Here is a 249104-nt window from a genome sequence, read left to right on the forward strand (position 1 = left end):
TCTCTGTCCCTGTCTCTGGGTCCCTCTGTCTCTGTGCCTCTGTCTCTGTCTCCCTCTCTCTGTCCCTGTCTCTGGGTCCCTCTGTGTCTGTGCCTCTGTCTCTGTCTCCCTCTCTCTGTCCCTGTCTCTGGGTCCCCCTGTCTCTGGGTCCCCCTGTCTCTGGGTCCCTCTGTCTCTGTGCCTCTGTCTGTCTCCCTCTCTCTGTCCCTGTCTCTGGGTCCCCCTGTCTCTGGGTCCCCCTGTCTCTGGGTCCTTCTGTCTCTGTGCCTCTGTCTGTCTCCCTCTCTCTGTCCCTGTCTCTGGGTCCCCCTGTCTCTGGGTCCCCCTGTCTCAGGGTCCCTCTGTCTCTGTGCTTCTGTCTCTGTCTCCCTCTCCTGTCTGTGGCCAGGAACATGAAATCCAACTGACCTTGGCTCCACAAACATCAAAATCCCATTGTGCCTGTGTGAACACACGACCCGTGTCACTCCGCAGCCTGTACCCCCAGACTGGGAAGTGGCACTCCTGTGTGCGTATGTCAAAATACATCCCACGTCACATACGGCAAATAGTAAAACAGACCAGAGAAGCTGAACAATTAAATAAAATAAATCGTGAAAGGAGCCCATCAGCCCCACACGTTGCCGTGTCTCCGACTGAGATGAGCCCAGGTCCTTTCCAAACCCTGCCCTGCAAGGCGTGGACCTGGCTGCAGCTCAGGCTGTGCCTGTGAGACACACGCCTCTTTCCTGTCCCTGCTCTGCTCTGGCCACTGGCAGGTCAAGTGGACCAGCAGCCCAGCACTGGGCTTTATGGTTTTGTGGCCTTGCTGGTGTTGGCATTCGCCTTCGTGGCAGATATGAGAAAAGACCTAGAACCCCAGGGATGATGCAGAGGGTTGAAGAAGAAAGCATCCTACTCGCTAGTTACCCCGTGGCGAGTTAAGCTTGGCCTACAGACGGGGATGACCGACCGGGGTGATTTCACGGACTGACCAAGACCAGCCCTGCAAACTCATCAGTCTTTCAGTGGAACTGTGGGTGACAGGCTCTGAGAAGGGGGCGGCGTCCCCAGGTCTGCAGACGGGTGACTCCTGTGGAGTTGAGAAGTTTCTGGACGTCAGGAGGCAGGAGAGCAGACGGGCACACGGTTCTGCAGTCCAAGCGAGTGACGTCAATTTGCATTTGGAGTCAAGAGCCTGGAGGAGCTGCCGAGGGAACCGGCAGAAGCAGGACAGAAGCCTCCACGCCTGGCCACTGACTGTCCCCTCCACACCCAGGCCTCACGCCTTGGCCTCCGCCTCGCCCAGGGAGGACTGTCCCGAATGGCCAGGGTAGCAGACCCCTCCTCTCCCGGGAGGCTGCACGGCCGGAGCAGCAGCCCTGGGAGCCCTCGTCCGGGACACACCTGGGTCTCAGATTCGCTCTTGCAGGGCAGGACGTCCAGGTTCCCTGCACACCGGGAGGAACCTCGGGGACCGTGACCCTCCAGGTCGGACCTGAGGGCCTGCCATGCCGAGCATGGGTCTTCCCGACACAGGCGACTCACACAGGCTTGACCAGGGAGAAGGGGCTGCTGGCCTTTTAGACCTTGGCATGCAGGCGTGTCTCATGCAGGGGACTCAGGAAATATCACCAGGCCACAGCCCCCCACCCTGGCTCTGCGTCCCTGTCTCTGCCCCCTGCCTCCGTCTCCCTCTGCCTCGTCTCTGTCCCTCTCTGTTTCTCTCCATCTCCCTCCATTCTCCTCGCCTGCTGGCTGCAAACCCACATCGCACCTGGCAGCCTGCGAGGAGAAAGACCACTTCTCCCTGGTCCAGGTGGTCATGGGCTCCCTCACCCCGAGCCCTTCATGGCTCCTGAGAGGTGAGAGTGGGGTCAGGAGCCAACAGGAGAAGTGGGCAGGGGCGTGTCCGCCTGGGACCCATACAGATGCAGGTGCTGGAGGGAGCCATGTCTGTCCCCGATGGAGCCCAGCAGCCGGGCAGGGGCCAAGAACAGGGTGGTGTCCTTGGCAAAGGGTGGCCCAGAGCGTACACACCACCTCTGCTGCGCACGTCGGGCTCCCTCAGACTCACCGAGCTCGCGGCACCTGCCTGGCTGCAGTGTGGACCAGTGCTCAGAGTGGCTGGCACTGTGACCACCAGGCGGAGAGAGCCACTTGGACACCCCGGGCTCACTAGGAGCCCAGACACACACACTGGCACGGGGGCAGCAGAGAAAGGGGCCAGGGGTTCCCTCCCTGCTGGGCAGCACCCTGTCAAGGACCATCAGGTGCCCGTCAATGGGCAGAGGAGGGGTGGCAGGGCTGGGGCAGAGGACCAGGAGGTCTCCCAGCGAGTCTCCTTCAAGCCTAATTAGCCGCCATGGAGAATAGAGGAAAGGCGGATCTGTGCACCGGGGAGGCATCGTCTCTCGGGACGAGTCCATGAGATGGGCCAGGGCTGGTGGAAGGGGCCGGGCATCCATCGACTCTGGAATAAAATCCTGAAGGGCTCAAACTGATTCGGCAGCCCGAGAAAATCGAGTGTGGCGGGAATTAGGTTTAAGCACTGTTGAACGCGACTGCCTTTCATATCCCTACCAAAGCCGGCCAGGAGGGTGATCTTCAGAGCAGTGAACGGGCCAGCGGGCTGTCGGAGAGCGGGCCCCTCCGCGGGACGCAGGGGAGATGGCGTAGCCATGAACGAGGCGTCAAGCTGGATGCATTACGGACGGGACTTAATCAGTGCTTCCAGGGGCGCACGGAGGCTCCGGCAGCTTCTCCACAGTGTGGTCAGTTCGGTCCCTCGCCTGGGACAGCCCTGGGGGCTCTTCAGCTCGGCACTGCAGCAGGGGCCTCCCTGCAGCGGGGCCGACCACCCGCAGATGCCCCATCCCGTGTCCCGTAACTGTTTCTGAGACCCCTGGAGGGAAGGAGTTTTGAACAGCCCTAGAGACAGCTCTGGACCCTTCTCCCAATGAGGACTGCAGGGACAGACCCCGGTCTAGGTAGGAGGGTGCTTCAGTCAGGCTGGGCCAGGCTGGGCTGCAGGACAAACAGCTCCAGCACAGTGCTGAGCACGAGGCAGGTGACCCCAGACCCGCGCCTGTCTGTGAAAGTCACCGTCCTCAGGCATTTCCTGAAACCCACCAGCTCTGGGCAAGGAGGGGCGGGGGTTCCCAGGAAGGGCTTTGCTTCTCTGCTGCTCGCGTTTTACAAGAATTGATTCCGTATTGACATGTGGGTCAAACAGTGCCTCAGGGTCTTTCAAGGAAGCAGGGAGAAGATCTGGGACTGTAATGGGGACTGCTGGCTGGACAGCCCGTCAAGACCACGGCCTGAGCAGAAGCAGGTGGGCTTCGCTGCATGGGCCGCACAGCTCCACTGGTCCGGCCCTGCACTGCGCCCCGAGAACCACAGCCACGCAGAGGCGGCCACTCTGAGGATGACTTGCAGCGGAAAGGGCCACTCTGGAGGCTGGCCAGGAGGGAGGCTGTGGATGCCGCAGCATCTCAGTGGCTGGCAGGCAGTGGGCCACAGGGGCAAAGGAGATGGTGGTGTCCAGGTGGCTGCCTTGGGTGGAGCCGGGGCTTGTCCTGAACTGTATGGGGGCAGCTCAAGAGACCTCCTGCCCCCTGCCAGCCTGCCGGTCCTCCAGGGAGGCCAGGTGGGTGCCCATGGGGAGGGGCACTGGGAGCAGCTCAGCCTGCAGCTTACAGAGGAGCAGTCAGCACAGCCCCCCAGGGCCCAGGAGTGGCCCTGATCCCGAGCCCAGCCTTGCCTCTTCCTTCCCTTTTGGACCCTCAGGGTACCAGCCAGACAGTGCACTCAACCTGCCTCACAGCTAGGAGGCTGGCCTCCTAGCTGGGCCCCCGCAGCAGCCTGATGACTTCACCATTACACACCGCCTCCTCCTCTGTGAGAGGTTTCCTCCCAGCCTACGATTCGCCTTTTCATTTATTTTCTCTGATTTCCAACTTCACTTATTTCCAACTGACTGTATTAGCATTAGCAGAACCTCTGACTTCATCTCCAATGACAGCTGTTCCGTAGACCAATCATGCTTACTGCTATCCTGAGACGTCGTTTGCGTTTATCACTACGTGGAAATTGTGGTGGCCAGTAGACCAGCTGCAGGAATTTTATCAGCCATTTTTTTGTCTTAAGAAACGTTTGCCTGCCACAAGTTCTCAAAGATGCTCTTGCGTGTTTTGTTAGATTGGTTTTGGGGTTGGTTTTACCATGTGCAACTTGTCAATCTTATTTCAGCATTCTGGGTTTTTTTCATGTCTTTCCTGAAGAACTATAGAAACTCTTGACCCTGAAGTAGTCTTAGAACTGACTTGAACACCTTAGTAGTTTCCTCATCAGTTGATGAGATAAACAGATCTTTGATGTGTTCATTCTGTATACTGTGTGTGAGTCATATTTTAACTTTTTGAAATATTTCTTTAAAATCTTCATAAACTTCTGTGATTTCTATTACTTTTTTCTACTGGGTTGTCCCCAGGGAGGGCAAGGTGGGACTGAAACTCCTCAGTGACTCCAACCCACGCTCTCCTGCTTACCCCACAAACTCTCAGGGTTAGGAAACTGGAGATGTGGCACCTGAAACTCTGATAGAATTCAGAAGTCTTCTCTTTTTTTTTTTTTTTTTTTTTTTTTTTTTTTGGGGGTGCTGGGGATCAAACCCAGGGCCTTGTGCTTACAAGGCAAGCACTCTACCGACTGAGCTATCTCCCCAGCAAATTCAGAAGTCTTGATGGGGAAAATCTTGACTTTCACTAACTTTGACTGAAGACTGCCATTCTCTTCCATTTTGAATGTAGTAACCAACTAACTGTTAGCATTAGCAGAATATATGACTTTGTCTCCAATGATGATCACAAATCATTTTGTATGCAAATAATTTTTACTGAAGTCATGTGGGTTATTAAACCAGCTGCTGGATTTTTATTATCTAATTATTAACAAAGAAATACGCATATTGCTATACCACAAGCATGCTTTTACACTTTGGTCATTCTGATTTTTTTAAAATACTTTGATGATGTGACACTGGTGTGCTTTGTACTTCTATGGATTTCATCTTACACATTTGAAACTTTCTTCTGGAAAGAGGTCTTCAGGTATCAGCAAACTGCCAAGGGGGCACAAAGACCACTGAGGATCCCAGCCATCTGAAGGATTGAGGGACTTGAAAGTCCCCATCACTTTGTCAAAATCCTGAGCCTTCCCAGGGCTGGGACTTTACAGCTCGATTCTCAATCTTGCTTGTTCTGTCCTGTTTGCTGGGTCACCCTCTGCTCTCGTAAGATGAGGAGGGAGCCAGGGATTGGTGGTGGGAAGATCCCAGATGACCCCGAGATCGCTCTAGGAATCCCTGTTCAACCTTGAGTGATCCACAAAGCCATCGCAATGGAACCTGGGGAAAATGCTAGCTCTCTCAAGCTGGATGGAATCTGAAAGGAGGGGAGGCTGCAGCCACCCTGTGACCTGAGGAGGGCCGGAGCTGCTGTGGCCACCTCCAGAGGCCTGCTTCCCCTGCCCTGGCCCACGCCTCGATGCCTCCTCCAGCTTCAAAGCCCACAGCAGTGCCACTGTGCCTTCTCCAGAGTCCCTCCCGGCCTCCCTCTTCCATGGCTCTGTGACTGTGGGGCCCACCTTGGTAACCAGGCCAATCCTCCATCTCTACATCTTCACTTATCTGCCAAGTCCCTTTGTCATAAGGAAACAGTTTCCAGGACGAGGAGGTGGCCATCTTCATGGCCACTATTCTGCCATGGCATGACCATGGCAGCCGTGGGGACAAGCCAGCTTGAGAACCAGGACTCTGAGAACCCCGGGGACTGCCCGCCCCCCGGTGTTCTCTGAAGGACTCGTCCCTGGAGGAGTGACCCTTCAGTTCCCAGACTCGCGCCCCGCAGGCAGAGAAGGAAGACATCAGGGCCTGACTCAGACCCAGGCCTTCCGTTTCCCAGCTGTGTGACCTTGGGGACTCAGTCCGCCTCTCTGAGCGTGGCTTCTGGCCTCGTCCACACAGCAGGCATCACCATGGAGCCTTCCGCCATGGGAACTGGACTGGCCCAGAGGCTCCAGGCCCTTTAGGAGGGCGGGTGGGAGGTCAGCCGTCTTCTCCACTGTTTCCTGTTGAATAAGGAGGGCCCACCCTTCTGTCCATGCTGTGTGGCTTGTGTCCGCATGGCCACACTGCCTCACTGGCCACGTGGCAGCCTCCGTGACTCTCCTCCTGGACCCAGGGCCCACCCGCTCCTGCGTGACCTCGGTCTCACGCGATCACGTCCACGAAGACCCTACTTCCTATCAAGGCCATGTGCTGGGGCCCTGGGCCGAGCAGACTCCGCGGGGCAGCGTCTCGCAGCTCACCATCTCTGCCCATCTCGTGGGGCAAAGCCACCCAGCCCTGGCCCTGACGAGGCGCGGCCACAAGCCCTGAAGGGGGACAGCGCGCCTGCCAAGGGCTGCCCAAGCCGCTGACCCCTGGACGTCTGAGGGTGGGAGTGCTTCAGCTGCCGCCGCCTGCTGACCCAGGGCCACAGCGGTGCCCACACCCGCTGTGCAGGTGGGACGGTCCCCGGCGCCCGCCTCCTGTCTCCTCCCCGGAGCTCCCTGGGGAGCAGATAGGCACCCCACCAGCCCACAGGGACCTGCTTCAAGCCTTTGTCCACGTCCCACGGGGACAGGTCAGCTCAACTCAGCCATCGTCCAGAGCGATCCAAGCCACGCCGGCTCCCCCCACGACGGTGGTGGGGCTCTGAGGAGGTCGGACACCCTCTGCCCTGGGCATCAGCAGGGGAGAGAAGAGAGCCACTCAGATGGCGCGTAACAGCAGAGAGGGCCAGACAGCGCGACGCTGACGAGGTGGACAGACAACAGGCCACAACGGGGAGGGACAGGGAGGGACGTGAGGTTGAGTGGGGCGGTCGGGGACGGTGTCCCTGAAGGTGAGGACTGAATGACTCCAGCGTCTCAGGGAACAGCACCTCAGGCCAAGGGAACAGCCATAGCAAAGGCCCTGAGGCAGAAACCACCGGCATGTTCAAAGAAGAGTGAACTGCCCGGATGACAGGAGGAAGGGAGGCGGAAGGAGAGGAGGGTCTGTGGAGGCTGAGAGGATGGGGAGACGGGGAGTCGGGAGCGGAGACCCGCGTGAGCTGCCTCCGGGGCTTGTGGGAGAAGAGCACAGGGCAGTGGTCACATCCCATGCTGGGTTCCCTCCTGCATAGCAGAGGCTGCTGGGCTGGGCCTCCCGAGGGCTCCTCCTCCACCCTCAGGGCGTGTCCTTGGCTGCACCAGGTCCTCCACTGCAGGAGGGCGCAGGAGGGTGTGGGGGCCAGAGGGTGGTCTGGGTGAGAGCAGGTGCTGGAGGCCACCGTACAGGCCACTGTACAGGTCAGTCCAGGCCTGACGGCCACAGGCGTAGGATGGGGGGTGAGCTTGATGCTCATCGAGGGATCCACCTGGACGGGGCAGGAGAGGCCTCTCCATCAACCTGAAGACAGGCTGTGGTGGCCGGAGGTGGGGCCAGGGCAGCCCCGGAGGGCCCTTCGCCCCTTGCTCCCAGCAGGAGGGGAAGGTGGGAGAGCACTGAGGGGGACCCCCAGGCCTGAGCCTCAGACCCCAGCCTCACTGAAGCAGCCCCTCCCATGCCTGACTGGGTGGTTCCCAGCCCCTCCCAGGCCCTAGTCCACCTGGGCCAAGGCGGCAGGGCCTGTTATCAGGCTGCCCACTCCTGTCCAGTGAGGCGACCTGTGGGCCTGCAGGGGGGTTTGAGGTCAGAGAGGACACCCCAGCGGCCGGGGTCAGAAGCTGTCCTGATCTGCCCTCCAGCTTCCTGGGGACCTTCCCCCGACCGTCCAGGTCAGCAACGGGAAGCAGAGCCGCAGGTGTGAGCACGGCCACCTCGGGGAAGAGACTGAGGACAGGCCCCGTGCCCGCCAGCTCTAGGCCTCCAGCGCCCGGCAGCTCCAGGGGCCCAGGAAGGGAGACCCCGCAGCCAGACGCCCCAGCCACCCGCCCGCCTCCCGGCTGTCCCGCGGAAGCAGTGGGCTCCCTGCCCTTCCCACCTGCCCTGGGACGCCTGCCGGGGTCCTCGTGGCCGGGTCTCTGCTCATGTGCCCCCCCCCCGCCACCTTCCTGACCGGCTCTGAGGCAGCACCTGTCACCTGCTGCCTCACCCAGGGCTCCCGTCCCTGCAAGAGGCCTCCCGGCACCGGCACCTGGCCTCCGCGCCACCTCCCATTCCCCAAATAAAGTCCCAGAGGCCGAGACCGCGGGGGTCACCTGCTCAGCATACCCCAGGGGGCGAGTGGGTGGGGGAGTGGGGGGACGGTGGGTGGGCACACCAGGCACGTGGGGAGGGAGGTGGGGAGCTGCCCTGCAGAGGCCCGCGGGGTGGAGCTCGGCAGCCTGTACTCTCCGCCCCCGTGGGCCCTGGACCGGTGCCCAGAATTCCCCAACCTGGAGTGGCCAGCAGATGGCAGCAGGAGGGCAGCCAGCAGCCAGCGTGTGCAGCCTGACCGGACCTGACAGCCAGGATGGCATCTGCCTCAGGCTCCAGGTGGGAAGCGGCGGCCAGTGCCCAGCAGGCCTGTGCCTGGGGTACACGCAGCACCCACGCCTCCCTCAGGCCTAGTATTCAGTAGGCGCCCAACAAGCACTTGCCGCTCATTCTTGGGAGCAGGGCTCTGGGTCCGGAGCCCTGGGTCTGGATGGGCACCAGCTCCCACCGCTCTCTGCTTCAGGAACGACCTCAGGTCCTCAGCCCCAGGCTGCTCCAGAGCTCTGCCACGCCCGCCAACCTGGGCACCAACCCCCGAAAGCCCGTCGGCCTTTGAGGCCCTCACGGAACAGAGTGGGCCCGGAGGAAAGCAGCCCTGTCCTCTAGGGCCAGCCCCATGCTGTGCCGAGGCCAGACCACGCAGGGAGGCTGCGGGAGGCACCCAGCCTCCGCCCCAGAGGCCTCAGCGGGAGCCAGGCAGGCTCCAAAGGCCTCAGCCCCTGAGGCACGGGCAGCGCGGATCCTGCCAGGTGGAGCGGGGGCAGCCGTCCCTCCACAGCCTGCCCCATCGCAGGTTGGGACAGAATGGGGCCATCGGGCTCTGTGCGTTTCTGGAGTCCTTCCTTCTTCCGTTTCTTTTCTGGTACTGGGGATTGAACCAGGCCCTTTTCCGCTGGCCACACGCGCCCTTGTTATTCTTTTAGATTTTTAGATTTGGTGTTTTTTTTGGGGGGTGCTGAGGATCGAGCCCAGGGCCTTGTGCCTACAAGGCAAGCACTCTACCAGCTGAGCTATCTCCCAGCCCGTGTTATTCTTTTAGACAGGGTCTCGCCAGGTGGCTGAGGCTAGCCTCCAACTTGCCCTCCTCCTGCCTCAGATCATGGGCGTGGCAGCACACCCAGCCGGTGTCTTGGCAGGAGTGCCCACTCACCGAATGACCTGGGCAAGTGACCGAGTCCTTCCACACACACATTCCACACCTGTAAACTGGGACGGTCACGCGCCCGCCTCACTGGGCACTGCAGAATTTAGTTACATGCGTCCATGCGTGTTACACGGTAGACCTGTCCCCCAAACACGGGTAAGACCTGTCCCCCAAGCACACGTCCCCTCAAACCTCAGAACGTGGCTTTAGTTGGAAACAGGTCTGTGCATATGCGGTGAGTTGGGAGGAGGTCACCCCGGCCGCCGTGGACCCTGAGTCCAGTAACTGCCAACGTCCAGAAGGGATGCGGAGGACTCCAGGGGTGAACAGAGGGCTGGAGCACGTCAGCCACACCCGTGACGCCGGAGTCTCCAGGAGCCGGCAGAGGCGTGGAGAGGCCACTAGGAGAAAGGAACCCGAATTGTGAAGTCACGGTGAAAAACGTGCTCTTGCCGCACATCTCCAGCTCCTGAGAAGACCCCTGCTGTGGAATCTTCTAGAAGCACGTGCTCTCCTAGGTGTGGGTGGCTGATCATGGCAGGTGGTGTGAAGGGGGCTCCGGGGGCAGCGCACCAAGCCCTGACCAGCCCAGGACACACCCGTGTGGCCTGCCTCCTCCAGCACAGGGAGTGTGGCCTCCCGGAGACCCCGCCTGCCCCTGCCCCGTGGCCAGGCTGCTGGAGTCCAGAGCCCGCGGCTGGCGTGGAGGCTGGAGGTGCTGCCAAGCGCGGGGAGCAGGACTGGGCTCCAGCTGCTCGGCTCCGGCCCTGCCTGCAGTCCTGCCAAGGGCCACCCACCCTCCTGGCCTCTCCAGCAGTTCCCTCCCGCATGCGGCCCTCAGAGAGCAGGAGACGCGCCCGTGCCCGCGTGCGGTCTGTGTGCCCAGGCGAGTCTACAGCAGGAGCCTCTGCTGGTGTGCGGCACACGTCTGCCTTCCCGAGTGTGCGGCTGCGCGAGGACACAGGAGGCCCGGGGCCGTGCACTGCGTGCTTCCCTGCACACACTGGGTGGTTCCGAATGCCCACCGCACACTGCGTGTGGGCGCAGCAGGCCTGGCAGGCACGTGGTGGGTGGCCTGGGCGCGTGCTCTGCATGCCGGCGCCACCTTGGCCTGTTGGTGCATGTGGTGCCCGTGTGGAGACCCACACCCAGCGGCACAGGTGTGCTTGTGCAGGGGCGGAGTGCACAACCTGAGCACTGGCCACTGACCCTCCTGCACAGCACCCAGGCCTCCTCTGTCCAGCTCCTCCTCCACTTCAGCTCCCGTAGGTTCTCCTCTGGAGGGTGGTGGCACTGACTGACCTCTGAGCAGGACGCCCTGCCTGGTCACTGCGCCTGTCCATCTGCTGGACCCCTCCCAGGGCAGTGCACCTGGAGCTCCTGCCTGTCTGCTGATGTGTCCACAGCTGGGCAGGCCAGCACAAGTCAGCGCTCAAGGGCTGGGCTAAGTGGATGCTGGCTGGCTCTGCCCACTGACCGCCTAGGCCTCCTCTCCTGCTTCCTTGTCCCCATGCTGCCATTGTGCTGTCTCCCCAGAGAAACACTAGGAAGAGCCCTCAGTGGGGACACTCTGGGGGCCTCCGCCCTCCAGCTGTGGTCACTGGATTTCAGCTTTGCACTCTGAGAGTGGCCTGGACCCCACAGGCCCAGGGGGCAGGGCGTGCCCGTCGTTCCATCCCAGGGAAACCACCCTCGACTGGACAGGGTTTCACCTGAGTGGCTGTTGGGCAGGGTACTTTGGAATGTCCATGGGTGTCTTTCCTGGACTCTGCACGGATTCACCCTGACCCCAGGGTCACTAGCCTCCACTCCTCATCCCCCACAGGGAATGGACGAGACCCAGCTGCCTGGACCCTGAGCTAAGCCATGAACGAGGCTCTCAGGCCCTGTCTCTGTTGGTCGGCGCAGGCAGGCAAAGCCTCAGGGACGGCTAGACCCCACACCTCTGGGGCTTCGTGAAACAAAGCTTTCTTTTTTTTTTAATCTTTTATATTTGTTCTAATTTGTTGTATGTGAGAGTAAAATGCATTTATACATTCTGATAGGTCGTAAATAAATGGAGTGGGCGCTCTCGTTTTTCTGGTCACACATACTGCAGGATCACATTATCACGCAGTCACACGTGTACATGAGGGAACAGCGTCTGTTTCACTCTGCTGTCCTTCCTACCCCTACACCTCTTTCCAGTCTTTCAACACTGAGGTTCTCCTCAAGGAAGAGTGGTTCAAAATCAAATCCACATTATAGATCATACTGTTATAATTTCCCTCAGGTATTATATTAAGGCAAATATATTGTTAAATTTAGGATATAAGGGGCCTTGCTATAAGTCTGTTATTTATTGTGTTTTCAAAAGTCCTGTATTAAAAGAGTGAAAAGCATTTAGATAGTCAAAACCGGGCAGACCAGACTATAAAGCAGCATGGCACCTTCTCAAGTCCCAGCGGGGTAGGTCCATCGTGGAGGGACTGTCCCCAGAGCAGTTCCTAGCAGACTTCGCACAGGCGTCCTCGTGTTCACATGGGGCTCTTGGTCCAGTTGCTGACAGTGCCCTTCAATTACTTCTCTCTTTTTTTAAAATATTTTATTAAAATGAATAACTGAATGATTGCTATCATCGAAACGATCTAAATTTTGCATACGTCAGATTAATTAAATTTGTCTGTTATATTCCAGAGTCTGAAGTAACTTTTAACCCTTTTCCTCACTATCAGTTGGATTGGATCTCAATATCGACCAAGTACTATTTGATAAGGTTTTGCCATACTATTCAACAAGCACTTATGGTGCACTATCATATTTAAACCATTGTCCTAAGAACTTGGGTGAAGTGCTAAGACCATTAAACAAATGGAATAATCTTATCCAGATAAATGCAATTCTTCTTTTTTTTTTTTTTGGCTGATTGCGTTTATAAAGTTACTAAATTGTGAATGGTGGCTTGCCTCTCTGGGGATCTGCTCGGGTGACTCTCTGGGGTGACTCAGAGGCTGTCTGCAGACCCTTCCGTCCTGCCTCCGTAGCCCTGGATCTCCAGCGAGAGAAGCACAGGAGGAGGCTGTGCCCTGCCATGCCACGTGCTGCTGCTGGTGAGAGCCAGGCGGCCCTCCAGCCTGCCCCTGGGGAGCTGGTGCCCACAGGGGGCAGCCAGCAGGGGAACAAGAGTCACCCCTGCCGAACCACCAGCCCTCGGGGCCCGTGGGAAACAGGCCACAGGCCACCACCTCTGCCAGACAGAATCGCAGGCTGTGGAGGACGGGGAGGAGGAGGCAGGGAGGCCGTGCAGACGGAGGAGCTGGACCACCAGGGAGGCTGCCCGAGGCCCGACCACCTCCTGAGGCATGGCTCGGTGACAGGGTCCTGGGGAACCTCAGACGGCAGCAGGACAGAGGACTTCCCGCCCTACGGCAAGCAGGAGCTCAGTGCTTGCTGACTGATGGGAGGGGAGGGGACAGACGGCAGACCATCAGTGTGGACAGTGGCCACCACAGGCCAGGGTGCCTTTCCCCAGCTGTGGCTGGGCTGCCCCGAATGGTCATGCCGAAGGGCCCAGACTCTGGGTGCTGGGGCGGGGAGGTAGCCCCCAAGCCACCTGGCACACAGCTCAGCCCCTGCACAGGGTGCCTGGGCCAGGTGCCAAGGCCAGCGCTGCCCCAGAGCCGGAAGATCACTAGGGCTGGGGACGCGGGAAACTTCAGACTGGAAGAGACACAGGGAGGAGGAGCAGGAAACCCTCAGGGGAGCAGGTGCTGGTGAGAACAGCTCTCAGGTGGCCCCTTCCCCACCAGCCAGGGAGGCCCTGCAGGGCCATCCTGGAGTCCCTGTGGGTCCAGCCTAGGGGCACCTGTGGTTCCAGCCTGGGAGTCCCTATGGGTCCAGCCTGGGGACACCTGTGGGTCCAGCCTGGGAGTCCCTGTGGGTCCAGTCTGGGGGCACCTGTGGGTCCAGCCTGGAGTCCCTGTGGGTCCAGCCTGGGAGTCCCTGTGGGTCCAGCCTGGGGACACCTGTGGGTCCAGCCTGGGGACACCTGTGGGTCCAGCCTGGGGACACCTGCAGGTCCAGCCTGGGAGTCCATGTGGTTCCAGCCTGGGAGTCCCTGTGGTTCCAGCCTGGGAGTCCCTGTGGGTCCAGCCTGGGGACACCTGTGGGTCCAGCCTGGGAGTCCCTGTGGGTCCAGCCTGGGAGTCCCTGTGGGTCCAGCCTGGGGACACCTGTGGGTCCAGCCTGGGGACACCTGTGGGTCCAGGCTGCCTCCTCCAGGGCTCCTTTGATGGTCACAGACCTGGAGTCCGGTCCCCACTGAGGACGGAGCCTGTGCAGCCCTGTCCCCACCGCCAGCTCCCCAGAGGACTCGACTCCTCTGTGCTGTTGGCCAGCGAAGTGGGCTTCCAGTGGGGTCTGCTGTGTGCTCAGAGGCTGAACAGCGGCCGCAGCCTGAGGAGGGACTGGCAGGGAGCCCAGCCTGGCAGCTGCCCTTGGCAGGGTTCCCGTGAGGCCTGGCAGCCGCTGGGACGAGGAGGCAGAGCCAGCTTGGGTCGCTCCAGGGATCGCAGGAAAACGGTGAAAGCAGATTAATCAGGGGTCATCCGCACGCCGCTTCCGGGCGGCTGCATGAGGGGCAGGGCCGCGCCTGGCAGCTCCCTGAGCCCTGGGCTCGGGGTCCCTCCCGGAAAGGGCGGCTCCAGATGGGGCTCTGGGGCCTGACCTGGGCGAACAGGCTGAGGTCCACCCTCTCCCTGGCGTTTGCCCCCCTCCAACTGCAGGCTCAGAGCAGAGCTGGGGTGCTGGACAGGTGCTCTGGTGCAGTGGACGCCGGCTGGGTGGACACTGGGATCCACTGCAGCCCCTTCTCTGTGGTGGCCTCTGGCTCAGCAGGAGGCCATGAGGGTCTGTGGCTGGTCGTTCCTGCACCACCCGCCATGTTGCCCTGTCCGCCTCAGCTCTCTCGGGATGCAGCCCCTCCCAGAGCTCAGGGCCACACCCTGGGGGCGTGGGGTCCTGCGGTCACCTGGACATCTCAGCACACTTGGCCCCTGAGAAGCCTGGTGGTGCCCTTCATCCGGGTCCTGCTCCTGAGGTACCGTGGACAGTGCGGGTAGAGAACCCTGGGGCCGAGGCCTCCTGCCTTCCGTTCCTAACCCCGAGCAGACCCCGCCTCCCCGCACCACCCACCGTCCGGGCTCACCCTCAGCAGCACCCGCTGCCCCCAGGCCAGCACGCCCAGCATCGCAGCCCAGGTCCAGCGGCACCCACCCGCCCGGCCTGCACCCGGCCGCCCGCCCAGCGCCTGTCCCTCCCACCAGAGCCCCAGGAGCCCCGGCGGCGGGCGGGGGGCTGCTGAGGAGCACTCAGACAGGGCTTCCAGGGCTTCCAGGGCTTCCGGGCAGCTGCGCAGGCCCAGCAGGAGGAGGAGGGGACTGGGCAGACCGCTGTCCCCGCCACGCCTCCCTCTGCTGCTGCCCAGCCTCCCTTGCCATGTCTCGTCACTCTGATGAGACTCTGCGAGTCTCCCCGCCGGGTCTCGACAGCCATAACCCACGGGGGCATCAACTCCAGGGTGGGCACCACAGTTCTGTGGTCTCATTCGCTGACCAGGGAGACTCAGAGGAGACCACTCTCGAGGCCCAAGACCATCTGAGGACCCTGGGAAACAGTGTGGACATGGAGTTCCAGGAGGAGCGAGCCCACCGAGGAGTCCCCAGCGCAGGGCCCGGGCAGCCTGGGGGCAGGAGCCTTTGCTGTGGCTTCCTGGGAAGGAGGGGAGGCTGGGTGAGCAGCCAGGGGCTGGTCGGGATTTCGGGGGCTCTGGGGCACGGCGGTGCCCCGGCGTCTGTCAGCTGTCCTGGTGGTGGGACAGGTGGGTGGTGGCGATGAGGCGGAAGAGGAGGGGTCGGCGCTGAGAAGGCCAAGGTTGCCAAGGTGGAGGAGGGCCGCCCAGGGTCAGCCGGGCTGAGCACCCGTCAGGCAGACAGCAGAGCAACGACTGATGAGAGGAGAAGCCTGGGCGGGGGTGTCCGCTAGCGTGTGGACCCCCACGGGAGGCTGTGCTCGGGCCTGGCCTCGCGCCTCCTGAGGGGCTGACCACGGGGAGAGGGCCTGGGGAACCTGCCCAGAGTTTCCCCTTCCCGCTCGGACCCACGGCTGAGGGCGATCCCCCAAAGAACTGGGAAACTTCGCACCTGGGTCGGGTGGACACGAGGCCCAACCCACAGCAGCTGCAGTAGTGACCCCTCCCAGCCGCAGGGCCGCCAGCCTGGAGGAGCGGCCCCTGCTGTGCCCAGGCCAGGCCCCTGCAGTCCTGCGGGGAGCAGGGAGTGGACCCCTGGGCTGGGAGCTGGCAGTTAGGTGCTGTTCTGGGAGGGACAGAGCCCGGGCACATGCCTCTGTCCCACTGGACTTCACCTAAGGAGTGGACTCACTTCAAGACAGGCCCAGAGCATGGAACCCAAGCAGGGGTGCCCGCGCACAGGGCTGCTGGCCGTACCGTCACTGTCCTGCAGACCGGCCACACCCTGGATGCAAGGAATATTTCTGACCACAGAAGCCCAGGGAGGCGGCCACCCGCGTGAGGCAGGAGCGTCCTCTTCCAGGGTCCTCCCTTCTGAAGAAACAGAAAGCGAGGTCGTGAGGCAGAAGGGGCTGGGAGGAGGCCCCTGACCTTGAGGACAGGAGCGGGAAGCCCCATCTGGGAGTCCCAGGACGGGTGGATGCCCATGGGCAGTAGGGCTGGCTGCACAGAGAGCTCGGGAGGCCCCGGGAGACCAGGTCCTGATTTGGAGGGGGACTGGTCAGCTCTGCACACCAGGAGCTCCCGGGCTGTGGATCTCCAGCACCACACAGTGAGCAGAACCGGGGCCACACACAGGCACAGTCAGGTGTCAGGCCATGAAACTAGCCTGACAAGGGGCAGTGTGGGGTCCAAGGCTGGGCTCAGTCGCCAGTCCTCGCGGAGAGCAGAGTCTCTGGTGCAGGAGGAGGAGCAAGGAGAAGCCAGGCGGGGTGGTGGGACAATTGTGTTGGAACTGAGGGTGCAGCGGATGTGGAGGGTGTGGGTGAGGACGGAGTCCTTAGGTGGACAGGACCACCTTCATGGTAGCTGAAGTTTGGGGCAGGAGTGTCAGGGAGCTAGAGAGCCAGGGGACACAATCTGGGAACCAGCCTGTGACGGTCAGGGCTGTGGGGCTGCCGGACCCAAGTCAAAGCCAGGGAGGAGCAGGGAAGCTTAGCAGGACACAGTCTAACAGAAGCAGGGAGTCCTGCTCTGGCTCCCACCGAGAGGTGGGGCCCCCTGAAGGCAGCTGGTCAGGACTCCCAGACCAACACACTCAGGGGAAGCGGTGTGTGGGCTCCCAAGCAGAGGGCACAGAGGACCCCGGGTTCCTCCAGGTCTCTGGGAGCCAGGGCGTCCCTGTGGGCATTGGTCTCCTCCAAATTCCCATGAAGAAGTCATTGCGGGCACACACACCACAGCCCCCTGAGTCCAGCCCTCCAGCTCTTCCTGCCAGGGTCCTGGCCTGACATGGTCTCCAGCCCAGACCGTGCAATCGATGCCACTTGGAATCAAAAAATCACCAGCCAGTTGGGCACTGTGGCACATGCCTGTAATCCCAATGGCTTGGAGGCTGAGGCAGGAGGCTGAGGCAGGAGGATCGCAGGTTCAAAGCCAGTCTCAGCAACAGTGAGGTGCTAAGCAACTCAATGAGACCCTGTCTCTAAATAAATACAAAATAGAACTGGGGATGTGACTCAGTGGTCGAGTGCCCCTGAGTTCAACCCCTGGTACCCTCAAATCACCAACCAATCCTGCCTGATTTCCTGACCCACAAAATTGGAAGGTGTAACAGAAGAACTGTCACTGAGGCACCAATTTCGAGTAGTTGCGATGCAGCAGCAGATAACGGGCTCTTACCTGACCTTTAAATCCAGGGTCAGCACAGAGGGAGCTTGGAGGCAGCTGTGGGAGGGAGGCCCAGGCTTCAGATAAACAAGACAGGGAGGCCAGGGAAAATGTGAGAATCTAGGTGATCTCAGTGATGGCTGAGTGCAAAGAGAGGGTTTGCCCCTCCAGGGTCCTCTTTAATCCTTTCCTGCTCCTTCCTTCCAGAATATTCTCCCACAAAACCCACAGTGGAAGGATCTAGAAAGTTAGAAAACAGTGGAAAAGGGAGTAAAATAGAGGTTGTAACTCAAGAAATAAGAGGTAACCCCAAATTTGTGTGCTTCTTGTGACTGATGTAGGCATCATGACCCACCGATGTCTCCAGAACAGGTCTAGTGAGATTGGAGTTTGTGGGGGGATGATGGATGGGTATATCAAAAACAGATGTGGAAGTCACTATCACCATCACCATCATCCCATTATCACCACCACCACCACCATCATCACCACCATCACTATCATCTCCCTCATCATCACCATTATCACCATGATCACCATCACCCCATCACCACCACCACCACCACCACCATCACCCCATCACCATCACCACCATCACCACCACCATCATCACCATCACCATCACCACCACCACCACCACCAGCACCACCACCACCATCACCAACATCACCACCACCACCACCACTACCACCACCACCACCACCAGCACCACCACCAGCACCACCACCACCACCAGCACCAACATCACCACCACCACCACCACCACCAGCACCATCACCACCAGCACCATCACCACCACCACCAGCACCACCACCACCACCACCAGCACCACCACCACCACCATCACCAACATCACCACCACCACCACCACCACCAGCACCATCACCACCAGCACCAGCACCACCATCACCATCACCATCACCACCATCACCATCAGCACCACCACCACCACCATCACCCCATCACCACCACCATCACCCCATCACCACCACCACCATCAACATCACCACCACCACCACCACCACCACCATCACCATCACCACCACCATCACCACCATCACCACCACCATCACCCCATCACCACCACCGCCACCATCACCACCACCACCACCACCATCATCACCACCACCACCACCATCACCCCATCACCACCACCGCCACCATCACCACCACCGCCACCATCACCACCACCACCACCATCACCATCACCACCACCACCATCACCATAATCACCATCATCGCTGTTCTGGTTTGGATGTGAGCTGTCCCCCAAAATCTCTTGTTGACACAGGTGTATGCATAGGTTAAATGATTAGATTGTGAGAGCTGCAGCCTTATCAGGCCATCCCAGTTTGCATGGACTGACTGGGTGGTGACTGTGGGCAGGGAAGACATGGCTGGAGGGGTCACTGAGGACTCTCCTGGAGGGGTACATCTTCTCTCTGGCCCATTCCCTCTTCTTCTCTCTGCCCCCTGACCCCACCACAAGCTGAGCAGCTTCCCTCCACTGGACCCTTCCCCCAACATGTGCTGCCTCACCTTGGGGACAGAGGAATGGAGTCGGCCACCTTTGAACTGAGACCTCTGAGCCCAAGAGCCCCAGGTGAACTTTTCCTCCTCCAAGTCGTTCTTGTCAGGTGTTTGGCAGCAGTGATGAGAGCTAGCCCAGTCACCAGCACCAGCACCAGCACACTGCTCCCAAGCACACTGCAGCACCCCACCCACACCCCCACTACCAGCCCCCTCCTCCTCCCCCCAGGACACCTCTCACCTCCAAAGCCCCCTGCACGTCCTGCGGTGTGCCAGGCCATCAGTCTCCACCACCCTCTTTGCTTTGCTCTCGACCCTGGCTGCTTTGCCAGAATTCAAGACACGTGAGTCATGGTGGAGGTGAGAGCAGACACAAGGGTCTTGGGCCACCTGAGCAACCACAGGGCTCTGGGGAGTCCTTTCTACCTGGCCGCCACTGGACCCTTTCCTCTCGGTTTCCCCCATTCTTGGGTGTTTCGGGTTGGTCTTCTCTCACACCCACGACTGCTCTGTGCTCCCCGTCCGGGTGCAGTTCAGGATGTCTGCAGCGTCTCCTCTTCCCGCGATCCTCTTTAGGAGGGTTAACAAGTTTCCTGGGTCACTAAGTCAGTTCTCTTTTCTTGAATTAATGAATCATTCCAAACGTCCGCTGGCTTTTTCCACCCCTGTGCCTGCAGGATGGCGGCAACCCTAATCAGCCTCCTGTGGAGGGACGAGTTCTTGGAAACCACTTAGAGAGACGTGTCCGTCGCGGAATTCAACAGAGAGGATCGGGGAACCAGCTCGAGATGGGTCCCGCCCGGTGCACTCGTCCCTCTGACCTTCTGTCCCTGACAGAACCAAGTGTGCTGTGGACCCACTTGCTCCCCAAGACACTGACCCCCTGCGCCCCGACAATCGCTTGGCTAGAGGTCAGTCACGCACAAAGCCCATGTTAAAGAGGCAGAGGCACTGGGATCCCAGAGGGGCACAGACTCCAGAAAGGCAGGTCTGAAGCCAGGTGGGGTTGGGTTGAGGGGTGGTGCTGTGTTCTAGGTCCCTGCAGGCCACCGTCATCCAGCAGGAGGCCTGGTCCAGCTCACTGCTTCCTTTCACATGGCGGCAGCCAGGCCCTCTCCATACATAGCCCAGAAACTCCCCGGCTGGTGGCTGGCCCTAGCTACTCACTGCCCGGGCCACACCTGCAGTGGGTCATGCCTGGACCTTGAGTGACCCTCACCACCCCTTTCCATCTGGAAGTCCTTCTTGAGTCTTGTGCTTCTTTTGCCACTGGGAAGATGGTGGCCAGCTGTGTTGGTCAAATGGCCAACTGACCACCACTCCATGTACAGACCACCTGTGCCTAGCAAGGTGCAGGGAAGAGCTGGGCAGCAGCTGTCTGGAAGGTCAGAGGTGTCCCAGTGCAGTCCACTTGCCAGGAGGCCCAGCACCAGTCAGGTGCCTCGGGGAAAATTAGCTTTGCCTGCAGGCAAACAAGGGACCAGAGGCAATTTTTCTTTGGGTGATTTTGTGTCAGAGAAGCCCGTGGACCAGCATGCAGCTGTTGATGCTGCACCAACTCATACATGCAGCACCCGGGGTCTCATGCCTGGGTCCTGCAGCCCCTCGCACCTGGTCTTTAGCCCCTCACACCTGGGCCTACAGCCCCTCACACCTGGGCCTACAGCCCCTCACACCTGGGTCCTGCAGCCCCTCACACCTGGGCCTACAGCCCCTCACACCTGAGTCTTTAGCCCCTCACACCTGGGCCTACAGCCCCTCACACCTGGGTCCTGCAGCCCCTCACACCTGAGTCTTTAGCCCCTCACACCTGGGTCCTGCAGCCCCTCGCACCTGAGTCTTTAGTCCCTCACACCTAGGCCTTCAGCCCCTCACACCTGTTCCCCTGGACACTGTCCAGTGAGCTAGGACAGAGAGCAGGCGCTTGCCTGGTGGACGGGAGGATTGGTCGTGGCATCCTGGTTGTGCAGAGCTGGAGCGAGATGGCCCCCAACCAGGAGCCAGGGGAGGCACCTGACCACCCCTCAGGCTCTCGTGCATCCAGCAGACCTGGCAGGCACCACCAGACAGGGCCCTGCAGGATGCGGCGGGCAGTGTCCTTGGCCTCGACTTAGGAAGGCATGGGCCTCTGGGGTGGGAGCACCGGGAGATGGGGGACGGGGGGCTTGGAAATTCAGCCCTGGGCGCCTGCCCAGAGACAGCCGGCTCCCGCCCAGCAGCTGTCCTCCTGCCCCCCTCTCTTCTGTGGATGGGGACACCTGTTTATCTGCCTCATTGCCTGTTACCGTGGCAACCCAGCACACTTCATCCCAGCCCCAGCTGGGCCAACACAGGGACGGGGACGCTTCTCAGCTCGGCCAAGGCCCAGGAGGCTCCGTGAGCCCAGGGTGAGACTCCTGCTCGGCCCTGCCCCTGAGCCCCTGGCTCCCGGAGAGGTCGCCCAGTTCCAGGCCGCATTAAAAGCGCAGATGAGGAACTCAGAGCCTGTGGGCCCTGGCCAGGCGGTGCTGCCCGCAGAGGCGGCTGGCTGACCTACTGGGGAGAGGCCCAGACCTGGTCCAGGAGCCCGAGGACTGGAAGGGCTGCGGCCTGACGTGCTGTGCCCGTCTCAGGCTGCTTCCCACAGCCGTCTGGTGGTCCGAGCGCCTAGAGAGAGGACGTGGGCTCGCAGCTGCCCAGCTGCAGAGGCCCCATGGTCAGGGAGGCAGAAGTAAGGGAGCAGGGACTGGAGGAAGCGGGGGCAGAAACCCACAGCCCAGTGAGGCCAGTCACGTCCACCACTCTGTGTGGACCGGGATGCGGGCTGCATCAATGTCACAGGACGAGGTCAGGACGCAGCACGTCGAGTCTGCGGGCAAACACTGAGCCTGCGACGGGCGGGGTTTCTAAGACGCAAAGAGAGGAAAGGTTCCCCTCACGCAAGGAGCCCCTAGAGGAGGCAGAGAGGGGCCACGCCTCTGCCGAGAAGCACCAGCCGTTGGGCAGCGCGGCCACTGCGGGGCGTGGACCCCTGGGGAGACAGGCTTCTCCTCTGGCCAGGAAGACAGGCGGGGCCCAGGCACAGTCTACCCGGCTGAGCCCCAGGGCCCCGCCCCTCACGCTCAGGGCTCCCTGCACCACCTGCCTGGGCCCTGGGCTCCGCAGGCTGAGACGTGAGTCTCCACATCTTCATTAGTGAGAAGCAAGGAGACCCTCCCCAGGTGGTGGACGGCAGGCACGCAGGGTGGCAGCCTCTGCCGAGCCCGCAAGCCCTCCCAGTCCCCACTTCCTTCTTGATGTATTACAAGCCACGTTCGCCATTTTGTACTCTTTGAAACTTGGGAACAAGGGAAACTTGGCCGATCTCCTTCCCCCCACCAAGGAGCCCCGCCCACTCTGGAGACACCTCCCTGGCCCATCAGAGCTCCAGGGAGCCGTGGGTGGACTAGGGGGGGCTGCCCAGGCCTGGGGTGCATGCAGGCCCAGGGCAGCCTCGTTCGCCCCTCCTGGGCCCGCCGGTTCAGACAGGAGGTGGCATCCACTCCTGCAAACCCCTTACCCTACTCACTAGAAAGCACAGCGTCCTGCGTTTAAGAAACCCACCCGAGTCGGACACCCCGGCCTGAGGCTGACAGGTCCAGCAGGGTCAGCTGGGGCCCAGGAGGCCCAGCAGTCTTGAGGAGGGAATAGGGCCAGCGATGGCTCTGGGGGTCAGTCCTGGGGGAACCCCTGACGATCGCCCTCCAGCCCCCCAGCATTCTGACCTAGCTCCTCTCCTCGGGGCTCTCTGGGCTCCACTGGGGCCTTCCCTGCGCCACAGCCTGGACGCTCTCCCAGGGCAGGAGCAGGGACGTCATGAGGCTCCTGCTCACCTCCCAGCCACGGGGGCCTCTCCTGGGTGCCCTCCCTCCCCACTCGGACGGCCACTTCATCAGCGGGGGTCCTGTGTCCCGAGCTTCACCCACCTCTCCTTCACGTCCACCTGCACAGGCAGACACTGGGCCCTCTGTGGCAGACACCAGGCTGAGCCCAGTGACACCAAGCACTTCAGAATCCTTGTCCCCATGTGAGGGGCAGCTGGCAGTGCCCGTCCGTCGTGCTGGGATCCAGCCACCTCACTGCCACCTTCTCGGGGTAAGGCCCAGGCCCGGGCTCAGGTCTGCAAGTCCAGGAGCTATGTCCTCAGAAGCCCAAGTCCCATCAGGTGCCTCCAGCTGGCCTGAAGTGGTCACTTTCCTCTGGACCCCACAGGTTTCATTCCTCTAAAATCCTCCAACAAAGAGCCAGCACCGAGGATCCTGTGTCCATGGGCTCGTTCCCCACCTGAAGCCTGAGCCTCAAGGCTGCGTTCTTGGAGAAGTTCACTACTAAACAAGTATTTACGAAAGCAGACCCCATATATGTAAAAGCAAACCAACGGCCCCAGCTAAGCCTCTGACTCTCAGCCCCAGGGCGGAGAAGGGCCCTTCTCAATAACACCTGAAGGTGCGGGTTTGTCTGCAGAGTGAGCCTCAGTGACATTCACAGGAAACCCACAGTCTTTTTAAAGACAGCTCTATTGTGGCGGAGTCAGCTCAGGGGGGCCGCACCCCCTCCACTCAGGGGACAGCTGAGGAATCTCGCACAGGCCATCTTCTCCTGCGGGAAGACTGGCTTCGAGTGTGGGATCACAGACCCAGAAGGCAGAGCCTGGAGCAAGGAGCACTCATTCCTCTTGCCTGGCCGGACCTGCAGGCTCTCAGACTTTCCGCTGACCCAGCGGCTCTGCCCTGTTGTTCTGAGGAGGAGAGTCTGCTGGGATAATCCATCCCGCCTGGTCAGCACTATGTGGGGACAGGGCATGGTCTACTTGGCTCTCCATTCCACAGTTTTTAGCTAGGAAGGACCTGAGGACTCAGGAGATGCTCCTGAGAAACACACCTGCCAGCCTTCTCCCCCAGGCCCTCCCTGGTTACAAGATGTCCGGCTCTGAGCCAGAGCAGAGCACCTAGTGGGCTGAGGGTCTTGGGCTGGGTTAGGTATACACAGCAGGTGGGAGACGTGAATCACTGGAGGCGAGAATAATGAATCTCATCACCATGAAATCAATGGCATTGGTTAAGAAAGAAGATTGAAAGCATGCAGTCACGCTAAGGTTGAGTGGACCACAGGTTGCAATCATCTCGGGTTGCCAAGTGTATTAGTCCCCTGGGCCGCGTGACAAGTCCAATGAGTTAGGTGATTGGAAAAGCAGAAATCTGCTGTCTTGCTGTTCCAAAGGCTGGAAGTTGAACAGCAAGACACTGCAGGGCTGTTCTGCCCATAAAGCAGGCTCCTTTTGGGTATCTCTCCACTCATGACGGTGGCTCACCTTGAGGCAGTATCACTCTAATCCTGACATGACCTTCCAGTAAGGACACCAGGAATCCAACAAAGACACCAGGAACCCAGTAAGGAAACCAAGAATCCAGCAAGGACACCAGGAATTCAGTAAGGACACCAGGAATGCAGCAAGGCTCTGTGAACCAGTAAGGACACCATGAATCCAACAAGGACACTGTGAATCCAACAAGGATATTAGGAATCCAGTAAGGACACCAGGAATTCAGTAAGGACACCAGGAATCCAATAAGAAACCAGGAATTCAGTAAGGACACCAGGAATGCAGCAAGGGCACTGTGAACCAGTAAGGACACCATGAATCCAACAAGGACACTGTGAATCCAACAAGGATACCAGGAATTCAGTAAGGATACCAGGAATTCAGTAAGGACACCAGGAATACAGCAAGGACACCAGGAATACAGCAAGGACACCAGGAATTCAGTAAGGACACCAGGAATACAGCAAGGACACCAGGAATACAGCAAGGACACCAGGAATTCAGTAAGGACACCAGGAATCCAACGAGGACACTGTGAATCCAACAAGGACACCAGGAATCCAGCAAGGACACCAGGAATTCAGTAAGGACACTGTGAATCCAGTAAGGACACCATGAATCCAACAAGGACACTGTGAATCCAGCAAGGACACCAGGAATCCAGTAAGAACACCATGAACCCAGCAAGGACACCATGAACCCAGTAAGGACACCATGAATCCAGTAAGGATACCAGGAATCCTATAAGGATACCATGAATCCAGCAAGGACACCAGCAATCCAGTAAGGACACCAGGAATCCAGCAAAGACACCAAGAATCCAGTCAGGACACCAGGAATCCAGCAAAGACACCAAGAATTCAGTAAGGACACCAGGAATCCAGTATGGCCTCATCTCAGCTGAACACGTCCACACAACCCTGTTCTACACAACTTCCACTTTGAGGTCAGGGGCTAAGTCCCCAATACATGAATCTGGGGAGGGAAGATCACAGTTCAACATCAATGGAATGCAGTGGGGAGACTGCCTGACTCCTTGGTCCCTGTCCTTAGGGGCCCATGGCTCCAGCCTCGATCACCTAGAAAGCACACCCCGGGGATGCCAGCACGTGCAGGGTTGGTGGCACGTTGCGAGGGAGTCACACAGCCACGTGCATGGGCCGATGCCTGCAGCCCCAGCTGTTCCCACCCCGTGTGACTCAGGCACACAGCGTGCCCAGCCATCTGCTGCAGCCCAGCCGAGCAGCCCAGGACGGGTGAGAAGTGCCACCTCACCACAGCTTGGAAAGTTCCCTCTGCAGCTTGAGATGACCAGGCACGACGCAGGGAAGCGGCTATGGGACTTCCTGGAGCTGGCGACAAGGACTATCAGAGCAAGTGGCACACACTGGACGTGGCCAGCAGGTCCACTGGGGGGCCAGACTGAAAACTGTCCTGGACTCACCCAGGACCCCAAGGCCTGGCTGGCCCCCAGCCTGCGTCTTGCCCACCAGGTCAGTTTGGGCTAGAGACCCTGTTGGCTGACTCGCTGTGGCACCAGAGCTTGGAGCCCGGTCAAGGAGTTGTCTTCCCAGCACCTCAAATACCGCCTTTCTTCTAGTTTCACGTTTCATGTTTAAGACTTTAGTTCATGCTGGGCGGGACGGCCACACCTGTAAGGTCAGGAGGCTGGGCAGGACGATGGCAAGTTCAAGGCCAGCCTCAGCAACTTAGTGAGGCCCTGTCTCAAAATAAAAACTAAAAAGGACTGGAGTGTGGCTCAGTGGTGGGACACTCCCCGCTACCAAAACACAACACAACAAGACAGGACTGAGTTCACCCACAGAATTCCCTTTTAACTGGTAAAATGCATATGACATGATGTTGGCTGTGTGGCCATTTTTAATACAGGGATTACATTCACAGTTTTCTGCAACCACCACCTCTATCTAGTCCCAAACTTTTTCTGGAATCTCAGACAGAAACTCTATCCCCGGTGAGCACTGACGCACCACAGATGGGCACCTCTAATCTGCTCGGCCCTGAGGATTTGCCAGTCCTGGACGTGTCTCCTAGGGGAACCTCGAGGTTCACACCTTTGTGTCTGCCTGATTTCACCTGGACACAGGGAAGCAGAGGCCACAGGTGCTGAGAATGGAACCAGACCTCCAGACCCACGGACAGACCCTCGGACAGGTAGAAACAGACCACAGGCAGGTGGACAGACCCACGGATAGACAGAACTCCAGAAAGGCAGACAGACTCCAGACAGGTGAGCAGACCCACAGACAGAGGGACACAGGCCCAGAGGGTGGGGCAGACCCTTAGATAGTGGGAACACACCCCATGAGTGGGCCGGACCCTCGATGGGGGTTCGCCAGCAATCCCTGACTGGCTGCTCACGGCCGTCTCAGCCGGAGGCCATTGCTCTTGTTCATGAAGGATCCGGGCCGAGGGCTGTGGCCCCCTGTCTGCAGGCCAGTCAGTCTGGTGCCCACAAGCTCCCAGGATGCCCACAGCACAAGGCCGATACCAAACCCTGAAGGGGAAGGAGCCCATGAGAGGGGATCCCCCTCTTCCTCGGCTGCTGCCAGGGCCGGAAGGTGTCCGTAGAGCACCCAGGCCCCACAGCAGGTCCTCCCTCCCCTCTCCTTGGCCAGAATGAGTCGAACGTCCCTTGTCAAGGCCGCCGCTATCAGGGGACACAAACTCGGCCCGGCGCGGGGTTCGGCAGGACGGGGAGTGCAGGTCTCGGTCCTGAAGCAGCACCCCGAGGCTGGCGGAAGAGAATCGGGACAGGGTGGGACACGGGGCAGGGCAGGGGTGGGCCGGCAGGAAGGGAGAGGGTCCCCAGGCTGCCTCCCAGGGCTGGCCCTGGGCAGGGGCCACTCTGACTATGGGCTGGTCTCCCTGTATCCGCCTGGGGCTGCCAAGGCCAGGCAGTGTCCCTGACCACACGCCCTCGCAGATGGAGGACGGGCCGGCGGTAGGCACGGGGGTGGGGCTTTCCCGGCAGCGCCCTTCGCCGCCCGTGCCCACCTCCCCCCGGTGCACCAGGAGCAGGAGGCAGGAGCCAAGGCGGCGTGGCCTGGGAGGGAGGGTAAAGCCCCTCACAAGAAGGCCTCCTCCCACCGAGGCTGCTGTGGCCTCCCGGACCCTGGAGAGGCTGCGGGGACCCCCTCCCGGGCCTGGCAGGAGGCAGCTGCTGGCAGCGCAGTGCTGGGGGTGGGGATGGCAGGAGCGGGGGCAGGTGGTCCGTGTGGTGGGCACAGGGAGGTGTCCCCGAGTTGTCTGCCGTGGGAGGTCCCCTCCCTTCCTGGAGTCTGGGCGGGCTGGGCCACTTGGAGCCACACCCTGCACTTGCTCAGCAGGCGGAGGGGCCCTGAGAAGCTCCTGGGGCACAGAGCCTGGACTCCCGGCCCCCCGGGCACACGGCAGCCCCCGCCCTCCACCAGGGAGGTCGCCGGCTCCCTCGCGCCATGTGGGCCTGAAGCAGCCCAGCCCGACCCAGTCCCACACCACCGTGAAGTGGGCGGACAGCTCTTCCCCTCCCCCTGCTTCACCTCCTCACCAGCTCATCCACGTTCCAGGGCGGGAGGGATGAGACCTAAGTGCCAAAGCGCAGCAGGCACGCTGGGGTCTCGCGGACCTGGGTGCTCGGCCACGCGGAGACCCAGCGCCACAAGGGCAGGTGGAGCAGCAGCCAAGGAGCACACCCCCAAGCAGAGCTCCTCGGGGCTGTCCAGGTCGAGAGGCGCCCTACTGCCGAGAAGCCGGGGTCCCCTTGCCGTCCTCTCCTTCCACTTCAGGGTTTGTAGGAACCTCCAGACACCAGGATCACCTCTCCTGCTCATCAGCGCCTGCTTCCCCAGCCCCCAGGGGGAGGCCCCTCACCAGCAGCCACGTGAGGCCACGGGAGGTGCCGTGACCCCTCCTCCACGATGCGGCCAGAGACGCCACAGGCCCCTCCACTCCCAGGAGGCAGGAAGTGCCCCCATCCCGGCCTGGAGCATCAGCACCAGGTTTACCCCCGCAGGCAGGGAGGCTGGTCCCCAGGGGAGCTCAGGACAGCAGGCTTCCGTTTTCCAAGCCATGTAGAGGCTGACGGCTCTGCCTGCCCCAGGGCTTCCAAGTCTGCCCCAGGGCTTCCGGGCTGACGGCTCTGTCTGCCCCAGGGCTTCCGGGATCTGCAGGGAGGGATGGAGCCCTCGACAGCCGGGATGTTCCCAGAAGGGCCCAGAGCAGATGAGGAAGGCTGACCGAGGTCCGTCCTCCAGCCCCTGACTCCGGTGGGAGCAGCCAGGCCCACGCCCAGTCCCCGGGCTCACTCCACCACCTCCGGCGCCCAGGGCTCACCTGACTTCTCCAGGGGGAGAAGCTGGGACCCTGACGGCTGGGCCAGGGCCACTGGCACCAGAGGGCAGAAGGCAGACCCAGTGCCTGTGGGCAGGGCATCCAGGGGCCCAGGGCGCGAGAGCTGTTTTACGCTGCCTTGGCCAGGAGTCCAGCAGCCAGGGGCTGGCAGCACAGTCTGCAGCCTGACCCAGCTGCATGGCCACGCCCACTGGCCACCAGCCCACCCCATGCCCAGCTGCCCCTTCCCACGCCCCCCAGGCCGAGGTGGACTGGCTCCAGAACTCCGGATCCCCAGCCATTCTGCCCGACAGCAGCTGCTCTTACCTGTTCCCGTCACAGACGGGAGTAGAGGGTCGTGTGCACCCAGCTTGTATCCCCCACGGTGCACAGAAACACCGCAGCACCTGGGGCAGCCTGGCCCACCCAGAGGTGAGCACCATGCGAAGCCTGCCGCAGGTGCGGGCAGCTTCCCAGAACGTCCTTCTGTGCCACGGCCAGGAGCCCCTCTGTGTGCTGAGGGCCATGTCCTCTGCCACCGCGGGCCAGGACCAGGCAAGGCCCCTCCGCTGCGTCCTGCGGGACCCCAGGCTGGGCACCACGCTCCTGTGCTGGACGGAGGCCACCAGGCCTGCAGGCGAGGGGCCTTCCCACTGCCCTTCATTGGTTATGAGGCTCTTAAAGCTACTTGCCAGTTTCAAAGATGGAAATCCGCTTCCTGGTGTTGTTCGGAGGTGCGTCTGGTGGGGCCCTCCCTCCCTGCAGGTGTGTTGGTCAGCTCCTGACGTCCAAGGTCAGTTTTTCCTCCCCGGTGTACGGAAACACCCGTACACAACATACACCAGCCACGTGCACTTGAGTTGTTTCCTTGACCTGCGGTCTGTCTTTTGATTTTGGCCGTGAACACGGAGTTCAAGGCCACACAGTCAGAAGTCTCACGCGTCCACATCTGTCCAACGCGGGCATTCTTAGAGTCGTCTCCCTGTGTTTCTAGACCTGTGCTGACACCACAGGTCAGGGCAGAGTTGGAGGCCAGCTCCTCTGACCGGGTGTCCAGGGAGCCCCCGTGACACCCCTGGCACCTGTCCCCCTGCCTGGCTCTGCACTGTCGTATGGATCCCGGTGGGGATTTTAACTTAAATCAATCCCGATGGTGGCAAGACCCCAGCTAGACTCTAGGGAGCTAGCTGGCCATGGTGCTGGTCCCAGGTGTGGGACTTGCCCTTTCCAGGGACTTCAGATGGATCCCCACACACCACACAGACTAAGCAGCCAGGAGCCCCCCGGGCCAAGCGCGGTCAGCAGCAGACCCTGGAGGCACTGGGACCTCCTTTGTAATGAGGTGTCAACCGCTGGGAGCTCAGAGCAAGCGCAGACAGGGCCCCTGCACCCCTGCTGTCTGGCTGGGGCAACCCAAGGTCAGACAGACTCTTCAGCAGGCGGGGAGCCTGGCCTTCACAAAGGGAGGCTCCCTTGTCTGGAAATCAGCTGGCTGGTTCTGGGTCAGATCCAGACACTGGAGCAAAGTCAGACACCCAGTGAAAGTCTCCAAAATTAAAACAACTTCTCCTACTCTGCCTGGAACAGAGGCAGGAGCCCCAGAGCAGGATGTCTCTAGGCAGGGCCGTTTGGGCCCAGGGTCTCTGGGCTGGTGTGGGACTTCAGACACCACCGTCCTGGGGGCTACTCTCCCGCTCGCCGTGGTTGGTGCAGCGTGGGGAGGTGCAGCAGCTACAGGCAGGGCTGAGTGTTTCCCTCCTGAGCAGCCAGGAGCAGCGGCGTGAGGTCAAGGAACCCGCAGTCTGGCATCCGCTGTCCCCAAGGCCAGGTGAGGAGCCAGCCACGCAGGCTCAGCATGCAGGCCAGCTCCTGCAGGAGGCCATCCAGGCTCTTCCTGCCCCCCCTGGGGTTCCTAGTCCCAGCCACAGGGGTCCCCAGGAAGCCCCTGTGCCCCAGCCCCGAGGGAGGCCAAGCCATGCAGAGAACCGGAGGCACCTGGGGCTGCAGGAGGAGCCCGACATGGCATTGTGGGCACAGGACGTGTGCAGTGTGGTGGAAGAGGCTGAGCCGTGGCCGTGCTGCCGCGGCTGCTCCCAACGGGGTCCTCACTGAGCAGAGGCAGGAAGACGGCCTGCGGTCACCGCGACAGACACCCTCAATTCACTGCCTCCTCTCCATCGTCACCCTGGCCCCTGGGATGCACACTCCCTGGGCCTGCCAGCCCTGGCCAGCACTGACCCATGTCCACACACAGGGCTTCCTTAGGCACCAAGCTTCCCCTCCGCTGACCAGTCTCCCGACTGGACCATGGCCCGCTGCAGTTCTGGTGGCACAGGCTCTGCCCCCAGGGTCTAGGTGGCCCCCAAGCCAGGCTCCTCATCCACCACCCGCCTGCTGCTCAAGCACCAGGTGCAGGAAGACACTGACTTAATTGAATCCTGGAATCCCCCTGAGGAGCTGGGAAATTTATACCTGCAATTTGTGGGGCTGAGCTGAGCAGGCAGGCGCCTTGGGGGCCTTGTTACCATCAAACGAGAGGATTTATTGCAGCCCCAAAGCTCTGCAGGCTGGCGGGCTGCTCAGGTCTCTGCTGCTGTTGACCTCGCTGGCCCTGCAGTGGGCTGCAGGCTGCTGCTGCTGGCACGGGGCCACCCGCCCTCCTGCCCCTCCCTCCTGCCCCTCCCTCCTGCCCCTGCCCTCCTGCCCCTCCCTCCTGCCCCTCCCTCCTGCACCTGCCCTCCTGCCCCTCCCTCCTGCCTCTCCCTCCTGCCCCAGCCCTCCTGCCCTCCTGCCCCCCAGCCCCGGCCCTCCTGCCCCAGCCCTCCTGCACCTGCCCTCCTGCCCCTCCCTCCTGCACCTGCCCTCCTGCCCCTCCCTCCTGCCCCTCCCTCCTGCCCCCGTCCTCCTGCACCTGCCCTCCTGCCCCTCCCTCCTGCCCCTGCCCTCCTGCACCTGCCCTCCTGCACCTGCCCTCCTGCCCCTGCCCTCCTGCCCCTCCCTCCTGCCCCCATGCCCTCCTGCCCCTGCCCTCCTGCCCCAGCCCTCCTGCCCCTGTCCTCCTGCCCCAGCCCTCCTGCCCCAGCCCTCCTGCACCTGCCCTCCTGCCCCTCCCTCCTGCCCCTGCCCTCCTGCACCTGCCCTCCTGCCCCTCCCTCCTGCCCCAGCCCTCCTGCCCCTCCCTCCTGCCCCCATGCCCTCCTGCACCTGCCCTCCTGCCCCTCCCTCCTGCCCCAGCCCTCCTGCACCTGCCCTCCTGCCCCTCCCTCCTGCCCCTGCCCTCCTACACCTGCCCTCCTGCCCCTCCCTCCTGCCCCGTGCCCTCCTGCCCAGCCCTCCTGCCCCTCCCTCCTGCCCCTGCCCTCCTGCACCTGCTCTCCTGCCCCAGCCCTCCTGCCCCTCCCTCCTGCCCCTCCCTCCTGCCCCTCCCTCCTGCCCCAGCCCTCCTGCCCCTCCCTCCTGCCCCTCCCTCCTGCCCCTGCCCTCCTGCACCTGCCCTCCTGCCCCAGCCCTCCTGCCCCTCCCTCCTGCCCCTCCCTCCTGCCCCTGCCCTCCTGCCCCTGCCCTCCTGCCCCAGCCCTCCTGCCCCTCCCTCCTGCCCCTCCCTCCTGCCCCTGCCCTCCTGCCCCTGCCCTCCTGCCCCAGCCCTCCTGCCCCTCCCTCCTGCCCCTGCCCTCCTGCACCTGCCCTCCTGCCCCTCCCTCCTGCCCCTCCCTCCTGCCCCTCCCTCCTGCCCCTGCCCTCCTGCCCCTGCCCTCCTGCCCCTCCCTCCTGCCCCCGCCCTCCTGCCCCAGCCCTCCTGCCCCTCCCTCCTGCCCCCGCCCTCCTGCACCTGCCCTCCTGCCCCAGCCCTCCTGCCCCTGTCCTCCTGCCCCAGCCCTCCTGCCCCAGCCCTCCTGCACCTGCCCTCCTGCCCCTCCCTCCTGCCCCTGCCCTCCTGCACCTGCCCTCCTGCCCCTCCCTCCTGCCCCAGCCCTCCTGCCCCTCCCTCCTGCCCCCATGCCCTCCTGCACCTGCCCTCCTGCCCCTCCCTCCTGCCCCAGCCCTCCTGCACCTGCCCTCCTGCCCCTCCCTCCTGCCCCTGCCCTCCTACACCTGCCCTCCTGCCCCTCCCTCCTGCCCCCGTGCCCTCCTGCCCCAGCCCTCCTGCCCCTCCCTCCTGCCCCTGCCCTCCTGCACCTGCCCTCCTGCCCCAGCCCTCCTGCCCCTCCCTCCTGCCCCTCCCTCCTGCCCCTCCCTCCTGCCCCCGCCCTCCTGCCCCCGCCCTCCTGCACCTGCCCTCCTGCCCCTCCCTCCTGCCCCAGCCCTCCTGCCCCTCCCTCCTGCCCCCATGCCCTCCTGCACCTGCCCTCCTGCCCCTCCCTCCTGCCCCAGCCCTCCTGCACCTGCCCTCCTGCCCCTCCCTCCTGCCCCTGCCCTCCTGCACCTGCCCTCCTGCCCCTCCCTCCTGCCCCAGCCCTCCTGCCCCTCCCTCCTGCCCCCATGCCCTCCTGCCCCTGCCCTCCTGCCCCAGCCCTCCTGCCCCTGTCCTCCTGCCCCAGCCCTCCTGCCCCAGCCCTCCTGCACCTGCCCTCCTGCCCCTCCCTCCTGCCCCTGCCCTCCTGCACCTGCCCTCCTGCCCCTCCCTCCTGCCCCAGCCCTCCTGCCCCTCCCTCCTGCCCCATGCCCTCCTGCACCTGCCCTCCTGCCCCTCCCTCCTGCCCCAGCCCTCCTGCACCTGCCCTCCTGCCCCTCCCTCCTGCCCCTGCCCTCCTACACCTGCCCTCCTGCCCCTCCCTCCTGCCCCCGTGCCCTCCTGCCCCAGCCCTCCTGCCCCTCCCTCCTGCCCCTGCCCTCCTGCACCTGCCCTCCTGCCCCAGCCCTCCTGCCCCTCCCTCCTGCCCCTCCCTCCTGCCCCTCCCTCCTGCCCCAGCCCTCCTGCCCCTCCCTCCTGCCCCTCCCTCCTGCCCCTGCCCTCCTGCCCCTGCCCTCCTGCCCCAGCCCTCCTGCCCCTCCCTCCTGCCCCTCCCTCCTGCCCCTGCCCTCCTGCACCTGCCCTCCTGCCCCAGCCCTCCTGCCCCTCCCTCCTGCCCCTCCCTCCTGCCCCTCCCTCCTGCCCCAGCCCTCCTGCCCCTCCCTCCTGCCCCTCCCTCCTGCCCCTGCCCTCCTGCCCCTCCCTCCTGCCCCTCCCTCCTGCCCCTGCCCTCCTGCACCTGCCCTCCTGCCCCAGCCCTCCTGCCCCTCCCTCCTGCCCCTCCCTCCTGCCCCTGCCCTCCTGCCCCTGCCCTCCTGCCCCTCCCTCCTGCCCCTCCCTCCTGCCCCTGCCCTCCTGCCCCTCCCTCCTGCCCCTGCCCTCCTGCCCCTGCCCTCCTGCCCCTGCCCTCCTGCCCCTCCCTCCTGCCCCTGCCCTCCTGCCCCTGCCCTCCTGCCCCTCCCTCCTGCCCCTGCCCTCCTGCCCCTGCCCTCCTGCCCCAGCCCTCCTGCCCCTGCCCTCCTGCCCCTCCCTCCTGCCCCTGCCCTCCTGCCCCCGCCCTCCTGCACCTGCCCTCCTGCCCCTCCCTCCTGCCCCTGCCCTCCTGCCCCCGCCCTCCTGCACCTGCCCTCCTGCCCCAGCCTCCAGGCAGTGGAGCCCCAGGCCAGGCCAGTGTCCAGCCAGCCCGACCTTTCTCTCCAGGTCCATCTGGGATTACACACTGCCAATAAAACTAGTGGATAATGGGAAGGGGTCAAGGAAGCTTCTGGTCCCTGGTCAACTCTTCTCAGTCCACCAAGGGGCAGAGCAGGGTCACTCTCGCTGAGTCGGCAGAGCAGAGGCAGAGCTGGGCTCAGCAGTGGAGTGACCACCTGTCAGAGCCCAGTGGGGGCTTGAGGAGGCCACAGGACCAGCTCGCGATCCCACTGCCTCCCAGGAAGGCTCCGGCAGGACCAGATCCCCAGAATCCAGCCACGCTTCCCGAGGCCCTGGGTCTGGCTTCACCTGGCCGCTCGGCCACATTCGCCATCCTCAGATGGGAGGGAGAAGCCCTGGCCTTCCAGGCCTGAGTTCGAAGGGGGCTTCTGCCCCAGCCGGCCTGGGGCCACACGGGCTGGCGTCCCAGACTCACCTTCCGTGTCAGGACCATTTCTGGCTGGGGCACCTCTCTGGGGAGAGAGGCCAGAGCAGGATGTGATGGGAGCAGCAAGAGGTTCTGCCGAACCCCACACATCAGCTGGACTCCAGAGAGCACTCAGCAGGGGCCAGAGGCAGAAGCCAGGGGGAGGCAGAGCCAGGAACCAGAGGCCAGGAAGGAGCCCAGGACCAGAGGGACGCGCAGGCGTTCGAGGCCCCCAGCAGCTGGAACTTTGGGCCCAGTGGCAATGCCACCAGGAGGAGGGTGCTCAGAGGTCACTCTGCTCCTCCCATCCTGTGCCCAGCAGGGTGCTCCCTGTGCTGCCCAGCAGGGAAACGGCCAGCATGTGAGCCCAGGAGTCACAAACCAAGAAGGCTCACAACAGCTGAAATCCAGAACAGCTACGGTGCCTGGCAACAGCCAAACGACCAACCACAGTACACTGGAACAGGGGACGCCACCCGGGGGTGGACCAGGGACACCCACGCGCAGGTGAACCCCAGGGACACATTCCAGAGCTGGCAGTTGTGGGGGGCGTGGGCAGCGCCCCCAGGGACACAGGCGCTCCGTAGCTGCGCTGGGTCAGCCTCCTGAGAGGAGCGTGGAGCACGGACCTGCCAAGGTCCTCCGTGTGCACTCAAGATTTGTGGCTTTAACTGTATCTAGATTTTATCTCAGGAAAAGTTGCAAACACTGAATTCCAGAGATAAGCAGCTGAGGAGTATGGGTGGAGGTGTGGAAGTCAGAGACACACTTTCAAGTGCAGCGAAAATAAGATGGGGGGGCAGCGGCCCCGAGCTCACGTCCACCCGGAAACTGCCTCGCTGGGAAAGGGGGCTTTGCAGTGTGGTCAGGTTAAAGACCTCAAGGTGGGACCAGCCGGGGTTCGGGTTGCTCTGAGTCTCAGGGCAGCGTCAGGGGTCTAAGAGAAGAGGAGGAAAAGGCACAGCAGAGGTCGGGGACACGCCCCACGCCCAGGGGACCTGGGTCGGCGTCCTGGGCAACCAGACAGACACTGCCCCGTGGGCAGCAGCGGCATCCAGGCCAAGGTGCACAGCGTGGCTGAGAGGTTCTTGCAGCTTGAAGATCTTTCCTGAGAAAATGGTACGGGAAAATGAAACACTAACAATACAAAGACCTGTCCCACCCCCTCGGTGGCATCTGGACACACCCCTGAAGGGCAGCATGGACGGGGACCCAGGAGCCGTGAGCAGAACCAGGCAGACAGGCACTCGGCGGCCCCGGGTCCTTCCTGCTCCCCTGCAGGTGCCAGGGGACCCTTGCCATGCTTGGCCCACTGGTCCCAGGGTGCCCAGCCCTGGAGTTCCCAGGGCGGCCTGTGCCCACCACATCTGGCCTCTTCCGTCACACCACACAGGCCCCAGGGGCCCCGCCTTGCCCAGCTCCGCGGGGAGGCCTGTATTATCTCCAAGCGGGTCCTCTGCAGTCTCAGGATTGGAGGGCAGGACCCTCTCCTTCCCCACCAGCAGGGAAAGCACTCCCACAGGGCCTTGTCTACTGACCTCTGCTTATCGCCAGTACCCGGGCAGCCCCACACATAGTAGGCCCACAGTCTACCGAGTAAATGACAGCATTCACCCTGTCCTGGACACTGTGGTAGACACGTGACCTTTCCTAGCCATAAAGAGCATCACCTCCCTGAAGGTCTGTCCCCCAACCAAGCTACACACACCCCCCACTGTGACTCTGTTTATCCAACATCAGGCCAGCACCTGTCCATGGACACAGCCAAGGTCCAGCCCTGTCTCTGAGTGACACTTGGAATTGCCCAACACTCACAGTGCTGGACTCGGCTGCCCTTAGAATCTTTGCAGGAAAATTTGGATCTGTCAGCTTCCAGACTCACGATCATGCAGGGTACAGTGGCGTAGCATGTGCTCACAGAGGATTGGGAGGCTGAGGCAGGAGGACCACAAGTTCAAGGCCAGCCTCAGCAATTTAGTGAGGCCCTAAGCAACTTAGCTAGGCTCTGACTCAAAATAAAACAGAAAAAGGGCCGTAGATGTGGCTCAGTGGTTAAGCACCCTGGGTCTAATCCCTGGCACCAAAACAAAAAACAAAAACAAAGAGCACCTCATCACTGTGCTTGGCAAAGCAGACCAGGAACACCCTGGAGCTGCAGGACAGAGGCTGCAGTCAGGCCCTGGGTCTTCTCGAGTCACTGCAGCAGCAGAGGAAGTAGCGCTCACCACTTTTCATGGCGTTGCTGCTGGTACTCAAGCCAGAATAAGCAGGACCAACTCCAGCAGGAGGCCCAGGAGGTCCCCTCTTGCCAAATGCAGCCCCTGTGTTAATTCCTCTTCCTACAACATGGTTTGGAAAGAGGGAGACAAATCTCTGTTGGCACCACAACATACGGCTGAGTGAGAAATCAGCCTGTATGACCCTCACTCAAAGGGTCATGAGGAAAGGAGGGCAGTCAAGAGGGAGAGCTCAGAGGGCTCCTGACCTGCAGCAGTGCCTCAGTGGGGGGTGATGGTGGTGATGATGTTGGTGGTGATGGTGGTGATGGTGATGGAGGTGATGGTGATGGTGATGGAGGTGATGTAGGTGATGGTGATGGTGGTAACAGTGATGATGGTGATGGAGGTGATGGTGGTGATAGTGATGGAGGTGATGGAGGTGATGGTGATGGTCGTGACAGTGATGATGGTGATGGAGGTGATGGTGATGGAGGTGATGGTGATGGTGATGGTGGTGATGGTGATGATGGTGATGGAGGTGATGGTGATGGTGATGGTGGTAATGGTGATGATGGTGATGGTGATGATGATGGTGATGGTGATGGTGGTGATGGTAGTGATGGTGGTGATGGAGGTGATGGTGATGACAGTGATGGTGATGGTGATGGTGATGGTGATGATGGTGATGGTGGTGATGGTGATGGTGAAGGTGGTGATGGTGATGATGGTGATGGTGATGGTGATGATGATGGTGATGATGGTGATGGTGATGGTGATGGAGGTGATGGTGATGGTGGTGATGGTGATGATGGTGATGGAGGTGATGGTGATGGTGGTGATGGAGGTGATGGTGATGGTGATGGTGGTGATGGTGATGGTGGTGATGGAGGTGATGGTGATGGTGGTGATGGAGGTGATGGTGATGGTGGTGATGGAGGTGATGGTGATGGTGATGGTGGTGATGGTGATGATGGTGATGGGTGGTGATGGAGGTGATGGTGATGGTGGTGATGGAGGTGATGGTGATGGTGATGGTGGTGATGGTGATGATGGTGATGGTGGTGATGGTGATGGTAGTGATGGTGATGGTGGTGATGGAGGTGATGGTGATGGTGGTGATGGAGGTGATGGTGATGGTGATGGTGGTGATGGTGGTGATGGTGATGGTGATGGTGGTGATGGAGGTGATGGTGATGGTGATGGTGGTGATGGAAGTGATGGTGATGGTGGTGATGGAGGTGATGGTGATGGTGGTGATGGAGGTGATGTTGATGGTGGTGATGGAGGTGATGGTGATAGTGATGGTGGTGATGGTGGTGGTGGTGATGGTGATGATGGTGATGGAGGTGATGGTGATGGTGGTGATGGAGGTGATGGTGATGGTGATGATGATGAGGTGATGGTGATGATGATGGTGATGATGGTGATGATGGTGATGGTGATGGTGGTGATGGAGGTGATGGTGATGGTGATGGTGGTGATGGTGGTGAGGGTGATGGTGATGATGGTGATGGTGGTGGTGATGGTGATGGTGGTGATGGTGATGATGGTGATGGAGGTGATGGTGGTGATGGAGGTGATGGTGGTGATGGAGGTGATGATGATCTGGATACCAGGTCAATGAACAAACAGTAATTAGCAAACAGAATAGGCATGCCTGCCCACATTGTGGGAATCTCACAATAAAAGAGAAGGAATCTTAAATATGTATATTTATAGAGGTGAAGGGGTGAGGTGTGCTAAGAAGGCAGAGTAGGAGGGAGCTCATGCTGAGGACAGGCCCCAGGGGGCAGAAGAGGTCACACGGCTTCCCTCGTAGCCGCCAGCATAAGAGCCAAGACCACACGGCAGGGGAAGGAGAGCCTCCGAAGTGGAGAGCGGGTGCCCACGTGCTGCGGGAGAGACTGGACCCTTGCCTGGTGCTGTGAGAATCATCAACGTGGACGGAAGAGCCACAGGAAGACCTGGAGCCGTACACCACCAGGATGGGCGTGGGGAGCATCCCCCCAATGCCACGCTGGGCAGCGTTCCCTTTGAGACGTCCCCGAATCACAGAGAAGAGCGCAGAGCTGGACTGGGGGCACCACACCAACCCAGAGGCTTCTGCACAGGCAGGAGATGGCCCAGAAGGAGGGCTGGGAGGGAGTCTCTGGTCAAGACACAGCTGCCGTTGCAGGTGAGTCGGTGGGAGACTGCCGTGCCGCCTGGGGCTGTGCTCAGGAACCGCAGATCACAGATGGACGTTCACCCAGACAGCCGCTCTTACCAGTTCTCACAAAAGCAAGGGAGACGCGGCTGAGCGGGACGGACGATTCCCTACCTTGATTGTGCGGAATACTTAGCGACGTGTGCGTGTGTCGGATATTGCACCCTTCAATACGTAGTTTTTGTTCACTATAACTCAGTACAGTCAAGAAAAAGAAAGGCCCCAGGGAGAGGGAACCATGAATGCAAAGGCCCTGGGGCAGCAAGAAGCAGACAACCACCGGCAGGTGCAGGTGGAGAGGAGGAGGAGGAGGAGCAGAGAGGCTGCCGGGCGTAGACCTCTGCCTGCACTTCCACCAGGGAAGCTGAGGTCCCCGAGAAGAGGCCACTGCTCTGCAGCCGCTGCATGAGGACCAGCAGACCCGCTGAGAGTTCTGGGTGGTGAGCAGGTGGGGAAAACGGCATGGGCTCCAGGCCAGGCGTGGATCTCATGGACAGCAGGAAGGACGGGGGGCGACTGTGTCCACCCAGCCGTGAGCCAGTGGCAGGGAGAGGCTTTCCGGGCCAAGTACAGCTTCCCCAGCTCCAGGGAGTGGGTCTTGCCTTGCCAGCCTCTCAGTGGGCCTCACCACTCAGTCCTCTGTGTCCCCAAGGCCAGCAAGCCAGTGGAGAGAAGCTGGGAGTTGTGGGTGATCAGGAACGCAGAGCAAGGCAGCTGCCATCTGTGACTTCACTTTCATTTGTCAAAACAAGAAGCTGGGTTGTGGCCACACACGCCTGCAATCCCAGAGGCTTGGGAGGCTGAGGCAGGAGGATCGCAAGTTCAAAGCCAGCCTCAGCAAAAGTGAGGTGCTAAGCAACTCAGTGAGACCCTGTCTCCAAACAAAACACAAAATAGGGCTGGGGATGTGGCTCAGTGGTCAAGTGCCCTGAGTTCAATCCACAGCACCCCCCAAAAAAAAAACCCAAGAAGCTGGGTTACACCAAGCACTGCGGGGACAGGAGCCTCGATCCTGGGAGGGTGTGGTGGGACGGCCCGGGAAGGCAGCAGGGCCCCACGGCTGGGGGCCCTCCGGGATCCTCATCAAGTCCAGGCCTCTGCAGTTCACTCTGTGGCTCACTGTCTGGCCCAGGGGCTGAGGTCAGCTGGGCAGGGGCCCAGCCACAGTCCTGCAGGCGGGTCATCATGGGAAGGGGTCCTGCCAGGGACGGGCAGGACAGGAAGCCAGTGGCCCGCACCAACCCCTGCCTGCTGGGAAGAGGAGCGTCCTCTCTGCACCTCCCCCAGTTTGCGTAGAGGCGCCCGTGGGCCCTTCCCTCCCCATGGGCCCTTCTAGGGGCAGCGGCCGCCGTGCGGACGCCCATGAAGCAGGCAGGAAGCCTCCACCAGCCGCTGTAACAAGTGGCCCTGAGCCCAGCCCCTCAAGGCCGAGGCCACACACTGTGCGTCCCCTCACACTGTGCGTCCTCTGCTGGCCTCAGGACACGGGTCCACGTCATCTGCATCTGGAGCTGAGTTCCTTCCCTGTCGGAGAGAAGCAAGGCCCTGAGAACTCGGGCGGCCCGGCGTGCACACAGCTGTGGGAGGACTCGCACAGGTTGGAGAAGCTGGCTGCCCGCAGAGCCCTGGGCACAGTATGGAACATGGGGATGGGAGGAAGGACTCCCTGCGGCCACTGGAGGAGGGTGAAGTGTCCTGGTTTCTCAGGATGGCCTTGCTTGGACGGGGGTCTTTGCAGATGTCATTGAGATGTGTGCACTGGAGCAGGGCGGGTCCCAAATCCAGCGTCCGAGCCTTTACCAGAAATGCCCAGGGGAGGCGATAGGTGGACAGAGGCAGAGCGGGTGCAGGTGGAAGGTGATCCCAGGGAGGGACCAGCTGCCCACGCTTGGCTCCCAGGCTCTGGTCTCCAGAGCTGAGCAGCGTGCTGTGTCCAGTGGCCCAGTACCGCACGGGCGTGTGAATAACGTGTGTAAATCGCAACCAGCTGCGCCCTGGGCACTGCCCGCCTGGAGCCCAGGGGAGGCCACTCCTCCGTCGGTGAGGTTGCAGCCTGGTGAGCACCTAGAAGCCCTGGCCCACCTGAGCCCACTGTCTGGGTGAGGACGGGCCCAGCCTCCTGGCCCTCCTTGCAGCTTCCCAGGGCCTCACCGGGCATCTCCGTCCCCTGACCCCGAGCACCGGCCTGGTGCCCTGCTCGCCTCCACTCAGAGGCTGCTGGCCCCGCTTCCTGCTCCTGCTGGCCAGGTCAGGGTGCCTGTAGCCACCAGGTCAGCCACCAGGTCTCCTCCCAACAACTCGCCGTTAGAGGTGAGGCCTTGCGCGGCAGCTCGATTGTGGAAACAGCCTCAATTTCAACAGCACCGTGAAGTTGAAATGGCTGCAGTCCCGCTGTCCAGGCACCTCGTGAATTAAATAAGAACAGAAACGAAGGGCACAGAGTGTCGCTGCCGGGCCCCAGGGACGGGCCCGCCTGCCAGGCCAGCCATTCCACAGCCACCGGGCACTCCGAGTGTGGGGCCCGGAGTGGAGCGGGGACGCCTGGCCCTGCACACACGCGTGTGGTCATGCGTGGACAGGAGGGACGGGCGGTCTGGGCAGCACACAGTGCTCGGCTCCTCTGAGGGGCTGGACAGGACAGGACGTCAGCGTCTCCTACAGTGAATCGCAGCGTCCCCACCTGCCCGGGACCTGAGCCCCTCCCGCTCCTTTGGGGAACACTCAGCTCCCTGTTCAGTCACGAAGGCAGGGATCGCGGGCGGCCATGCCAGGGAGCCCGCCAGGATGCCCGCTGGCCGGATGTGGCCCAGATAAGAAATAAGCGAATGATGTGAAAAGGAAAAATGGATTTGGTGGAGCTCGCTGGAGCTGGGGAGCAGCCAGCTGGCTCCGGCAGCCCTGAGAAGCGGTTCCAGGAGAGGCGGGTGTGCAGGTGCAGAGCCTGGTCGGGCAGCGCCTCTGGCACCCGCCACTCGGGCCGGGCTCTGGGTTTCCACTCTGCGTGATGAAGTCCAGGAGCTCCGTTTCCCAGGGCCCAGAACCAGCTGAGCCTCCTCCAACTTCCTGGGCAGGCCAGGCCCCAGGCCGCCTCCTGTCTGGGGACTGGTCCCCTGTCCCACGCCTTCCCCAACCTCTGGCCAGCTTTACTTGGAGGACAGGCGCTGAGCAGCCTCCAGGCTGCGGAGCTCCAGGAGAGCCAGCCGCCCTCACAGCCAGGGTCTCCTGTTTGACCCCCGCAGGCAGGTGAGGAGGGGCCGCTTCCTGCTTTCTGTGCCCCTGTCCTCCGTCCTTCACCCACGGAGCCCGTGCGTCTCTGGACTCAGCCTTCCTGGACACACCACACCCTGGCCTGTGCGGCCGGCTCTTGCCCTCAGCACCACGTTTTGGAGGCTCCCCATCATGGCATGAGCCTGAGCTTCGCTACTTTTGGGCTGAGTCGCAGTCCCCCTGGCGGGTGGATGGCACTTTGCCCGACCCCGTGGTGGGCACCTGGGCCGCCTGCGTGTGAGCACGGTGTCCTGGCTTCTGCAAGCCCACCTGCCGGCACCCCTCAGACCATCGCCAGGAGCAGCTCTCTCAGCTTTCAACGTGGCCTGTCCTGCCTGGTGACTGCGCTGAGCCAAGGACCCAGAGGCCTTGGGACCTGGGCTCTGGCCCCACCATCGAATGCCTCCCCGGTCACTGATGGTCACGCGAGGTCTGACCGGCTTCTTTTCTTGTTATTCTAGCACTTGAGATGCTGATTGGACTACACGTGTTTGGGTGGAGAATGTGTTCTCAGATTTGAATCTCAAAAGGCACCACAGTGTCCTCACAAAGTACCCACCTCCACGTGGACAGCCTCGGAAGCCCACCTGCAAACAAACACACCCCTCCGGCCTTCCCGTGAGGTCCACCCAGACGCCTCTTCTCCAGGTCTCCTCTCTCCGGGGAGCCCCTGGGGCCATGTGTGCAGGCCCCTCCCCTAGTACACAGAGTGGCCCCTGTGAAGCAGAAGAATTGCAAGGACAAACCCCTTCTGTGGCCCTAGACACCTGTGCTCCTCTGATCCCCGTCCTGAGAGGTTGCAGGGGTGACCCTGGGGCGTGCCACCTGAGAGCCCCATCCTGGCGGGAAAGGCCTCCTGGCCCCGCACCTTCTCCCCAGCTCCCTCCTGCCTCAGCCCCACCTCCTCCCATCTCACCTCACCCAGCCCCACCTTCCAGACAACTCCCTGGGAGGGCCAGACCCAGGCCCGCCAGGGACGCCTGGATTCCTGGCTCCTAGAGGGGCCCCGAGGCTGGATCTGGTGGCTCCCGAGCAGAAGTGGCCCTTTCAGGCAGGCACGGGCTGCTGAAGCCACGGAGGGGCCCATGGGCCCCAGAGGAACGGCTACAAGCCTGGAGATTCTTCACCAGCCTGGTCCCGGGACGGAAGGCCAGCGAGCCCTCTGCAATCCCTGAGGGGCCTGGGGGTGGACAAGCAACCTCTGAGATTCGGGTTGCCTGTCGCTCCACCACTAACCCACCAGGCGGCCTCAGTTCCTATGCCCTCCCTTGGCTAGGGCGGACTTGCCCAGGGTGGCCACCAGGTGATGCAGACAGGGACCTGAACAGCAGACATTCGTTTCCCGCTGAGGCCAGCATCCTACTCAGCTGTCCAGGCCTGGGCCGCTCTCTACCCCCGACCTCTGCGTGTGTCTGTGTCACTCTTACTGGATCGGGGCCATGCTGGGTGCTCACCTCACCCCAGGGCCCCTCTGGTCCCGCACGGGTACACTCGAGTCTGGAGCCTCAGCTCAGCATTCCAGGGACACAGCTCAGCCTGAAGCAGCCGCAACTGGATGTCCCTTCTGGGCTCCTGGGTCCTCCAACCCACATGTCCCTGCCTGTCACCCATCAGTACCTGGGCCCTTGTCCAGTCCCCAGCTGTCCATGCCAGGGGCCAGCAGCCCTCTCAGGACTCTCCTTACCTCAGAACTGACCAAGCTTGGGTCTGGCATTATCCTTGCTAATCCTGGCACCTGAGAGCTGTGCAGGGCGTCCACTGCATGCCTTCCTCCCAGCAGGGTCCACCAGCAGACCGTGGCCAGCACAGGGTCCTTGGGTCCACCCCTCCTCTGCCAGTACCACCAGATCCTCTCTTCTGCTGAACAGATGGCGGGGGCCCCCACATCTGTCCACTCCATCCTGATGCATCCCCACAACAGCCCACCAGCTAAAAGGGCAACCCAGCCCCAACGTCCCCCTGGCTGGAACCGTGCCAGGGGCCTCTGTCTCTCAGGGTGGAGGCAGACTCCAGCCCTGCCCGCTCCCACTGCTGACCACTGATGCTGGGGTCTCCGTGTGGCCTTCTGAGGTGCCCATCCCCCTTCTCACCCAGAAACCCTGACAAGGGGGACGATCAGCCATCCAGGGTCCTCCCATTGGGACAGGCAGCAGCTGACCAGAGGCCGAAGGGCCATGGGTTGGACTAGCGCTGAGGGAGCCTGGCAGCCACTGCCTCTCATCGCGTCTGCTCCCACTTCCCGTGGAGGAGCCTTGGACTGCTTCCAGCCGGTCAGGCCTGGACCTGGCATGGGGACCTAGGTCCACCAAGCTCATACTGAGAGTAGACCCGAGCACCTCCTGGGCCCGAGTCCCAGGGCTCTGGCTGAGGACAGGGTCCACCTGGGGTTCTGGGTCCACATTTTTTAACATTGTTCGAGACCGCATCGGCCCCCTCCAGGCTCACTGCCAGGGGCCGGGGGTGCATCTAGAGGCCTGGAGCTGGGGGCCAGCCTCCTTCAGGCTGTGCTGGCCTTGCCAGCTCTGCTTGGCACTGTGCAGGGAGCCAGCCAGGAAGGACGTGGAGCTTGGGGCTCCTTGTCCAGTTTGGAGCGGGCAGCCCAGCACCTCCCACCTCCGACTCTGCCTTCTGCCCCCTCTTACGAGGCCCCTGTGAGGATACTCTTCCATCTCAGGCCTTCACCTCCTCAGGTCTGTGGAGTGCGCTGGTCCTGCAGCTCAGGAGGAGGACATAGGCCTCCTGGGACCAAGGTCCTGCCCCACCGGGAGCCCCGGCCCCATGTTGCACAGTGGCCTGTGTCCTCCCAGACCCTGACGGGGCTCACATGTGGCCTCCCTGTCCAGCACCACCCGCAGGCTACCTCAGCTCTCGCCAACACCCGGGACCATGACCTGCAGACCTCCCGTGCCAGGCCCCAATCCACCCCATGGCTGCACAGGCACGCCGGCCCTGCCTCTGGGGCCTGCAGCAGCCTCTCGCCCCCTGGCTCCTCCCCCTGTGGCCCCAGGCAGTCTTCCAGGTGCAGCGCAGGACGATGGCCCTCCTTGCCTTCAGCTTGGGCTGGGAGACGGGGAGGAGAGGCTGCCAGGCACAGTCGGCACGTAGCACGACCCGGGGACACAGCACACTGTCCTGCCGTCCATGCAGACCCCTGCATGCAGACGCTGAGGACAGAACTCAGCCCCTCCAGGGTTCCAGCCGCTCAGGCTGCCCACAGCTGCCCTGCACCATCTTTGCTCCTTTGGCCCCAGAACACACAGACTGGGTCCTGCTGGCTCCCGGGGGAATGGGCGGCAAGCAACCTGCCCTTCTGCACCTTCCTCCTGGCTCGACAGGTGCAGCAGCCCTGAGGACACGCCGCCCTCAAAGGGGCATCTGCACAGGCCACTTGGCCCTCGACAACCCTGGGAGGCCCCTGGTTCACTCTCGGGTCATCGCGCCCTCTGTGCTGCGCTCCGCCCTGGCGGGCGCGCGGGCCATTCCTGAATGTCGTCCCAAGTGCTGGTCCTGAACAATGTCACAGGTGCTGCCGTGTCCCCTTGGCACGGGCACGGCTGCCTTGGGGGCTGGTCTGATCACACCAGTGGCCACCCGCAGGGCAGCCAGGAAAGACTTGCGGGAACATTCTCCTGGGGAACACAGCTGTGCAAATGCATGCACATCATCCCTGGTGAAGGTCGAGGTCTGTGGAACTTTGCAGGCCTGACTTTGCACTCAAGGAAGAGAAGCTCCCAGGCCACCTGGAGGCCCACCAGGGTCACTTCCTAGCAGCAGCCTGCCCACAATCCCCTCCGTGTGCTGCACTAGGGCTGCGTGGCAGCCACCGTCCCAGTCCCTCACAGCCAGGGGCCTGTCCTGCCTGAGTGCAGGGCAGCTCCCTGGGGTGACCAGTGACCCAACCGCAGTACACAGAGCTGCTGGCTTTCCTCAGGCCGTCCAGGGGACCCTGCGGCCCTTCCTGGGGCTCCCTACAAAGCACCTTGAGCTGGACAGCTTGCAGGGAAAGGTCCACCTGGCCGTGCTCCCTCTGAGCTCTGAAGAGGAGCCCTCCTTCCAGCTCCTGCCCTCCTGGCAATCCCCAGTGGCCAGCGTGCAGTCACGTGACTCTGGTCTGCCCATCACCTGGCCGTCTCCCTGTGTCCGTCTCTTCCTACGGGGGCTTGTGTCAGGAACCTCTTCCTCACATCCGCAAGCACATCGGCACGGGCCCTATTTCCAAGTGAGTCCACTCAGAGGCTCCGAGGTTAGGACCGGTGTGTCCTTAAGGGAGACACACGTCCACTGCTGCAGCCCTGCTCCCTCCAGCCTCTTCTGGTGCCTGGGTCTCCAGGACCACTCTATCAGCCCTGCCAAGCTTTATGTGACTGATCCCTACACCAAGTCCCTCTCTGCTCACTTACTGAGATGCTCCTATCTTCCAAAACTGGGGCTCTTAGAATCAACCCAGAAGCCAAATCCACAAGGATGAGGTGTAGCAATTGAGATGCAAATCTCAGAACATCCAGCTGAGAGCAGTGTGCTCCCTAGCAGGGCCATTTCTAATGGCAGGACATCTGAGGGTATCTGAAGGTCTAGCCTGAGTGTTCAAAGTTCCCGGCTCTTCCATCCTTCTGCTCCATCATTTCCACATATTGACCTTCCATCCTCAAAAGGGCTGCCACAGCTCCAGGTGACACGTGCTCAAAGGCAGAAGGGGAGAAAAGACAGGACAGTCAAAGAAAGACGTCTCTGAGTCTCTGATGTCTCTCCCCCAGAGGCCTCCAGCAGACCCGCCTCACCTCTCCTGGCGCAGCCCTAGCCTCCACCTCACTCACCACCACATGGAAAGACATGGCTGCCGCAGGTCTGCCAGCGTGGCTCATCTCCTGGGGCCTTGCAGGACGCCACGTGAGGAGGACTGGATGACCACAGCCAACCTTCAGAACCAAGAGAACACCCATCGCTCTGGTTTGCCACTGAGACTTTGTGGCTGTTATGTGACCACGATTGCCAGGCCCCCGAGAGGTGGGACGGCTGGGACGGGGATAGGAGTCTGAACAGGGGGCCAGGAAATAGGAGCTGCTGTGGGGCCCCGCAGTCTGTGCCAGCTGCCCAACCACAACCGCAGGGCACGCAGGCAGGTTAGATCCTGCCGGGCCTGAGTCCCAGGAGCTCAGCCCCAGGACCCAGCTGTTGCCCCAGGTGAGGCCCAAGGGCCTGGGGCAGGCAGGGGACACTGTCCCTCTGCAGCATCCATTCCCATTGCCGTTTGGGGTTCTCCCTTTGTGATGTGGGCAGGCACAAGCCTGCTGGTGGAATTTCATCCTCCGTCCACTATCGTTATGGGCTGCCCCGGTGACAAAGCTGTCTTTCTGTGCCCACCTCCACCTGGCAGAGAACGTGAATGGCCCACGCAGCCATCCCTAACCCCAGCCACCAGGGAGTGGACATGTGGTTCCTGGTAAGCTGGGTCCCAGCACAAAGCCACCAGTCAACCCTGGGGCAGCAGTGACATTCGAGATGCAACTGGACAAAGAAGGAGGACCTGGGTCTAGGAGAACAGGCCTGAGTCCTCGCAGGGAAGTGCTCCCTCCACCAGCAGAAGCAGCGCAGAAACAGGTGGCAGACTCTGGGCAGAAGCCAAAGGAAGGGCACCCTTAGAACCAGGGGCAGGTCGTCCAACTGACTGGGACCAGGCCACCTACAGCAACAAATTGTAACAGCGTGACTTCGCAGTGCCACCCCCACGCCCAGCAGGGGCCCACTTCCTGCCCAATGGGTGCTGGCTGTGGCCTTGTGACTTGCAGGTCATGCTTTACGTGATCTTGAGATCTGGAGAGAGGCTGCACCTGTGGCCTTCCCTTCCACCCTGTGCACAGAGTGAGAGGCCTCCTGAACAGAACTGCCCTGACCCCAGTGGGAAACAAGCCTCCTGCCAACCTGCAACCTTGTGAGCAAGAAAACAGCAGTTTTTCCAGGGACTGTTTGTTATGCAGCCTTATCACAGTAAGAACTGACTACATCCCTTGGCTGGGAAGGGTGGGGTCTTGGACTGGCCTTCTCACCAGACTGTATCCATGGAAGCCTGCTCTGCATCCAAAACACAACTGAGCTGGGAAGGAGGTGGAACTGATGCCAGAGGGCAGTCATGCAGAAATCCATCCTGGTTGTAGAACAAGCAGCTGGCTCAAGAATGTGCAAGGGCTAATCTGGTAGAGGTGGAGTAAGTTTTCCAGCTACGAATGTTCGAACCCCAAAGGACAGATGGTGCAGCTGATTTATAGGGCCTAACTGGGACCTGTTGGAGCAAATTTAATTTTGCATACAATTTCAAGTCAAGTCAATTAACTTTGCATAGGGCCTTGCAGAAGAACATGCAGGCTCCGAGGGCTGATGCATGGGCTGCCAGACCAGTTTGGAAGCAACTCGCTATTGCATTGCTTCTCAGAGGTCTGCCCAGAGAACACACTGCCAGGGAGCAGCAGAGTGGCCAGGTGGGGGCCTGGCTGGGGGATGGGAACAGGTGGGGGCCTGGGCTGGGGGGTGGGAAGAGGCGGGGGCCTGGGCTGGGGGAAGGGAACAGGTGGGGACCTGGGCTGGGAGGTGGGAACAGGTGGGGACCTGGGCTGGGGGGTGGGAGCAGGTGGGGGCCTGGGCTGGGGGGTGGGAACAGGTGGGGACCTGGGCTGGGAGGTGGGAACAGGTGGGGGCCTGGGCTGGGGGAGGGAACAGGTGGGGACCTGGGCTGGGGGGTGGGAACAGGTGGGGACCTGGGCTGGGGGAGGGAACAGGTGGGGACCTGGGCTGGGAGGTGGGAACAGGTGGGGGCCTGGGCTGGGGGGTGGGAACAGGTGGGGGCCTGGGCTGGGGGAAGGGAACAGGTGGGGACCTGGGCTGGGGGATGGGAACAGGTGGGGACCTGGGCTGGGGGAGGGAACAGGTGGGGACCTGGCTGGGGGTGGGAACAGGTGGGGACCTGATTGGGTGAAGAGAAGAGGTTCGGGCCTGGCTGGGGGAAGGGAACAGGTGGGGAGCTGGCTAGGGGGGTGGGAACAGGTGGGGGGCCTGACTGGGGGATGGGAACAGGTGGTGGCCTGGGTTGGGGGAAGGGAGCAGGTGGGGACCTGGGCTGGGGGAAGGGAACAGGTGGGGGCCTGGGCTGGGGGAAGGGAACAGGTGGGGGCCTGGCTGGGGGATGGGAACAGGTGGTGGCCTGGGTTGGGGGAAGGGAGCAGGTGGGGACCTGGGCTGGGGGGTGGGAACAGGTGGGGACCTGGGCTGGGGGAGGCAACAGGTGGGGGCCTGGGCTGCAGAGCCCCAGTGATAAGCTGGTGCTTCTTTGACAACCTCCTGCAGAAGCTGCTGCCCTTAGGAGCTTTCCTTGCAGATGGCAGACCCCATCCCCTTCTACCCTGGGCTGACAGGAAGACTGGGTTCTGAGGCTTGGAACAGAGGCTGCTATAGGGACCAGAGAGCTGAGCCCCAGGATCCCAGAAGAAGCACTGGGAGCCTGGGAGGAGGGCAGAAGGAAAGGGGAGGGTTGGCTGGGTCTTCAAGAGCCAGGGAATGACTGGCAAGGGAGTAGTCAAGGGGTGATGATCCAGGGATTGTGGTCAGGGAGGTCAAGACTCTACGTCCAACCTACACATGGCAGCAGGCACTGGTCATTCAAACTGTGGTTCAAGACTAGCACACCCAGAGGGCTGTGAAAAGGAGTGCTCAAGCCAGCTCAGACCCAGGGCTCAAGGATCCTGGGTGGCCAGGACGACAGATGCAGAGCCTCCTGCCTGCTGTCAGGCAAGTGTCCTCTGAAGGCTGGCTGCCCACCCCCACTCCACAGGTAGAATAACTGAGCCCAGAGAAGTTAAATCATTTGTTAACACATTGCCAGAGAATGGGGGGCTGAGGGTGGAACCAGCAGTTTAGTGGTAGAACTGCTCGCCCAACACCTGCTGCTAGCCACGTGCAGTCATTGAATTTCAGATTAAAATCAATAAGCAAAATGTAAAATCCAGTTCTGCAGAGCCTGGAGAGCTGCATGCAGCTGGCAGTCAAGCTCGTGCCCAGAGCAGCCCTCCTTCCCCAGGTACGGGGTTGCACACGCACTGATTAAAACCAGGAGCGAGGGCTCTGCCTCCAACAGCACAGGGAAGGAAGTGGGGGTGCAGTGACCGTTGTGGGGCATGCTCTGGCAGGGTCCTTCCAAACACTGAGGGGAAAGTTCAGAGTCCGGGAGGGGCATGCAGCCACTGAGATGTGCCTCTGGAGACAAATGGTCACGGCACAGAGTCAGGCAAACAGGCTTGGGTCCCAGACCACCCTCAGACCTAACCTCCCTGCCAGCGGCTTCCCATGGGCCCAGATGTTCTCTCCTCACAGGGAAGTTTCCTCAAAGCAAGACCTCCCTGGGGAACAACTGAGCCAGGAATCCCAGACAGGACACCTGGGGACTCCTCCCCAGGAAATCAGAAGGAACCCAGAAACAGCCCTCCTCTTCACTGGGGATGCACATCCAAACCCCTGGAGAACAAATGAGCAGAGTTTATTTCCATATTTGACAACTTCAAGTCCTGGACCTCAGCAGACCCCAAGCAATTGTTTGGCTGGGAAGGGAATGCAGGAAAGGGGCCACAGGAAGCTCAGCAGGCTGGGGGTAGGGCTGCCTCAGACAGGGGTGGCTCCCAGTGGAAGAGGCCTGAGGCTGCGGTCCTGTGCATGTGACCCTCATCCACACTTCCTGGCCTGCTCTGGTTCACTTCTTAATCTAAGGGAGGGTGCTGGAGGATGGGTGGGTGTTTTCATCACAAAGCCTGGAATGCGATGAGGAAGAGGGACTGGTCCCCACCCTAAGGAGGCTGGGGGTGACAGAAAGGGCCTGGGTAAACCCTGAGTCACCTTCTCAAAGGCCCTAAGGAGAGCCCTGCCAACAGTCTGGTGACACCCAGACCACACCTCCTTGCCTGTACACTCTGAGGCCAAGGTCCTCTCAAGGGACAGAGGATGTGGGTTCCCCCCTGTCCTCAGGTCTCTTTGCAAAGCTGAAGCCTCTGCCAAAAGACTCTCCACTGCTCTGCACCCTCCCTGCAGGATACAGGTGTCAGCTCCAGCCTGCCCCTCTCAGAGGGCCTCTCTGCTGGGCCTCCCTTGTGGTTTTTATTTGGCCATGTGCTCAGGGTCTTGCCCCCTACTTCTGAAAGGGTCCCCTGTCTCATTAATCACTGCACCGCGAACTGGTCTGGGCTTGGGAGGCGTTTGGTAGGTGTACCGAACTTAGGCTCGTCTAGGGACTGCGCAAGTGTCCAGTCCCCCTGCCCCAGGAAACGTCACCGGTCAAGCCCTCCAACCTCAGCAGCCCCTCCTGAGGAAAGAGGTAGTTCGTCCTTAAGTGTAGGTTCCAACTCCCCGTCCCGCGGCCCTGCCTTTCAGCCCGCCGCAGCCCACCCGCTGGCTCGCAGTCGCCGGGCAGCCCGGACGAGAAAAGGGCGAGACGGGTGCCCATAGGTGCGTCCCGGGCCCCAGGGTCGTGTCATCGCGGAGTCCAGGGTGGTTGACCGGGTCAGACGCGGTCTCCAACCCCAGGGGTCGCGGAGAAGCCGGCCGGGCTGTGGGCAGGCGGCCCGCTCTCGCTCACGTGCTCCGGTGCCGAGCGCCCTCTGGCAACATCCCTGGCCACCTGGCCAAGGGACCCCGCACCGCCTACTCGGGGGCCGGAAGAGCGGCGCAGACCACCCGGGGCTTGCCCTAGGGGCGGAGCCTGATTGCAGGGGCGGGACTCCCTGGTGGGCGCGGTCGTCAGGGCGGGACTCAGAGAGCAGAAGGGCGGGGCCTGATGCCCCCAGAAAGGCCGGCGGGGCGGGGCTGAGAAGAACGAAGTACGAAGGGGGCGGAGTCTGATGAGGGAGTTGGACTCCGCGGAGGGCGGGGCCTGGTAAGGGGGCGGGGCCTGACGGTACACAGCTGACCGACGGGGCGGGCGGAGCAGAGCGGGACTCCGAGTCTGAAGGAAGAGGCGGGGTGCAGCGACGAACGAGGGGCGTGGCCTGATGGCCGGGGGCGGGACCCGGTGGAGAAGAGCCGGGCCGGCGGGGCGGGGCCGAGTCGAGCGGGGGCCGAGGGGGTGGGGCCCAGCTGGGCGGGGCCTGTGGGCAGGGCGGGGCCGGGCGAGCGGGCTCCGGGTGCAGGCCCACTTCCTCTGGCGATCCGGCCGGGCGGAAGTGCGTCAGTTGTTATCCGCTCCGGGCGCCGCCGCTGCCGCTGCCGCTGCTGCCGCCGCCTCACGAGCCCGGTGCCCAGGAACCCGGCCTTCCGCTGCGCCCGGCAGCCCGCCGCCCGCCGCCCGCCGATCGCTATGGGGCGCACCCCCGGGGGCCTGACTGAGGGCCGCTGATCGCTGCCGCCCGCCGATGCGCGGGGCCCGGGCCGGGGGTCCCAGGCCGCGCGGCGTCCGGCGCTGAGCGCCCGCGCCCGGCATGCCCGGCCCGGCCCGGCCCCGAGCCCGCGCGGCGTCCTTGCAGCCCGGCTGCGCGGAGTAGCAGGCGGCGCGGGGCCAAGGTCACCGCCGCGGGCCGCCATGGAGGCCAAGGTCCGGCCGAGTCGGCGCTCGCGTGCGCAGAGGGACCGCGGCCGGCGCCGGGAGGCCGCCCGCGACGCCCGCACGCAGAGCCCGTCGTCGGGCGAAGAGCCCGAGCCCAGCCCCGGCAAGGAGAACGCGGGCCTCCGCGGCGCGCCGCCCCCGCGCCCCACGCCCCGCGCAGCGCGCCCCCCGCGCCGCCGCCGCCGCGAGTCCAGCTCGCAGGAGGAGGAGGTCATCGACGGCTTCGCCATCGCCAGCTTCAGCACGCTGGAGGCCCTGGAGGTAGGTGGGCCCGCGAAGCCCCGGCCGGGCTACGGGAGCCCTGCCGGCCGCCGGCCCGGGACCGCGCGCCCCGCAGCGTCGGCGGGAAGACCTAGCTCCCGGTGAGGGCGTCCGAGCTGCGGGGAGGCCGTCGGGTCACACGGTCGGCCTTGTTTCGGTTATGTTTCTGTTGCCAAGTTATCACTGTCTCCGAGCGTGCTGGGCCTCTGGGCAGTGCTGGGCTTGGGGAGGCAGCGATAAGATGGACACTTGAGGTTCTCCCTGTCCTGCCCTCCCCTCAGGGTTCTGTTTAGAAGGAAGAGGGAGGGCCAACCCTGAGACCCTTCTTGGTGATGGCTGCTTATTGCATGGGTAATAGGTTAGCAAAAATAATGCGTGTCTGACTGAGTTATCATGGACAGTGTTTGCTGAGCAAATACTGCCCTTCTTGCCTGAATCCAGGTGAGTAGAGCCAGAAGGGAGATACTGTCAGAGGGCAGGTGAAATGGGTAAGAGCCACTGTTTGCCTAGAACAGGCCCTTGGGCACCCCCATAGCCCAGGAATGCAGACCTCCATCTAAGTGAATCCCATGGGGCAGTTTCGGGATCCTTTTGGGCTGAGCTTTGGGTCCCTGGGTGTCTCAGTGTCCAGCTCTTTTCTCCCCAGGGCTCAGTGTGTGTTGGTTTGGGATCCTCAGTGTCAGAGGCTAAGCAAGCTTTGGAAAAGGGGACATGGTCACTGCTGGTCCTGGGAGGGAGTTCTCTGTAGGTTCACATCCAAACTCTGAGATCTGCTGGGTTTGTAAAGAGCCACAGGGTCAGGTGCTGGTGGCCAGGGAATGTGCTCCTGGAATGGGTTTGCTGCTTTCTGCCTGACCAGGTAGATGGACAGAGGTGAGGAATCTGTGAGCACAAGGTGGGTTCTCAGCTTGCGCTTACCACACTGTCCATCAGACTTTGTCATGTGCTTCTGGGGAGATTGAGGTAGGTTCTGGGCCCAGGGATCCCCAGCTAAGATACTTTGATAGGGTGTGGTGGCACACACCAGGGCTCTGTGGTGAGAAAGGATAGGACAGCCCAGGATCTTCTGCTTCAGTTTCCTGAACACTTCTGCAAGCCAGGCCCAGTGCTAAGCTCCTACATTGTGGCCTCATGCTCCAGATGATGTTGCTGTCCTGCCCCACCTGACTGCTTCTGGGAGCGGAAAACTAAAACTCCCACCATGGCTGAAGGCCCTGTGTCCAGACAGCCTCCTTACCTCTCTGCTTCAGCACATCAGCCCCTTTCAGGTCCCCATCCTTGCAGTCTCACTACTGTCCTCTGACTGGGTACCGTCTGATGCCTTTGATGCTCAGCCCAGATGTCTGAAGTGGCCGCCCTTCTTCCTATCTCTGAGTGTCACCTGCACCTGACCCCACTCTTAAATAATGTAGGTTCCCAGAAGAGCTCAACACATGGAGAGTGCCTTGTGCACACAGTAATGGAGGGATGAAGGAGGAGCTGCCTTTCAGGAAGCCAGTTTGTGCCTAAGGTCATAAATGTTCTGCCTATGTTGGCTCTGCCTGTACCCTTTCTGTGTCACTTTCCCCAGGCTGAAGGCAGTGAGCAGCTCCCGTAGGTCACAGTGAGTCTGCCTGCCTCCTTGGCATCTACACAAACATGGCACCTCAGTCAGTCCTCTCTCTGTCCTTCTGAGCCTGCCTTGAAAAGTACAGGACTTCTGGGAAGGTCAATCTCTAGGTCCACCCAGAAGGGTCTTGATTGGCTTCATTTCTTACTAAAGTGTAGTTTTTTCTCCCCAAAGTTCAGATAATTCATAGTTACATTGGTAGTGATGACTGGCTTAGTGAACACTCACTGTTAGGCTTCCTTTATAGACATTAATTGATTGACTCCTCTAATGACCATTGAGGGCTGCTGGTCACCTCTGCTTCACAGACAGGAATGCTGAGACATGCTGCAAGGGGAGCCGGTTGCCCCAACCTGCACAGTCTGGAGTGTGTGGCTCACTGCTCTGCAAGCCTTCCACATGGGACACTCAGAGGAGAGGAGATACTGGCTGTATGCCCAGGGTCAGCAGGACCCCAGCCACTTGCCTATGCTCACATTTGCTCCACCTCCAGGCCTAGGGTCCCCAGAGGATATGACATGGATCAAGTGAAGCCCATGTAACCCCAGAAGTAGCTCACCCCTTCATGCACAGCCAAACAGCAGCTGTAGGCCTGTGAGCAGAAGTGTCCCAGTACCTTTGTCCTGAGGACATCAGTGCAGGTCTCTGCTCTAGACCCCACCCATGCCCAGGCAGACCCCCACCCTGTCACCCTCACATACCTGCTTGCCCCTGCTAGAGGAACAGGCCCTGCCTGCTAAGCCTGTGTCCATGGGGGCAGCAGGTGCTCCCTGGAATTTGCAGTGGTGGTTGTCAGCTGCAGCGGGGCAGAGGGACACATGCAGCCGTTAATGATCCACAGACTTGGGCCAGAGCCCTGTGGTGGAACTGAGAGTGTGCAGAGGGAATGAACTGGGCCGGGGCTCTGCAGACCTGAGCCAGGGTCACCTTTGACTCTGTTTCTCTCTAAGAGTGGGGGGTGAGTGGGGGACGGGAGATCCAAGGAAGCAAGGACAATTTGGACAGGTGGCTCTTACTGTCCCTCTTGTTCCCTGTGACAACTATCTCCTGGTTGTACTAAGCAGAGGTGACAGAGGGCCCCTGTCAGCAGCAAGAACAGTGCCGTTGTTCTCTGCCTACAGATTGTGTGGGACTGAGAGGAGCATCCAGGCTGTGTCAGATGCAAGCGCTGACCTCAGGCCCACAGAACAGGTTGTGCCGGTGCCTGTATCTCCAGGGAGGTAGGCCAGGCCCTGTTTCTGCCCCAGGCAGTGTGTCTACCTTTCTTTCCCAGCACCCTCAAATCAAGTGAGATGCTTGGCCACAGCACTCTGGCCTATGCACCTGGGTGGTGACCAGCTCCCAGGAGGCACTTGGAAACCACTTTCTGGTATGGCCTCCATGTGTCTTCCATGTGGATTTTGTTGTTGTTATTAATTTGCTTATTTCAAACAGCAAATCACTTCACCTACTTCAGAAGTCAAGCTCTGAAAAGGTGGAGGTGATGTTCCATGGCACTTCACCCTTCCACAGGCCAGGCAGGTATGCATCTGTGCAGGGAGTTTGTTCCTTGTACCCGCACCTTGCTCCAGGGAATGAGGTGGGAAGGAGGTGCCAGGATGCCGGCTGTGGAGCCGGTGTCTGCCTTTCTCTAGTTTTACATCACCTCTTCTCTAGTCATCATGAGTTATTTTGATCATCCACAAGATACCCTGAAGCCCATCTTGACCTGCAGTGGGCAGAGCAGTGCTGAAGAAACCCACCCCAGAGACCTTGCACAGTGTCACACACTGGTGGTCCCAGCTACTTGGGACACTGAGGTGGGAGGGTCTCTTGAGCCGAGGAATTTGAGAACAGCCAGGCCCTGTTTCAATATTTGATTTAAAAAAAAAAAAAAAAAAAAAAAGACAGGAAACTCCAAGGCAGCCTCCCAGTGTCCAGCCTTCCCAGACTGTCCAGGGTTGAGAAGTGATTTCAGCAGCAAATAGGACCTTCTGGGCTAGGGTGTGCACCTGTAGCCTGTGGGTTCAGGGTCTTGGAGTGGCCATGTGGGTAGAGGTGGGGTGCCTGCCTTTGGCTATGTCCTAGAGGTTGAGGTGGTGGTCTTTCTACGAGCTCCTTGTGGGATGTATGGGGCATCACAATGTAACTCAGGGCCTACAAGGACATCAGGATCTGGCTGGAAGTGTGGCCCAGTTTGTGGGGAGGTAGGACACAGGCCTCCCAGTTCTTGACTATGTGCAAAGTCTGGCACTTGGACCTCCAGGAAGTGAGTGTGTGCTGAGAGCTTGCATGCCCCTGCCTGGCCTTTCCTGGGTAGGGGGAAATGGCCCAGCCCGAGGGAGCAGAGGGCTGCTTTCCATTGGTCTGAGCCTGCTGTTTGGAGCACCTCCTGTGGCTGCTTCCTGTTCTGCAGGTGGGGAGACAGGCCCAGAGAGGGGAGGTGCTTCACCTGCAGTCTCAGAACTGGAACCTGCAGCCCGGAACCTGCCCTCGGATGCTGTTGGGTTATTCAGGGGCAATGTGGACATCAGTCACTCCCAGAGGTGGACAGACACAGCATGTGAAAGAAAGCCATCCTGGCCTCTTAGCCCACAAGGGAGCCACAGCTCCTTGGCTGCCATGGCAGGCATTGCACAGGGTGGGGCCTGTACCTGCCCCTCTGTGGCTACGGAAAGGGCCTCACCTCCTCCCTCTGTGGTCCTGCTCCCTGCAGCCCCGTCCCCCTGGCTTCTTGGGACTGTCACTTTTTTTTGGTTTGAGCATCCAGGTTTTTCTAGGTTCTTCCTGTGGCCACACTTGTCTCCCCTGGTCTTGGGATTGGCCCTGTCCTCTGCCTGGAAGTCCCCCCTCAGGTGTCCCTGTAAGTCACTCAGCAGTGCCACGCTGGGTGCCTGACTGCCTGCCCCACCTAGGTTCTTCCTGCCTGGCCTGGTCCCTGGCAGGTAGCCCCTCTAGCTCTGTCCCCTCCAGGAGATCCACCAAGTGTTGCGTCTCCCCGCACCACTGATCTCCTGTGTGGGGGCATCGACTCTGCAGGTTTGCGTGGCAGTTGGATGAGCAGTGAGCCAGGGGCCCTTTTCCGAGTGCTCTGAGGGCTGGAGGTTTCGTGTGTTTAGTGTCTGTTGCTCTGAGTGGAAACTTCGTCTCGCTGTGTCTTCTCAGTGTTCCCGTAAGAGAGGCATTTGCACTGTTCTTGCACCAGGCGATGGGTCTCTCAGCGGTGCTGCAGTTCCTGGGGGATCCTCCTGGGGCTACCAGGATGTGACTGCTGCTCTTCTCACTGCTGTGATGCAGTTTATTTTCCTGTCTTACTGAATTGCTAGCCCTTCTGCAGCTGTGGGTCGGTGGCAATGTCCGTGGGCATCTGCAGCCCTTCCTTCCCTTGGGGGCTCTCCTCCTCCTCAGCTCTGATGTGGCATCCCATGTGCACTCTTTCCAGGCTCCCTCCCTGTCTGGGTCTTGTTCACCGAGGAGGAGTTCTTTCCCTGGGATTAGTGGGGTGTCCCTGGGCTGCTCTGCTGTAGTTGGAGGCTTACCCCAGTGTTCCTTGGAAGGTCAGTCTGTGGCCATTGTTCTGCTGGCTCTGCTGCATTTGGGCTGGAAACTTTCCACCTTTTGCTCTACTCTAGAACCTTCCAAGTGGCACAAGAATCAGCATTTCCTGAGCACTGGGCAGAATCCTTGGGTCCTGGTATGCAGTCCTACTTCCTGTTGATCAGTCTGCATGGTGTGAGGGTCTGTAGTTGATAAAGAGGCTAAGGACAACTGGCTAGTAGCTGACTTTTCAGGCTGAGGAGAGTGACTGATGGGGTGGGCTGGCCTGGCTGTTAGAGTCAGGTGGCCCCTCAGTGAGGGACCTGTGAACTGGGCCACAGTCAGAAGAGGGACAGCTGGCCCAGCTCTGTCCACGTGCCAAGGCCCGAGTTGGTTGCAGCCTGGGTGCAGGATCTGGAAGAGCCCAGCCCACCCAAGTCCCCATGACTCAGGCTGTCCCCTATCTGGGCTCACTTTCTGCAACCTCACCCAGACTCACCTGACTTCCTGTGCCCTCGGCTTCTAAATGCCTTACAAGTCCACAGACCTCAGACGCTCTTCCACCTCTCCAGGCTGCTGGGCCCCCAAGATGCCTCAGGATGCCCTGAGATCTCCCACCCTGCATGCCCCCATGCACATGGTGACTTGGGGGCAGTGAGGGTTGTGATCAGGGACTGGGCAGGGGGCTGGGGGCAGGGGCATGTGGAGGGCGTGACACAGGTCAGAATGTTCCACTGGAGCAGCAGGTACAGGAGGCCTGTGAGGTTCTCCCTGGCCTCTGGGCCTGGAGCCTTCCCCTGACCTTCCAGAGGGGTGGTTACCACCTGCCTGCTAGGCCCCTTCTCTCTTGGGAAGTTCCCATCCTACAAGAAGGGGCAGCCCTTGCCTGTAAGGGCCAAGCCCGCATCATGTGTGGAGGGGATCTCCTCCGCCTGGCAAGAATCATATGGTGGAGAGGTGCCCTCCTCTTCTTCTGTGGGCTCCCAGGCCCCTGTCTTAGGGAGTCCTCAGTTGACATGGGGGAAGCTGGCTTGGTGGATCTGCAAGACTCCAGAGAAGTCAGGAGGGGAGACATCACTAGACTGCCCTGCTCAGAGGCCCTTCCTCAGCCCACTGCCCAGATTTTAGAGACCAGCAGTGCCTGCCGTTTCTCGTGCCCCAAGGACAGTCTCTGGGCAGCCATCTGTGAGGCTGCAGCAGGCCCCTCACACACACCTCTGCTCTGCTGCCTTGGTCATCTTGGCTGTGTACAGGCAGGCCTTGCCCACTTCTGTAAGTGACCAACAAGCTCATGGGCCAGCAGAGTAAGCTTCCACCTGTCCTTCACTCCCTGACTTGAGCATTTATTGAGCATTTTTGTGTGTACCAACCCCTGAGCTAGCCTGAGGGAAATGCCCACAAGCCCATTTGCTAGTGAGTGTCAGGAGGGCAGCAAAGAAGCCGTCATAGGAGGACCCTCAGTCTGAGGAAGTGCCTCTGGTGGGGACCAGCCAGACAGAGGCTGAGGGAGCACTGTGCAATGAGGAGAGGCTATGGGCCTCCAGCCCTCCGTGGAGGAAAGATGCACGGGGCATCTGAAGCCTAGCAGGTACAGATTTGGGTCGGTACATGAGGAGACCTCTGAAGGAGATGGGAGGACAGCAGTTTTGGAGGTTGGGTGGACTATGGCTGTCCCTCGGGTACCTTCTGCTCCAGAGCTTTGGGGACTCTGGGATATTATTCTGGTGGCCTGCTCTGCCAAAATAGTTTATAAAAGAAAATGTAGCAGCCCATGTGTCAGCTCTGTTTGGTTTGCAGGACCTTTTTCATCTGGTTTCTGTGGAAAGCTTCTGGGGCTTATAGTCCCTCCTGCGCTGCCAAGGTCAGCAGGCACTGGAGGCTCCGTGGCATCCTCCCAGTTACAGCATACATGTGCTCACGTGTGTCTAGGGACCCTGGCAGAAGGCATGGCCAGCCTGGCCTGGTGAGCAGGAGTCTTGGCAGCCCAGCTGCAGTTCTTACTTACAGCAAGCTCTTTAGGCTGAGTAGAAGCAGGTGCTGTCCTGGGGACTCCCACAAGCAGGTGGCCAGGGCATGGAGCCACACGCCTGCTCCAGCCTGCTCAGCCTGTGCCAGCCAGGTGTTTTCTTGGGATTGGGTGCATGGTTATAAGGGGAAGAATAGCCATGTATATCGAGATTGGCTGCTGCTCCAAGCCCCAGCCTTGCTCCCCAGAGCCTTTCTCTTCATGTCAGCAGTGCTGGTTGTGAGAGGGATGCTCAGTGGCAACAGGAGTAGTGGGGTCAGCAGTGAAGGGCAGGGCCAGTACAAGCCTGCCTCCTAGGGCAGTGTGGCTCCAGGACTCTGTGTTTACACATCTCACCCCCACCCCTGCAGCCCCTAGGGAGGGTACGGTGCTGTAGGGTAAGGATGTCAGGCCCAGGGTACAGCTATTCCCAAGGCTACCCTGCCTGGTAAGTGGCAGTCAGGGGTTTAGAACTCAGGCCTGGGGCACCCTGAGAACAGGGAGCTGCTTCCTTTCTGGCCTGGGCACTCCTTCATGTGTTGGCTTCTCTCCCAGCTCTGTCCCTGGGCTGGACACTTCAGTGCCCACATGGTCTGTCCCTCCCTATCCGACTCCATGTCTAGGATTGAGATATTCCTATGGCAGGCACAACTATGTGCCTGTTCCCAGGGACCTTGAGGCAGAGAGTAGGCAGGAAAGGAGCCCAGTGACTGCAGGGACTGCCTGATGTATACAGGGCCAGGTGGCCAAGGTAACCCCTGGCCACCCAATGTTGAGTGGGTCTCAGCTCCTCCCTCCAGCCTTGGGGGAGATTGTAAGACTGTTCTTTAGAGGTAGGTAGACCATCTATCTCTCTTGAATAAGCTAGGAGTGAATTTGACTTCTCAGATCCTGTCTGCTGCCTAATGCAGACCCCCAGGGACTTCCTGTCATCCTGGAATAAAACCCGCCTTCCTTCTAGGGCCCCAGTGGCCTGGACCTGCCTGTGTCTGACTCCCAGGCTCTGTGCTTGCCTCCCTCAGGCAGGGCAGCCTTCCTGCCCTGAGCTCCTAGGAACAGCCTCAAGACACTATCTCAGAGCTCCCTGCCAACAGGCAAGGCAGGGAAGCACGTGTGCTCCACCAGATGCCTGGGTCCGGGTGCCTGCACATCTCTTACTGCGTGTGTGGGCGGCCCTGTGCCCCCTCTGCCCCAGGTTCCTTGTCTGTACCAAATGCACAGGTCAGAGGCACCCTGCCTCCCAGAGCTGGAAGAGAGCCTGGTGGACCTACTCAGGAGCTCTCGATCCTCTATGCCCGCCTTGTCTCCTGTAGCCAACCTCCAGCCCCTGGGCAGACCCTGTGCCCACATCCATACCAGCTGGCAGTGGTGACCAGCACACGCTTAAGGGCAGGCTGAGCATTGAGCACCTGCCCTTCCCTCTCCAGCCCGGCCCACTTGGTCCCTTCACATCACAGGCCTGCCATTGCAGGGGTAGGCTGGCTGACCCACCCTGGGTGACAGCTGAGTCACAGCTGTCAGGGATGGGAGGAACCTAGAGTGGGACAGAAAACAGGCCTACACCTGCCTGCAGCTCAGGGCCCAGGACCGTGGGGGAGAGTAGAGTGTGTTGCTCTGCCAAAGGGGCTTGCTGGCCCAGCCCTGCCCCCAAGGACCCAAGGCAGCCAGCAGGGCTAAAGGACCCATTTACCCTGACTCCTGGGATAGTGGGGCCAGGGTCCACTGTCAGAGGGACTTAAGAGGGCCAATGCCCTGGGAGGCCTAAAGCAGACATCAGCCATGTGCAGGGACTTGGCCCTGACCCAGAGCCCTAGGCCTGTGGCTCCTCTCCTTCCTTCTTCCCAGCCACTTGGGGCTCGGCTTCAGTCTTGTCTGGACCCTGCAGCGCTTGCTCTTCTGCAGAACCTTCCTGCCTGGGCTCCTGCATCTGGCTGCTACTCTTTGTCGTTGTCTAAATCTAAACAATTTCATTTTTTTCTGGTTTAATTGTGGACAAGATCATGTGCTCAAAGAATACACAGAACCTGCATCTGCGTTAGAGTGACTACAGCAGGCCATGTGACGGGGTCAGGCTGGGAGCCCTTGGTGACCTGCCTGTGTGATAGCTCCAACCTGGCATGTCAGGAGTTCCAGTCTCCAAGTCCCTCCTAGAACCCACAGGACCCTGCAGGGGACTGGGCCCAGCTCCCACTCATAGCCCATTGGCACCTCCTTCCTTATAAACTGCTGCCTCCGGCCATCTCCCTGACCCTGCCTCTGGGCAGCCCAGAGGAATCCTGACAGAGAAGGTGTTGGGACTGAAAAGCAGACCATCCATGTCTGATGGTAATCCGTGGCCTTGTAACAAATTGGAGCTGGAGAGAAGACGATGTCAGCTAGGCTCCAGGAGTGTCATGGATGCTGATCTCAAAACTATTTGTCAGACCAGCCGAGTGAATGTGAGCTCAGTGAACAGTAAGCAAGGGGTCACAGCAGATGGACAGTGGCTTGATGCAGACTCCAGGCAGGTGGCCCCTGGGCTGCCGTGCCTGGTCCTCACTCCAGCTTCCACCACCATCTCCCTTCTTTCCTCTTGCCCACCTGTGGCCTTGGCTTCTCCCTTGACAGCACTGTCTGTCCAGAGCCTGTTGCCATCTGCTTCTTGTCTGGCCACAGGGCGAGGTCTTCTTTGTCTCTAAGTAACCTTTGACCTCTCGGCACAGACAGCATCAGGCACAGTGCAGGGGTTGAACAGAGGTCTAAAGGGACAAATGCTGTTTCGCAGAGCTCTGGCGGGTGTTGTGCAGCAGGGTCTCAGCACTCTGCCTGGGACATGTAGCAGGAATGACTGCCCCACACTGGGTCCCAGGCTGGGTTTCTAGGGACCCTGGCCCTGCACCCCTCCTAGACACTAGACAGTGGCAGTGTAGCCAGCTCTGCCTCCTGTTCCACATGGCAGCCCACATACCCACTGGGTGCTCAGGAGCCTTCGCCAGCTCCAGAAAGCCTGCGGGTATCAAAGGCCATGGGCCAGCAGAAGGTTTCAGGGGTGGGTAGATGGGAAGTGTGGCCATGCACAGTCCAGAGACTTCTAGAGCAGGCAAGTGGGAGTCAGTGAAGCCTGTGGGGACATTCCCTGGGGTTTTTGCAACACAGGGCCCACAGGAGAGGAAGGTGGGGCAGCTGAGTTGAGTGATGTTAGATGTATCTGGCAGGGGCATAAGGGGCATTGCCCACTGTGGGAATGTAAGCTGAGGAAAGAAGAAGGGTCCTGGGGGGAAACCTTGCTCCACCTTTTTAGCTAGAGGGACAATAGACACAGCCCCCCTGCCAGGGTGCTGGGCAGTGGAGACCTTGGGCTGGCCAGGAGAGGGCCAACCACAGCCCAGAGAGCACGTGAACATGTAAGATAGGGAGGGTGAAGATGTGTGGATGCTGCCGCTTTCCATGGGAGGGTCATGTGAAGAGGCGAGCTGTGGCTGCTAGGTGGTCTAAGCTGGGCCGTGTGGGCTGGGCAGGCAGGGCTTGGGGCTTGGAGCAAGACCTCTGCCTTCTGGCTGCTGTCTTCTGCGCAGTTGCTTGAGGCCTATAGCCCTGAAGGGGAATGGCTTCCTGTCCCATCCAGGAGGACCTACTGGGAGCTCCAGGCCCAGCCCAGCTAGGGTGATGTGGTTGTCAGATAGAGGGCCTTCCTCATGGCCAGGCCTTTCCACCCTGCCAAGAGGGAGGCCCCAAGTGATTCCAGGAGTGAGTGGGTACCTGCTGGCGGGAGTAGGTGGGTGAGCACCCAGGGGCTTACTGGTAATGAGCACCCTTGTCCTTGTCCTGTGCTCAGTTATAATTACTTTTCTCTCTCCATGGTTGGTTTACTGGAGTACAATTAGAGATTTTTTTTTTTTTTTGGCGGTGCTGAGGATTGAACCCAGGGCCTTGTGCTTGCAAGGCAAGCACTCTACCGACTGAGCTATCTCCCCAGCCCCAATTAGAGATTTTATTAGTGTGCATAGTAATAACGTTTAGGGGAGCTAAAAAACAGAAGTGTCAAATCACTCCAGCAAAGTCTGATTGATGACTTCAAGACAGCATGCACCCAGCCCCAGTGCTCCTCTTGGAGAGAGGAGCAGAGAGGTTCAGGGGCCTGGCCCTGCTGGAGCGTCACTGTTGTTGCCTTAGCCAGGGCCCTGTGTGTGGGGGCATGAATTCAGGGGGCTCAAGCTAACCCAGATGGGCACCACAGGCAGAACTACAGGGTTGCAGACCTTGCAGAGGCTCCTTGTAGTCAGTCAGAAGAGTGGCCTGGGACTCTGTAGCAATTGCAACCTCTGACACTTTGGGGATAGTGGGAGCCAGTGTCCCCCGGGTTGGGCTGAGTGGAAGGTGGTGCCTAAGATACAGGTCCCAGACTGTCATGGAGGCCTCTCCTTGCCAAGGTGTCCTCATCTAGTGCTGTGTGTGGAGTGCTTAGGCAGAGCACCTGACTCAGGGCTGGCACCGGGTGGCAACACAGCTTGGTGCCCTGATGGAGGCTCCGGACCTGCCCTCCAGGTCCTTCCATGAAACCCAGGCACCCTGTGTAGCAGCCCACAGCTTCCCTGGAATCACTCTGATACCCCTGTGGGCAAAACTTCAGCTCAGGGTCTGCCAGCCCTCAGGCCCTGATACCCTAAACCTGGTGTCTTGGTCCTAGGCCCTGGGGTCGTGTATGGCCCGCTGCTATCTGCCTTGGCCCCGGATGGCAACTGTGCAACCTCTGAGCTTGAGCACCAACCCCACAGGGTGGATGTGGAGTGACTACTGAGGGCAGCTGCAGCCCCGTGCAACCTATCCTCCTGGTGGCCCAAGTGCATGTGTGGGGCTGTCCAGGGCTCCCACCAGGGCAGCCTGTGGTCAGGGCTCTTGAAGACAGGCACCAGCTGTGGTGTTGCTGTGGGGACTCTGAAACCAACCAGGTTCTCGAGCAGCCAGCTGGGCAGCGTGTCCCTCATCCCCTAGCAAACCTAGCTATCCAAGCTTGGCATTTGTCATGCCCTTTGAGCGCATAGGGTGAAGGGTCAGCTTCGTTCACACTTGTACCAGGAGAGCCTCAGAACTGAGGCTGGGAATGGCCCCAACTTGGGGTTCATCTCTGTTCTCTCAGGTGAGTGTGGCACAGGGACATCTGGAAGTCTCTCCTGTCCCAGGGCAGGGACCTGGGGTGGACTGTTGTCCTCTGAGTATGACTGAGCCAGAGGGCAGGGCAAGAGGTAAACAGGAATACCTACCTGTGGAAGGGATGTGAGGCCAGACCATGGACCAGTGGAAACAGGTGGAGGGGCCAGTAGCAGTCTTTCTTCATTTTTTTTTTTTCAAAACAAAGAAATACCAAACCAGGTTTATGGGAGAATGTGGTCACTTCAAACTCCTTGTGGTTGGCAAGTGCATCTTTTAGCCACATGTGAACAGCAGGGTGGCTGGGGAGACGGCAGGGCTCGGGTGGCTTGCCACCCGCATGGCTCCCAGCCAACTGTCCACTGCTCACTCCTGTCTGGCTTGTTTGGAAACCAGACCCAGCCTGCGGGGTCCTTGGGACAGGCATCTTTGCAGTGTCTACAGTTTGGCGGAAGTTGGCCCCTGGATTTGCTCATTTTGGTCATACACATGGTGTGGAGGGAGTTGTCCATGACTCACAGTCCCCAGTCATAGGCAGCCCTCACCAGCCCAGCTGGGAGCAGGCTAGTGACAGCAAAGCCCTGTGCTCATGTGTGGTCTGGAGAGAGAGACAGACCAGGCTCATAGGACCAGGCATAGGTCAGATCCCAGAGGCCACGTGGGTGGGACAGCACTCAGGCGCCCTGGGGATGATGGGGCCAGGCTGTACACAGTGCTGGTGTGCTGTGGCAGGCCCTCCTGCCTGGCACTGGCCACGGCTGTCCTGGGAAGGCAGGCTGGGTGGGAAGCTCAGCTCCAGCTATCTCTGGCCTGGAAAAGCCTGCCAGCCTGCTGCGTCCCCTCATGGCTCCGTGTCCCTTCCTCCTCTGGGAGGGTCCTGTCCCCTCACAGGCTCTACTCCCTGGCTGCTGCCTTCCTGGAGCCTACACTCACCGCATGGCTGCCTCCCCCTGCACGCCCTGTCAGGCTAGCAGAACTGATCCCTGCTGGTTATCAAGTATAGACGCTGGCACCCCAGAGCCAAAAGTGCCAGTGCAGTGGGTGAGCAGAAGGGGGCGCAGCCTGGGGCTGCAGAGGGTGCAGACCAGCTGGTACTCAGGAGGCTTCCGGACAGCTGCTAAAGAGGTACCCCAGGCAACTCTAGGATCTATAACCCAAAGGGTGATGGCGTCTAGGGTCTGCATCCAAACCACAGCTACAGGGTGTTGCCCAAAGGGGTATGTCCTGTGGAGTGTGCATGGGGCCTGGGGTGTCCCCTGGGCAGCACGTCCTGTGGAGGGTGACTGGGAAGGGTGCTGCACACAGCGTACAAGGGTGCCTTGTACGCTGGGGTGGAGGTCTGGTCCTCTGCCCATTGCTGGAACCTTGGAGTTTGCACATCCCCAGCCCCGAGTTGTGGGGGTCCCTCCACAGCCACCTCACTGGTTCTTTCCCCCTCAGAATGGAGGATCCCTCCCTCAGGGCTGTGACCCTAGCCTAAGAGCCTACTCAAGGGGCACCCGCTCCAGATAGGTGCTGTCAGAAGCCAGAGGCCCAGCTTGCAGAGTGACATGGCCCTGTGGGCTTCCCCACCAATTGACAGGTTTCCCTTCCTCTCCCTGCAGAAGGACATGGCCCTGAAGCCACAGGAGCGGAAGGAGAAATGGGAACAACGTCGCCTCTTCAAAAAGCCCCGGGACTCAGAAACCTGCCCATCTGCGGAGCCCAGTGAGAACAGACAACCCCTGGAGGCGGGCAGCCCTGGGCAGGACTTGGAGCCCACCTTCGAAGGAGGGGCCAGGAAGGTCCCGCTACAGCCCTCTAAGCAGGTGAATCCCCGGCCCCTCCCCACTTCGGGAACTCTGCAGCCAGGCCCGTCCCCGGGCCACACCAGCACCTGGACACCACCCGTCGGCACCTGGGCCTGCCTGGCAACGCACTCCATCGTTGTTGGGCTCAGGGTATGGGGCACATATGGATGGGCTTGGGCAGAGATAGGAGCTGGGCTTCAGGGTCACGGAGGTGCAGGGACTCGCCCAGGCCCCTGCTGGAGAGGTCGTGGGGAGGGTGTGCTGGCCGGGTGGATGGCAGTGCCAAGCTGATAGGCCGGCCCCGTTTCCCGCTGCGTCTGTCAGGTTCCGCCGACTACGGGTTTCCAGGGGTGTCCAGCGTGTCTGTAACCAACCATGGGGACCAGGCTTAGTGCTGAGCGTTCTGCACAGGTAGCACCATCTGCCAGACTGTGGCACGGGGGCGGGGAGCGCTCAGCCACAGGACTGTGGCAGGTGGTCTAGGTCACGGAATGCCCAGGTGACTGGGCCGCCACCCCCAGGCCTTTTTGCCTGGATGGGTTCGGGCCCATGACAGCAGGCGGAAGCTGGCTGGGGCTGCCCTGAGTGTGGGTCTGTCCTCGGCCACGGCTCAGCTGCAGCGCGTTCCTCCTGGGGTCCCTGGGTCTGTGCCTCTCGTCAGTGCTTTGAGCTCTGCCTGAGCTCCTTTGGGAGTTGGGCTCTGGAGAGAGAACAGCATGCTTCAGGGGCCCGGGCTGGATGGGGGGTCTGCAGGCACACCTGCCCAGGTGGACACGTGCTCTTTCTTCCATGCAGGTGTGCTCCCCAGAAGGGGGGCCGCTCCCAGCTAACCCCTGGCACCAGAACGGCCCGACCCAGCACCAGCAGCAGCTCCGGCCCAGCCAGCCCGGCCAGCCCCAGGGGCCCCCCCCAGCCCCGTGTCAGCGCTGCCAGCCCCGTCGGGCATCCCCGGACCCCGGGCAGCCCTGCCCACCCCAGCGGCCACCCCCGGGCCAGCGCAGCTGGCCCCAGCGGTCACTTCTGGGTCTGAGACAGCCCTCCCAGCCCCGGCGGTCACTTCTGGGCCCTGGTCAGCACCACCAGCCTCAGCGGCTGCTTCCAGCCCCAAATCAGCTCTGCCAGACCCAGCGGTCACGCCTGGCTCAGCCCTACAGGCCTCTTTGGGCACTGCCAGGCCCCAGGCAGCGCTGTCGGCGCCTGCGGTCTCCCCTGGCCCCGTGGCACCATTGCTGGCCACGGCGGTCCCTGCTGACCCCATGTCCCCTCTGCCGGCCCCTGCGATCCCTGCTGAATCCTTGTCCCTTCTGTCGACCCCTGCGGTCCCTGCTGAACCTGGGGTGCTGCTGCCGGCCTTTGCGGTTGTGGTCCACCCCTTGTGTCCGTGGCCAGCCCCATAGGGCTTCCTCAGGACAGTGCTGCCGGCCTCTGCGGTCCCTGCTAGCCCAGTGCCAGCGGTGCCAGCCCCCACGCTCACTCCTCACCCTGCGGCCACGCCGCCGGCCCAGCAGCTCCCTGTCATGCCGGTGCTGCTGCCCCCGGCGGGCACTCCTAGCCCCATGTCAGCGCAGCCAGCCCCGCAGGTCCCTCCTGGGCCAGCCTGGCCGCCCCCGGCGGTCTCTTCTGGGCCTCAGACAGCCTCAGCAATTAGTCAAATCTGCAGAGCACACTGGCCCTCTTAACCCTTCCTTGCTGGGCCCTGGACAGCCCTGCCAACAGAAGCCACCACTCATGGGCCCAGAACAGCCCCACCCTCCCCAGCGGCCACTCATGGGCCCAGAGAAGCCCTGCCGGCCCCTGCGGTCACTTCTGGGCCCAGGCCAACCCTGCAAACCCCAGCCTTTACTTCCTGTCCCCACTCGTCCTTCACTGCTGGGGCAGCCAGGCCCACCCCGCCGGCCTCTCCTGGGGCCCCTGTGCCAGCCACGGCGTTCCCTGCTGGATCTGGTGCCAGCCCGTCAGCCCCAGCTTTCACCCCTGGCTCTGGGCCATCCCTGCCGGCCCCCAAGGTCACGGTGGACCCGATCCTCTGCCCCAGGAGTGGCCCGCCAGGCCCCCTCTGTGAGCCCTGGAGCCTGATGCCACGTAGCTCCCTGGATGAGTTTGCCAGCCACCCTGTGTGGGCTGCCCTAGTGGGGCCTTCCGGGCCTGGAATGCGTTGCCCGACTGGCCTGAGGCCTTCTCCAGACGGGCCCTGGCTGATTGCTGTTGGAAACTGAGGCTCAGTCAGAGGCAGGAACCCTGCTGTGCCAGGATCAGGCCAAGCAAGGCCCATCTCGCCAGGAGGAGCGGAGACGAACCTGGCATCTTACGTCACCTCACCGTGCTCTCCCCTGCTGGTGTCAAGGCCTCCTGGTGTCGCGGTGACCCCACGCGTGTGCTGCTCTGTGATGTACGCGCCCTGGGGGGAGGCACACAGCCACCGAGGGCTCGGAGCCTGCCGGTCCCTCGGCCTTTCTCTCTGTGCCTCTAAATTGCCAACACCGTCTTTGCATCTCTGAGTCTCCATCACGTGTGCAGCTGTGCGTGGCGTGCATGCGTGCGTGTGGTGTGCAGGTAGGCGTGTGTGTGCTGTGTGTGCTTGGGCGTGTGTGATGGGGTGCTGTCCATGAGCCCACCCCGTCTGGTCAGTATGCGTTCCCTGCCCCCAGGCAGAATGGCCTAGTGGTGAATTGGTCAAGATGTGGGTGGCCCAGCCCCCTCCTTTGGCATTCAGGTGATGCTGATGTCCACTTGAGGGTCCCCAGGCTGCAGGAGGGACACAGGGTGGTGACCCAGGGGTTGCCACCCCATTCCTCAGGATTCTGCCTCTACCCAGGTTAGGGGGGCACTTGCTGGGGGAGGTCTCCAGACCAGGGAGCTGCAGCAGGGCAGATGTCCAGGGAAGGTCTGGGAACCCGCTCTCTGGGCCCTTCTCTCCACCCCAGCAGTGCTCTGTCAGCTGTTGGCTGCCCCTCGACAGATCTCACACTACAGGGCTGTCTGGACCTGCCCCTCCCTTGGGTCCTCAGCCCCCACCCTGGCCCTAGGCCCCAGGCTCAGGGCAGCAGCACGCTCAGGTCTCCTGGAGTCCTGGGCACGAATGAGCCCCATGAGGGAGCTGTGTTCCCGGAGGACAGAACCTGGACTCTGCCTTTCCCAGGCCTTGGGGACAGCTGGCTGTGGCCAGCTCTGTAGAGGCAGTGGTTGCCAGAGCTGCACTGGCCAGAGTGGGCTGGAGTCACCTGGGGCACAGTCACCTTGTACACCAGCCCCATTTGCAGGGAGAAGGGAGCAGGGACCCCTGCTCCAGGCCAGGCCTTCCGTCATGCCTAGCCTTCTCCCTGCTTGTGAGGATCCCTGCTGCCTGCTGGGTCCTTCCAGGCCTGCAGCCATGCCCCTCAGCCAGGGTAGCTCTGAGCCCCACTTGCCTGGACCCGCCCCTTTCTGGTGCTTACCTAGGGCCTCCACCCCAGAAATTCCGGGCTTATTTTTCTGATTAAAGGAAATAAAAAGCAGCATGCCATTATTTTTTATAACAGCATTCGCGTTTGTCATTTAAACGGATGAGCGCGTGTCTGATCCCCATGAGTGTACTTCCCACTTCTGGACTTGCTCTTGGTTCATTAAATCCCAACAGAGGGGCGTCCTGGGGAGCCCATCCCCCAGTCACATGCCACCCTGTCAGGCCTGGCCAGGGAGGGCCCACCCTAGTTGTTCCCCTGTGGGGGTGCTGTGGTGCCCTGGTCATGGGCAGTGTGAGGTGCCATCTGGGCTGGGCAGTACAGGACTCCCACGCGGGCAGAATCGAGACACTGAAGCTGCCCTCACATGGCCAGTGCTTTGGGGGTGGTCAGGATGCATAGGGGGCAGCCTGTGGTTCTTTGCCCACCTGTGCCTGACTAGGGGATTCTGCATTCCGGGCATGTGAGTGGGCAGGGAACCTAGGGTTCCAGTCCCAGCCCATGGTCTGGACAAGCCCCAAGCTGGACTCTGCACATTTCAGGGTGGGCAAGGGGAAGTTTGGTTCTTGCTATAATCACCCGCAAAGTTGCCCGGGTATCTTTCACTGCCCTCAGATGCCTGAAATACCTCCTGGTGTCCCCCGATGTCATGTGTTAAGGGACTCCTGGTTCAGACCACCTCCCCCTCAGAAACCCCATACCTTGTCACTCTAACGTCAGGTCCCTCCCTGAGGGACTAGAGGGTCTGTGTGTGTGTGTCTGGGCCTTGTCCTGCTTTAGGCCAGGGAGGGCCTGAGGGAACCTTCTGGTGGCTCGCAGGAGGAGCCACGTGCCCCCAGGGCCTCTCGGGCCGCAGTTCTGCAGCAGCACTGCAGGTGGAGGGCAGAGGCCGCAGCCAGCCGCGCTGGCACCCTGTGGCTCCCCTGGAGCCCAGAGGACTCACAGCCCGGGCCTGAGCCTAGCTCCCATGGAAGGCTCAGATCCAGCTCCCAGCACAGGGAGGGCAGAGCTGCTGGAGCCCCGGCGCCATGCCACCACTGTCCTTAGAAGAACACGGGTTCCCTGCAAGCACGTCTGGCATTTCTGAGCAGCTGAGACCCAGGTTTTCTGTGGATTTGGCAGTTTTGAAATGTTGGTGGCAGATTCAGGACCCGCCTCGCCGACCAAAGGACAGAGCTGGGCAGGACTGCTTGTCCTGCAGCTGGGTGTGGGCCCTTAGGTGAGTGGGGGGATCTTGGTGCTGGGGGCTACAAAGGCAGTGGGCACAGCCCACCGTGAAGGTTGTGGGTGGGGTGAGTCTGGGGCATCAGTGGGCATCTGAACTGCCTAACTGAAACCATCTGGAGAGGGCAGGCTGGGTGAAGCCTGGGCACAGGGTCCAAGTGGCCATCAACCTCAGTCACCCAGCACTGGGAGATGTATGTGGCCCTCCCTGCCACGGGCAAGGTGCTGTGGGGAAAGGGGTGGGTGGGGGAGGCTAGTGGAGTCCCTGCGGAGCCCTTGACAGAAGACAGCGAGTCTGTGGTTTGTTATTGGGGGTGTCTTCAGTGGGTTCCCAGAAAATGACTGGAGCAGTTCACTGTGCCCCTAAGACAAGGCAGACCCTATGTGGGAACCTTGGACTCAACCACTTAGGTCAAGTCAGTACGGGCGGGATGGCCGTGACTGCAGGTGTCAGAGCCCCTCCCTGCCTGCAGGAGGTGGGCGCACGCTCCTGCCTGTGCTGCTCCCGAGCACAGAGGCACCCCAGCCGGCTCCCTGCTCCAGGCAGATGCTCAGTCACCCCCGGCCCTGCCCTTTGTGCTGCAGATGACCTGCAGGACTGCTCCCATGTGCTCCTTTACTGGGCCAGACACCTCAGAGCCAGCCTCCTCTAGCTGCATGTCATCCTCCTGACTCCGTCCTTCAGTGTGCCAGGGGTGTGCCGTGGCAGAGGGGGCAGCAGCGTGAGGGCCAGAGGCCTGGGCCTGCAGCAGAGGCTTCTGAGTGAGGGGAGAACCTGGGGACCTAAGCAGGCAGCGTGGCCTGGCCCGAGACCCCAGGAGGCCAGGACCCCAGTGCCACAGTGGCAGAACTTAGTCCCCAGACCATTGGGACTGGGCTGAAACTGACCAGGTGGAGAGGCTGCTGGGCCTTGGCCCAGCCGGTGTTGCCATGATAGGAGCCACTCCCAGGATGGTGTGTGGACAGGAGCAGGAACACAGGCTGTGGGCCCCTGGCCTTCCTGAGTCAAGGTCACTGGCCAGGGCAGGCCAGAGTTTGCTTGGCAGGACTGTCCATGGGAGTGCCACACGCGCCACAAGTAGGGTTTTTACGTGCTCTGGAAGCCACTCTAAGGAGCGAACAGCCAGCCAGCTCTAATAATGTCTTTACCTGTGTATTTAGAGTGGCATCCTTTTAACCTGTTGTCCGCATGAAAATTAGCAGCAAGATATTTGCATTCTTGTGTTTTTCTTTCTTTAGTCTTGAGTCCCAGGAAACTGGCACAGGTCTGACATTGGCTCCACTTCTTGTGCTACTGCTGACCACATGTGGCTTAGAGCCACAGCTGCCAGAAAGGCGTGGGGGCCCCAGGTGGTGTAACTGGATTCTCCATGCCTGCTGCTTCCTGGCTGCCTCGTTTTGTAGCTCCTGTGCCCCGGGGGTGGTCCAAAGTGCTCAGAGCCCAGCATGGCCTTGCCTACTAGCCAGGCCCCAGGCCTCAGCACCAACAAACCAGAGTACACCCGTTTCTAAATCTCTCTCCCTGTCTCAGTGGACAAACCTCGGACCTGCGTAGGCAATTGGGCCAGCAGCTGGACATCACCTCCACTCCATGTGCCCACACACCAGGCAGAGCCCTGCCTTCTTCTGATCTCCTGAACTGGACTTCACTAGACTGTAACAGGACGTGTAAGTGCGAGGGACACAGCAAGGCGGTACTCAGAGGGAGATTCACTTTAAGTGCCATAGATGAGAGGAGAGGTGTGAAGTCAGAGCCCTGAGGCTCCACCTTCAGAGTCCAGGAAAAGCCCAGCTGCAGTGGCACGCACCTGCGATTCCAGGAGGATCCCAAGGTCCAGCCTGGGCAGCTCAGAATAAGAAGGGCTGGCAGTGCAGCTCAGTGGTGGAGTACGTGCCTGGCAGACGGGAAGCCTTGGGTTCAGTCCCCAGTACCAAAGAAAAAGAACAAAGCCAAAAGTGGCTTCTTTGAAAATATCGGCCATCCTGAAGAACCCTAGCTAGGTTGACCGAGAAAAGGACCAGGTTGCTAGTCCCTGCAGGCTCTGGAGATGGTGACTGGACAGTGACCCTGCCACTCCTCCTCCCTGCCAGCCCGGGGCCTCCTGTGGCTCTTCTGGCCCATTTGCCCTGCTTGGCGACACCCCATTCAGCCCCACCAGCACCCAGGATGCCTGGGGATTTGCCCAGGCTTGATCCCGTGAGCCGTGGCTGCTCCAGGGTCCAAGCCCAGGCAACCTGTGTGGCGTCAAGCCCTCGGGCAGCCAACTGACTGCTTCCCCTGCCAGCCTGTCTGCAGGCCCTGGGGTCCTCCCAGCAGCCCACCAGAGCATGTTCTACCCTCTGAAAGGCTTTCTGGAAGCCCCCTCTTCTCTCAGGGCGAAGTCGTCTCCTGGCCGTGCCGTGGGGTCCTCATGGCCTGACTCCCCTTTGGACTCTTGCGCCTTTCTGGTCCCCCTCCAGGACCCTCCCCACCGCGACCTAGCCACGCTGCTGCGGCCCAGCTGTCGGTTGGCTGCATGGCTGCGTGTGCTGGGATTCTGCTTGCTGAGGGCAGCTGGGCTGGGCTGGGTGGAGCCTCCAGGGAACTGGTTCTGTGGCCGTGGGCAGGTCCTCGGTTTCAACTGTGTCGTGGGGTCACAAGGGCCCTCCTCGGGTGTCAAGAGGATTGTGAGCAGGCCCGGGTGACCCTTAGCTGGCCCTGAACACGAGGATGGGTGCCTGCCTCCGTGGGAACCCAGCCTGCAGCCTTCTCATGCCCTGCCTATCGGGGACTTCATGGGCCTTGGGTGCTAAGGAGAGGGCGGGACCCTCAACCTTGTCCTGCTCCCTCTTGGCAGATACTGCCAAAGTCTGCTGCTGCCAGCCACCTGTGAGCCAGGGCTGGCCACCCTCCTGGGGCTGACCCTGCCCAGTGTGCAGCCTGGGCTCACACGACCCAGCACTGCCTCCTCCCGCTCGGGGCCTTGGGTGAGTGGCTTCCCTTTCTGGGTCTCAGTTCCCTCACCTGTGAGGTGGGGCACTTGTGGCAACATGTCGTCTCCAGGTTGTTGAGACGACAGGTGAAAGGTGCTATGTGTGGCCAGTGTCACAGGAACTCTGTGACCTCCCTCTGGCACCACCTGGCTGGTTTGAGGTCCAGACCCCAGGGTCTTGTCTTTGTCCTTGTCAGCTGGCTCACTGCTGTTGGAGCTGTCCCTAACACAGGCCAACGGGACCTGAGTCAGCCTGGGGACGGACATCCCGTGAGCGTGGGCAGCACCTGTCAGGAGCAGGAGGGAGACTGGCACCTGGGCCTGTAGACTCCATGCCCCCCTGCTCCCTGCAGCCTCGGGTGAGCCAGCTTGGGGGCACAGCACCTTCCACCCACAGCCTGGGTCCAGCCTGGACGGCTGTGCACTTGGCTCTGCTGCTCAGAGCTTCTTTGTCAGGCTCTGTCCTAGGCTCCTGGTGCCACGAGGCTAAGTTCTGACTGCGAAGACAGCAGGACAGAGGCCACCCTGTGCATGATGGCTGCTGGGCAGGGCTCTCAGCAAGCATGTGGGCAGGCAAGGCTGAGGGTGCTGGCAGAGGGAAGCCCCTGGCCTTAGCAAGGCAGTAGTGCTGGGGAGGCCAGAACAGCCGAAGAGACCGCCTTGCTGTTGGGAGCCCTTGTGGCCGTTCAGCAGGGAGGTGGTGGTGGCTGAAGAGGTCATTGGCCTCCCAGCTGGAGGGCACACCCCCAGAGCAAGACTTAGCCCAACAGACTCAGGACTTGGGCACAGGCCCTACTCCACGCTGGCGGCACAGCGAACCTGAGTCCAGGCAGGCTCTTGGTGGGGCGTGGCTCCTCTCCAGCGAACAGCCGCAGACGATGCGGCAGACTCACCTTCTCATGCTCACTCATGTGCCACCAGAGCTTCCTGGGGACATGTCCCCTAGGAGAGCATTCCTCTTGTCACGTGCTGTCCAGCTCCATCCACCCGTCCACTCACTTGCCCACCCACTTACCCACCTGTCCACCCATCACCTGTTCACTCAGCCGTCCATCCTCTCGTCCATCCACCTGTCCACACACCTGCCCGTCTTCACTGCTGTCTGCCCAACTACCTCCCTAGCCACGGGAATCCCAGCAGAGGGTGGTGCATGCAGGGACAGCAGCTCGCTTCCTGACTAGACACTCTCTGGGGGTACTTGGTTGTCCCCAGACACCACAAGCCCTGCCCCACTGTGCCTTCATGCTGCGGCCTATTAGGAGAGAGGCCATCGAGCAGTCTGTTAGCTTTGTGTGGCTGTGCTGAAGTCCCTGAGATGATCAGCTCCTAGGGATGACAGGTTTTAGTCCATGTCACCTGACCCTGTGGCTTTGGGCCTGAGGCAGCACAGTGTATCACAGCAGAGGAGGACTGTCCACCTTGTGGCGGCAGGAAGTGAGGACAATCAGAAAGGGGCCAGGGTCCCATTAGCCCCAGCAGGACATGCCTCCAGGACCTCACCACTGGGCCACCCCATGGGCTCCCATGCCTCCCTCAGCACCACAGGCTGGCCACCATGCCCCCAGCGCCTTCCTGAGGACACCAGGGTCAGACTGGCACAGCCCCTCTTCCCTCCAGGACTGGCAGTGTGTGTGGTGCTCAGGAGGGCCTCCGGAAGGGCAGCCTGTGCTAACCTGAGAAGCTGTGGACCCACGCAAGGGGCCTTTGCTGACACAGGGCTGGGCAGCGCTGCCTCCCCTCCCTGAGAGTGCCCATTCCACAGATGTGTGACTGACACCTTCAGGGTGGCTCTGTGCCAGGCTTCAGGGTGCTGCCCCACCCATCAGCCCCAACTCCACCAACCCTGGGTCGTGCGCAGGGGCCCCCATGGCTACAAGGCAGCCTTGTGGGGCAGTGGGTAGGTTGGGGCCCTCGGTAGCCCCGCAAGGCTCAGCGTCCCCACCTCTGCTGTGTGTGCTGAGTCCCCTCCCAGACTGGGCTTGCCAAGGCATATCAGGCCCTTCCCTGCACATGGAGACCGTCTGCAAGTACTGGGCTACACACTCCTTCCTGGTCTGCGGTGCAATGGAAATAAAAGTTCCCAAGCATGCTGCTTCCCGCTCTGCCAGGCACGGGTGGGCACTGGCCATGTCCGGGGACCCGTGTAACCAATGGTGTCCGATGCACTGGTGTCAGGTGGGCAAAGGAGCAGGGCTGGGGGCAGACCAGGTGGCTGCAAGCAGACCCCTTCCTGGTCAGGCACACCCAGGCTGTCACCTTGAAGGCAGGCATGGAGCGGGGGTACTGCACTCGCCAAGCCTGAGGGACGGCTGGGCGAGCGTGGAGAGGGCCAGTGGACAGGGCCCAGGGCAGCGGGGCCTGGAGACACATCTAAGGCCCTCCAGCAGGGCTGGGCTGCAGCCTGTGGGATGGAGGCCCCGGAGGGCCTGGGGCCCTTCACTCAGGGTTCTGTGGGCGCAAGAGGAGCCATGACTGAGGGGGCAAAGGTCACTCGGGCCAGGATCCCCTGCACTGAGCTGGTGGCCTCCACGGGGCCTGGGAGCACCCACGCCTGAGCACAGCTGCACCTCTTCAGGGCCAGGGCCAGTGCTGGACCTGGGCCACATTGTCACTAGGTGGTGTCTTGACCTTGGGGTGACTCGAGTCACCTGGGGAGCTTGGGCAAGGCTCCAGGCCAGACTCAGGGTGTCTGATCCCTGGAGGGGCCCTGGAGCGGGGATGCCTGCCAAGCCAGTGCCCTGAGGGCTTGGGGGCAGGGCCTCAGGCCAGGAGCCTGCCTCTGAGGCTGCAGCCAGTTCCAGCTGTGCACACCCATGGAGGCACCTGGGCCCGTGCTGGTTTCCGCGAGGGAATCTAGCATTGGCTCTGGGGCTCAGGTTCTGGTTTCCTGCTTGGACAGTGGCCCAGCTCAGCAGCCAGGCAGCCCCACCCGCACCCTCAACACAAGGAACAGGCTGCCCCACCCTTGCTCCTGGGCTGCAAGTACAGAGACTGGATGGGCCATATGCCCAGCTGTTTCTACTGGAGGATGGCGTCTCCGTGGGGTGATCTCACCAGGGCTGTCTTGCACAACTGTTCAGGTGATGCACTGCTTCAGGGTCACGGTGCCCACTGTCCTGTGTGTCTGCATGGTCTGCACAAAGGGAGCCTGGGGGCCGGTGAGGCCCGTGTTTTCCCCCTTCAGGGTACACGAGAGCTTGAGGGCAGATGTCTGGGTAGCTTCTGGGGTGTGGAGTCAGTGAGGTGTGCAAAGTCTTCATGGGTGCGTTGGGGCACATATGTAACAGCACGTGCCCCAGTGTGTGCTTGTCTGTGGGTCTGATGGTGTGTGTTAGGGGCTTGCTATCTTCTGCCGGTGCCTGGGCTCGCTGCTGGGCTCGCTGCTGGGACCCTCTTCCTGTGCCCTTCTAAGCAGCAGGTTTGCTTAAGGGCCCCGAGCCCTGGGCAGACCAGCTGCACCGGGCCCCAGCAGTCTGAGTGCCCCCATGGAAACTCATTTCCTGCCTGGGGAGGGAGAACCTGGCCAGCGGGCAGACGCTTCCTCGAGAGCAGCCTGAGCTGGGGCCAGGAAGTGCCGGGAAGGGTGTCTGCTCTTGAAGAGGGCCGTTTCCCAGCCCACCTGGAGTGTTCCGGAAGTCTGTGCATGCTGAACTGCCCGCTCGGGCTCATGCAGGAAGGGCAGGTGCCCCCTGCAGGCCCCTCCGCCAGGCTGGCTCATGCCACACAGCGCGGCCTGGCCCTTGTCCTGCTGGGGGAGTCAGTGCCCCTCCCACCCCAGGACTTGGTGGGGTCTGCACGGCCCCCGTCCCCACGGTGTCCAGTGTGCCGGGGCCCTGAGGCTCGCCCTGCAGGCCCGGCTGGTGGCACGTTCACACCCCAGGCACCAGCAGGTCTGCACAGGTCCCCGTGGACCTGCGGGTCTCCTGTGCCCCCGTGGGCTGCACTGCCACAGCTGCTGGGGCCAGGGACGTAGCCTGGGCCTCCACTGCCCCACCGAGCTCCGGCTGGGAGGTGGTCAGTGCCAGGTTGTCACACGAAGTCATGTTGGTGTCACTAGGCGATTGGAGCTCCAGGAAGTGTGCTGGCCTCTCTCCAGAGACCGCCTGACTTCCGGTCTCTCGTCCCTGGAGTGCTTCCCTCCCAGGCCTCCCCAGGACCCTTCCACCCCTCCCGAGCCCCCACACTCCTGCACCCCCAGGGAGGCTCTCGGCTGAGGAACAGGCTCCCAGGGCTCCTGGGGGTGCGCTGTGGCGGCCTCCGCCCTCCGCCCTCGCGCTCACATGCCGCCTCTGAACCTCTGGGGAAGTTGCAGACGTCACGGCCTTCTTAGAGCGGTTCCTAGGTCCAGGGCCTCTCTGACACCTGCAGAGGGCTGGGGAGGCCCCGTCCAGCACCTCACCTGCCAGGCAGGGCGCGTGGCAGAGGTCAGGCTGCCTGGAGGACAGGGCAGCCCCTCCTTCCCCGGGTGGGGCTGCAGGAGGCTGAGCTCCAGGCCTTGAGCAGGGCCGCAGATCTGGGAGGCGGCCTCATAGACCCGAGGGACTGCAGGGGCAGGGCCAGGCGCCCAGGCGGCCGTGTCCTGCCAAGCCCCAGACCTCCTGGATGGTCCAGGCAGTGCTGAGCCTCTGCACTGTGGCCAGGCAGACCTGCTGGGGTTTCCCTCAAGTGTGTGCACCCAGACCTGCCCCAGAGCCCTGGGTTGCAAGTAAACTGCCCAGACTCTTCGCTGGACCGGCAGTGTCCATCATGGTGACCAAGGTGTCAGAACAGACAGTATGCTGGCCAGAGCCCTGCTGGGGCCAGCCACAGGCCTCATGGAGCGGGCCTTCCTGGGACCCCTCCCACTCTGCTGCTTTCCCTCAGCACTGTGTGTGCTGCCCCACCACTGGGCACAAGCCCAGGCTGCTCTGCCACCAAGCCACATCCCAGCCCTTTTTATATGTTTTATTTTTGAACAAGGTCTCACTAAGTTATCCAGGCTGTCCTTGAACTTGAGGTCCTCCTTCCTCAGCCTCCTGAGTCACTGGGATCACAGGCGTGGCCACTGTGCCCAGCCATGCTGTCCCTTGTACTTACTGGAGATGTGCCCTCATGGGCTTGAAGAGGAGAGGGACACATCTGTCATGGTCTCTGCCGAGCACACGGGAATTCCGAGTGCTGGCTGGGTGGGTGGTGGATGGATGGTTAGATGATTGGTTGACCGGCTTGCTGGCTGACTGGGGGGCTGGCCTGCTGGTTGGTTGGCTGGCTAGTTGGTTGACTGTCCTGCTGGTTGGTTGGCTGCTTGGCTGGTTGCCTTCTTGGTTAGCCAAATGAGCTGCTGGAAGGGTGGATGAACAAGTGGCTGGGTTGAAGCTCCAAGGTGTACATAGGTACAGAGGCTCCCACTTGCCCTCCCAGGGCTAATGGGCACCCTCTGGCCCCAGACCTCTGGCCCCACCCAGGGCTGTCCAGGAGCTCTGTCTTGTCCCTCAGCTCCTACTGGAGATGGAGGCCTGGCGTCCCTTGCTCTCTGGCCCCACCCAGGGCTGTCCAAGAGCTCTGTCTTGTCCCTCAGCTCCTACTAGAGATGGAGGCTTGGCGTCCCTTGCTATCTGGCAGAAGCCACTTCTCTGAGCAGCTAAGAAGCAGGCAGGAACAACTCCTGCTTAGTGACAAAAGTAGGTGACAGCTGTCTGTGGTTGATTCCCAGGACGTAGGTCTCAACTCTATGGGACTTTCAGAGCTAAAAACCCAAGAAAGTCCACCCAAGAAAGGGTGACAGACCCCAACCCACCCTTTCTTCAGGGGTCCATGATAGAGTCAGGGTGAGGTACTCACTGTGGTGCCCTGTTTGTGGCCTCTGTATGCATGTGTGAAGCAGGAAGTGGTGGCCTGTCTTGTGATTTTTCTGCTATGTGGTTGTGTATTTCAGCTCTCCTATTCCCCTCCATGACTGGATGTCCTTGTGCAGTGGACGACACATGCAGTTATACTTGGCAACCCTATGCCAGGGTCCCTGTAGGGTCTTTGGGTCCAGCCTTTGTCTCCGTGGTCTGCCCTGAGCCAACCCTGAGCTGCTGTCCCCAGCAGTGAGTATAGGGCTCAGAGGGTGATGCCTGGTGCTCAGGGCTGCTCCAGCCGAAGCTGCCTCAGACCACTCCCTAGGATCATCAGCACTCTGGTTGGGAACCTGTGCTTCTAGAAGGTCAGGGTGACACAGGGGCAGGTGACAGGAAGGCTCTGAGCCCAGCACCACAGGTGGCGAGACTGGCCATGGGTACAGAGGGAAGACGCCCTCATGGGGTGGCCCTGCAGGTGGTGACAGGGACACTGGTGGACCCTTGGTGCTGGCCCAGACTCAGCTGCAGGCAGCCCTCCATCTGGACCCCGTCCTCTGCCCCATGGGGACACTGGGGCCTTGCCCGGGGGCCCAGGGGTGCTGGGTGAGGGGCCCATGTGGCCGTCCGACTGTGAGCCAGGCTGGCTCCTCTCTTGGCGTTGGCGCTATTGGCCAGGTACCTTGGACTCAGAGGCCTGGGGCTCTCGGGGGTCAGCTGGGGCAGGGGCGTTCCTGGCCGAGCCCCAGCTGGCCTGGGATGGGTCTCTGGGGCTGGCATGCTCTTGTGATCTGGTGCAGTCCACCCCAGTGGCCTGGGGCAGGCGGGCAGGCGTTCACCTGGTCCCAAGTGCCCCCCATGCTGTCCTGCGTGCTGGCTGAGACCGTGACCTCAGCGAGCTCCTGAGGAGCCCAGGCACGTCCACTGCACAGTGTGGGATGTGCTGGACCCTGGGGCGCAGGCCCCAGGAGGCCGAGCGCTGGAGTGAGGCGGCCCCTGCCGCGTCCCTCGCCGTGTGCCCTGTGGCCTCACCTCTGGAGAGTGCCTGGACTGGCTGTGGCTCCACCCCCTAGGGCAGGCACTCGCCCCTCTGGCCCGCAGGTCCCACCTGCGGACAGGGGATGGACGTCCTTCCCCTCAGGCTACCAGGGCAGGCAAGCAGGGCCCCACCTGGGCCAGAGCGTGGCCAGTCCCTGACTTGCAGATAGCACACAGAGCCACAGAGGCCCAGGAACACGCAGCCAGGGAGCCACTGTGCCCGCTGCAGGGCCCTGGGTGGGGGCATCTTGGGGCCTCCTGACTAGTTTCCTGCTTGGCCAGGGCCAGGACGTGGGCAGGGACCCCAAGGGATGCCCTGAGTCGGCAACTCAAGCAGGTTGGAGTCCATAGTGACTCGGGTGTGCTCTGTACCGTCTGCTCCTCCTAGGAAGGCCACCGCAGGTGTCCTGTCTGCAGTGCTCTGCCCTCCTGCTGTCCCCCTCAGGCCCCAGGCCCTCAGCTCAGGAGGAAGCATCACTGCCCCTGAGCCAGCCCCAGCGACCCAGAAGGCCCTCGGGCTGGGGTGTGGGTCCTGAATCAGTTGCAGAGGCCAGGGAGGCCCTGGTGCAAATGGACTTGGGTGTATATTTGCCTGAGACTGTCTCTCCCTGTCCCCAGATGAAGGTTGCCGTGTCCAGAGGGGATGACCGCAACAGTGATGACGACGGTGTCCTTGAAGCCAGCTGCTCCCGGCAGAGCAGCCCCCGGGACCAGCTCAGCGACGTGAGTGCCTGGCACCGCCTGGGCTCCCTTCACGGGCTCTGGGCTGGCTGTGGGCACTGCAGGTTTGCTTCACAGAAGCAACTTCCACTCAGGACATCTCCACAGGAGCACTGTGGGAAGACAGCTAGGAATACCACGTGGCCACCAGCATGACTCCCCATGTCCCAGGAGGCCAGGGTGCCCCACGCTGAGCAGGCTGGGCCGGGGTCCAGCCTTCTGACCCCAGTCCCCAAGTGCCTCATATGCACCGCAAGGGTGGTGCACGGTGGCCTGACTGGGATGACCCTTCAGCGTCCCAGACGGCCAGGCCTTGGGCCTCGGGTCCCTGGGGGTGGCCAGCTGATTCAAGTGGCCCTGGAGCTGGCTCAGGGATGGCTGGTGGGTGCAGCCACGGTGGCCGGGGTCCCTGAGGCTTGGGGCTCAGACTTGCTTCTGCCGGCGATGGGATGAGCCCCAGTCAGGGCCTGGGGAGGAGACAGAGGGGCCACCACCCAGGGCCACCACCCCTCCCCTAGTTCCTAGAGTGGTTCCGGTGGCAGGTCCCCTCTCCCAGGACTAAGTGGAATGGGTCGTGCCTCATGACCTCTTCGCGGGGCCTGGGGTGCCTGCAGGCGTGGAGGGAAGCGTAAGGGCAGGCTCCCTGTCTTGTGGGCTGGCATGGTCTGGAGCCACAGGGCTGCCCAGTCAGCTGTTCCTCCGATTGCCAGCCCAGGGTGAGTGGAGACAGCGCACCTGCACCTGGAAGCTCAGGGCCACGTAGGCCCCTGCCCGTCAGCCGTGGGGTCAGGCTGTCTGGGAGAGCGTCGCTCCTCCCCGCTCTGCAGTGGGGGCTGGGGTTGGTTTGAGGAAAGGGGGGACAGCAGCTGGGCATGCTGCCCCCTCCCCCTCTGCGGGTCCTCCTCCTGACCCCTAACCTCCCCACACAGGGTCTCAGCCACCCACGCCTCCTTCTAAGCACAGCTCTGAGCCCCTCTGCCTTCCTGGGGGCAGCCCCTCCCTGGGGACTATGGGAGGCCTGCACAGGCTGCAGGGACCCCACAGCTCTGTCCTGGTGTGGCCACAGTGCCCAGCCGGGCATGCTGCTCCTAGGAAGGCCTCTGCGGTGTCTCCCGCCTGGGACTGGCCGGCACTCAGCTCTGTCTTCCCCTCTGCAGCAAGTCCTTGTGGTCCTGCCAGGCAGGGTCTGGGGACCAGTCCCCAGGGGGCGGTGGCCCTGGGAGGAGGCGCCCAGCCCGTCTCTGACGGTCCTTTCTTCCTTCGCAGAGCTCAGCGCAGGCCGCATCCGGGAGAGGCTACTCCGTAAGTCTCTCCCCAACTCCCTGCCAGGTGGCCTGGCCACAGAGCTGCCCAGCACACCTGCCCAATGGCTCCCACAACCCAGACCCCACTGCCCTGGGTTCTGCTTCTGGCCCTGACCGCGTGGGTGGGCGGGGGGTGCACATGCCCTGGGGACCCCCATGAGGGGCGCTGCCTGCAGGGCCCCCACTGGAGCAGAGGCGCAGCACGCACAGCTGGACACAGACGTGTGCTGGGAGCTGGTGCCACCTGTGGCCAGCCGCGGAGGGGCGGGGCCCTGGGGGGCAACAAGCACGTGCAAACGCACCCCATCTCATGACCCGGCTGGCAGTGCTGGCGGGCCAGCCCTTGACTGCCCCTGCCCCTCCTCCTGGCTCACTCAGCTCCCCGAGCGTCTGGAGGAAGTCAGTGACCTAGAGCCAGAGCTCCTCAGAGCCACCTGAGACTCCGCAGCCTGCGCCTCACCCCGCAGCCTCTGCAGCCCCTCAACCCCCGGCTGCATCATCCACCCTGTGACTACTCAGACAGCACCCACAGCTCCCTGCTGGACTTCCGCAGGACCTGGAGGGGACAGGAGTCAGCGAGGCTGTAGCCAGGTGTCCGCCTCACAGCTCTAGTGAGCAGGGCCATGGCCAAGTGTCCGCCTCACAACTCCAGTGAGTGGGCTGTGGCCAGGTGTCCACCTCACAGCTCCAGTGAGTGGGCCATGGCCAGATGTCCACCTCACAGCTCCAGTGAGCAGGGCCGTGGCCAGGTGTCCCCAGGTGCCACAGCATCAGTGAGCAGGGCCATGTCCAGGTGTCCCCAGGTGCCACAGCATCAGTGAGCAGGGCCATGTCCAGGTGTCCCCAGGTGCCACAGCTCCAATGAGCAGGGCCATGACCAGGTGTCCCCAGGTGCCACAGCATCAGTGAGCAGGGCCATGGCCAGGTGTCCCCAGGTGCCACAGCTCCAGTGAGTGGGCCATGGCCAGGTGTCCACCTCACAGCTCCAGTGAGCAGGGCCATGTCCAGGTGTCCCCAGGTGCCACAGCATCAGTGAGCAGGGCCATGTCCAGGTATCCCCAGGTGCCACAGCTCCAGTGAGCAGGGCCATGTCCAGGTGTCCCCAGGTGCCACAGCTCCAGTGAGCAGGGCCATGTCCAGGTGTCCCCAGGTGCCACAGCTCCAGTGAGCAGGGCCATGTCCAGGTGTCCCCAGGTGCCACAGCTCCAGTGAGCAGGGCCATGTCCAGGTGTCCCCAGGTGCCACAGCTCCAGTGAGCAGGGCCATGACCAGGTGTCCCCAGGTGCCACAGCATCAGTGAGCAGGGCCATGTCCAGGTATCCCCAGGTGCCACAGCTCCAGTGAGTGGGCCATGTCCAGGTGTCCACCTCACAGCTCCAGTGAGCAGGGCCATGTCCAGGTGTCCCCAGGTGCAACAGCTCCAGTGAGTGGACCATGGCCAGGTGTCCCCCGGTGCCATAAAGTCAGTGAGCAGGGCCATGGCCAGGTGTCCCCAGGTGCCACAGCTCCAGTGAGCAGGGCCATGGCCAGGTGTCCCCAGGTGCCACAGCATCAGTGAGCAGGGCCATGTCCAGGTGTCCCCAGGTGCAACAGCTCCAGTGAGTGGGCCATGGCAAGGTGTCCCCAGGTGCCACAGCTCCAGTGAGCAGGGCCATGTCCAGGTGTCCCCAGGTGCCACAGCATCAGTGAGCAGGGCCATGTCCAGGTGTCCCCAGGTGCCACAGCTCCAATGAGCAGGGCCATGACCAGGTGTCCCCAGGTGCCACAGCATCAGTGAGCAGGGCCATGGCCAGGTGTCCCCAGGTGCCACAGCTCCAGTGAGTGGGCCATGGCCAGGTGTCCACCTCACAGCTCCAGTGAGCAGGGCCATGTCCAGGTGTCCCCAGGTGCCACAGCATCAGTGAGCAGGGCCATGTCCAGGTGTCCCCAGGTGCCACAGCTCCAGTGAGCAGGGCCATGACCAGGTGTCCCCAGGTGCCACAGCATCAGTGAGCAGGGCCATGTCCAGGTATCCCCAGGTGCCACAGCTCCAGTGAGTGGGCCATGTCCAGGTGTCCACCTCACAGCTCCAGTGAGCAGGGCCATGTCCAGGTGTCCCCAGGTGCAACAGCTCCAGTGAGTGGGCCATGGCCAGGTGTCCCCCGGTGCCATAAAGTCAGTGAGCAGGGCCATGGCCAGGTGTCCCCAGGTGCCACAGCTCCAGTGAGCAGGGCCATGGCCAGGTGTCCCCAGGTGCCACAGCATCAGTGAGCAGGGCCATGTCCAGGTGTCCCCAGGTGCAACAGCTCCAGTGAGTGGGCCATGGCCAGGTGTCCCCAGGTGCCACAGCTCCAGTGAGCAGGGCCATGACCAGGTGTCCCCAGGTGCCACAGCATCAGTGAGCAGGGCCATGTCCAGGTATCCCAGGTGCCACAGCTCCAGTGAGTGGGCCATGTCCAGGTGTCCACCTCACAGCTCCAGTGAGCAGGGCCATGTCCAGGTGTCCCCAGGTGCCACAGCATCAGTGAGCAGGGCCATGTCCAGGTGTCCCCAGGTGCCACAGCTCCAATGAGCAGGGCCATGACCAGGTGTCCCCAGGTGCCACAGCATCAGTGAGCAGGGCCATGGCCAGGTGTCCCCAGGTGCCACAGCTCCAGTGAGTGGGCCATGGCCAGGTGTCCACCTCACAGCTCCAGTGAGCAGGGCCATGTCCAGGTGTCCCCAGGTGCCACAGCATCAGTGAGCAGGGCCATGTCCAGGTGTCCCCAGGTGCCACAGCTCCAGTGAGCAGGGCCATGACCAGGTGTCCCCAGGTGCCACAGCATCAGTGAGCAGGGCCATGTCCAGGTATCCCCAGGTGCCACAGCTCCAGTGAGTGGGCCATGTCCAGGTGTCCACCTCACAGCTCCAGTGAGCAGGGCCATGTCCAGGTGTCCCCAGGTGCAACAGCTCCAGTGAGTGGGCCATGGCCAGGTGTCCCCCGGTGCCATAAAGTCAGTGAGCAGGGCCATGGCCAGGTGTCCCCAGGTGCCACAGCTCCAGTGAGCAGGGCCATGGCCAGGTGTCCCCAGGTGCCACAGCATCAGTGAGCAGGGCCATGTCCAGGTGTCCCCAGGTGCAACAGCTCCAGTGAGTGGGCCATGGCCAGGTGTCCCCAGGTGCCACAGCTCCAGTGAGCAGGGCCATGACCAGGTGTCCCCAGGTGCCACAGCATCAGTGAGCAGGGCCATGTCCAGGTATCCCCAGGTGCCACAGCTCCAGTGAGTGGGCCATGTCCAGGTGTCCACCTCACAGCTCCAGTGAGCAGGGCCATGTCCAGGTGTCCCCAGGTGCAACAGCTCCAGTGAGTGGGCCATGGCCAGGTGTCCCCCGGTGCCATAAAGTCAGTGAGCAGGGCCATGGCCAGGTGTCCCCAGGTGCCACAGCTCCAGTGAGCAGGGCCATGGCCAGGTGTCCCCAGGTGCCACAGCTCCAGTGAGTGGGCCGTGTCCAGGTGTCCCCAGGTGCCACAGCTCCAGTAGGCAGGGCCATGGCCGGGTGTCCCCAGGTGCCCCAGCTCCAGTGAGCAGGGCCATGGCCGGGTGTCCCCAGGTGCCACAGCTCCAGTGAACAGGGTCATGGCCGGGTGTCCCCAGGTGCCCCAGCTCCAGTGAGCAGGGCTATGGCCGGGTGTCCCCAGGTGCCCCAGCTCCAGTGAGCAGGGCCATGGCCGGGTGTCCCCAGGTGCCACAGCTCCAGTGAGCAGGGCCATGGCCAGGTGTCCACCTCACAGCTCCAGTGAGCAGGGCCATGTCCAGGTGTCCCCAGGTGCCACAGCATCAGTGAGCAGGGCCATGGCCGGGTGTCCCCAGGTGCCCCAGCTCCAGTGAGCAGGGCCATGGCCGGGTGTCCCCAGGTGCCACAGCTCCAGTGAGCAGGGTCATGGCCGGGTGTCCCCAGGTGCCCCAGCTCCAGTGAGCAGGGCCATGTCCAGGTGTCCCCAGGTGCCCCAGCTCCAGTGAGCAGGGCCATGGCCAGGTGTCCACCTCACAGCTCCAGTGAGCAGGGCCATGTCCAGGTGTCCCCAGGTGCCACAGCATCAGTGAGCAGGGCCATGGCCGGGTGTCCCCAGGTGCCCCAGCTCCAGTGAGCAGGGCCATGGCCGGGTGTCCCCAGGTGCCACAGCATCAGTGAGCAGGGCCATGTCCAGGTGTCCCCAGGTGCCACAGCTCCAGTGAGCAGGGCCATGACCAGGTGTCCCCAGGTGCCACAGCATCAGTGAGTGGACCATGGCCAGGTGTCCCCAGGTACCACAGCTCTAGTGAACAGGGCATGGTCAGCTGTGGTCAGGGCCATGCAGACGCTGGGCATAACGTGAGCATACACAAAGCCCCTGCTGTGCTGGCCGGTCCTGGCAGCAGGCTTAGCCTGTTGTGTAGGTGGGGAGGCCGAGAGCTGTGGGATTCGCCAGGACGGGCAAGGTGGTTGGATGTGGAGCCAGCCATCCCGGGTCTGGGGGGGCTCAGCAGAGGGAGTGTGGGTCTGCGCCCTGCTGCTGCACCCCAGATGTCCAGGGGTGCGGTTCTCATGGACAGGAAGAGTGTCGGGTGCCTGGAACTGAGGCCCTAAGCTGGAGGTGCCCATGTCCCTGGGGGCAGCACAGAAGTTCTGCCAGTGGCCACAGCTGGGATGAGGACGGGTCCCGAGCTCAGAGAGGTGCCCTGCCTTGAGGCCAGGGCTTCCAGGCCCGTGTTGCCAAGCCAGCTCTGGCCCCAGGTGGCCAGGCTCTTCCTGCCCCAAGCCCCCAGGCCACTCCTTTGCTCCTGGACCCGCTTGTCTTCCAGGCTTCCCCCAAACAGTGTCTTTTCAGTGTTTCTGAAGAGCCTCTGATTGACTTGCCAGCTGCTTCCAGCTCAACCCCCCACAGCTGCTGCCTGGGAGTGACAGATGGTGGCAGGGCGGAAGTCAGCCTGCTGCAGGCTGTGGGTTTCCCCCAGGCAGTGAGCCCAGGCGGCTCTCGGTCTGCAGATGGCCCTCTGTGTGAACATGAAGCCTGTGCATGCAGACAGGCCCTGGGTGTGCAGGCATGTGTGTCCTGGGTCCTGCTGTGTGTAGGGTAGCCCCTGATGCAGAGCACAGGAGGCCACCGCTGACCCTGCAGGCCTTCAGTGCACCAGTGAGCCCCTGTCCAGTCAGCATGTGGGTTGAGGGTGGGAGCCAGTTGGACAAGCCCGTCTTCAGAGGTGCCCTTTCCCCATAGTCCCAGGTGGAGGAGCTGGAGCCACCCGGATGGACTGTGCAGCAGAGGGGCTGGGAGCAGGCCGGGCCCCGGCCGGAGCCGCGGTGCTGTGCACTCACACAGGTCTCGGGGCCCAAGGCAGGCGGCAGGTTCAGGGCAGTTGTGACCCAGGCCCAGGGCAGCCCCACAGGGGCCTTAGGCCTCATGCACTCGGGCTGGCTGGCTGGCTGGTGTCCGTGCTGCCCGTGCGTGGCCCTCTGTGTACACCTGTGTGTTGGCATGCCTCTGTCGTATCTGAGGGCCTGGCCCTGCCTCACCTTCAGGGGTCACGAGGGTCCACGGGGCTTCTGTGGGCACCTGTTGGGCCTGGGTGCGTGTCGGGGTCCCGTGTCTGTTTGTGGGTGCTGCAGGCGAGCTCCTGGCCTCTCAGACAGCTTGGCTCTCATGACCAGGAGCACACACGTGGCCTGCCCCAGGCGGAAGGTATGTTTGTCAGCTACCCTGGGTTCCTAGACCCTGTTCTAAGTGGGCTGATTCTCCACTCTCGTCCACAGCCAGTCCCCACGGCTGCTCACCCTCAGTGGCTTGTGTCCAGAGCGGCCCTGCCTCCCTGCACACCATCAGGCCTCTGTTGGTGCCTTGAAAAAGTGACCTCCTTAATCCGGTTGCTTGCAGCCAAGGGTGTGATGGTCTGCCGCCTCCAGAGCAGGGCTGGGGCCTCCACTGAGGTGCCTGCTCGGTCCCAGCTCCTGCAGAGACCCCCAGGGGAAGGTGGCCAGGCTGGGGGAGCAGCAGCCCGCCAACCTGTGAGGCAGGCACTGGACTTTGAGCCCAGCCTGGCCTTGAGGAGGCTCAGGGCCTCCCCCCGCTGCCCTCCAACTACAGTCCACACAGCAGCACCGCCCAGTCACCCAGGCCCCTCACCAGAGTAAGGAAGCAGCTGCCACACTGCCCTGCATGGTCGCCCCTCCTCTGTCCTCGAGACCACCACCAAGACCTCTGCAGCCTCTTCTGCCTGCCCCCCTTGCAGCCAGGGCGTGGCCCATGGCCCCCAGAAGAAAAACAGCCAGTGTTTGTCCAGCGTCTCCTGTGGCCAGTCACCATGGCTGGGGATGAGCACAGAGATGGTCCCCAAGCCAGGAGCAGCTACCCTGGAGGAAGCGGTGCAGGGACGGGCGATTGGCAGCTCCAGAGGGCGGAGCTCCAGAGCAGCCTGCAGAGGGGGAGCCCACGAGTGTTGAGGGGCAGAGGGAGGTGAGGGGCATGATGGAGGCCCTGGAGGTGAGGTCCCAGTCAGCCAGAGGGCCCAGGGGTGGACTGAGAGGGGCCAAGGCCAGGCCAGGTGGAGCTCGGACTTTGACACAGTGTTGGAGGGACTGTGCCGGGGTCTGCAGGTGAGGAGGAGGAAGCAGCACCTGCCTCACCTGGGTCCAAGCAGCCAGGAAGGAGGCCAGGGGCCCCAGGAGGGCCAGCCTAAGGCCAGAGCAGAGCCTGTAGGAGGCAGGTTTCTGAGGCTCAGCACAGGCTCCTTGGGCCACTTGTGGGCAGCCATAATGTGTACAAAGGCAGCAAGCTCCTCAGCATCCCCGGAGCTGGGAGAGCCCCCACTCCTGACCTCTGAGCGCTGGAGGAGTGGCCACCGCAGGGGCAGCAGCACCTGCCTATGCCTGCTCTGCCTCCCATCACCCACCACCTGGACTCTGCAGCAGGGTCGGGGCACCTCAGAGCAGCAGGAGGCCCTGCCTCAGGGGCTCTTCTCCCCCACGCAGAGGGCAAGGAAGCCAGCCTTCAGAGGTCACGTCCAGGCAGCAGACGCGAGGGGGCCGGGCTGCACGGAGGAAACCGGAGCAGGGTCGCAGCCGCAGCGCAGGGCAAGGCAGCGGGCTCTGGACAGGGCACTGTGGAGGCAGGGGACACCACGGAGGTGGGTCTGCTGACAAAGATGTAGGCAGTGGGAGGAGAGTGAGTGGGAGGGGAAGGCCACTCGGCACAGGGCTAGACGAGGAGGGGAGGGGACTGGCCAGCTTGCCTGGCCAACGTGGTGCAGGCCAGGGTCGGGCTTCTGCGCCCAGTGCAGCCACACAGCTCACCTCTGGGCAGGTGCCTGTGGGGAGGCGCCATCAACAGAGGGGTGGACGGGCCTGCCAAACCTGGGAGGGGACCGTCCCCTGGAGCCGCAGGCTGTGCTGAGGACCTGGGGCTGAGCGTGGTTTGAGGAGAGCACTGGTGGGCAGGACGCCCACCTCCCGTTGCCCTTCACACCACCTGGAGAAGCGCCCCTCACCATGGCTCACTTCACAGCGGCCACTATCCCGTGGCTAAGGCTCTGCCCCACCTGCAGATGTGGAAACTGAGGCACAGACCTCAGTGTCATGCACTAACCCTGCCCCAGGAAGACCAGACCTGCAAGTGAGGGAGTCTTGCTCCCTCCTGTCCTCACTGCCCCCCAAAATAGGAAGTGACCCTTCAGACTGCCCAGCAGCCCCTCCAACCCGCATCCCATGCCTGGAGGGCTCCCTCCCAACCCACAGCTTAGCCAGCCAGCGACTCCTCTGCCCTGTGTGGCATGAAATGGGGTGGCAGCCAGCAGGGGGTGGGGCCACGGTGGGCAGCATGGCCTGGGCAGGGTAACCTACCTCTGAGAGTTACTAGAGACCAAGGCAGATGCAGATGCCCTTAGAGCCCAGCCAGGGGCACAGTGCCCCTGCTGCCCAGGCCAGCCAGCTCAGATGGGTGCCCCGGAGAGGGCAGCTGCCTGCGCCTTTCTCCTGCCCTGTCCCCTGGCAGGTGCCCGCAGCTTCCTTGTCTGCTGCTCTGGATAGGCTGCCCCAGGGTGTGCTGCAGACCACAGGGCCCCCACGTAGTGGGTGGCTCATGGCTGGAGCCCTGCCCTGCTCCCCGTCACGGCGCACACACAGCCACGCCTCTGAACCCAGCCACGCCACTCACTCAGAATCCTCTTGGAGGCCACTGCCCCCTGCCCTTCCCCAAGCTCCAGAAACCTCTCTGGCCCCACCAGCTCCTGGCTGACGGACAGCTCTGCCTTGGACGAGGGGCAGATCCTTGGGGTCAACCTCCCAGGCTGGGGGGCAGGTGCAGCTCTTGGAGCCACATGTCCTGATCCCGCAGAGGAGCTGCCCCCAGCCTCCCTCTGGCCCTGGGATGGGGCAGTGGGTCACCAAGGAGATGGGCATGCTCCACAGAGCTCTCGCTCCTGTGGGGCCTGAGCCAGGGACCCCCGCCCCCCCCACCTTCCTTCCTGGGGCTCCAGTGGCTTCCTGTCATCACCAGGTGGCCAGTCCTTCCCCTGACCACAAGTCTTGAGCCATGATGGGTCAGCAGGACCAGTTTCAGTCCAACCCAGCACTTGGGGCTCCCAGGGTCCTCAGCTGCCCCCTCCACCCTGTGCACCCCCAGTGAGCCCCAGGACTTGTATAGGACCAGCTAAAGGAAAGGTGTCAGGTGGCCCCAGCCAGTGGCTGTCCTAGGTGAGGGTGACCGTGGGACAGGAAGCTGGCTGGAGCCTGGGTGGCGCAGGGGAGGGACAGGCGTGTGCTGCATGCCCCAGGGCTGGTGTTCGCGGTGCTTGTGGTCAAGCCTTTGTGGTGATCGGTTGTTCTCGAGGCAGTTAGTGCTCGAGTCTGACATGAGAACGCATGGCTTTGGTGGACTCGGAAGGTCCGAGCCTGCGGGGCCGGCCGCCCTTGTCATTCCCCAACTCTGGCTCGTCCACCTTCTGGACCTGCCAGGGCCGTGCAAAGGCACTAAGAGGGCCCGAGGTGCAGCCCGCAGCGCAGGGAGGGCAGCCTGGGTGACTGAGGCCAGCAGGTGAAGACACGGGGCACACCTGGCTTGGTCAGGGTCTTCCTGAGAGCCCCCGGCAGGGAGCAGCCCTGTGCGCAGGGGTGTGGCTGTGGTCCACGGGGCTTCACGGCTGGGGTCCAGGAGCGAGGTGGACAGCTCTGGGAGACCATGGGTATACAGTGGGGTGGGAGATTGTGCCCACTGCCCTCTGTGGGGTAGAGGCCCAGGCCTGCAGCCAGCAGCAAAATGGAAGCATGTGCACCTGGTGGAGAGGCAGGCAGGCCAGCTGCAGGGTCCCGGCCGGAGAGGGACCAGGCTGGGCACTGCTCGCTCTCCCGGGTGGCCTCCAGCCACTGCCCATGGCGATTCTGTCCAGACAGCCAAAGCAGTTTTCAGTACAGCTGGGCTTGAGGAACACCTGATCCCACGCAGGTGCTCAGTTCTGTGAATGCCACGGAACATTCCAGAACTGAGTGGTGCTGGCAGTGTGCCCTCGTAGGGCGGTGGGGGCAGGCGCGCAATGACTCCACATGTCATGCGGGGTCCCGTCCAGCAGGCAGGGCTGGACACCACAGGGCACTGTGTCCCACGGTGCTGCGTGTGAGGTGGTGGCAGTGCCCTCCCCAGGTGCAGCCTCCACGTGCCCCACTGCCGTGCTCACCCGCAAACAAGGGGCCAGCAGAGGCCGCGCCAAGGCCCAGGCCAGAGGCTGCCGGCGAGCCCCTCCCCGCCTGCCCGCCTGGGGCTGCTGGCTGTGCTGACCGTTTCCATCGAAGCCTGAACACCCCAAGAAGTGGCCGGCTAGGGAGCGTGGGGGTCGGAGGCTCACGGCAGCCCTGCCAGCCACCCACTCGCCGCTCCTGGCCTCTCCACCTGTCCTTCCAGCCTTCCCAGGTGGCCACCTCCACAGCCTGCGCCCTGTCCTGCCCCAGGTCCATCCCAGTTGACTGCAGTCCGCTGCTCATCTCCCCCTCCCTTCAGCTTCTCTCCTCTGCTTCTCCCTCCCTACGGCTGCTATGCTCCACTCCCCGGGTGGCTGTCCATTCTTACTCAAGCCTGCGTCTAACCCGTCAGCAGATCCTTTGGTCACCTCAGAGTACACCCACCCATCCCCTCCTGACCAGCGGCCGGGCCTCTCCTGGCAGCACACCCAGCCTGCAGCTCTCAGTGACTGCCTGGCCTTTCCCAGCTGCCCCCCACACCACAGGCCTCTCCCTTCACCCTGCTGGACATCCCTTGCCACCTCCTTCCCCACTGTCCCTCCCTGCCCCTCGCGTGCGTCCTGACCTTGCCTCTGGAGCCAGGTCCTCTAGAGGACACCACTTGGAGGCACAAGAGGCAGACGCCTGGATTCTGGAGCCTGGGGCTGCTCTTCCCTCGGCGGCCTGGCCTACTGAGGAGCCCTCCACATCAGGGCAGCCGTCCTGCCTGGTGTCTGCCCCCTCAGGGCTGAGGGCTCAGGACATCAGCACCTGGGACCAGGAGGGGCCTTTGCTGGGCATTAGGAGGGCTCCCTCCTCACCACCATCACCACTGCAAGAGCTGCCCTCAGGCAGCAGCCAGACCCCAGCTCTGGGGCCCGGGCTCGGCTCCCAGCCCTGGGGCTGACCCTGTGGCATAGTGAGTTCCTTGCCATCCCAGTGTCCCTGCTCCTCTGTAAGGGGGGCCAGTGCCCAGTGAGCAAGCATGTGGAGTATGGCCGCAGCTCCACCTCCACCCAGCCGCCCAACCCCAGGCCACCGGGAGGCAGTGCGCATGCGTCTCCCTGGCCTCCAGCTGCTAGTGATCCCAGAGAGAGTGCAGGACAGAGAGTGCCTCTTCCTCGTGACCCCAGATGCTAGAGCCATCACGCAGCCTGGTCAGAACCTTTCGCGCAGGCTTAAGCTCAGTGTCTGCCTCCCTGGGGCCGCCCTGCGCTGGCTCCTGGTGTTAGCCAGGTTGCTCGACTGCACCGCAGGCTGCACCACAAATGAGTGTGGCCCTGCCTGCACAGAGCAAAGCCCCACCTGGACAGAAGGTGGAGGCAGCGACAGGTGGGAAGGGGCAGGGGTGGAGTAGAGGAGGTGGTGTGATGATGGAGATGACGGTGGTGGAGGTGGAGGTGTGGTGATGATAGTGTCACATAATGAAGGCGAGCCCCTCTGCACCTGTTATCAGCAGGGGATGGGGGAGCCCCATGGGCTGGGTGGCCTCATTCTCCCCCTACCCAGATGCCCCCAGGCCTCACCTGCTCTTACTTGGTGGTGATGGAGGTGGAGGTGGAGGTGGAGGTGGAGGTGGAGGTGGTGGTGATGGAGGTGGAGGTGGTGGTGATGGTGGTGATGGAGGTGATGGTGAAGGTGATGGAGGTGGTGATGATGCTGATGGAGGTGGTGGTGGTGATGGTGATGGAGGTGGAGATGATGGTGATGGTGGTGGTGATGGAGGTGGTGGTGATGGAGGCAGAGGTGGTGGCAATGGTGATGGAGGTGGTGGTGATGGTGATGGAGGTGGTGTGATGGTAGTGGTGGTGATGGAGGTGGAGGTGGTGGTAATGGTGATGGAGGTGGTGATGATGGTGATGGAGGTGGTGGTGATGGTGATGGAGGTGGTGTGATGGTAGTGGTGGTGATGGAGGTGGAGGTGGTGGTAATGGTGATGGAGGTGGTGGTAATGGTGATGGAGGTGGTGGTGATGGTGATGGAGGTGGTGGTGATGGTGATGGAGGTGGTGGTGATGGTGATGGAGGTGGTGGTGATGGTGACGATGGAGGTGAGGACAGTACCATCACACATCTAGACTGTACTGACTCCGATCCAACACTTACAGTGACTTGCGTGTACTCCCTCATCTAAGCCATACAACATCCCTGTAAATAGGCTTTTGTCCCTGTTTTACAGAAGCATAAACTAAGGCACAGAAAGGGCAAGGGCTTGCCCAAGACTGCACAGCAGAGGTGGTAGGGCAGCCTCAGGGTTCATGTCTCAGCCCCTTCCCATGGGCCTGAGGCCTGTCCATGCCCACACCAGGGTGAGCCACCCCAGGGCGGCCACACCCAGCTCCAGCCCCATGAAGGCCCCACTCAGGCAACTCCCACAAGCAGATGTGATTGTTTTCCCTCCCTGCCCTGGTCAGTCGTCTCACTGGACCTCAACTAGCATAAGATCGTTATGGCCCTGCCCACACCTGGCCAGCAGCGGTGTGGTTTTGGTGACTCTAGGATCCTGGCTGCTGTCCTCTCCTGCCTCCCGGAAGGCTCCCTCACTTATTATTGGACAATTAAACTGCTGTCCTCAGGCCTCACTGCCTCCTGGCGTGGACCAGCCTCAGACCCGGACTCCTTGGAAGCGTGTGGCCTGCTGGAGTCTCTGCAGGCTGCTGTCTCCAGCCAGGGCTCCCGCAGGGCCCTGGGGGCTGTGCAGGAGCAGAGGACAGGCGTGGTGGCGGGTCCTGGTGGACCCTGCCCTGGTGCTTCCATGTGGCCCCAGACGATAGGTGGGACACTCAGGCGGCCAACAGCCCACAGGGCATGGACAGTCCAGTGGGATTGCAGTTTGCAACTTAGGTCTCTACGCAGGATCCAGCAAGTCAGGCCTGGCTGGGACCCCACAGCCCAGGCTGCAAGGTCCGCGGGCACAGCCAGGACCTAGGACCTCCCACTGTCTGGGCTCCCCGGCCCACAGCACAGGCGTGGCCTGGCCCGGCGTGTTCCTCCCCCCGCTCCTCCCGACTTCCCTTCTGTTCCCTGAGCTCTGGTGTCTGGGCAGCCCCATCCCCACCCACGTCCTTGTCCTCTCTCCTGACCTGCTCTGGGCAGGGGTGTATTGCAGACCCTCTTCCAGCCTGGGCCAGGGAGGGACCTGCTCTGCACTTGTGGTCTCTGTGCCTTTGTGGCTCGGCCCAGCCCAGCAGCCAGGAGAGGCCCTGCTGCGTCCTGCCCGGGGCCTCTGCTCAGCCCGCCCAGCACACCAGTCCACCTGGCCAGCCTCAGGACCACCCATGTGCCTGTCCCGCTGCCCGGGGCCCTGCCCACCCCCAGAGCCTGCCCTGTAGGTGGCTCTCCCTGAGCCACTGTCACCCAGGACATGGGCCCTGTCACGAAAGCCCCGTGGTGCAGCGTGGGGCCGGGAGGCACACCGGGGGCTTCCGTCTTCATCAAGCGGAGACACGGAAGCAGCCCAGGTGTCGCCGGGGCCACCACTGCCCATGCCTGGGGAGACCCTGCCCAGCGAGAGCGCGAGGGACGCACGGCCAGAGGGGCCTTTCCTTTGTGTTCGTTTAGGGGAAGCTGCCTTGTTCTCCAGCTTTCCAAAGCCTTTTTACTGCAAATGGAAAAAAAGAGTTGTTTTGAGGACTCCTCCTGGCCTGGCCCATCCTCAGCCACGGGTGGCCCTGGCGTGGACACGTGCCCTCCTGCCAGGAGGAACTGGGGTGCTGGGGCCACCTCAGAGTCCTAACTTCAGACCAGGACAGGAGCGTGGGCTCCCAGGCCGCCTCGCACCTAGTCTGCCTGAACAGTCCTGCCCTGAGGGGCCACCAACCCCACGACTGCCCCTCCAGGGTGGAGAGGCCATGGCCTCTGTTGGGATGAAAGCCCTCCTTGGGGTGGGGCCGTTGCGTCTGGCAGAGGGGCCCTGGCCCCTAGAGCCTTCTCCGTGGGGCTGTGGGGCTCAGGGCCCTCGGCTGAGATGGGGGACACCCACGTGTGCCCACTGCCTGTGCCCCGGGGCAGGAGGGTCCTGACTCACCTCTCTCTCTGTCCCCGCAGTGTGACAGCGAGAGCGGCGTGGACGACAAGGTAAGCCCGCCCGTCCCTGACCTCCCCTGGAGCCCAGGTGAAAGGCTCCAGGATTCAGGGCTGACCTGCTGGAGCACAGCACGGGCTCTGTGGCCTTCCCTGCTGTGGGCACCAGCCTCGTCCAGCCCGGTGGGGACCCTGCCCTGGGTGGGCTGCCCAGGCTCTGCCGAGCGCAGGCCCCGGGGGATGCCTGTGGAGACGGCTGCACTGGGCGCCCCGTGGAGCTCACCAGCGCGGCCTGGGCTGGGCGGATTTGGGCAGGAAAGCCAGGGGCTGGACAGTCCCGGGGGGCGGTGGCCACGTGCCATGCTGACGGGAGCCAGGTCCTTGTGCTGCCTGAGATGCAGGCAGACCCTCCTCGCCACGCGGAAGTCCTGGTCTGGGACAGGGCCCTGGGCTCCTGCACCCGCGAGGAGCCCTCGCGCTGGCCTCGCGCTGGCCTCGCGCTGGCCTCGTGCGTGCTCCCTCCCGACACCGTGGCTCTCAGGCTCTTCCTCACAGTGCGGCCGCCGTTGGGGTCCCACTGGGACATCAGGTAGAGGCACCGGCCAGCGTAGGGCCAGCCGTCCTTCAGCACTGTGTTTGAAGCAGGTCTTCAGGGAAGCGCCACAGGCAGCCTCGAGGGGAGGGCCGGGCATGGGAGGTGCTGGTGGCTGCCCACCTCCTGCCTGCAGAGGAAGCAGGGCCACCCTGCTCTCCAGTAAGTCACGGCCAGCCCGCGAGGCCCAGCTGCGCACCCTGAGGCACACCGGGCTGTGCTGAGCAGGGGGCTCCTCCCCACCCCACTCTGCACATGGTGGCTCCAGGACTGAGGAGGCCGCCAGCAGGCCCAGGAGAGTGGCGGGTAGTGTCTGGCTGCTTTTTTGTTGGAAAAACATGGATATAAAATTGTGTGGGGCTAATTAGACAGCCTGTAGGGCCCAGCCTGTCTGTTGGCTGCCCAGTACTCCTGGCCAGATGGCCATGTGGCCGGCACTCTCCCTGGCTGCCCTGAGGCCACAACCCCACACCTCAGGGACATCTGAGGCCTATAGTGGGCAACCACCAGGTGGTGTGCCTAGTGACCAGCCTTGGCTAAGGACTGAGACCAGCAGGTCTTAAGGGCTTCCAAGGGAACCATCCAGGGGCACAGACGCCATGGTGGGGTGCTGTGGGCAGCGGCAGAGGTTGTGCACAACAGTGGAACAGACCTGCAGGTCCCTGCAGCTTCAGTGGTGCCTGCTGCTGGGGCAGGTGGACGGCAGCCAGAGCCAGCATGGACATGCGGCCTGGGGTGAGGCTGTTGCCAGCTTGGGCAGCCTCGCTCTGTCCCTGGACCTCCCCAGCAGGAGCTGTGCCTAGCTGGGCTCCTCGGTGAGCCTGTCTTCTTGGCACTGAAGCAGGAGCACGTGACCCGCCGCTAAGGTGCTTGTTCTTGGGAACTGCACCAGACAGGCACTGGGGGTGGATGGAGAGGTGGACAGTGGCGTGGAGAGTGGACAGTCGGCAGCGCTGTCAGGGCGTGTGCTTCACCCCTGCACCTGCTCTTCTGCACAGCAAACCCCCGAAGCAGCTTCCAGGTTCCTGTCACTGCCCTGCATGTGCCCTGGTGCCAACCAGGCCTGCCCAGCCCTGCTCCTGAGAGCTCCTTCCTCAGGGTCCTGGTAGGGACAGAGGGACAAGGCCCTTTTGTTCCCAGGCACCAGATAAGCTGGGACCAGGGCTGCACTTATCCCAGGGTGACCTTCTAGGGTGCCAAGGGTCACAGGTGACAAACCCCAACTCTGGCAACCTCAGTGGGTGGGAGGTTTACAGGACAGGCCGGCTCAGGGTGCCTGGCTCCCCGAGCCCAGGATCCACCCTGAGGGCCCTGCTGCCCTTGGCTTGGCCTCCCTTGGATCGGTGTATCCTGGCCTGCCCCACATGGTCACTGGCTAGGCCCCAGAAGGTGGTCACCAGGGAGGAACCCGGTGGCCTGTGGTGCACGGGACCAGCAGGGAACAGCAGCACATCCCAGAACAGACCCGGAGCCTCCCCACCGCAGCTGTGGAGGAAGGACCGTCCTGGAGAGGCCCTGGGCCGTGGAGGCTGCCAGCAGAGTCCTCTCACACAGCAGGAAGGGCAGGCCTAGGGTCTGACTGTCCTGCCCAGGGCACACGGCACCCGGTGCAGAGCCCCACCTGACCCTGGCCACCAGGCTCCTGGATGCTGACACCCAGGCCAGACCTGAATGTGGACAAGAGGAGAGGCAGGAGCAGCAAGGGCTCTGTCCAGGTGGCCACTGCCCTCCCTGCAGCCCCAGGTGAGAGGCAGCCAGGCACCTGGCCTTCCTAGACAGGCCATGGGCAGCTTGGAGAGCTGAGCCCTGCGGTCCAGTGTCCCTCCCAGACAGCCACCTGTCACCTGGTGCTTGTCATCTGCTCCCCTCTGAAGGGTCCTATGGGCCACAGCCCCTGCAGCCCCTGCCTCCCTGCTGGCCTTAGAGCCCTCCCTGGGTGGGGACCCTGGACCCCAGTGGAGGCTGTGGGGCCTGGTGGGCCCTAGTCGGGGTCTCGGGTCTGCAGGGTAGAGGTGAACATCCGAACCAGCTTTGCTGGGAGCCTGGCAGAAACTCTAGAAATACGTGAGGCCCAAGGCTGGCCCTGGGAGGGACAGGATGGGCTCAGCTGCTGGACCCATGAGCCTGGCCTCCCCTCTGACTTGAAGGCTCTGGTCTCACGTACCCTGTTCTGAGAAGAGCTGCTGTGCACCCCAGGAGCCCCGTGTTCTCATCCGTCACAGGCAGGCTGGGTCCTGCTGCTTCAGCTCCCTCGGGGCTTCCTGGGCAGCGGCCCACCTGCTGGTTCTTCTGAGCTGTGGGAGGGGACAGGACCCTGGGTGGTGGAGCATGTGCTCCTCCGAGAGCCCCTGCCAGGTCCCCTGCAGGGCGCTGGCCGGAGCAGGTGTTGGAGATGGCAGCTGGGTGGGGACCGGCATGTCCACCACTGGGTCTCCATGGTGGGACCTGGAGCTGGACATCCTTGGGCCACGGTCACCTTCGGTCGCCTTCCCCGAGCTGAGGACAGCCCCAGCTGTGGACGCTGGCTGTCCCCAGCCCTGCCAGGCTGGTCATGCGCCACAGGCGACCTTGCATGCGGGAGGCTTTTTGAGCCTGTTTCTTTGCCTGAAAAATGGAGATGATGATGATTCCCCTGGGCAGCTGCGAGGCAGGAGGCCACGGCTCAGTGTGACGACCTGCGGCCGCGTGGCCTCTGGAGACGGGCGGTGCTGCTGTGCCTCCTTGAGGGTGAGAGGGTCCTCACAAGGAGAGGGTCGCTGGGAGCCTCCCGGGCTGACGCAGACCCACACGCTCAGGGCCATACGCATACAGTGCACCCTCTCCTGGCTCTGCAGCCAGAGTCCAGACGTCAGCTCCAGGGCCGTGTCCTCCCTCAAGCCCGGAGCACCCTCCCTGCCTCTTCCTCCCGTAGCTCAGGCGGCCTGGGCTTTGTGACCGCCTGGCTGGTCTCCGCCCTTCCGTGGCTCCTCCCCTGTGTCTGTCCCTTTCTCTTGACAGGACACCAGTCCTGGAGCAGTGGCCGCCTTACCTTGACCACACTGCAAAGACCCTATTTCCAGATGGGGCGTGATCTTGTCAGGTTCAGGGCTGGGGACCAACAGGCAGCCTGTCTTCATCCTCATGTCCCCTCCCGCAGAAATGGGGCAGTCCCGGGACAGCCTCCTGGCATGGCCCCGGCCTCTGCACTCGGCCCGGGCCCTACCCGCTGCCGAGGTCTCCGCGGTCTGTCTGGGGCGCTGCTCGCCCTCCTCAGGCCGCGCTGCACAGGTCTTGCCTTTCCTGGTCCTGGGAGGAAGTCTCGCGGTCGGCTCGCTGCCGAGTCAGTCACGGCCCCGCTGCTCTCGGGTCACCCTAGAGTGGGCCCAGCATGGCTGTGGCCGTGACTCTGCCAGAGTGCAGAGGCCTTGCAGGACTGCCAGTCACACGGCCACCTCGCGGGTCTTCACGTCTGGCCTCTGCCTCTTCTTGCTGATGGCCTGTCTCCTGCCGAGAGGCAGCCGCCAGGGAGCAGCTGGCCTGCTCTGTGATCCTGACACAGTGCGGGGCCTGGCACCCAGTCACAAACTGGCTGAACGGAGGCTGGGGTGCCGCAGGGCAGCCCCAGGGCCTCCCGTTGTTGACGGAGGCTGGGGGTAAACGGGCACCGTCCAGCCCCCGTGGTCATTATCTGTGGTGGACGTCATGGCACTCTCGCTGGCTCTTAACTCCATTTCCTTCTCGATTTCAAACCTCATTAGCTCTCTCGTATCACAGCTACTTTCCTTTCTAGACAAAATTAAAGACAAGCCCCCGGTTCTCAGAGCTAGCTCCCTCACCTCTGTGGGTCCCTGCTGGTTGCCACTTCCAGGGCTTAGTGCCCAGGTGGCCTCAGAAGTGATGTTGGGACACAAACATCACAATTATGGCCAGACACTCGATTCTCCCATGGTTGTGTGGACAGGTGAGGCCCCGAGGAGCCAGCTGCGTTGGGACCTGGACCTCAGCCGAGCAGGCCAGGGGCTTGTCCTGGAGCTGTAGCTGTGTGGCCCTGCTCCCCGGGACTCCAGGTCTCCCCAGCAAGGTCTGCTCAGTTCCTGCTCCCTGCTCTCCCAACCCACTGGGTCCTGGACCCCAAATCCCTGCAAAGGCTGTGGTCTGTGTCCCCTGCCCTAGCCAGGGGACTGCGCTCCTGGGTTGCTGGTGCCAGCCTTCTGTCCTGCCCTCACCTACAGAAGGAGGCATAGACCTTTGAGGGGCCAGAGAGGTAGCCGCTCAGTTGGTATGGGGTGCAGTCCCTTAATTGGGCCCAACAGACCACCAGGAAGGACGGCACCAACTGGGGCTGTGTGCCCCTACCATGCCCTCACCCGCAGGCCTCACCATAGGCTCCTTACTGCCCCCGGGAGCCCCAGGCTCCTGCAGCCAGCCTCCACCCACCCACCGACATCTTCCCTGAGTTCCGGGCATCCCTCCCTCGGCAGAGGCCCGCCATCCCCCAGAGGAGGGGCTTGCCCTAGCTGAGTCCTGGGCTCTGCAGCCAGATGCAGGCTGTTTCCTGGTCTGGGCTGGGGATGGCTGTGAAGGGCACAGGGCTAGGAGCTCTCGGGCTTCTAGCACAGCTCAGGCACAGCAGGACTTTGGGAGTGGTTTTGCTTTGTTTTATTGTTTGGTAAGAAGAGAATGTGCATCTGGTCAATACCTCAAATAGAAGAAAAGAGTTTAAAATCCCTGCCCAGAGGCCTCGCTGTTGGCACTCTCTCCTGTGCCGCTGGAGATTTTGTGTGTGGGCAGGCCCTGGGTTTGTGCATGCCCTGCCACCTACTGAAGCAGAAGTGCTAGCCCTGCCTAGGGTTCTGTGCCTGGCTCCCATGCCCTGTTGAAGGGACGCCCAGAAAGAGAAGACCGACCCTCTTCCTGACCTCAAGTCCAGAGCCTGGGCTGGACTCCCAAGGGCCCTGGCAGGCAGGTGGGCCCTGGCCACTCTGTCCAGTGCCCAGCCCTCCCCCTGGTCTTCTTCCCAGCAGCATCTGGATGGGAATTCCCTGCATCCTGGCTTTGGCACGTGTGTGCACTGGCGCGGACGGTCCTGCCGGTGACTGGGTCTGTGTGGCACTCATACTTGGCCTTTACGTGGGGCCGTGGTTGGATCCAAATTCAGATCTCTTTGGACACCTTGTAAAGTCTCGGCTGGCAGCCTCGGTGGCCGGGTGGGCGCGCTGTGCAGCGACAGCGACTCCTTGGAGCCTGCCTAGTGGGAGGCGGGCTGGCTGCAGATCCCTGAGGACCTGGACTCGGAGGTTCTGTCGGCCCTTCAAGCCCCAGCTCCTCGACGGTGCAGTGACCTCGCCCCTCCGCGACTCAGTTTCCCCTCTAAGCCGTGTGGCCTTTGTGCGCAACTTGTCGCGGCGAGGATCCGGAGTCATGCCCAGGGGCACTGGACCCGGGACCCGCGGCTCCTCGGTGGCCTTGACGCCTGCAATCCGCGCCTCGGGGCTGGATTAGTCGGGCCTGCCCGCGCCCCGCCCCCGCGCCCCGCCCCGCCCGCCGCCCGTCCGCCGCCACCGTCGCCCGCAGCGCGCCCACCGCCTGCCGCGCCGCCCCCGACGGCGCCGGGCCGCAATCCCGCGCCCCGCACCCCGCGCCCCTGCGCCCGTCCGCGCGGCGGACATGCGCGCCCTGCGCGCCCCCGGCCCGGGCTGCGGCTGAGCGGGGCGGAGAGCGGCCGCCTCGACGGGCCGGCGCTGTGGGCGCTCGGCGGCCGGACCTGTGCTCCGCGAGGTCAGTGCGCGCTCGGGCTCCGGGACCCGGGACCCCACGCCCCCGCTGGCCCCAGGGGCACACGTGGCGGCGGGGGAGCAGCCGCGAGGGTCGCGGACCCGCAGGGGCGCGGCGGGGGCGGGGCCGGGCCCCAGGCGGCGCGCGCCTTTGTCTGCGCCCGGGCGCGGAGCTGGCCTCGGACCGGCGCCTCGCTCACCTGCCCGGACTTGAGTTCTTTGTCTGGGGCGGGGCGCGACCGGCGCAGGCTGCGCGGAGTGTCGGGCTCTCGCAGACAAAGCGCGCGGTGGTCCACCCGAGGCCGGGATTGTGCACCATGGAGGGATTCGTGGGGCCCACCCTGCCCGCCACGCCCCGCGGGACCCAGAGCCTGCAGCCTGTGGCCTTGGCCGGGATGGACACCTTCCACCTTCACTCCGGTCAGCGCCGGGATTGGAGCTGGATGGTGCACTGGGTCACATCCCTGCAGATAATGCCCCAAAAAGTTGTTAGAGAGCTCTGGTGGCCCCGCCAGCCAGCCAGCTCTGAAGTCCTGGTAGAAAGCAAAGTGAGGAGGGAGGGGAGGGGGTCCGCCCCAGTCTCTGTGGCTGTTGTAGGAAGCCAGCTGGAACCTGTGCGGTGCCCCCAGGAGACCCTGGGTACTGGGCTTCTGTCAGTTCAGAGCTGTCGTGGATTGGTGGGACCATGCCTGGCGGGCATCCAGGGCCCCTGCAGAGGCCCTTCCTGAACATGTTTGCCTGCTGAAGGTGGACTGGCTGTGGCAGCGTGGGGCACAGGTCTGGGTGCAGGAGAAGCTCGCCTGCCAGCTAGCCTTTGCCAGGGCACTGCTCCGTGGGGAAGAGAGCTCCCTCCAGCTCTCCCCCTGCTCCCCGGGGCTTTCCTGAAACCTGGGGTGCCATCTCATGGCGCTGGGAGCCCAGCTTTCCAGCTTGAACCCCAATGTTTGGGGACTCCCCGCGTCAGGTTAAGCACAACCAGGCATTCAGGTCCCTTTGGAGGGCAGACTCTGGCCCCTGACACTGCGTCAGTGGAGGACAGGACAGCAGAGGCGTGCTGCTGCCTGGAGCTCTAACATCTCCCGTAGCCCCGAGCTTCCCCTGGTTGCCCTGGGCTTCTGAGCTGCCTTCCAGGGTGGCTGTGGATGCAGTCTCACCAGCTTCCTGCCTGCCTGGAGGCCTCAGTGCCCCCTCCCTCCTTGCTGACCCAGGCAGCGATCACTGCTGGGCCCTGGCTCATCTGTTTCATCTGCTGCCAGTGCCACCGGGAAGGGCCCCTTGAAAGTGTGGGGAGCTGGCACCATGCCCAGCAGCCCCGCCTGCCAGTGCAGCCACACAGACAAGACCTCCAGCAGCCTCTGTGGGGAGGGGTGGCTGCTGTCGGGGCTGGCAGCAGGGCCTCCCAGGCTGTGGCCCAGGCTCAGAGCGGGCAGCTGACCAGCAGGCCATCAGTGAAGAGGATGACGGAGGGGTAGGGGCCTTCAGACAGGGTCCAGGAGGAAGGAGTGGGGACCACAGCATCCCTGGGTGCAGGAACCTCAGGGTAGGGTTGGGGCATGCAGAGAGGGGAGGCTCTGGAATGTTCTTAGTCGGAGACACGAGTTATGACCTGGGCTTGCAGACCTGGTCCGACTTGGCTGTTGTGAAGAGCTCTAAATGCTGAGACCAGCCCAGATGGTTGTTATGGGTCAGCAGCAGACACTAGTTGGGGCGATGACAGCCCCTGTGACCACAGGGAGGGTCCAGCTGTGCCAGTGGTCCAGGAAACCTAGGCTCCCGGAGCCTTGCAGACAGGGAGGACCAGGGGGCAGGCCAACCCCTTGCTGGCTTGCGTCATGCTCTGTACCCGGCACGCACCCACCACCTTGTCTCTATAGCATCCTCGTCCTGAGTGGCCTCAGCAGGCTGTGGGCTGTCTGGTACAGGCCCTAGGGTCCAGGTGCAGGGCTTGTGCCATCTTTTCTGCAGAGCCCTCCCCACCCACCCTGTGGGACCCTCTTCCTCCAGGCAGGTGCTCCTGGTGACTAGCCCATGGTCCTGGCCAGTTCTGATCCCCTCACTCATGTCTAACCCTCCAGCGGCAGGACACAGGGAGGGGGCGCTGTTGTGTCCTCCCTAGGGGTCCAACTTCATGGTGGAAGCTGCAAGGGGTCAGGGTGGGTGTCGGGTTCTGGGGGGGCAGAGTGGCATGTGGGTCAGCTGGGGACTCCAGCCTTGCTGGCACTGACCGTGGAGCCCTGTGGAGTGCCTCGTGGGCCTGAAGCCCAGGCCTTCTCCCCAAAGTAGCTCTGCTTCGCTGCCTGGGCTGGGGTCACTCCTGCAGGAATGTGTGTAGCTGGAGGCTGGACTTCAGCCCCTCGAGCCTGGCCCACCTGGCCAGTCAGACCCCTCACCCCCACGGGAGCATGACGTAGCCATCCCTGCCACCTGCAAACTGGAACAGCCTCGGAACAGCGGCTCCAACTCAGCACCTGCCCACCAGGAGCAGGGAGCCAGCGCGTCTGCCTGGGCCACCACGCAGGGTCTGAGTGACACCTAGGTGGTGTCCTGCGCACTGTCCCTGCCGCCTCGGTGCGCAGACTCCAGTCAGAGTGGGAGTGGTCCTGGCCTAGCCACCTTCCTTGACAGGACCCTTCCCTGTTTACAACCAACCCCGACTCCCATCCCACACTCTGCAGGAACCCTGCTGGGCATGCAGAGTGGACACCCATCACGGGCACTGTGACGCACAGGCTCCTGAGTGAGTGGGAGGGGTCCTCGCCCCCCCCCATGCTTCATCAGGGCTGCACTTCCGTGCCTGCCGCTGTCGGGGTCCATGTCGGAGGATCTCCGATCCCCTTCCACTAAGGAGTGCGTCCTGACCGTGTGAGTGGGCGTGAGTGCTGCGGAGTACCTGCCTGGGTGTGTGCTCTGCCCACCTGGACTGTCCATGCCTAGCCACCACATCTTTCCTTGATTCTCCATGCTGATGTGGATATGCAGTAAGGTCACCTGTTCTAAGTGCGCGGTTTGATGCATCTCAGCAGCTGTGTAGTCTGTGCCCAGCACCTCTGGCCATCTCTGGTCAGGGTTGTGGGGCTTCCCACGGATGTGATCTCAGGGGCCGGCATCTGAGCACACCCACGTTGGGTGTGTCCGCAGCCCTTCCTGGTCATGCAAGGTGGGCCTGTGGTCTGGCTGAGCACTCTTCCATTCCTTCGCATGTTCATGGACACTGGGGTATCCTTTCCCCAGAGACAGTCGGGATGGGCCAGCTCTGGCTGGGCTGCACAGAGGGTTCTTGGAAAGCCCTTCACACTGTAGCAGCACTGACCCCTGCATTCCGCATACTGACTGGCAGGGCCGGATGGGCACTGGGAAGCCGGCCTGCAGTGTGGAGAACAGCTTCAGTGTCCAGTGCTGGGGAGGCCCTCCTGCCTGGCGCCAGCACTCCCCTCAGGCTCACTTCTGGTGGCTGCTGAGTCTGTCTGTCCCACCACTTCCGTCGATACTGCATTCTAATCCACAGACCATCGCTGAGCGCATCCTCCTTGGTGGAACTTAACGCAGGAGTCTTTAAGCCAAGTCTGCCGCCAGCCCCATAAGCCCCACGTGTGCCCCTCCCACAGCAGTCCACTCTGCAGCTGCCAGTGGGTCCTCCAGGCCCTTCCTCAGTTTCTGCTGACATGGAGTGGACACAGTGCACACCCCATGGCAAGCACACACGTGCTGGGGCAGACAGACCTAAGTGGTCCCACACATGCGTGTGTACAGTGCACACATGTGGGCATGCCTGCACATGTCTGTCTGTAAGCACTGCCCGGTGTTTCCCTCATTGTCCTCTCCATCCAGCAGTGTCCCCAAGGTCTTTGTAGGAAGTGCACCACAGGGATGACCCCGTGCCACAGGACAGCACTCAGGTGCCCATCCAGAGCAGGAGGGTGTACAGGAGAGCCCAGGATGGGGCGAGGGCTGGGAGCCACGTCTCTGGGGTGATGGCCAGTGATGGGTGTCCACTCTGCAAATGCACAGTAGCCACTGGGGGTGCAGATGGGCAGACCCTGGGTCACGTCTGTCTTCATTTGGTCAGACTGCTGTAGCAAAACCCACCAACTGGGGCCTTATGAACACAGTCACGTCTCAGTTTTGAAGAAGACTTGGTGTCTCACAGGCTGCTGGCGGTTCTGGGGCCTCTGCTGAGCAGGGTGCAGCAGCAAGGGGCAGTGAGCTCTCTGCAGAGCACCAGGCCCTTTCGGCAGGGCTCTGCCAGGACCCCCTCCTGCAGCCCTGGGATCCCATCAGGGTCTGGGGTTCCAGCGTGTGGGCTATGAGGGACACATTCAGTCCATCACTCAGGGAACCTAACAGGGAAAAAGACCAAAGGCGAGGAAACCAGATCTGCCCAAGGCCACTCTCCTGCTCCTGCTTGTCTGGGACCATGCAGAGCCCCCCAGAGCACAGGCCCCCTTCCCCTGGCCTGTCAGCGTCACTGAGCCTGTTCCTCTAGGACAGATGGAGGGTCAAGCAGGCCATCAAGTGCCCAAGGGGTTCAGCCTGCTCAGTAGTCACTGCACAGTGGCCCTGGTCATGGGACCTGAACGCAGCCAGCCCCAGCATGGAGAAGGGTGCTGTGTCCCTCCCACTTCTGGTGGCTCTCATGACCATCCCCAGCTCTCTAAGCCAGGGCCAGAGGTGGTGAGGGCTCTGCAGGCTCTGGGTACCTGCTCTCTAGCCTCTGATCTGAGCAGAGGGGTCCCTGGGTCACCAACGTCACTTGCAGGACACTAGCCATTCACCGTCAGGTGTGGGGGTGCAGGGGAGGGCACGCTCCACCAGGCCACAGTGCCCAGCACAGGCCAGAAACCTGCCCAGACCCCTGGTGTCCATGCCCAGCTTTGGGTGCCGGGGCTGGGCCCCTAGCCGCTCTACCTCCAGGCCAGCTCTGAGCTGCTGCTCTCTCCTCAGGCCTCTGTGGGCTCCGAGAAGCTGTTTTCGCCAGCAGCTGGGAAAGGTGAGTCTGTCCTCGGCTGACTCCTGCCTCCGGTCTCCGGATTCAGAGGGCTGTGCAGGACTTGGGAGGGTTGGTGGTCCGGGAACGCTGGGTGAGGGCCACGGGGAGCAGCTGTCTTTGGGGCAAGCAGCTTTCCCTGATCTCCAGGGGAGGTCCGAAAGAGGGTGGTAAGCATCCTGTGAGGACCAAGCCCTGAAGTGCCTGGGCCCGTCTGGAAGATGGACGTGACAGCCGCCAGCCTGGGTTCCTGTGGGGTCTCGGACTCTCCCTGTGGGGGTACTAGGCTGACCACACTCCACATCCAACAGAGGCAGCGCCCAGCAGGCCCTGGCTGTGACCTGGCTGTGTAAAAGTACAGGACCTGCCTGCCAGGTTCCCCATCAGAAAAGAGTGGTGGCCACAGGGCCCCCTGGCGGGCTGCCAAGAGCATTAGTGGGCCTGGACATTCGGGTCTCTGGCAGGTGGCACCTGGGCAAACGGGGCCAGCCACAGGAACACACCTGCCCTCTCCTCACAGGCTCCGCACTCAGCGACAAGTCGGAGACCAAGGCCGGAGCAGTGCCCAAGGTGTCGGGCCTGGAGCGCAGCCGTGAGCTCAGCACTGAGTCCTTCCTGCCCGCAGCTGCCGCGCCCTCCGGTCTCGCGTGCAGCGCCCGGGCCAGCCCGCTGGTGAAGAAGGAAGCCCCGGTGCCCCGCCACGCTCCGCAGCCGCCGCCCGCGCCCCCGCAGCAGCGCGACCCGCTCCCGACGCACGTGCCTCCGTCGCTGGGCACCTTCGCGGGTCCGGGCTCCTGCCAGGCGGCGCCCAACGGGCCGCACCTGCACGGCCTCAGGTGGGCGGGGCCTGGGGTGGGGCCGAGGGCCAGGGGAGGGTCCGGCCTGGGGTTCGACCCTGGGCAGGGGCTGCAGGTGGCACTGAGCCCCATGTCCCCGGCAGGAGCAGCACGGGCAGCGGCGCCCCTCTGGGCCTGGCAAAGCACGTGTCGCTGTCGCCGCACGGGCCCGGCCCCCACCTCTCTACCTCACACCTGGCGCTCCGGTCCCAGGCGCAGCACCAGCACCACGCGGCGGCCATGTTCGCCACACCCCCGACACTGCCCCCGCCCCCGGCGCTGCCCGCCAGCAGCCTGGTCATCCCAGGACACCCTGCCGGTAGGTGTCGGAGCCCGGGAGCACTGCGCCACGGGCGCGCCCCGCGAGGCAGGAGCGGTGGCGACCGCCCTCCTAGGGCTGCGCTGCCGGGTCGTACCGTGCGCAGACAGCCCTGTCCTGCGCGGGGCCTCCCTCATCGACCTGCTGCGCCGGCCCCCGGCCCACCTCTGGTGGGCGACCTCCAGGGCTCCGTTCCTCCCCACCCCTCAGGGCGAATCCTGGTGACCGAGGCCGGGGACTAGCGGGTCCAAAGTGACAGCCCGCCCCTGCTCCCTGGGACGGGGCTCCAGAGGCTCCCTGAGCCGGCCCGCCCGGGTGGGGCCGGCGCGCCGCGCGTGCGTGCTGCGTGCTGCGCGCTGCGCGCTGCGTGCTGCGTGCTGCCGGCCGCGGCTCACCCGCTTCTCTCTCGCCTCCAGATGCCAGCCTGTTGCTCTCCCTCGGCCAGCCAATCACGTACTGCCAGCCTCCCTCGGGGATTCTGATTGGTACTTGGGCACAGGCTCCTCTCTTACCTCCACCCCTGGGCCCGCACCTAGCGAGCGGCCGCCACGGCGTGGCCTGCCGAAACCGGGAGTGCCAGGTGACTATCCGCCTCGCCCCGCCGGGAGCCCGCGGCCGACGTGCCTCTCCGTCTTCTCTCTTTTTCTCTCGTAGATCGCGAGCTGCTCAGGCAGGAGCTGAACACGCGGTTTCTGGTGCAGAGCGCCGAGCGGCCGGGCGCCTCCCTGGGCCCCGGGGCTCTGCTGCGGGCCGAGTTCCACCAGCACCAGCACACGCACCAACACACGCACCAGCACACGCACCAGCACCAACACACGTTCGCCCCCTTCCCGGGGCTGCCCGCGACGCCGCTCGTGCCGCCCGCCGCGCCCCTGCCGGTGCGTAGGCCCGCGCGCTGCGGGGTGGGCGGGGGCGCGCGGCGGGCACACGCAGAGCCGCACACGTGCACACGGCCCGAGGACGGGCCGCGGCCACTCCCTCCCTCCCTCTGCCCAGGCCCGCTCGGGCCCCTAGCCCGGCTGCCCGACAGCCCCCCGCGTCTCCCTTGCGTCTCATCCTGGCCTTAGGCGCCTGTGTCCGCACGTGTCCCTCGCTGGGTGCACCGCGGCGCCAGGTCTGCACGCGGGGGTCCTCAGGGCCCGGGCTTCTCTCCTGAGCCGGAGCTGAGTGGGGCAGCGTTCCCTGTTTGTCCGCAGCCAGGGTGTGGCCCCAGCTCCCCTGTGCCCCGTCCCCGCCAGGGCTTCAGCCTTGCACAGCAGACTGGCCAGGTAGCAGGGAACCATGAGAGTGGGAGGGGCCGCCCTGGTCTGCCAGCCCCCATCGGAGTTCAGGGCTAGAGACTGATGTGAAGGACCCTGGAGGCAGGTGGCCACTAGCCAGGGTGGGCGGGTTCGGGCCAGTGCGGGAGGCTTCATCTCTGCTTCCTTTCCCCGCAGTTTGACAAGTTCTCACCCAAGCTGGACAGCCCATACTTCCGACATTCCAGCGTGAGTGTCTCCTGCAGCCCACTCCTGGGCAGGCCTGGGCTGCACCACCTCCCTGGGAAGGGGAAGGACCAGGGGGCACTCGGGTCCTCCTCAGGGAGGGTCCGAGGCCCAGCACTCTTTCTCTTACAGCTCTTCCCACCCTTCCCTCCTGCCGTCCCGGGACTGCCCACCCTACTGGCACACCCCGGCCCCTTTGGGTCCCTGCAGGGTGCTTTTCAGCCCAAGGTATAGCTGTGCACAGCAGGTGGGGTGGGTGCAACAGGCAGGTGGGGAACCAGGGCTGGGAGTGTCTCTGGTCCATGTTACAATCCGGCCACTGACCTGAGGACATCTTCCAGTTTGGGCCTGTCTGCAATCTGCAGCTGCTTCCAGGGGCCTGGAGGCCTCTGAACTAGAAGCGTCTCCAGGGAGTGGGTAGCAGTCTGTGAGAGGACTGTGCTGTGGGTACTCACTCTCCAGAGGGGCTTCGGGTGCCCCCAGTGTAGACAGTGACCAGCACAGGGCCTTCTGGCAGGCTGTGAGCCACCTCAGCCCAGGCAGAGAGTCCTCTGAGCATCCTGCTCTCTGTTTTGTGACCTCTGGGGAGGGAATGCAGATGTGGCCCTGAAACCTCACCCCTGGGGCACAGATCCTGGGACAGGGCCTGGGTCTTCCCAGGTTCCAGCAGGTCTTGACCTCCAAGGACCCCAGCAGTCTCCCACCTGGTGCTGAAGCTGCCCAGCACCTGGACGGGCAGGTCTCACACTGAGACCAGCTCACACAGGAGAACCCCAGAGCTGGCAGCACTGCCTCGATGGCAGATGGGTCCCTAGTACCTGACCCTCGGCCCAGAGGCCTTCAGTCCCCAGCCACCCGCAGTGGAGGACATGGTGCCTGCCCCAGGATGGGCACACGTGTCTGTCTCAGATGCCAAGCCCCTTGTCCTGGCTGAGCCCTGTGCCTCCTAGGCAGAGCAAGGGCCTGGAGGGACATGCCCACAAGTGTGGCCACCTGAGTGGCCCCCATCACTTTGAAGAGCAACTGAAAGAGCCGGGTGCTGGACAGGATGGGCCTCTGCCGTCCCTACTCGACCCAGTGTGACCACAGGGCAACCCCCCTGCAGCTCCAGGGCCGGGGCTGGGCTTTCTGTGTCTTCCTAAGTGTGGCCGCAGCCCCAACACGCAGGCGGCTCTGCCACTGGTCAGTGGCCCACTCTCTCTGGTCATCAGTGTCCAGACCCCCTTTCCCCACCTTTGTGGAAACCCCCGGACTGAGGGAAGCCAGGCCACCCCTGGGTAGCAGTGGGCTAGGCATAGGCCATTCCCTGGGCTCCCTCAGCTGTGGTGACGTGCTCTCTCTTCAACCCAGACTTCAAACCCAATCGAGGTAACAGGCCGGGCCAGTGCTGTCCACGCGCTCCTACAGAAGGCCCCTGGGGTAGGTGTCAGAGGCCACCCCTGCCCTCCCTGCTGCACCCTACAGGGCCTGCATGCGACCCTTCCTCTGCTCTGTCCACCACAGGTGTCTGACTCCTACCGGACAGCAGTCAGGGTAAGTGTGTGTTTGGGGAGGGCCAGGCCCTGTGGCCTGTGGCGGGAGGCATGGGGCGCCCCTGAGCACGTCCTGGTCCCTCCACACAGAGGCCGGGGAAGTGGTGTGCTGTGCACGTGCAGATTGCCTGGCAGATCCACCACCATCAGCAGAAAGTGAAGGTGAGGCCAGACAGGGCCCGCTGTGGAGGGAAGGACACCCTGACCAGTGTCTGGGGCCGCAGGGAGGAGCCTGGGACAGGAGCCAGAGCAGGGGCCAGGAGTGAGCCCTGTCCTGTGTGTGCAGATGTCTGGCCAGGGCAGGGAGGGTCCTTCCAGCAGGCCAGGTCAGCACCACGGCCCTGCATCTTGCCTTCAGATGACCCCTCTGAGGCTGGACCCCTCCGTGCCCACCTCTTAAGAATCATGGTGTCCTGAGCGCACTGAGGGAGAGGTCAGGGAAGGGACTGGAAACACACAGTGGGTTTTGCTTGGGTGACCCCCGGAAGACAGGGCTGCAGGGGAGACTCAGGCAGGGGTGTCCCCACTGAGAGCCAGTGGCCAAGTCAAAGCTGGCCGCGGTCACGGAGCAACATCTGGTGGCGCCTTGGGCACCCTGGAGCTCGGTTCCTCTCAGCTGCCTCAGCTGAGATCCGCCTGCCCGGCCTTCCCACCTGCCCATCCGCGTGGCCTGCAGGCTGCCCATGGCCATGCCCACGAGCGTGGCTCCGCCTTGCGGATCTCAGTAAGTCCAGGCTCTTGAAGGCGGCTAGAGTCAAGCTGGCCTGGAGCAGCCTGACTGTGAAGTGCCTCTCCACCTGAGTCCCGCCTTAGAGGGCAGGGGAGGGTCCCACGAGCAGCCGCGTCCAGGCCGAGGCTGCTTGGCACTGGGCAGGCGTCCTGTCTGCCTGGGCTGCCAGCGTGGGGGTGTGGCTGTGGCCCCAGTGCACACCTTGTCCTCAGCAGATGCAGCTGGACCCCCACCAGCTGGAGGTGGGTGCAAAGCTGGACCTGTCCAGCAGGCCCCCTGCCCCAGGTGTGTTCTCGGGGCTCCACTACCCACAGGACCTGGCCCGGCCCCTCTTCTCCAGCACAGGTAAGACTGGGGGACACCTGCCCCCGCCCGCTCCCAGGCCAGGAGGAAGAGCACTCTGCGCCTCAGCGTGTCGGGCCTCAGTCCTGGGTGCTGCTGCTGGACCTGCTGGCCTCTCCTGTGGGGTCTCCTGTTCCCTCTGCCCTTCCCCCTCTGGGCCCAGCAGCCCCAGGAAGGGGTCCTCAGCATGCTGCTCCAGGGCCCACCCAGCCTTGCTTCTTCTGAGATGCTGCAGCCTCAGCGTCCCCAGGGCCACCCAGGACCAGCAGAGAGGGTGACAGGCTCAGTGCCTGGGCACCCTGGCTGGGTGTGTGCCAGGTCCTGGCCCAGGGGAGGGGCGTGCAGCGGGGCCCTCAGCAAAGGAGGCAGGCGCGTGGCCTCCTCTCGTGGGTGCGGAGGGGCCTCTCCAGACCAAGTGTGTGGCCCTGCTGCGGCCAGCCTCCCATGTGTGATTTTTGAGGCCCATACCTGCAGCCTGTGCACGTGCGCGCACACACACACACTCACACACATACGTGCACGTGTCCCCAGAGCCTGTCCCCTCCTTGAAGCCCAACCCGCCTCAGCCCGGCATGCGCCCCTGCCCTACGTCTGCCGCTGCTGCTGAGGCTGGCTCTGCGACTCCCTGGCCTGCAGGTCTGGGTCTCTGACTCAAGGGTGTTGCTTCTTGTCGCTCTTCCCACTAGGCTCTGCTAAGTGCCGCCCAGCACACAGGCCAGCGGGAGAGCCTGCTCCCACCCACACAGGGCACGTCGGATCTCCCGGTGCTCTGCATCCCACTCTGTCACTGGCTTTGCACAATCCCACGTCTCACTGGGCTTCTGCTCGGAAGCAGAAGTGCATGTCGCTTCCGCGGCCTGTGTGCGTCCCTTGTTCCACACCCGCCCTCCGCCCTCCTCTAGACACACCGAGTGCAGAGCCTCACATTTGCAGCGAGGGCCACCTCTGTGAGGACAGAGGCCTCGCTCCCAGGCCTGCCTCGCTTCTGGCCGGGCCTGGTGTCCAAGGCTGCCCTCCGCTCAGCTCTGGAGAGGAGCCTAGGAGTCAGTCCGGGCCGACGGGGGGCCCAGGGCTTTGGGCCGCAGAAGCTTTCTGCTGGCTGTGGCCTCTTGAGGCTGTTTCTGCTGGGGAGTGTTTGGTAACTGAACTTTCCCAGGGGTGGACGGCCTGGCCCACACCTCGTTCCCACCGCTGGCCTCGCAGAGGCGTCTGTCCCTCAGTGTTGGGCAGCCTGTCCCTTGGCGTGTGCTCTTTCTTGCTGTCCTTTCTCATCCTTGAGTTGGGGTCCTGGAGGGCTGGTCTCCCCCTTCGTCCTTGCCGTGCCTGCGAGGGGGCCGGTTTCTGCTTGGTTCCCCGACGCCTGCTCTGGCCTGCTGGGTGCTGCTGCGGATGCTGGGTTTCCTGGCTGTTTTGTCTCCGACTGAGAAATGTGGAACTACTTTTCCATCTTGGGACTCAGTGCAGACCAGAGGCTCTGTGGCCCGTGCTGGGCGTCCCCACCTTCCAGGATGAAGGACACGCCCACTTGCAGGCCCTACTCAGCAGCACCTGAGACCCAGTGCCCCCCAGTTCCCCACATTCGGTTCTGGGACCCCTAGGGGCTGGTTGTCAGGTGCTAGTGCACCCAGGGGGACCCTCGTGGGCTGGGCCCTGTGTCCCCAGAGCCCGCAGAAGGGGATATTGTGTTCAGTCCCCAAGACCCAATCCCCAAAGTAGCCAGGATGGCGTTTAGTCTCATGCTGAAAACTGGCTTCCCTGGGCCTCTCTCTCATCTCCACCCCCGTCTGGCCCTCTGTCCTCTGGGTCCACTGCGGCCAGCCTCACTCACCCAGGCGGCCTCACTGTGGCCAGGTCTGGGAGGGTCCTGCGTTTCACACCCAGACGCAGCCTGCTCCACAGTGGGGTGGGAGGGGAGAGTGGGAGTCGGGGGCCCTGCTGTGAGCAGCGCTGCAGACGGCAGTGCCCGGTGTGCTCCCTGGGCCTCTGCCAACTGCAGCCCTCCACCCAGGTGCCACCCAGCCCACCTCCAACCTGTTGGGACCCTCAGCCCACCACGGCAGCTTCCTGCCTGCTGGTCACCTTGCAGGTAGGTGCCCTGAGGCCCATACCACCCCCTGGCTACTGCAGACCTCGGGGCTGGAGTCGAGAGGGTGGGAAGGTGGCCCTGCGGCTGGAAGCTTCCGGAGGTCAGGGAGCCCTGCCCAGCCCTCAGACTCTGAGCTCGCGCTGCCCACAGGCCCTCTCAGCAGATCTAGCACCTTCGGAGGCCTGGGGAGCCTGGGCAGCCATGCCTTCGGAGGCCTGGGCAGCCACGCACTGAGTGAGTGACCCCTGGGCAGGGGCTGGGGTGCTGGGTCAGCAAGGCAGGGGAGGGGAGGCGGGATCTGCCTGGCTCACCTCCCTGCGCCGCCCCTATCTCCCACCCCAGCTCCAGGGGGCAGCATCTTTGCCCCCAAGGAGGGCTCCACGCTGCATGGCCTGCCCAGCCCCCACGAGGCCTGGAACCGGCTGCATCGGGCACCCCCCTCCTTCCCCACGCCACCCCCGTGGCCCAAGCCCCCAGAGGCCGAGCCTGGTGCAGCCCTGACCAGCCACGACCGAGAGCCAGACAAGGGCCGGGAAGAGCGGGAGCGGTGAGTGGACTGGCCCCCAGGCCCCCCTCCCACCCTCTTCTGCCCGCTCCTCGTCATGGGGTGGGTAGATCAGGCCCAGCGGCAGAGGACTCCTGGGTGTGGAGTGGAGGCCAGCCCCCGAGGACTGACAGCAGAAGGGCCACACTCCAGGCCACCCCACCCCGCCCTGTGGACAGGAGCCAGCAGCCAGCCCGGAAGAGGCCAGCAGGCCACTGGGCTTGTCACAGGAGGGGCTCAGGGGCAGGCAGGGCAGACACGCAGCCGGTGACCCCTCGGTGGCCTGGTGGCAGAGCCACGTCTGGAGTGCAGGTGGACTGGCGTCCCTTGCCCAGCACTGCGGGAGCAGACGTGTGCTCTGCCGCTCCAGCCCCCTTGTGGCCGCAGAGCCCGCGGCCAGGGTGGCTTCGGCTTGTGTGGACAGGCAGTGGGAGTGTGCTGCCGCCCCCTGCGGCCCTGCCCGCCCCTCTGTAATTGTGTGTCCCGGGGGCCTGGGGGACGCATCGCTGGCCTGGCGCTGTCCTCTGGCCCAGCAGGCCTTGTAAGTGCCCCTCTCAAGCCTTGCCCCCCACCCTCGCCCCAGAATCCTGAATCTGGGGCATCTCAGGAGCAACAGGCTCTCAGGAAAGTCGCCGTGTGCCCAGCAGTCCTGAGGGTGGCAGGGCCTGTCCTCGGGGACACTGCAGCTGCCCCGTGGTCAGAAGGAAGGCCCAGGAGCAGGAAGGCCCTGAGGTCCTGCTGGACGTGGGGGTCACTGCCTGGTGGTGTCTTGGTGTCCGGGTGGCATTGCCAGCTCTGTTGAAAATGTGGTGCTCACGGGCACATTCAGAAGGGAGAGGGCAGCCGTCAGGGTCAGCACAGGAGGCAGGGTTGCCAGGAGAACGTGGGGTGACCCAGGGCCTGTACACAGGCTGACCCAGTGTCACCTCCGAGTGTTTGGTGGAGTGGGAAGGGGACCCTGGAATTGCCCAGAGTCACACCTGCCCTGGTGGCTCTGCTCTGCCCCCAGCTGAGGGTCTTTTGCTGCACTGATTTTGAGCAGAACTGGCCAGTGTGGCAGCCCTGTGGTCCTCCAGTGTGCACAGGTGTGTCTCGGGGAACGGGTGGGTGTGCTCAGGAGCCCCTCCCAAGGCAGAAGCCGCGGCCCCGCTGCCTGCCCCAGGCTGGTGGTGCTGGGGCCTCCTGGGCAGCTATGGGCTGCTTGTCCAGAGACGTCTTCCAGGTCAGAGGTTGAAAGTACAGGGCAGGAGGACAGCCAGCCAGGCCTCCAGCTGGACTTTGCCTGAAAGGAAGCCACCAGCACCTCCACCCCCTGGGCCAGGGCCCCCATGGCCACAGTGGGCAGAACTGTGAGCTTTGTCTGGGTGTTGGGTCCAGGATGCTAGAGACTACACGCGACGGGGACCTCGAGGTCCTGCAGTGAGGGCCCCACTGTGCTGAGAGGAAGTCGCCATGGCTCCGGCTGACTGGCGGCTGTCCTGTCCGCAGAGACCTCCTGGAGAAGACGCGCCTGCTGAGCAGGGCCTCTCCTTCAGCTCCCGCGGGCCCTCCCGTCGGCAGCCTCCTGCTGCGTGGCCAGGGCGAGCCGGGCCGCTCCGGGGCCCCCGCGGAGCGAGAGGCGGAGCCCCGGGTCAAGGAAAGCCGCTCTCCGGCCAAGGAGGAGGGGGCCCCGCCGGCCGCGCGCCCGCCGTCGCCCTACAGCAAGGCGGCGCTGGGCGACAGCCTGCGCCTGGCGGGCCTGCTGGGCCGAGAGCCGGGCAGGCCGCCCGAACCGCCCGAGCGGCCGCAGAGCGACGTGAAGGTCAAGGAGGAGCGCCGCGAGGACGAGGCTCCCGAGCCCGCGGGTGGCGGCCTGCACGCCGCGCCCCCGCCGCGGGGCCTGGGCCGCGACCGCCTGGGCGCGCCGGGCTTCGCGTGGGAGCCGCTGCGCGAGGCCTACCGCGCGCTGGAGCTGCCCTGCCGCGCGGGCCCCGCGGCCGAGCCGGCCGAGCGCCCCTACCGCGACCGCGAGCCGCTCGACTACAGCCCCGAGCGCCTGCGGGACGCGCGCCGCGAGGACCTGGAGCGCGCGCGGGCGCCCGGGCCCGAGGGCGCGGCGCTGCTGGGCGCGCTGCACTACCGCCTCGGGCCCGGCGCGCTGCACGGCGCGCTCCTGGCGCGCACCCCGCCCGCCGCCGCGCTGGGCGCGCCTCCCCCGCTGGTGGCCACGGCCGCGGCCCCCGCGCGCCCCAGGACTACGCCGCTGGCACTGGGACCCGGCGAGCGCGACTACTCCCCGCCGCGCAACCCGCAGGAGGTGGAGGCGCGGTAGCCCCGGCGCCGCCCGCGCGCGCCCCGCGCAGGCCCGGCCCCGCCGCCGCCGCCCCGCCGCGCGCGCCCCGGAGCGCGGGCTGGGTCCGCGGCCTCCGCCGTCCTCCGGTGGAGATTGGGCCCCCGGGAAAACCCACCTTTGTACCTTCCCCCCGACAGGTGAGAAGCGTTTTTAATGGTTTTGTATTTTTCCTAATTTTGTGCTCTTCGGACACTTAAAAGAACCAAAAGAATTTTTAGTTGGGGTTTGTGGTTCTCTGGCCTCAGATCCCTTTCCGGCCCCAGGGTTCCCTTGTCTTATTTATGGAGAGAAAGCGGTCTTTTTGTCCAGCGCACTGTGAGGCTCCCGCTCAGGCCGGCCCTGGCCTCCCCGCCCCCTTGGTACTTGGAACCGAAGTTACAGATATATATTAAAATAAGAATTAATAATAATGTACAAAACTTTGGGTTTTTTTTGCCTTATTCTATTATGCAGAAGTGTGAGGAGGGTTTTTTCAGTTTGTGTTTTAAAAAATAAGTGTAAATGATCTTAATATGAATATAAGACATTATTAAATTCTTAACCTGGTAGTGTTTACGAAGCTTTCAGAAGCCCCTCTGGTTATCTGTTTAACATGGTCACAAAACTCACTTGGTGTCAACAGCAAACACCTGGGAAATAGACCTGCGGCCATTGCCTTTCAACTATGCAAGCACTCCAAGGCCGCATCCTGGGTTCTGGGGAAGAAGTTCTAGTGGAACTTCTGGCCCCTGCAGCTCACTGGGAGGCTGCCTGTGGAGGCGGTTGGACCTCCAGGTAGTAGCCTTGGGCCAGGGTGACACTCCTCGGCACCTCTGGCATTGGCTCATGTGGGCTTCAGGACTGGCCAGCTCCAGCCTCAAGGACCATACCTGGGGACCCTGTACTTCTTGTGCAGTGTTCTTGGAATCCAAGCCAACAAGTAGAATTCTAGCCTAAAGATTGGTCACAAGGAAAAGATGACTCGTCCATTTTCTCTCCCCCATGGAGGGGTGTCTGTGTTGCCCTGCTTGGGTCCGGGTTGGTGCTCCTCCCTGTGTGTGCGTCCGCTCGACACCGCTGTGCCGCTCCGCGCCGTCTGTGCAGTCCTGCTTCAGCCCTGAGCTCCCTGGCGTCCGCCCCGCGTCGAGCAGTGAAGATAAACACAGCCTTGCTCTGGACGGAACATGGTGCCGCCTCTTGTGTGGTGGAGGCAGGTGGGGGCCGTGTGGGCGCCTGCATGCGCACCTGATGGGCCCTGGAGAGCTGGACATGGATGTCACAGGGACCCTGGCCGTCCCAGCCACAGCCACCACGTCATTTCCAGAACATTCTGCAGGGTTTCTGCTCATCTCCGAGTGCCCGTCTTTATGCAGGGAATGGTGGCTCCCTTGGGACATGTGTCCCCACCCAGCACCAGATGGCCAGGTGACCTCAGCTGAGTAAAGGGAGGCTCAGGGTTTTAAGGGAGGCGAGGGTGGGTGGCCTCTATCCTGGAGCCAGAAGGCGTCCTCCCCGGTAGCCAGCTTGTGCCAGCTGCCCCGCCAGACGCGCCAGGCCTGGCTCGCCCGCCTCCGCCCCCATGGAGGGCCTGATGCCGCTCCTGCTGGGGTTTGCTGGTGGACTGGCACCTGTGACTGAGCGGGGCCCAGCCAGCAGCCACCCAGCCCTGCTGGTGATGAAGTGTGGCACGCGGCCCGGTGGCCCCAGGAGCCCACTCGAGGGTCACCCCTGGACCAAGGCCCCCTGGGAGCCAAATACCTGAGTTAAGAGACAAAGGCCCCAGCTGCATGGAGGCCGGACCAGGTCCCAAGGGCATATGGGCGGGCTGTGTCCAGGCCACAGGAGGGGGACTTCACTTCCTGGAATAGGGTGTTGAGAGGGATGGTCCAGGGCTTGGCCTGGCCTTGAGGAACTCCTGGGGCAGCCAGGGACCCCGCAGCCCCTGCGGAGCCTAAGAGCAGGGCCCCCCACTCAGACTGCGTGGCAGCCTGTCCCGGAGGGAACCAGGACACGTCTGCACTGGCCAGCCAACCCCCCTGGCCGAACCTCAGCTCTGCGGCTCTGGGTGGCACCAGGCCAGTCTCCGGTGAGGGGCAGCACAGGAAAGTGAAGTACAGCACAGGGCTGCGTGGGCAGGAGCGAGCAAGAGCGGGGAAGGCGGCCGCTAGCCTCTTCACCTGAGCGCTTCACTCTCCGAGGCAGCAGGCGCTGCGCAGGAGCCAGGCAGAGGCCTGGTCCTGACGCCCGAGTCTTCGTCCACTCGCCCTCCACTGCTGTGTTTCTGGGTTGAACCAGGGCTGTGCCCCGGAGCTGCACCCCCAGCCTTCAGAGGCACCTCTGCTCTCCAGACAGGGCCTTGCTAACTAGCCAGAGGGTCTGAATTGGATCCTCCTGCCTTGGTCTCCCTCGGGGATCACAGGCGTGGCCTCCCCTCCCACCTTGGACCTTTCTAAATGTCCAGAGCATCATGGGCGTGGTTTCGATTTGGGGTCATAGTCCATTCGGCCGCTGTGTCAAGAATGCTTCACCACGGCCTCACCATCTCCCAAGGGAGTCCCACCTAACACACCACTGTGGGGTGAGGACTTTAACATATGGATCATGGGGTCGCAAACACCCCGTCTAACGGGACTTGGAAGGCAGTGTGGAGATGGTGGTGAAGCTGTGCAGCAGTCGGAGGGGCTTCATCCAACCACTGCATATTGAAAGCTGGTTAAAGTGGGAGACGTTAACTGGGCATTTTGGTGCAGGCCTGTGATCCTGGCTTATCAGGAGGCTGAGGCAGGAGGATCACAGGGTGGAGGCCAGCCTCAGCAATCAAGTAAAAAGGGCTGTGGGTGAGGCTCAGGTAGCAGCCCTGGTGTCACTCCTCAACACTGCAAAATGAATAGATCATACAGTGGCATTTTTTACACTATGTGTGTTTTACCAGGATCTTTTAAATCTCCATGTTATGGTTTCAGAGTAAAACGCAGTCTAGCTGGCCCCTCCAGTGGTCAGGAAAGGCACAGGCTCACCCCCCCCCTCAGAGCCCGAGGGCATGCCATGTTTGCAGGCAGCTGGGGAGGCCCCTCGAGGTCAGCAGATGTGGGCTGCTTCAGAGGAGGTGACAGAAGCAGCAGGGGACAGTGGAGCAGAGCTCCTGACTCACCACGGGGTGCAGATCCTGGTGGGAGGCTGCTCGTCACCGGCCTTGGTGGAGGTTGCTGTGCCTCTCAGGCACCACCCTGCACCAGCAGCCAGTGGGTCCTCTGGAAAGGGGACAGTCAGGGACCCTGGGCACGGCGGTGGAGAGGGTGGGACTCCACCTCCCTGGAGCAGCCCGGGCCACGCCCCCAGGCTGCAGCGCCACCTTGCGGCTGGCCTTGAAGCTGCAGGGCCCTGAGCGGGCTGCGCTGGGGACCCTGCTGTCCGCCGTCAGGACGTGGTGACAGCCAGCTGCAGAGCAAAGGTGGGAGGCAGTGCCTGCAAACCGGATGGCCCGCCGGATTCTGGGCTCCTCCCTGAGCTCAGTTTCCCTCGGGCCGCACGCTGAGGGTCTCTCGGGGGCTTCTCCTTAAGGACACCTCGGCTGGGAGACCAAGCCTCCGGGAACAGCCGAGGCCCAGCTTGCGGCCGCCGGCGGACCGCACGGAGCCAGGCCAGGGCTGGGCACCCGCGCCACGAGGAGGCTCCCCGGAAGGTGCGGGAAGGGTCACGGGCTCTGGGAGGCGCGCTGCCCGCGTCCAAGCGCACCTCTCGGGGACGCCTGTGCCGTCGAAGGAGCGACTCACTCTGCCCACGGGCTGGCCAGGGACGTCTTCGTGCCTTGCTGGCGGGCCTGACCCCGGCTCCCTCGGGCTGCTCAGCCCGGGCTTCCGCGGGTGGGGCCGCGTTGCCGAGCAGCAAGAAGACAGGAGACGCCGCCTCGTGGTCAGGGGTTTATTTCGCGGCCATGAGGCCGCACATCGCGCCTCCACCAGCGCGCACCCGAGGCCTCCGGCGGCGAAGCTTTCACACCCAGAAGCCAGCGGGAATCCAGCTTCTCTGCAGTCCAGCCTGGGCGCCATTACTAGGGGCAGCCAGACGTCAGGACCGCCAGCGTGGGGGAGCCACGAGCCCGGCTGGGCAAGGACCCCCAGGGGCCAGCCACTGCCTGACGTGGGGCGCCCGCACAACGCACTGTGGCATGCAGGAGGCCGGGCGCTCTGACTCGGCCAGTCCCACCCAGCCCCTGGGCTTGGCTGTGTCCTGGTCCCCCTGGCCCCTCTGTGACAGCCCTTCCTTAATGTGCACCTGGATCCAGCCAGGCCTGAGAGTCCAGCCAGACCCGAGGGCTCACGCCGCCCCGAGCCCCACACACTCTCCCACGTCACAAATGAGCCGGGGTCCAGCAGGGGCCTCTGCCTTTTGCCCCGGGCACAGCTGTCCTGCGAAGATGGGGGCGGTGGACTCACCAGGGGCAGGCACTGGGCCAGAATGCCGCTGCGCGCGTAGCAGCGGAGGGCGCTGATGGGGGACAGGCGGATGCAGCACTGGCTCCAGCACTGGCTGTGGCTTCTGCAGAATTCTCCGTTGGGCTGGAGAGAGGGGCCGGGTCACCGCGGCCCGCGCCGCCCGCCGCCCGCCGCCCGCCGAGCGCCCACCTTGCGCCAGGGCGTGCACTGCAGGAAGATGGTCTTGGAGGTGCAGAACTGCAGCGGGACCTGGCTGCTCCTCACGCAGCAGTCGCTCTGGCACTCCCAGTGTTCGTGGCAGCTGTACCCGTTGGGCTGCGGGGACCACACACTCGGGCCGCCGCGCCCCGCCGGGCCCCGCCGCGCCCCACCGCATCCCGCCCCACCACGCCACGCCCCCGCGCCGCACCACGCCCCCCGCGCCACGCCCCCGCGCCGCGCCACGCCCCCGCCACGCCCCCCGCGCTCCACCACACCGCGCCCCACCGCATCCCGCCACAACACGCCACGCCCCAACACGCCACGCCCCCACGCCCCCCCGCGCCGCGCCCCACCGCGCTACGCCCCCGCGCCCCCCCACGCCGCGCCACGCCCCCCGCGCCCCACCGCGCCCCACGGCATCCCGCCACAACACGCCACGCCCCGCCACAACACGCCACGCCCCCCGCGCCGCACCACGCCCCCCGCCACGCCACGCCACGCCCCCCGCGCTCCACCACACCACGCCCCGCCCTCCCGCGCCCTGCCGCGCCCGGCCGCACCCCATCGCATCCCGCCACAACACGCCGCGCCCCACCACGCCACGACCCCGCGCCCCTCCCGCGCCGCGCCCACACGCGCCACGCCACGCCCCCCCGCGCTCCACCACACCACGCCCCCGGAGCCCCACCGCGCCACGCCCCGCCCCGCCCACCTTGGACCAGGACCGGCACTGGAAGAAGAAGGTCTTGGGCGTGCAGAAGCGCTGCGGGCTCAGGTGGTTGGTGACGCAGCAGTCGCTCCTGCACTCCTTGTGCTGCTCGCACGGCTCTCGGATCACCTGCAAGGCCGGCGCCGGGGGCCTGCTCCGGGACACACCGGCAGACCCACCGCCCCGAGGGGGCTTCGGGATTCCCAAATGGCCTCTGCCACTCTCTGGCTTCCTGCTGTCAACCACGCTCCAACACGGGACTCAATGGCATTTACAGGTGAAGGAAATGGGGCTTCGAGAGCATAAGGACCTTGCCAGGGACAGCTAGGCAGGAGCTGGAGCAGGAAGACCCCGCAGGGGTTTCCATCTGGGGAGGCTTTTCCACAGATACGTTGACTGAGGGGTAAAGCCAGGGCTTGTGCTGGAGACGCAGGGAGGAGCCACACCCGGGCGCAGAGAGGGCAGAGGGGAGGGAGGCACGGAGGAGTCAGATCAGGAGCAAGTGGTTTGGGGGAAATCAGAGGAAATGGCAGATTTGCCCAGAAAGGAGCCAGGGAGGCTCTGGGACTCAGGTGCGGGTTCCTGACTTTCTGTGTCCCGGGAGGTCCACTGAGAGGTGGCTCCCTCGGCTCCCTGCAGGCCCTGCCTGGAGTCGGGGCTCCCTGCCACCCCTCCCCACCCCAGGGATGTCTGGGTCCCCAGCCGCCTCTGCTGTGGTTCTGGCTGTCTGGGCTGCCCTTCCCTTCCAGGCCCAGCAGAAGGCGAGGCCCTGAGAGGGCAGGGCTGGCCTTACCTTGTGGCCCCTCTTCCTCCTGCCCTGGAACCCGGGCGCCTGGACAGGCAGCAGCAGCAGCAGCAGCAGCAGCAGCAGCCTCCACGCCACACGGGCCATGGCACCAGAGGCCTGCAGAGGCAGCCCTGAGCCTCCCTCACGGCCCCCTCCCACTCCCCACCGGCTTAGAAATCAAACTGATGAAGGGGCTTCAGGTTACCACAGCTGCCCTGTCTCCCTCCCATTATTAACAGACGCGAGCGTGTGCATTGCGTGGGCAGTGGCCAGCACCAAGTCTGTGGCTCACACTGGGCCTAGCTCTCCTGGCGGACAGTGCCCACCCAGTCGTGAGCAGCAGGTCCACTTTCCTGGAAGCCTCCACCCCTGCACTTCCCCCAGGCCCTTGAGTCTGGCCTGTTCCTGATTGGCAGAGAGCGGGGGTCCTCACTGCCATCTTTAGACTCCCCCAGCAAGGTCCAGCCAAGGGTGTCCATGCCTGGCATGGTAGCGAGCTGCTTTGTTTAAAGCAGAACGGAAAATGGATTGTCTCCCAGGGAGACTGTGCCCTTGGCAGTGGTCAGTGCCGGGGGCTGCTGGGCCTGGCCACTCTGCCTCTGTGCAGGGCTGGCTTCTCCCCAGGACTGGCCTTGGGGCCCCCCAGGGCTTCTCCCCTGACCAGCACCAGAGAGCTTGTTTGGGTTCCCAGGGGTCCAGAGCACATGCTGTGCGTCTGCAGCCCCTGGCACCCCGGCACTAAGAGTGGTCCAGGAGGGACCAGAACCCGTGGTTGGGCCAGCAGGGCCCCTGCTGCTGGATTTTTTGGGTGGAATTGGAGGAAGTTTGTTGGGAGATTGTCTTTTCCCAGGTGAAGCTATAGGGCAAATCAATGGAACCCACAGTGGTCAGAGGTAGGGACAGTTCGGAAACTTGCCAGTAAGAGCAATTTAAGATCCAAAGCCACGTCTCCACACCAGGCTCAAGTAACTGGCGAGAAGACCCACAGCCAGTGCCCATGCCTGGCCTTCCACCCTCCCTGGTGACTGCGGGCACTGCTGGCGGGGCCGGGCAGGGCTCCCAGTTCTGGACCCCAGGAAGCCAGGAGGCCCCTCGTGGGGCAAAGGCCCCGCACAGAGGGGAGAAGACCAGGGCCAGCCTGCTGCACGGGACGGGAAGGGTGGGGAAGCTGGTTCACCAAGTGAGCAAACAGCTGCAGCCTCCTGAGCCGCCCGCGGAGGGCAGATCCCGCAGGGCCTGGCGCTGTTTCCAAGAGTTGCTCCTCCCAGCAAGCGGCCACAGCGTCCGGCTGGACCCCAGCCTCGCCCACAGCGGCCGAGGCTGAGGCAGCCCAGGTGATCCAGGTGTTGGGCGCGTGGACAGCAGGCTTTAGGCCTGCTCTGCGGTTCTTCTCCCCCGAGCCTCCCTGGATGTCTCCATCCTGGACGGCAGGGTGCTGGCCCGGCCACAGCGCCCCACCCAGGGCGAAGGCTCCGACACCACTCCTCTGCCCGCTGAGCCCTCCGCACCACCTCCACGCTGGGCCTCGGCCTCCTGCCAGAGGGCAGCTTCAGCTCCAGCTGCCCGCCTGGCCCTCAGGGCTGGGTTCCAGGTAGCCCCCGTCCCGCAGCCTTGCGTCCTGCAGGGAACGGTCGGGACAGCTGCTGTGGGAGTCGCCCGGATGCCCAGCAGCCGCAACGACCCAGGAAGATCCGTTGGGGGTCATGGCTTCAGAGGTTCCGTCCGTGGCTGGCCGACTCCCTGGCTCGGGGCTGGCGTGAGGCAGCACGTCATGGTGGAAGGCAGCAGGGAGGGACGTCCAGGGAGCAGGGAAAGCAGCAGCCAGGGCCAGGCATAGTCCCCAAGGGACACCGCAGTGTCGCCTCTGCCAAGCACGCCTGCAGCTACCACCAGCACTAACCCGCAGCCGGGAGACCCGGAGGCGGCCACAGCTGTCACGGTGGATTCACCTCACCTCCGACGCTCTGCGTGGCACCCAAGCTCTTCAGGGGGTGCTGCAGGCCCAGACCACGTGGAACCCCAGCACCCACGGCCCCCATGGCCTACCACCAACGCCCCTCACCCCAGACACATGGAGAGTGCAGACGTCCTGGCCCAGGACAGCGTGGGCTCCTCCCTCAGGGCTGTGGGCTCCTCCCTTAGCGTGGGCCTCCTCCCTTACACAGTGTGGGCCTCCTCCCTTACACAGTGTGGGCTCCTCCCTTACACAGTGTGGGCCTCCTCCCTTACACAGTGTGAGCTCCTCCCTTACACAGTGTGGGCCTCTTCTCTTACACAGTGTGGGCCTCCTCCCTTACACAGTGTGGGCTCCTCCCTTACACAGTGTGGGCTCCTCCCTTACACAGTGTGGGCCTCCTCCCTTACACAGTGTGGGCCTCCTCCCTTACACAGTGTGGGCCTCCTCCCTTACACAGTGTGGGCCTCTTCTCTTACACAGTGTGGGCTCCTCCCTTACACAGTGTGGGGCTCCTCCCTTACACAGTGTGGGCCTCTTCTCTTACACAGTGTGGGCCTCCTCCCTTACACAGTGTGGGCCTCCTCCCTTACACAGTGTGGGCCTCCTCCCTTACACAGTGTGGGCCTCTTCTCTTACACAGTGTGGGCTCCTCCCTTACACAGTGTGGGGCTCCTCCCTTACACAGTGTGGGCCTCTTCTCTTACACAGTGTGGGCCTCCTCCCTTACACAGTGTGGGCCTCCTCCCTTACACAGTGTGGGCCTCCTCCCTTACACAGTGTGGGCTCCTCCCTTACACAGTGTGGGCCTCTTCTCTTACACAGTGTGGGCCTCTTCTCTTACACAGTGTGGGCCTCTTCTCTTACACAGTGTGGGCCTCCTCCCTTACACAGTGTGGGCCTCCTCCCTTACACAGTGTGGGCTCCTCCCTTACACAGTGTGGGCCTCCTCCCTTACACAGTGTGGGCCTCCTCCCTTACACAGTGTGGGCTCCTCCCTTACACAGTGTGGGCCTCTTCCCTTACACAGTGTGGGCCTCTTCCCTTACACAGTGTGGGCTCCTCCCTTACACAGTGTGGGCCTCCTCCCTTACACAGTGTGGGCCTCTTCCCTTACACAGTGTGGGCTCCTCCCTTACACAGTGTGGGCCTCCTCCCTTACACAGTGTGGGCCTCCTCCCTTACACAGTGTGGGCTCCTCCCTTACACAGTGTGGGCTCCTCCCTTACACAGTGTGGGCCTCCTCCCTTACACAGTGTGGGCTCCTCCCTTACACAGTGTGGGCTCCTCCCTTACACAGTGTGGGCCTCCTCCCTTACACAGTGTGGGCCTCCTCCCTTACACAGTGTGGGCCTCTTCTCTTACACAGTGTGGGCCTCTTCTCTTACACAGTGTGGGCTCCTCCCTTACACAGTGTGGGCCTCCTCCCTTACACAGTGTGGGCTCCTCCCTTACACAGTGTGGGCTCCTCCCTTACACAGTGTGGGCCTCCTCTCTTACACAGTGTGGGCCTCTTCTCTTACACAGTGTGGGCTCCTCCCTCAGGACTGTGGGCTCCTCCCTTAGCGTGGGCCTCCTCCCTTATACAGTGTGGCCTCCTCCCTTACATAGTGTGGGCTCCTCCCTCAGGACAGCATGGGCCTCCTCCCTTAGTGTGGCCTCCTCCCTCAGGCTAGTGTGGGCCTCCTCCCTTAGTGTGGCCTCCTTCCTCAGGACAGTGTAGGCCTCCTCTTGCTGGGAATGGCACCAGGGTGCTGTGGGTGCCAGGCACTGCCACTGAACCACACTCCATTCTGGGCAGGGTGCCTGCTCAGCACAGGTGGGGAATGGCCAGCCTCGCCAGGCCGTCCGGCTGAGGCTGCTGGGGTGCTGAGCCGCACTGTGCATGGGGTGAGCCTCGGGAGGCAGGGTGGACGGGTGGGTGGGTGTGGGGAGAGCCTGTGTCCTGCAGCACCCCTGGTCCTCCCGCCCGGAGCAGCCCACCCGGAAGCCCTTCCCCAGGGGCTCCTGGCAGTTCACCGACATCGGTGGCCCTGGCCACTCAGGGTCTGCAGGGACCTCGACCTTCCTGAGGCCCGCCAACCGCACTGCTGGGTGGGCTGCTAAGCCGCCTTCGGGCCCAGGCCCTGGGCAGGCCCTGCACCATGCAGCACCCTGGGCCCATCCTCAGGATCAGGACAGACAGGACGAGGGACCTGGGGGACGGAGCTGCCCGGGTCTAGTGCCCGCCTGTGAAGTGGGGTCGTGGCCATCTTGCCCCGGCTCTGAGTGTTGGGGTTTCCACTTCCCAGAGTGTCTGGAGGCACAAGCAGGCGACTGAGGGCCTGGCCCTCGACCTCGGCGGAGGCTGAAAGTCGGGTGGGCTTCTTCTCCAGCCTCGCCCGCTCTGCAGGGCCCGGGCAGGTGCGGGGGCCACAGGAGGGCCGGCCCCCAGCCCCGGGCAGACACGGTGCCCTGAGCAGGGTGAGGGGCGGAACTCAGACGGAGGGTCCAGCAGACGCAAGGAATGTCCCTGGTGCAGGTCACAGCTGTGGGGTACAGACCCTCCTGCCCCGTTTGTCCCTTGACTGGGGGACAGCAGTCACGAGGACGCGCCAGGCATCTCGGGCTGGGGTCTGGCAGGTGTGGGACAGAGGAGGGGCCAGGAGGCCTGGGGCTCTGCTCTGTCCTCCAGGCCCAAGGCCCGAGCACCGCCCAGGCAGCCAAGCCCGCGGTTTCCTCCACAGCACCTGCTGTGCCACAGGATCCCTCCTGCCCCTCATGAGCACAGAGATGGCCCCGCGGTCCCAGGGCCGCCCCTGAGGACAGAGCAGCGGTGCAGCCCAGTAGGACAGAGCTGCCATGTGGGGTGCTGTCCTTCAGGGTTGATTCTGTCTACAAGTCACAGCTCAGGAGCATCGCGGGCGTTCATTCCAGAGCCCGGTGCACCGTGTCAGAGGAGAGCAGAGTGGTGTGAAGGCCGAGCCAGGAAAGAGCACCAGCAACCTCCCAGGCTTAGCAAAACATACCACTTCCTCCTTTAAAATGTTACCTTTGAAAACACACCTGAGCTGAGCGCCAGGGTGCACACCTGTGATCCCAGCAGCTTGGCTCAGGAGGCTGAGGCAGGAGGATGGAGAGTTCAAGGCCAGCCTCAGCCACTTACCAGACCCTAAGCAACTTAGGGAGACCCTGTCTCAAAATAAAAAAATAAAATGGGCAGGGGACATGACTCAGTGGTTGGGTAAGCACCCCTGAGTTCAATCAAATCAGAACCAAAAAATAAAGAAGCAAAACGCACACTGGAGGCACACCCACGCGAGACAGCGGTGTCTGGGTGCTCAGGCTGGGGGGCCTGGGGGCCTGGGGGCCACCTCGTCCACCTGGCCCGCGGCTCTGTTCCGAGGCACAGTCCCTGGGCGGCTGTAGGCCCCGGTAGACTCTTACATTTGTCTCAGGTTTCTCTCTCCCTGTTTCACTTATTTTCAGTGCTGGGGCTTAAACCTGGGAGTGCGCTACCTGGGCCACACCCACAGGGTCCCGCTGGCCCGGACTTGGGATCCTGCTGCCTCAGCCCCCCGTAAGGCTAGATCTCGGCATGGCCAGGGGCCTGATCTCAGGTTTCTCTTCTTAGGAGTCCACCAAGTTCCTCCACACGGGACCCCAGGCTGGGTCCCCCGGTCTTCAGAAGACCTCCTCCCGCCAATCTAAAAGCAGGTGGAGGGTTCGTGCCTCTGGGGCTGCGGGTGCAGGACCTGCCACCGAGCTCGTGAACCGCGGCCGGGCGCCTGGAGGTTCGCGCCGGCGTGACTGTTCCCCGGCGCCCCTCAGCTGCTGGGGAACAGCAGGGCGACGGGGGCGCGGCTGGCGGCCAACGGCCTTCCCCACAGAGCTCCCCAGGCTGAGCGGGAGCCGCAGTGGTCCTTGGCCTCAGCCCTGCGTCTGCAGGCCCCTCGTGCTGCCTGGCCAGCCCCGCATCCTCAGGGGCGTGGGGTCCCTCCCTGAAGCCCCGCTGCCGTCCCCAGGGTCTTGTGCAGTGGCTCTGCCTGGGTGGGTGGCTCTTGGTGGGCGTGTCTGCACCCTGCTGGGCGGGCAGGGCCTTCTTGGAAGTAAATGAGGAGAATGCAGCAGACACTGTGGAGATGGCCTCTGGCCATGGTGGTCAGCGGCGGCCTGCCTCTGAGGCTGACTGCCTGCTGGGCAGGTGTCCTTGCAGGAGAGCCCTTGGTATGCAGCCTGGGCTCTTGCTCAGCACCGCGGCTGCTCACAGGCCCCTGTTGAACCCCGTGCCCGCTGACTCCTAGTTAGGGTGGACACAGGCGCTCCATCTGGCAAAGGCCACAAGAGGGAATGAGCAGACACGTGCAGACCCCGCACTGCCCCAGCTAACCACAGCCTCGCACCCAGCAGCCTGGCGGTCAGCCCTGTTGGTGGCCACCACCTCTGTGATTTCCACCCCCAGTTCCAACTCAGAGCCAGAGAAAGTCGAAGGAGCCGCCAGCCAACATGCAGAGCCCACCTCCCCCAGGAGCAGTGCCCGCCCGCTCCGCCCACCACCGCCCTGGGCAAGCCGCCCTGGGCCTCTGCCAGGCAGGCTCACGGGCCTGCTCCCGGCCTCCGCCCAGTGCAGGTTTGTAAGTGCTCCAGGGTAAGAACTCGGGGGCAGAGGCGCCCGGGACCACTTCTGTGTCCCCCACGGTGGGTCCAAGGACTCTGAGCCATGGAAACCTTCCCTAAGTTCAAGTGCCGTCCACGGCCACTGTGCCCTCTGCTGGCCGCTTCCTGTCACACAAGCCCCAGTGCAGCCCAGAGGAGCCACACAGAAGCTGGACCTCAGCTCGGACGTCGTCAGGGGTCAGCCATGTGCTTTTTGTGCTCAGAACCAGGGAAGCACCCTCTAGTCTCTGGCCTCCCTTGGCCCTCGACACGCCCCGGGCTCGGCCCCCAATGTGCAGCACTGATGGGAAGCAGTGCCCGCAACGCAGCCCCCAGAGCTCCGCTTCGTAAGGGTCCCGGACACAGCGCACAGCAGCACCGTCACCACTGCCCAGGGGTGATGCCACCCAACGCCCCTGAGGGACAAGCAGGCAGAGTGACCCTGGTCTGGACGGACAGGAAGGAAGTTCCGAAGCCCAGGACACCATGCTTAGCAGAGTCAGCCAGGGGCTGAGGGACCAGCCTGCCCCACCCGCTTCCGTGAGGCCCCGCAAGCCGAGTCCTAGAGACAGACAGCAGGACAGGGCAGCAGGGGCCGGAGCACTGGAGCCCACAGGCTGTGCTCGGGGCTGCCCAACAGCAGGCCTGAAGTTGGTGCGTCAGGAGAGCCAAGACGCATGTCCAGACGCTGTGGTGGCGCCCAGGGCACAGCTGCCCATGACCCCAAGGGGCAGCCACGGCCCCCCATGTGTGAGGCCTCTCCCTAGCCTCTGCTGTCAGCCTCCACTGGCAACCTCTCAGCTCCTGAGCGTCAGCTGGCTGCAGACTCTCTGAAGCTGCTGAACAGATCCCAGCAAATAAGCCTGAGCCAGAGCAGCCATCTGGTGAGGTCCCTCCCACTGGTGCTGTGACCCTGGCTGCCCAGACCTGGCCTCTGGCACCAATGCAGAGGGGTCACGGCCCCAGGTGAGCCCAACGAGGCCAGGGGACCCGGCCCTGCCCCTTGGACACTTTCCAGAGAGAAACGCGCTGATTGGCAGGATCCGCTTCCCTCACTGAGAAACTTGCGCTGGTAACTGACGCTGCTCCAGTGCTCTGGTCCTACCTTCCCGTCCGAGGTCCCACCTGCTCCTCTGTGAGACCACCAGGCTGCTGCGTCCAGGAGAGCCACCAGCACCGAGCCAGCCGAGAGGTCTGGCCAGCCCACAGCCAGTCTCGCCAGAGTCACCCAGCCGCGTCCGCCTCTGCTGTCTCTGTCCTCTCCCGCCCTCTTCCCACTTGCAGCTGTACTTGTGGACAATGCTGGACCCATGTGGAGGCAGGACTGGCCACAGGGGCCAGAGGCAGCTGGACCTCTGCTGCAGTCGGCCCAGACAGGTCTTGGCCTGTGGCTGCGTTTCCCCTGCATCTCGCCATTTCTAGCTCAGGACTGAGCAGACCCATGACGGCCCTCACCAGCCACGTGGGGCGCTGGCTCCTCCCGGGCCACCACCTCCCAGATGACAGCTGGGGCACCGGGCCCCTTCCCCAGAGCGAGGGCCCCATCTGGCCTGCCCTGCGGTGCCGTGCTGGGCACACAGCCTGGGCGTGTTCCCATTCATTTCCACATATTTCTGTCTGCACCCATGGACACTGACTGTCTCTGACCGACTATGAGCCAGGTGCTGTGGCCTGCGGGGAGGAAGAGGGTGGGTTCTGCAGGGGTTTGATGCTGATCTGCTCAGCGAGGAGGTCAGGGAGACGTGGAGGTGAGGAAGAGAGGGGAGAGCTCCAGGCAAGGACAGGAGGTGGGAGGGCAAAGGTGACCAGGCAGGGTGGTTGGAGAGGGTGTGGGAGGGCCAGCTGGACTCAGGTGTCCTCTGTTGGTCACACTGTGGCCTCCTGTGCCAGACAGGGTGAACCTGGGGCTGTCCAGGTAGGAGGGAATGGAAGGCTGACCCAGGCAGGTGAGGTCAGGACCTGGGAGCCCCGGGGCCCCTGGGCCTGGCAGGAGGTGAGCTGGGGCACCCCACAGGCACCAGCACGTGGAGACAGGGCAGAGGGCGATGCTCGGCCCCCACACTTTCTCTACACTGCACAGCCCAGCTCCACGCTTAGTGTCCAGACACCTCCCTGCCTGCAAACTGTCCGGCGGTCAGAGGCAGCACCTGACTCTTGCGACGCCTGCCTGGGGTGTGCAGTGGCATATCCTGGTTCAGGTTTGTGCTCCTTCCCGACAGCGTGCATCACCCGTCCCAGGGGTGGTGACGGGCTGGGACACAGGGCCTCACCACCACCGGGCCACATCTCCAGCCCTGGACCTTGAGCATCTTTTCATGTGCTTCAAGACTGCTGATGCGACTTCCGTGGAAAACGTTTCTGATTCTTTGCTGAATGATTAAATTGGTTATTGTAAGGTCTTAAATCAATCCTGGGCAAGTCCTTTATCACATACATACCAGCAGGCGTGTTCTCCCCTTCTGGGGGAGGCTCTCTTTCAGATGGTTCTCTGAAGCACATGGTCTAGCTGTGGGCGTAGCGAGCCTACCTAGCTGGCAGACTTGGCTTGCCCGCTGGGCCCTGCTCACTGCCTGCACTGCAGAAATGGGAGTAGGTTCCTCCTCTCCCCTGCAGGGCTCGCTCCTATGGCCTCCCCTGGGATCCATCGTGGACTCAGAGGTCACAGAGGCGCCCTTGGCTTCCTGTCACGTTTTGCAGGGTGATGTCTTCACCAGGTCTTCAGTGTGTTCTGAGCTGACTTCTGCAGGTGGGTCAGGTAAGAAGTCCAATTTCGTTGCTTTGAGTGTAGCTTCCTGTTGTCCCAGCACCATTACAGGAAAGACTAATCTCACCCCCGCTGAATTACTCTGGCACAGCTGTCAAAAGTCAACTTGTTTACCCCACTTTCCACTTCACGCTTCCTTTCTGGAGCCTGAGTTCCACGTCACAGGTCTGTTTCCATGCACACACAGGGGAGTGGAATTGCTGGCTCATCTGGCGACTGGAGCCTGTGGCACTGTGTTGGGCAGAAAGTGCTCCACCTCTGCCTTTGTCAGGTGGTGGGCTGTTCTGGGCCCAGGCCTTTCTATATGAACTTAGGACCAGTGTGTCAGCTTCTGCAGAGAAGTCACCCCGGATCTCACCAGGATTGCTTGCAGCTAGGATCACTTTGTGGGGTTGCTACTTCAACCTTTTATGCCTTCTGGTCCTTGAGCCGGGAGGCCTTTCCATTGGTTTAGACCTTCCTTAATTAAAAAATGTTTTACCAGCTGGGTGTGGCAGTGCGCACCTGTAAGCCCAGCAATGTGGGAGGTCGAGGCAGGAGGATCGCAAGTTCAAGGACAGCCTCAGCAACTTAGCAAGGTCCTAAGCAATTTACTGAGACCCTGTCTCAAAATAAAAAAATAGGGCTGGGATTGTGCCTCAGTAGTGGAGCACTTGCCCTGCACGCATGAGGCATGGCGTTCGAGCCTCAGCACCACATAAAAATAAATAAAATAAAGGTACTGTGTCCATCTACAACTAAAAATAAAATTTTAAAAGAGAGAGCAGAAGACAACTTAAAAAAATAAAAACAGTTTGAGGATGTGGTTCAGTAGTAAAGAATCCTTGGGTTCAATCCCCAGTACCCCCCAAAATGTTTTATTAGTTTCAGGGTATAATTTGACAATTTGTGTACTACCTTGGTTAAATTTCTTCCTAAATATTTGTTTGTTCATTTTATAGTACTGGGGACTGAACCCAGAGATGCTCTACAGCTGAGCTACCACCCCAGTTCTTTTTAATTTTTATTTTGAGACAGGGTCTCACTAGGTTGCTGAGGCTGGTCTAGAATTTGCAATCTTCCTGCCTCAGCCTCCTGAATTGCTGGGAGTGCAGGTGCACACTACTGTGCCTGGTAATTCCTAATTTTTTCTTTTTGATGCTATTTTAAATGGAATTATGTCTTAATTTCATTTTCAGATTAATCATTGCAAGTGTTAGAAATAAAACTGATTTTTGTGTATGGATCTTGTATCCCAAAACCTTGCTCAACTCGGTTCTCAGTTCTGACAGTTTTCAGAGGCTCCCTGGGCTCTCCTAGGACATCTCCCTCTGCAGATGGACACAGGCGTCCTTCATCCTCTCCGGTTTTCCCAGCTGTTCCCTACTTGCTCCTGTGAGAGCTTCCAGTGCAGTATCTAGCAGGCTGAGGAGCGAGGGTCTCCGGTCCTGCCCCTGGCTACAGGGAGAACGTCCACTGTTTTAACCATGAGGAGTGATGCTATCACAGAAGCAGAGGAGGGCTGGGGAATCACTGGTAGGTGGGTGTGAAGTTTCAGTCATGCAAGTTCTAGAGACCCGCTTACGAAGTGCCTGCAGTCAACGAGCCTGCACGGGGCACTTAACATTCCTTTAAGGGGAAGAATCTCCTATGAGATGTTCTTATGGCAATTTTAAAAAAGAGACAACAACTATGTTAACTGGGTTTTCATAGAGACTCTTGATCCCGAAGGTGTTGCATTTTCTTAAATGGTTTCCCAGTATCTGCTGGGATGATCATCTGGGCTTTGTCCTCTCGTTCACTCTTGGGGTGTACAGCGTTGCTGATTTTGGGATATTTAATTCACTGCATTCCCAGAGGCGGGGAACCCACCTGGATATGGCATGCAGCCTTTCATATGAAGCCGGATGGGCTTACAATTTCATCGGGAATGCTTGTGTCTCTGTCTACACAGGACACTGCCCTGCATTTTTCTTAACACTGACCTCACAGGGTGAGTTGAGAAGCATTTCCTCTTCAACTCTTCTAAATTTTGAAAGTTAGAACTTTTAAGAGTTAACAATTTAGGACTGGGTTATGGCTCAGTGGTAGAGTGCTTGCCTAGCATGTGTGAGGCACTGGGTTCAAGTCTGAGCACCACATTTAAATGAATAAAATGAAGGTCTATCAACACCTAAAAAATAAAAAAAAAAAATTAACAATTTAAAGAATCAATACCAACCCTTTGTCAAACTCTTCCTAAGAAATAGACTCATTCAATGAGACTAAGACCAGCAAACCCTGAGAGCAAAACCAGGCAAAGGTACTAGACTAAAAGAAAAGTCCAGACTCGCCCCCGTGAATACAGACGTCTTCAACAAAACCAGACCCACCATCAAGGAGAAGTCATCCCCGTAACCAGGGGTGGGTCAGTAGTGAGCAGGAGCCCATGTGACACCCACACAGACGCCTGGGCCAAGACCCGGTCCTCATCACCTCAGAAAACGAATGGCAACAAGGCGGTTTTCAACAAGATGACGGACGTCTACGAAGCACCACACCTATCATCGCGCACAATGGTGACAGCCCGTGCAGGAAGTCTAGCCGGAGTGATGGGACAGACAGAAAGAGAAGCTCCCGAGTGGGAGAGAAAGTGAACTAGCCACAGATGACATGAGCCCACACCTACGGCACCCAGAGAATCTACAAGAAAACCTTTAGAGCTAAAAAAATAAACTCAGCAAAATTTCAGGGTGGAAGATCAATACATAAAAGATTGGTTAGAATTCTATACAGTAGCAACGAATATGCTGAAAAAAAAGAATTAAACACCTAGGACTAAGTTTAACCAAGGCAATGAGAGCCACGCGTGGAAAGCTGTGGAGTGTCGCTGGAAGGAAGCAAGGGAGGCAGGCGTTGATGAACGGCCCAGATGGCTTCATCTTAAGACAAGGCAGCAATACCACCCCAACAAACTACAGGCGCAGGGCGGTCCCTGTCAAAACCCCTGTGTTCTCCACAGAAATGGTAATGATGGTCCTCAGACTCACATGGAGTTGCAAGGGCCCAAAGAGAGAGCAGTACTGGGAAAGGAGAAGAAAGGTGAGAACTCCCATGTCCCAAGTTCAAAACGCACTTGTGCAGCGACAGCAAGAAACCCTGAGGTGCTGGCCCACAGGTGGACAGATGGCCAGGACAGGACTGAACGTTCAGAGCTAAGCTGTGTCTACAGCAAACCGATTTTCAACAAAGGTGCCAAGACTCTTCAACAAGGGGAACTGAGAGAACAGGGTAACCACGTTCCAAAGGATGAAGCGGGACGCTCCCTTCCATCACGTGTAACTGAAACAGACCAATCACCCGTGTCAGGGTCACAACCATGAACAGCACCTTAGGAGGAGCAGAGGTTACCTTCGTGTTCTTAGAGGTGACATCTGAAGCACAGGCAGCACAGGACACAATAAACCGAACATCAGAACTGAAAACGCTTGTGCATCAAAGGACATTATGAAAAAGTGAGAAGACAACCTACCAAGTGCAAATCACATATCTGGTGAGAGTCTAGTATCCAGGAAACATAACTCCTACAACTCACAAAGAAAAGACAAACCAGGTGAAAACTGAGCGAAGGAAAGAATGTGTACAAATTCTTTCTTTGAGGATTTATTCCCCAAGACTTCAGATCGACGGTCAAGTAGTACGCGAAAAGCTAATTGGGCCAAGAGTGGTGGCACACGCACGTAACCCCAGTGGCTTGGAAGGCTGAGGCAGGAGGATTGAGAGTTCAAAGCCAGCCTCAGCAGCTTAGCAAGACCCTGTCTCCAAATACAATATTAAAAAGGGCTGGGGATGTGTCTCACGGTTAAGCACCCCTGGGTTAAATCCTTAGTACCAAAAATAAAAATAAAAAAAAAATAGTAACTTAGGTAAAGAAGTTAGAGCTGCATACGTCAGAAGCATTCACCCCAAGAAAGGTTTTCCCGCCACAAGAGTACAAAGGGAGGTGGGGACAACTAAAGGTACTTTTCTTTAAATAACCCAGTAGGAGACAGTGAAACCTAGGCCACCTCAAGGAGACTGTACACCCCATAGTACTTAGTCAGCAAGGAACCGGGTGGGGAGGGACCTCGTGCTCTGATTGTAACTGCTCTGGATGTGCCTGACCACCAGGTTCCTCATCTTGCAAGACTGTTACTGAAGTCTCCCTTTTTTCCCCCCCTATACCTCATGTCTCCCAGCCCATTCTTCCCGGTGGGCAGGTCAGCATGTTTCTCACAAGACTCAGACATTTGTTACAAAGTATAGTTCTAAGTTACATTTCAGTTTATGTTCTAATTTAGGTTGCAATTTACTGCCTAGGGATTCAAGGTAGGGCAGCAACCTGGGGCTAAATGTAAATTAATGTAACAGTGCTAAGGAAACTTCTGCACACAAGAGAATTGCTCACAATGGCCAGATGTCTAGGTGTATCCATGTAATGGTATTTTTTGGCCACAGAAAAGTGAAGAACTGATACATGGTGCACTTGGGTGGACCTTGGAAACAGGCTGAGTGAATGAAGGCAGAAGCAAGTCATATAATTTCATTCATTGAAAATAGAATAGAAAAGCCCGCATAGAGAAAGTGGATCAGCGGTTTTCAGAGCAGGGGGTCCGGGAGCGGGGAACTAGACAGGGACGGTGACTGCACTACTGTGAATGTGCTAGTCACAGAACTGTTCAGTTACAGTGGCTAATTATGCCAGGTGCGGTGGCCCACACCTCTAATCTCAGTGAATCTGGAGGCTAATGCAGGAGGATCGCAAGTTGGAGGCCAGCCTGGGCAATTTAGTGAGATACAAAATGGTTAATTATGTTGTGTGGATTTCACCTCCATAAAAGGATAAAATGTAAAAATTTATCCTTATGTGAAATACTGACGTTTAGGATTTGCTTCAAAATATTACGTGGGTGGGTGAGGATACAGAGTCACCAAATAACAGCTAAGGTTCGCGGAGACCAGTGGATCGGAAGTGGATAAAAGCAGACGTGGGAGCCACAGCGTTCAGCCAAGAGGCCGGCGCCGGTGGCCCGCGTGTGCGCTCAGGCTCCGGGGCGGGAGCGGAGGCTCCAGAGGCGCCGAGGCTCCGAGCAGCCTGCCCTCGCCCTCCCACTCCGCGACCCCGGCCCGCCGCCCTCCTACCTGGCCGCACCTGTGGGGTGGCCGCCCGGGCCGGCGGGGCGGGGCGCGCGAGGCCACGCCCGGGGTGGCCGCGCCGCCTCCCCAGCGACCGCCCGCGCCGCGGCCGTGCCGGGTCCGCGCCCTTCGCGCAGCGCGGGCCGCTCCATGGCTGCCGCCCGGCCCGAGGCCCCCGCGGGGGCGGCCGCGGCCCGGCGTCTGGCCCGGGGCTGCTGGTCGGCGTTCTGGGACTACGAGACGCCCAAGGTGATCGTGGTGAGGAACCGGCGCCTGGGCGTCGTGTACCGCGCGGTGCAGCTGCTCATCCTGCTCTACTTCGTGTGGTGCGCGGCCCGGGCCGGAGGGGCGGAGGGGCGGGGGTCCGGCGGGGCGGGCGGGCGGGGGGTCCGGCGGGGGTCCGGGCGCCGGGTCGCCTGCGGGACGCGCCGCCCGCCGCAGGTACGTGTTCGTGGTGCAGAAGAGCTACCAGGACAGCGAGACGGGGCCCGAGAGCTCCGTCATCACCAAGGTCAAGGGCATCACGGCGTCGCGGCACAAAGTGTGGGACGTGGAGGAATACGTGAAGCCCCCGGAGGTGCGCCCCAGCCCCCGCGCCCGCGCCCGCGCCCGCGCCCGGCCTAGCGAGCCGCCTGCCCACCGCCTCCTCTTTTTGCGCCCAGGGGGGCAGCGTATTCAGCATCATCACCAGGATCGAAGTCACCCCCTTCCAGACCCTGGGAAAATGCCCGGAGGTGAGGCCGTCACGGTTGTCCTGGGGAGTCTTAGCCAGCTGCAGGGGTTTGGTCCCTGACTCCGCCCTCTCCGCCCCAGAGCATAAAGGTCCACAGTGCCACCTGCCATTCGGACTCCGACTGTGTGGCTGGGGAGCTGGACATGCTGGGCAACGGTCAGTGTGCACCCGTGAGGGCATGGGGAGCAGGGCAGCCCTGCTCCAGCAGCTTAGCCAGCCTCTTCTGCAGGGCTTCGGACTGGCCGCTGCGTGCCCTATTACTTTGGGACCTCCAAGACCTGCGAGGTGTCCGGCTGGTGCCCAGTGGAGGATGGGGCCTCTGTCAGGTGTGCAGGGCTCAGCCACCCCTGCCCTGCTCCTTTCTCCTCTCCACCTGAGTCCAGATGGGCCGTGGAGGCAGGAGAGTTGGGTAGGAGGGTGGAAGGTGGGATGCGCTGCATCTGGGAGGGGTGACTGAACCTGTCTGTGCCTCCTCAGCCAATTTCTGGGTAAAATGGCTCCCAATTTCACCATCCTCATCAAGAACAGCATCCACTACCCCAAATTCCAGTTCTCCAAGTAAGAGCCAGCAGGGGATAGGGCTGATGGGACCACTGTGGAGGGGCTCCTGTTCGGGGGCACAGACCTCCGCGCCTTCTGCCACTTCCTAGGGGCAACCTCGCCAGTCGCAAGGACGACTACCTGAAGCGCTGCACTTTCGACCATGTCTCCGACCCTTACTGTCCCATCTTCAAGCTGGGCTTCATTGTGGAGCAAGCAGGGGAGAACTTCACGGAGCTGGCACACAGGGTGAGGGCGGCGCGTCAGCAAGGCTGTGCGGTGCCTGCCACTCAGGAGGGCCTCTGCCTCAGCCTGGACATCCCTCCTGTCTGGGCCAGGCCTGGCTGCATTTAGCAGGAGAAACCTGACCAGCTGACCACCTGTGCATGTACCTGCTCAATTACTGACACCCTCCCACATGGCCTCCAAGGTTGGGCGTTGGCCTCTACCCTGCATGCTGGCCCTGAGCTGCCAGACCATAAGGGTCCCCTGCTATGAGCCCCCCACCCCCACAGGGTGGTGTCATTGGGGCCATTATCAACTGGGACTGTGACCTGGACCTGTCCGCATCGGAGTGCAACCCCAAGTACTCTTTCCGAAGGCTTGACCCCAAGCACGTCCCTGCCTCCTCAGGCTACAACTTCAGGTACCCATGCTCAGGACATCTGGCCCAGGAGATGGGCAGCACCATTGCCCTGACCATGGCCCCCCAGCAGTGGCCCCAGAGAGGAGAGATGTGTAGGCAGCTTGGGCAGTCCTGGCTCGTTCCACCCTAGGTTTGCCAAGTATTATAAGATAAATGGCACCACCACCCGCACACTCATCAAAGCCTACGGAATCCGCATCGACGTCATTGTGCATGGACAGGTACACACCCTGCCGGGACCAGGCAGCCCTGGTCCTCTGACCTGGCCCCCAGCCCTCCCCTGAGCCCCAACTCCTGCTCGAAGCAGCTGTGTCTGGTCTAAGAGCAAGCCGCTTCTCAGGCAGGGAAGTTCAGCCTGATTCCCACCATCATTAACCTGGCCACTGCTCTGACCTCCATCGGGGTGGTAAGGAGCCCACCTGGGGACTGGATGGGGGTGGGGGGGTCTGCAGGCCCTTACCCTCTGGTCTCTGCTGACCTCAGGGATCCTTCCTGTGCGACTGGATCTTGCTAACATTCATGAACAAAAACAAGGTCTACAGTCACAAGAAATTTGACAAGGTGTGTACACCACGACAGCCCACCAGTAGCTGGCCTGTGACCCTTGCCCTTGCTTTGGGCCAGGCTCCTCCCCCACCCAGCCCTCTGTCAGGCCAGGAGGGCTGGCAAGGGGCCAAGCAAAGCCCGGCTATCTGGCCCCCACGGCCTTGCCCTGTCTCTGCCCTGTCTGAACAGATGGTGGCTGCCCCGGATCAACATGCTGGAGCATCCACCTCTGGGCTGGCCCAGCAGGACTCCACACCTGCAGACCCCAGAGGCTTGGCCCAACTCTAGCTTCCTGTCCTCACTGCTGCAGCTCAGGACCCTGCCAGAGCCCAGCTGCTTTGGCAGCACTGAGGACCTGCCCACCTCAGTAGTCACGAGTCTCCATGAAACCACCCTGTGTGAAGGGGCCTCACTCTCGCCCCAGGCCTGTCTCCCTACCTCTCGGGGCCTGCAGGGAGGCAGGCTCCTGCCAACACCTCTGCAGTGGAAACCCATAGGGCTTGTTGCCGTCCTTTCTACCTGATACTCACACAGCCTGCTGTGGCCCCAAGACAGCGCTGAGCTCCAAGGGGGCTCCGTCCCTGCTCTTGGAGCACACATCTACAAACTTTATAACCCCAAACTGCCTAGTCCCATTCCTTAGAAGTCCAATAAACCTGTGCTTGGTGCCTTCTGGCCTTGTTCTTTGGGGGGAAAGCCACGAGCCCAGGAGTACCACACGAACCTGGCCAGAGCCTGGCCCACGCACGGTCTGGGTTATCTCCCCTCTAAACAGCCTGGGTGCAGAGGACACAGGGCAGAGCCACATGTGCCATGGAGACCAGCAGTGTGGTGGACTGAGCCCAGGAGCTGGCACAGGGGATTTGGGCCTGAGGGTAACCTGGTTATCGCATCCTCAAGGCTGCTGTCAGTGTGGTGGTGCCTGCTGGACTGAGACCAGGACTTGGCTTCATGGTGAATGCCTGTCTAGGGAGAGGCAAGGCACTGTGCAGCGTGCCCATGGCAGATGGCATCCCATCCCATGGACCAGCACACCAGTGGCATGTCACTTCCAAGGCCAAAGAGCTGGGGAGACCTCCGTCAGTCTACCTGACAGCCTGAGTCTGGAACGGCCTCAGTCCCAGCTCCTGAGTCCTCACACCTGGTGGTCTTTGTGAAGGGATACTGGTTGCCAACACTCGTGCAACTCTAGCCACCATGGTCACCAAACACCATTGACATCCTTGGTGTTGAGCTCACAAGGTGTCTGTTTTAGTTTTGGAGAAACTGGCCTTTCCACTTGGGTCCCTGGCTGCAGCTCAGAAACCAGGGCCAGAGGCTCAGGTTTCTTGTCTCAGCCCTGCTCAGCTACCCTGTCCTGCTGTACCCCTGACTGTCCCTCCCTGGCCCTCCCCCGTCTCCCCCAGCTTCACTTCCAGGAAGCCCAGTTAGCTGCTCCACCTCCTCCCCCTCGCCCTAATTTGATTTGATCTTCACTCAGGAGGTCTCAGCACAGCTTGGGCTCAGTCCACATTCCAAGCAGGACCAGGCGGGCATCAGGTTTCTCCCCAAAGGCAGCCTAAGCTCACAGGGTTCCAGGGGCCTGGTGAGAGGAGATGTCAGCCTTCCACCCTTCTAGAGACTGAGGCACCACAAGCACACGCACACCAGCAATCTAAAAGTACAAGAGTTAAGTGGAAAAAGAGTAACTGCGTGACAGCAGGATGAACTTAGGGAGAGTCTGGAGTCAACTGCCACTTGGCCCCAGGGCCCCCGCCCTCCTGCCGGGTGAGTCCTTCGGGGGTGGCAGGTTTAGCCTCATTTAACACTTGCCTGCTGCCTTGATAAAGTGGGAGGAGTCAGGTCCTGCTGTGCAGGTGGACATGCACAGGGCCTCTGCACCTGGAGAGGGGGCAGCCCTGAGACTGGTGCCCTCCCAGGTCACAGGTCAGGCCTCTCCTAGGAGTGTGGTTGGATCTGCCTCTGGGAGGGCTTTTCCCTCCCGCCTGTCTCTCTCCCTCACAGACAGAGCGTGGAATCCTGCACGTGATAGTACTTTTCTGAATCCAGGCCTTGACACAATGTTAAGGAGGTCCCTGATGGGCCACATATCTAGAGCCCTTCTTTGTGGGCCCTTCGGCCCTGCTCGCCAACCTGCAGGCCCACCAGGTCCCTGGGCAATCTAGACACTCTCCTCCTGACTCTGCTGTGGGTGGGAAGGGTCCACAAAGAGAAGCAAATTTCGGCCCCCAAAGGGGTGGGGTCTGGATTCACTGGAAACCAGTCCTAATCCTGCTCCCGAGGCTGTGGAGGATCTTTTCTCCGAAGGAACAAGTGAGACTCCAGCCTGCCAGGGCCATGGGAACCCACAGCGACCAGCATCTGCTTCTTCACCCTCCACCCATATCCTCACCTCACCTCAGAGCCTCCAGGAAATATGAGAAACAGTGGGGGTTGGGTGGTGTCTCAGGAAGGACTGTCCCCGTCACCAGCAGAGGCTTCAAAGCATGTTTATTGGCAGAAACGACCCCTCAGGACCCGAGAGGCTTCTTGCCTGGTGACCTGCCTCAGAGGTTGAGTTGTTGAGGTCAGAGGCATATTCCCTGCTTCAGCTAGTTCATACTGCCTCTGGGCTCCCTGCATGGTCTCTGTGGTCCACTCAATTCCCTGGACTGTGGCCAAGAGACTGGAAAGTCAGATGGTCAGTGAGACAGCACTGAGAGCAGAGGGTGCCTGCGAGGACACGGACGTCTGGCACTGGGGCTTGCTAGTGGCCTGGCCGAGGGCTCTCCTGCAGCAGCCACTCCAGGGTCTCCCTGAGGTGTGGCATGCCATAGTGCTGGGCGATGTTCTGGAAGGTGCCGACCTGCTCCATGAAGACCTGCAAGAGAAGACCAGTGACACCTGGTCCTGCCAGGGGAAGGCAGCCAGGCTTAGAGCAGCAACCACACCCACCTGCGTGCGGATGGTGAGGGCAAAGTCCCCAGCACAGCTGCAGTAGACTGGCATGTGGGTCTCCTTCACGCCACGGCACTTCAGGCAGACCTGCAAGGAGGCAGCAGCCCGTTACCATGCCCACCCACCTGCGGCCCCTGGCCCTGCTGTCGAGAGGACACAAGCTTCACCTCCCTGCTGCACACACGTCAGGTCTGTAGTGGATGAAATAAAAATCTCACCAGCCCCCTCCCACACCACCCACCCTAATGTAGGCACCCCGCTGTGGACTCCGAGTCCCAAGGCTTCCTCTGTCCACGTCAGCTGTTACCAAGGTCTTTCTCTTGGAGGAGCCAGCTGCTGGCCCGCAGGTGCCGTGGAAGCCCCTTCTGCACTGACTCACTCCCTTGCCAACAGATGTCAACAGAATGTCGTCACCTAGACTCAGGGGCAAGGATCGACTGCTGGTGTGGTCCCCTGAGATGAGAAGTGGGACTGATGCACATGTCTGCTTCCTGCAGTGCCAACTTTGTGTTCAAAAACTCCTGGGCTGACCGCAGGCAGCTCACCAGGTCCTGCAGGGTGAAGGCCATCAGCTTTCTCTGTAGGGCTTCAATCAGGGCCATCTCGATGGCAGCTGAGTTGTAGGCGGCCTGACAGTTGGGGCAGAGCCACTGAGGCAGGACACCTCCATCCTAGGAGACCAGGGTGAGGGGTGAGTGCCTGAGTGGTGGCCACAGCATGTCTGCAGCATCACCACCACGAGGCTGGAGGGGGTGCTGGAGAGGGGAGCACTGGGTGGAGGCACTGATCACCACTGGGCCTCCCACTTGTGTGACAACCTTTGGCACAAGAGCTTAATAGGGGCCTGCTGCTACTCCAAGGGAGCCAGTGGGGAGCAGGGGTAGACATCAGGGACGGCAGGACCACAGCCTCAGTCCACATGCCCCACATGCAGCTGGCCCACCTGTGAGAAGGAGGAGTCTTTGCACAGGTCCAAGTCCCGGCAGAAGTTGCAGCTGTGGCAGATCACCTCGGGGAGCACATAGGAGCGGCAGGGGTCTTGGAACTGGGCCTCCTCAGAGAACTCGCCAATGTCCACCAGGCGAAGCAGGTCTCGGTTCAGCTTATTCACCTGGTTGGTGATGTTTGTGTCCAAAGACAGCACCTGCGGAGGACAGGGTCCCTCAGGAGGCAGCTCCCAGGACCTCCTGCTGCCGTCACGCTGGACCCCTCAGCATGGCTTCATGGTGTCATCCTATCCCTCCCTCAACCCATTCGGGGCTTCTCTGCAGTGGCAGTTCTCCACGAGCAAGTGGAGGCTTCGCTGGTGAAGATACCAAACATCTACAGAAACAGCACTGGATCCACACACCACCGTCCAACAGGCCAAGGAGGGTGCTGCAACTAGTCCTGGGAGGCCAGCATCACCGTGGCACCAAACCAGAGACACAGGAGCCCCACTAGCAACAGCAGCACATGGAGCTCGCTGACACGCAGAAAAGAATACGCGGTCCAGAAGCAGACCTGCACAGATAATGGCCAACTAAGTTTTTAACAGAGTGCCAAGACCACCCAGTGGGACAGGCGAATACCTTCAACCAGTGGTCCTGGAACAACTGGAAACTGTGAAACAGGAACCCAGACCTACAATAGGCCTGCCATACAACTGAACTCGGACTGTGTGCTGTAGGGGGCACACCTCCAGTTCTGGCTACTCCAGAGGCTGAGGCAGGATTGCAAGCTCTAAGCCAGACCTGTCCCAAAGTAAAATACGAAGGCCTGGGCTGCAGCTCAGTGGTAGTGCACTTGCCTAGCATGTGAGGCCCTGGGTTCCCTCCTCAGTGCCACAAAAAATAGAGAAACTAAACAAAACACACCTCACATTGGACCGCAGTAGAATCCTAAACTGTAAGAAAACAGTTGGAGAAGAAAACATTAGCAGGAAATCTTTGTATCTCTAAAGTAAAATCCCTTACACATGACACCAAAGGCACAACTCACATCTGGCAAAGGATCAGAATATAAAAAAAACTCTCAACACAGGAAGGAAGCCAAATCAGGGGCTGGGGCTGAGTGGCAGAGCCCTGGCCAGCACATGCAAGCTCAATCCCTAGCACTGCAAAAAACCAAAACAAAATGCACCAAGTTTTTAACAATGGGCAAAAGACCTGGACACTTCACCAAGGACCTGGACAGTAAACAGGGCCTTAAAAAATGCTCACTATCACCATGCACTAGGAAAGTGCAAGTCAAAACCATAGTGAAAGTCCACACTACGTGTCCACCTGAACAGCTGAAATTTAAAAACAAACACCACCAGGTTCTGGAGAGGCTGTGGAAAAGTGGAATTCCAGCCACGTGGCTGAGCAGTACACTCTACAGCCCCTTGAGAAAACAGTCTGGCAGTTTCTTTCAAAGCCAAACATACACGTTCGGTATGGTCCAACAATTCTCCTCCTGGGTTGTTACCCAGGAGAAATGAGATTTACATTTACACAAAGAACCATATAAAATGTTCATGGCTGCTTAGTTGTTTATTACCACAAAGGGAGAGCAACCCAACCTCCCTGCCACGAGCAGCCAAGGGAAGGTCACTCTACACACCTGAGGATCCCATTTCACTGTGAAGTCAAAGAGGCCAGACCCCCAGGCTGCAGGATACAGGACTCCACTTAGGTGGCCTCCAGGAGGGAGAGTCAGGGATCTGGGGTGGTGCCAAGGGGGAGCCTTTTGTGGGGGGGCAACAGTTCTCTACCATGATGGTGGGTGCCCCGACTCCACCCACCTGGAGCATGCACACACCTGCACACACCTGCACACCACAAGAGTGCGCCCAGTGTGACACTTAACAACAATGTGCCGACTGGCTGCCAGGGCTGGGGAGGGCACAGGGAAGGCTGGGAAGGGGCGCAGTGCTCCACCCCGGGTCCCGGCACAAGCCTCGCCACCCCCGCCAACCCACATGACTACGTGAAGTTGAAACCCAGTCAACATAAAGCGCCTGAATGAACTGTGGGGTGGAAACTGAGCTGGGAACCTTCCCTCCCCATGGTCAGACCGCGAGCAGTCACTGGACCTTTGGCACCAGGGTGAGGTGTTCTGCTGGGACACTGTGTGGCGCCACCTGGCAACCTCCGCCCTCCCGGGACGGCCTGCCTTTCCCTAAGCAGGCTCTCGTGTCACCTCACAAGGTCTCCAAGCTCAGCTCTCTCCTGGTGGAGCCCACAGGTGGCACTTGACCCAGAAGCTCCCTGTCCCAGTGCCTGCTTCCGGATGTGCCTGGCTGTGACTTCCACCTGCTCACCCACCCCGGGCCTCTGAGGGCCTCTGTCCTCACAGGCAGCACCTGTGGAATGGCCTGCTCCATGGGCTCAAGCCCCCTGAGGACAGGGCCTCTGCATCCCGGAGGCCTGAGCCCAGACACCTTGACGGCCCTCACCTTACACACGTACTTGATGAACTCCAGAGCAGGGTTATTGAGCACCAAGTGTGAGCCGGGGAGCACGGGGAACATCTCTGAGGGCTCAGTGGAGCTCCGAGAGCCCGTGACCTTCTTCTGAATCTTCTGAGTGATGGTGAAGAAGCTCTGAGTGAGCTCGTTTGCGACGTAATCCTGAGAGAAGGTGATCATTCCTGGGAAGAGACGAGGGGCTTGCCCTGGCACCGGGGACATCCCACGTCCACCCAGACCATCCGAGGCACACAGTGCTGGCTTGGTGTGGCAAGGGACTCACCAGGGAGGGCTCCGGCCGCCCCCTCAGCCTCCTGGGAGAACTGGCTGGCCCCCCTCCTCTTCACAGGGGTGGTGCCCGGGGCGCCACGCCTCAGCTCTTCCTTCATGCTGTGGTGCACCGCCACGATGTACGCTGCAGAGGGCAGGCACAAGCCAGGGGCCGTCAGGGTGGGCAGTGCCCCAGACTAGGGGTACCCTGTGGCCAGCCAGGCTGACCACCAGGCAGACGTGGCCAAACTGCTAGTGACACCTGTATCTGCTGCCTTCAGTTAGAGAAACGGACATGACTGAGAGCAGGGCATAGCTAGGCCAACTCCCATGGCCCTCCTGCTGGACGTGTGAGGCTGACCCCAGTGTCGGCAAACTCTTCTGCAACTCCTGGGCCCGCGCTTTGGGACACTCCAGGAGACAGCCTGGAGAGCACAGCCTCAAAGACCAGCAGACAAAACAAGAACATAAACCTCGTGACAAAGCCACCTCTGCCCCTGGATGAGCAGGTGACTCCTGGCCTTGAGCCTGCCGTGCTCATCATGAAGTGCCTGCTGTTTAGGTGAGTGCCCTGAACTACAAGGCCTGCTTAGTTCACATGCTCAGCTGCACATCAGCTCGCCCTCAGCTCCAGCTAAGGCTCAGGGGCTTCCTGCGGCAGGAAGTCAGGCCTGAAGGACAGTTTGGGTGAGTCTTGGTCACTGTGTGCACATGCACAAACGTTCCCAGGAAATGTGTGCAGCTGCGTTATTCGAAACAGCTCCGGAGAACTAGGAAAACCCTCCATGTCACATGGTGGGGGTGCTTCTTGGCAGGTGGTGGCCTGGAGGGAGACAGCCCTTTCCCTGCCCCTGGAGCAGGTCCACCCAGATCTGGTTTTCCACTGTCTCCCTTCTTTCCACTCCATGTGGCCTGAGCCACCTTTATTAACTCTTGTCAGCTGCTTGGCCTGTGCTCTGGCTCACCTGAAACGATCATGAGGAAGTAGCTCTGGCAGGAGGCTGCCTGTGGCAAAAATTGCAAAATGTTCCAGTTGTTCTCCAGTAGGTCCTCCACCCCGGACTCCTCCACGTCCTCCTCCTCCTGCTCGTCCTCATCTTCCTGCTCGTCCTCTGCTTCCTCTCCTTTTTGGGGCTCTTGCTGGAACAGAGACAATCCCTGTGTGCCCACCGCAGCAGCAGCAGGCAGTGGTGAGACTCAGTGGTGGCAAGATGTGGGATAGGGCTCTTCCAGCCTGGGCCTCCAGGATCCCTGAGCCCAAGTCAGGTCCTGCAGAGCTCAAGAACCAGTGCTCCATGGAGCAGGCCTGGTGTAGGACAATGGCTTACTCTCTCAGAGGATTTGCTGCAAAATCATTCAACTCCTACCTCCCAAGAGGGAAGAATCACCCAGAGCTTCCCAGTGACCAGACCCTTCTCTGAATCTAAGGAGTTTCCTTCACGAGGTGACTGGCACAGGCCTGAAGCCCCAGCACTCAAGAGGCTGAGGCCAGAGCCCGGGAGCTAAAGACTAGTCTGGGCAACACAGTGAGACCCTGTCTCATAGAAAAGAATCTCTTCTTGGGACGGCCACAACTCCACACAGGACCAGCTGCAGAGCTGCCCCCTCATGGTCCCGTCTTCCCAGCATGGCGAATTGGTCTGTGTGTGGACACCAACAGATGCCTCTCTTACCTGTCCACAATGAATTCTAGATGGGACTTTTCCTTTGATTCCACCATAATTAGATGGATCCATCCAGAGAAGGAATTCCCAGCATCGTGAGAAGGAAATGGTCAGGGAATGGAAGATTTCTTTAGAATGGATGCTGCAAAGAACCAGGGAGAAACTGCCATGTGAAACCAGTGGTGTCCCTCTCCTCCACTTCCTGTCTTTTCCTTCTCAGTGTCGATTTACCCTCCTCTTACTTAAAAATGAGCTTGGCGTGGACGCTAATCACCCCTCAAACTTCCAAGGGAAGGAGCAGCAGGACTCAGGAGACTGCCTGCAGAGTGGCACCTGAGCTGGGCTGAGGAGGCTGGCTGTGTGCCTGGGGGTCCCTGGGTCTGCCTGCCTTGCAGCCTCGTGGTTATGGGTGCAGATGTGCTGCGTGTTCCCTCCGTCCCCAGCACCTCCAGACGGGGAGAAACGGCAGGAGGAACCCTAAGTAAGGTACTTACATGCAGCCGGATGACCCACCACTGCTCCTCCAGGACTCCTGCACTTGTCCTGGCTGCTCTCAGTTTAAGGAGAGAATGGCAGTGTGGCTGCTGCTATTTTTTTTTTTTTTAAATTTTTTTTAGTTGGTGATGGACATTTATTTACTTACTTATTTATATGTGGTGCTGAGAATCAAACCCAGTGCCTTACATGTGCTAAGCAAGCACTCTGCCACTGAGCCACAGCCCAGTCCCTGGCAGCGGCTTCTTGATGTGGCCCAACCCAGCCACCTCAGCGCTCAGCGCTGGGCCTCCTGGAGCTGCGCTGCAGCCCCCAGTGTCTTAGCCAGCCCAGCGGGCACACAGCACGACACTAGAGGACTGAAAGCTAGCCTCGGACCCCTGGCCCATGTGGAAGGGCATGCAGGTCTGCGGAGCAGTGGGTATGTCTGCAGCTGTGTGGGGGTCGAGGTAGGTGACCTCACTCCTACGTCCCAGAACTGTTACTCTTCAGCAATGAGAGTCTGCAGTGGAGGGGTGCAGCTGGATCCACAGGCCCCTGTGTCTGCTCTAGCAATCTCCATGTGCTTAGGACGTGTTCCATCCATGGTCACACCCAAAGTGTGAGCTCCGGTTGTGCACTAGAGCCTCTGGGCCACAAGGAGCCTTGGAGGGTGGCCGGGTGAGGCACCATCACTGCCCAAAGTCAGAGCTGCAGCAGCTGAAGGCTGACACCACGGCACTCAGGTTATCCATGCCTCACACCCAGTGGCCACCGTGCTGTGAGCCACAGGGACGCTGGCCCTTCAGCAGAGCAACAGCAGGCTGCACCACCCACCTGTTGGTGATGTACTCCACGTAGGCGATGGCGTCCTCTACGCGGCGCTTCCGTGTACAGAGGATGACCCGGTTGAAGTTGGCGTAGACGACTGATGACCCCAGGCGCTGGAACTCAGCAACAAGCCTGTGGGGCAAGTTCAGCTGATGGCAAAGCAGGTCAGGGAGCCCAGCCCCAGCGGAAGGCCTGCCCACTGCACTAGGGCCAGCAGGGTCTCCCTGTGCCACCCAGACTGCCCTGGATCCTGCTCAGCCTCCCACGCGAATGGGAAAGCAGGCACATGCCATAGCACCTGGCAGCAGTTTCTGCATGGCAAGAAAATATGACAAAGGCAAGAAAATAACAGACAAAAAAAAACAAGAAAGAAAAAATGTGCCAGCTCTTATCACAGATGGCTATTTTTTACTTTTTATATAGAGAGAATTCCTTTTTTGCCTCCTGTATTGGGGACTGAACCCACGGATGCTCTCCCACTGAGTATCACCCCAGTGTTTCTTCTTTTCTTTTGAGACAGGGCTTCCTTAAGTTGATGAGGCTGGCCTTGAACCTGCCATCTCCTGCCTCAGCCTCCCAAGTTGCTGGATCACAGGTGTGCACCACAATGCCCGGCTTCATTCCATTTTTAATAAGAGAAAACCCAACAAGACTCCAGGAGACTGAGTGGAGGACGCGAGAGGAAGCCGATTTCATTCATACTAGGAGTGGTCAAGGGAGACAACACTGAACACTCATCCCGTGATAGTGGCAGATCCCCAGCCATGACAGCAGGAGCAGGGGCATGGGGCCCTCGACCGTGAGCCGGCATGGAGGGCTCTCGGCAACACCAACCACTCAGTCACAACGCCCATCACAGTTGCAACGGCACGCCCTCTACGGATGTTGCCGCCAGGACTCGCTCAAAGCCGTTCGCTGACTCATTACTTCCAAGGGCGAGAAGCAAGAGAGCGCAAAGCTCCACTGACAGGGTACGTCACGGAGCACTCCCGGCCCTGGGCCTGGGTGAGCACTCACTGCAGGAAGAGCTTCTTCATCATGCTGTGCAGCGTCCGGTGCAGGGCCGGGTCGTGCAGCAGAGAGCCCGAGGACTGCAGCCAGCGGTAGAAGTGCACCACCTGGTTGTCGGCATAGACATTGTGGAACTGCATGATCTCCTTCACCCAGCCCACGACCATGCTCTTGAGGATCCTGGAAGACAGGTGCAGGAGGTGTGCCGTGGCCCCTCGCCACTTCCCACCCACTGTCCAGCCCCCACCCCACACCTGCCCGGAGCTCTGCCTGGCGTGTCCCACTTCACAGTGTCACCTCCCTCAACGCACTAAATGCTCCCTGCCACCAGAGACGTGCCCAACGGCTCTTGTCTTTAAGCACAGCCTGAGTTCCGTCTCTCAGCACAGCCCCTCACCAGCTGGAAACTTCCTTGGGGCTGTGACAGGGTGTTACAGCCAGAAATCACGCATGGCGCCTCCCTGCCCACTGCCACAGTGATGGTCTCTGCCGTCTGGGGTGGACCCATCTGCCTCTCAGGCTGAACCAAGACACTGTTCCAGCCTCACTCCACCTCACCTGGTCCCATCCCAGCAAATTCCCCCTCCTGTGGGGGGCCTCAGGGAACAGCCAAGGCACACAATCTGGAATCAGATTCACCTGGAGTGCAAACCCTCACACTCAGTGGCACCAAGACCCACCACAACTGTGGCTACCCTGACCTCCGTTTCCCCACCTCCACAGTGCATGGCTGTACCACTCTGCAAGTTGCTGTGGGGACAAGGGACAGCATGAGTGCTGGTGGGGTTCCCCAGCACACAGAAGTGCCCCACGACACACAATGCACATCACCAGGAGCTGCCGCTGACCAAAGTCCTTGATAGTCAATACTGACCGCGACCACTTACGAGGCTGAGTGCCTGGGGATCCCTACAGACACACCTCAGTCACACTGGGAAGAGCCATGTGTGAGAAGCGTTTTTGGGGTCAAATGCTTTGGCCACAGGAGCGTAGGAGTTAGTCTGTGGACTTGTCATGATAATCAGGCAGGATGTGTGCATGGGGCCACTGAAGTGGGAAACTAGCTGCGTGCGACTGGGAGAAGGGCAGCCCGAGGCACACTGCCTTAGGCCTTAGCTTTCTAAAGGAAGGGCAGGGTCAGGGCCTTTCCACTGTCCCACAGGAGGTGGGCACCTGAAGGTGCTGGAGCAAAGGGCTGTCTCGTCATAGCTGGCTGGGGCATTGGAGGCCTGATTGCCTGTGACCATGTCCTCCAGCGAGGCCTGCTGGATCACGTCAAAGCTGATGCCCATGCTGCCGGCCCCCTCCATGTCGTTGATGTGGTGGGACTGGAGGATGGTGTTAACTGCCAGGTTCTGAATGTCCAGCTCCACACACACTGCAGGGAAACAGACTGTCATGCACCCTGGCCAGCTCCAGCACCGTCCCCCGGGCCCAGCTCCCCTGCCAGCGACAGAACAGTCAGTGCTCCAGGTGCTGTCAGTGTGGCGGGCACCCCACGACCAGCATCTGACCTCCTGCAGAACTGCAGGGCCACCGGCTTCTGGCCCTTGACTCTGGGAAGCCTGCTGTGGCCTCAGCTCTCGGCACGCAGTTAAGCACTGAGTTCGAGCTGGTGAGAGGACTTGGTGAGACGGGACCCCCTCACTCACCTGTGGAGTAACAGCCAGCACTGTTGATCTCCACCGTGGCGCGGTCCTCGAACTCCATGACGAGGCGGTTGTCATCGGCCTCCTTCCCGCCCAGGTCGGGGCGGGCTGTAGGGGACAGCCAGAGCAGGTGGTTGTGGCGCTGGAGGTGGCGGGCAAAGAAGAGATCGGAGCCAAAGGTGGAGATGTCCTCTGGCAGATTCCCAATGGGAATGTGGAAATACCTGTGCAAGGTGTGTGGTCAGCCTCAGGCAGGTGCCCAGGGAATGTTCACCTGCCATGGCAGTGGCCTGGCCCTGGCTGCTGGCCTCTGCCTCACCTGCTCATCTCAAAGGCCTGTGACAGGCAGGTGTCCAGGTTGAGGTAGTGCCGGATCATGCGGCGGGCTCCATGACGCTGCCAGTCCAGGACTCCATAGCTGATCTTGTCGACCACACGCACAGGTACCAGTGGGAACTCCTCCAAGACAGGAATCTCACTGGCCAGCCTCTGCAGTTCCCAGCTGGACTGCACTGCAATGAGGGTGGGTCCCCGGCGCTCCTCCTATGTTGGGCAGAAGGAAGAAAGGGCCTGGTAGACAGAACCTCAGAGTGGGGGTCTCTCACAGCAGGACCCTAGCAGGACCTCCCTCACCTTGTAGGCCAGCAGAAAGCGCTGGATGGCCCTGCAGATGGTCTTCAGGTCAGTTTCAGCGCGAACCTCAAAGGTGTGTCTGGGGGGTGGCAGGAGCTCGGGGCCCACCCTTTCCAGCAGAAGGCTGTGCTCTGCTGAGTACAGGGCACTGAGGCTGGGCATCTGGTTGCTGCGCACCTGGACAAGAGTAGCTGTGTGAGCCCTTCCTGCACGGATGACAAGGGGGCCCTGCCGTCGCACCAACTCAAGGGCAGGAGGAACGTCCTCCTCAGGTCCTGCTGACCCACCAGCTCTTGCTGCCCATGTCCAGGGACTCACAGTGTCTAACACAAACACAGATGCTCTGCGCTGTGAGGGGATGAAGAGCCCAAAGAGTGCCTTGTGGCCCTGCGAGTGGTGGTAGAGGTAGACGTGGCGGATGCTGCCTGTGGAAGGAAGCGTGATGTCACCCAGGGCGTACGGGAGGCGGGAGGGTGGGCAGGGCAGTAGGCTCGGGCCACACCTGGTTCCAGGTAGCTGAACTGGGCCAGAGAACGCATCTCAAGGTGCTCCAAGGCAAAGGTCTCGGTTTCCCAGCCCGAGAGGTGCGGCACCAGCTGTTTGTTGACCACACACACACAGCCCAGTTGCACCAGGGCCCGGAACAACAACGGGACCTGGAAGAGTAGGCAGACAGGCCCGCGAGGGCCGACAGGGCTCCAGCACCCTCAGCTCACCCTGGGTCACCCAAACGCCACCCATGGGTGGCACCTCTGACAGGCCTGCTGAGACCCACCTTCCGGGGCAGTCCATCATCACTGCTGTCCCAGGTTCAGCTGGGCGTGGCTGGGAGAGTTACCTGAGTCTCGTAGACGCCCTCAATGTCTGGCGCTGACAATTCCGTGTTGATCTCGTTGATATGTTCTTGGTACATGTCCTCTGGCACTGAGTACTCATAGAGATTGTAGACCATGTTGGAACGAGGAAGAATGCGATTCACCTGGTGACAACACGGTGGTGGTCTTGTCCTGGACTCCAAGGGGCACACTCCTCCAATGGAGTCCTAGGACTTCCAGTGCCTGTGGTGCCAGCCTGCCTTTCCCAACTGTCACAACTACAAGATCTGACCATAACTTAAAAAAGCAACCTGCGGCCTCCAAACGGAGACAAGCGCTTGTAGACTGGGGTACTCTATTGTCCTTAAAGCAAAGGGGGCAGTGGACACCCCATCCCTGAATGCCCCGTTCCCAAACCCAGCCACGTCAGGGAACGGCGAAAGCAGGCCTGGCTGGAAGGTCCGTGTGCGCCGTCTTGAAGGGCACTGGCTGGCTGTGCCGGGAGCCGGGCAGCCGGTCTCATCTGTGGACAGCTACTTTCTGGCACGTGCACCAGGACAACTGCTCCTTGGGACGCTGGTCAGACAAGCAGACTCAGCGGGTGCAGACGGCGTCCCTGCCTCTGCTGCATGGGGAAGGGCACGGAGTGGAGGACACTGGATACGGCGGAGTCGCTCCTCCGGCCACCACTGGGCCGAGCACCAGGAGGGAGAGGAGGTGCTGTCACCAGGAGCTCTGCTCGGAGCAGTGCTGACCTCTCGGGAGCTTTCCCCAGTGACCGACCGTCTGCCCTGCTGCTTCCAGGCACTTTCCTTGGCCTGTCTGCAACCTAGCCCACTGCCCTGGCACATCTGGGCGTGGATCAGACAAGTGTCAAGACCAGACTGGGGAGGCCCCCAGTTTATTGATCTCTCTTGGATTTAATAGGAAGGTGCAAGTGGCAGACACGGAGAGAAACCATGTTTTCCTGGTCAGAGAGCTGGAAAGGAGTTGCTATGGGAGAGAATCCTGGAGAGAAGAGGACTGGACCCTAATTCTGCACATACACCAGCATGAGTGACAAGTTCACCCCGAGCTGTGCATGACTACGCAGATGAAACAACTCAGGAAAGGTTGAGCCAACACTGAAGGTTTTGCACAAAGAGGGTAAGAAAGAATCTGAGATCTGAAATTAACTGGGTAGCTGCCTCAACATTCTCTAAATTTTTTTTTACAAATACCCAAGGTCGGCAGGGTGTGGTGGTCCATGCCTCTGATGCCAGGCACTCAGAGGCTGAGATAGAAAAACTGCAAGTTCCAGGCCAGCCTGGACAACTCAGCATGACCCTGTCTCAAAATAAAAAATGAAAAGGGTTGGAGTGTAGCTAATTGGCAGAGCACTGGGGTGGCATTATTCATAAGGCTCTGGTTCTACCCTCAGCCCTGGAAAGCAATGCCTGAAAAGTCTCAATAACACACGTAAAACACCCAGAATGCACGAGCTGCTTGACCTAACGACCACAACCAGGAACACGTGGACGACTCTCAAGGGAGGAGGGAGTCAGGAGGAACAGGCCTGGGATGACCCAGACGCTATGACCAGCAGCGACTGCCCAGTAGCTGTAGCTGCTTCCCACCAGGCTCAGGACAAGAGCCTCACCTGGATGAACAGAGTGAAAGTGAAAGGGAACTGACAGGAAAACTGGCATCTGAACACAGCAATCTGCAGGGGTTCAGCAGCAGCCAGAAGAGGGAGAAAACTGTCCGAACCTGAGGACGAGTTGGCAGAAACCATCCACCTTTTGAAAATAGCCCTTTGACAATGGAGCAATCACATTCTACCCTCTACGGCCAGACACAGGAAGCCAATGCACAGGTTAGGGAAAGAGGAGGCAACAGGGAAGCAGAGGTCATCCTTGGCAAGACCACTGAAGAGTCCCTGGTCTCTCTAGGGGAATCCCTGTGGGGGTCTCACCTAAGGGAGAGAAGGAACCCACACTGCGAGGGCGTTCAGGAAAAGCAACGTCGAGGACAGAACCAGGTTCGTGTGGAGAAGACGGTGTGAGGAATGCAGGTGACAGAACACTGTTCTCCATTCTGATCTCACACAGCACTGGGTAACGAGAGCTACTTGAGAAAAACCTCATCGGGAAGACTGCTACTGTGTGTAAATTGGAAGAGAGCTGGAAAAATAAACACCAAAGTCTCTCTCCTCCTCATACCTGGGAAGTGTGAAACAGGAATGACGAAAAAGGACATTCCCATCTCATTCTGCATGTTCTCAACACTGCTGGCAAGCACTGTACTGACACATTGCGTGTGGTTTGAGAAATAAAGCTCTCTAGAGGTCCAGTGTACCCTGACAGACTCCACAAACACAGACACATGCCAAGCCACCCATTAAGGCTTTAGCTGGGGCAGTCCAGCTGTCCACAGCCAGGAGAGCAGCAGAAGCTGGCCTGAGCACCCAGCAGAGGGCCATGACACCTTACACACAGCAAGTCCTAGTGCTGGTCAGGATAATCTGCATGGCACAGCACTGAGTTTACTGCAATTAAATCAAAATGGAACAAAAATCAAATTCCTCTTAAAACTAACAGGAAAAACAGATAAAAGATAAATATATCCAGCTTGTTTAAAAAGACAAGACCCAGGAGCCTCTTGAAGGGATCCTGCTGGTCCAATATGGGATAATGTGGGTCTCACATGACTGTCTTGTCTGCAAAACACCCTGCTAATATGAATTTCTAGCAGGTCAACACATCTGCAGGCACAGAGGTGCAGGCCTCAGACCCTGGCTGCATGGGATAGAAACACTTGGCCTGGGCAGTGACATGGGTGATACAGGCAGTGAAACCATGTGTTTAAGTCACATTGACTATAAATTATACCTTATGTACTTACTGTGTTGTGGGGAGATCTGGCTAATTGATCTTAAAATATTAACACGTATCCCCAAGTCCACAGTAATACATCTATTTTTCTAGTACTGGGACAATCTATAGTTGAGACACATCCCCAGCTCTTTTTAAAAATTATTTAAAACGGGGTCTCACCAGGTTGCCCAGGCTGACCTCAAACTTGCAGTCTGACTGCCTCAGTCTCCTGAGTTGCTGGAATCATAGGCGAGCACCATGCTCAGTCAAAGTAATACTTTAGAAGAGCACAGAGGAAAAATTCGTTCACCGCTTCTTACCTTGGAAATTTAATATAATCTAAGGGAAAATAATAAGCAATTTTCTTGCTTTTTAAGGAAAAACGTCTGGTCTGGGACTGTGGCTCAGTCCTAGGGCACACACACAAGCATACTCAGGCCACTGGTTCAATTCCCAGCTCTACCAAAAACCAAACCACTTCTGACTGGTGCACACTAAGTTTTCTCTGAACACAGAGGGCAGGACCAGAAGCCTTCACCCTATAGCCCACACGAGACCAGGAGTGCAGGTGAGGCTCTCCAGTGGGTACCAACATCTGCCACCTGGAGAAAGTCTGAGGCCAGGTTTGCTGGTGTCACAAAGGAAGCAAGGTTCTGTTAGTGAGGGTTCTCCTGTGTGACCGTGCTGTTTCTCTCAAGGGCTGCGGGGATTCCCCTCACATCATCAGCCCCTATGTCCCTGAGGACCTCTGCCCACTGTCTAGGTGGCACGTTCCACCTGCCGGACAGACCTTCTCCAAAAAAGCCTCCTTCTCCAGCTACAAACATTCATGACTCACCTCCTCAACTAGGTGCCAGTTGTCATGGAGCTCACAGCATCCATCCAAGAAACATGAACAGGACAACCTGAGACCCGCATGGGCTGAGCCAGCACACTGGGCTACCTGGACTTCGTCTGAGACAGCAGTAAGAGCCTGCTAACACGCTAACTAGGCAACATTCCCCAAAACATTCTAAGGGGATGGGTCTTAGTAAGAAATACCATGTACTGCAGGGCTCATCGCAGGGACTGCCAGACAGGTAAACCTACACACAGGCTAGGTGCAGGTCCCTGGGCATGAGAGGAACAGGCTTCCTTTTAGGATGATGAAACGTCTTAAAATCAAATGTGGCTCCAGTTGCACCACTGTGAATTCACTAAAGCCACAGAATAGTGCAATGGCACGCTTTCAATGGATGGATGGCATGGTGTGTGAATTTATATCCCAAAGCTACTAACAACGGCAGTGCCCACAGAAATAGCGTGCACTCTTTAACAAGTCTACCAGCCCACACACCCCACATCCAAGGACGGTGACCCAGCAGCTCCTGCACCTCAACCCCCACTGTGGCCCAGGTTCTGTGCTCAGCCCTCAGACACTGTTTCAAGTGATCCTTACCATATCCCAGTAAGGTACTTAGGAGATGAGACAATACCACACAGCTCCTAGGACCTCAGGTCTGCAAAGCCCATGCTCCTGGTCGTCGCTATGTCCTCCCTGCTGGTGTGATGGCAACAACAACAGACCCCTTACCTTCCGACAGGAAGGCCCCTCCTCTGCTTTGGCCACTCGTTGATTCACATAGAATATGCGGGGGATACTCAGCTTGATACAGTGCAAGTCACTGCCAATGATGGCCCATAGCCTGAACAGGCCAGCCTGGCTGGTCTGGCTGATCTGAAAGGAAATGACACATAGCATGTCACGGAACACATGGACAGCTGTGAACAAGACACTCCAAGGTAGCCTTCAGCCCTGCTCCAGGCAAAGGTGCTCAGGACCCCTTCAATAGGCAGGAAGGTTGAAGATCTGTCTTCTCCATTCAGACCCAGGGCTGGCCTGGCATTCCTTGACCCACACCTGCACCATCTTGGGGGTTCCTGCTTGGGTCAGGGCCCACACCTACACCATCTTGGGGGCACCTGCCTGCCTGGGTCAAGGCCCACACCTGCACCATCTTGGGGGCACCTGCCTGCCTGGGTCAAGGCCCACACCTGCACCATCTTGGGGGCACCTGCCTGCCTGGGTCAAGGCCCACACCTGCACAATCTGCCAGGGAAGGTCTAGAATGCTACGTGCAGTTCTTCGCAAGAAGCTCCCCAGCCCTGTGGCAGGCCCGTCTCTGATGGCTCCATGCCTCAGCAGACCCTCCGCAGGCTCCAGACGCTGCTTCTTCCTGCGGGCCAGGCGCTGTCGGGCCTGCAGCTGCCATTTCTTCTTGTGGAAACGGAGCCAGACCAGCCACTCTTCCTGGGACAGACAGCAACACAGCCAACAGGCACATCGTGAAGCAGAAACATCCCTCCTTGACAGCCTTTTAAGCCTCTACAGCTTCCACGCATTCTGTGATGACCAGGTATCATCACACCCAACTTCCCCAGAGACCAAGACCTACCGATGGGTCCCTGCATGGCCCTCCAGTCGCCCCAGTTCTCACCTGGGTGGTGCCAAGTGTGGGAGGCTGCCCCAAGATCTCCCGCCAGGGCACTGTTAGCGTGAGGTCCTGAGACTCCTCCTGGCTCTCCCACAGGACTCGCTTCCTCTTAGTAGCGACAGGGACTGCTGAGTGGGGTGGCTTTGTGAGGCCAAAGTCCTCCATGTCGGGAGTGCCTGAGCTGGGGCTGTCTTCTGGGGCCTGTGCCATCACAATCTGTAAAGACCCAACCTGCCTTAACACTCAGGAGCTCGTTCTTGTAAACTCTACCTCTAGAACCTAATACATTACTGAAATGGGATGGAGACTTACAGCCTAATTTAACTTTTTAAAAAAAATATGGGCTGGGGAGATAGCTCAGCTGGTAGAGAGCTTGCCTTGCAAGCACAAGGCCCTGAGTTTGATCCATAGCACCACAAAAAAAAAAAAAAAAAAAATATATATATATATATATATATATATATATATAATTTTTAGTTGTAGGTGGACACGATACCTCTATTTTTATGTGGTGCTAAGGATCGAACCCAGGACCTCACACATGCTGGGTGAGTGTGCTACCACTGCACAACCCCAGCCCCGATTTAACATTTTTTTTAATTGTAAATGGACACCTACCTCTATTTTATTTATTTATTTTCATGTGGTGCTGAGGATCAAACCCAGTGCCTCACACATGCTAGGCAAAGCGCTCTGCCACTGAGCTATAAGCTCAGTCCCGATTTAACTTTTAATAGTCAACAGGACAAATAGAAAAGTTCAGAAAATGGTGCCATTCAAGCACCACCAGTTTGTGTGCACTTTGACAGGACTGCTAGAGAATACTCCCTTCAACTAAGAATAAAACACTGCAAAGACCACTGAGGCCCCCCTCCTACCATGCTGCTCTCAGGAGTGGCCTCGTTCCCCACGTTTTTATGCTATTTTGCCTGACCACAAACCACAAGCACCATAGCTGTTGAACAGGGATAAGTGGTGTACCCTCTTCTGCAACCGTGGCATCAACCTCATGTCTTTGAGATGGCACCTGCTGATGCACATGCACATCCTTCATCTTAACTGCAGCAGAGCTTCCGTCACAGGGATAAACCAGCCTCTGTTCTTTCCAGATGAAGAACAGCTGGCTCCTGCTTCCTCAGAACCATGAGCCTCAACTCCGTGCCCACCTCTGCATGTGCTGCCTGCACCTCGCACACTGAGCTCCCACCCGCCCACCTGCCATGTCCCAACACTTCACATGACCACCGTCACTCTCAGTGTGGCTGCCATCTGGATACACCACGCTGTGGGGTCTGGCATCTTCTGTGCAGGCACCCTTGCAGTGGCTCAGTGATCCCCACCTCCTGGCATTCACACTTGTGACTCCCTTCCCGAGTGTGGAGAACCAGTGGCCTGCCTTTAGTGAAGAGATTGCACACAGTGGTGGGCTTCCTGAAACCAGCATAGAACACTGTGACTTTTGCTTGCCGACACTGTCTGGCTCTTATTCGGGGCTTGCTCTGAAGGTGCCAGTTGCCATGCTGAGTTGTCCTGCACAGTGCCCTGTGGAGCACTCTGATGAGAGTCAGCAAGAAACCGGGTCAGTCGCTACCCAGGAGGGACCTTGGGAGCAGCTCCTCCCCAGTCGGGCCTTCAGGCAAGACCCAGTCCAGCCAACACCTCTACTGCACGTGGGACCCTGAGTTGAGGACCCAGCCATGTCATGCAGGTTCCTGACCCTCAGAGAGTATGACCTCCATCGCGTGGTATTTAAGTGGCTAAGTTTTGTGGGCATTTGCTGTGCTGCAACGTTTAACTAAAATCTACTCTCTGCTACTCTTCCCTGACACGTGTATTTAGACATGGAAATGTGCACACAAGTACTCTTTGCACACTGCAAATCTCCAGAGTGCATTTCCATTCAGTTATAAGTGCTAATTTGCTTTATGACTTCTTGGATCCATGAGTGGCTTATAAGCATTGTTTCTTAATTTCCAAACATGCTCTACATTTAAATTAGTTGGAACATGTTACAACTTACTTTATAGTATACATAGGGTTGTTATTTTGTGTTCTTGGAAAGAATGTGCATTCTCTACTTACAGAGTGTAAGATTTTGTTTACTACTTCTAGCTGATTACTAAATCTAGTTAAGTGTGTCATTCCAACTTCATATATTTTAACTAATTTTTGCTCTGCTCAATGTATCAGTTGAGAGTTAAAAATTCCAAAACTAACTGCCAATTTTTCTTGTAACCAGGTAAAATTTTACATTACTGAATTTGAGGCTACATTATCAGAATTACATATTCCCAGTGAACTGAAACTTCCAGGATTATTCAGTAACTATCCTATGTCTGCTAATGTTCTTGGGCTTAGACACTATTTTATCTGCATTAATACAGTGATACTGGTTTTCTTTTGGATAACATTTACCTAGTGCATTTACTTCTTCTGCAACCTCATTTCTTAGGTACAGCTCTTACAAATGAGATATGTGAAGTCTTTAAATTTTTCAGCACTTGAAAATTTTTCTTCACTGTTGTGAATTTTGCTAACCCTTTCACTATACTGTCTGCAGTGTTTCCAAGTGTGTCCACAGGAAAGAATGTCACATACACTAGGAAAACGGAACTACGTGGTGCAGTGATCTGTTCACGTTCCCAGGTCTCATTCCTATACCTCAATGTTTAAGCGTAAGACAGCTCTTTACCTTTGCCTGATGGATGACTCACAATCTGTTTCTTCCTACACAAGAGTCAACACTGAAGAGCATTAAAGAATGAAGTACCAAGGTATACATTTTTAGGTAGGGATAGAGCACTTCAGAGGTGGTACCAAATATCATGGGTGATGGCTCCAGGACCTTGGCGCCCTGTGTGTCCTGGCTAGGTCTGTTACCTGTCTCCCTGTGTGTCCTGGCTAGGTCTGTTACCTGTCTCTTGCCCTCAAGGACAAAGAGCTCACTGATCTTCTTCTGCTTATAGATGTCACTTTTCTCCAGTAGTTTCTTGTGCAGCCAGTCTGGATGTCTGACACGTGGCACTGGGTTCTTCACCTGCACAAGGACATCAGGCAGGGATCGATTTGAATAGTTCCATGGCCTCCCAGCCAGCCTGGCTAGGCCCACTGGCTCTCACCCTCACCTGCTGCAGAGCCGCAGGGATGGTGATGATCTTCTGGATGGCACTCCCCAGGCGTTCGATGTAGTAGTCCCAGTCCAGAATCTGCGTGCGTGGACAGCAGTGAGAAGTGGCAGTGGAGCAGCTCCTTGTTCAGTCTTACCCCACACCGAGCACCGTGCTAAACACTTTGCGCCCTAGAAATCCCATGATGCCAGGTGCCCACTTCAGAGGAGGGAGCTGAATAACTCCTCCAGGATCAGGAGCCAGCAGGTGGCTGAGCCAGTACGCTTAGCTTTATTCTATCCAAAAGGACAGTTGAAGGGTCTCCCAGAATTTAGCTTTTCCATTTGTGCCCTAAAATATTCTATTTCTTCACCTGTTACACACAAGAAAGGAGGAAATCGGGAATGAAGACTCCAGATAAGATAGAAGACCCAAGTCAGGCATATTCTGCCCTGTTTTCACTAGCTTTCCTCTAACACTTGTTAAGAGTAAAAAAAAATTGTTACTCACTGTCCGAATATCAAAGTCCTGAAGGGATGAGCTCTTAAGCCATTTTCGGAGAAAGTGCTTCCTCACTGTGGGCTCTGCTTGGAAAATGGCAAGTGGGATGGCCCTGGGTGAGGGAAAATCACAGTGAGAATCACCCAGATCCCACAGTACCTCTAATCAAACCTGGAAATAAGAGTTTTAAAAGCTTACAACATACACTTTAAAGAATGTTATTCAGCACAAACTTTATCTTATGTATATAAACATAATATGTATTATGTTTATAATGTTCAATAACTAAGTAACATCCCACTGTATTAAAAGGTTTTTTTTTTTTTTTGGTATATATACATATACATATGTATATTTTATTGTAAACAAATGGGATAAAAAGACAGGTTTAATGTACACTCCCTCACCCCCAGCTGTTCTCAAGGCTCCGTGTGCAACCACTCCAGCTCTTGAGGTCCTGGTAGAAATTCGACCATGAGCATACCAGGGACCAGCCCTTTACTCTGTGTACCATCCATAGGAAGTCAGAGCTCCCTCCTGTTTCCTCTGGGTGGTCTCTGCATGGCTCTAGCCTGTGTACACCAAAGCTTCCCTGCAGGAGTGGAATCTTTGGCAATTGCCCCTGATGTGTTCCAGGGGCTGAAGGGCATTTCTTTGTTAGCACAGGGAACTGAGTTATAGTGAAGGGAGCTCCTCAGGCTAGAGCACTCTGCTTGGCTCATCAAGGGACCACTCCTACCAGACAGTCATCTTGGGAAGCCTGACCCAGACCTCACCCTGAACTTGACCTGGTGACAGGACAGTTGCATCTGACCCTCCAAGATGTGCTGCCTCTAGGCCCCTGACAGAAAGGAGCCGACTCCCCAAACCCAGGTTCTCTGGACTCACAACCCCCTCAAGGTCTTACCAGGACCCCAGCAAGGCCTTCTTCTTCCACCAGTGCCAGTTTGCAAAGCCACAGTCCCACTCCTGAAGGTGCCTTACCTCTCGGTGACAGGAGAGCCCTCAGGCTTGCGGGAGATGATATAGCGGCAGCTCAGCCCTGCATCCTTGACCATCTGGTCTCCCAGGAACTCGGCCAGGCGCTTTGCTGTGCTGATGGATGTGGACTTCTGCTCTCCGTAATCTTCCAGTTTCCGAGACATCGAGCGGTTCTCAGAGATCAACTCAAACAGCTCAGAATCAGGCATGTTAGCTGCCTAGAGAAAGAGGCAATGGATGAAGCACCAGTGCAGACACCAAGGATCAAACCTGAGCTCACCAGGGCTTTGATCCCACAGGACCCCACAGGACCGTGTGAGAGCTAAAGGCAGGCTCTGTATTTGTGAAAGGTCCTCATATTACTGCTCATTTTAATACCTTAATGAAAGGAACACAAAACTTGAGTTTTTGTTTTATTAAGCTGCACAAGAAATGTGCATGGGTGAGAAGCACCAAGGCTGCAGAGAAGGGGAGGAATTGCTCTGCATAAGAGGGAAGAGCTGAGGAAGCAGAGAGACACTGGCTAGTGGGGAGCTGCTGGGGCCGTCAGAGGGACTGTGCATTCCTGCCCAGTGAGGCGCCCCGGTGCCAGTGCAGCTGTCTTTTTTGTGTACAATGTGCTAGGGATTGAACCCAGGGCCTCACGCACACTGGCCAAGTGCTCCGCTACTGATCTACACCCCCGTCCCTGTGTATTTTGAGACAAGGCTTAACTTGCTGATCCTCCTGCCTCAGCCTCCTGAGCAGCTGGGATTACAGGTTCGTGCCACCATATCTGGCTGATGCAGCTGTTTCTTGGCACACTTGTTCCCCAATTGCTGCTTATAAGATCTGCTCAGCTCAAGAAAGCCAGAAAAATGTTCCAGAATATTTCAACATTCCTTTCACCCAGAAAGACTCATGCTTGAAACAGAACAAGAGGGAGGGAAGGCAGAGGCACAGGCACATGCACATAGCAGCAGTGGTGATGGCAGTGGACCACCTCAGGAGGTGGGGTGCAAGCTGCCAGGTGGCACGCAGCCTGTACATATAGGGTACACGGCAGCAGAGGAGCAGCCCAACATTCTCAGGAATATCTGTCACTGTCATTTATGTATTTTTTTGCAATGGAGGGAATAAGTTACAAAAATTAAGTCAGGTGTAGTGGTACATATCTGTAATCTCAGAGGCTTGTGAGTTGAAGCAGGTTTGCAAATTTGAGGCCAGTCTCAGCAACTTAGCAAGACCCTATCTCAAAAGAAAAAATAAAAAGGGGCTGGGGTATAGCTCAGTAGTAAAGCACCCCTGGGTTTAATTCCCAGTACAAAGACAAAGAAAAGACAAAACAAAACAAAAAACAAACCAGGATTTGTGTGCCTGTGTAGGGCCTACAGGGACTTTAAAAATCAAAGTAAATGTGGTCATTGGAAAATTTTCCTCTTATGATTCCTTTTTTGATCACGTTAACTTAAAAATGCTTCTTTGAGAGTTGTCATTGGTCAGAGAAGCCGAGGGGGAATTCTGGGACACCAGTGCTAACGGTCAGCCACGTCCATCTGCTCTCCAGGAGCCTGGGCACAAGGGTGCCTTTACTGCAGGATATGCTTGGTCCACTGACCCAGTGGGGTGGGAGGTGGCCCTGACCTTGCTATACAGCACATCCAGCCAGTAGTCGGCCACCTTGGCGACAGAGCCGTACACTTCCTCCAGGGTGCTACCCTTGAGGAAGGCCTCGAACACCGAGGACTGGAAGATTTTAATCAGCTGCAGCTCCCCACGGCGTTTGACCTCGAATCCCTTCAGCTCAGCCAGGGAACCATCTTCGTTGAATACAGCATATCTGAAAAAAGAAGAGCACCACAGCCAAACCTCACGGGGGCACCGGTGGCTCGTGCCTTGCCTCTCACACCCTCACCCAGCTCTCACCCCCCTCACACGTCAGGCGGCAAGCTGCACTCCATCCACAGAGGGTCTTAACTCCAGAACCGACTCAGACAGAGGACAGCAGTGAGGAGTGCCAGTGCACTGGGCCCAGTTTCTCTCAAGTCAAGTCAGGGAGAGGAGCAAGCAAACAACACCCAGGCCTGTGTGTCCTTGCTTAGGCCCCGAGTTCCAGACGGTTCATGGAGCCCAATCCACCTCAACACATCTCCTCCAGACCACAGAGGCCGTGAGAGTCCTACCTCTTCTTCAGTTTCTTCCCTTCCTCCTTGGAGGCTGGAAGGATCATGGCAAGGTAGGGACCATCAACTTCAAAAAAGATACTATTCTCTGAGCGGGTGATGTAGGTGAGTGAGGAGGGCTCTGCCAATTCCTGGTACTGGTCGTTGGTAAAGCCTTCCTGAGAAACAAGTGAGAAGGGGCAACTTCACTCATAAAGGCCTGAACCTGGAAGCCACATGCTGTCCCTCAAGGTATGGACAGGTCAGCAAACCAAGGGGCTCTTCTGTATGATCACAACCTGGCAGCAGAAAGGAAGGGTACCCTGAGACACACAGCAGCCTGCTGATTCTGCAGTGCACTCTACCCAGTCCAGGTTCTAAGCTGAGAGTTCCCACCTATGACCTTCCAGGAAAAACACCATGGCTGCCAGTTTCAGGTGGGGAGAGGGTTTTCGGGAGAACTACCTGACTCTAGGGCTGGAACATGGAGAACACAGCACGAGACTGCATGGTCTTTTATCAGAAACAAGTGCTCCAAAAACAAAAGCCAAAAACCAAAGAGAGCAGGCCCAGGAGCACACGGGAGAGGTGAAGGAGCCTGGGCCACAGGGTGCTGAGCCACCAGAAGCGTAGCTCAGACTGCACGAGCCACATATGATAATGCCCACACACCCTGCTGACGCAAATAAATAAGGCAAGGAATAAACAAGGGAATAAACGGGAGGAGGCTGACAACTCCTACAGATTTTCAATTAATGCAAGTGGAAGAATTGGGAGAAACAGCACCTTGCCCTGGTGAAAGTCCACCACAGGAAATCCAGGTGGAGGCAGATGACCACTGGTGCCTGGGTCAGTGTGCTGAAGCTTAAGGAGCAACAGGGTACTGGCAACGTCTCTAACCCTCCCCTCCATAACTCTCCTTAACCACTATGGTGGCTCCAAGTTCACCCAGGCTCTGTGCTCCTCCTCCAGGAAGGGGCCCTGACCCTCTCTCCCTGGGTGTCATCCCTAAGCAGAGAACAGCGTGTGTAGCAGAGACAAGGAACCTCACAGTGGAGAGGTCTGGCACGTGCAGATGGTACCTATACCAGGTGACCCACCCAATGTCCCTAAAATGCTGACATGACACACCCAGGACTCAATGTGGGGGTGATACCCCTGTGGTGGTCCTTCCAGAAAGTCCTAATAATCTCAGCCTCATAATTAGGAACAACAGACAACACTCCAGATCAAGCTCAGGCAACAAAACGCCTGCCTAGGAGACCAAGGCATGGTCCAGGCTGGAGGGGAGTGGCATGGGCTCTGGGACAGAGGAAGGACAGCAGCGGGAGAAGCAGGAGCCCCAGTGAAGTCTCCTTCATCCTGATGACTGTGCTGTGGTTTATGTAGATGTTAATGTAGGGAAAGTAGGCTAGAGGGAACGTAGAATTCTTTTACTACTTTTGTGGTTTTCTGTAAGTTTATTGAAAAAAAAAAAAAAAAAAAAAAAAAAGAGCTAAAATCGTGTGGGTGCTGTGCTGCAGAAGGAAGAACTCACTGGTCACTTCTGCACAGGCAGCCTGACTGCAGACCCTCGGGCCAGAAGACTCGAGCAGCAAGGATGTGCTTAGCATTAGGATGAGCATGTGGGTGAGGGGCTTGTAAGGAGCTGGGGAAATCACCCTCCCAAGTCCTGCCCGCGGCCACGCTGGGGCCAGGCCAGCAGTTAGGACCAGACGTGGCCCTGCTGCGACCCAGACTCACCTTGACCATGATGTTCAACATGGCCCCAGGGTAGGAGATGGTCACCTTGGGTTTCTTTGTATTGGTCGTCTTGATGACAAAATTTTCTGGGAAGCTATTGGGCAGGACGCACCATATTCCATCTGTGTCCAGTTCCAAGGGCCTCCTTTACAGACAGAGAGGAGTAAGGCCTCACAGACACGAGGTGGTGGCCCCATATACTTGAGAACCAAGTGTCAAATCCCTCGAACACAACGACAGCAAACCCAGCCATCTTTCCAGCAAGATCTTCTAGTTGTCCATCTTTCCAAGGTCCCCCATCCTCTGAGTGAGCCCTGGCCGAGGACCCACGCCCACTCACCCGATCTGTTCGATCAGTTCCCGGGCTTGGGTGATGATGTTGGCCCCTGTGAAGCAGACAATGCCAGCCATCTCCATGGAGTACCAGCGGGCCCTGGGGAAGACACTCAGCTGCAGTGGGTGGGACTGGCGTGGGATTCCCACCACAGGAATGGAGGAGGCAAGGGAGGACCCCGGAGGGATGGACCATGGCAGCAGCCACACGTGCTTGAAACAGGACAGAACTGAGGTAGGATTTGGCTTTGCCCTGAGGATGCTTCCACTCCTACTTCAGGGAGCCAGTGAGGCTCAGCAAAGTTCTGGAAGGGTACAGCATGCTGCCTCAGCAGCAGCTCAGCATGGCAGAAGCAGTTCCAACCTAACCCAACTAAAGCCCTTCCTACCCTGCCCCGCCCCGCCCCGCCCTGCCGCCTCTGACCTCTAAAAAGACTTCAGGCCCTTGCCTGGCAGATGCCCTCAGTCTTGAGTCAGCCCACCACACTGCCTGCTCTGGGTCAGTCCTCCAACTCCTGCCTCAGCCCCTCCACTCCCTCTGTCCCAGCAGCATTAAAAATACCACTCTGTCAAAAAACATCAAATAAATGTATCTTTCACTCAAAATCAATGGCAAGGGCCAGCGTCCTGCTTTATCCAGAGCTGCCAGCTGCCAGTCCTCTCATCTGCCACACCTCCAGTCAAGAGGCCTGGCCTTGCCTTCAGGCCACTCATCTGACCAGCCCTGTCTAAGAAACAGCTCAGGCCTCATTGCCCACCACCACCTGAATCTGCTTCCTACTCTCCCTGGAAATAGTGTCCACTATAGCTTTAAGATTCTGGCTCCTGCAGTCAGCTCTATGGCCCTTGTCGGTCCCTGCCTCTGCCCACCCTTCAATGCATCTGGTGCTGCTTAGCAAATGCCCAACCCTTTCCACACTCCCAAGCAATGACACCACATGACACAGTATGCTGAAATCAATGGAGGTGCACCTGCAGCCCAAGGTGTTCAGACCAGGTGTCCAGCAGCCTGCATCTCCATCTCCTTCCAGCCAACATGACCCCGACTCTCTGTGGCCTCCCAATCCCACCCAGAGCCTGCGTCTACAGAAATCAACGCACTGGACCCCCCAGCCCAACCTGTGGGTACACCTCACTGCTCCACCAGCTGCTCACCCCAAGCACCTGATGCAGCCCATACCCCTTGCGCATGACATAGCCGTAGAAGGAGTTGAGGATGCACTTGTGAGCCAGCTGCAGCGAGTCGTACAGGACCTCCATGTTCCTGCAGCGCTTCACCTCGGTCGCATCGCCCACCTCCACAGCCGCGGAGAGCTTCTTTTTCCACACCTGGAACACATGAGCCTTGAGCACCTCATGGGTTCTCCCATCTCACAGGCTACAAGGTCAACAGCCCAGAGTTTTCAGACTTTTTGAAAGCTTTAAAATCTACAGAAACCTGGAGGCACCAGTGGGATTAAGACCACTCTCCAGACCAGCCACATGGCATTCCTTCCCTCTCACGCCCTGAGGGTCTCAGCAGATCCACTTGAACACTCCGTGGCCGCACCCCAGGGCCTTCTCCTCCTCCTCCACGACACTTCCACTGTGACCAAGACATCTCAGGAGGCAGGCCCATGCCAAAATCCACATGTAACCTTGACTAGGTGTCTCCAACACGTCCCCACCACGTGGCCCAGTCATGAGGCAGAAGTTCCAAACGCCAGGGAACACGTGACATTCTCCCTCGTGGGAGCAGACTTGGAGCAAACACCTATTACAGCAACGATCCACCCGCACACCTTAGATTCTGGGTCACTGTAAACCCAAGGCAAAAACACACAAAAAGAGCTGATGACCGCTGATGGCTCTTCCTGCTGCCCAGCTGACCCCTGTTCAGTGCATCTGATGAGCAGTTACAAGGCACCATCGCAGAGCCAAGGACCTGTGCTAGGCAGACAGCGGGCACAACCACTACAGCCAGCCCCCATGACAGTACTTGGGGAACCCAGATGCTCGTTAGACATGGCAAGTGTTGGCAGATGGATGCTGCAAGGCAGAGCGAGGACCATGCTGTGAACCAATGCTCCCAATGATGCCTGGTGGTGAGACAATCAAATGCCTTTATCAAAAACCACACAACTGCACCTAAAGGTGAGCACAAACACCCTGCCAGAGGTGCCCCAATGAAATCAGGTAACGGCAGGTCCAGCCCACTCGCACCTACACCCACTGGCCCTCTCCCATGCTACATCAAGGGAGATAATACTGCCACGGCCCAACATGCAGCATTCTCCTGGTCTCAGCCGACCTCTGCCTCTGCTCCCCCTGCCGAGATGTTCCAGGCACTCAGTAAAGTCTTGAGTCTCCACAGAATTTACAGGAGGTCAGAAGCCTTTAGATCACACATGCTGGGCCTGGAGTATAGGGTCTGACAAGGCCCCAGTGCCAGTTGAGGGGTCTGGGGTCCAGCAGGATGGGAGGATGCTCATGTGGGCAGGTCATGCCCTCTGTCCCTCCTGCCACACATCCAAGAGGCTGAGTCGTTATGGTGGAGGAATGGGCTGAGCTCGGGGGTTATGGCTTGGTGGAGTCTCAGCTAGCCCTACAGTGGGGTGCATGAGGCTTGGGCCCACCTGGTTAGTTTTGGTGTCCTGTGACTAGAGGAGCCAAGTCTGTCTGCTTCTGTCAGTGTAAGGGAAATGGCTCAGGGGATTTTGATAGAAGCCATAGGTAAAGAAATGCAGAGAAGCCCATAAACATTTCAGCACATTCTCCACAAACGTGAGGAAAACATTTAAAAAAAAAACTAAGGTATTTATAAATGTCTACTACATGCCAGGAATCCTTTTAGACCCTGAAGAAGCCAGACAGGCACTACACTTTCAGGGCTTATCTGATGAGGGAAGGAAGACAGATGAACAAGTAACTCAGTAATTGCTTCACTAAAATAAAGTGAAGGGGCAGGGCAGTTCCTTAAAAAGTTAAGTACAGAATTACCATAAGCTCCAGCAATTCTATGTCCAGGTATCTATCCAAAATAATTTAAAGGAGAATCTTGAAGAGGTATTTGTATGCCCACATACACAGGATGATGCATAACAAAAGGTGGAAGCAGCCCAATGGTCGGTTCATTGATGGGCAAAGGGGTAAGTGAGACGTGGTGAATCCACGCAATAAACACTCAGAAGGAAGGTGACAGACAAGCCCTGCACACTGTGTTGCGTCGAGAGCCAGCTGAAGACACAAGGCAGACTCTCTAGCACGAGGCTCCCAGGCAGCATTCAGATAGGGAGTTGGCCAATGGGCTGGGCTGGGGCTGGGTAGAATGGACGCGCAGTTCAGTCTCAGAAGAGGCAAGAGCTCTGCAGGCAAGGGCTGACAGTACACAAGAATGTGCGTATGGCACTGCGCAGTGCACCTGAAGCCTCCAGCTCCGTGCACACCTACCTCACTACCAGGAAGAGTTAAGGGCAACAGTAATAAGGTGGGATGCGTGCCACGTACACACCAGTGGTGCTGACGCCAGGGGACATGGGCCAGGGCCTTCCAGGTCTAGCAGCGAGGGAAGGCCTCCCTGCAGAAATCACTCGATGTGGCGGAACTCAAAACTACTGCCTCCCAGTACAGTCGAGTACTGCCACTTATCTCCCTTGTTTTCACAGGATAAGGCCAGTAAAGACAGTCACTAGTTCTCCTACCAGAGGTCAGCCAAGCAAAGGGCCACATGGCCGCTCCACCCTCCTGGCCTGAGAGGTCAGAACACTCACTTCTGCAGCTATGGAAGAGCAGTCAGATACCTGGGAACCAACTGGGCCAGGGGAACTCTTGGAACTGGCCCAGCAGCACTCTGCAGGCCGCTGCTCTGATTTCTGAACGTTTAGCTGAGAAACAATCGTTCAGAATAGTTTTGGGGCCTCAGGCCAGGGTGGGTGAAGGGCTACGTATTCTTCAAACACAGACACTGTGTGTGTTGTGCAGGTGAGCCTGCCAGTTCCAGGGAACCAATCCAGCACCTGCCAGCTGAGGACCATGAGTACCTAGACAGGCCTGAGCAAAGCCAAAATCCACTCTTCTCAGCAATGCCCACCTTGTGCAACCCTTTGAACTCATAGCGCCTGTCCCGGAAGGCACGCACTGTATCCACGTAGAAGGAGTTCTCCCGCTGGCAGATGGTGGTGAGGCGCTCTTCCACCCTGGTGAGGTGAATCTTCTGGTAGGCTTTCCGGCAGTAATCTAAGCATGATCAAGAACGGTGGAGAGCAGGGATGTGAGACCTCCAGACATGAGGAAGTGAGCTGTGACACAGGGATGCCCAGGAGCCCTGTCCTCTAAGTGAACACCGAGGAGCAGCAAACCCAGACCAGCCACTAGTCTATCACAGCAGAAAATAACAGGATTGGGGTACAAATAAACCAAGACCACAGAAAAAACATGATGTATAGTGCCGAGAGCTCTGCTGCCCACGGGCCGCCATAGGTCAGCCAGAGCAGGAGCTGGTGTACAAAGCTGCGGCCTCCTGGGTGCTCACCTGCCAGCCTCCGTTTCTCATATTTGGCCTGCTCCTCCCGGGACAGCTCATGAAAGGCCCGCATGGGCCCCTGGGGGAACAAGGGGGGGAACTTCTCTGACTCCAGCTGGTGTTGGATCCGATGGTATTCACTGCGACTGGCTGGCACTAGGAAGGAGATGGGACAGATTCCAAACAAGACCAGAGTGGGGGCCCGCCCCACCTGCGCAATCTCCAGGGCCCACCACTCACTGAACTCGCCCCTCCACTGCCAGGCCATCTTCCTCTGGCAGTTTGCTCCAGGCTTGTTGAAGTCACACGCAGCACAGGTGGCTTCGTTGACCATGGCCGAGGGCTGCAGGAGAGTGGAAGGAGAGCGGGAGAGAGCTAGAGTGCACTAAGGTCTGAGAAGAGAGCTCTGGCTCTAATGTGGGAAGCGAGGTCTCACCTGCAGGCGGTTTGTTAGGATGATGTTGGGATACATGGCCCCCACATCCAGGTGGTAGATAAGGGGACATTCGATTCGGTTGGGAACATCTTTCAGGGAGGTGAGCTTGGTCTTTATCTGATCACACACCTACAGAAAAAGGGAAAGTAAGGTATGTTGGTGTCCAAAGCAAAAACTGGGCAAACCTGGAGTGACCACAACAGACACCACTCAGGGCCCAGGTGCATGGCCACTGATGGAAGGGCAGAGCCAGACACAGAATACCCCACTCCTGGACAGCCACCTCTTGGAAGTTGGTGGCCTGCTCCACAGGCACCTTCTCCTCCTCCTCAATGGCGTGGCGCATGGTCTTCTCCACCCGCTGCAGCAAGAAGTCAAAGGCAGCAGGGTTCTAGAGCAAGTGACACAAGAGGACGGGGTCACAGGAAGTGCAGCTGAGCCCCTGCACAGGCGTGCCACGCCAGAGCCCCACCGGCACCATGCCCACGGCAGGAAACGCAGCAGGATTGCTCCAGAAGTGCACTGTGGGCTTGGGAAGCACCAATGAGAGGCCGGCCCTGGCAGAGGGTGGGCCAGAGGAGCCACCAGCAAGAAGGGCCCACTGGAGAGAGCGGGGAGAAGGGACTCCACATCAGCCATGGCTTCCCAGTCTGATACCCGGGAAGGAGGCGCACCATCTTAAACCGGCAGGGGATGTCACTGCGGAAGACGCCGGACTCGAGTGCCTCCACGTGGCCCCCCACGTAGGTCTCGGCATCCAGCACGTGACCGTCCTCTGTTAGCTTGTTGAACTCCTGCTCTTGCTTGTTGGGGAAGATGATGTTGGCGTGGAAGGCCTGCACCATCAGCAAGGCCTCGCACAGCGTGCCGGAGCCCTTCCTCAGCACCTGCAGGAGACACCACATCCAGTTGGGTACCCCCGGAGCCTGCCGAAGGCTCTGCTACCCAGGGAAGTCCAAGACCTGCACAAAGGCTTTGGAAGGCGACTGCCTAGGGAAAGAAGAGAAGCTGTTGGCACGGGGTGCAGTTGCTGCCTCCCACGGTCACTCTCACAGGCCCCAGATGACCTCACACACCCAAATCTGCTGCCACCTTCCCCAACAGCCCTGCAGGGCCAGCCCATCTCGCAGGCACCAGTGCATTCAGCAGCCCTGACAGGAGAAGCAGAGGGACACTGACCTCATCGGGTTCCATAGGGATAATGGTGCACAGGGCGAATATGAAGGGATGCACGTACTTCAGGTACAGGTAGTAGGTGGCAACCGCGTCCGACACAGAGTACGTGGCCAGAGTCTGGAGGGAGCAGCAGAGGGCACCACCATCAAAACCCAAGGGCCAGGGAGGGGGCAGGCACAGGTGGAGTTCGGGGGTAGTCAAGGCCTCTCTAGCTGCTGGAGGCAAGGCAGCAGGCACAGGACAAAGCAGCTGCTTCCAAGAGGAAGTGCCGCTACACTGGGCCGAGTGCAGCCAGCATAGAAAGCCAGGACCGTGTCTGGGGACAGCCTCCGGAGGGCATAGGTGTGACCTCGCAGCTGCAAGGAGAGCTGGGACAAGGCTCACGTGCCTGGGGCTGCTCGGTGGCCATCCGGCACATGTCCTCAGGATCCAGCTCGACAGGGTCGTAGCCAAGCTTGGCCTTGGCAGCTGCCTTCAGGTTATGACTGCCCACAGGAAGGTAGCTGTCCCTTTTTACCCACCTAGGAAGAGGAAAACATTGCAGAGATGATTCTGTGGATGTGACAGATAGCGTCCTAACAGAATCCACGACTGACAAGACCCCACGGTGCAGGCTCCTCAAAACCCTTCACCTGGAGCTAACCTCACAAAATACTCACATAACATCAGGCAATGCAGGCTTCCCTCCAGCCCCTGCCCTCACTTCCCACCCTCAGTAAAGCATTCAGCCTTTCCATGGGAAGTAAACAGGCAAGTTGGCAGGAATCTTCAGGCCACTCCCCAGACCTCCTCTCTGCAACCCCCCCTCGTTCTCCAAACAATGCAGGGGCGTTTCTCTTCCTCCTCTTAGTGTCCCTTCAGCATGAAACACTGTATCCCTGCCCCACACTGGGAGTACAGCTGCTCCTCCTCCCCACCACTCAGCCTGCAGGCTCACAGCAACACCTTCCCCAGGACCACACTGTCTCCACCTCCTGGGACCTCTGTGCCAGGGCCGTCCTCTCCCTCAGTGACTCCCCCTTCAGCCCCCTTCCCCGGCAGCCTCTCCAGCTGTACCCTCTCAGGTCTCATCTTGAGTTCACTGACTATCAGGACTTTTACCCACATGCCAGACTCTAATCCAGGACACAAGTCCCAACCAATCCTAGGCTCCATGTCACCAAGGTCAACAGTCTCCAGGGTTCTCCAGGTGGGTGGGGCTTCCAAACTAGCACAACCATAACAGCAGAAACGCCTTCCACCTGTAAGTGCTTTCTGCCATCTTTCCAGGCTTGACTGGCAGCAGAGAGTACCAGGCGCCCACCCCTACTTGAGGCCTCTGTCCACAGCAGCAGACCAGGGTTCTGCCTCTCTTTACCCCTGCCTTGGATGAACACCTGCCACACTGGGAACCAGCTCTACCTACTAACCACTCCCCGACCCCAAGTGCCAGTACACTAGCATGAAGCAGACACAATGGCTGAGAAGGAACCCGCCTCCCCACCCAGCACAGGAGCCACCCCTCCAGGTGACACCTCCTCCAAGCAGAGGAGCCCAGGGCCTACTGACCCAAGCATGCTCTCCCTCAGCCTGGCTTCACACAGCCACACTGAACAAACACAGGGCTTCTCTGCCAGCACTTCTTTCTGGTCTGCCTTCCCCACAGGCTCACATTCCATATGTTGCTGACTAAATGGAGCTTCAGCAACAACCAGACTGTGCATGGCAAGAGCCAGAGCTGCAGCAGCTGTGCTCTCAGCTGACCCGGGCTGCCCTGAAGAGGCCACTCTCCTCCAGTCTGCTCGAGATGTCTTCAGATGTGCCACGAGGCTGGTGAGAAGCCGTCAGCCATGTGGCTCTACCTGAGGCAGTCCATGTGGATGCACTGGGGCGCCTTGTACTCCCCCTGGCTGTCCTTCTGGAAGCCGATCTCCTGGTACATGCTCAGGCCGTGGGCTGCTGCTCTGGCCTCTACGAATGGCCTAGGTACGGGGCAGAGGAGCAACAGGAACAGGTTAGTCCCTTAGTCCCCTTTCCTCCACTTCTCCTCAGGCACAGGGAAGACTGCTCCCAGGAGACTCCAGAGCAAGCCAGGAACTCCTCACACAAGTCCCCGTCCATCAGGATGAGAAGCCCACGGATGCTGTCAGGCAGAGCTCCTCCACTCCCTCCTCCTCCCCTGACACTTACCAGTCACCCACAAATGGGACGTTGGGCTCACCAGTCAAAAAAGTCCCCATTGTAGGTGACCATGATGGTGGGTTTGGTCTCCTGGATGTGCTCAAACCATCTCTGGATCAGATGGACCTGAGCGCGACAAATCACAGCAGTCAGAGCATTGCTTTTGTCTGCTTCCAGCTACGTCCAGATCAGCCCTTGGGCCCACAGCCACCCCAGTCTGGGCTACGGAAAACGGATCCTGACAAGGAAGCTGGAGTCATAGCCCTGACTGGATAAATGCTGAGGCCTCACAAGGATCAGCACAAAACTTTATGTCCTGTCCCAAAATACAGGGCGGTCTCCCCAGTGAAGTCTCTTTACCTCATCAGGTTCATTGAAGACACAAAAGGGTCCTTCGTATTCTGGTTTGGGGGTGAACTCAAAATCTTCGATGTCTTCAGAAACGATCTCCCTGTTGGTGATGAGGTAGCCCTGGCAAAGTTCATAGCAGGCACGTGAGTCAGCAACAGCAAGGCAGAGGCCTCTCCCAGCTCCGCCCGCAGCCTCTCATCACATGAAGCTCCACAGCAAGCTCCCAGGAAGAGACCCTGTGCCCAGGGTCTACCAGGAGGGAGGGCTATGCACACCTCTGGACACCACCATCCCGACACACTTGGCAACTACTGGCTACAGGGGTGACCACACAGTCCCATAAGGGAGCTTACCTCCCAGAAGACACTTGCTCACCTGGCCATCGATCATGTAGGAAATCATCATAATCTGGTCTGTTTCAGCATCGGGAAATTTGAGAGGCAGTTTGGTGGTCTCAATGTCAAATGCCAACACCACAGGGTCCTGGAGGGACAAAGTGTAGCAACAAAGCCAGGCAAGATCTGGACATCCACCACCAGCCTGCTGCACCTCTGCTTGCTCCAGAAAAGAGCCAAAGGCTCCAAGAGAGCCAAAAGTCTGTGTCTCACCAAGGGTGTGCAGCTGAAGCACACAGGGAAGGCTGAGGTGGCAGTGAGAACAGCACACACCACCCAAGCGCCATGCTCTTAAAACATGCTGCCTCACATGACCTACAGGACAACCCTGATGGGTGACTGGCAAAGGCTGACCTCTTCTCCTTGGATGTGAGAAAAATGGGCACAATGACTTCCCCAGACCAGCAAGCCAGGCCTGAACCAAGGCCTTGCTGTCATGACCCATTTGTCCTCAGTGACTTCACTGTTGGCCTTCCCCGAGGCCCACACCCAGTCGAGCTCCACACCCATGTCAGGCCATGAAGTTATACTCCCAGGTCAGATGCTGACAAAAAGAATTCTCCCTCCAGGATACCGTTTAGAAAGTTCTTGGGGAAACAGAAGCAAGCAAACCTCCGAATCAGCTTCACCTTTCAGCACTGAATCTATCCCTTCAGAAAACCAGGTGAAGTTTCTGGACTGAGGAAACTGAGCAGTACTTACGGGTCGCTCAACAAGGTCGTCCCGGCGGGTGAGGTCCACTGGAAAAGCATTTCCTCGGTATCTGACGTTGTACCAATGAGCCTGCAGAGAGCACAGGGTGTTCACGGAGCCCTGCGTCCAGAGAAGTCTGGCTCTCTGCAGATCATCCCTAACGCCTGCTAGGAACCTCACTCAAGGAGCAGCCCGCCAGATCTCACCACGTGGATCTTGAGGTCAATGGAGAGGCGGATGTGGTAGGGGACGTCATACTCGCGCATGTCCACTATGTTGTCCAGTTGGTCAGCTACCTTCTTAGAGGTTTCCTCTTCATCAGTAATTACACTGCCCCCTTGCAGAACACTAGGAAAGAAGCAGAAAGAGCCACTAATACGACTAACCCTGCTAGGGCTGCAGGAGGTGAGGACCAGAGCCCACACCTAGTGAACACAGGGCAAACTGAGATGGCTACAAAGACTAGAGAAGTCCCTCAAGCACTGGCCTGGGGAAATCAATTCCTGTGCAACTGGCCACGACAGTTAAATTCAGTGCACACTTGAGGTGTGTACATTTTACAGAAATTATATTCAGTGCCACAGGTCAGGAGGACATCAAGTGTGGCCAGACCCGACTGCGTCCTCTCTGCTACTAGGAAGTCTGCTGCACACACAGGGCTAAGGAAAGCAGACCCCAATTCACAGGCCCACTACGGTCTCTGTTGTGTTGATAGTGCAGCCCAACCTTGCAGAGGGGCTGCTTCTTCATTATGAAAATGAAGAAGAACACAACCTGTCCATCATACAAGGAGCAGTAAGTACCAGTGAGGTAAAAATCGTGCAGCCCTTGGCTTAGTGTATTGACGTGATAGTAAATGTTAACTTTGTATAACAGCTGATCTTCTATCCAAGCCAGAAATGTGGCAAAGCATCCTGGTGTTCAATATCCAGTACCAATTGGGGAAAAAAAAAAAAAAAAAGAGTCTGAGAGATGGTTCAGTCCTCTGCAGTCTTAGTCTGACTACACCTTACAATACTCTGAAAAGTAATATGTGGCTTCTGGGGAAGGTGAGGTGAGGGAATGGACTGCAGAAGTGTTCAGAGTGCCAAACTGAATTTTTTATAAAAAGTATTTCATTTATTTATTTTTATGTGGTGCTGAGGACTGAACCCAGTGCCTTACGCAAACTAGGTGAGTTCTACCACTGAACCACAACCCAGCCCCCAAACTAGATTTTTATAAGAGGGTACAATGAGTTCCTAAGTCATTTTTGTTGACACCTAAACATACAATGAACACTGTCTAGTATTCTGTAGTTAAAATCTGTGTGAAACCCAAGGATCTCTGGGGAAGACATATTCTACCAATCTTAGCACTTAACACAAGTTATAGATGGGCTGGGTCAGGGTGCTAGGTGAGGGACGTCTCCAAATGTCCATAGTGTCACAGCAACCCAACTGTAGAGCCATAAGCCCATCCCTTTTATAAGAACAGAGAGTGATCCTTGGGTGCAGTGGCACATGCCTGTGCTCCCAGGTACTCAGGAGGTTGGGGCAGGAGGATCACAAATGTGAGGCCATCTTGGGCAACTTAGGAAGACCTCATCTCAAATAAAAAGCGTTGGAAATGCAGTTCAGTGCACAGCACTAGAACACAAGGCCCCTGGGTTCTATCCCCAGCATAGGAGGGGGAAAAAAAAGAGCTAAGACATTAAAAAATGACCTGGGCATCTGCTGCTCATTAACAAAAACAGAGCATCTTTAAGTGCTCAAGAGTTTCCACACGGAGCAGAGTTCATCAGTGAGGACTACTGAGGAGGCTTGCCACCATGGACCTGCTGGTGCCCGGCTCACGAGAGGAAGTTCACCTGGAGAGCATGGTTGTGTAAGCATCACTGACACGGTCCTGCTCCCGATTCTTCTTCACAGCAGGGGAAATTTCCTTCCTCACTTTGACAAGGTCCTCCACAGTGTGGAAGGACAGTTTGATGTAATTTCTCTTCAAACCCACCAAGTGATTTGGCTACAAAGTGAAGAGACCACCTCATGAGTTTAAGAAAAAGAGAATGTCATTGCTGAGTGTGCCACCAGCCTCCTACAGAGCATTCTGGAACAGCCCCACCCTCCATCCTCTACCCTGAACACCCAATGACAACCTGCTTTTCTACTTTTTCAGTCTCGCCTGCCACTGACAGTTGGATACAGGTGCTCACAGGCCCCTGGAAGGGCCTGGGTGGTACTCACCAAGTCCAGGTCCTCTTTGGGGACAGTCTCTACTTTCGCAATTTTACCCTGAAACTTCTTGGAGAGAAAAGATGAAACTTCTCGTTCGCAACCCTAAATCAGGATCAGAATGAAAGGACTTCCCATCAGTAAGGTCTGTTCCTTTCTTACCTGTTTCCCACCTCTGAAGTTCACCACAGAGCAAGGCACATTGGTCTGATCTGACTTCACGAACAGACTTACCTTTCTGGTTGCAACGTAGAAATACGGCTTATAGGGCAAGGCCACCTGCAGGAGTCACCAATCCACCCAAGAAAAAGGGAGCAAGAGAAAAGGGAGACAAAAGTGAAGCAACCTAAATCCAAGGCATCGGACCCTTGACAGCTCTCAGGAGGGACAGCACATAGGAAATTCAGATCTGCACGTATCTCAGGGGCAAGAACCTAAGAGATACCACACTGCCACTTCCTGAGCTAACTTCTCCCTGGACATCTTAATGTGACTGATGTGGTTCACAGGGGTTGTGTTCCTGACAGGCTGCAAGCAGCTGCAACCTAGAACCCTCTCACTCCCTCCCCGACAGGCGCAGAGCTAAATAACACTGTCATTTTGGACAACTGCTCCTCACAAGTAGGTTTTGGCTTCTTGCGGGCAGGAGCTTACCTTAAATCTGCTTCCATCGTCTTGAATAAAGTAGTAATCTACTGCACTGACTAAGCGTCTATCTTCATCTAACACCTCAGTCTGCAAAAGAACCAGTCGACATGGGCAATTATCCTCTGCAGAGCCTAAAGACCCTTTCTGGCTACTCTTGGGAAAGCTGAACAAAATCATCACATCCAGTTCTTTACCCCTGCAAAACCACCACCAGGTTAGTTCACAAGAACTGCATTGTAACAGCTCCTAAAAGGGAATTTCTCTGAATCTCTTCTTAGTCCTTGAAAGCTTTATTCCCATGGCTGATGGGGATGCCCCCCCCCTGTCTTCTCAGGGGCCTCTAGCATTCCTCAATGATGTTGAAGAGCAGAGGAGAACCAGTAACCGGCTTTCCCACCTGTGTCAGACAACACACAGGCCCCCAGCACTGCCCACTCTTAGGGTAAGAGATGCAGCCACCCTTCTGGGAAGGACAGGCTGAGGAAAACAGGTGCTCACAGGGTGCATGTTGATAAGCCAGCCAGTCTTCTCACCAGGCTCCTTCAGCCTCTCAAAACCAAATCGCAAGTCCATTTTATCCGTCCACTGACTCCGTTCCAGGCGCTTCAGCGCAGAGACTGAGGAAGATGGGCCATCATCGCTGAATGAAAGAGGAGAATCCCAGTCTCACCACTCATGACACCACCCACCGCACAACCTTCAACCTGCGTAGCTAAGTGCTTCTGATTGGCACAACATGTGTCAAGACTGCTCAGAAGGTTCACCTAGTAGAATTTACAGGAGAAACAGGATCACGGCAGGCTCCTCAAAACCTGTTTGACTTTGTAAAGAGAACACTAACCAAAATAGCAATCACAGTTGGATACTCTATCTCATGGGATACTAAAAATACATAGAAACCAACACTGCATTCCTAAATTTATCCTAGAGAAATGAAAACCAATGTTCATACAAAAAAAGTGTATGTGAATGTTCACGATAGCCAAAACCTATAAACAACCCAGACATTCTTCCACAGGCAAGTAGTTGATTGTGGTTCATCCATACATGAATACACTCAGGAATAAATGTATTCACACAATTTGGATGGATCTCAAGGGAATTATACTGCGTGAATAAAAGCCAAGCACCCAAATTACAAACTTCACAATTCCACCTACACGGGATTTCTGAAATAAAATTACAGAGATGGGAAGTAGATTACTAATCGACAGGAACCTCCTGCACTGCCCCATGCTTGATTTGGGTGGTGGTCACATGGATATCCTATGATAAAACTGCACAGAAACAAGTGCACAAATACAGGTCAGAGTGCATGTGAGTCTGAGGGGATCTGCAGCATCAATTCCCAGCTGTGACACTAAACTCATCATGCACAACAGTATCAGTGGAGCAATCTGGGTCTCTATTATTTCTAACTGCACAATTACCTTAACATTAAAAGGTGTTTCTTTTTAAATACACAAAAATGAGAGTAGAGATGCTGGATTATGACTGATGAGATGATGAAGATGCAGTGGACTCTACATACAAGAGAAAAGAGCAACCTATCACAAGTTGAGAATCAAGCAAGGCCCAGGGTAAGACTCTGTTCAGGGGGCCCAGGTTCTCATATTAAATTTCTTAAAACAGAGCCAACAGGGAACATATATGTAACAGACTGCAGCTAAGAGCCTTTTCCTTTTCTATGGAAGATGATAATTCTGTTCTTCTATTGCAATTCCCCTTGACCAGGAAAAATTCCAGATTAACCAATCTCTAAATTTTACTGATACCCCCCCACCATTTGCCAATTGCACATGAACTCGGGTCACAGGAATACCTGCTGTAGCAAAATAAGCTATACCTTAAAAAGGTGTCATATCCTTGTGAGGCACCTGAGTCTAGATGTCAGTGCAATCAAATACTGATAAAATGAGAATTTATTGTTCCGTGTGAGAGCAATGCTCTCCACTAACAAGGAAACCTACTTCTGGTCCTATAGTAACAATGTATCTGCCTCAAACTTCCTACACCTTTCTCTGGTTAGGATCTTGTAATAAGTCTTAAGTCCTCCTTAAACTTTATTATAAATCTTAAATGCAGTACCTAATGAAGACTTTCAACCACCATAACTATCAAACCCATTCTGATTCCAGAGCTGTTTCTCCCTAAATGTTCACAATCTTTAACTTCACAGAGTAAGCACACCTGGATGAACCAGGTTTGTAAATTTTAGTTTACCTATCTTCAAACCATGGCAATCCTTATGTTTATTAGCATTCCAACTTTCACAAAAGCTAATTTTGCTGGACATAGTGGTTCAGGATAAAGCAGTAGGGCCATAAGTTCAAGGTCAGCTTCAGTAACTTGGTAAGACCCTATCTTATAAACAAAACAAAACAAAACAAACAAAAAAAAGGTAGCTAGTTTCTTCTGGATACCACAGTTCTGAGACTCTGAAGCCCTTATAATTTTGATCTGAGGCCTATTTATTTCCTAATCTGAGCATGTTCTCCACTCTTCAAAAACATAAGCAAAGCACCAACATCCTGTTTATTTTCTTTTTAATGTGAATGAGTTGCTTTAGAAAGCAGTGGGCAGACACAGATGTGTTGAGAGGTGCTGACATGCAGGTGGGAGATGGTACATATACAATTCCTGTGCAGGTGTGACCAGGCAGGCACAGGCAGGCATATCAGCTCTGGTTCCTGCTGGCTTGTTCTCCTGGGCACATTTCATATGCTCTTCCAGACAGTATGACATGGGTTGGTTCACAGGAATCCAGGTCTTGAAAGTGTTTTCTCCCAACTCCTCACAGACATCAATCCTTACGTTCCAAACTTTCTCAGCTCCTGGGATCTGATTCTAGCCACTGACACCCCACCTGCTGAATTTCTAAGAATATCACAGTTCTTGACGAAGCTATGTGACCACACCATCTCAAACACTATCAGATTTCTCTATAAGCTGAGTGGTCCCTAAAATATTGCTCTATCATTTCACTTGACAATACCACTTCTATGATTTATGCCAAGGGAACAGATGTATAGGAAATAAACTTTTTACATACAGATGCACCTCACAGGTATATTTTTAAAAGGGGGGGGGGAGGAATCATTTCAATAAGCTAAATATCCAAAATAGGGCCATTTACAGAAAATGTGTAAAAGCTCTAAACCAAGCCCACACATAATTCATGTCCTTAGTTATAATGTATCAATTGTTAGTTTGCAAATGGAAACTGTTTCTTCAGAAAAAGACTCTTCTGTTTGAAGGCATTCCTTGGGTTACCTACATTTGAAGAAGAGAATGACCACACTCCAAGACCAACAGTCTTCCTTTTTTATAAAGAATGATAACTATCTGAGGCAAGTAGATTAATGGTCCCATATGTCCAAACCTGTGTATGTTACAGGAGGAGAGGGACTTCCTAGATATAATTAAGGAGCTTAAAGTAAGGAATACTTGGGTGGACCAACGTAATCATAAGGGTCCTTATGAGAAGGAAGGGAAGGGAAGAGGAAACTAGAGATGGGTCAATGCTGACTTTGAAGATGAAGGAAGGGGCAAGGAGCCAAAGGAAGGGGCAGGCAGGCAAGAGAGCCTCTAGAAGCTGTAGCAGGCAAGGAAATGATTAGCTCCCAGAACCCCCAGAAGGAATCAGCCCTGCAGATACCTTGATTCTAGGTCTTCCGACTTCTAGAACTATAAGACAGTAAATCCATATTGTTTTAAGTCAGTGATTGTGGTAGTGACTGCCGCTATCGTCTCGGCGGTCATTTGCTATGACAGCAATAGGACACGAGTACAGCACCATACTATGTGACACCTCAATCTCAAAGTATCTGGGTTCGCCTTTAATCAAGAACACAGAAAAACCATCCTAGGCTTTGCTGGAGAACACTGCTTCGGGCCTGACGCCCAGATGGTTCTCGAAATGCTGGATTTAGCGCTACTGCTGCAGGACTGCTGCTGCCGGGGCGTGCAGCCCTCTGCACCCGTGGACTGAAGCTGCTTGCTCAGATCGCACCTTCGGTCAACGCCGCCTTCTCTACGCCACAGGACGGAATCTGTCCACGGGGATAGCGGCCACGGGCACCTGTCCACGGGGCCCTCCGTACCAGCCCTTGGAAGAGGACCATCTCACCCACGTTCAGGAGCGGGCCAGGCGCGGACGGCCAGGCGTCCTGAGGAGCAAAGGCCCTGACTCGCGAGAGGCGGTCAGGACTCGCTGAGACTGAGGCCACTGCGGGGCCTCCCCTTGCACACCGAGCACAGTCGCCGCGGCGACCGCGAAGCGCAGCAGGAGCGCGCCCAGGCGGGGGAGCGCTGGCAGCGGCTCCGCGCGTCCGCCCGTCCTGCCGCTGTGGACCCGCGGCGCGGGCCGCGGGCGCCCCGGGCGCTTGCCCCGGACCGCGAGCCCGCGGCCGAGCGCCCGGCCCTGGCGCCGGCGGCTCCCCAGCCACGCCCGCGCCACCCGCCCTCACCGGCTGGCCTCGCCGTCCGCGCCCGGCTCCGCGCGTCGCCGCCCGGTGTGCCTCAGAACCATCGCAGCGACCACGACCTCCTCAGCCTCCGGGACGAATTTGGCGCGCTCCGACCTGCTCTCGCGAGATCCAGGAAGCACAGGCCGTCCAATCAGGCGCCTCTCCTGGCGCGAAGGCTCTCCAGTCGGCGGCGCCGACTCGCGCGTGCGCAGGCGCGCTGCCGGGGGAGGGTGCGGACGGCGCGGGCTGAGCGCAGAGACCCCGCCCCGCCCCGGGGGGACGCGCCGCCAGGGGCCGCGGAGAAGTGCGCCGAGACGCGCGCCGCGCACGGCGGGGCCGTCCAGGGCCGCGCTGCGGGTCGTGGCGAGTCGGGAAATGTCAGGCTGTCCCCGCCCCGTCCCCCGACCTGGGGCCCGGGGTCCAGCGCCCGACTGCCCTGCGGTCAGGTCGGCGCCCCGGGCTGCGCGCAGCGGGGACCACGATGGCACCGGCGGCGTCCAGGCTGCGGGCCGAGGCCGCGCTCGCCCAGTACCTGCTGCTGCTGCAGCTCTACCCACTGCTCACCAAGGCGGCTAGCAGGTGGGCGCCGGTCGGGAAGGGGTGGGGGAGGGAGGGCCACCCCGCAGCACGGAGCTGTACTGACCACTCTGCAGTGGTGTGGGCGCCCAAGGCAAAGCCGCAGCCTCGAGGTGACCCCACTGTCCTGTCTGAGCAGAAGCAAGGGGCGGCCTGCGGGTTGGGTCCTGAGCGAGTTGGTCGCCCCTCGAGGTGTGGATCAGAAGCCTGCTGGAGGGACCCCACACCAAAAGACAGTTGCCAGCACAAAACTGCTGGTGAACTCTGCCCTTTCTTTGAGTACTCAAATTTTCATGAGTCATTCTTTCTTTACTTGGTTTGCCAATTTTATAGGATCGTTCTCTTTGTTTTATTAATTCAGCCTTTCATAGACTCCTGCGTCTGGCACACAGTTGTGTCCAAAACAGGGGCAGAAGACTCCCTCTCCTGGGGCTATGAAGAGCTAGAGAAAAAGCAGATAAATACATTACATAGAATGGCCAGGGAAGTTTTTCCTGCAGAGGTGACATTGAACAGGCTTCAGTGAAACAATAGTTCTGGGGGCAGAGGGCACCTCCAGGAGGAAAGTGCTGAAGGTGAGGTAGGTGCACTGGAATGGGAAGGTAGACAGGTGAGAAAGGAGGGGAGCCAGAGGGCTTGGGTGTGGCTTAGTGGTAGAGCACCTTGGTTCACTCCCCAGTACTGGCCAGGGTGGGGAGATGGGGGGGTCTTTACATCCACACTAAGAATTTTGGATTTGTGTGTGTGGTACTAGGGATTGAAACTAGAGGTGCTCTGTCAGTGAGTTATACCTCTACCCCTTTTTTAAAATGTACAGTTTTGAGATACCATTATGCTAAGTTGCCTAGATTGGCCTTGAATTTGTGATCCTCCTGCTTCAGCCTCCCCAGTGCTAGGATTACAGGTGTGTACCACTGTGCCCAGCCAAAATTTTGGATTTTGTAACTTTCGGAAAGCTGCTATAGACCTGAGCCTTAGAAGGTGTGATTAGGTCTTTTTCTACCTTTTTAATTGAAATTCTGATTGCAATGATGTAGATTCAGACATACTTGTAAGAAACAGCACAAAGATCTCTAGTACCCTTTGGAATTTGCCCTCCCAACCTGACCCAGCACTGGGGATTGAACCCAAGGGCACTTTACCACTGAGCTACATCCCAGACTTTTTATTCTTTATTTTGAGACAGGGTCTTGCCAACTTGCCGAGGATCCTCTTGCCTTAGCCTCTTGAGTTGCCGAGATTACAGTTGTGTGCCACTGCACCCAGCTGGAAACATTTTTAAAACCATTATACAGTACCACATCCAGGATGTTGGCGTACACACAGCCCACAGATGATCGAATGTTGTTTTTCTTGTATTCATCTATGTGTGTTCAGTTCTGTGAAGTTTTATGACGTGTGTGGTGTTATTTGTCCACACCACAGTCAAAACACAGAGCAGCGTCGCCAGAAGGGCCCTCTTGTTGTCCCTTTACAAACACAGCCTTCCTCACTCCCGGGGTGGTGGTGTTCTATACAGCTGGGATATTGGCATTGGTGTGGCCCAGCTCTGGAGGTCACTGTGCTCACCCGTGTGGGGTGGGGCTGTACTGCCTCCACCCTCTGACCTGAGGCTCTGGTGGCTGCACTGATGAGGAACCACCATCATCTGCAGTGTGATCCAGCAGCCTCCAGCTCCCATGCAGGAAAGGCACGCCTCTGTGCCAAATACTCCTGTTTTCTCATTCCTGTCTGTCCACAGTGGCACTCTGTTGGCACTTGGAAATGTCCTGGCTCAGATGATCGAGAAGATGAGGAAGAATGAAGACTCCCAAAATCTGGACATTGGTGGGCCTCTCAGATACGCAGTTTGTGGGTGAGGGTCACAGTGCAGTTGGCTGGCACAGCAGAGTGGGCTGCAGCCCATGGTGGTAGATTTGCTGGACACTTGCAGCCATCGTGGGAGAGAATCGGAAGTTTGTATAGTTTGTGTACTGTGTGTATTCACGTATTAGTGTTCTGGTGTCGGGATCTAGTTCAGAGCCTCACACAGGCCAGATGGTGCTCTGCCACTGAGCTCCAGCACCAGCCCTGTAAACAGTTTTTATGGAGCTTTTTGTTTGTTGAGATGGGGTCTCTGTTTCCCAAGCCACTGCTGGACTGTAGCTCTTATTTTGAATTGCATTTGAGGGGGGCAGTGTATCTTAACTGCTCTGAGACAGACCTAAGCCACATGAGTTACCTCAACCTAAAGTCAGATTTCAGTAATCCAAAGATGCTGGCAGCAACCTTAGTCAAGCTCACGGAAGAGGAAACAGCTCAGAGGGAACTAGTCAGTTTCTGTTGTTTTCACAGCTTCACAGGGAAAGAAAACTGTGTGTCTTGAAGAACATCCAGTTTCTTTTTTTTTTTTTTTTTTTTTTATTGTAAACAAATGGGATACATGTTGTTTCTCTGTTTGTACATGGCGTAAAGGCATACCATTTGTGTAATCATAAATTTACATAGAGTAATGCTGTTTGATTCATTTAGTTATTTTTTCCCTTCCCCCCCACCCCTCTTTTCCCCCTATACAGTCCTTCCTTCCTCCATTCTTGCCCCCCTCCCTAACCCTAACTCTAACCCTAACACTAACCCCTCCCACCCTCCATTATGTGTCATCATCCACTTATTAGTGATATCATTCGTCCTTTGTTTTTTTGAGATTGGCTTATCTCACTTAGCATGATATTCTCCAGTTTCATCCATTTGCCTGCAAATGCCATAATTTTATCATTCTTTATGGCTGAGTAATATTCCATTGTATATATACCACAGTTTTTTTATCCATTCATCAATTAAAGGACATCTAGGTTGGTTCCACAATCTGGCTATTGTGAAGAACATCCAGTTTCTGAACCACTTTCTGAATTACAGAAGCATAGAGATTTGTTTTGTTTTGTTCGGTGGAGGGAACAGGGGTTTGAGACAGGGTCTTACTATGTTGCCCAGGCTGGCCCAAATTTTTAGCTTAGTGATCTTTCTGCCTCAGCCTCCAGAATGGCTGGGACTATGGGTACACATAACTGTGCCCAGCTAGAAGTTTTAACAGCTTAGACTACCCTGAGCTTTTCGACCAACAACAGTTTTATAGATTAATTATTTTGAAGTCTTTTTCAGTCTGTGGTCACACCACCCTGAATGTGCCTGATCTTGACTGAACTCTTTTTCCAACAAAAACACCTTTGTGTGTGTTGCGGGGGTGCTGGGAATGGAACATACAGCCTTATGCACACTAGACAAGCACTCTGCCACTGAACTGCACTCCCAGCCTGTAGAGTGACTTTTTAAAATCTATAATTCACAAAGACTTTTTATACCTGCAAGCATGCTAACGTGAGTCATTTTCCCGTGAGGTTCAAACAGTATTCCCCCAGATATCTGTGCACAGGGAGAGCAGCCAGGAGGCAGGGTCCCGGGGAGTTCAGTTTTCTCTCTGAGGAGCCATGCTGCAGACCAGGTAACACCCTGCAGTGGGGCACCATAGGACCTGGGATGGATCTGGGGTGAGACTGGGCCAGAGGAAGGCGGTGGGGAGGCAGAAGCTCAGTCTGCTCACACATGCCTTGGGCCTTAGGTTCTTCCTCACAGGCCTGCTGAGTCACTACTTCAACCTGTTCATGAACCACTGGATCCCTCCCAGGGCACCCTGGGCAGGCGTCAGGAGGCTGCTTCTGGACCCCTGGTCTTCGCACCTGTCTTCCTGCTGTTATTCTTCCTCATCATGAACTTGCTGGAGGTGGGTGTCACCCCAGCACCTGCTGCACAGCTCCCTTGAGCACAGGGACCAGACATCCCGGGCTGTCGGTGGGTCTGTGGGCTTTTCACAGGACTCAGCCTGAAGGTGTGCACTTTCCTTTGTGATTGTAGGAGCAGGTCTGAGTAGCACTGCACTGCTGCCCATCCCCAGTGGGGCTCACAGGCAGCTTGGGTCTGCAGGTCAGCTGGTGCAGGCACCTTGGACTCCTGCGTGCACTGCTGCATGGACGTGCTGACCAGGAAGCACACGCACTGCTGTACCATGGGTGTTTTCCAGATATCTTGGTGAATGTGTTTCAGTATGATCGGTTCCTTTGTGGTCCTGTGTATTTTATGCACTTTAAAACATAGTTCTGAGGGGTTCTCCAGAGTCCCAGAGTTCCATGGTGTGGAGGGTCAAGGCTCTAATGGCATTACAGAAGTACAATCTGATAGGTGAAAAATGTCTTAATTTGTTTATCTTTACAAGGTCAAATGCCTTTTTATATGCTTATCTGCTGTGTGTACTTCTTCCGTGAAATTAGCTTATTTTCCATTAGTGCCTGCTTCTTCCGTGCTGGTTTCATGTATGCGCATATTAAGAATATCAGCTGGGCGTGTTAATACATGCCTGTAATCCTGGTGCCTTGAGAGGCTGAAGCAGGAGGATTGCAAGTTCAAAGCCAGCCTCAGCAACTTAGTGAGACCCTGTCTCAAAATTAAAAGGGCTGGGATGTGGCTCAGTGGTTAAACACCCCTGGGTTCAACCCCAGTACTGAAAAAAAGGAAGAATATCAGTTATTTTTTGTGGGGAGCAGTACTGGGGATTTACACAGGGACATTCTACCACTGAACTACATCTCCAGTCTTTTTTTTTTTTTTTTTTTTTTTTTTTGTAAATTTTATTTTGAGACAGTGTCTTATTAAGTTGCTGAGGCTGGCTTGAACTTGTGATCCTCCTGCCTTAGTCTCCTGAGTTGGTGGGATCACAGGCTCCATATGAAGGTTTTAAATTTCATGTGTTCAAATCTGACATTCTGGCTGGATGCAGTGGTACATGCCTGTAGTCCTAGTTACTCAGGAGGCTGAGGTAGGCGTATCATTTGAGCCCAGGAGTTTGAGACCAGCCTGGGCATCAGGACGAGACCCCATCTAAAAACAGACAAACAAAATCTGACATGCTTTTCCTTTGTAGGCTGAAGTCCCCAGCATTCTGAAATGACCTTACCGTATTCTTATTTCCATAACACAGACCATTCCTGGACTCAGTCCTTTTGCTGAATTCTTTTCACTCTTTTTTTCCCTTGTTGGCTGTTGCTACGGGACCATTTTAGCTACCATAATTTTTCTGTATATTTCAGACATCCTGGTAAACTAGGCCTTCCCTCCTATTCTTTTTCACAAGGGCTGTTCTTAAACATTTTTTCTTCCAGATGACATTTAGAATCAACTTATGGGACTGTGTGTGTGTGTTATTGGGAATTGAACCCCGGGCCTCACATGTGCTAGGCAAGCTCTCTACCACTGAGCTAAAACCCCAGCCCTTTTCTGGAATTTTATTTTGAGACAGGGTCTCACTAAATCACCCAGGCTGGCCTCCAGTTTACAGTCTCTCACACCTCAGCCTCCTGAGTAGCTGGGGTTACCAGTGTGTGCCACCATACCAACTCATTTGAGTCCATTTTTAAAAACTCCTGATAAGGTTTACTTGGGAGTGCATCAATTCTGGTGGTTATTTTGGAAAGAACTGGCAGTGGGGCCTTAAGTAGCAGTGCTGGTGCTGGGACCATGGAGTGTGTACTGTCAGACCAGCTCAAGGGACTGTGAGGTAAGACAGGCCTGCCACCCCATCAGGACTGAGGACGTTCTAGCCATCGACTGGCTGTAGCTGTGTCCACACACAAACAGAACAAAGTCACTCAGTACAGTTTTAAAAGACCATTGTCGGGCTGGGTCTGTAGCTCTGCAGTAGAGCACCTGCCTTGCACGTGTAAGGCACTGGGTTCCATCCTACCCACATAAAAATAAAAATGTTGGAGAAAAAAAAAAAAAAGACCATTGTCAAGCCGGACGTGGTGGTGCACACCTGTAATCCCAGCTGCTTGGGAGCCAAGGCAGGAGGATTGCAAGTCTGAGGCCAGCCTAGGCAACTCAGCAAGACACTGTCACAAAGTGAAAAATAAAATTAAAAAAGGCTGGGGATGTAGCTCAGTGGTAAAATGCCCCTGGATTCAATCCTTGGTACCAGAAATCAACCGATAAGTAAGGAAGGGCAGTAGCGGTGGTAGATCACTTGCTTGGCCTGCAAGAGGCCCTGGGTCCCATTGCCAGTGCTGGGTGGGGTACAAGTCATTGAGGCAGGTGCCTGGATTGCAGCTCCCTTGGCTGGCTGCTCACCTCTCCCTCTGTCCTCCTTGCAGGGAAAGGACACTGAGACCTTTGCCACCAAGATGAGGAGTGGCTTCTGGCCTGCACTCAAGATGAACTTGCGAGTGTGGACACCCCTGCAGTTCGTTAACATCAACTACGTGCCCCTGCAGGTGAGGTCAGGCCCTGGCCCCCACGGAGCTCTTTCCCTCTGCCTCTCTCGTGCTTCTTCAGCAAGCCATGCTTTCTCTCCAGCCAAGTTTCACCCCAGATTCCAGATTCCTGGGCCATCCCTGGGTGGTATCCACCACGCCAGATACTTGTGTTTGGACTCAGGGCTGCAGAGCCAGGTGGGGTCTCCCCAGGGGTTCTCATGCTTCACCTGCTCATCAGCAAGTCCTGTTCAGAAGCCCATGCCAGGACACTTTAAGGCTTCCTAACAATTTAAACATTCCAGGTTGCTGGGGCCATGAACTGCACCTGCATCCACCCCAGCCACACCTGAGCAGGAAGGGCTCTCTGAGGGACTGACCAGTTTGGAGAGAAGGCCCTGTGTGGGAATGTGGAGTCTCTAGGACCCGTGGGCAGGCACATGGGCCACTGGGAGCTGCCTGGTGAAGGGAAACCGAATGGTGTTGCAGCTGGGCCAGGCTCAGGCTGGTGGGAGTGACTGAGACGCCCCCACCTCTGCATGCTGCCACCCGTGCTGCTGCAGTCACCGTGCATCAGCTCCTTGAATCGCCCAGCCATCTCGTCCCAAAGACCTCTGCAGGCTGAGGGCTGCAGGCCCAGAGTGGCTGCACAGCAGGCAGCAGGGCCTGCTAGGTGCTGGCCAGGGAGGAGGCCAGCACAGTCCCTGGACCCCAGTGTGTCCCTTCTGTTAGGATGGCCCATGGGGTGTTCCTGGGAGCTGGGCCCTGAGCACCTCTGTGAGTTCCAGGCCCAAGAGGAAGGAGGCAGCCTCACTGTCTGGGCAGTATGAAGGGGGCACAGGCCAGAGTCCTTGTGCCAGGCCAGGGCCATCTTCCTAAGCAGGAGGCACTTGGTTACGCAGCCAGTGTAGGAGGCACAAGCTAAGCTCCACCCCTGCTGCAGGGAGACAGAGGCCCAGCTCAGAACCCCTTGGGAAGAAGCGGTGGCGGGTTATGGAAGGAGAGGCAGGCCCCACACACCTGCCACACGTCACAAACACACACACAGTACCTGCACCTGCCACACACAAACACACACACACACACACACACTACCTACACCTGCCCCCCCCACACACACACAGAGTACCTGCACTTGCCACACACACACACACACACACACACTACCTGCACCTGCCACACACACACACACACACACACACACACACACACTACCTGCACTTGCCACACACACACACACACACACACTACCTGTACCTGCCACACACACACACACACACACACACAACCTGCACCTGCCACACACACACACACACACTACCTGTACCTGCCACACACACACACTACCTGCGCCTGCCACACACACACACACAGTACCTACACCTGCCCCCCCACGCACATAGTACCTGCGCCTGCCACACACACACACAGTACCTGCACCTGCCACACACACACACAGTACCTACACCTGCCCCCCCCACGCACATAGTACCTGTGCCTGCCACACACACACACACAGTACCTATACCTGCCACACACACACAGTACCTGCACCTGCCACACACACACACAGACACACACAGTACCTACACCTGCCATACACACACACACACACACACACAGTACCTGCACCTGCCACACACACACACACACACAGTACCTACACCTGCCACACACACACACACACACACAGTACCTACACCTGCCACACACACACACACACAGTACCTGCACCTGCCGCGCACACACACACACACACACACACACAGTACCTACACCTGCCACACACACACACACAGTACCTGCACTTGCCACACACACAGACACACACACACAGTACCTACACCTGTCACACACACACACACACAGAGTACCTGCACCTGCCACACACACACACACACACACACACACACAGTACCTGCACCTGCCCCCCCACAGTACCTGCACCTGCCACACACACACAGACACTCAAAGTACCTACACCTGCCACACACACACACACACACACACACACACAGTATAGAAGTATAGAGAAACCAGAAAGTTCTCAAGGAGCTTGTGAAGGGGAAGGGGGAGCAGGAGGCCGCTGCAGAGGGGTCAGGCCTGGAGATGTGCTCACACTCAGTGCAGCTGTGGCTGCCCTGGGGTGGGTGGACGTGTGTGGGGAGGGCCCCCTGGAGCACCCCAAGGAGGACAGGATAGAACTGCCCGTGTGCCGTGGTATGTAGATGGAACCCTTCGTGACAGGAAGTGGCCTGAGTGGGCGCAGGACTGCCTGACTGCTCTCCCTTCTGGGTCTGGGCAGAGGCAGCAGGGTGGGCATTTTGAGGGAGTGAAGAAGGGAGTTTGGCACTCTTGAGATGGGAGAGTGAGCTGACTGGAGAGGCCGAATGCCCCCTGGCCTGGGCCTGGTCCAGCTGGGGCCAGCACTGGGGAGGTGTGAAGGCCAGGGGTGGAGGCTGTCCAGGACGTGCAGTCACAGAACAGCAAGAGGGAGCCATGCTGTGGCCCAGGGTCTCCAGGCACCTGGGAAGGCTGGCTGAGGAGGGAAAGGGTGGGCGGCCAGGGCAGGAAGAGGCCAGAGAGCAGCCTTCCTACAGCCAGAGCCAGTGCTGGGAGGCTGCGGTGAGGAGTTGGAGCAGCGCAGCGCTTGAGCGATGAGAAGTTACTGAGCCAGCGTTGGTACAACTGTGCCCTGCATCTCGTCTAGGGGCTGTCGGCATCTGACCGAGGCTACTTCAGATGGGGGTCCACTGTCACTAGAGCAGGAGCAGGACAGCGGGAGGTGGGAACAGAGGCAGGCTGCAGTGGGCAGGGGCAGGCCCCTCGGCTGCAGCACGGACAGTGCCGGGTGCTGTCACTGCTGCTCTCTGTAGCTGTGACGTGGCTGGCAGGGGACCCGGTCCTCCCTCTGCCAGTCCCCAGCCCAGAACTTGGTAGACGACCTCTGTCCCAAGTGGCTGGTGCTAGGTGCTGACCCGCCTGGCCTGGCGGCTCTGCTGTGGTACATCTACCTGGCCTCTCTGGGGAAGTGACGTGGCATGGGGAGGACGTCAGGCGCACCTGGACAGGGGAGAGCAGTGCCCAGTCAGGACTCCTTCTGACTTTAAATCATGTGATTCGAGATGTCTCAGAACTGTGGTTAGAAAAACGGGATCTCTAACAGTGAGAACACTGTCAGGTGGCAGCTGCCTGGGCACAGAGGTGCCTCACCGCCTGGACAAGAGGTTGCAATAAACGGATGCAGCTGGCTGCCTGGTGTGGTTTCTCAGAGGACACGTCACTGGGTTTCCCGACTGTGCAGCGCAGGTGGCGTAGCTTTCTGTCCGAGCACAGGCCCCAGTGGCAGGAAGTGCGTGCTACGTGGCCACTGCTGCCCTGTGCAGGACTTTCCCCTTCCCAAGCTGAAGCTCCCCTCCGGGAGCAGCGGCTCCCCCTCCCCAGGCCTTTCTTTCAGTTTGAGTGCAGGTGCCTCCTGTGGGTGGAGTCACAGGGTATTTGACTTCACAACTGGCTCAGTCGCTTAGCATAGTGTGGGCCGTGGTTTGAATGTGTCCCCTCAAAATTTATGTTAAGCTTAACCCCATTATGGGGCTATTGAGTGGGAATTTCAGGGAGCAATTAAGTCCCTCGTGAGTGCATGAAGACCCTTATAGAAACGGCTTCGGAGAGGGTGTCCCTCTTGCTCCTCTGTCCCTACCTCATGTGGGACAGTGCTGCTTCCTCTGCAGAGTGCTCAACATAGATAGGATAGATAGTAAAATACAGGCAGGCAGGTAAGGCAATGGCCCCCCAAAAGGCTTCTCTAAATATAGAGGCTACTCCATGGATTAACCTGTAGGAATGTTCCAAATATCCCAGCTGACTCCTTCGTCTCAGAGCATCAGAAAAAGGGAAAGAGGGACAGACCTGAGTGGAGCCTACAGACTGAAGGGCACAGTTAGGTCATGGGCCAGACCAGTAGCCTTGGCACTTTTCCAGTGCCTGATTAACACAGTGGTCAAAGCCCCTGCCCAGTAGCTACACTGACCCTAGACTAGCATGCCTGAATGGCAACCTGCCATCAGACGCCCTCCTGCCCAGTGAAATGAGAGCTATTTCTTTTCTTCTCACTTGAATAAGTCCTACTCATTCACATTCACTCCTCCTTGTGTGTGAATTTCATTCTTTTAATTTGCAAGACAGTGACCTGGAAGAAGTCACTGGCAGGGCTGGGCTCTGCTGCAGCACTAAATGGACATTATATCCTGCTGGCTGCTGCTGCTCACACCCCACAAGGCACCCGCTGCTCCTCCACTGCAGGGGGCTGTAACCCCACTGGCCATTCACAGCAGTAGAGGCAGAGAATCTGGTTTCCTGACTAACTGGTTTCAGTGGCACTATCTTGGAAGCAGAGAGATTGGGTCCTCACCACGGTAACTATGGTGGACTTTCCAGCCTCCAGAACTGTGAGAAATACATCTCTACTGTTTATAAAGTACCAGGTCTGTGGTATTTCATTATCAAGGTTTACCCATGTTAATAGCGTTTTAAGAATTTCCTTTCTTTTTAAGGCTGAGTATTCATTCCAGTGTATGTATGTACCATATTCTATTTATCTGTTCCTCTGTCAGTAGACATTCAGGTTTCTTCAACTGTCGACCACTGTCTGTAAACACAGGAGTACAAGTAGCTGTTCATGTTCCTGCTTGCCCTTCATTTTAAACAACTGTCTTGGTTCAGAATATATCAGGGTGGGGTGGGACAGTTCCCAAAGGAAGTTGAGGGCGTTTGCAAGAGTAACAGGTGCTCCTACAACTCATGGGGACATCATGAGTGCACCCCCCAAGGAGCACCACCTCCTGGACACAGTGGGGAACTGAGGATCTCAGTGTTGGCAGACTGCAGATTCAGTTCTAGAGTGCGGCTGGGAGGAGTGGGGACACCTGCGACCCAGCTCTCTGGAAGGCTGAGAGGGGAAGACCACTTGAGCCCATGAGTTTGAGGCCAGGCTGGGCAACACAGCAGCAAGATCCCCTCACCACCTCTCAAAAAAAAAAAAAGTACAGTTCTCAATTTTAGGTACCAGCGTGGTACCAACGTTTGCTGAGGGAAGTTTTGTGCTGGAGCTTATATTGGTCCTGCAATAATCCTATGAAGTAGGTATCATTATTTTTTCCATTTCACAAAGGGGGAAACTGAGGCAAGACTCCTCAGGTAGTGGATGAATCCTGGATTCCGATGCAGGATTATCTGCCACCACTTTCACATGCAGGTTCTCAGGATGTCAGGGTTAAGCCAGGAAAAAAACAAACAAAAAAGCCGGTGGGTTTTTTTTCTTTTCTTTTCTTTTTAAGTAATGCAAATTCATGTTCTTGGGTTTCCAGCAGATCATAGCTGCACTCAATCTCAGTTCATTCCACACGCGTTTCCCGGCTGCGGCCAGGCACACGGAAGCCGAGAGCAAGGGGTTAGTCTCCCGGTGGACATTCATCGGTGATACAGAAGACATTTAGGGTGGTCCAGTGGGTCGGAGCGGGGAGAGCGGAAGCGCCTTTTCTTATCCTCAGGCCTGGATGCCTTGCCCAATAATATCCTAGTTACGGCTGGACAAATGAACCCAATCAAGGGCCACAGAACGGCACCACTGTGCCGTGCCACAACCCGGGCGCGCGCGGCTCCTCTCCAGGAGGCCTCGGGTCCTTTTGATTGCCCTGAGGTGGGCACTGAATGCGGCAGCACAGGCCGGGGTGCCGGAATGGCCAGGTAACTGCGGCCACTGCACTCCAGGTCTCGAGCAGATGCGGACGGCAGGTCGGTGGCCGCTTCGCGGGTCCCGCGCCGCCTCCGCCGCCGGCGCTCCCAGCGGCCCCCGCGGCCGGGGCGGGACTTCCGCCGGCGGGCGGTCGCGCGCGGAAGCGTGTCCCTCGCGGCGCGCCGTGGGCCGCGCGGACGGGCGGCATGGCGTTACGGCAGGCGTTGCAGCTGGCGGCCTGCGGGCTGGCCGGGGGCTCGGCCGCCGTGCTCTTCTCGGCCGTAGCGGTGGGCAAGCCGCGCGCCGGCGGGGACTCGGAGCCGCGGGCGGCGGAGGCGCGGGCCTGGGCGGGGGGCGCGCGGCCGTGCCCCGGCGTCTGGGACCCCAACTGGGACAGGTGCGCGGGGCCGGCGGGCGGCGGGCTCCCTCCTGCGCCCCGCGGCGCGCGGACGCCCGACCGGTGCCGCCGCGCCCGGGTGCCCGCGGTCCGTGTGCCAGGGCGGCAGTGCCTGAGGTGCCCGGGGTGCCTATGCCAGGGCGGTTGTGCCTGAGGTGCATGTGCCAGGGTAACTGTGCCCGGGGTCCGTGTGCCAGGTGGTTGTGCCCGGGGTCCGTGTGCCAGGGTGATTGTGCCTGGGGTCCGTGTGCCAGGGTGCTAGTGCCTGAGGTCCGTGTGCCAGGGTGGTTGTGCCTGGGGTCTATGTGCCAGGGTGGTTGTGCCCGGGGTCCGTGTGCCAGGGTGATTGTGCCCGGGGTCCGTGTGCCAGGGTGGTAGTGCCTGAGGTCCGTGTGCCAGGGTGGTAGTGCCCGGGGTCCGTGTGCCAGGGTGGTTGTGCCCGGGGTCCGTGTGCCAGGGTGGTTGTGCCCGGGATCCGTGTGCCAGGGTGGTTGTGCCCGGGGTCCGTGTGCCAGGGTGGTAGTGCCCGGGGTCCGTGTGCCAGGGTGATTGTGCCCGGGGTCCGTGTGCCAGGGTGGTTGTGCCCGGGGTCCGTGTGCCAGGGTGATTGTGCCCGGGGTCCGTGTGCCAGGGTGGTTGTGCCCGGGGTCCGTGTGCCAGGGTGGTTGTGCCCGGGATCCGTGTGCCAGGGTGGTTGTGCCCGGGGTCCGTGTGCCAGGGTGGTAGTGCCCGGGGTCCGTGTGCCAGGGTGATTGTGCCCGGGGTCCGTGTGCCAGGGTGGTTGTGCCCGGGGTCCGTGTGCCAGGGTGGTTGTGCCCGGGGTCCGTGTGCCGGGTGATTGTGCCCGGGGTCCGTGTGCCAGGGTGGTTGTGCCCGGGGTCCGTGTGCCAGGGTGGTTGTGCCCGGGGTCCGTGTGCCAGGGTGGTTGTGCCCGGGGTCCGTGTGCCAGGGTGGTTGTGCCCGGGGTCCGTGTGCCAGGGTGGTTGTGCCCGGGGTCCGTGTGCCAGGGTGGTTGTGCCCGGGGTCCGTGTGCCAGGGTGGTTGTGCCCGGGGTCCGTGTGCCAGGGTAGTTGTGCCTGAGGTTCCCGGGGTCCATGTGTCAGGGTAGCTGTGCCTGAGGTGCCCAAGGTTCGTATGCCAGGGTAGTTGTGCCTGGGGTCCGTGTGCCAGGGTAGTTGTGCCTGGGGTCCGTGTGCCAGGGTAGTTGTGCCTGAGGTTCCCAGGGTCCATGTGCCAGGGTGGTTGTGCTCAGAATCTGTGTGTCAGCGTGTCCGTGCCCAGGTCGGTGTGTCAGGGTGGCTTTGCTCATGGTCTGTGTGTCAGGATGCCTGGGGTCCATGGGCCAGGGCGATTGTGCCCCCAGTGTCTGGGGTCCGTGTGCCAGGGTGTCTGTGACCAGTGGTCCTGAGGGTCCATGTGCAAGGATGGCCATACTGGTTCCTGAGGGCTAGTGTGCAAGGAGGGCCCACCCTCCAAGCGTCCTTTTGCTAGGAGGAGGACAGAGTAGACTAGGACCTGGACAGTGCTGTGGTTATTGAGCCTTTGAAATAATGCTCCTGTGCTTACACACACAGTTTTAGTTTTAATATCAACTTAAATTTAAAAACCAAAGCAGTGCAGGTTTCCACTATTCAGTTGAAATAACAGTACTTTTAGTATATTGGATTCAATAAAGAGTGTTACTGAATTTCACCAGTTTCTCTTTACTTTTTTAATACTGCTACCGGACAATTTAAAATTATGCACGTTGCTGACTTTTGTTCCTACTGAAGAGGTTGCTTTAGAGGCAGGGATTGGTTATTGAGTGATTTACCCAGTTCCAGGTGAACAATCTAGGTACCTACAGGTGTAGTCTCTACACTTGACAATTAGAAATTGGGCACAGAGCTAATATCAAACCCCTACTTTTATCAGGAAATTCATAATTTTTTTAACCTTTAATTTTATTTATTTATTTATTGGTAATGGGGAGTGGACTCAGGGGTACTTTACCTTTTATTTTGAGATAGGGTCTCACTAAATTGCTGAGACTGACCTTGAGCTTGTGATATTCCTGTCTTAAGCCTTCAAAGTTGCTGGGATTACAGGCATGTGCCACTATGCCTGGCTAACCTTTAATTAAAAAACAAACATAATTTGTAATCATTTTACATTCTAGAAAAGTTGCAGAGAGAATCTTTTTGTATCTCACACCTAATTTCCTGTTATTAATATTTTAACACTAAGAATGGTAGACTGTCACATTAAGAAGTCAGTACTGATTATTGCTAACGGAAGTCTGTGCTTTGTTGAGATGTCCTTAGTTTTGCCTGCCCTTCTCTATTCCCAGGTCCCACAAGGCAGTTGGTCCTTGTGTCCCTGGGCTCCTGTCAGCTTAGTAGCTTTTCAGACTTCCTTTCTGATGCTGGGACCTTTTGAGGAGTGCAGGTCAGATGTTTTCTGGGTTGTCCCCCAGTTGGGATTTGTGTGGTGTTTCTCTTGTAATTAGACTGCAGTCATTCTCTTTTTATTTCTTATTTTTTGTTTGTTTGTTTTTGGTACCAGCAATTCAACCTAGGGGCGATTAACCACTGAGCCACACCCACCACTTTTTTTTTTTAATTTTGAGACGTTCTCACTGAGTTGCTTAGGGCCTTGCTAAGTTGCTGAGACTGGCTTTGAACTCAGGATCCTCCTGCCTCGGCCTCCTGAGCTGCAGATGATAGGCATGTGCCACCACACCTGGCTCATTCTCTGTAGGAAATCAGAAGGGTGTTCTGAATTTCTCAGGACTTTTAAAGGAAAACGCTCACTCTGAGGTCAAAGAAGTTGCTTGAAGTGAACCTAAAGTTGAGTCCAGTCTTTTCTGATTTCAGCTGATGCTCCCTGTTTGGTTGCTATGTCTAGACTTCTGGGTGGAGAGATGGGGAAGGCAGTTGAGCTGTGGGGACGAAAGGGCTGGTGGCAGGTGGGGATGAGCAGCAGCAGGAAGCTAATACGAAGGGGCTTGTCTCTTGTGCCCCCTCCTTCATTCCAGGATGTCCCAAAGGTTCGCATGGACACGTCTCTGGCTCCTTCCTGGGGGCCGTGAGGAGGAGTCCATGGCTTCCTTACTGCCTGTAGCCTCAAGCGCCCCAATGTCTGCCAACACATACCTCTGCTTGGTGTGAGACCAGCACCCCAAGTTAGCCCTGCCCAAATAACCCTCAAGTCACCCTAACGACCCTCCAGACCTTCCTCTCCTGCCACCATCTCTACAGGCAGATTCCCCACCCCCACACTCAACCTCCCGAGGCTTCAGGTCTGTAGCCCCTGCTCCCCCCGCCCCCAGCGCCACATGACAGCCACTGCCCCAGTTACATCAGGTAAAAGGTGCCTCAGTGGAACCGTGTTCAAGTTACAGTTGACCTGTGGATACCAAATCTGTGGGAGTTCAGATCCCTTTTATGAGACGACCCATTGCTTTAGATCATACCTAGGTTACTTAGGATACCAAATGCAGTGTGGACCCCATACAAGTACTTGTGTCCAGTACAGGGGCAGCTTTTTCCAAACACGTGCCATCCCTGGTGGCCGACTGCATACCCTGGATACAGAGCCACCTATCCTTTGACTTTAAACAGTCCACAGCCAGCGGCTGCAGTCAGCCAGTGAGTTCTAGGCTGCAGGCCCCATCCCGCTGCACCTCTCCTGCAGCCTGCTTCCTTCCTCCACCCTGGCCCTGTGTCCCCGTCCCCTGAGGCTTGCTCATCCTTGCTGGGACATGCGTGCCTTGCAGGAGGGCTTTGCCTGGCACAGAACAAGCTTGACTGCAGCTCGTGGAGCAAACGGGGCGTGCAGGCCTGCCCTGGAGGCTGCCGTGGCTTCTCTGGAGAAGTCAGTCTGGAATGGGAGAAAACCGTCTTGTCAGAGTCCTCAGAGGTCACGGGCATACCTTATCTTCAACACTAGGCGAGAGCCACTCTCTCTGGTCAACCTGCGGAAGAGGAACGTGGAGTCTGGAGAAGAGGAGCTGGCATCCAGGCTGGACCACTACAAGGCCAAGGCCACGAGGCACATCTTCCTCATCAGGCATTCCCAGTACCACATGGACGGCTGCCTGGAAAAGGACCGCACTCTGACCCCACTAGGTATGTGCCCAGCTGATCCCTGTGGTCAGCCTCCAGGGTGTTGGGGCATGGGTCTCCTTGAACCTGTCAGGGACCATCAGCACAGACATGGACATCGTCATCATCTGTGATTTTCAGCTGAACTTGGACAGGAGACAGGCTTCTTAACATGTCCGTACCAGAACATACGGGCTGAGGTTGGCTCAGTGTTACGGTGCTGGCCTGCATGTGCGAGTCCCTGGCTCCGTCCCCGCGTCACAGGAAGCAAGCAAGGGGCACAGTGGCTGTGCTTGCACAAGGTCAGGCTCATGCCCAGCCCTCGCAGCTCCTGCTCTTGGTGCTCCAGACGTGGCATCTGCTTAGCGCCTGCAGGCTGTCCACAGCATCCTCATGACCACTGGGCAGCAGCCTCTGCCCGCAGGCAAGTGTGTCCTTCCTGCCGTAGTGCCCTTGCGGGTGTGCCTGTGGGGGCGGGGTCTGGGGAGAGTCCAGACTCGAGTTTTTAGAGGAAGGGTCTCTGCGCTGCCCAGGCGACCCTCCTGCCTCGGCCTTTCTAGAGGCACTGCAGGCGCCTCCCTGCCCAGCTGTGTCTAGGCTGAGCGGTGCCTGTCTGGTTGAGATAGTCCCCGTCTGGCATGGGTGGAAAGATTCCGTGGTAAGAGGGGCTTTCTGGCCTGCTCTCCTGCAGACCCTTCCCTGAAAGACTTCCTGGCTCCTGGGTGTGGACAGGAAGTGAAGCTCCGCGTCTGACAGAAACTGACTTCCTGGCGATTTCCAGCCATATGCTAAAATACATTTAAGAAAAAGCCCCTCTATTTGCAACCACTTGGTGCTCAGTGACACTGAATCCTCAGTACATGTAGTGGCCACTGTGGTGCCAGCACCGTGTGGACTTTGTTGAGTAGGAAGACCTGCTGGGCTCCCACAGTGGGGCATGTCTTCTCTTTGCTATTAAATGGACCGAGGTGCTTTTTTCTGCATGGGGTTGAGGACAGTTGAATCGGTGATCTTGTTGACTTTGCTCCTTGAGATCCTGACCCCTGCTAGGCCCAAGCCCTTGGGGTCAGGAGCCTGGGTGGCACATGGTCCTCCGAGGTGTCACTGGTTGAAGGAGGGGTCAAGGTGTTTGGTTCTTGGGTATTTCACCTTCAAGGTCGGGAACAGGCTGAACTCACAGGGCTCCGACTTGCCAGCTTGGGGTTGAAGTTTAATAAAATCGTCCACTCCTCCATGACCCGTGCTGTGGAGACCACAGATATCATCAGCAAGCACCTGCCAGGTGAGTGGGGCTGGGGGCCTCTGCACAGGAACAGTGGGACTGGGGCTCGTGCCACCTGCAGGGGAGGCCACAGGGCAGCTCCTGGAGTGGATGGCACTGTGCTCCTCCTCAGGCGTCTCCAGAGTCAGCACAGACCTACTGCGAGAAGGCGCGCCCATCGAGCCCGACCCTCCCGTGTCTCACTGGAAGCCAGAGGCTGTGGTAAAGCACTGCCCCACGGGCCACTGGGGCAGGGGCTGGGTACACCTTCTGATGGCCACCTCACCTTGCTTCCCCCTGGTGGTCCTCACTCTGCCCCCAGCAGTATTACGAAGATGGTGCCCGAATCGAGGCCGCCTTCCGGAACTACATCCACAGGGCAGATGCCAAGCAGGAGGAGGACAGCTATGAAATCTTCATATGCCACGCCAACGTCATCCGCTACATTGTCTGCAGGTAGGCCTCGCCTAGCCCAGGGCCGGAGGGCGTAGGTGTCAGAAGAGGCAAGGACCCTCCCTTCCCTTCGCCATCTCTGCGGGTGTGTGGCTCCTGCCCTCTGGCTCTCTGCCTGGAGCTTCTGGGTCTTGTCTCAGAGCTGGAGGGTCCTGTCACCGCTGGGGTGGAGTGCCTGTGAGTCGGGCTGCCTCTGGCTCCGTGTTGGCAGAGCAGCACAGATGGACATGGCCCTGGTGTCAGCTGGGCTGCCATGGGCAGGGCGCTGTGTGCTGGTCTTCCAGCCCCTTGACGATGCCACATCCTGGACTGTGCAGAGATCCCGTTTCCCCTCAAACTGGTCCCAGCAGCAGCTGTGAGGATCTGTTGGGACCCTGCTGGCAACAGTCACCAAGGCCCGCTCGGGGATTCTGCTTTCTGCACCCTCTGTTCCTCACGGAGCACCCTGAGTGCTCGGCCTCTCCCTCGGTGCATGTGGGGTGGTGTGTTTCTTCTCTCTCGCCTTGAGAGCTGGGATGGACCCAGGCCTTGAGCTCTGGGCCACAGGGCCTGTGCCCAGCACTGACCGCGCGGGGGCGTTGGCTTTCTGGGTCCTGGACTGCGGCTGTGCTTGTCGTGAGTGCAGTTGTTTGTGCTCAGGCTGCTCTGCTGGGGGTGCCTGTGTTCTGGTCCTTCCCCACACTGTGGTACCGTAGAATGTTCCAGGCTTGTGTGTGTGTGTGTGTGTTTTCAATCCCAATTCTGGGGATTGAATCCAGGAGTGCTCTACAACTGGGGAACTACATCCCCAGGACTTTCTATTTTTTATTTCGAGACAGGGTCTTGCTAAATTGCCAAGGGTCTCACAAAATTGCTGAAGCTGGTCTCAAACTTGCGATCCTCCTGCCTCAGCCTCCTGAGTCACTGGTGCACGCCACTCTACTGGCTTGACTCATAGACCTGGAATAGGCCTGTTTTCCATGAATGCCAAGGCAGCGTCTGCATGCACGTGGGGCCTCTTGGGTGGGAAGGCCCTTGTGTGCTCTCATTTCAAATAAGTAAAAGGACTGACCAAATCTCAGTAACGTGCAAACTTTGAGAAACAGTGGAAGCCTGTCTCCACCTGTGGATCCCCTAGAGAATATTCATCAGGCTTCCGTCACCAGGGGTCTCCTCTCCTCTGTGACCTCTAGTCTGGTCAGTGATACTGTCTGTGGTTGTGTCAGCAGGGCTGTGGTGGCCCATCTCCTTAGGCATCCCATGCATGGTCCAGCAAGAAGCCCAGGTATGGAGGCCCCATGGTTGGGAGAGTGGCAGCCCCAACATACAAGGCTGCTGGGGAGTTGGGATCTTCCACCCAACTCCTGGTGGCAGAAGGGATGCGGCTGACGGCTGGGTGCTGGGCCCTGTCTGCAACAGGAGCAGACTTGTGGGGTGGCGCATCCCTCCTGTGGGCCCATCCCTTGCACCCCTCTTCCTTGTTGACACCCCATTATCATGTGAACACTAACAGCACTGGGAGGTGACACCGATGCCAGGAGGCACCAGGAGCTCCCCTGTGCCAGACACAGCCTCAGACACCGCTCCCAAGTTGCACGCGCATGATGCTCTGTGCAAGAGCAGGCCCTGTGGTTGTGGGGTTCATACTGAGATTTCTAAAAGCAGCATGGAGCCCAGCGACTCAGGAGGTTGAGGCTGGAGGATCACAAGTTCAAGACCAGGCTCAGCAATTTAACCAGACCCTTGGTAACTCAGACCCTCCTGGGGGTGGGGGACTGAGTTTGTGGCTCAGTGGTACATGTGAGGCACTGGGTTGGATCCTCAGTACCACATAAAAATAAATACGATTAAAGGTATTGTGTCCGTCTACAACTAAAACTTTTTTAAAAAAGTACTGGGGATATAGCTCAGTGGCAAAGCACCTTGGAGTTCAATCCCCAGCATTAAAAAAAGAAACAAACAAAAAAACCCAGTGTGAATACAGCTACCAAACTTACAGCAGAAAAGTGTCACCATGGCCACTGGGGCCGGAGTGGGTTTGAGGCTCGGCCACCTTCTGAAGCACGAAGGACGTTGGGTGACTCAAGGAAGCTGTGATGGAGCTTCTTAGCAAGTATTCCTTGTACCTAATAAGCATTTTAAGGGTATGAAAATGCTACAGGGGTTGTGGATTGCACTCCATCCCCTGGCAAACACCCAGCCTCATCAGAAGTGGGTCTGATGTACTCTTTGGCCTTGTCCTTTGTTACACTGTGAAAGAAGGAGTGACACTGCAAGAAACTAGTGTGTGCTGATCACGCAGCTTGACTCCCGTGGAGCCCTGGCCCAGTGGGACAGTCCCTTGTGGGGGACCCAGGGGCCCTTAACCTCTGGGCACCCTGGGGCCAGCCAGAGCATCTGCTCTGGTACTGCAAGGCCTGGGTCTTGCCTGTCCCACAGGGCGCAGTGGCCCCCCACCAGAGCTCCCTCTGGAATGTTCTCTCTTCCCGCAGAGCACTGCAGTTCCCTCCGGAAGGCTGGCTCCGTCTCTCCCTCAACAATGGCAGCATCACCCACCTGGTGATCCGACCAGATGGCCGAGTGGCACTCAGGACCCTTGGGGACACAGGGTTCATGCCTCCCAACAAGATCACCCGGTCTTGAAGGCCCCGAGGGACTCTGCCCTTCTCTGCGTGCAGCCTGATGCAGCCTTCCCTCCTGTCCCCTGTCCAGGCTGCGCGTGCGGACACGTCTCAGATGCGGGGCTTGAGCAGTTGTGTCTGGCCCACTGAAGAGGGAGAACTTGGGGCCAGACAGCCTGACTTTCTTCCTCTGTCCTGCCAGGACAGCCCCATGGGTGTGGGGTGAGGACCTTCTCAGGCAAGAGGACGGCCTGTGCTGGGCTTGAACAGGCCTGGCTTGCCATCCCTTTGGACCACCATGGCAGGTCTGCAAGGGTGGTCAAGTAGCAAGTGACTCCAGGCTCTGCCAGAGCTGGTGAGGCAGGACAAAACTGTAACAGCTCGCTTCACGTCATACATTCTTATTCTGAAAACCTCTGTCGCGTCAGTGTTTGTCAAAATATGTTCCTCATCTGGGTTCTTGCTTTGAAAACCACTTTCTCACCCCAGAGTTAGGGATCCTGATACTATAGTATCTGAAGGTACAGGGACTGGCCAGCTGCACAGGTGGACTTGGGTGAGAAGAAGTGAGTCTCAGTGCCATGGTCCATGTGCTGGCCTCGGCAGACAGGGTGGTGGGCGGGTGACGCTGGGCAAGTTATCCTGAGACATCCGGGCTGACAGCTCCATCTTGGTCTGCACCCGGCTTCTGTTCATCTTTTGGGCTTGTGGGTTAAATAAAATATTTGGACACGATATGTCTACCCCAAATATCCTGTTAATTTAACGAAAGCAGTACAGTTTCTACAAAGTGATTATGAACATTTTAAGTAGTCAGTACAATGAATTGGGATATTTGATCCATTTCTCTGTCCTCTTTGGAAATAACTACATAATAAAATTTTAAAAGTACAAATCGTGATTGTCTTAAAACGGGAAACCTGTGCCATGAGACCAGAGGTGCACTAGAAAGCCCCCGTGCCTTGCGTGTCCTCAGTCAGCGTCCTGCCAGACGGGACACGCAGGACCACCCCAAGGCAGGGCCGCGGCTAGACGGCCGGGCTGTGCGGACCTTGGAACCCGCGGCCGGCATCCAGGCATCGCCTGCGTGTCGGCCCCAACGCCAGACCCTGGGGAAGCCGCAGTGGTTTGCACGCCCTGCTCGGAGGCCCGGCCCGCCTGGAGGCGCACCCTCCGTCCTGGACCTCTGAACCGGCAAGTGAACCAGACCACATCTCGGGGTGGGGGGATTCCTGGGTCTCCTCGACCGCGCCTCACCTCTGCCCCTGGCCCAAGCCTAAGCCAACTCCAAGCGCCATCGCCTCTGCCCCGCCCCTCACCAGCTCGGCCCCGCCCCTTAACCCCCGGCCCGCCTATTACCAGCTTCTCCCCGCCCCTTAACCACAGGACCGGCCTATTACCAGCTTCTCCCCGCCCCTCACTTCACCTCCGCCCCGCCCCTTAACCACAGGACCGGCCTATTACCAGCTTGTCCCCGCCCCTCACTTCACCCCCGCCCCGCCCCTTAACCACGGGACCGGCCTATTACCAGCTTCTCCCCGCCCCTCCCCTTACAGTGGGAACAACATTCCGTCTGGCCAAAACAAAATTTGCATAGCACTGGACCCTGCAGGACCTGAGGGAACTGAGATGGCGACTGGTTCCGCAGGACTGCTCAGGTGGATGCTTAGACAGCCCAGCAAGCAGAGCCTGGCTCAGGACAATCATGTGCACACCAGGCCCTGTTCAGTCATTTCCCATGAGAGGTGAATGTCTCTGGAAAGATCCAGACATCATTCAAAAGGACCTGGCTGTGGTCCCTGCCAGTGCAGAGGGCACTTGTTTTAGTGGCACCTGAGCTTGCTTTTCCCCCAGAATGAACAGTGGGGACTTGAGGTCTCCCTTCCAGAGCCTGCCCACTTCCCTCATCGTACACCAACTTTTTCAAACAGATTACATGCCATCTGCTAACATCATAAAAAGGCCTCCCACTGCCAAACGCAGCTATAACCCTTGTGCTAATTTAACTGTACCAGTTATCCTCACAACTGTGTAAGTAAAGAAAGGGGGAAAAGGCGAATGAGCTGGGCGTAGTGGTGTGTGCCTGTGGTCTAGCACTGTGCAGGCCAACGTGGGAGAACGGCTTGAGCACAGAAGTTCAAGAGGACATCACAGGCAACACAGTGAGACTCTGTCTTAAAAAACAAAACAAAACAAAACAAAAAACCCAAAATGAAAAGAGCAACTAAAGCCATCACTCTCAGGTTAATGCACTGTTTCATCAAAACACTGCTGAAGGTTTTACTAAAAACTAGCATGCTGTCCAGTCACAGGTGAGAGATTTCTGAAAGCATGGTGTAAAAATAACTTTATTCAGTAGTTTTTAAAAGGACACAGAATCACCCAGGAAACAAAGCATTTACTAAAACAGGTTCAAACAAATGGAGAAATAGTCAAAGGCAGCCTAAAACTACAGAAAACAAGAGTCTGCAAAATTAGAGCAAAAGCTATTTTAATTTCAATTTGCATATTTACAACAATATATAGAATAAGGTAAGCCTTTAAAGAAAACAGATCATCACTGTGAGTGTAACATCCGTGTTTTGATTTTGTTGAGAACAAAGATGCCTTTTTTAAATGCACTGTTTAGACTGTGCCATTTCTGTCCTGTGCCCAGAGCTTGTCTGTGCATGACAAATGACACACCCCATGTAACAAACCTGAATTTAAGACCTAAATAGTAATTCCAATATTCCCAACCGACATGTTTATCACATGAAATAAACTTTTCTCTTTACACAGTTCATTTCAGCAATTTTACATATGAAAAAGAATACCTACTTAATATTATTGTACAGTCTCAAAAAGTTAAATCAGGAAAATTAAAACTGATTTACAGAAGGCACTGAGGTTGGCAAGAGCAGCAGCAGTTTTCATTTTGGATCAAACGCTGGATGTGTCCACAGAACTGCTGTGTGGGAACCACTGTCCTGACACTGGGAGGAGACCAGCCTGTTGCAAGGCCATCTTGTCTCAGGCACCTGGACAGCTGGCGGTGCTTCCTGCTCCCCACATGCTCTAGGGACAGACCAGGTTGGTGCCAAGGGAAAAGCCTAGGTCAACACCACAAGTAACTGGAATGGACTCAAATTTTGGTTTCTGTACTGTAGCGTAATGCTCTTTTCAAAAAGAAATCCAATTGAAATGAATTCTACGTGGGATCCACCTGTATAATCTGTAACAGAAAAATTGATGCTTATCTAATTCTCAGGACAAATTTCAAAGCTAGGGAACAGCTTACAGATTAATGATCACTACTATGCTTGTAACTAAGGTGAACGGGGAGCTCGGTGCTGGTGAGAATACCTTTTGGTTACAGCTGGTGAGTGTTCTGACTATCTTCATGAATCCCAATGGTTAGAATGTTTTTTTCCAAGAAAAAGCTACTTTCACCTACTCCCATGCTCAGCAGTGTCCTGAACACCACTGCGTACCTGAGAGGCAAGCTCACTGGCTCCCTGCTGCCCTCCTCCTCGTCTGCTCAAGTCCAGGAAGACACGCAGACCACCCTGCACCCAAATGCTGCTGCCCCAGGAAAGGCAAGACAACACATGGTTCATCCTTGACTTGGAAATGGAGTGGAGGCAAGTGCAGCTGCTTGCAGGCCGACGCTGACCCCGGGGCCAGCCTCTTTGCGCCACGACACCTGTTGAGTTTGGGAAGTGGTGGCCACCTGCTGTTTAAGGGCTGTTGCACCTTTGCCCAACAACAAACCTAGGACTACTACCTGAAACGTGTATCTGAGTTTACTTTTATTAACTTCTTCCAAAATATCAGAAATGTAAATTTTATTTAGAACATTTGCATTTCTAGAATTATGACCCAAAGAGAGGATTAATAAATTATTCAGGATATATTCCTTTGTGAAATTTGACCAATAACCATAGGAAACCCAAGCCTCTGCAGCAAGTGCCAAGCCTACAGGACTGTGAGCTGGGCCATGTGTGCCACCCTGCGGAGGTGGTTCCCACGTGCAGGGCTGTAGCGCCCGGGGCTACCCAGGCCAGGGGAGCAGGAAGCATGGCTGGGTTTCCCAGGGCTGCTGCCAGGCGCACCACTTCGCACTGGACTGGAGCCGCGCGGGCAACCAAGATCCGGCAGCTGAGACTTGAACCTTCCTTTCAGGGCAGGGCTTGGCCAACTACGGAAACCAGATGAGATCCATTACCTCAGTGGGCACACGCGCAGAGCACAGTTCAAGGCTGCAGGAGTTGGCCCCCACACCATGCCCTGGACAGGAGCCATCACAGCCAGAAGGCACTCCTGAACCCAGGGCTCTGGGCACCGGAAGGTGAGGAGCCCTGTGACCCGACTGTGAGCCTGGTTGCTACCACCCCACAACACTCAGCAGCCTGTTCTCTTTTCCACCCGGCTGTAGGCATGTCCCATGTGAGTCATGGCCACATGGAACTGCAGTGGGGCAGGACCACCACCTGTAGCCACAGTCAACAGCGACCACAGCAGACCCTCCTTACCTCTGTCTGTCTGAGGCAGAGTAGCACAGGACCGCGCTCTTCCACCTGTGCACAGCTGGGTACTGACGTGGGTCAACATCTGCATGTTCCAGAGCTGCCAAGACATCCCGATCTAGTTTTGATGGCTCCTCTCTAGAATGTAATACAAGGATACAAGAAAAAGCAGAAACACCTGTGATCCCAGCTACTCAGGAGGCTGAGGCAGGAGGACTGCAAGTGCAAGGCCAGCCTGGGCAACTCAGTGAGACCCCCCAACTCAAAATAAAAAATTAAAAGGGCTGAGGGGGCAGATCTGTGGTAGTGCTCCTGGGTTTGATCCCCAGTACTGCAAAATAAAAACAGACTTTCAAAATATCATTAAAGTCAAACTCTAGAACCCAGCAAATGTACAGAATGGTGTGGAAGAACCAAACTGACCCAGGTACGTTGAACCACTAAGTCACCCTCTACCTTCAGGGATCAGCTAGAGGGAGTAATAGGCTGGTCAACAGGGCCAGGCAGCCTGGCCATCCTATGCTGAGAATGCAGGAGGGTAGGGAGGTCACCCAGAAATAGCCAGCTCTGCTATGGACACGAAGCTCTGCCTAGTAAAACAAACCACTTCTTAGGGAGACCTAGTCCCTGGCGTTTACCTCCCACGAACACAAAGCAGACTCCAGATTCAGCCAGTCCAGCTTTCTGAAAGAAGGCCCTGCAAGATCCTGACGCCAGGGCAGCTGCATACCCTGTGAGCCGGGCCCCAGCCTGGCAGCGTGGTGAGACCTGGTCTGAGAGTGAATAAGAGGGTGCTGCGCTCCGTGACAGCACCGCGCATCCTCCGTGTGAGCCCCATCAAAAAACAGAAGAGCTACGAACTCAAAACAAAGACGGGAACCAGAGTACATCCAATCAAGCCCTGGGGAAGGCTGGGAGGAACTACCAACCATGCCGCCTGGCACTGTCACGCTTACCCAAAAAGGAAGAGTTTCCTGGCGCAGTCCCTTGTGGAGGGGGAGGATGCAGACGAGGCTGTGGGCTGGGACTGAGGTTCGCACCTCTGCTGGGTCCCCTGCTCAGGAGTGCTGGGGTCCAGGGACATCTTCGCCAGTCCAGTTGACATCTCGCTGTCTGTCCTTACCTGGTTATTTCCGAGCCCGACAGCAGCAGCAGGTGGTGTCAACAAGTCACTTCCTACTGTGGCCTCTCCTGAAACCAGGATCTTATCTTTAGTTTTCATATTTTTATTTGCTGTCTTTGAAAGGCTACCTCCTAGATTTTGCAAATTCATTTTATCAAACTCAAGAGTCACACTGGAGACAGGTGACGAAAGAGCCTCCTCTCTGCTGAGGGTCTCTGGCCTCTCCACACCTGGGATCCTGCAGAGCCCATTCCTGCTCACGTGGGGATGGTGCTGGTCGGAGGCTTCTTCTGGGTCTGCCTTCTCACCCAGGGGAAGGCCACAGTGCTTTGTGTTTCGAGAACCATCGATTGTGGGCTGGCTCTGATTGTGAGTTGTATTCTGCCAATTTTTAATTTCTTCCAAGCTCACGTCATCGTCCTCATCTAGAAATGCCCCCACAGAAATGGAATTGCTGCACTTCTTCCCATTGCCTGTGAGGGTGACAGAGCAGCACTTCAGAGATGAGGACAGGAACCCAAAACACAGCGAGCCTCTCAAATGTGCTGCAGACCTAGGACCCACACCAGAAATCACCATTAACTCACAACCTCTCCCGCTTTCGAGGCAGAAACCACCTGTGCTACCCGTGGGAAAAAGGGAAGCAAGACACCACAGTCAGACCTGAGCTCCGGGGCCATCCTCCCTCAAAGGCAGGAATGGCCACAGTGGACACCAGCCCCTGAGCTCACAACCTCCAGGGGCTGAGACCATGCTGGGCCCTGAAACAGCCTCCAGAGCAATCCCATAAGAACAGCCACAGGCTGGGGTTGTGGCTCAGGGATAAAGCCCTGCCTGGCATGTGAGGGGCACTGGGCTCAATCCTCAGCACCTCTAAATACAAATAAGTAAATAAATAAAGGCACTGTGTCCACCTACAACTTAAAAAAAAAAAAAAAAAATCAGCCAGAGTCCTCTGGCCTGTGGACGACGTGCAGAAGCACTGCCCGAAGGCAGCACGGCTCCAGGACGGAAACACTGTGTCCAGGCGGTGGCCCTGGACGTGGCCCACGCTGCTCAGGAGGGAGCTGCCACAGCTGCATGGGAGGCCCCACTGACTGTCCCCACCGTTGACACGTCATTCATCACTCTTGGAAGCACAGGACAGAACAGTATTCAGCCAAGCCGGCCAGGGCACGCGGCCATTCCCTCTCCTTGTAAGAGACTGGGCCAAGCAGACCGCCACCTGCAGACCGGACGGCAGGGCCTTCTCCTGCCGCGTCTCCACCTGTGAGGGCGCCACCCCACGCGGGTGCCTTAAAGGTCTGTGTGCTCACTAAAGAGAGGCACGCTTTTGTTTCCATTGGAAAATTTCTTCTTTGTCCATTTCATTTTTGAGGTATTTTAAAACTTTTCTCTAATATTTAAAGAATGTTTTACTGGGACTGAACCTGGGACCCCCTGCAAGCTAAGCATGTCCTCCACCCCAAGCTATATGCAAACCCGACTTCTGTGCTGACATTGTTGCTGATGTCTGGGCCACTCTGTGCCCTGGTGTCTGGTAAGCGGGCCAGCATTCTGCAATGTGTCCAACTGGTCTTTTCCCTAGAGTTATGCAATCTGCATAAGGATAAAACTATGTTTAGAAAAACTACCTAAGAAACACCAAATCTAAAACTTCAGGCACTATTCTGTTTTGGAAAAGCAGCTCAGAGGGAAGCGTCCCTTGACTCCATAAGGACAAGAACCAGGGTGCACTGCTTGGTGCGATGGCATGTTTTAACATACACCTGCACACAAGATACCCTGACGAGAGCCGGAGGAAAGCGCTCATCTTCACGATACAGACACAAGGGACAGATGGACACTCCCCGAGGGGCTGCAGCCTCCCAGTGTGCTTGCTCACCAGAGGCTGGGGCTTGGTCTTGGGGACAGGCCTCGTTTCTGCCCGTTTCCTGCTGAGCAAGATACTCCTCCAGTCTCTGCAGGCCCTCCTGGGAAGACAGGTTCACAAAACAGCCCAGAAATTCCCAGTATTCAACCCAGGGATACCCCAGCTCATGAGCTAGCTCCCTGTAAAAAATAAAACACAAGTATACCGGTTGAGAAACAGAAAAAGCACTCAGAGAACGAAATGCACAGAATAGCTGCCTAATGTCCAAGGTGCCAAAACCAGTGTCTATGGTCAGGACATGCCCTTGTGCTAGCCCTGGTCTGGGGAGCAGTGTGGGGTGGAGTGCTCACTACTATGCACAACACCATGGGTCCACTGCCTGGTACTGGGGCAGGCTATGTGTATTTTATCCTAAACTTAGGACTAAAATTAATTTTGCATTTTCTAGCACTTCTCCACCTGGGTGAGACCCAGCAGTGTCCCTCAAGGGATGGAGTGGACCAAACAGTCCAAAGCCCCGGGTGCCCTCACACTACCACACTTCACAGCAAGAGCCCACCAACACATACGCTTTTTTTTAGCCAGGTACATAAAATCTAGAGGTCCTTTGCAGGTTCAAGCTGTAAACTTCAAGTTGGGCGCTTATTTTGAAAAAAGGTTCTCAACAATCCGATGAAGTTTTATTTAATTACACCTTAATTTAGCTTTGCTGTTGTATGAGTCACTTCATGTGTTTTAAACAGAAGGCATTTAATTCTGCTTTTTTTTTTTCCCAAAGGCAACACTATGCACAGAGTTCCTTATACAAAATGTTAAGATCTCACAGAAAAGTTGTAGGATTGCTCAAAGACTGGGAAGGGGCTGTTTTATGGTTCTGCAAAGCAAACTGGAGCATGTATAACATTTGCAGTTTTGCCTTCTTTTTGGAGGTACTAGGAACTGAACCCAGGAGTGTCCTACCACTGAGCTGCACCCCCAATCCATGTTTTTTTGAGATAGGGTCACTAAGGTGTTGACGCTAGCCTTTAACTTGTGATCCTCCTGCTTCAGCCTCCCAAGTCCCTGGAATTACAGGCGTACACCATGGCATCTGGTTCTGCAACATATTTGGCCTTGATGAAAAGACTCTAATAGCTCCCAGAAAGTGTCCTCTGGAAGCAGCCAGAGTCAGACTCCTGCTGTCAATCAGCACACCACCACCAGCACACGCACTGCACCACCTGCAGCCTGGTGGGGCTCCCAAGTACCTTCCCACTCTCTCAACGCCTCTTTCCGGGTCAGATTTCCTGACACTGTAGAAGAAGCCTGCTTTCTCTCGAGGTGGAGTTTTCCAGAGTCTTCGAAAATCTTCTGCCTGTGAAGAGAAAAAGTGTGGTCACTCCACGCCTTGGCTGTTCACCTGGAAACTGAGAGCCACTGTCATGTAGACCCCACAGCCATCTCCACAGCTGTGCCCAGACCCTCCAGTGCCTGCAGCCACAAGGCTGCCTGTTTTGCAGCCAGGAGAAGCCCCCTGCCTACAGTTGGCCCTGACAGAGGGGCCTTGCTCCTACTCTGGTTGGGGCTGCAGGGTTGGACCTGGCCCGAGGGCGAGGCCAGTCCTGAGGTCAGCAGGCCTGCGGAGCTGCCCTTCCCAGTGCATGTCTTCCTGTCACACAAGAAGACAACAGACACTGTCTCCTGAGTCACTTTCACTAGAGCTCTGATTAATTCAGCTCATCTAACTCTTCATGGAGACATTTTTAAAACAGTTGCAAACAACTAATTAGAAAGGTTTATTTATTTATTTTGAGGCAGTGTTTTACTAAGTTGTCTGGTTGGGCTCTCAGGTGTCCCCCAAGCAGCTGGGATTACAGGCCTGCACCACCACATGGCTTATTTAGAAAGTTTTTAACAAGAGATTACATACACGTCAGTGCAGGAAATTTCACTGGAGAAAGAACTACCGGTGGTGTCTGCCCTTTGACGGCAACGTCACTTGTCAGGGACTCACCTGCACATCGGGAACACAGGTATAAACCAGCAGCCTCCAGCAAAGGGGCAATGGGAGGGAAAGCCAGGAGCTCGAGCTCTGGGGGCAAAGGGTGTGAGTTCAACAGGGAGAAGGTGGGACTCCCTGACACACACCGGGCAGCTGCACCAGCCTGGCACAGCAGCATGAGCTGGAAGGCCCAGCGACAGGAAGAACCACCCTGGATGGTGCAGGAGGGCTGGCCAGGTAGACCCTGCCGTACGGAGAGACGGGCTCACAGTACACACCCCGCTGACAGGCGAGCCTCGTCATCACCTGTAGTTAACAAATTCAGACAGGACTCTGGGCTCCACAGGCCTAGGTCCCTACAACCAAGTCAAAGAACAGCTGGAGCAGGCAGCACTGCGAATGGCGACAACCAGAACAGCAGTTCACCTTGGACGGACTCAGGGGCCCTGCGAAGGCTCTCAGGGTCAGCACAGGTTCTCTGGGGTCACCTCCACAGTGGCTGGTGTGTGAGGCCTCAGCTGTCTGGTCTGAGGACCACAGCTCCCCGATGACCGGAGAGGAAGTATCTTCTGCTCTCAGAAGAGGCACGTAGTAGTGACCTGAGGAGGAAACAGGCATCAGCCACAGGCTCCTGCTTGCCGGGCCTGACAGAGGGACCAGGTCCACGTGCGCTCTGGCCAGGACATGGCAATGTAGTAGGGCTCTCATCCTCCTTGAGAAGTGGGTGGGGAGGGAGCCAGGTGAGTGTGCGGCAGGAGCTGGTTTCTCACCCCAGCCCTGAAGAGGAGGCAAGCAGGGCCCTGCCCATTGACCCAGAGGTCACCTGGGCACTTATTTATTTTAAATGCACATGATAGTTTTTGTGTCCTGCAGCTTTTTTCATTATAGAAGTATGAAATTTTCACATAGAATATACCAAAGACCACAGCAATTAAAATACTGTTTTTCAGACACTTGCTTTTCCTCCTCCTCGCTTTCCACTCTCTCTAGCGCGCACCCTTTCTCTTTCCCTCTCATTTTCTCTCTTACCCTGCAGGGAGACACACTGTTTGCTTAAGAAATTCCCTTATGTGATTTCCCGTGTCCGGCGTGGTTTCCGTGGGATTCCTTACAATGGTGCCATGACTTGGGATGGGACCTTCCACTGTCTCTTAAGCGAGTGGAACCCCATCCGACGCCCCAGTGCCCCTGGACACGGCCCCACTTTCCACTCTGCCCAGACACTCTTGCACCAGACTTCAGGTTGGTGAGTCCTCTAGTCCGGTTCCCCTAGGTCGATTTATCCGGGACCCTCGAGGTGGCTGAGGGGTGGGGGTACCCCCAGCCACAACTTTTAGAGTTACGGCTGGTCCCTATGGTCGGTCTTATCTGCCGGGTGGATTCCTGATTTTATGGTGGAGATTCTCTTAGGGTTGAGGCTCATCTCGTGCTTGCGCACTCACACTCGAAAAACCCTGATATCAGGTCCTCAACTATTCTCGGCTTTTGCCCGGCACACACATTGGTGCTTGTGTGATGACACAATCAATGTGCTGCCCCTCATCTCCAGCCCAGTACTCTGGCCTTGGGACGCCCTGGCCACAGACTCGGCTGTATCAGTCCCCACCATGGGATCTGGGTCCTCCAATCTGGCAGATTCAACACTGGGAACCCTTCGCCTGACGCCCGGTACTTAAAGCTTCAAAATCCGTTTGTGTAATGCCACACTGCTTCCGTGAGCGAGCGGGCAGATGGAAAGGGATTCCTTATCTTCAAGTCTCTTCTTTCTTGCTTCTTGGCTCTTCCCGCAGGCTCAAGCGCCTCCAGACTCTGCTTCTCCGTCTTCCCCTGCTCCCCCATGTAATATAAGCAGCCCCATCCCCACAAGTAGTGGGAGATAATTGTTTGACAATTTTCTGCATCCAAACCTAAATTAATTACTAACCAGGAAAAAGGGTTAAAAGGACCTAAGCAACAAGTTTCTGCTAGAATATTTTAGCCCCTTTTGGATTCAGATCTCAGTCAAGGCTTACATTGAAATGTAAATGGAGGAAGGGCAGTGGGAGACCAGCCTCAAACCCAAGGGAAAAAAAGTGTCCATTTTAAATTTCTCCTGGGCTACAACTCAGAATACTTTTCTCCCTTTCACCTTTTCTCTCCTTCTCATTTTCTCATGCTATAATTAATGACCATTATCATTTTTCTTCTAGGACTTTTGTTTTTCTTAAATGCTATATTTTTGAGCTCACAATTTTGATCCTACATACCTAGGTTAATAATTTTTGATCAGTTCTTTTTATCCAACTCTAGAGTTACTTTTGAACATCCGTTACATTGCAATGGAGATAAGCATTACAAGGCCTTTGCTTTTGTGTTAAATACAAGCACGCATAAAAATTAAAATTTTAAAAATGGATCCAAATATTTTTAATTCATGTGATTTAAAGAGGTTCAATTTAAATTGGGTAAATTAATAGAAGTAAAATATCTTTAAAATTAACTCACAAGTCTCTAGGTGGTCACACTAATAAAATATTGATGTTTATAAAATTCTAACATCAATTTTTCTAGGACTTTTCTTCAACAGGAAAGAGACGACAAATACTGTTGGTACACTTGTCTGATATCTTGGTTTTTTACAATAAGATGAGTGAATTAGAGTCGACATGTATGGGATTACTCAAATGTGTTTGTTAGAGACATCTAATTAATTTACAAAGTTATTCCATGAAGTAACATAGTTATTATTCTTTGTATATTAAATGCGTTCATATTTTCCAGGTATACAAGTCCTTAAAGCAGAAAATTTATCAAGCTGTTATTCTCCAAATTAAACTTGTCTGTAATGGTAAACCTATCATTTAATGTTCTATTATAGGACCTGTCACCAATAGGGTATATATAAAATTTGTTAAATGTATTTCTAAAAGTTATTGAGAGCCTGATTTGTTTAAAGGTTAAGCATGAAAGCATTTTACCACTTTGCCACACAAAAGGAAACTTAAAAGCTCTCTCAGCCTTTCTTTAATTCATGTTTTAGATATAATGTTAAATTGTTAACTAATGTTCATATAGAATCAGGAGTCAATATATACAAACTTCTTAAAACGACATTTAAGAAAGAGTGTAATGCGCAGTAGCAAAAAATGGGACAACAGTGATTGAGACTGGGGTCTCTGATGACCTCATGACTGTGGCATGCCTGGTGCCTGGGAGTGCTCCTGTGCAGGGGCACAAGATGCCTAACTGCTGTGGCAGTACATTGATTTCAGGCACACAGCTCTTGGGCAGGAAGGAATTCTTTTGCTAGATAACCAGTGTTTCTTCTCTGGTTCCTGCCCACCTTACAGTAACTTTGGAACCTAACATTGCACATAAATAAAGATTGCTGACATAACTCTTTAGATTCCACATTTCCATCAGAGGTCAGCGCTCCATCTGACCTCAGCTTAATCTTCAAAATCTGTGTTTATAACCCTTTATTTTCTAATACTCCTTTGCTCCTCATTGAACTTGAGAATTTGGTCATGCTGGTCATGGCAAAAGAGGAAAAATTAGCTTCAGGATTAGAACATTTTACCTAAGATTTGTGAAAAGTCCCGCCTTACCTGAGATAAGGCTCTGCCTCACAACCCTGCTGCATGTCAGAATGGCTCCAAAGTAAGCCAGACTTTAACTCATTTAAAGTTGTGTTCAAAAGTTTGACGTTTGTTGTAAAGATTACTGTGATCTCAAATGGAAACTCAGCCAAAATTCAAGATAGCTATTGCACAAACTGAATGTTTTACTGTTGGTGATTCCATTTTGTATTTTCCTTATAAACTCTGTTGCCTGATCAATATTTTGCAGAAGTACTGCTTCAAGAGCAAACACCGTAAATTAACTGGGAATAGTAAGCCATCAGCTATAGGACAGATAATGTAAACCCCAATTAGATAAAAGGTGGTAAATAACTGTAAAGTCATAGACATTGATGTTAAAGCCCAGTACTATTACTTTATGACTGGTGAGACTGACTTGCTTAATGGTTAAGATCAAACTTAGAGATTGAGATTAAATACAGAGGTCAAGAAAAGTCCATATTTGGGTCTTGCCCTCAAAGTCAGCCCGAACCCAGGGAACAAGAGGACTTCTCTAAGGAGGTCTGCAGCTCTGGGTCACACAACCTCCTGATCAAAGAGATTGATGAGGCCACTAGAGAATGAAAAGCCACTCAGTGCAACTGCTGCAGAGGAGGGTCAAGGAAAAAGGGAGACATCCCTGGCTTTCAAGGGAAGCCACCTCATCGAGGAGACTAACCAATGGCACTAACGAAGCTAAGAAGCTGCTCTTAAGTTCTCTATGAGTGACCCCTGTGGCAACTCAGCTGACTCTTTAATAGACAGGAATAGGTAACTTTGACCAACTTGATCTTAAACACCCAGCAAAACAGTTAAAACCAAAATATAGCCATTCTTGGGCATTTAAAAGAAATAATACTTAAATGTAACTTAAGATGTACACTTGTGTTAGTCCACTAGAAGAGAAACTGCCAGAGCCAGAAGTTTTAGTCAGTTTAAAGCCTACAAACACAGGTAGGCTTAATCTATGTTTTCTAGAAACAGAAGTATAAAGATCTCTACTAAATGTTGTGTTTACATTCCTGATAACCTGGACAACATTTGGGATGTTAAAGTTCCCAAATAAAGGCCTTGCTCTCCAGCCTTTGCTAGGCCTTGTTATGGGAACGACTTCTCAGTTCTTCCACCCCCTGGTGAGGGATTACTGATTTCTGTCATCTTTATGATATGCATTGGCATGTTCCAGATTCTGCAACATTTACTTTGTACTAATCTCATTTCAGTACTCATGTCTTTTTGTTCTTCTCTCATAGAAGCACCCACCCCCAGAAGCCTTTACAACCTGCTCTTCCCCAACCGGATTTCTACCATGGACCCCTCGATTGACCCGATTTCTAAAAAGGGAACTCCAAACTGCTTGCCCCACGCTGCCCCCTTCCAGCTCGAAGAAGCCAGAGCAGTCATCGACCCACTTTCCCTACAGCAAAGGAGTTCCTAAAATTAGAGGGGTGAATGAAGCCAGAATTGGGGACAGGCAGTTAGTGTAGAAATAGGGAATCAGTCAAATCCAGGAAATGAAGTCCATGAAAACCATGTGCCTCTGGAAGTCTTGAAGACTGCCCCTGGGAGAATGGACTTTTTACATCTCACCTGCAAAACCAGCCCCAGTCACTTAGGCAGAAAGGAGAGAGAAGGCTGTGGAAAGAAGTGGAGAGCAAAAGACTTTCGTATAAAAACAGAAATGGGGAATGTAATGTATAAAGCTGGTCCCCCGCCCATTCCGTTGCAGTCAGTTTCCCCGCCTCCCAACCACTTGTCAATCTGTGAACATCCTAGCTAGCTATTGGTTCATCAGTCAGCTTGCAAGTATCCTTCTCCGTTATTGGTCCCCTGTTAGCCCGGCGGAATTCAACCGCCATCTTTCCCTTCTTTTTCTCTCCTACACACTTGCTTTTTCTCCTCCTCGCTTTCCACTCCCTCTTGCGTGCGCCCTTTCTCTTTTCCTCTCATTTTCTCTCTTACCCTGCAGGGAGACACTCTGTTTGCTTAATAAATTCCCTTATGTGAAAAAAAAAAAAAAAAAAAAAAAAAGGAAATACTGTATTTCATATTTGAATATCTAAGATCAGGATATATCATGCATGTACTTCACAAGTAACTGACAGGTCTTTCTCTTTTAGTGCACACGAAATAGTGGGGTTTTTTAGGGGGAAAGTACATGGTAAAATTTACCTATAGCTTAACTACTTGTAAAATACTAATTTTATTTTGGGGGCATAATTCAAGTCCTTTAAAAATTTTGGATGTAGGATGTTTTGGTGATGGGAATCAAACTCAGGGTCTTGCTAGGTACACACTCTACCACTGAGCTACTCTCTCAGTTCAAAATGTTTATCTACAGGGTTGGGGTTGTAGCTTGGTGCGAGGTCTTGTATTCTGTCTGGCATCAGAGGAAAGAAAAATTTTATGTAGGACTGGGGGTGCAGCTTGATGGTATAGCACTTTCCTAGGATGTGTGAGGCACTGGGTTTGATCCTTAGCATCTCATAAAAAATAAAGGTATTGTGTCCATTTACAGCTAAAAAGAAAAGAAAAGAAAGAAAAAGAAAAATTATTATCTACAAAACTTGATTTGTGCCCAAAGTGGTGGCCACACCTGTGATCCCAGCTACTTGGGAGGCTGAAGCAGGAGGATTACAAGTTCCAGGCCAGCCTGAGCAATTTAGCAAGGCCCTGTCTCAAAATAAGGAATAAACTGAAAGCACTGGGGAGGCTCAGTCAGGGGTGAGGCACCCAGGGCCCCACCCCGTACCACGGTGGGGTTGGGCCCAGGCCTCCTCCATCTCTCTCTACAAGTGGCACAGGGGCAGTGTGAGACAGCACAGTCCATCTGTAGCATGCTCTCTGGAGTGAGAATCTAGAAAGCCACAACCTGGCCAGCGAGGCTGACCAACACCTGAGCTTTGCAGGAGGCCCTCAGCAGGACCAAGGAAGATATGTGGGGACTCTGAAGGGCTGGGCAGCAAAGCACAATTTTCTCCTTAGAAAACAACTGGATAAGATCTTAGGGCTGACGGTTTTATGGTCTCCAACAGGAAAGGTGTTAGTAAACAGTAACTATCTCACTGCTCTAACAGAGTAAGGCTAGTGTTGAGGCTGCAAGGCCTTTCTGTCAGGGTGGCTAAAATGCCAGAGGTCAGTCAGTCAGTTCAGCTCTTTAAGATGTTCTGCAACACACCTGAGGCCTCTGGTATGCCCAGTTGGCCCAGGGAGGCACCTCTGTTGCTGCCACCACACACTGGGTCCATTTCCTGTACATACAGGAACATACACAGAAAGTATGATCAGCGTAAATTCCCAGGACTGGAGGAGATCAGAGGACAAGTGGTCCAGTTCTTTGAGGTTGGCACCTATTTCTACAAAAGACCAGACAGTGAAATTGGGCTGTGTAGGCCACACTGTCACCGAGCTGGGAAAGTGCCCAGAGACAAAATGTTAAGGGATGGCAATGGCTGTGTGCCCAAAAACAGGAAAAGCAGGCATACACAGGTGTCAGCAAGCTGCAACCTCACCCAACAAGCAAACCTCCAGACTGGTTACAGACTGCAAAGGAAAGGCGCTTCCCGGGCATCTTCTGAGGGAGACAGCGGCCTCCTGAAGTCAGCCTCTCCCCACCCATCAGCCCACGGATCACCAGCACAGGCATCACGGCTGCAGCTGCTCGCCAGAGGTGGCGGCTGCGAGAGCAGACTGGCAGCTCCCAGCCCGCAGAGGGACTGCCCACGGCGCCATGACACTCACCCTTAAACACTGCGCATTCTGTCCTGTAAGATGCTTCGTGAGAGCTCAGGGGACAGAGTAAGAGAACGGACCCTAGGAATATGGGTCGATTTTTATTTTTTTTCAAGACAGGGTTCTGGTCTTGAAAGGGTGAGTCAACAGGACAGCAGGTCCCCATGCAGACCCTCCTAGAAACAAACCAGCCAACAAAAGCCAAACCCATCCACCCGACCAGGAGGGAGCATGTGGTCACATGAGACCCACGGGGACAAGGGAGAGGCCATGTGCCGCAATCAGTGACAGGCACATCACAGAGCACTCTGGAAATGAGCTCAAAGAACAGACACAAAAGACAAGTGGTGGAAAAGGTTGGAGGCTCCTGAAGAGGCCTCTGAGGGGAGGGCCCAGCTCCACTCTCCGGAGCACAGGAAGGCTGCACTGCTGACCTGAACACAGGACTGCCAGCTCAGGCTCCCTCGGCCTCGGTCCCAGACTTACCCTTGAGGTACTCTCTGATCCGCTCTTTCAGTTGTGCAGGCTTATTTTTGCTTCGTTCACAAATCACCTATTTAAACAAAACAGTAAGTGAACACTAAAGCTCCTTTTGTTACAATGCTTCCTTGTAGATGGGACATAAGGCTGTTACTTTACTTACTTACATGTGGTGCCCAGGATCCAACCCAGGGCCTCACATGTGCTAGGCACTCTACCACTGCATCCTCAGCCATGACTCTTTTTTTGGTAGATGGACACAATACCTTTATTTTGTTTGTTTAGTTTTATTACATGGTGCTGGGGATTGAACCCAGTGCCTCATGTATGCTAGGCAAGCACTCTACCACTGAGCCATAACCCAGGCCCCCTTACCCATAACTTCTTAAAAACAAGTTTTAAAGTCAACAAAATAGGATGAGATCTTAATGCTAAAAATTTCATGAAGTTCACACTTAAAAATATGTGCACTCTGTCCTTTAACACACTTTTATAAAAGTTTAAGGGGACAGAGCACTCCAGGAATATGGGTAGATTTTTATTTTCTTTGTGCAACTCCCCATTTTTCTATTTTATGCAAGGAAAGGAAAACTTAGACGTGTGCTACACCACGGGGATGGCGGTGTGGCTCAGCAGCAAGGGTCTGCCTTACACTCTGGGCCTAGCACTGAAACCCCGGGCTCAATCCCAGAACCACAGGGCAGTGCACTGCAGGTACGAGCAGCACCTGTGGTGCCCTCCCCTCCTCCATGCCTGGGAGTGTCCGCTGCAGAGCCCAGCTTATGCAGAGCACTACGCAACATGGAATGCAGGCCTATTTCTGCAACGAGGAAGCCAACTCGGAGCCCTGGGAGAATGACAGCAGCACAGATACTCTCGCTGGACACAACAGAAAACCCACAGCCTTTTTGTCTGTCTCTTCTTCTGCAGTACTGGGGACTGAGCCCGAGGGTGCTCCACCACTGAACTACACCCCCAGCACATTTTATTTTTCACTTTGAGACAGGGTCTCACTAAGTTGCTGAAGCTGGCCCTGAACTTATGGTCCTCTTGCCTTAACCTCCAGAGTAGCTGGGATCACAGTCGTTGCCACCATACCAGGTCCTATAGTCTTCAAATAAAAGGAAAGAAGGAACCACAAAACTATCAGCCTGAGAGAAGCAAACTAAACCTGTCAATGCAGCTAAGTACTTTTAAGTCTATAACTAATTCTACATGGAAGTAAAATGCTTTAAAAATGTCATGAGTTAGGCTGGGGACACAGTGCCAAGGTAGAAAGTACCTGCTTACAACATATGCAGCCCTGGGTTCCAGATCCCCAGTACAGGGGATGGGAGGGGGTTCAAACAAATAAACATGAGTTTTAAGCTGGTTACCAAATAGCATTTTATACTGAATACAGAAAAACATACACAAAATCGAGTCATATGCATAATAATGATAATTTCTAAGCTATAGAATTTTCTGTAAAAAAAAAAAATTTTTTGGTACTGGGGATTGAACCCAGTGGTGATCAACCACAGAGCCGCATTTTATTTAGAGACAGGGTCTCACTGAGTTGCTTAGTGCCTTGCCAAATTGCTGAGGCTGGTTTTGAACTTGCGATCCTCCTACCTCAGCCTCCTGAGCTGATGGGATCACAGGCCTGAGCCACCATGCCCAGTTCTTTTTTTCTTAAACATGTATTCTAAACTCTACAAAAAGTGGGCATTGGGTTGGGGTTGTGGCTCAGTGGTAGAGTGCTTGCCTTGCACATGTGAGGCACTGGATTTGATCCTTAGCACCACATGAAAATAAATAAAAAGGTATTGTGTCCATCGATAACTAAAAAACAAAACAAAACAAAACAAAAAAGTGGGCATTACTAACATAATAACAGCAATTTAAGGACCTGGGGAAGGCACTACCAGGTTTCATTTCTAAATGGTAGCGCAGATCAGCTAACAGCTACAGGGCGTGACCTCTCGCTGGTCTTTCTGTTCTCCTAAGTTCCAATTCCCTCTTTCATTTCAAGGGCACAAGGTGCAGAGCACCATGTTTTGCTCAATACTAAGGATCACGAAGAAGCCTGCTTCACAAAGCTTGAATGCATCATGTGAGGATACGAGAGGGTTTAGCCAAGTGCCTGGTGCACACCCAACTGAACACATCGATTCCTTTCAGCAGCACCACCACCATCATCACCATGGTCCTCACCACCATCATCACCACCACCACCACCATCATCACCACCACCACCACCATCATCACCATGGTCCTCACCACCATCATCACCACTATCACCACCATCATCACCACTATCACCACCATCATCACCACCACCATCTCAACATCACCATCATCACCATGGACCTCACCACCATCATCACCACCACCACCACCATCATCACCACCACCACCACTATCATCATCACCACCACCACCACCACCACCATCATCACCATGGTCCTCACCACCATCATCACCACCACCACCATCATCATCACCACTATCACCACCATCATCACCATGGTCCTCACCACCATCATCACCACTATCACCACCATCATCACCACCATCACCACCATCATCACCACTATCACCACCATCATCACCACCACCATCTCAACACCACCATCATCACCATGGTCCTCACCACCATCATCACCACCACCACCACCATCATCACCACTATCACCACCATCATCACCACCACCATCTCAACATCACCATCATCACCATGGTCCTCACCACCATCAACACCACCATCATCACCATGGTCCTCACCACTACCATCACCATTATCAACATCACCATTATCACTACGGTCCTCAAAACCATCACCATCACCAAAACCATCACCATTATCACTATGGTCCTCAACACCATCACCATCACCACAACCATCACCACCATCATCATCATGATAATGACCATCACCACTATCATCACCAACATCACCACCATCATCACAACCATCACCACCATCACCATTATCATCATCACCACTGCCATTTGCATTCACTCTGAACTTGGTCAACTAATGACTTCAGAGACAGAATATGGCCAGGCATGGTGGCACACACCTGTAATCTCAGCAATTTGGAAGACTGAGGCAGGACGCCTCCCAAGTTTGAAGTCAGTCTCAGCAACTTAGTGAGCTCCTGTCTCAAAATTAAAAGAAAAAGAACTATGTATGTACGTAGGTAGTTAAGGGACCCTAGGCTCAATTCCCAGAGAAAGAAAGAAAGGAAGGAGGGGAGGGAAGGAGACGTGGAAAAAAAGAGAGAGAGAAGGAATATGACAAATGACTGTTAAATGTGTGGAACAACTGACCAAATCAACAAACTGGGTCAGCTTTCCTCCCTGGCTCTAGGGAGGAATGGCCTTCAGAGTGCACCTCGCTCAGCAGTGTCTGAAGAGCTCCCAGAGGCCGACACTCATGCTTACTTCACTGCAGCTGTGGTCACAGAACGCAAATCTATGTGTTTTATTTTATTCAACACTGGAGTCTGAACCCGGGGGTGCTCAATCATTGAGCTGCATCCCCAGCCCTTTTTATTTTTTATTTCGAGACAGTGTCTCACCAAGTTGCTGAGGCTGGCTTTGAACTTGCCATCCTCTTGCCTCAGCCTCCTGAGCTACTGGGATTATGTGTGAGCAACCACACCAGACCCTTTTCTATTTTTAATTTATTTTTTATGTATGTTTTTATTTTGACACATCTCCCTAAATTGCTCAGGCCAGTCTTGAATTTGTTATCCCCTGCTTCAGTCTCTGGGTCACTGGGACTACAGGTGGACACCAACACACCCAGATTGTATTTTCATTTCTGGCACTACAGAGTAATTGTGTTTTAAGAATTACTTACATCTTCAGGTGTTTTTCCATATTTATTCCTTGGGTTTTTCACAATCAAAGGATGTGAAGAAAGTACATTGACCACGTCCACATTCCCAAACTTACAAGCAAAGTGCAAAGGTGTATCATAGCCCTGTAAGAAGTGCAGAGAAGTATAATTATTCAGCTTTTTAATACAGTTGTTAGGTGAAATAGGTATTACAAAAAAAAAAAAAAGCCTCAAAACCAGAGACCACAAAAGATGTCACCCTTGAAGTTGACAAGCACTTGGCATGCTAGCATACACACCCACCCTATGCCAGATCTTGAGCCAGGAAGGCATGACCAGATTAGAGCAAGGCCCATGGAGTGTCCTACACTCAAGGACAGCTGTCCGCTGGAGGACTCCACAGGAAACAGTCTCTCTTACTACTGCCTCCAGGCCACTGAGCATGGCCACGCCTCTTGAGGCTCCGATGCCGCTGTGGTGGAAGCCAGGCTCCCATCGCCCCTGCCCTCTCACAGCTCCACGGCCCCCACCTCTTATCTCTAGGCACTTTTTAGGTCACCCACAGGTCAGCAGGCCTAGGACTAGCAGGATGCCCCAACTGAGGTGCACAAGGCCAAGCGTCTCCCCGCACCCTTCTGGGATGTGCAGAGGAAGCTCTAGAAGCAGCAAACGCACACCTCTCCAGACCCTGCATCACCAGAGGTCAGCGCTGGCTCTGAAGCGTCAGTCCCCATCGCCCCCAAGAACACCAGGCCCTTGCTTCTGGCACGGGATGTGGGAGGCTCCTGGGCCTCACTCCCTGCACACACCCAGCTTCTGTCTCTGGACGTGAGACCTGAGAGATCTGAGAAGAGCAAACATCCTCTGTCAGCTCCACACAGACTCCTCAAGGGCACTTCATTTATTACAAAGGTCAGGACGACTGCGCAGTCCTCACCAGCACCTCTCCACACACCCTGTCCCCTGCTGGAGAGTCCTCTGGTCCTCGTGGCACCCTGTCTTCTTGGTGGGAACTAGCCTGCTTTCTCAGTCGAGGACCAGAGCCACAGACCCTCCACCCTCTGCCACTGCCACCCAGTGCTGGTCCTGCAGCAGCCAGTCAGCGGGTGAGCACACAGGGTCCCAGAAACAGCTGAGGGTTGGTGCCACGCTGCACCCTCCCGACCGCTGGGCCTCTCTTGGTTCACACCTACCCCAGAACACTTGGTTCCAGGATCCCTCGCTTCAGCCACACTCTCATCCATACCCCTCACCTCTGCCACACAACAGGACAGTCCCTCTTGCTGCCTTCCAAGGAGCTGGGCATGACGGGACCACACAGACTCTCTAATCTGCTCCACGCTCCACGCACCGGATCCCCAGCTCTCCCCTTGCCCTGTCAGCTACTGCAGCTACATGCTCTCCCCACATCTTGTGACCCACTGAGCCCTGCATGTTACCGCCATGTCCCCAGTGAGCTGCTTGCTCACAGACTCATGACTTTCTGAATAATCAGGCATTTCCTACTTTTAGGGTCATGCTAAAAGACTGCGCCCTGAAACATCTAATTTCAATACTCAACAAGCTAACTTTCTTGGTAAACTATGAAATAATTTCTTACCTTTTTTTTTTTTTTTGGTATTAGGCATTGAACCCAGGGGTGCTTAACCACTGAGCCACACCCCAGCCCTTTTTATTTTTTATTTTGAGACAGGGTATCACTAAGTTGCTTAGGGCCTTGCTAAGTTGCTGAGACTGGCCTTGAACTTGTGATCCCCCTGCCTCAGCCTCCCTAGTCATTGGGATTATTACCATGTGCCACCACGGCTTGCTCTTACTATTAGTTGTAACACAGATAAAAAATTTTCTATGAGTTTTGCATAACCCTTAACAAACAAACAGGTAGCTCAGCACACACCTATGACCCTAGCTACCTAGGAGGCTGAAACAGAAGGATCACCAAGTCCAAGGTCAGCCTCAGCAACTTAGGAAAATTCTGTCCCAAAATAAAATTAAATTAAATTAAAAGGGCTGGAGTGTAATTCAGTGGCACAATGCTTGTGTGGAATCCTGGGTTTGATTCCTAATATCACAAATAAAAAAAACTAACAGGTATTTTCTGTAGGACACAGTCCAATCATACTGTGAAGATTTGCTTGTGGATGGCACTACCCAGACACGATGCCACTGCTCAGTTTACTCCTAGTCCAACACACTTTTGTCCTACCCATTCTTTCCTGTTCCATGTTTACTACTGCTTTTTTGGTAACTATCTATGATATTGTGACTTGGAGTAGTCCCCGATGGCCTCATGAGATTGGTCCTCCCCAAAAGACACCAGAACCTTTGGATGCTAAGTCCTTATATAAAACAGCACACACTTTAAACAATCGCTACTCACTTGTGATACCCAAGGCGATGTAAACACATTACCAGCTGTCACGCTGCATCGCTCCGGGAACAGCAACAGGGGAGAGTCTGCACAAGGTGTACTTCTGCCGCTCTAACCCCGACACTCCCGCCACCAGGCTTTGCTGAGTTACAGCCTCTAGCCTACCACTGGAGTTCTCACGTAGATAAACTCATTTCAAGAACTCTCCTTACACTTTACAGGGTCAGCAGAATTTGTGCCTTTGGAATTTTTTGACCCTACAGGAAATACTCCTCACATAACATTCAGTGAGAACGCAGAGGACACACACAGGACACTAGAACACAAGGCCGGAAAACTCCCTTCACTCCATGGCAGGCACACTCGGCCATGCCACCGCCTGCCTCTGGGAGGCTCCTGTGGGAAGGGCCTTGCTTTCACAACCACACCTCCTAAGTACCTGTGTCAAAGAGCTTGCTCACTCTCCAAGGCCCAGCACACTGGTGCAGTGCAGAAAGACAGGGAGCGTCACACGGGGGAGTGCAAGTCTACCTGAGGCTGAAGAGCACTCACCGCTTTGTCTGGGGTGTTCAGATACAGGTCCACGATGTAGCGGACGCGCTTCTGCAGCATGCTCTGGTCGTCGTCGGGGTACATGAGCCGCATGAACTCGGGGTTTTCCAGCGTCTCCAACGTCAGCTGGCAGACAGAAGCCTGATTCTCTTTGGCAGCAACATGCATGACATTGTACCTACACCCTTCCTGAAAGAAAACTCCATGTTGCCAGCCCCATCCACGTCACACGGTCTTGGTCACAAGCGCAGTGACCACACGGCAGGAGGGAAGATGAATGCTCGCTCACCTGCACAATGGTGGGGTTGTCTCCTGAGCCAATCAGATACCGGGGGTTGCTCCAGACGAGGTCAGAGAAGGTGTCCTCTTCCCCCTTCTCCACAGCTTTCCGCAGCTTGGCAGTGAGGTCCTGTGTGCGGGGGTTTTTGTAACTGTTGGCTCGCTCCTTGTTCACTGTTTCTGAGTCAGATAAGCACAGACCATCTGCCATCGGGACACACAAGCGAAGGACCCTTACTCACCACACCTCCTCACCAGTCTGCTGTGCCGACGCGCAACCTCCCAGGCAGCGTGGCAGCCCCCAGGAGAGCCGGGCGAGGAGCAAGGTCAGCTGTGGGTGCTCTGCCCTCAGCCAGGAGTGGCCCTGTGAGGGAGGCACCACACAGCGCACTCTGGACACACAGTGAATGATGAACAGGTCAGCCTGGCAGGTGGAGTGGGATCAGCATCCTTGCACTGCTGTGATCTCCGGCTCGCAACAATTCCCGTAAAGGGGGCCCCATGTGTGGTTTCCATGGGTCTAATCACAATACCTGAGATGGTCCAAAGTGACTTCCTTCAGCTGAACTTTCACAACTGTGAGGAAGGGATTGTGTAAGGCTAAGCAAGGTAACAGAGAAGGGGCAGCAGACAGGTCCTGGACCGAAGTTGCCCTCCCTGACAGGGCTACTTCGCTCCACAATACAGCCAGTGGGGAAGCCCAGACAAATGCACAGGAGAGAGGACCAAAGCCAAGGAGGGAATGAGAGCTGAGGCCAGGCCTCTCAAACAGATCCCATCTCTGAACAGGGCGTAGGTGGTCAGATTTCTGGCTCTCACAGGGGAGCCTGTCTTGTAGCTCCTAGAAGCAGGGGAAGCTTCAGATGGGTGTGCAGACTGATCTCAGCATTAGAGAGACCCTGAACCCAGCCCGCAGCAGATGGAGACAAGGGACAGAGGGGAGGGGCAACTGCACTCCTTTTGCCCAAGTCCTGGCTTGTCCACTCCAGACCCCAGGTTCTCAGTCCACTAGGCCTCCAGACCCCACCCTCCCTTCCCAAACCAAACCCTGAGACCCTCCCCCTTTGCTGCCCCACTGCAAGAGTCTCCGCTTACACCAGACTTCTCCCACAAATGGAAAGAGTAAGGTGCCCCAGAAAGAGGGCGAGAGTCATCTCAGGGGATCCTGACAGTAACATGGTTTACCTTTCAGCCCACCACTGCTGAAGAGCGGTGCTGCCCGCACGGGGGACAGCGGTGACGAGGCTCTGCTTGGAGAAGGGAAATAGTCACAAATCCCTTTAGCAAATTTCTCAGCATCTTCTCTGGTTGGAAAAGCTTTAAATCGGGACCCTTTGATCATTTTGACAGCTTGCAATGCCTCCTTTTTATCTTCATAAACATGGATCTTTTCTGGGTGGGAAAAGCAACAGGACAATTAGCAACAAGAAACCGGAGCTCTGTGGCTTGACTGCACCTTGGGCCAACAGTCGACTCAACGGTTGTTTCCAGTCTCCTGATTCATGCTCACATTCACAATTCAGACTTTTAATCTTGAAAGAGAGCCTTAGCTAGCAAAGAGAGCCAAACTAGTGAGTCTGATCATACATATCTGTATGAACCACATGATACTGTACACCTATCATGTAACTTCATACCCAAAGATACTACGTTGTTCCAAAATATGAACTTCACTACTAAAGATCTAAATTGAAGAATTTAAAAATTATGAAAATGACAGGGCCTAGTGGCACACACCTGCAATCCCAAGCAGCTCAGGAGGCTGAGGCAGGAGGATTACAAGTTCAAGGCCACCCTCAGCAACTTGGTGAGGTCCTAAGCAACTTAGCAAGAGCCTGTCTCAAAATAAAAATAAATACAAAGGGCTGGGGATGTGGCTCAGTGGTTAAGCACCCTTGAGTTCAATCCCTGGTGTTTAAAAAAAAAAATTGTGAAAACATCATCCAAAAATCTAAGAATTTGAATATAATTTTGGATGGAAAATGCATTTCTGAGCATGCCAAGAAACCATCTACAAAATGAAACCCAGGAAGGAAAAGGGAGCTGGGTGTGATGGTGCACACCTATAATCCCAGCAACCAGGAAGGCTGTGGCAAGAGGACCCTAAACTCAGGGCTAGAGTCAGCAACTCAGTAAGACCCTGTCTCAAATGAAAAAAAAGGGCTCGGGGTATAGCTCAGTATGAAGCACCTCTGGGATCAATCCCAAGAAAGAAAGGAAAAAATCAAAACCAAATCATGAAGAAAGGTATTCAGATTACATGAAAATATAGTTCTCTAGGGAAACTACCATAATCAAGTTTTGCACAAGACTATTATAAATATATAAAATACAAATGACAGATCAGGAGAAAAAACTCATGACCAATAAAACAGAAGAATGTCCACTGCTTGATGAAAATGGCCAACTTACTTGACAAGCAAACATCAAATACAAGTAGACTGCAACGTAAATAAGACAGGTTCCCTCAGAAACCATGGAATATTCAGGAGCATACAGTGTGGTTCAGTGTGGCATGCAGTGTAGCTGACTGAATGAAAACAAGACCCCATTTTCCATTTTTGAGACATAGCATAATGAATCTCAGAGGGCAGAAGCTTTCTAAGTTTCACAAACCCATACCTTCTGGCCTGCATTTATACTTCACATTTTTATTTAAAAAAAAAAAACAAATATATATATATATATGTGTGTGTGTATATATATATATATATATGTACATGCACATGCACATATATATAACACATATATATGTATGTTTATATTAAACATAAATTTATATATCAAAATATATGTTAGAAAGAGGTCAGATGCAACACAGGAAAGCAGTTCAGTGGTATGTCTATCAAGTAGATCTAGGTGGGGAGGAGAGAAATTTCACCTTTACCATGCATACTGTAAACATAATATATACATTATGAGGTTTTTTGCAAGCAACTTTTAAATAATCAGGATTAAAAATAAATAGAAAGTGCATAATGACCACTCTCAATGTTACTGTCTTCTTTCAAAACATCTGAGAGTTGAATAATATTCCATTCTACTCAAGGTGCAAAACAGATTTAACTAATATCCTATTCTTGGGTATCACCACAAATGACTGCATAATAATAACAACAACAATAGTGTGCAATTGGATGTTCCAATTAACACTGAGTTCTCGTTTTTTTCCAGTTATGTTTTGTTTAAAATAACTGTTCTTTCATGTTGAAAATTTAAACTCTTGTTGGCCATTTACATTCATTAACTTACAAGGCACTGAGGCTATAACAGGTTAAGAAAGCAGGGGAAGATGATGGATCCAAGTTCCTACCAAGAGGTAGCAAGCCAATTAGCACTTGTTAGTCAAGCACATCTCATAGAATCCTGTTTTCCTAACAATTAAAATCTTTTACACTGATTTGCAAAAAACTCAGGTAACATATGTTAACAATGGTTAATCTTGGGTGTTGAGGTTGTAGGGCAGTTTTTTTTTTTTTTAATCTGTAACTGAATTTTCAGGGCACCCCCATGACGATGGCCCCATTACCATTTCTCACTGGGCCGTCCTCATACACCGGGCACACTCCATAGTACAGGGATGGCTCCTTAGAGGGTGTCACTCTAGCCTGATGGGTGTCAATCCTGAGGGAGGCACTGAGGGGCTCTGGGTGTGCCTTGGATGCCACAGCTTCCTCCTCTGGGGGATTCAAGCCCACACTGTAACCAAATTCTCTGTCTTCACAAAAACTGGCCTGCAGAGTCGGGTTTCCTCCAGCAGATGGCAGAGTCCTCAGTGTGTCCTGGTTGAGTGCTGCGGCGGCTGTCCCCCTGAGGTCAGGAAGAGAGGAAGGCAGCACTCCACGTTGCTCTAGAAGAGCTTGAGCCAGTTTCTTTTCAAAAATGAACCTTGTGGTTGATGTAATGGGGCCACATTTCAATCCAGCTCTGATAACTTCTTCTCTGAGGTCATCTGGACTCAGGAGTTTTAACTGAGCCAACACAGCATCCATTGTCACATCACCTAGGTCCAAAATAACAAGTCAACTTGCTGGGCTGAGGGGTAGCTCAGTAGCAAAGTGCATGCTTAGCATGCTCTCAGTTCCTGAGTAGGTCCCACTTTTCACACAATGTGCCCTTAACTCTAAAGCTACCTTTTAAACTTGGGCTGACGGTCTGAGGGAGGTTTGGTCTCTGCAGGCAGGCAAGCCTCTACAGAACTGGACTGCCTTCCTTACTCCACCTGCCACAAGCCTGGGCAAGTCACTATGACACTTAGCCTCAGCTTCCTCACCTACAAAATGGTGTGACAATAACTCTGTCCTTAGGCTATAAGGAGAATATGATAAAGTAATGCATATGGTCTGTCCCACTGGATCTGACAGTGACAAATTAAATTTGTTTTAAAAAACACCAACTACAGTATTAAGATGTTAAGGAACATCGACTTAATCATTCAGAATGAGTACTTAACGTACTAGAGAGTCACAATAGAAACAAAATGTACAGCTACTGACATTCCTATTTAGAGACACAGGGGTCTGCTTCTATGTATAGAGAAACTCAGGAACTGGCTACCAAACAGGGTGAGGGGACCAGGTGGAAGGGAAGGTTTTTACTTTCAGAAACATGTCTGTGATTCTCACACTCAAGAATTAAGTAAACAGGGGGCTGGGGAGATAGCTCAGTCAGTAGAGTGCTTGCCTTGTAAGCACAAGGCCCTGGGTTCGATCCCCAGCACCCCCCCCCCCAAAAAAAAAAAAGAATTAAGTAAACAAATGAAAAGATGATGGAGATGCCCATATAGAACACAAACCAAATGAACCTAATACTGCAAATGGATAACGTGAGAGTGGGGGCAACCAACCCAGGTAACTCTTGAAGACAGCATGGTGGCCATGACCTCCAAAGACAAGCAGCACTGTGGCAATCAAGCACTCCAGCCAGGGGGTGTTCCACAGTGGTGTAGGGGACATTGTGGGACTATTTTATGTATACTTTGGAACAGACTGTGGCTGATGAGAGACAGGCTTCTTACTGACAGAGAAAGGGAGGGGTCAGTCAACCACTCCTGGAAGGGCCAGTGAGAAGGCACCCAAGGCTGTGCTAGCCATAGAGCCTTTCCAACACTCAAGAACAGCCACGGTGACAAGTGAAGGAAAGGGACTCTTCACTCATCAGACAGGTGGGGGCCACAGTTTGCTGACCCTTGGCTAGAATGACTCAGGGTTGCTACACTGGAATTGGAGGAAGCAGTATGACCTCACTGGTCTTGGACAAAGACATGAGAAATTGAGCTAGGTCTGTAGATTGGATGATAGTGACCCATAAGCGTTAATTTCCTGGTTTTCATATTTGTATGTGCTCATCTAAGACACTAACATTTAAGGAATCTAAATGTTATTTTCACTTTTTATTTTCAAATAATTGTAGACTCATAAGAAGTTACAGGAATCATACAGGAAGACCCTGTGGACCCATCACTCACCCAGCTTCTCCCTAAGGCTGACACTTTGCACAACTCCGGGGCATCAACGCCAGGAAACTGACCTCACCATCTCTGCAGGCACTGTTTTGTTTTTTTTTAAATGAGTCTTGGTGCAAAATTTCACGAAAGTCTACCACATGTATAGATTTGCGTATTACCACCATAAGAACCTGCCCCTCGATCACCAAGATCTCTCTCCTGGTGACATTCAGTCTTGCCCACTGTCCCAGGATCTGGCAACCAAGCTGCTCTCTATCACCAAGTATTGTACTTTAAGAATGTTACGTAACAGACCACATGGCAGAGACCTTCTGAGAGTGGCCTTCCTCACTCAGTACAACAGCCCTGAGGCCCACCCAGATCATGCAGTGGGCCCTGTTGAGGCCCACCCCTGGGTGTGAACATGCCAGTTTATTAAACCATTCGTCCCCTGAGGGACATCTGGGTTGTTTCTGGCCTTGGACAATTACAAATCACATATGGATTTTTATGTGAGAGGAAGTATTCAGTTCTCCAGGACAAATGTTCAGGAGTGCAGGGCAGGTTTAACTTTCTGGAGAAACTGCCAGTCTACCCCAGAGGAACCGTACTACTGAATACTCATCAGCAGCACAGGGGACCCAGCTTCTTAACATCTCTGCCATTTTGGAACTACCCATATTTTTTTATTTTAGCCATTCCACTATGTGTGTAGTGATATCTCATTTCAGATTTAACTAGTATTTCCCAACCAGCTAGCACCGCTGAACATCTTTACACAATTTGTACTATCTTTGTAGTTTTTATATACCAGATACACTTCAAAATGAAACACAGTTTAAAAACAACACACATGTTTCTGAAAGTAAAAACCTTCCCTTCCACCTGGTTCCCTCACCCTGACTGGTAGCCAGTTCCTGAGTTTCTCTATACATAGAAGCAGACCCCTGTGTCTCTAAGTAGGAATGTTAGTAGCTGTACATTTTATTTTTATTGTGACTCTCTAGCACATTAAGTACTCATTCTGAATGATTAAGTCCATGTTCCTTAACATCTTAATACTGTAGCTGGCGTTTTGTTTGTTTTTTTTTTTTTTGTTTGTTTGTTTTTTGGGTGCTGGGGTTCGAACCCAGGGCCTTGTGCTTACAAGGCAAGCACTCTACCGACTGAGCTATCTCCCCAGCCCCATAGCTGGCGTTTTAAAACAAATTTAATTTGTCACTGTCAGATCCAGTGGGACAGACTATGTGCATTACTTTATCACAAAAAAAAAAAAAAAAAAAAAAAAAACACACAAACTTTGAACTCCTTGTCCTCCTGCCTCAGTCTCTCCACTGCTGGGATTATAGATGTTCACCACTGCACCTGCACAATTTCCCTGCCCCCATTTTTTTTTTTAATTTAAAAAAAGACACTCAGACTCCCACCTCTTGGCTGTACACCCTACTACCCAGACATACTATTCTCTTCAGTATCTGGTTCCTGATCAGTCTGTGTCTTTGTGATAGTTTAGAGTGTAAATGGATAATCAGGGTTCCACTTATTAAAGATGCCCCTGATACCTCCTTAAGGGGATGAGAGAAGGTAAATTTCGACAGGATATAGGGCACTGGTTCCAGTGTCCACAGGCCTACATCCCATCTGGTTACTGCTCAGCAGGATCCTGACCCTCCTGGGGCCTCTTTCTTCAGTTGCAAAGCCAGTACCCGAGAAATAAAATTACCTCTCAGCACCCCTTTAGCCCTCTGGTTCTAAAGTGGCCTGTCATCAGCTATTTACTGACAAGTTTCTATCAGTACTTAAGCAATTCTTATCTTTCAGGAAGACATCAGACTTGGCTGGGGCAGCGTGTGCATGTGAGTAAAATGCGACCCTGATGAATGCAGAGTGCACAGCCTGGCTAGCACTGGATTGCAGGATAGGAGGCAGAGGCAAAGAAGTCATAAACACAGGCAGCAGGTCAAGAGGGCCAAGCGAGTGTTCCACTAAACAACCCCCAAGCCTGGTCGAGGACCTGACAGGAATGTCCAGTCTTATAGCTGACTACTGTGCATGCACTTAGGACTTGAGATTTCTCCAGATCTTCCCATGGAAAAGCAGATCAGGACCTGGCACAGCTTCCCCAACAGCTTCACTCCAGCACTGGGTAGTGCTGAACGAGAACTGGAGGCCGTCCACCCAGCTCTCACACCTGAGCCAGAGCCCGGGCCATCCACCCAGCTCTCACACCCGGTGAGCACCCGGGCCATCCACCAGCTCTCACACCCGGTGAGCACCCGGGCCGTCCACCAGCTCTCACACCCGGTGAGCACCCGGGCCGTCCACCAGCTCTCACACCCGGTGAGCACCCGGGCCGTCCACCAGCTCTCACACCCGGTGAGCACCCGGGCCGTCCACCCAGCTCTCACACCCGGTGAGCACCCGGGCCGTCCACCAGCTCTCACACCCGGTGAGCACCCGGGCCGTCCACCCAGCTCTCACACCTGGTGAGCACCCGGGCCGTCCACCCAGCTCTCACATCTGGTGAGCACCCGGGCTGTCCACCAGCTCTCACACCTGAATGAGCACCCGGGCCGTCCACCAGCTCTCACACCTGGTGAGCACCCAGGCGGTCCACCAGCTCTCACACCTGAGCCAGAGCCCGGGCCGTCCACCCAGCTCTCACACCTGGTGAGCACCCGGGCCATCCACCAGCTCTCACACCCGGTGAGCACCCGGGCCGTCCACCAGCTCTCACACCCGGTGAGCACCCGGGCCGTCCACCAGCTCTCACACCCGGTGAGCACCCGGGCCGTCCACCCAGCTCTCACACCCGGTGAGCACCCGGGCCGTCCACCAGCTCTCACACCTGGTGAGCACCCGGGCCGTCCACCCAGCTCTCACATCTGGTGAGCACCCGGGCCGTCCACCAGCTCTCACACCTGGTGCCTGAGCACGGTTGCTTCCCCAGCCCGCGACCCGACGCCCGCTATGGCTGCAGCAGGGGGCGAGAGGGATCGCCTCCCACCGGCCGGAGCCCGGCGCCACCGCGCCTTGTCAGGGCTGCTCCCCAACGTCCTAGGTCCCTCAGTTCGGGACCCCCACCCCGACAGGGCGTCCCACGCAGTACGTGGCCCCGGACCGCAGGCCCCCGTCCCGCGCCCGCATCCTGGTCCGGCTTCACGCTCGCAGCCTCGGAGGACCGGGGCCTCCAGTGGCCGCCCCGCCGCGCCCGCCTCGGCAAGGCCCAGGCCTCGCCGCCCCCCGGGACGCAGGGCCCCGCGCGTCGGCACGACGGGTCCCGCCCCGCGGGGAAGCGCCCGGTTCGCGCCGGCCGCCGTCCCACCGTCCGACGCGCCTCACCTGGGCCCGGGGCCGCGGCCGCGCAGGGCGGCGGGGCGGGGGTCGCGCCGGGGCCCAGGCCCCGCGGCCGCCTCTCCAGCCGTCGCACCAGCCAGCGCACGGCGAGGAGCAGCACCGAGGCGCCCAGCAGCTCCCAGGCCAGCGCCGCCCACTCGGCCGCCGCCAGCCGCGGCCACAGCATCGCCGCCGCCCGGCCGAGCCGCGCGGGTCCTGCGGCGCCGCCTTAGCGCCCGGCGGCGCCGCGCCGAGTTAGGTCCCCGGCTGCCCGCACCCCGCCTGCGCCGCGCTGCTCCGGGAGGCGGGCGGGCTGCGCGCGGCCGGCGGCTCCCGCGCAGGGCGGCTGGAGCCGGGTGGCGGCCCCAGCACCGGTGGCCGCGGGACCTGACTCGGGCCGCGGCGCGGGCCTGACTCGGGCAGTGGCGCGGGCGGCCGCGGGGCCTGACTCGGGCCGCGGCGCGGCCCCTGACTCGGGCCGCCGCTCTCGGGCTGGGCGGGGCCTGACTCGGGCCGCCGCGCTCGGGCTGGGCGGGGCCTGACTCGGGCCGCCGCGCTCGGGCTGGGCGGGGCCTGACTCGGGCTGGGCGGGGCCGCACGCAGCGCCCGCGCGGCCGCCGGGGGCGCCCCAGCCTCGCGCCGCTCCAGCGGTCTGGGCGCTAGTCTGGGAGCGCGCGAGCGGCGTCGGGCCTGCCCACGTGGCAGCCCGACCTGAGGGCCGGCGGGGAAGGGAAAGCGGCCACGCTCGCGGGTTGGGTGCGACGTCCGCGGCCGCCGTGCAGAGTGCCCGCCCGGCTCACGGCTGGACCGGGACGGCCCGGTGTCCCTGCGGCCCCAGGGCGGGTCACGTGAGGGCGGACAGCCGCGTGCAGGCCCTCGGGCATCGCCCCACAGCCGCCTCTGGAGCCCGCGGTTGTGGAGAAGACTTTCCGGCGAGCCCAAAAGGAGATGCCCGTCGCTGTGCGTGCCCGGAGAGGCCGCTCCCCGCTGCGGTCGCTTCGGTTCACCGACAGCCCCTCGTGCCTCCGGGCGGGCCTGACACGCCATTGCAGAAAACAGAAGAGGGGGCAGCAGAGGGCACAGGGAATTTGGTGGCCTGGTGGAAACAATTATCTCATTGTGTGTTCACACAACTGCGTGCTTCTCAAACCGCTCAGGTGCGTGCAAGATTATATAGCAACTTTTTTGCCTGTGTTACTGGGGATTCAACCCAGGGGTGCTTTACTACTGAGCTACAGCCCCACTTCATATGTGTATATATCAGCCTCCTCACTAGCTGGGTTACAGGCATGTACCACCATGCCCAGCATGTGTGTGTGTGTGTGTGTTTACTGGAAGAAAATTTAAATGTAATTGATGTCCTTGATTAAAAAAAAAAAATCTGAGCCAGGCACTGTGATGCTCACTTGTAATTCCAGCAACTGGGTGGGCTGAGACATGATCTCAAATTCAAGGCCAGCCTCAGCAGCTTGACAAGATACTGCCTCACAAAAAAGTTGGGGACTGGGGATATAGGTCAGTTGGTAGAGTGCTTGCCTTGCAAGCAGGAGGCCCTGCCTGGATTCAATCCCCAGCACTACCAAAAAAAAAAAAAAAAAAAAAAAAAAGTTGGGGGTAATACCCTGGGAATGAAGCCCCCTGGGTTCAATTCTGAGTAGTGCACAAACATTTAAAAAAAAAAAAAAATTCACTGGATCATACTAACAATTGATTGAACGGCAAAGAAGAAAGAGTCAGTAAATTTGAAAACAGTGAAACATGATTTAAAGCTACAATGAAACCAGGTGCTTCTGTGCATATCTGTAGTTCCAGCCACTTAGGCAGAGGCTCAACTGAAGGATCCAAAGTTTGAGGCCAGCCTGGGCAACTCAGCAACAGTTCCAAAATGAAAAATTAAAAAACCAAAAAACTGGGGCTGTAGCTTAGTGGTAAAGTATCCCTGGATTTAACTCCCGGTACTGCCAGACACACACAACAGTGGATACTGCTTTATACCTACAAGAATAGCTAAAATTAATAGAATGACAATATCAAATTTCATAAGGATATGAAAGGTCTGGAATTCCCAGACATTGCTAGTGGGAGTGTAAAACAAGATCGCCACTTTGCAGAATCTTTAAAGATGCCACTCCGCTTTTGTCTGAATATTCGGATCCCCCAACTTAATATGTTGAAACCCTAACCCCCAAGTTAATGGTCTTAGGATGTGAGACCAGTGAAGGTGATCACATCCTATGACAGAGCCCTCATGAATAGGACTAAAGCCCTTAGAAAAGAAGCCTGAAAAAAAAAAAAAAAAGAAAAGAAGCCTGAGACCCCTAGCCTTTCCCACCAGGCCTGGCCAGCCCTCAGCAGATCCTGCATCTACCAGTGCCTTGATACTGGACTTCCAGCCAAAGGAACTGAGAAGTTTCTATTGTCTATAAGCCACACACCTTATGGTACTTTGTTATAGTCCTCAACCCTCAACCAGTGGACCAAGACCACCTCCCTGTGGCTCAACAGTGCAGCCCCAGCTACTTACCCGTGAGGAAAATAGAAATCAACAGAGGATCATTTAAAAATGTCCATAGCCAAGTTATTCTAATAGCCTCAACACCTGGAATGTCGTCTATGGGTGGACAGGCAGACTTGGAGTTGTCCTGATGGCAGGACCACACAGGAGTGCACGCGCAGGCAGAGCTTACGGTGGTGAGCGTCAGGACGGCAGCAGTCCTCAGTGGGTGCCGCTGGAGCTTTCTGCAGCTTGTTAGGGTTTACAGCAACACGGCACACATTTGTCCACTCATCAAACCGTATACCGAAAGTCTGTTTTTAGTTTAAATTACACCACCATTTGTTAAAAAATGACGTTAGAGTGAAGCCTTACCATTTGTTATCAGGTCTTTTGTCTTTTGTTGTTTTGGTACTAGGGATTGATCCCAGGGGTGCCCCACCACTGAGCTGCACGCACAGCCCTTACTATACTGCGATCTACTAGCTTGCAATCTCCTGGCCTCAGCCTCTGGCGTGGCCAGGATTCAGGTGTTTGTTGCCAAGCCGGCTCTTGTTTTTAGTTACTAAGCACAGACGGTCCCCTACAGTGGTGCAGCTCACACATTTCCAGCTTTTCCATGGTCTGGAAGTGACCTGCTTTCAGTGGAAACCTCCTGTGCCTGGCAGCAGCAGAAGCTTCGGCTCCCAGCCAGCACTGGCCCAGGGCAGGTGCAGCATGGCTGTGCGGGGATGTGTGGGTAGGTGTGCCAAGTGCGTTTTCAACTCAGTAGGCTTACGGGGCAGCAGGTGGCCCCGCCCTGTTGGGAAGCATGGTACTGAGAGTGACCGTCCACAGCACCTCCCGTGTAGCCTTCGGCAACAGCAGGGCCCAGTCAGACCACCTGCCTCCTGGGTGACTTTGGGTTTCCATGGGAGCGGAGGAATGACAACACCTGTCTTGGAGGTGAGGCGGTGCAGGCCATAGCCTTGCAGAGCCCCTGCCCTGCGAAAGCTGTCGCTGCCGGAGTTCGACTGCCAACTCTGTACGCACAGGCCTTAGGGTGGCACGGCCTCCCAGTCATCAAGGGTTCCAGGTAGTGCTGAGAGGACCGGCTGGAAAGTAGGGACTGGCCAAGAGACATCTGCAAGCCAGCACCACCGCCATCCTGGAGGAAGGGCACTGCCCTGGGAAGTGGGCGGACGCGAGGCCGGCACCAGCTGCCATACTGCTGCCTGCAACAGGAGGATGAGGGTCTCCGTGCCCTGTGCCCAGAGCAGCACCCTAGGAGAGGACAGCCAGCCAGCTCCTCCTCAGTGCCGTGAAGCTGGCCTCGCCAGGCGCTCCTGCACTTTGACTGCCGCAGGGGAAAGCCATGTCTCATCTCTGCCACTGAGCCCTGGAGTTTCTGCGACACTGTCGTGACAGGGGTCCTGCTGGTGCTGTCTCGGTACAGTTAACAGGACCCAGCTCAGCCGGCTCTGCCAGCCACCACCTGCCGTGAGGGAGAAGTAAAACCTTGAGACACAAAGCCCAACAGGTAGCAGTGGATGTCTAACGACCCAGGAGAAACGAAGCTTAGACAACTGGAGTGTTTGCTGAGGAGCAGTTCTGTGGTCTTCGGAACTCCTACCTCACGGGTCATGTCTGACGGCAGGTGGCAGGTGAAGACCTTGGTGAGGGGCCGTACCGGGAGGCTGCAGCTGCCTCCATGGCCCAGCCAGGGAAGAGGAGGACTTGGGGAGTCCCTGAGGAGGGCCCTGGAAAGGCCCGTGGGGCCATGTGTGCCACACAGGTGGACCTCCAGAGCCACCATGGAGAGGCCACACGGATGGTGCACCACACACGGCACCTTCCCGTTAGGATGACCTCGGAGCAGACCGGAGGCTGGTGAAGGCCAGATGGGTGGAGTGCGGCTGTGGCTGGAGAAGCACCAAGCGGAGGCTGCAGCCCCTTCAGCAGAATGTGCTCCTCACCCTCACCATGAGCCACGGCAGCCGGGCAGCACTGACCCAGGGGGTGGGATGTCCTGGAATAAGCCCTGGGTCAGGGGGCAGCCAGGGGTCCCTTCACTTCCACTGCTCCACCTCGGAAGGACCTGTGTTCATCAGGCGCACAGAGCCAGCTCACTTCCCACCTTTGGCACCCAGTGCTCCACCTCGGAAGGACCTGTGTTCATCAGGCGCACAGAGCCAGCTCACTTCCCACCTTTGGCACCCAGTGCTCCACCTCGGAAGGACCTGTGTTCATCAGGTGCACAGAGCCAGCTCACTTCCCACCTTTGGCACCCACTGCTCCACCTCGGAAGGACCTGTGTTCATCAGGTGCACACAGAGCCAAGGCAATCAGGCACTGCAGCAGGCTCCAAGACACTGAACTGGGTCCTGCAGGCCTCAGAGCTGGGCTGAATGGCACTGTGGGGGCAGCTACAGAGCCCCTGTCCCACTCAGGAAGGCCAAAGGCAGGGGTCTGCGTGCTGGTGGAGGCAGCCATCTGAGTACTGGGAAAGTACACTTTGGTCTGTCCAGTCTGCATTCCAGGTGATGAACACCTGTCATCCCAGCTGCCCCAGGAGACCAGCGGGGCACCTTAAGACCCTCTCTCAAAGTAAGGAGGACTGGGGAAATAGCCCAGTGGCAGAGCACTTGCTTAGCATATTGAGCCCTGGGTGCATCCAGCACCCTCTGAAAGTCTCTGGAAACCTACATTTCATATTCAGAGGAGAACTTTGAGCACACAAACCCATCTCCCTATGGACTGTCCCTCTAGGGAGCTCTGCAGGATATTCAGCCATGATACTCAAAACTACTCTGCTGTGAAGGTGATGTTGCAGCGATGACATGTAAGAAAGTCACAGGCCACTTGTGCAATCCCCCAGTGAAGGAGGCTAAGTGGGAGGTGCTGGGCTGGGGGGGCTTGCCAAGCTGCCTCATCAGGCTGCAGCCAGGAGCTCCACCTTCAGGGAGGTACCAGTGCTCCTGGGCCCCCTGCTGCCTCGGGCTCCTGGAGGCGCCATCTTCAGCCCTAACTTTAGCTGCAGATGGAGCCGGAAATGCAGATGGCAGTCACTGAAGCCAGAAGTAGAGACGGGTAGGTAGTGTACAGGAGGTAACTGGGTTGAATGGAGAACACGGAGGCTGATCTGAGTCTGGAAAGTTGGAAACCACCCCTGGGAAATTGGAATGTTCAGGTCTCCAGAGCCCTTTGATACCACCCCTCCCAAAAAGGTTGTTAATGAAGCAACTCCTGAGCAGTCAGAGCTACTAAGCAGTGCCCGCAGGCTGCTGCTCCTTCCTGCCCAGCACTCCACCTTGGCCCTTCCAGCCCACCTGCTCAACCCCTGTGGCCATCCCACCAGCATCTGCTGGGCCTGGTCAAGTAGGCAGGAAGGAGAAAGATAAGGGGAAGAGAGTGGGAGAACAAAGGAACTTTAAAAGGGGCAGGTGCTCTCACTTCTGGGGATACGAGGACACCAGCCATGGCCACTTCTCCCTCTAGAGAGAAGACTGCGTTATAGGCTTGCCTCAGCGTGCTTCTCTAATGTTCCAACTTCAATATTTGAGGAAGAACGTGTCACTGATGACCAGCGGTGGTATCACTGGCCAGTGTGTGGTGGACCAGGCTCAAGTCTGTGCCATCCTAGGGGTCACAAGGACAGGAAGGGAGATGGTGACAGGCCTCTCGCCCAAAGAGCAAGTATCGACAGGGTATCACACAGCACAGCACAGATGGCTTGTCAAGTTAAAAACAAAACAAAACCGGTATTAGAGATTGAATCCCGTTCCTTGTGCGTGCCAGGCAAGCGCTCTACCCCTGAGCTGCACCCCCAGCTCTTGACTACACGGTTGACGGCACCCACTGCTTCCAGAAGCAAGGGATCTGTCAAAGCACACTTGTCAGCATCTGCATTGCTCACCGTGGACTAGACGTGAAGTATCCCCCAAGGGATCGTATGCATGACAGTGTAAGAATTTCTAGAGGTGACATGATTGGTTTCAGGGTGACTCAATCAGTAGATTAATCCACTGATAAGGATGAACTGGGCAGCAGCTGTAGGCATGAGGGATGTGGCCATCCCTGACAGTCCCCCCACCACTGTAAGCCAGCAAGTAGTACCCATCAGCCCCCCAAAGCCCACTCCCAAGAGGCTGGAGCACAGAGCAGCTGTGTAACTAAGTAGGGGGGCTTAAAGAGAAACATGCCAACTAGCCTGTGCTGCAAACGCTCGTCGACTTCGTACACCACAGGAAACAGTTCTGAACACACAAAACCCCGTAACGCCATTCTATTCAGAAACAGTGCAACCTCCCTACTTAGGGACGTTAAGGCACAGAAAGGGCTGGGCATTGTCAGACTGCAGCACAGCAGTCAGCAGACCTGGGCTCCCGGAGCTGATCAGAGTGCAGCCGCAGGAAGAGACCCAGCAGCCTCAGTCCTGTGACCCTTTCCCTCCCTGCTTCTGTACTTACCTGTGCAGGTTACTCTCAGTGACATTCAGGCAAAGATGCTACCCTGATGAATTCACTGCCCCCAAAACGGTGGGACCGTCACGGTGCCCTAGTCCTAGATACTTGGGAGGCAGACGCAGGAGGGTGGTGAGTTCCAGGTCAGCCTGGCCAACTTCAGGGGAGCCTGTCTCAATATGGCTCTGTGGTGGAGCACCCCTGGGTTCACTCCCCAACACAAAGAAAAGAAGACAAGAGACACTGGGGTGCCACCTGCTGATGGGAGCGTCATACCCGTGTCATTGGGGACCACTCGGCAGAGGCTGTGGCTGGGGTGTGAGACTGGCCACAAACTGTCAAGCACGCGGTGGAAGGAGACCACGTGAGTAGCCCCGTGTAGCCCATGGGGACTCTGCAGCCCTGGCACCTGGGGAGTGCACCTCATCCCGGAGTGTGGGAGGGGCGTGTGCGGGGCCAGAGCAGTGTGGCCCCCACTTGCGGTGGTCATCCCGCCCCCTGGGCTGGCTCACTGCCCGGTGTCCTCTGTGTTCCTTGTTGAGCAAAAGGAGTGAGTAGTTCATTCTGTCACGGCTGTTCTTGTCGGTACAGTCTTGAGGACACTACGGGGGATACATTTGCTAGCTGTCAAGAGAAGCCAGCGCGGGGCCTGCAGCGTGGCCTGAGCTCCTCGTGCTGGATGCCCACTGGCAGCCTCCTCAGGTCATGGGTCCTTCCCGCTTCCTTCATGCTGCACAGTGCACTGTTTTTTCTAGCTGCTTGTCTTATTTTTAGAATAATTCAGAAAAACAACAGGCT

The 249104-nt window shown here is 58.0% G+C and overlaps 7 protein-coding genes across 20 annotated transcripts; 4 read left to right on the top strand and 3 right to left on the bottom strand.

Moving 5' to 3' along the window:
- Positions 1–52444: 52444 nt before the first annotated feature.
- Positions 52445–119486, top strand: Fbrsl1 (fibrosin like 1). Of its 9 annotated transcripts, none has more exons than XM_047560013.1 (21): positions 52446–53104; positions 66966–67169; positions 82263–82367; positions 83631–83666; positions 88887–89348; positions 97417–97446; positions 108679–108724; positions 109242–109557; positions 109662–109876; positions 110293–110361; positions 110531–110754; positions 111313–111363; positions 111493–111588; positions 112711–112779; positions 112864–112893; positions 112983–113054; positions 113835–113967; positions 115973–116050; positions 116201–116284; positions 116393–116597; positions 118083–119485. In XM_047560013.1, the coding sequence occupies exons 1-21, from the start codon at positions 52820–52822 to the stop codon at positions 118903–118905; spliced, it is 3633 nt and encodes a 1210-aa protein (XP_047415969.1). In that variant the 5' UTR covers positions 52446–52819; the 3' UTR covers positions 118906–119485. The 9 variants fall into 9 exon arrangements, with proteins under 9 accessions (XP_047415972.1, XP_047415975.1, XP_047415969.1 ...); XM_047560014.1 differs by having other exon boundaries at positions 113838–113967; XM_047560016.1 differs by lacking the exon at positions 116201–116284 and having other exon boundaries at positions 52445–53104; positions 118083–119486.
- Positions 119487–121938: 2452 nt separating this feature from the next.
- On the bottom strand, positions 121939–125143 carry Lrcol1 (leucine rich colipase like 1). Its single transcript, XM_047562199.1, has 4 exons — positions 125045–125143; positions 124255–124380; positions 123531–123656; positions 121939–123464 (listed from the first exon to the last, which is right to left on the bottom strand). The coding sequence occupies exons 1-4, from the start codon at positions 125141–125143 to the stop codon at positions 122415–122417; spliced, it is 1401 nt and encodes a 466-aa protein (XP_047418155.1). The 3' UTR covers positions 121939–122414.
- Positions 125144–139674: 14531 nt separating this feature from the next.
- P2rx2 (purinergic receptor P2X 2) lies at positions 139675–142644 on the top strand. 3 transcript variants are annotated; one of them, XM_047561691.1, is made up of 12 exons: positions 139675–139850; positions 139966–140101; positions 140187–140258; positions 140338–140413; positions 140487–140583; positions 140735–140815; positions 140908–141046; positions 141313–141443; positions 141574–141664; positions 141784–141849; positions 141927–142004; positions 142300–142644. In XM_047561691.1, the coding sequence occupies exons 1-12, from the start codon at positions 139675–139677 to the stop codon at positions 142510–142512; spliced, it is 1356 nt and encodes a 451-aa protein (XP_047417647.1). In that variant the 3' UTR covers positions 142513–142644. The 3 variants fall into 3 exon arrangements, with proteins under 3 accessions (XP_047417647.1, XP_047417648.1, XP_047417649.1); XM_047561692.1 differs by having other exon boundaries at positions 142179–142422; XM_047561693.1 differs by lacking the exon at positions 141927–142004 and having other exon boundaries at positions 142179–142422.
- Positions 142645–144468: 1824 nt separating this feature from the next.
- Positions 144469–186978, bottom strand: Pole (DNA polymerase epsilon, catalytic subunit). Of its 3 annotated transcripts, none has more exons than XM_047562375.1 (49): positions 186881–186978; positions 182910–183028; positions 182418–182498; positions 181998–182042; positions 181776–181868; positions 181400–181554; positions 179757–179898; positions 179560–179640; positions 178838–178945; positions 178472–178582; positions 178152–178237; positions 177793–177912; positions 176340–176472; positions 175955–176068; positions 175450–175662; positions 175059–175166; positions 174776–174904; positions 174580–174682; positions 174349–174495; positions 173908–174053; positions 171019–171167; positions 169846–169938; positions 169506–169650; positions 167784–167941; positions 167245–167440; positions 165625–165839; positions 164650–164752; positions 164158–164238; positions 163947–164069; positions 161036–161248; positions 160639–160848; positions 160132–160275; positions 155727–155867; positions 155391–155544; positions 155207–155313; positions 154889–155065; positions 154575–154798; positions 154259–154479; positions 153780–153984; positions 152613–152786; positions 151602–151727; positions 150300–150432; positions 149592–149766; positions 148640–148771; positions 148345–148538; positions 145870–146070; positions 145472–145597; positions 144924–145013; positions 144469–144849 (listed from the first exon to the last, which is right to left on the bottom strand). In XM_047562375.1, exons 2-49 carry the CDS (start codon positions 182982–182984, stop codon positions 144736–144738), a joined length of 6714 nt encoding a protein of 2237 aa, XP_047418331.1. In that variant the 5' UTR covers positions 182985–183028; positions 186881–186978; the 3' UTR covers positions 144469–144735. The 3 variants fall into 3 exon arrangements, with proteins under 3 accessions (XP_047418331.1, XP_047418330.1, XP_047418333.1); XM_047562374.1 differs by having other exon boundaries at positions 182910–183051; positions 186881–186965; XM_047562377.1 differs by lacking the exons at positions 144469–144849; positions 144924–145013; positions 145472–145597 and having other exon boundaries at positions 145903–146070; positions 148358–148538; positions 182910–183051; positions 186881–186965.
- Positions 186979–187099: 121 nt separating this feature from the next.
- Pxmp2 (peroxisomal membrane protein 2) lies at positions 187100–197909 on the top strand. Its single transcript, XM_047561689.1, is given in 6 exon segments — positions 187100–187459; positions 189198–189311; positions 191052–191152; positions 191155–191213; positions 193633–193752; positions 196689–197909. Coding segments are annotated over 6 exon segments (570 nt in total). The 5' UTR covers positions 187100–187361; the 3' UTR covers positions 196767–197909.
- A 1724-nt stretch (positions 197910–199633) lies between these two features.
- On the top strand, positions 199634–208998 carry Pgam5 (PGAM family member 5, mitochondrial serine/threonine protein phosphatase). 2 transcript variants are annotated; one of them, XM_047561687.1, is made up of 6 exons: positions 199634–199862; positions 203793–203971; positions 205104–205229; positions 205342–205430; positions 205531–205664; positions 208133–208998. In XM_047561687.1, exons 1-6 carry the CDS (start codon positions 199672–199674, stop codon positions 208281–208283), a joined length of 870 nt encoding a protein of 289 aa, XP_047417643.1. In that variant the 5' UTR covers positions 199634–199671; the 3' UTR covers positions 208284–208998. The 2 variants fall into 2 exon arrangements, with proteins under 2 accessions (XP_047417643.1, XP_047417644.1); XM_047561688.1 differs by having other exon boundaries at positions 205534–205664.
- A 1593-nt stretch (positions 208999–210591) lies between these two features.
- On the bottom strand, positions 210592–241794 carry Ankle2 (ankyrin repeat and LEM domain containing 2). The gene is made up of 13 exons (XM_047561481.1): positions 241377–241794; positions 236118–236591; positions 233774–233980; positions 232599–232792; positions 232310–232498; positions 229408–229530; positions 225564–225630; positions 218173–218345; positions 217013–217119; positions 215778–215944; positions 213726–214365; positions 212776–212907; positions 210592–212441 (listed from the first exon to the last, which is right to left on the bottom strand). The coding sequence occupies exons 1-13, from the start codon at positions 241555–241557 to the stop codon at positions 212219–212221; spliced, it is 2877 nt and encodes a 958-aa protein (XP_047417437.1). The 5' UTR covers positions 241558–241794; the 3' UTR covers positions 210592–212218.
- Between the last annotated feature and the right edge of the window lie 7310 nt (positions 241795–249104).

Source organism: Sciurus carolinensis, chromosome 8 (genome assembly GCF_902686445.1).
Source record: "Sciurus carolinensis chromosome 8, mSciCar1.2, whole genome shotgun sequence".
In the NCBI taxonomy this organism is placed as follows: domain Eukaryota; kingdom Metazoa; phylum Chordata; class Mammalia; order Rodentia; family Sciuridae; genus Sciurus; species Sciurus carolinensis.

Coding starts and splice junctions, on each gene's coding strand:
- Ankle2 (XM_047561481.1), bottom strand. CDS start 241,557: ATGCTGTGGCCGCGGCTGGCGGCGGCCGAGTGGGCGGCGCTGGCCTGG. Junction 218,346..225,563: donor GATCAGAGAGTACCTCAAGG/GTAAGTCTGGGA, acceptor TTTCCTCCTCAG/GTCACTACTACGTGCCTCTT. Junction 212,908..213,725: donor AGGAAACTCTTCCTTTTTGG/GTAAGCGTGACA, acceptor ATTACATTCTAG/AGAGGAGCCATCAAAACTAG.
- P2rx2 (XM_047561691.1), top strand. CDS start 139,675: ATGGCTGCCGCCCGGCCCGAGGCCCCCGCGGGGGCGGCCGCGGCCCGG. Junction 139,851..139,965: donor ATCCTGCTCTACTTCGTGTG/GTGCGCGGCCCG, acceptor CGCCCGCCGCAG/GTACGTGTTCGTGGTGCAGA. Junction 140,584..140,734: donor GAGGATGGGGCCTCTGTCAG/GTGTGCAGGGCT, acceptor GTGCCTCCTCAG/CCAATTTCTGGGTAAAATGG.
- Pole (XM_047562374.1), bottom strand. CDS start 186,942: ATGGTTCTGAGGCACACCGGGCGGCGACGCGCGGAGCCGGGCGCGGAC. Junction 151,728..152,612: donor ATGAAGAAGCTCTTCCTGCA/GTGAGTGCTCAC, acceptor CTTGCCCCACAG/GCTTGTTGCTGAGTTCCAGC. Junction 150,433..151,601: donor GTGGAGTACATCACCAACAG/GTGGGTGGTGCA, acceptor GGTTCTTTGCAG/CATCCATTCTAAAGAAATCT.
- Pgam5 (XM_047561687.1), top strand. CDS start 199,672: ATGGCGTTACGGCAGGCGTTGCAGCTGGCGGCCTGCGGGCTGGCCGGG. Junction 205,230..205,341: donor CATCAGCAAGCACCTGCCAG/GTGAGTGGGGCT, acceptor GCTCCTCCTCAG/GCGTCTCCAGAGTCAGCACA. Junction 205,665..208,132: donor ATCCGCTACATTGTCTGCAG/GTAGGCCTCGCC, acceptor CTCTTCCCGCAG/AGCACTGCAGTTCCCTCCGG.
- Fbrsl1 (XM_047560013.1), top strand. CDS start 52,820: ATGGAGGCCAAGGTCCGGCCGAGTCGGCGCTCGCGTGCGCAGAGGGAC. Junction 109,558..109,661: donor CCGCACCTGCACGGCCTCAG/GTGGGCGGGGCC, acceptor TGTCCCCGGCAG/GAGCAGCACGGGCAGCGGCG. Junction 116,285..116,392: donor CCTGGGCAGCCACGCACTGA/GTGAGTGACCCC, acceptor CTCCCACCCCAG/CTCCAGGGGGCAGCATCTTT.
- Lrcol1 (XM_047562199.1), bottom strand. CDS start 125,143: ATGGCCCGTGTGGCGTGGAGGCTGCTGCTGCTGCTGCTGCTGCTGCTG. Junction 124,381..125,044: donor GGAGGAAGAGGGGCCACAAG/GTAAGGCCAGCC, acceptor CCGGCCTTGCAG/GTGATCCGAGAGCCGTGCGA. Junction 123,657..124,254: donor AGTGCCGGTCCTGGTCCAAG/GTGGGCGGGGCG, acceptor TGGTCCCCGCAG/CCCAACGGGTACAGCTGCCA.